General features: G+C 42.9%; 1 protein-coding gene across 5 annotated transcripts; it reads left to right on the forward strand.

Moving 5' to 3' along the window:
• Positions 1 to 30,737: 30,737 nt before the first annotated feature.
• MARK3 (microtubule affinity regulating kinase 3) lies at positions 30,738 to 191,097 on the forward strand. 5 transcript variants are annotated; one of them, XM_029598012.1, is made up of 18 exons: positions 30,739 to 31,421; positions 35,284 to 35,475; positions 37,235 to 37,288; positions 80,222 to 80,270; positions 80,781 to 80,846; positions 90,796 to 90,866; positions 99,704 to 99,760; positions 110,504 to 110,740; positions 110,874 to 110,993; positions 115,973 to 116,072; positions 117,207 to 117,319; positions 118,264 to 118,417; positions 120,148 to 120,365; positions 121,092 to 121,192; positions 131,513 to 131,770; positions 165,819 to 165,845; positions 182,564 to 182,608; positions 188,267 to 191,097. In XM_029598012.1, exons 1-18 carry the CDS (start codon positions 31,371 to 31,373, stop codon positions 188,610 to 188,612), a joined length of 2,259 nt encoding a protein of 752 aa, XP_029453872.1. In that variant the 5' UTR covers positions 30,739 to 31,370; the 3' UTR covers positions 188,613 to 191,097. The 5 variants fall into 5 exon arrangements, with proteins under 5 accessions (XP_029453876.1, XP_029453872.1, XP_029453874.1 ...); XM_029598014.1 differs by lacking the exon at positions 182,564 to 182,608 and having other exon boundaries at positions 30,740 to 31,421; XM_029598013.1 differs by lacking the exon at positions 165,819 to 165,845 and having other exon boundaries at positions 30,740 to 31,421.
• Positions 191,098 to 288,358: the final 97,261 nt, after the last annotated feature.

The following is a 288,358-nucleotide window of genomic DNA, read 5'->3' on the forward strand; positions in this document are numbered from 1 at the left end:
CAGTCCACTCCAATTAAGGAGCGGACTGGGAGGGAACTGCCCTTTACCAGTTCTGACTCTGTCAACTTTTTCCCCTCTCCTCCTCTCCTCCCTGACCCCTAAAACCCCTTTCCCTACCTTTTTTTTTTTTTTCATTTCGGAACTTACTTTATCTTACTTACTTACTGTCCCGGCCAGTCTCCGTCCCACCCTGCCCGCCCCTTTGATTGAGCTCAGTATTTCTGCGTGTATCAGGAGATACGTGCATGGCCGGGCTGTTTTTAAAATGTGCTTGGCGCACGCAAGGCCCAGCCTCGCGCATATCCCCTGATTTTAACATGAGCTGGGCTTTTAAAATTTGGGCACATATGCACAATATATTTTCTAACATCCTTGTAGATTTAAACTTTTTGAGGAGCCGGTTGGCATGATAAAGGAACAGATTGTTGCAGCGGTTAGATAATTTGTTCAGACTTCTGAAGCCGTTTTTGTATCAATATTGACACACCACATTGAGGAGTCAGCGACACGAGTACTAGCAGGAACTCATCAGATTTCTGCCGGTTTTGAGAGATATTAATAGATCTCTTTTTTGTAAAGTTTATGCAGATTTGCACATTAATAATTTTTATTACATCTGTTGTAAAATATTTATTTATTTATTTTTATATACCGGTGTTTGATTTTACATATCACATATAAGATGGAGATAATGTTCAATCATTAAGAAGAGCTTCAAAACATTTGAGGACGTAGATTCCAGTTAGTCTCTTTTTTGGTTCCCTAATTGTATCGGCTCACAGTGATATATAATTATGAACGGGTATTTATGTTGATAGTTATGATGGTTTTTGAGATTACTCATTAGTGGCATACAAATACATAGAAAAAAAAAGGTTCCAGTCCTTTATTTGAATTAACTTTTTTATTATGTTTTTTGTAGCCGTTTGTTAATATGGTCACGAATCTAAAACATCTTAAGAAACTACAGGAATGCAACATAATTTACATTCCAACTTTTCTATATAGCATTTGGAACCCATGATTGTTATATACATCCCCTGAGGAAGTCTATATCAGGTGAAACAGAGGATCCTCCTTTGTTGGGACCACTTTAGAACTTCAGTCAGGACCACATTGGAATTTCAATCAATCTGGGACCACTTTAGAACTTTAACTGATTTTAGAGACATATTTGTCCTGTTCTATAGAAGTTGGGCATTTTTGTTGCAAAATTATAACAGCTTTTCATTCTTTAGATTAGGTTTCTTAAAATATACCAGTCTGCTTACACAATGTCTGTTTTAGTGTTTGGATTCAATGTTACACTGTAATGTTTGTGTGGTATATTTTTCTGTTCACACAGTATGGGTATCATTGTTTAGATGTAATGCTACATTGTAATTCTTGTTTGTATTACATTGCAATCACTAGCTGTATTGAATGAATGAAGAGAGAAAGAATTTAGTGGTGTGAATGAGTGAGTTGCAAGTTTGGTAGATATTTCACCGTATGCCATATGTTACAAAATTGGTATTTATATGTTATGTTTTCTAAAAGGGATATTGTATTCTTGTATGACAATAAGTGTTACTTGTAGTAATCATTTTAAAATTTAAAAATGTAGAATCCATTTATTAAATGTTTTTTTCAAAATTCTTTTTAAAATACATGTGATTCCTTCATGTTATATATGTTTTATTTTTGGAATCTTCTTTGATCTACCTTCATGTAGTCATGTACCTATGTGTTAAGTGTTTACAGTAATACCCTGGTTCTCCAGTCTTTGCAGATCATAGGTTCTACATGGTAATGACATCGGTTACTATGTCTTAATGTTACAATGTTATGTATTGCATCATCATTTTTCAATCTGTGTACATGATACGACCATGTTCTACAAATTTTGTTGTTTTGTTGTTGGTTTTTTTTTAAGCGGGGGAGAATGTGGCACCCCTTGTTCAAACAACAAGAACGGTGTGTCAGCGTATCATTGAGCATAAGAGCTGCCTTCGTACAGTTAAAGAAAATACTCCATTGGTGTCTCATTGGTTGAAGGCTCAGCACACTATAGAAGACATCAAGTTTTTTGTAGTTAAACAATGTTTTTATACATTGGGAGGTGATATTTCATGGTTATTAAGACAGTGGGAGCAGCGATATATTGTTGAGTGGCATACATTAGTTTGCATGGGATTAAATGGGGAAATTGAATGGTCGGCGTTCATGTAATATCTATACATCATTGGTAGGGTTATGTAAGGCAGTTTGTTGATTGCATTTAGAATAATAGGAAGATAAAGTCCATGTTAACATATTGTGGATAATAGTTAGGGTTTATGTAACCCCTATGGATTGTTAGTATGGTTACGTATGGTAGTGATTCTTTAGTACATATGGTAAGATGGAAATGTACTTTTTGCTGAGATGTTGCCTGTAGTGGTTAAATTATACAGTGAAAGATTAGAGCAATGTGGTTTGCTGTTATGTTATGAGGAATAGTGGTAAGTGTAGGATATAAGAACTTTCCTTTTTATTGTTTAGTCCATAACATATTTTGGAGATATGAAGTCTGCATGTTTCCGTTGCAGAGGTGATTGGGAATGAATAATTTATACTTTTATAGTTGCGAGTGTTTCTAGGTTGGTTTGCCTTAGCTATGAAATTAAATTAATTTCGGCACGTACATGCTCGCGTAGTCATGTGGTTGGAGTCATCTGGAGTCACGCCCGCCTCCATGTTTTAAGGAGTGGTAGCATCTGTGTTTTAGATGCTATGGTTTTGAAGACTAAAGTCGTTGTGATAAAAGAGGTTTTTGGAACCATTGTAGCAGCATACGGATGCTGTGCTTAGGCATTCATTGATTGGTGCATGTTTGGCTTGTTGAGACAGTATTTTGTGGGGGTTTGAATAAGTGGTATCGGGTGGAGCTGCATATTGAGAGTGCAGGGTAATGGTTTGTTTTTTATGCTTTTAGGTGTTTTCTACCTGAAGTTATTATTTCCCTACGAGTGTGGAAGCTTGTGGTTGTCAAAAGTAATTGTTTTGGTGGTGTGCCAGGTCATTTTACTATCAGCATATAGCTGGTTTTTGATGTTTTATTTATTTTTGAAATAAAAACATGACTTAGTTAGACGTGATGTGATTGTGTTTCCTTTATAGTGCACGTTTCCCCTGATGAAGCCATAGCAGTGAAACGAGGGTCCCTTGTGGGGCAAGGTCTCCATTCAGTGCATCTATTGGGAAGAATATTGATCTTGCGTGTTTACCATAGGAGGAAAAACAGTCAACTATTTATGGAAGACAATTATTTATGTATGTATTTTTATATACCGCGGCACGTTCGGAACATCACCTCGGTTTACATGTAACAATAATGCAGCAACAGGCTTTACAAGTAACGCATAAGGGGAATAATATAGCAACAGGCTTTGTAAAGTAAGCAAATATGGTAACAGGAAGTGACTAACCGATGGAATTATGTACAGTAATGAAATGGGTGAATGGCAAAAAGACAGAGAGGGATGTTGGCATAGAGGAAGGGATGGATAGGGGGGAGATTAGGGAGAAAAGAGTAGCTGGGGTAATGATTTAAAGCTAATATTAGGGGTGAGACATTGGCGCGGGTTGTATTCGGGTTGATCAGGAATGTTACACAGTACCTTGGATTTTATTCACAGGAACATATGCCATCTTTAGTTTGGTCTAGATAGTAGCATATTTTTAGTCCATTTTCCCTATTTACTATTATAAGAAATATGAAATTAATCTACATATTGGAACAAGAACATATTGACATGTAGATTGTAACACAAGGGTGTAGGAACCTGCTTGGTTGTTATATGTATGGAAAGTCAATGGATTATATTACATGAATAAAACATTAATTGATGTAATCAGTTGTAACATCATGTATAATTTGCGTTGAAAAATGTTTTGTGGTAGCATATGAATTACAGGTTGATGTTCTTTTGTCCATAATCATTGATGGTATATACTTTATATGTACCATTCTGAGGATTTTATGTGATATGGTGAAGTATGTTTTTAAGGTATGGATGTCGTGTGAAAGTGTTGTGTGTGGTATCTTACAATATAATGTATATACAAATATAATGTATATATCTGGGGCTGTCTTTCTTGCCATGACCTCTCCTGCTGCTGGTAGCCAAGGGGTGAGTCCTTTCTGGGGGGGGGGGGGGGGGGGGGGGCAAGCTACTGCTTGTGGCCCAGGCAATGAGTTGTTTCCTTTGCAAGTGTGTATCTGTTTATCTGAAATGGACGATGAAATGTGATGATGCTTCTCTGGGACAAGAGGAACAGGACACAGAGCTGAGTCTTCAAAATCAAATAGTTTACTGATAGTTTAAAAAATGTAATCAATGCCCAATTTGAATAAATAACTGAATGTCAAGGTGTGTGTGTGTGTGTGTACGTCCTCTGACTCAGGTTCCTGGGTGATTCCTAATGCTCTTTCACTGAGTGTGGGAAGGGGCCGGTCTCTGGGGAATCCTGTTCTGGACAGGGTCCCCTTTAGAACTATACAGTCCTACCTGAGTCCACCAGTTGATCCGAAATGGTTTCCAGCCTGCACATGTGTCCCAGGGGGAAGATCCAGTAGGAGGCTCTTCTTTCTCCTTTCTTGCTTTATTGGACCTCTCAGAAGGAAGGTCTTGACTGACAAAGATCAGGCATTCTGCCCAATCTCCAAATGAGAGGGGAGGGGGTGACAAAAACAGACTGATTTTACTAAAATGTTCAAAACCTTCTGGGATGACCAGGGCCTGTGCTAGCTTATTTGCTGCCCTATGCAAACAATTACCCCCCCCCCCAACACACACACACCTTGTTCATTCATTGTCTGTCCCAGGCCTACCCCCCCCCCCCCAAAACAAAAAAAAAAAATCCCAGCTCCCTTCAGTGATACAAACTTTGAAAACTGATACCATCCCCCCCCCCCCTCAGGTATTAGGTACCCTAAGTGAACCTTATAGCCTTGCACAATGCCCCATCCCTGCTCCCAACCTCCCTCCTCGGCTCGCTCCACACACACAGAGTTAAGAGTTATGCATTTATAATAAATTTTACATGAAAAATATCAAAGTACCGCATTCTGAGGTAAAAATATCACTTACATTATATTTACATGCACTGCTGGGATGCCAACCTGAAATCACTGCAAAACCACACTGGGAACCCATATGGTATTAGGCCTATTGTAATGTGTGTTGTGTGTGGACTTGACCCTCCGAAAGCCCTAAAACACTAATACACTTCCTATTAAAAGAATACCTCACCTCACTCACACATGCAGGACATAAACAGACCAGCACCAAATACAGAATAGAGCAACCATAAAGTAGAAATATAAACGTGACAAAACCTGAACTGGAAACCAGAATTAAGGAGCGCACTAGGAGGGAACTTCCCTAACCCCCTGCCTAACCTTTCTTCCCCTTCCCCTCTCCTCCCCACCCCGTAAAGCTAACCTACCTTGGCTCAATTATTTTATTTTATAACTTGCTGCTCCTTGGGAGCAGAAGTAATTTATGTGTGCCGGCTGGCTGCCGGTGCGTGTTTCCCTGGGAGAGCAGCTAATGGCCCCCGTCCCACCCTGCCCCACCCCTCCCCACCCAGAACACGCTCCCCCTGGCCCGCCCCTTTGAAGAGGCCCAGAGCTTGTGTGCGTACCTGAGTTTACATGCGTGGCCGGGCCCCTTTGAAAATTCATGCGGCTAAGGGGGGATATGATAGAGGTCTTTAAGATCATGAGAGGTCTTGAACGAGTAGATGTGACTTGGTTATTTACACTTTAGGATAATAGAAGGACTAGGGGGCATTCCATGAAGTTAGCAAGTAGCACATTTAAAACTAATCGGAGAAAATTATTTTCACTCAATGCACAATTAAGCTCTGGAATTTGTTGCCAGAGGATGTGGTTAGTGCAGTTAGTGTAGCTGGGTTTAAAAAAGATTTGGATAAGTTCTTGGAGGAGAAGTCCATTAATTGCTATTAATCAAGTTGACTTAGGGAATGGCCTCTGCTATTACTGGCATCAGTAGCATGGGATCTTTTTAGTGTTTGGGTACTTGCCAGGTTCTTGTGACCTAGTTTGGCCTCTGTTGGAAACAGGATACTGAGCTTGATGGACCCTTGGTCTAACCCAGTATGACAATTTCTTATATTATGTTCTTAATCCCAGGATTTACGCGTGCAAGCCTTTTAAAATCCGGCCTTAAGTTAACTTGATTAATAGCAGTTAATGGACTTCTCCTTCAAGAACTTATCCAAACCTTTTTTAAACCCATCCTAGGACAAGCTGGACCAGTCACATACAAATTGAAGTTGCCGCCTTCCTTACACATCCATAACTCTTTTCATGTTTCTATTCTTAAGCTCCTAGTCCTCAAATGGAGTTCAAAGCAGCTGCCTAAGCCTACCACTGTGCCCACTGATCCGGACACCTAATATGAAGTAAAGATATTCTGGACACTAAACGCAATTGGGATAAACTCCACTACCTTATCCACTGGAAAGGATATGTTCTTAAAGAGATCCTGGGAGCCAGCCACTAATGTTCATGCCTGTGAACGGAGTCGAAGATTCCACAGCCTTTTCCCCCATAAGCCCAAACCTAGAGGCCTGGGGAGGGGATTTAGGAAGGGGGGGGGGGTTCTGTAATACCCCTCTCCTCTGTCCTGAAGTGGCTCTGACAAATCTCCCAGCAGCATGCTGCATCCTAGACCTTCGCTAGAATTTCCTGTAGCTCTGTACTTCCTTTTATTGGTCTTGCAGCTGGGACTTCCTGTGGCACTGGCTGATGGCATCACATCCTATATAAGTATTTAAGGAAAGTCAGTACTACCAGCCAGCGCCTTTGCAACAGGTCCCCTGCTGTGCTTGCAGTGCATGTTGTTTGTCCTACCTTGATCCTGTTCCTCTTGCCCTGCCTCTGCCTTGTTCCAGCTCATCCTGCCTTTACTTGTTCCAGCCTGCCCTGCTCCATTTCTGTTCATGTCTGCCCTCCAAATTGCTCTCTTATGCCTGACCATTGCCTGTACACCTCTGCCGCCTCCTCTCTGCCTGCCCCAACCACTGCCTGTACCCCTCTGCCGCCTGATCTCTGCCTGCCCCAACCACTGCCTGTACCCCTCTGCCGCCTGATCTCTGCCTGCCCCAACCACTGCCTGTACACCTCTGCCGCCTCTGCTCTGCCTGCCCCAACCATTGCCTGTACCCCTCTGCCGCCTGATCTCTGCCTGCCCCAACCACTGCCTGTACCCCTCTGCCGCCTGATCTCTGCCTGCCCCAACCACTGCCTGTACACCTCTGCCGCCTGATCTCTGCCTGCCCCAACCACTGCCTGTACACCTCTGCCGCCTCTGCTCTGCCTGCCCCAACCACTGCCTGTACACCTCTGCCGCCTGATCTCTGCCTGCCCCAACCACTGCCTGTACCCCTCTGCCGCCTGATCTCTGCCTGCCCCAACCACTGCCTGTACCCCTCTGCCGCCTGATCTCTGCCTGCCCCAACCACTGCCTGTACACCTCTGCCACCTGATCTCTGCCTGCCCCAACCACTGCCTGTACACCTCTGCCACCTGATCTCTGCCTGCCCCAACCACTGCCTGTACACCTCTGCCGCCTGATCTCTGCCTGCCCCAACCACTGCCTGTACCCCTCTGCCACCTGATCTCTGCCTGCCCCAGCCACTGCCTGTACCCCTCTGCCGCCTGATCTCTGCCTGCCCCAACCACTGCCTGTACACCTCTGCCGCCTCTGCTCTGCCTGCCCCAACCACTGCCTGTACCCCTCTGCCGCCTGATCTCTGCCTGCCCCAACCACTGCCTGTACCCCTCTGCCGCCTGATCTCTGCCTGCCCCAACCACTGCCTGTACCCCTCTGCCACCTGATCTCTGCCTGCCCCAACCACTGCCTGTACCCCTCTGCCACCTGATCTCTGCCTGCCCCAACCACTGCCTGTACACTGCCGCCACCTGATCTCTGCCTGCCCCAACCACTGCCTGTACCCCTCTGCCGCCTGATCTCTGCCTGCCCCAACCACTGCCTGTACCCCTCTGCCGCCTGATCTCTGCCTGCCCCAACCACTGCCTGTACACCTCTGCCGCCTGATCTCTGCCTGCCCCAACCACTGCCTGTACCCCTCTGCCGCCTGATCTCTGCCTGCCCCAATCACTGCCTGTACCCCTCTGCCGCCTGATCTCTGCCTGCCCCAACCACTGCCTGTACACCTCTGCCGCCTGATCTCTGCCTGCCCCAACCACTGCCTGTACACTGCCGCCACCTGATCTCTGCCTGACCTGACCATTGCCTTTACACTGATGCTATCTGATCTCTGCCTGGACCATGACCTCATTACCTGCTCTTCTTTGGACTTTTGCCTAAACCTTACTGGCCTCAGAACCCAAGGGCTCAACCTGTGGGAGAAGAGGCAGGTACAGGTGAGCCCTAAGACCGTCTCTTGATCAGAGTGAGTCCACCTGCTGTCGATGTGGGCCTAGTGGGATTGTCTGCTAGGCACTGTCAACGATGCCTTGGTCAAGGGCTCACACTGACACCCTGCCAGCAAGAAGACCTTAGCACCGGAGGCTGGGCCCAGTGATACCAGACGGCATGGCTAATAGGGAACCAAGCTACGCATTTCAACCCAAATAAGTTTTCATTTATTTGTGTGTGAATGAGTTTCAACTTCCCTCTAACTGGATATGCAAAAACATCTGGATAACTAATACTGCTCAGCATCATCCTCATCTGTTAAGGAGTTTGTTCATTTGCTTTCATAAAAATGCTGGTGTGATTTGTACTATACATGCACTTTTAAAACAGGAACCAACGAGAGAGGGAGCAATTTTAGATCTAATTCTCAGTGGAGCACAGGATTTGGTGAGAGAGGTAACTGTGGTGGGGCCACTTGGCAATAGTAATCATAATATGATCAAATTTGAATTAATGACTGGAAGGGGGACTCACGTGCTAAACTTTCCAAAAGGGAAACTTTGATAACATGAGATAAATTGTTGGAAAAAAACTGAAAGGAGCAGCTACAAAAGTAAAAAGTGTGCAAGAGGCGTGGTCATTGTTAAAAAATACCATTCTAGAAGCACAGTCCAGATGTATTCCACACATTAAGAAAGGTGGAAAGAAGGCAAAACGATTACCGGCATGGTTAAAAGGGGAGGTGAAAGAAGCTATCTTAGCCAAAAGATCTTCATTCAAAAATTGGAAGAAGGCTCCAAAAGAAGAAAATAGGATAAAGCATAAACGTTGGCAGGATAAATGTAAGACATTGATAAGACAGGCTAAGAGAGAATTTGAAAAGAAGTTGGCCATAGAGGCAAAACCTCACAGTAAAAACTTTTTAAAATATATCCGAAGCAAGAAACCTGTGAGGGAGTCAGTTGGACCGTTAGATGATCAAGGAGTTAAAGGGGCACTTAGAGAAGATAAGGCCATCGTGGAAAGATTAAATGATTTCTTTGCTTCGGTGTTTACTGAAGAAGATGTTGGAGAGGTACCCGTACTGGAGAAGGTTTTCATGGGTAATGATTCAGATGGACTGAACCAAATCACGGTGAACCTAGAAGATGTGGTAGACCTGATTGACAAACTGAAGAATAGTAAATCACCTGGACTGGATGGGATACACCCCAGAGTTCTGAAAGAACTAAAAAATGAAATTTCAGACCTATTAGTAAATATTAGCCTATCATTAAAATCATCCATTGTACCTGAAGACTGGAGGATAGCCAATGTAACCCCAATATTTAAAAAGGGCTCCAGGGGCAATCCGGGAAACCACAGACCGGTTAGCCTGACTTCAGTGCCAGGAAAAATAGTGAAAAATGTTCTAAACATCAAAATCACAGAACATATAGAAAGACATGGTTTAATGGAACAAAGTCAGCATGGCTTTACCCAAGGCAGGTCTTGCCTCACAAATCTGCTTCACTTTTTTGAAGGAGTTAATAAACATGTGGATAAAGGTGAACCAGTAGATGTAGTGTACTTGGATTTTCAGAAGGCGTTTGACAAAATTCCTCTTGAGAGGCTTCTAGGAAAAGTAAAAAGTCATGGGATAGGTGGTGATGTCCTTTCGTGGATTACAAATTGGCTAAAAGACAGGAAACAGAGAGTAGGATTAAATGGACAATTTTCTCAGTAGAAGGGAATGGGCAGTGGAGTGCCTCAGGGATCTGTATTGGGACCCTTACTTTTTAATATATTTATAAATGATCTGGAAAGAAATACAATGAGTGAGATAATCAAATCTGCAGATGATACAAAATTGTTCAGAGTAGTTAAATCACAAGCAGATTGTGATGAATTGCAGGAAGACCTTGTGAGACTGGAAAATTGGGCATCCAAATGGCAGATGAAATTTAATATGGATAAGTGCAAGGTGATGCATATAAGGAAAAATAACCCATGCTACAGTTACAGAATGTTAGGTTTCATATTAGGTGCTACAACCCAAGAAAGAGATCTAGGTGTCATAGTGAATAACACATTGAAATCGTCGGTTCAGTGTGCTGCGGCAGTCAAAAAAACAAACAGAATGTTGGGAATTATTAGAAAGGGAATGGTGAATAAAATGGAAAATGTCATAATGCCTCTGTATCGCTCTATGGTGAGACTGCACCTTGAATACTGTGTACAATTCTGGTCGCCAAATCTCAAAATAGATATAATTGCGATGGAGAAGGTACAGAGAAGGGCTACCAAAATAAGGGGAATGGAACAGCTCCCCTATGAGGACTTTTTCAGCTTGGAGGACTTTTTCAGCTTGGAGAAGAGACGGCTGAGGGGGGGATATGATAGAGGTGTTTAAAATCATGAGAGGTCTAGAACTGGTAGATGTGAATCGGTTATTTACTCTTTCGGATAATAGAAAGACTAGGGGGCGCTCCATGAAGTTAGCGTGTGGCACATTTAAAACTAATCGGAGAAAGTTCTTTTTTCACTCAACGCACAATTAAACTCTGGAATTTGTTGCCAGAGGATGTGGTTAGTGCAGTTAGCTGTGTTTAAAAAAGGATTGGATAAGTTCATGGAGGAGAAGTCCATTACCTGCTATTAATTAAGTTGATTTAGAAAATAGCCACTGCTATTACTAGCAATGGTAACATGGAATAGACTTAGTTTTTGGGTATTTGCCAGGTTCTTATGGCCTGGATTGGCCACTGTTGGAAACAGGATGCTGGGCTTAATGGACCCTTGGTCTGACCCAGTATGGCATGTTCTTATGTTCTTAGGGGTGGATCAAACTGTTGGCATTTGGGCATCATCCAGTGGACTAGTCAGGCCAATTTGGACCTGCCCCTTTGAAGGGGCAGGAACACACAGGCCACTAGGAGGTGTCATGATAACTTATAAATGGATACTGTGCTATAAAAAAGGGTCAACACTAGGTAGTGCTGTGGGGCATGAACTTAGAAGTAAAGAAAGGGGTTTGCTGGGAGAAGCCAGCAGCGCCAGTCTGTTGTGTGTGCTGGTGCTAACAGTGGGGCCGATGCAATACAGTGCGCTCACACAAGCGCACTGTGTGTTTAACCCGCTGTCAGACGCGGGTTAAATAGGCACTAATCCACCCCCTAATGCAATAGGGGGATTAGTGCCTATTTAATGTGTGTCCGATGCGGAGTGAATGAGTCAGCGCTCATCACATGCAAATGCATGTGAATGAGGCTATTACTCATTCACTCCACATTCAAAAAAATAAATGTGCGTCTCAGACGCACATTTATCGCTCAGATATTAACGCCTGCTTGGAGCAGGCATTAAAAGCTGAGCGCACATAGAAGAAGTACAGAAAAGCAGAAAAAACTGCTTTTTGGTACTTCTTCAATAAAAAAAAAAAACTCCACAGACCGCCGAGTTATGAAGACCGAAGCCAGTAAACTCTGTGTCCATTTTCATTACTGGTAGACGGCCAGTTATGAAAACCGACGCTGAGTTTACCGGTGTCAGTCTTCATAACCGGCAGCCGCCAAGAGGGAGGAGGAGAAAGAGAATGTGTCCCTTTCATCACAGACCCTACATATCCTTAGAGGGGATGGTTCTTCCTTCACGCCTGCATCCGTGCAAGGGCCACGCCTAATTCCCCTGGACCGATAGTTTCTTACAATCCACTCCAGATAGTACCGCTTGTTAATTTATACTGAGAAACAACACATGTGGAATCTAATATAGTCATGCACTCTCAAATTCTTTTCCTTCCTTTTCAGTGGACTCTGATTCATTATAAACCACACAGGAAATATAGTGTAGGAGGGACAGTTACAGTTGACTCAGAAAGATTTGTACTTAAGAAGTATCTCTGTAGGAGATACATGCAGAAATATGAATGGAAGTCTGTTATAAAGCATCTCTGTTGAGTGAAATGTATTGTGACATATGTAAAGTCAGGCAATTTCAATTGACTAAGCACACATTGAAAACATATGTCTATTAGTCCTTTGTTAAATATTAACAAGTGTTCAACTGATAGCAAACAAATATTTAACACTCTTTGGAAAGTGTCCTTCTAGTGACAAAAGTCACAGTGTAAAAATGAGACCCTTGGGTCAGCTATGAATGATCACTCTGTGACAACTCAGTTTATTCATTAAAATTCCTTTTTTTCATATGGTTGGTTTCTGCAAAGGGCAACAGAATATGAAACTCCTGTTGTGTTCTTTCTAGAGCTGATGTCATTACACAATTAGCTGGTATCACCATTAGACCATGAACCAGATGTTGTAAGTGGTATGCATTTTCTCAGAGATACCAAATGGAAGAAACTTCTTAGTACATAACTCTCCTACTATTTAATGACATCATGTCTACAAAGAACTCAAAATCTGTTCTATATTCCATTTTCTTTGTACGATCTGAAAAAAAAAAATAAATTTTAGATATTAAACTGAACAGATATAAGATAGAAGTCACAGAAATGTGAGGACTAGATCTACTCACGGTACACATTTGGATTTCAGGACTCTCCTTTGCCTTGGGTTTCTTTTTAACCTACTGTATCTCTGGCAGTTCTTCCTCCACTATTATTCTACTATTAATCAGTGTGCCTAAAAGCTCTGTCCTGTACTGTCTTCTCTTTTCTCTCTACACTTCTTCACTTGGCACCCTGATCTCTTCCCATGGCTTTCAGTACCATTTTTATGCTGCTGATGACTCCCAGATCTACCTTTACACCAAAAAGTTCACCAATAATTCAGACCTAAATCTCAGCCTGTTCATCTGACATTGCTGCCTGGATATCCCACAGTCACCTTAAACTTAACTGTGGATGGCACTCTCATCCCCCTGGTCACCTTGACCTATAACTTTAGTGTCATCTTTGATACCTCTATCTCCTTCTCTACATACATCCAAAACACTACTAAAGAATATTGTTTCTGTTTCTATAACATGACTAAAATTGGCCCTTCCTGAGCATCCTACCAAAACACTCATCCACTCTGTTATCACTTCCTTCTTATACTACTATAACTTGTTTGAAGGTCCCCACTGAACCATCTTTCTCTACTACATACTATTCAAAATTTGGCTGCATTACTTATCTTGCTTAAGCATCACTATGATCAGGTAAACCCTCTTCTCAAGTCACTACATTGTCTTCCCATCCACTTCTGCATACATTTCAAGTTTCTTTTACTCACCTACAAAATGCATTCACTCTGCAACTCCTCATTAAATATCTTCTCTTCTTTTTCACTACAAGCTTCCTCATGAATTCTGTTCATTGGGCAAGTTACTCCCCTATGAGGAAAGGCTAAAGAGGTTAGGGCTCAAGCTTAGAGAAGAGACAGCTGTGAGGGAGTTATGATGGAGGTCTATAGAATCATGAGTGGAATAGAAAGGGTAAATGTGAATAGGATTTTTACTCATTCAAAAAATACAAGGAGGCAGGGACACTCCATAAAGTTAGTAAGTAGTACATTTAAAACAAATTGGAGAAAACATTTTTCACTCAATGCACAGTTAAGCTCTGGAATTCATTATCAGAGGATGTGGTAAAGGCAGTTACCAATAGCTGGGTTTAAGAAAGGTTTGGACATGTTCTTATTGCTGGGTTTTAGCAGCATGGGATCTATCTACTATTTGGGATCCTGCCAGGTACTGTTGACCTGGATTGACCACTGCTGAAGATAGGATACAGGGCATGATGGATCCTCAGTCTGACCCAGTATGGCAATTCTTATGTTTTTCTCCACCGCCAACTCCCAACTCTGTGCTTTCCACCTTGCTGCATTGTATGCCTGGAATAGACTTCTTGAGTTGGTGCGTCATGCTCTCTCACTGGCTATATTTAAATCTAGTATAAACCTACCTTTTTGAAGCTGCTTTTAAATCTATAATAAATATATTTCCCATAGACTCTTGTTTGTCATGTATGTTTGTCCTGACTAGAATGTAAGCTCCATGAATCAGGGACTGTCTTTTATGTGTAGCTGTACCACATGGCATACATTCTAATACCACTTTAAAGATAATAAGTAGTAGTAGATACATAAAGAGTAATTTTCAAAGGTATTTCTATTTTAAAATTATCAACAGGATAAAGATCCTGCAAGAGATTAAATGCACAGTAGAATCTTTATGGGTATAAAACTCATGTGTGTTGGTGAAAATTTGAGCAATAGGAGTATACTCCTGTCCACCTGGCCAAAATGATAATACGGATGATGAAATACTAAGAGAAATTAGGGAAGCTACCCAATTTGGCAGTGCAATAATAATAGGAGATTTCAATTATTCCAATATTGACTGGATAAATTTAACATCAGGACATGCTAGAAAGATAAAATTCCTGGATGGAATAAATTGCTGCTTAATAAAGCAATTGATTCAGGAACTGACAAGAGAAGGAGCTATTTTAGATCTAATTCTTAGTGGAACACAGGATTTGGTGAAATAGTTAATGGTGGTGGGGCCACTTGACAATAGTGATCATAACATGATCAAATTTGAATTAATGACTGCAAGGGGGACAATAAGTAAATCTACAATTCTATCGTTAGACTTTCAAAAGGGAAATTTTGATAAAATGAGGAAAATAGTTAGAAAAAATCTGAAGGGTGCAGCTACAAAGGTTAAGAATGTACAACAGATGTGATCATTGTTAAAACATACCATCTTAAACGTACAGTCTAGATGTATTCTATGCACTAAGAAAGGTGGAAGGAAGGCCAAACAATTGCTGGCAAGGTTAAAAGGTGAGATGAAAAGGCTATTTTAGCCAAAAGAACTTCCTTCAAAAATAGGAAGAATTATACAGCTGAAGAAAATAGGAAAAAGCATAAGCTTTGTCAAGTTAAAAACATTGATAAGAAATTGGCTGTAGAGGCAAAAACTCATAATAAAAACTTTAAAAAATATATTTGAAGCAGGAAGCCTATGATGGAATCGGTTGGACTGTTAGATGATCGAGAGGTTAAAGGGGTATTTAGGAAAGATAAGGCCACTGTGAAAAGATTAAAAGAATTATCTGCTTCAGTGTTTACTAATGAGTATGTTGGGGAGATACCTGTTCCGGAGATGGTTTTCAAGGGTGATTTGATTCAGATGAACTGAATCAAATCACTCAGAATTTGGAAGATGTAGTAGGCCAGATTGACAAATTGAGGTATAGCAAATCACCTGGACCAGATGGTATACACTTCAGTGTTCTGAAAGAACTAAAAAATGAAATTTCAGACCTATACTAATAATTTGTAGTCTATTATTAAAATCATCCATTGTACCTGAAGACTGGAGGTAACTCTGATATTTAAAAAGGGCTCCAGGGGTAATCTAGGAAACTATAGATCAGTGAACCTGACTTTTAGTGCAGGGAATAATTATTGAAACTATTCTAAAGAATAAAATCACAGAACATATAGATAGACATGGTTTAATGGGACACAGCCAGCTTGGATTTGCTTAAGGGAAGACTTGCCTCACAAATCTGCTACGTTTTTTTGAAAGGCTTAGTAAACATGTGGATAAAAGTGAACCAGTAGATGTGGTGTATTTGGATTTTCAAAAGGTGTTGACAAAGTCCCTCATGAGAGGTTTCTAAGAAAACTAAAAAGTAATGGGATAGGAGGTGATGTACTTTTATGGGTTGCAAACTGGTTAAAAGACAAGAACAGAGTAGGATTAAATGGAGAAATTACTTACCTGATAATTTTGTTTTCCTTAGTGTAGACAGATGGACTCAGGACCAATGGGTTTATTGCTCCCCTGCCACCAGATGGAGACAGAGCAAGCAGACATCACAGTATATATAGCCCTACAGTGACCCCAACCTGCCAGTATTCTCTTCAAAAGCAACTGTGGACAGACTAACAAAAAACTTGATTAAAAACAGATAACCAGAACTGTACTCAACCAACCATAAACATTGAACTCACATAAGATTCTAGGTACCCCAAGCTAGGGACTGGATGAACACTTACCAGTAATCCTTTGGGACCCAGAGCCCCACAGAAGGACTTTTGACACACTAATGCGGCAGTCGAGGGCGGGAAGCTGAGTCCATCTGTCTAGACTAAGAAAAAAAAATTATAAGGTAAGTCATTTCTCCATTTCCTAGCATGTAGACAGATGGACTCAGGACCAGTGGAATGTACCAAAGTTACTCCCCAACAGGATGGGAGCCTGCCCATGGTCCAGTCAACACCGCACATGCAAAGGCTGCATCCGCTCGGTCCTGCACATCCAGACGACAAAACCTGGAAAAAGTGTGTAAGGAGGACTATGTCGCAGCTCAGCAGATATTGACGGGAGACAACAGACTAACCTCCGCCCATGACACTGCCTGAGCCCTAGTGGAATGAGCCCTAACCTGAGTAGGCAACAGCTTTCCAGCATCCACATACCTTAATCCATCCAGCATCCACATCACCTCCTTAATCCAACGAGTTACTGCAGCTCGCGAAACTGGAGCACACTGCTTACTCTTGCCATGGAGCACAAACAGGTGATCCATCTTTTTAAAAGACTCAGAGACCTCCAGATATACCGTATGACAAGGTGCTTAACATCTAAGGAGCACAAAAGGCAAAACTACTCCGCATCCCTGACCTATACAGGGATGTCAAGGAGATAGACTGATTCAAACGAAAGTCCGAGACTACCTAGGGCAAGAAGGATGGAACAGTATGCAGCTGTAATGCCTCTGGAGTCACCTGAAGGAATGTCTCCCAGCAAGACAAGGCCTGCAGCTTAGAAATCCAATACGCAGAACATATAGCCACCAGGAACACAGTCTTCAAAGTCAACAACCGTAAGGAAAGGCTACGCAGTAATCGGAATGTAGGGCCCGCCAAAAAGTCAGGCACCAAATTAAGACTCCAGAATGGAACCAGTAACCTCAAGGGAGGCTTAAGGTGCTTCACTCCCTTCAAAAAATGGGCCACATCAGGATGAGATGACAAGGAAACACCATTCACCAGGGCTCTAAAACAGACAAGAGCCACAACCTGTACCTTCAAGGAATTAAGGGCCAAGCCTTTATTCAATCCATCCTGCAAAAAATCCAGAATGAGAAGGATCTTAACTGAACAAGGAAGAATATCCCACTCCTCACACCAGGCCTCAAAAACTCTCCAAACCCACACAAAAATCAAGGAAGTGGAAAACTTGTGAGCATGGAGTAAAGTGTCAATCACTGCAGAGGAATAACCACGCTTTAACAGGTGAGCCCTCTCAAGGGCCAAGCTGTAAGTCAGAATCAAGTTAGATCCTGTCAAGAACCTAGTCCCTGCTGAAGCAGATACATGTGCAACGGAAGAAGGGGGCCTCCACCAGGAGTCGTCACAAATCCACATACCACAGACGCCTGGGCCAATCCGGTGCCACCAGGAATACTAGCCACCTGTGGCCTTCATTCTTGTGAATTTTCCTGCCAAGCAAGGGCCACTGAGGAAAGGCATAAAGCAATCTGTCTTCTGGACAGACCTATATGAGAGTGTCTATTCCCAGGGACCACGGATCTCTCCTGCGGCTGTAGAAGCAAGGAACCTTTGCATTTCGAGAAGTCGCCATCAGGTCTAGGAATGGAAGGCTCCAGCAATCCACAATCAGCTGAAATGCCTCGGCTGACAACACCCACACTCCTGGGTCCAGACTCTCCCTGCTAAGAAAATCCGCTCTTACGTTGTCTTTTCCTGCAATGTGAGAGGCCGAGATCATCTGCAGATGACCACCTGCCCATCCCATCAGCTGGTCTATTTCCTGTGGCACTTGCTGGATCTTGGTTCCTCCCTGGTGAATGAAATAAGCCACCGTCATTGTGTTGTCTGAAATCACATGAACCGCTTGATTCCACAGCCTGTGAATGAACTGCAAGCATGCCAGCTGTACCGCCTGGGCTTGCAGGCGATTGATGTTCCAGCAGGACTCTTCGGCATTCCAGCACCCCTGGGCCATTAACTCCAGACAGTGAGCTCCCCCCAATCGTGGAGACTCCCATCTGTTGTGAGTACCAACCAGTTTGGAGAGGACAAGGGAACTCCCTTTCTCAGATGATCCTCCTGCAACTACCACTGGAGACGGGAGCAGATTTCCATCGGCAAGTGGAACCAAACTGCATAATCCTGAGACTGCGGGTTCCAACAAGATAGAGAGTGCTGTGGAAGACGCATATGTGCCCTTGCCCAGGGTACCACTTCCAGGGTAGCTGCCATCAAGCCGAGTACCTGTAGGTAAGACCACACCATTGGGTGTATGGTGTTCATCAACTGACACACTTGAGACATCAATCTCTGGATTCAAACTTCCAGTAGGAAAACTCTGTCCTGTCCAATGTTGAACCGGAATCCCAGATACTCCAACTGGGATGTTGAAGATTGCTCTTGGTCAGGTTCACCACCCAACCAAGCTCCTGCAATAAGTAGATCATCTTGTGTGTCACCAGTCTCTTCCTGAGACTTGGCTTGAATCAGCCAGCCATCCAAATACGGGAGCACCAGGATTCCTTCTTTTCACAAGGCCACTGCCTCCACCATCATAATCTTGGAAAATGTTCTTGGAGCGGTGGCTTGACCAAAAGGCAGCACCCAAAACTGATAATGGTGCCCCAATACCGCAAAGCATAGAAATCGTTGGTGTTCCAATCGGATGGGAATATGAAGGTAAGCCTTTGACAGATCCAAGGAGGTCATAAATTGCTCCTGACTGCACCACCATTATTACTGAGCGTAAGGTATCCATTCGAAAATGAGTCACCTTCAAGTGACTGTTGACCCTCTTGAGATCCAAGATGGGCTGAAAGGAGCCCTCCTTCTTGGGCACAATAAAATTAATGGAATATCACCCCATACTTTCTTGAGACGTGGGCACCGGAACCTCAGCACTCAGTCTGAGGAGCCTTTGAAGCGTGAACTCCACTACCTGCTTCTTCTGCGGGGAGTGAAAAGGGGACAATATGAACCCGTCCCAAGGAATACTGCAAAATTCCAGAGCATATCCTTTGCGTATCACCTCCAGGACCCGCTGGTCCGAAGTGATCTCGACCCACCTCCAATAAAAGAGAGAGAGACATCCCTCTATTTCCTATTCCGGAAGGTGGGTCGGCAAACCTTCATTGGGAAATTTGGGAAGGTCCACCACCCGAGCCTGCTCCTCTCTTGGGCTGCCAGGGACAAAAGGATTGAGACCTACCAAAAGGCCAAGTCCACTGAAAGGTTGTCCTGCTGCAGTGACGAAAACACTTGGAACCCTGGAAATAACCCCTCATACCAAAGGGGCGCTGTAACTGTTTCTTATTCTTCGGCAACCAAGGCACCGGAGACTTGACCACTTACTGGCCAGTTTTTCCAACTCGCTCCCAAACAAGAGTGAGCCTTTAAAGGGCATCTTGGTAAGATTGGCTTTGTAAGCTGTGTCAGCTGACCAATTTCACAACCAGAGTTGACTCCTGGCTGCTATCACCGAAGCCACTCCTCTGGCCGAAGTCCTGACCAAATCACAGCCTGCATCTGACAAAAAGGTGGCAGCAAGTTCCATAACCACTCTGGCATTCCCTCCAGACTCATCAACCTCCTGAGAGAGAAGCAGACAAGATCTCGCCATTAGAGCCCAACAGGAGGCAATCTGAAAATTCATCACCACTGCCTCAAAAGCTTGCTTAAGAATAGCCTCAATCCTTCTATCATGACATCCTTCAAGGCCGCTCCTCGCTCTACATGGATAGTCGTCCGCTTAGACATGGCACATACCAGAGCATCCACTTTGGGAAAACGCAAAAGCTCTCTCGCAGCCGGATCCAGGGGGTTCAGGCCTTCCAATGTCCGACCCCTTTAAAATTTGCCTCTGGAGCATCCCATTCCAGATCAATCAATTCCTGGATGGCATCCAACACTGGGAAAAAACAAGAGGTTTTCATAAGGAAACCAAAATGGGATTCTTCCTTGGCTTTGACATAGCATCTGAACCAGGAACACCCAGCTGTTTCAAGGTCTGGGAAATCAGGGCCAGCAGTTCATCTCTATGAAAGAACCGCAGCATGGTTCGAAATGGTTTCAGCCCTGGAGGAATTTCGCCATCTTCCAGGGAATCAGGATCAACCTCATCATCAGTGCCATCCGGATTCCTATCAGGAACACCCGCAGGGAGCTGAGGCGAGCCCCGGCACTGAAGCATAGGACTGGATTACGGAGGGGCCACCAGCTGAGGGTCCATGGGGGAGGTGGAGGACTGCACCTGAAGAAAGGCTTGTAAGCCTTGAAAAAATTCCACCCAAGAAAAAGCAGCTGCGTCTAGACCAAGCCCAGAAGGGACTGGAGCTGGTCCCACAGAACTGCCCTCACCAGTGGAGGAGCCAGTCAAGGGAGAACCAAGATCTGGCGTCCCTCCAGTCAAGGCCGTGACCAACCTATCATCAGAAAGGGAAGAGCCAGGCTTAGCAAAATCCAAGGACGACAATTCTCCCTGAGTATCTGAGCAGCGCTGACACAGGTTAGAAGCCAGGTCAGGCTGAGAAGCCCTAATATGACATTCAACACAAATAGGAAGACCCTTAGGCTTCTTCTTATCGGTGCCATTGCTGCAGTAAATGTACGTCGGAACAGCTCGTGCTCAAAAATGAAATGTGCTCAAAAATAAGTGCCTAGAAGAAAGCGCGGCAAGACACACGCACAACCTGTGCAACAAGTTAAGCATGTAAAAAAGTTTGTGCATGTAAAAATCGTGCCCAAAAACCTGGCGTATATGTGCGCAGAGCCGACATACTGCGCACACCGACAGCCTATAGAGGGCAGAACACTCACAAGAGTGCACGAAAACAACCACCGCAGTGAACAAGAAAAAAGCCTAAGTGTGGGGCCTAGCGCTTCTCAACCTGCCAGGTTGCCCAGTTCCCCAACCCCAAGGGGAGTGGGAACGAACATTAGCATGGCGCACCGAGAACAGAGACCGGAGGAAGTCCTGAAACCTCTCTAACTGTCTCTGATTCAGGTAAAACTTTCTCCATTTTTTTTATTCTTTTTTTTTTTTTTTTTAAATACCTTACTTGAGCTCAGCGCTGACCGGCTGAGTATGAGATGGTCTCCTGCTGCAGGGGGAGAGAGCATCTGCTGTCATTGCCACGCTCGGCTTCCTGCACCCTCTGCCTTTCAGCTGAACTAGAAACTAAGTCCACACCAGGAAACCCAGCTACCAGACCAAGGCACACCTCTGAGGGAACACATAAATCGCCTCAGGAATTCTCAACTGGGGGAGGGACCTTTAGGTGTCACCACAGGAGAGAGGGGCTTTTTTTTTTCCTGAATTTAGAATTTCAAATTTCTCCTTTCAAAAAACTCAAAGCAATCACCATAGGGGATGCACGTCCACAATCTGCTGGAGACAGAGAATACTGGCAGATGGAGTCACTGCAGGGCTCTATATACTATGACGTCAACTTGCTCTGTCTCTATCTGCTGGCAGGGGAGCATAAACCCACTGGTCCTGAGTCCATCTGTCTACATGCTAGGAAATGGTCGGTTTTCTCAGTGGGAAATACGTAAACAGTGCAGTGCCTCAAGGATCTGTACTTGGACCTGTGCTTTTCAAAATATATTTATAAATGATTTAGAAAGGAGACCTTGTGAGTCTGGAAGATTGGGCATCCAAATGGCAGATGACATTTAAAGTGGATAAGTGCAAGGTGTTGCATATAGGGAAAAATAACCCATGCTGTAGTTACATTATGTTAGGTTCCATATTAGGAGTTACCACCCAGGAAAAAGATTTAGGTGTCATAGTGGATAATACTTTAAAATATTTGGCTCAGTGTACCATGGTGGTCAAAAAACAAACAGAATTTTAGTAATTATTAGGAAGAGAATGGTGAATAAAACGGAGAATGTCATAATGCCTCTGTATCGCTCCATGGTGAGCCCACACCTTAAATACTGTGTGTAATTCTGGTCGCTGTATCTCAAAAAAGATATATTTGCCTGGAGAAGGTACAGAGAAAGGTGACCAAAATGATAAAGGGGATGGAACTTCTCTCCTATGAGGAAAGGCTAAAGAAGTTAGGGCCATTCAGTTTGGAGAAGATATGGCTAAGGGGTGATACGATAGAAGTCTATAATATCATGAAAGGACTTGAACAGGTAAATGTGAATTGGTTATTTACTCTTTCAGATAGTACAAGAATTAGGGGGCATGCCATGAAGTTAGCAAGTAGCACATTTAAATCAAATCAGAGAAAATTATTTTACTTAACACACAATTAATCTCTGGAATTCATTGCCAGAGGATATGGTTAATCATCAATCTCTAACAGCCACACTTCAAGGGAACTCCTTGTTTTGTGGTAATGTGCGGTGGCTATATTTACAGGGCAACCTTTGTGTGATTGCCCCTTCTTAATAGCCCCGTATTTTACTCTTTATTAATTTCTCAATATTTTGTATGTCCTTTTATTTATATATATATATATATATATATATATATATATATATATATATATATATATTTTTTTTTTTTTTATATTTTTTGTAATTTAGTTTTTACTCCATGGCAAACTATGCGACCCACCCGGAAATATCCTTGTTTGTACTTATCTAGGCTACCGCCAATTCTGCTCATTGTGGGTTCGGAACTGCCAGCCCACGGGAGGAAATTTCTGCTGTGTCCATCCAGTGGGTCCACTAGTTAAAGAGGCATCTCTTTAAAAATTAAAACTACAATTAAATTCAATTCAACATGACAACGTAATAAAATAATCTACGTACCACTACTCAAGCTTTACTGTACTTACTATTTGCGTGTAACACAAATAGATCAGTGGCACCCTAGGGTGCCAGCAGCCTCGTTGTGAGAAGGACAGGAGTGATTGGACCGCGGTAGGTTTAAATACAGGTAGAATAGAGCAAGGCGCCAAAACAGAAGGTGAAGGCGCCGCTCCCTTTAAGGAAAGGAATACATGCGAATAGTAAGTACAGTAAAGCTTGAGTAGTGGTACATAGATTATTTTATTACATTGTAATGTTGAATTGAATTTAATTGTAGTTTTAATTTTTAAAGAGATGCCTCTTTAACTAGTGGACCCGCTGGACGTCACAGCAGAAATTTCCTCCCGTGGGCTGGCAGTTCCGAACCCACAATGAGCAGAATTGGCGGTAGCCTAGATAAGTACAAACAAGGATATTTCCGGGTGGGTCGGATAGTTTGCCGGGGAGTAAAAAATAAATTACAAAAAATATTAAAAAAAAAATATATATATATATAAAAAAGAACATACAAAATATTGAGAAATTAATAAAGAGTAAAATATGGGGTTATTAAGAAGGGGCAATCACACAAAGGTTGTCCTGTAAATATAGCCACCGCACATTACCTCAAAGCAAGGAGTTCCCTTGAAGTGTGGTTGTTAGAGATTGTTGATTCAAAGGGAACGAGGTTAGTTGGTGTATAGAGGATATGGTTAAGGCAATTAGAGCAGCTGGGTTTAGAAAAGATTTTTATAAGTTCCTGGAGGACAAACCCATGAACTTCTATTAATCATGTTTACTTAAGGCTAGATTTTCAAAGGTGCGCGCGCATCCATGTGCACGCATTTCCCAGCACACACACATGGATGCACTGATTTTATAACATGTGCGTGCTGGCGCGCGCATGTTATAAAATCCAGGTGCTGCGCGCTCATGTGCGCCGGATTTTATAATCTGCACATGCATGTGTGGGCAGCATTCGCAAGGCAGGGAGACTAATGCAATTTCCACGCGGCGACGTATCCCGACCTTCCCCAGTTCCATCCCAGTCCGTTCCAAACAAGGAGCAGACTGGGAGGGAACTTCCCTACCCCCTACGCTAACCTCCCTTCCCTTTCCCTTCTCTTCCCCAACCCCTAAATCCTACCTGTTTGCTTTTTTTGTTTTCCAACTTACTTCAGGGCCCAAGCTGAAGTAAGTTGCACGCGCAGGGTCAGCAATCAATGGTGCTGTCCTGGCCCGCCCCTTCAAAGTAGCCCGGCACTTATGCATGTACCGGGGTTTATACGCGTGGCCAGGCCCCTTTGAAAAGGCGCCCAGCATGCGCAAAGACCGGCCACGCGCATAAACCCCAGGATTTACACGCGCGGCCTTTGAAAATCTACCCCTTAGAGAATCCCACTAGGGATGTGCATTTGTTAATTTTTTAGGCCATTCATTTCATACATTTCAGCCCATACATTTCAGCCCGTATGCACATTTCATACATTTCAGCCCGTATGCACATATCTCGCAATTGGAACATACGCACGCAAAACCATTGGTATGTGCGTATACCCTCAGGTTTGCACATGTACCTTCCGATTGCGAGATACGTGCACACGACCGACATGAGTGAAACAAATGCCCAACGAATGCACATCCCTCATAGCTACTGCTTATTACTGGCTTTAGTAGCATGGGATTTAATAAATGTTTGGGTACTTGCCAGGTACTTTTAACTAGGGTTGACAACTGACTCCAGATTTTCAGGACAGGTTGATCTAATCCTGGTTTTACCCCATTGCATGTTGGGACTTATTCTGATTCCCCTATTGCATTCCCTAAGAAAACAAAGACTATAAGTGCCTGTATGCAGGGGAGTAAAACCAGGACTGGATCAACCTGTCCTAAAAATCTGGAGCCAGTTGGCAACCTATTTGTAACCTGGATTGGCCACTGTTGGAAACAGGATGTTGGCCTTGATGGACCCTTGGTCTGACCCAGTATGGCAATTTCTTATATTCTTATGCCTGTTCCATAGGTGGGTAAACCTATGCGCATAAGTCCTGCATGCATGTATGTTCAGCCAGACTGAAGATAGGTTTCTCAAGAGCAGAGTTTTGAATTTTCAAAACTATGTGGCTAAAATTTCCTGAAAAATTTATGCATAGGTTTCAACAGGTGTAATTGTGTGCAGATAGTTTTGATGAGATCATTTTTGAAGTGTGTAAGCTCACTTTGCAAACTTGTGCATGTTTTTTAACTGACTTTCTTATATGAGTTGTTAGAAAATTAGCACAAGGAGGGGAATTCTCATAGGTATTTCCATGGGTATCCCCTGTTCATGCATGTTTACTTAGACTGCGTGGCACCATTTCCAGGGGAAGAGTTTGCACTTATATGTATACTTTTGGAAAATATGCATGCAAATTTTCGCAGTAAATTTCTGAGGACATTTTAGCAGATGTAATTGTGTGCAGGTAATTTTGGTTGGATAATTTTGCTGCTTCTTTCCCGTCACGGCTGGTGGATTCTCAGTCATTCCTTCTTTTCATTGGAATACTCATCCAGGTTTAATAGAAACAAATTGTGGGCATTCACTTTTGTATATTAGCACTTTCTGAATATTTGGGTCTCTTGATACTGTTAAGCAGGCCTAGAGGCCTATGACAACAGCTTTGTCTGTGTAAACTATTTCAATGAGGGTCATTCCTCTTTCCACTCTTGGAATGTACTGTTTCATCATCATACAATGGTTCTTATACATTACCTTGTCACATGGAGTTTTCTTGTTCTTACATCCAACTTTGACATGTTTAAGGGACCAGTCTATAATTATAAAATTGTATGAGAATGCAGGGATTGCAAGCTGATTGATGGCTTGTATTTTATTTTGTGCAATTAAAGCACTTTTCAATATCAGTTTCAGTCTACTACAGTACTCATTGCTATTATTTTCTCTCAATGATTTGTGCTGGATTTTTTATGTTGTGGCTCCAGTTCAGGTGAAGTTTAGTGAACACCACCTCCAGAATGGTGTAGGATGACAGGACAAGGCTGGAGCATGGCTGGACAGTCTAATAAGGCTGGAGCAAAGCTTGGACAGACTGGTGCAGGTACTACTGGAACCAAAGCTTGGACTGGAACAGTGTGCAGTCAGGACTGGAACAGCATGCACAGCATGCAGGCAAGATAGGGACTCAGGAATAGTATGCATGCAAGACTGGGGCTGGCTGAGTCAGGAGTAGACTAAGATAGGATAGGATAGGACAGGAGAAGACAAGAAAAGGACAACACAGAGCATCATGAAACATAAAAGCCCAAAGGCAGCATTACAGGGAAGAAAGGCCCCAAGGGGCAAGGCAGAGAAAGGCCTAGGTAGGCCACAGAACAAGGCATGCACAGGAAGGTCCTTAGGCCATAAGGCAAGGCAAAGGAGCCAAGAGAAACCTGATACAGAAGCATCGAAGCAAAGGACAGACAGAGTTAAGTAGGGCTGGAGTCTGGGTGTGGTGCAGGCAGGAAGGAGAGGCCTGGCCAGCCTGAAAGGTATGCTTGCTGGGATCCCCTGGTGAAGGGAAGGCTCCACAGCAGCCAGAACTGAAACAGTACCCCCCTCCTCCTGGGTCCCATTTTTCATGAGGGTCATAGCAAGGCTCCACTTGGCTGAAAAGTTGTTTGCCAGTGCAAGCACCACTTGCAAGGTGGACAGATGCCCCTTCCTGGGCGGACTGGCTGTGGACAGGCATCCTCTTCTAGGTGGACAAGGTCGGGCTTTGGATGGACGCCTTCTGCTGGGCTAGCTGTATCGTGATACAGCTAGCCCAGCAGAAGGCGTCCAACCAAAGCTTTGCCTAAGGCAATTAGTAATTTCTGCTTCAGATAGTCTGGTGTCTGCAAACTGAACAGGGAAGATGGAATCACTCAATTAAGGTCTGTGTCAGTCTTCACTGGTAAAGATTTTAAGTTATCTTGGTAAGTAGTTTTTGCTGTTTGTACAAGGAGTAAAAATCAGGGGTTTTAATTTGGGTGCAGGTTTTGCTGTTTTCTGTATATGGTGCTGCAGATTAATCACTAGATGAATTAGGGATCTCGGCGAGCATATGTTACTTGAAACCAATGCTGAGACAGGTTTTCTTTGTAAAGCTTTTGGGAGGGCAGGTATTCTATCAGAAATCGGTTTAGGCACATCATAGTTAAGACCAATCTCTGTAGACATGGGATTTAGAGCTTTGCACCCATTGCACTCCCATATAGCTTGGTTGGGATATCCTGGACTTTCTTTAACAGCTTTGAAATTGGGCTTGGCTATATCTAGAGAGCAGATAAAGTAGAAAAATCTCCATAAGACTCACCAGGCTGGTTAGAGGTCCTGCCCCCCACTCGGGAAGGTGAATATTGGCTTCTGCATCCTATCATGGCTCCAGTTCAGGTGAAATATAGTGAACACCACCTTCAGAGTGGCACAGGATGACAGGGCGAGACTGGAGCATGACTGGACAGTCTGGTAAGGCTAGAGCAAAGCTTGGACAGGCTGGTGCAGGGTGAGGGTAATTTCGGAAACAAGGCTTGGACTGGATCAGCGTGCAGTTAGGACTGGAACTCAGGAACAGTGTGCAGGCGAGACTAGAACTCAGGAACAGTGTGCTGGCAAGACTGGGGCTGGCTAAGACAGGAGCTGACTAGGATAGGACAGGACAAGGACAACACAGAACATTAAACACAGAGGCCCGAAGGCAGCATTACAGGCAAGGCAGAGGAAGGCCTAGATAGGCCACAGAACAAGATAAGCAAAGGAAGGTCCTTAAGCCTCAAGGCAAGACAAGGCTGAGGTCAGAAGGCCCGGAGGCCATGAGGCCATGAGGGAGCCAAGAAAGACTTGATGCAGAAACATTGAAACAAAGGACAGATAGCGTTAAGTAAGGCTGGAGTCTAGGTGTGGTGCAGACAGGAAAGAGGGGCCTGGCCAGCTTGAAGGATATGCTCCTGGTGGAGGGGAGGCTGCACAGCAGATGGAACCATAACATTGTTATTTCATATTTGTTTTTTAATAATTGTTATATGTGATTGCTTTATGATTTGCTTTAAGTTTGTGAGTTCCTTGTATTTTAATTGTTTCCCAACTTGAACTTCAATTAGAAAGATGTGATATAAATACATTTTGATTTGATATTTATTTATTTATATGTTTTTATATACTGACATTCGATCGAAATATCACATCGGTTTACATGTAACTGAACACAAATAAGGCAGAAGCTGCTTATTTTTACATTGTCAAAAAAGCAAACAGAATGTTGGCAATGGTGAATAAAACGGAAAATGTCATAATGCCTCTGTATCGCTCCATGGTGAGACCGCACCTTGAATACTGTGTACAATTCTGGTCGCCGCATCTCAAAAAAAGATATAATTGCGATGGAGAAGGTACAGAGAAGGGCTACCAAAATGATAAAGGGGATGGAACAGCTTCCCTATGAGGAAAGGCTAAAGAGGTTAGGACTTTTCAACTTGGAGAAGAGATGGCTGAGGGGGCTATGATAAGAGGTGTTTAAAATCATGAGAGGTCTAGAATGGGTAGAAATGAATCGGTTATTTACTCTTTTGGATAATAGAAAGACTAGGGGGCACTCCATGAAGTTAGCATGTGGCACATTTAAAACTAATCAGAGAAAGTTTTTTTTTACTCAATGCACAATTAAACTCTGGAATTTGTTGCCAGAGGATGTGGTTAGTGCAGTTAGTATAGCTGTGTTTAAAAAAGGCATTGGATAAGTTCTTGGAGGAGACGTCCATTACCTGCTATTAATTAAATTGACTTAGAAAATAGCCACTGCTATTACCAGCAACGGTAACATGGAATAGACTTAGTTTTTGGGTACTTGCCAGGTTCTTATGGCCTGGATTGGCCACTGTTGGAAACAGGATGCTGGGCTTAATGGACCCTTGGTCTGACCCAGTATGGCATGTTCTTATGTTCTTAAGAAAGATTCACATAGTAACTTAGATTAAAGAATGATTTTATATGCTAGGTGACAATTTTCAAAAGTTAGTGGGACATTTTATTTATTTTGAAATATGAGACGTACAACTGACTGCCACATTCAGCCTGTCTCCTCTGTTGTTTCCTCAGATGCCAAGGAAGGCCCCTGTGCCAGGCCGCCACACTCAGCCTGCTTCCAATGCCGCTGCATCCTTGGGCCCCTCCTAGGGGCGCATGTGCATCCAACGACATCCTCCTTAGAGGGACCATGCAGGAAAACACCAGTGGTGTCTGATGATCAGGGGCCTATAAAAGGCCACATCGGCAGCACTTTTTTGCCTCAGCAATAGGTTGACTACCCTGTGTAGTGCTAGTTGGCACGCCGAGTTTCTGCTCTTCGTGCCTATGTTCCTGGTTTTCGTTCCCACATCCCTGCGCTTGTCTTGGCAGTCTTCTTCTCTGAGTTCCTTGTCCTGTGGTCAGCCTTCAGTCCTTCAATGTCTCCTCTTGCCTGCCTGTGCTGTTTCTTGCCTCCTAGCCTGCCTATCTGCCCCGTCTTCCCTCGGATGGATCTCTGGTTCTGACCTCAACCTGCTTGACCCTTGATTACGACTGAACTCTGCCTGCTACTGACCTACCTGATATCTGATTACGACTGAACTCTGCTTGCCCTAACCACTACCTGCCTCCGACTATGTCTGTCTTGGACCCTGGTCTGTGACTTGTACGTCTCCACAGATCTCCACCTTGTCCACAGAGGCCTGAGCCTAGGTCCTGCTAGCCCTGGTGACTGGCACCCCAGGGTTCAACCTAAGGGGAACGAGGGCTGGTATAGGTGAAGCTTTGGTTGGGCCTCTGACAGTGTGGACGTGTAGGGCTCCTCCCTGCTGGTTGCACCAACTCCACCTCCGTTCAAGGGTCCATGCCTGCAACAAGAAAGTCCCATTGAAAGGCATTTTCTTCAAGAACAGGAAAAAATGTTAATTTTTTTTCAAAGGCAGGCACACCTGGCTGCTGTAGCCCTGCTATGATTGTCTTGTACTCCTCTTGCTAAATATACATGTAGTATAAAAGGTACCCAATACAACGCAAAGAAGTTATAATGAAAAGTATTAAACTATTATTGTTTAAAAAAACAAACATTTTTTTCAACTTGAACATAAGTAATGGCTCATAAAACAGTTAAATGTATGAGTGTTCCTCTTGGTTTAAAAAACCTCTTCTTTAGTCCATAGACTTTGACAGCTATGATTTACGAAGTTTTTAATTACAGAGCAGCAAAAAAAAAAAAAGGCAGAACCAAGAACATCCCCTAAATGCCTCGTCATTCTTTTTCCATTCTTGAGGAAAGCAGTTAGAACTCATAAAGTTCTGTCTGCCTCACTTTTTTTCTCCAGTGAAAAAAAACAAAAGAATGAATTAACCCAACGATCCATTCTAAGCAATTCATTACACTCCTTTGCTCCGTAACCGATGACAAGTTCAGCCGAAGTCGCCCCTAGCAACAACAGATAGTGTTTGTCTTCCCTCACCAGCCAATCGTAGAGGGAGAGAGACCGCGTGCGAGCCCTGGGGGAGTCGTCACTTCCGGCGAATACTGGGCTCGGCTCTTAGGACCCGTCTAAGAGGAAGCGGGTCGGCCATCTTGGATGGTACAGGAGGGAGTAGCAGAGTGTCCGGACTGGCTAGGAGTAAATAGGTTAACACCCATGGTGAACTCCTGTAACCGTCCTGGAGAAGAAGGATTGCAGCAGCGGGAGACCTCGCTGGCTCCTGGGATTTCCGCTGAAGGAAGCTGGGCGCGCGAGACGAGTCCCCGGTGGTACTGCAGCAGACTGAAGTACTTGGAAGTGGAGAGGCCTGGGTGTGATTGAGTGAATTGTTTGTTTCGGATCTGGGAGACCTTCGCTGCAGCACTGCTTTCCCCCCCCCCCCCCCCCCCCCGTTTTCTTGTTGCACTTCATTTCTCTTACATGTTTGCACTTTATTTATATACGATGAAACCCGTTATTTAAGGACCTTGTGCGATTTCTTGAGAGGCATAAGCTATATGTATATAATGAGACCGGAAGATTTCAAACGAAGACTGCATTTGCTAGGTTAAAAGGACTGGAATACTGTGTACTTTTATAAAGTCTGACTTCGTAACCACTAATCACGTCTAAGTTGCATACGATCGTATTTTCTCATATTGCAAACGGTGCTCAAAATACGTGAGTTAAAATGTCTGCTAGAACACCATTGCCCACGGTGATTGAACGAGACACGGAAAATGTAAGTAGTATGGACAAATGTTAGCTAAGTCTTTCTTATTTTAGCAGATATTACAATTAAATCATCCATAGTGCAGCAAAATAGATAAAGCGTGATAGTAGTTCTTGTAGTATGCACCTGTTGTGACACTGAAGATGTGATACCCATGATGTTAGAGGTGAAGTATACAAAACGACAGACTACTCACAAGTTTCGAATTTGAGTAAATTCAGCAGTCTTTGTTCAGGAATATTTTCCGGTAAGCAGAAGAAGAGTGCTGCTTAATTAGTAATTCATAACTATGTCACTAACTTAACGTTGATTCTGTTGCGATCATGACTAGAAACTTTTTTTATTGAATTAATGGAGCAAAATAATGTACTAGCTCTTTTAATAGAGCAACTGATCACTTCCAAAGCAAGTGGTTCTGGAAGTAGTTGGAACATGTAATTACTTTCTTTTTAAGTACTGAGTGTTCAGTAAAAGTTGAAAATAAGACCATATGAACCTCCAGATTTATCCTTTGAAGAATTTCTTTAGTAAGGAGCCTCTATCAGAATTGACTAACTATTGTAAGTTTTCTGGTTTTTCACTTTAGTGTTTCAATTGTGTTGTGACCTTAGGAAAAACACCCGCATAAAATTTAGAAATAATAATTTTGATTGCAGCAAATGCATTACATAAAAATATCTCAATTTTTGGGGAGAAATCTGAGATGGAAGTCATCTGCTATATACAATCTCACAAACACAAGTTTTGGTCAAATAGGGTTTTTTTCCATACTTGTGAATAAAGGTATGTTTTGTTCTGATGCTATATTATGAAGGACTCTAGGATATGTAGATGTTTCTTAATTATTTCAGTTATGGGTGTAGTCTGAAAGATAACTGAAGAATTCTGGGCACAGGGCCTGAAGCAAATTATAAGGTTATGTGTTCACTATCAGCCTCCATAAACTCAGCTAATTCTGATTTTGTTGTCTTGGATTGAAGTGGCAATTGAGAGGAGGAAATATTTGCAGAAAGAGACTATAGGTCTCTTGGTAACTCAGTAGTATAGGGAGAGGTATAATCAGCAGAAAAAAGGAGGGGATGATAATACCTATGTACAGGTTGTTGTGGAGGCCTTACCTGGAACTCTGTATTCAGTTGTGGAGGCCATATGTCAGAAACTACAGAGAGGGTAGAGGTAGCTCAGAGAAAAGCAACCACAATGGTGTGTAGGGACTATATTAAGTCATATGAGATAAGGTTGAAGGACAAAAATTAGTATACCCGGGGGGGGGGGGGGGGTGTATTATGATACTGACATTTAAATATTTTGAAAAATGTTAATGGTGCATAAAGGGCAGACCTTTTTCAGTAAAAAGGAAGTTGTAGATCTAGAGTTCATGATGTGAAGTTCCAAGGCGGAAGATCAGGAACAATGTTAGGAAATATTTTTTTCGTAGAAAGGGTGGTGGATGCCTGGAATGACCTTTTAAAGAAGGTGGTGGAGAGTAAACTGGTAGCTGAATTAACAAATGTATGGGGTAAGCATAGTGGAGCCACAATGGCAAGAGCATGGAAATGAATTACATTGAGAGAACCTGCAGTTACAACCCAAAAGAAATAGTACTTCATCAAAGCTCAAAGAAAACGTGGGGAGGCTAGCAGTGTGACACTGAATTTGGCCATGCTTGGGATAGTTATGACAGGAGGGTTGAGAGAGAGACTAGAAGTGGGCAGTTGGTGTTGGATTATGTTTGGGAATTTTATATGCATATCTATCAAGAGACTGAATGACAACTGGGTGGACTGGATTGGTGATTTTGGTCTTTATCTGCCTTCATTTACTGTGTTATGGTACTGCACACTGCCTTATGGAGGACCTGGGTTTGATTGCAGGGTAGGTCTTCTGTTCTTCAGGCTGGTTGAGAATGCTGTGGAAGCAGCTTTCTCAGCTTAGGGCCTGTTATTGCATGACCCCCAACTGAGGACTGTCACTGCAGTGACTGTGCTTAAATGAGTTGAAAGTGGGATATAAAATAGGGTAAAGCTTGTTGGCCCCCTTCCACTTCCACCCTGGGAGGTGCAAGGGAAGGCACATGGCATCATAACCCAAAGGAGGCTACTTCCAATGGAACTGAAAGCCTAAGGAGCAGGAAGAAACTACTTGGCCAGAAATGGCCCATTGTACTCTTACTGTTAATACCAAATGTTTCTTAGCAACTCTGATTTTAAACTGTTCAAAACCTTGGCACTAAGCATGAAACTAATTGTATGTGTGGACTTCAGACAGCTAATAGGCTGCTTATTTTTTATGCACAAAAAGTTGGGTTTCTGAGGGCAGGAATATTGATGACGTATGTACTTGGGTTACTTATTATGACTAATGGTGGAAATACTCCAAATGGAAAATTGTTGTATCCCACGATTATTCAAGTTTCTTTTATTTTAAGACATCCCCCACTTCCACAAATATTTGTGTACTATGGCAGCAGAAGAAAAGCTATTTCAGGGTTTTATCTAAGAAGAGGCTAAAGCAGAAACTTGGAGGTTGTATTGACGTGAGGATGTTCCCCATGGGATTGAACTGACTGGTTTCCTTCAGTGGCTGCTAGTCTCAAGGTATTGTAGTGAGCGAATGTCTTAGTGTGTGCTGGTTCAGTCATTCTGTAGACTAAAACTGCCACTGTACTAGGTGAAGGTTTTTTAAATGTTATTTTTGGGGGTGTTATTCAGAACCTGCAGTTTCTTAATTTCCTCCTCCAGTCATGATTGGGGCTGCTTACCCACCACAGTTTTATTGGGTCTCCTTATGGTCAATAACGTGCCATTAAGGTTTGCAGTTAATTCACATGAAGTGGGATCTTTTGGTCTATGCCGTGATCTGTGACCACATGGCCAGTATGGATTGGTCAGATCCAATGCAAATGAGGACATTTCTCTCTTGCTAATGTGGCTGTTCCTAGACATTCAGAGAAATTGAAGGAGAGTTTCTGAAAGAATAACAAGTTGGTAACTTTTTTAATTGATGCTGTGTGTAGTAACTATCGTGTACTTTTGAAATACTTTACTATAGACAGAGGGTATTTTTCATCCTTGATCAATCAGTGTGCAAAAACCACCTTTTTAGTTTGTATTTCCAGTTGCTTCCCTGACGTTTTTGGAGCAGTCTATTTATGAAGTGTCTGTAGGTTAAGATATGATTGACAGATTATGCATGTCAGATCCAAACAGAGTGGATACCAACAATACAACTAAGCTGAGATGGGCGAACCTTTTGGCCCAAGAGCTATTTTAAGAGCTGTGTCCGAGTGGGGGAGGGGAGAATGTGTCCACCCAGAGATCTAATGGCCTGAAGATGCCATGTCTGGTTAGAAGTGAAATGCTGTAGCCACAGTGGGCCAGGACCTGACTTACCACTATGGGCTGAATGTCACCCACGGGCTATAGTTTGCCTGTCTCTGCTGCAGAACTAGCTACGGATGTATTTGATAAACATGAGTTTGTCCCTGAAAGGTTCAGTGTTGTAGTTTCTAATATTGTACTACATAATTGTTTCAGTTTTTTAAATACTTTCAGTAGTCTGTTTTATTTGTGTGCACTGTTTTGGATAAAGGCAGATTTTGATTGCTGTGGCCTAGATCTTGAGCACTCTGTGTGGTATGTAATAAACTGAGAATTAGTAAGAGTTGGCTATGAATTCTGTTTAGTTCTTTATGTTGGCCATACATTTCCAGTAGCATTGTGCTTTATAAGAATTTTACTTTTATTAAATTCTTACTGTAAGGTTGTAGGAAATCAATTATTTCTTTGTTTTAAAAAGAGGTTTAAAAGCTTGGGAAAACATCCTATGTACATGTTTAACACAGTTTTTTGCATTCTCTTTTGTGTTGTAGCACACATCCCATGGAGACGGACGGCAAGAAGTTTCTTCTCGGTCTGCACGCTCAGGATCTCGCTGTATAAACTCGGCAGCATCTTGTGCAGATGAGCAACCCCATATTGGAAATTATAGGCTTCTTAAAACAATTGGCAAGGGCAACTTTGCAAAAGTCAAACTGGCCAGACACATCCTTACAGGCAGAGAGGTAAAATATTTAACTCAGACTGGAAACATAAATAATTCTAAAGCTAGTATTCTGCAGTTGATGCAGTTTTTTTGTGGCATCCAGGAACATCACGCTTGAAGTTTATGGTCTCTCAGGTTAAAAAAACCAACAAAAAAACCCAAACTTACTGTAGTGCTCAAAGCTTAGCAGCACATGATTCTTTCAGGAATTGATACTAGTCATTTTTATTGTCTGATACTTTCAAAATGTAATATCATCATAAACCCAATGTATTTTTGGCTGTGCATCTAACTGAGGGGATAAAAATTTTGAACAAGAATATTGAATAAGACCTGATAGAGTAATATCACGCAAGCAGTTCAAAGTCTCATGTTGACCAAGTAACTGTTATCTATAGAAGCCTGCTTTAAAAAGGATATATTGTCTAACTTTTCAGCTAATGCTTTACTTATTTATGTGAACAGGTTAATGCTTAATTTGAGGGAAAACTAAAGGGAATTTGACTTTTTTTCTTAGATTTTTGTGGGTTTTTAAAAAAAATTCTTCAAAGATTCCTGATCTTATTCAAATAAAAGCAGTAGTAGTGAAAATGATTTAATTTGCAAAATAATGTGGAAATTATTTCTGTCTCAGAGATGTTTAACAAAAAAAAAAAAATTATATGCAGAGACAAAAAGTTCAGCAGCAACCCTGAACGTATATAGGAAAGAAATAGCCCTCATTCTTGACACAGTAAATAATTCATGGAACAAATGTTTAAATACTGGGTAAATATCTTGCTTGGGCATTAAAGTCCATTAACCCTATGTGAGATTATCTAACTTATATGCATGCATGAAAATACAACTGTGCCATCAGAGAGAAAAACAAAGAAAGGTGACATGGAGGATACAGGAAGAATGAAGGTTATAAGACTACATTAGGAGATGCAATCTAATACTGTGAATAACTGGGTGGTGGTTTGTTGCAAGTTTTGGCCATATGTGATACTGAACCTTGAGACACAAAGAAGACTGGTGTATACATACATGGATGGCATGCTTGTCTCCTGTATCCTCAGTAGCTGAATATTTGATTGTCTAGCTAGCTGAGATCCCAGTAAGAATATAAGACCTGCTGTAATGGGTCAGACCAAGGGCCTATGAAGCCCAGTATCCTGTTTCCAACAGTGGCCAATCCAGGTCACAAGTACCTGGCAGGATCCCAAACAGTAGATAGAGCTAATGCTGCATGCAGTCGGGGATGGATAAGCAATGGCTTTCCCAAGTCTACCTGGTTAGTGCAGTTAGTGTAGCTGGGTTAAAAAAAGGTTTGGATACGTTCTTGGAGAAGTCCATTAATGGCTATTAATCAATTTTACTTAGGGAATAGCCACTGCTATTAATTGCATCAGTAACATGGGATCTTCTTAGTGTTTGGGTAATTGCCAGGTTCTTGTGGCCTGGTTTGGCCTCTGTTGGAAACAGGATGCTGGGCTTGATGGACCCTTGGTCTGACCCAGCATGGCAATTTCTTATGTTCTTAAGGTATATAAAGTACCAAATGTAAACACAGTAAAAGATTTTGAATTGATAACTTTTTCTGAATATAATACATTAAAACACTTTCTGATATTTGCGAGATGATATCAAATGATGTCATAATTGCCCGATTTTAAAATTTCAGAAAACTTTTTTGCAATGGCATATGTTTGAGATTTACACGATATGTACCTCAACATTATTAAGGATTATATTTTTAGTTTGGTACCATTACATTCAGTATTTTTTTTTTTCAGGTGGCAATAAAAATAATTGATAAAACGCAATTGAATCCAACCAGTCTACAAAAGGTAAGTGGTTTTAAAAATGTTTTCAGTTATAAAGATTTAGGTTTTCATTGATAGTGAAAGTAGATGTTGTTTAACGATGCTCTGGTACAGAAAATGGCCATGAATTATTAATTGTAGCAATAATTGCATTTGGAGTGAATTTTAAACAGTTGTGGATACCTTGAAGTCGGTATGGTTCATCACTTGAGGCTTTAATATCAAGAGAGGTATAGTGTGGTGTTTAAATAATTTACAACAAATGCTGTGAAAACCGTCCAACACAGTGAAAAACTGGTACAGGTGTTCTGTGCTGCTCTGGTGCCTGTGGCAAACTCCTGCTCTATATCTGCAGTATTTCATCACAACATCAAAAACAGAACATTTTAACATTTCATGATTGATCCAAACCTGCATAGGCAGGACGTGGTCCTATAGCTTTCAGCAATGCAGACTGAATTGACCAATTTGGTTTGAATCACGCTGATCAGTTTTATAAGTGGATAACTGTGTGGTCAAATAGTTGCTTGCACTGTGGGTTTTTTTTTTGTTTTTTTTAATTGTTTACACACAAGTGTAATTCCCAGTTTAACATAATACAGATAAGGGCTGTATTCCAGTCTTATCACAAATGTACAGTTGTGTGTGCATAGGTGAATATTGGAGATCACACATCCTGAATCTTAAAGATTTGACTGTTTCAGAACACAGGCCCAAAATGTTCTATCATTTCTGCATATGAGCTGAAATGTTTGAGGAAAAACTTTTATTAAATGTGGTGACTGATTTTATTTACTTTCTTTATAACGGATAATATGATTTACAGAAGACCAAATATTTTGGAACTGTTCTTTTTGCTTTGGATTGTTCTCCCATTTGATGTTTAATTCAGTAAATATACTGGCTTTGGGTTGTTTTTTTTTTTTTTAATTTCTGCTTTAAGGGATCACCCCCAGTTAATAGTTTGCAGTTTGACTAGAATAATATGGAGAACAGGTTAGCTCAGTGAAATTCTTGTAAATGGTTTTTCAGGAGGAATTACATTTTGAAGTACGGCTACTACTATTAAGGATCTATTTAGTGCTACAGGGTGTGTGCAGCACTGTACAGACATGCAGAGAGTCCCTTTTTCATGGAGCTTACGGTCTGATTGACAGACACATTGAGGATGGATGAACATTTGAGGAGCAAATATGACTGTTAATGTGGAGTCAGGATGTTAGGCCAGCATTCTCTCTCTCCCTTCTCTTTATCCATTTTTAACATCAATAGAGCTAAAGTTTCAGTGGTTTGGCGTGGGGAAGGAGGAGGTATAATGGAGTCCTAGGAGTGAGGAGGAAGCTATGGTATTGTAGTAGGTGAAATGCAATGAATTTCTCAGCATTGAGGCTAGATGTCACTTTAAAAGAGCAGAGAACTTCCAAAAGCCACAGACAAAATTCGAAGAAGTTTCAGCAAGTAAATTTACAGAAATTATTGGTAAACTTAACAGTTTTTGCCCAATGCTAAAATGCTCAAATACTGTTTTTAAATGCATTAAGACTTGACTATGCAGCTTTTGTCTCCCAAGTTAGTCAAGGATATGTTCCGGAATTTTTTTAAAAGTTGCAACTATCAGACCAGTTCTAAAAATAAGCTAGTCTGGACTCTTCGGACACGAATAATTATTGGCCTATCTCTAATTTAGCCTTCATTTCAAAAATACTGTAAAAAATAGTGCTTAAACAGTTTCAGTCCTTTCTAGATGATTATGCTATTCTTGGTTTGCATCAATATGGTTTCCATGCTAGACACAGCACAGACGTATTATTACTTTCGATTTTTGACACATTCCGTAGAGGGTTTTATTTGTTTTTTTACTTCATATTTATTGAATTTATAATGATACAAAGGACATTCCTTGCACAGAAACATAGAGAGAGAGAGAAGCAAACAAATTGTATAGCAGTAAAATATAACACAGATCTATTCTCTCCCACTAATAAACACCAATAAGAAGGGGGGAATCAGAAATAGAGGAGAAAAAAGAAAAGAAACTTATTTAAAGGCAATTAGAGCATGAATATAATCACCAACATAAAAAAAAGCCGAAAATACATTTCTCTGTAAAGACTCTGGGTTAATATTGGGGCTACCCCTTCTAGAACACACAAATTCCTTCAACTGGTCAGGTTAAAAAAAAACCCAAAGGTTTGGAACCTAGCTACAACACATTTGGAAGGATATCTTAAAAGAAATGAAGCTCCTAAAGCTAAAACCTCAAGGGCAAATTTTAAAAGCCCTACGCATGCCGAGCCTATTTTGCATAGGTCAGGTGATGGGCGCAAGCCCTGGGACGAGCGTACGACCCCGAGCTGAAAAAGGGGGTGTGGCCAGAGGCCTCCGTAGGGCCTCTAGGCCGGGGGATCGCGCACCCAGAGGCAGGCGCAAATTGAAAAATAAAGGTTGGGGGGGGGGGGAGGGTGTTTAGGTGGAGAGGGGAAGGTGGGGGGGGTGTGGAAGGAAAGCGCTCCAATTTCGGAGCGGCCTCGGAGGGAACAGGGCAAGCTATCGGGGCTCCCCTAGAGCTTGGCGTGCACAAGTGTGCACCCCCCTTGTGTGCGCTGACCCTGGATTTTATATCATGCGCGCGCATGGTATAAAATCAGGCGTAGATTTGTGTGCGCTGGGTTGCGCGCACAAATCTACGCCCGCACATAGGTACTAAAATCTGGCCCTCAGAGTGCAAAGAAAGAAACCCTTTATCTTGCGTTAGCTCAGCTAGGTCAGGATAAATTCTGACCGAGCCTCCTAGAAAAGAAACATTGAAATTCAAAAAAATAGGACTTCATAGCCAAAGAAATAGCTTGCTCATAATAAAAAGATGCTGTATATAAACTACTGAATATGATATAGTAAGATTATAATTCAACAAAATAACATCATATATATGGGAACTTAAATGTGTTAATTTTTTTCAATATATATATATATATTTTATTTTTTATGTAAAATGAGCAGGAATCTCATAAAATGCTGAGTATAGCAATTGTAGCTTATTCAAAGCTTTAAGCAGTCTACCACTTTGAGACTGTAACAGTAAAAATTTTTAATCATTGATTCCCGTTCATTAAATTAGATGTAGGACACATAGGCTTTCTGTTTAGACTTATTTTATGCCTTTATAATACCGAACCAAATGTACCTTGAATTTTTTTAACAGGGATTCTTTCCCCAGAGTAATTTTAAATCAAAGAGCAACCGCTCTTTTGCCCAGAAAACACCGCCGTAGTGACAGACTGGAAATAATCAGAGCTACCGCTCTATTTAGGAGCCGCCGCTCCGCTTTACTTGAGCTGCTGCTTTGCTTAGGAGCCACCGCTTAACTTTGCCCAACACGGCTCGTGTTTCGTAAAAGTACTTCAGGGGCCTGTGATAATTATGATCATGGTCCTTATAATGTAGCGGGGTTCTGCGTCCTCTTTTCCGGTACAGCGTTTCCCGTAAGGATCGTACCGTATATATATGATATTTTGTTGAATTTGAAACATAATAAAAAGATAGCAACTATGTAGACCTTTCAATTCTTCAAATAAGAAGTTTAATTCTTAGAGTCAACATTCAATTGAAGTTGAACTTCTGAACTGGAAGCTTGACTTGGAGGGTAGGAAAACCACTTTATCAACAGAAGGTATCTTCTCTGCAGCAGTCTTTAAAACTTCAGGGAAGTAATGCCTAAATGTCGCTTGAGGCAATTCAGCCATCACTTTGGGAAATTTAGAAACTGAAATTTGAAAAAACATTTTTAGGCATTCTTTACAGTAAGTTCTGGAGAACATGTGGCCACAGATTTCCATCCATTTTCCTTTTTTTTTTCCCCAACTTGTGTGTGTTGCTTTCTTGTCAGTAAGGCTTGTGGCATCAAGAAAATACACACGTGACTATATGAGATGCAGGAAGATGGTGTCTTATCAACATTAAATGTAGGATTCTGTGTGTTGCAGTGGCAGATTTTGGCCATGTGCTCTGTGGAGTACACCTTGTCTAGTCTTGTTAGTGATTGTTTGGTTTGTTTTTTAAAAATGTGCAGCCTTCTAAGAACTTTCAACACATTTCTCTCCATCTTTTTGCATTTGAAGACCATTTACTTTTCCTTCATGTTCAGCGATTGTAGTGGATATAACTGTGAGAGCAGATAAAGACTGAAGGACCCTTCTAGTCAGCCCAGTTTCAATCTTGCTGCATTGCCAGAGGCTCCAATTAATCTCTGGCTTTCATCTCACTTCTTTGCCTGTACTTATCCCATACAGTTTTGAATTCCATTACCTTTTTCTTTTGCATATCTTGTCATAATTTTTCCTCATTTATGTTTTATGTATTCAAAATAAGGACATAATGAGTGACAGTTTAGGGTTTTTTTTTTGGTTTTTTTTGAGGTTGACACTGTTGATCTTTTGCTATTTCCACCTTTTAAACAGAATTTTACATCCAAGGGGGCAATAAACTACCCACATGGATGCTAACTCTGCGGATAGTTTTTACTCATTGGGTTTACGCCTACAATGAAAACTACACTTGTAGTTAGGCTTGAATTATTGCCCAAGGAAAAAGTACACACAAAATTGTAGGTACATTACATAGCCAAACAGTATGTGTAGTTTTGAAACTGCTTGTGTTATTGCCTCCCCAAACCTAACCTTGCCAGCGAGGTCACATCCAGTGTAGGTAAAATTATATGCGGTACTGAGTTACACGCATAATTTTACTAGGCTAGAGAGTGGGCAGTGTTCAAACAGCCCTTTCTATGGGTAAAACTATCTTTTCCCTGCCGAAATGCTTTGAAAATTGCCCTCCAAATGGTCAGGAAAAAGTCTGGAAGTATCCTAAATTTGAAGTTCTTGGTAATCCTGTATCAGCTTTCCTTTCCATCCATCTTTGGTCTATTATAAATTTGACTTGTGGAAAAATCCGTCTTTAAATGAGAGGAAACCTAGATGCTGGGGTACAAGCTTACTTTCTTACTTATTCCCCTCCCCCACTAACAGTTCACAAAAGTCCTCATGAGGCACTCCATGGCACCCCAGCCATTTATATATCCTTATCTGGGGTTTCGTCAGAGGGTGTTGCCCTAGCATGGGGTTGGGGGTACTGATGGACAGTCTGTCCATGTGAGCGGGTAGGTAAGTAGCGGGCATACCAGGGTGGAGGGTATGAGTGACTGCAGGGTATTTGAGTGGGGAGAGCGGGTATATTAAGGGAAGCTAGCTCTATCCCCTTTGCACTCTCCATGCCTGACTGTTCTCTTCTTTCCTACTCCTGATTTCCCCTTCTCTCTCTCATTCTTGTCCTCCCCTTCTGAGGTTGCCCTCCCTCACCACATCCTTTCCCCTACCTTGATGCCAGGACCCATTGAACTTTGGCTGGCAGAGCCCTGGGCTCCTTGTAACTGTGTGGCCAGTATAGTGTATGATAGCAGTCCAGCCCCACTACCTACCTCCCAGCTCTGTCAGATAGTGGACTGCATGTAGTGCCTGCTATGCATGCACTGTTCACCACAGTTACCCCAACAAGCACACAGACAACTTCCTCTTATTGTGTGGTGAATAATGTTTGATGCTTCTTTGACCAAAAATGTAACATTGAAAGAGCAAATAATGGTGACAGGGAGGGCAGCCTTGAGAGTTTCACTGAACCCTAAATTTTCATAGTCCTGGTGGTGGTGATGCCGCATAGCTTTGTAGTACATGAAAGTCAGGCACATTGGTAGTGAGAGTCTGTTCTGCAGTAATTGATATTGGAAAGGCTGAAATTAAGGAAATGGATGACAGGAACTGGCAGCATAGAAAATTAGTCTGCAAAACTAAACCTGCTGTGATGTACAAAATTCTGTCAGTTTTACCAACCAAGTTCCATATAATTGCAGAACATGAGAAGCCGTTGGCAACCTAACAAGCTTTTCAAGTACAGTGATGTTATCAAAGTGAGTCTATTATCGGTAATACCCAGGGGAAGAGCAAAAGCTTTTTCTAAAACGTTTTATGAGCTGAGGAAAGCAGGTAAAAGCAAAATAACAAAATGGGGAGGGGGAGTCCAGTTTAGGTGGAAAGTAGAAGAAAACCTTTTTTTTGTGATGCAGTGCAAATAAATAGAGCTAATTGGGGGCAGTGGTGGATCCCTCCTTAGCCTTGAGTTAAACCATTAAACCATTTTATTTATAACATAGTTCACTAGAATGCTCAAAGTGTAAAACAAATTATAAAAACAGAATAATAAAATAGTTCAAACAAAACTTGTATCATTGGTGTTGATATCACATTTTTCCAGTGAAGTCTTCAAAGAATACTACGGTACATTTTGGCATTTATATTAAACTGGGAGATCCTGGATTCTCTATTCTTAAACTGGTAATGGAATCCACACCGGAGGGGGCGATGCTGCACCTGGTGCTTACCAACAAGGACAGTGTCTCTGATGTAGTGGATGAGAATCTGGGATCTTGTGATCAGCGGATGGTGAGGTTCATTATTAAGGTGCAAGAGATGACCAGCAAATTGGGGAAGTGCCTCAAGGAATTGTTAGCTGAATGAGAGAATCTAGGAAGTAGAAGAGCAGTTGGCAAAACTAAAAGGAGTTATTAGGGCAACTAACCTTTTTGTTAGGAAATTAAATAAAAGGAAGAGGAAAGAGGCAGCTATGGTTTTCTACAGAAGTGGCTGAACAGGTAAGGGAGAAATGGTTAGCATTCATAAAGTACGATAGATTGCAGAAAGAGGTAAATAGGCAGCAGTATCTGGAAATGCTAAGAGAAGCTGGGAAAGTAGTGAGGAATGCAAAAATTCAAATTGAAGGAAAAATAGTAATAGAAGGAAGTGCAAAAGTGGCATTGTGAGGCTGAAGTGAAGGAGAAGAATGTGTAGAAGCTGAGGAAAAATCAAAATTGCTTCAATATTTCTGTTCGGAGTTCACTGTGGAAGGGCCTGAACCCCATAAAACAAACACAAATAAGATTGGCAATGAGGTAAACAGTAATTGATTTTGAGAACAGTCTGTTAATTAAACTTAAAGTAGATAAGGTGATGGGATGCATCTCTATGTCCTGGCAGCCCCATTGTTGGCTCATCTTTTCAATGCTTCTTCGGAGACAGGAGTAGTTCTGGAGAACTGTTCATAAAAGTGGAAGTAAGGAGGAGGCAGGGAACTATAGACTGGTAGTCTATCCTCTGTGGTGAGCAAATTAATGGAATTGCTACTAAAACAGAAGAGTGCAGTTTTTGGAATCCAATGGATTGCAAGATCCAAGGCAGCATGGTTTTACTAGAAGTAAATCTTGTTAGATGAATCTGATCAATTTCTTTGTCTGGGTGACCAGAGAGCTGGAATAAGGGAGCGTGCTAGATGTAGTGTACTTGGATTTTAGTAAGGCCTTTGACAATGTTTCGCATAGGAGACTTATAAATAAATTGAGTACCCTTGGTATGGGTCCTAGAATGACTGACTGGGTTAGAAACCTGCTGAATGGGAGACTACAAAGGGTAGTGGTAAATGGAGTTTACTCTGAGGAGGGGGTGTTACTAGCGGTGTACCTTGGGGATCAGTCTTTGAACCAGTTCTTTTAAACATTTTCGTGAGTAACATAGGATTGTCTGGAAAGCTTTGTCTTTTTACCAGTGATACTAAAATCTGCAATAGCGTGCAAATTTTGGAAGGTGTGGAAAACATGAGGATTCTAGTGAAGCTTGATGGTCTAGAGTCTGACAGCTAAGATTTAATGCTGAAAAATGAAGTGATGCATTTAGGATGCAAAACTCCAAGGGAGATGTACAGTATTGGAGATGAAATTCTTCAAAGCAGAAAAGAAAAGTGGGTTCTGGAGGTGGATTGTAATTAAGGTGGCCAAACAAGTAGATAAAATAATGGCAAAAGCCAGAAAGATGCTTGGTTGCATAGGGAGAGGAATGGTCAGCAGAAAAAGGGAAGTGATATTGCCTCTTTATAGGTCACTGGTGAAACCACATTTGGAACACTGTGTACAGTTCTGGAGTCCGCACCTTCAAAAGGAAATAAACAGGATGGAGTTGGTCCAGAGAGTGGCTACTAAAATGGTCAGTAGATTTTGTTCTAAAGCATATGGGGATAGACTTTAAAGATCTAAACATGTATATCTTGGAGGAAAGACGATAGAGGGGAGATATAATAGAGGTATTTAAATATCTTAATGGTTTCCATGTACTGGAGGTGTGCCTCTTTCAATGGAAAGGATGCTCTTGAACGAGGGGTCATGGGATGAGGGTGAAAGGGGGTTAGACTCAGGAGTAATCTTAGCAAATATTTCTTTAGAGAGGGTAATCCGCTTTGAAGTGTCCGAAAAGCAGAATGCAAATCAGATAGCTATGTAGGGTGGTAGATGCATGGAATGGCCTCCCATTGGAGGTGATGGAGACAACAATATCCAAATTCATAAAAGCATGGGATAAACACATTGTTTCTATGTTTGTGTGCGCATCAGTGAAAGAAATACAGCAAGTATAGAAGTACAGTTTGCAGGTAATAGATGTCCTAGATATGGCTTTATATTATAGGATATACAGATATAACAGCAGAGCATAGACTGTACAAGTGTAGGGTCTGGTGATTGAGCATTATACAATATGTTACATTGTCATGTTGCAACTGAACAAGTGCCAAGAGCATTTGAAGGAATGCTATGACTGGTGGTCTGGAGAGGGTAAGCAATAATGGGAGGGCATTTTAGAGTGGCTCATAGAGGGATCTGGTATTGGAGATTAGTATATTGGGTTCTGGTTGGAAGTTAAAGGAGCTCAGGCTTCAGAGTTCCAGTTATGTGGTGGAGGCTGCTTACAAATTCCAGGTTTTCAGTTTTTACCTAAAGATGAGGAGGTCAGCTGTGAGTCTGACCTCTAGTGGTAGGGAGTTCCAGAGGGCGGGGACCAATCCTGTGAAGATTCATGAGTCACATTTCCTTGGGGGCAGGAACCACTAGGCACGCTTGGTGTAGTGAGTGCAATGGTCAGAAGGGTGTATATAGGGTGAGTTGTTTGAGATAAGATGGTGCCAAGCCCTTGAAAGCCAGGACCAGAATTTTGAAAATAGTATGGTAGTATATTGGCAATTGGTGTAAGGTTTTCAGGAGTGGAGTGATCCAGTCAGTTACTGGTGTTTATCATAGTCCATACTGCTGAATTTTGGGTGGGTTGTAGCTGATGGGTTTGTCTTAAGCCACCCGATTTAGAGGGAGTTGCAATATCTAAGCGGGAGATTATTAGGCCTGGATCTCTGTTGCAAAGGCCAATCCATCAAAGATGGGACGGAGGTGGCATAATTGGTGCAATTGGAAGAAGGCTGGTTTTGTTACAGATTATATTTGGGCTTCTGTGGTGAGTTGGGATTCTAGTTGGACGCCTAGGCTACAGCTTCATGGCTGACAGAGTTGATGCCTCTTCTAAGAGTACTCTAGCATGACGGTGACTGCAGGCCTTTTTATTGATCCATAGTACCTTCGTGGGTTTGGGTTTTGTTTTTTTTTTTAAGCCTTCACCTTTAACGTGTTGTAATAAAGCCTGCTTGAGATCCTTTTGAGGCAGTTGTTTAGATTAATGATTTCTTGTTCAAGATCTGGGCCTAATTGAAATAGGAGCTGGATATCATCTGTATAGGCATGATAGAGCATTTCAGATTCTCTAATTAGTTTTCCAAGTGAGGCAAACATACAGCAGCATTACATTACACCAAATCACTCTTAAGGGGAATCTCACATATTGAGTAGTTTTCTTAACAATGGTGCCTGCCTCACAATTTTCCGGCAGCCTATCTCATCGTGTATACCCTATCCACAGCCTTCCACTTTCCTGAGCCTCATCTTCCCCTAGTAACCACACTGGCATACATCATATAAACATATCAAAGCAATCCATAATACTCAACAGTTCCATAAATATACAATCTTTACAATTTGCCTTGCCCAAAAAATGGAGAAAATTGTGTTCCAGGGGATAATGGCTGCTGTAGGGATTGTGGTATTGGAAGCATTAAGAAACTTGCACCGGTAGCAGGGCACTTTGAAGGTTGAAGGGAAACCTCAAGTGGCTGCTATTCTAAAAATAAAATATAAAGCTTTACAGTTGAAAACATCCTGAAAGTGCCTTGCAAAAAAAACAATTGCTCTGCAGCGCTTCTCCTTCCAAACCTACAGCATTGTTTCACTGAATGATTCTTAAGGAGAATCTCATTTTTACTGAGCATTTTTGTGCACGATTTTGTCAGCAGCTGAACCCATCATGCATGTTTCCTAGCTGTGCTTTCTCTCCCACTCTCCTGCGTGCACCATCTTCCCCTAGTAACCACGTTAACATGGACTTCAAAATTGTGAATTATATGGTATTGGTAATGCTTGGCTGCAGCTTAAACTGAATTCCAAAATTATCACCTATTGATATTCATTTCTAATCCAACATAACTATTAACAGTTATCTCAATATGTGCAGTAACCTTGCAATAGGATCATCTCTCATGAAGTCTTTAAAAGCAGAGGTACATGGCAGCATCATCAGCATGATCAAGATTGCTTTCAGCATCTGCCAGGGAATTTAAATTTCATTTGTCTGCATAGCTTTATAGGCTGTTGAAGCCCATATTCTTCACGTTCATAATTCCTCTTGCTGCAGTGGGAGAAGGCCATCAAAGCCCAACCCCCAATGATGCTCAGGTGTGGAGTAGCTATCGGAAGCTGCTACTCTTGTTTGTATCACATCAGCATCACAATTAACACTGTAACCGGTTGTAGGATCAGTTGATAGAGGGAATGGTCCCACTCTCAAGTGTGTAACCAGATGTATGGACAGACCCCCTCCCACTTGAATGCACAACTACACTGTTGGCAGTGAAGGACTGGAAATAGCCTTCTAAAATTGCTTTGAATCCTAGTCCTCTCGCCACACACCACTGGTTTTCAGCTATGTATTCTGACTGGGTGACCCAAATCATCACAGCTTCTGTTAGTGATTCCTCACTTGCTGGGGACTCCCTGTCTCCTATAACAGCTGTGATCATGCTTTATGCACCAGGTAACTGAATAACTCCTACCTCATACTGTATGTGGTAATGCACGCCTCCTTATATCAGAATAAGCAGGATTGGTGTCTGCTTCGAGAATTGCAAGCCTTGCTCAGAACTAAAATATGCGCTCTCATCTACAGTTTATCCACTTATTTGAATAAAATACTATCATTAGCATATTCTATATGGCCAGAGGTCACGTGTGCCTGGTCAAGATGTTTTGCTTCAAAAAACAGCACTATTAGAGCAGCATACACCTTGGCACTATTAGAGCAGCATACACCTTGGACCTGCAGCAATTCTGAATTCAACTTCCTGGGCCAATGAGATAGAAATGATGAGCATTGCACAGCTCAGACCTGACTGCATTTTTTAAATTCTGCTCTGAGTTAATGGATATAGTATATGATGTCTCAGAAAATGGTGGGAGAACAGCAGAAAATATTTTATAAAATGTAATGCATCCAAATGTGCTTGACTGCCAAAAGAAGACTTCCACAAATGCTCTCAGGGATAAGTATGTGAGAGAGATGCATTGATGTGCAACAAGCTTGACTAACAAACAGTGGTACATAAAAGCTTCCTCTCTTCCAATGCACTCAAGCTCACAACTGCCCACCAGTTGGGACTCTGCTGTGGACTCTTTGCAGACTGTTTTCTCCCCTTCCCTGCTCATTTAAATAGGGTATCTGTTCTTTATTTCTCTGATGTTGTATTGGTTTCATTTTTGTTTCTTGTATTACCTGCTTAGGGCAGACCCTATACTACCTTCCTGTAACATGCTTTGATCTCTCTTGCTGGAAGAGCATGCAGTACATAAACGATTGACTGCATGAAGCAACCAATTCTAGTTATCAAAACAAAGGAATTGAAAACAAGGTTAGTCCTAGGTGTCAAAGAAGTTAGACACCGCATGTTGATACTGCGAGGAGCTCGTGATGTTAAGAAATCACTCCAGTTTGGGTGAGCACCTCAAAGCCTGAAATGCACATTATCTTGGGCAAAGTGGTGAGAGATGCCAACCAAAATGCATAAAGCAGGCAAGCAGCAGGGTGAGAACAAGTGCCTGACAAACTGAAAACTGTAATTACTCAAGCCTCAGCTTCAAGTTTGCAAGTAATTTTGCTAGGAACTATTGCCATTACAGCTCTGCTTTGAGTCTTGACCTCCAGTGATGACTCTGGGAATTTATAAGCTAAAATGAACTACCAGTTATTTTTCAAATTGGAGTTCACCTTGCCTCTGCATGAACTCACAACTGTTTGTAAGGCCTGCTCTTGAATCTTCTAACACATTAAAAAATCACAGGTGAACACAGAGCTACTACCTCTTAGCCAGCACAGATGGGTGGACTTGATGGTTCATTAAGTTTCTCAGTAATATATATGAACTGGAGCAGTGAATTTAACAAAATCAAGCCTCTCCACTGGAACTGTATGAAGGCCTAATTATGAGGGCAAGTCAGTGCTACTAACAAAACAATTTGAGGAAAAGTATCTGAGCTACATAAAATTTAAAATGTATAAGAAATTCAGAAGTGAAACCTACACCCTTGCGACATGTAGGAATAAATACCATAGAACTATCCAATACATTAATTTTAGCCAACTAGCAGAATACCTTGACACGTGGGCATTACCATCCTTAGAAAAAGCGTACATAGCTAAAACAATGTCCTCAGCCTGATTCCCAGCAGGACCTAAAGAAAATGATTGACTTTACAATGTATGAAAAATGATAACATTATCATGGTGATAGAGACAGAGAGTGGATAAGCAGCTTTCTAAACAAAAGGCTACACTTCCACATAGACCTAGGTACTACAAATAAGGCACTGCTCAAAGCACCTGCCAGCTGCCTACTAAGAGTAAATCTTATCAGATTTGGTCAAAGTATTTTGAATTCTGGGTAGATCTGTATCTGTTAATATGAAGCCAGAAGTTATCACACCTACAGGATGCTATAGTTGGCTGATTAATGCCCTTTGAAATTTAAGTTGCCATGAAGGCATATCAACATTGTCAACATGGAGTGCTCATAGGTCTCAAAGGAAACAATTTTCAGGGATCAGTGGTGAAAATATGGAAGAAGTAACAGTATATCATTATAAAATACGCATACAATTATTAGAGGGGGCTAGATAAATGGGGTCCAGGAGTAGCATAGATGGATACCCACTACCTCATAAGAACATAAGAAATTGCCATACTGGGTCAGACAAAGGGTCCATCAAGCCCAGCTTCCTGTTTCCAGCAGTGGCCAATCCAGGCTACAAGTACCTGGCAAGTACCCAAACATTAAGTCTATTCCATGTTACTGATGCTAGTAATAGCAGTGGCTATTCCCTACGTAAACTTGATTAAAAGCTGGTAATGGACTTCTCCTCCAAGAATTTATCCAATCCTTTTTTAAACCCAGCTACACTAACTTTGATGCCCTGATCTTCTCTAAGTGCCCCTTTAACCCCTTGATCATCTAACTGTCCAACTGACTCCCTCGCAGGTAGGGCATTATATCAAATGCCCTCTTAGTCTATACATGTCCAGGAATAACTGATAGGGTTTTAGTTATTTAGCATAAGTAGTAAGTACTTAACAGTGCTATTAAGATTTAATTTGTCATGCGAACTTGAAGACCAAATAGATGAGAGTGGCAAGGAATTGGTTACCCCAACATAATGAATCCTCCATGATGTCACATGTTTGACCTATCATTTTTCCTTAGATACCATATTGCAGTAAGTTGTTAGTAATACTGGACCTGGAACCATCCCACAAAAACATAGACAGACTGTCCAGATAAAGACCCCCTTTCTCTGTCTAATCTGTGAACCATTATTTACCCTTAGGGTGTACTCCATGGAAGTAGCCAGTAGCAGATTTGCAGCATGTGTTTTTTGGGGTGGGTTTTTTTTTTTGTAACATGCCATTAGTTGTGCAATTTCATGTTGCAAGACTAGGTCTAAGCTAGTAGTACAGCTGGAGCATTAAGAGGGTTCTGATAAATTTCTGAAGGGCAGGCCCATTAACAACTATTAGTCAAGGTAGACATGGGCATCACACCTTCCAGATCCTGAAACACCTATCTGCATCCAGACAAGGATACGGACGAAGTCAAAAAGTGTCTAGGAAAATTCATTTGTGAATTTATTTTTTTTTTTAAATCTGTTGTCTGCCAAACCATAAACCTATAAGTCTTAAAAAAAAAAGAAAAAGAAAAGCTGCTTGACAGCTCTAGAATGTCTGTATTGAATATTCCTGTTGATCACAATTGTGCATTCTAGCCTGAGGAAAAAAGTAAAGGGTTGGGGAGAACAGAAATATAGATTGCAGACTTCTTAGCACGGGCAACTGGGTAGCAGCAACAGATTAGGAGGGAAAATACAACTATATTGCTAGTAGAAGTTAGCCAAAATTAAGGTTATCCCTTCTCAATTTGAACAAGCATAATGGATGATGGCAGATAAAGACCAAAATGGCCCATTCAGTCTTCCCAGAAAGCTTTTATTTTATTTTTCTTAGGGTAGTAGCAGCTGCTGCTGCGTGCAGGCTACCCCCAAGCCTTCTGTTAAGGGTGGTAGCAGCTGCTGTATGCAGCCTGTACGCAAGCTATAATGTTAACTTTAGGAAAAAGTTACCCCATTTCTTTATTTCCATGTTGTAATCAGCAGGGATCCTCTGTTTCTCCATGCCCTTTGAAATAATAATACTGTTAGTCTTCACTAACTCTTCCGGGAGGGCATTCCATGCATCCACCACCTTTTCCATGAAGAAATATTTCCTGACATTCTTGAGTCTTCCTCCTTGGAGTTTTGTATCGTGACCCTCCTAGTTTACAACTTCTTTTTCATTAGAAAAAGTTTGATTTTGGTGCATCATTAATTTCTTTCAAGTATTTGAAAGTCTGTCATATCTCCTTTGTCTCTTCTCTCTTTCAAGGATTCAGTTTTGTAAGGAACTGGGGAACCTTTTGAGAAAGAGGTAGTCTTTTTTTTCCGAAGGGATGGGCCCCACCTTAACCATGGTAGAATCAGTCTGCTGGCTCTAACCTTTAAAAAGGAGAGAGAGCAGCTTTTAAACTAGAACAAAGGGGAAAGTCGACGGTCACTCAGCAGCGCATGATTCAGTGGGAGGTATCTTCAAAGGATGCTAATGAAGCAAGAGAGTTAGAGCATTTAGCAGAGAGGTTCCAGTAAAAGCAAAAGTACTCAATGTGCATATAAGTAAAGAGTCACCTGAGCTAAAGAGATTCCAAATTATCCATGTCAACTGAAAAACAGGCTGTTAATACAAACCAAAACACCCTTCAAAATGTCTGTATGACAGTGCCAGAAGTCTAAGAAGTAAGATGGGAGAGTTAGTGAATAGCAGTGAACAATGAGCTAGACTTGGCATCTCAGAGACATGGTGGAAGGAGGATAACCAATGGCATAGTGCCATACCAGGGTACAAATTATATCTCAATGATAGGGAGGAGTCAGTTGGTAGGGGGATGGTGCTTTATGTCAGGGATGGCATAGAGTATAACAGGATAAGGAACCTGTAAGACTAAATGCACAATAGAACCTTTATGGGTAGAAATCCTATGTGTGTTGGGGAAGACTATAGTGATAGACTTATATTACCATCCACTTGGCCAAAATGATGAGATGGGTGATGAAATGCTAAGAGAAATTAGGGAAGCTAACCAAATTGGTGGTAATGGGAAATTTCAATTACCCCACTATTGACTGGGTAAATGTAACATCAGGACATGTTAGAGAGATTACTGGATGAAATAAATGACAGCTTTATGGAGCAATTGCCTCAGGAACCTACAAGAGAAGAAGCTATTTCAGATCTAATTCTTAGTGGAGCGCAGGATTTGGTGAGAGAGGTAATGGTGGTGGGGCCACTTGGCAATAGTGATCCTAAAAGATCACATTTGAATTAATGATTGGAAGGGAGACAGTAAGTAAATCCACAGCTCTAGCACTAAACTTTCAAAAAGGAAACTTTGATAAAATGAGGAACATAGAAAAAAAATTGAAAAGTGCAGCTACAAAGGTTGTGTACAACAGATGTGGATATTTGTTTAAAAAAAAACAAAACAGAAGCACAGTCCAGATGTATTCCATACATTAAGAAAGGTGGAAGGAAGGCCAAAAGATTGATGGTGAGGTAAAAGAGGCTATTTTATCCAAAAGAACTTCCTTCTAAAATTGAAAGAAGGATTCATATGAGGAAAATAGGTAAAAGCATTAGCAAGTTAAATGTAAAACATTGATGAGAGGCTAAAAGAATTAAAAAAAAAAGTTGGCCATAGAGGCAAAAAATAATCATAAAAACTTTAAAAAATGTATTCTAAGCAGGAAGCCTGCGAGAGAGTCGGTTGGATCATTAGATTGAGGAATTAAAGGGGACGGACTAAATGCTTTGGTATTTACTGAGGAGGATGTTGGGAAGATACCTGTTCTGGAGATGGTTTTCATGGATAACGATGCAGTTGAACTGACCCAAATCACGGTGAACCTGGAAGATGTAGTTGGCAAGATTGACAAACCGAAAAGTAGCAAATCACCTGGACCAGATGGTGTACATCCAATGTTCTGAAAACTCAAAAGTGAAATTTCAGACCCATGACAAATAAATAATTTGTAACCTATCATTAAAATCATCCATTGTACCTGAAGACTGGAAGGTGGCCAATGTAATCCCGATATATAAAAAGGGTTCCAGAGGTGATCGGGAAGCTATAGACAGTGAACCTGACTTCAGTGCTGGGAAAAATTGTGGAAACTGTTATCAAAATAAAATCACAGAACATATAGACATGATTTAATGGGCCACAGCCAGCATGGATTTACCAAAGGGAAGTCTTGCCTCACAAATCTGTTACATTTTTTTGAAGGAGAAAATAAGCATGTAGATAAAGGTAAACCGATAGATGTTGTATATTGGGATTTTCAGAAGGTTTGACAAAGTTCCTCATGAGGGGCTTCTAAAAAAACAAAACAAAACCCAAAAAACTAAAAAGTCATGGGATAGGAGGAGATGTCCTTTTGTGCATTGCAAATTGGTTAAAAGACAAGAAACAGAGTTGGATTAAATAGCCAGTTTTCACAGTGGAAAAAGTAAACTGTGGAGTGCATCGCTCCAAGTACAGATAGATGCCTGAGGCACTCCACAGCTTACTATATATATATTTTGAAAGAGGTATGATGGGTGAGGTGATGTAATTTGCAGATGACACAATCATTCAAAGTTGATAAAACAAGTGATTGTGATAAATTGCAGGAGGATCTTACAAGAGGGGAAGATTGGGCTTCCATATGGGTGGTAACTTTCGGAGTTACCACCCAAGAAAAAGATCTGGTCGTGATGGTTGATGTTACATTTAAATTGTCAGCTCAGTGTGCTGTGGCAGTCAAAAAAACAAACAATGTTAGGAATTATTAGGAAGGTGTATGACAAATAAAACAGACAATGTCAATGCCTCTGTGTTGCTCAACGGCTAGACTGCACCTTGAGTACTGTGTGCAATTCCAGTTGCCGTGTCTCCAAAAAGATATAGTTGCACTGGAGAAAATACAGAGAAGGGTGACCAAAATGATAAAGGGCATGGAACGGCTCCCTTGTGAGGAAAGGCTAAAGAGGTTAGGGCTGTTTGGTTTGGAGAAGAGATGGATGAGGTGGGATACGATAGCTCTACAAAATAATGAAATAATTTGAATGAGTAAGTGTAAATTGTTATTGAGATGAATCAAGGACTAGGGAACACTCCTTGAACTTAGCAAGTTAAAACAAATCAGAGAAAATTATTTTTCATTCAGCGCACAATTAAGCTCTGGAATTTGTTGCCAGAAGATTTGGTTAAGGCAGCTACTGTAGCTGGGTTTAAAAATGTTTTGGATAATTCCTAGAGGAGAAGTCTATAAACTGCTATTAATCAATGGGGTATAGCCATTGCTGGTGGCCAGCATTAGTAGCATGGGATCTACTTAGTGTTTGGGTACTTGCCAGGTGCTTGTGACTTGGATTGGCCACTGTTGGAAGCAGAATACTGGGCTTTATGTACTCTTGGTCTGACCCAGTATGGCATATCTTATGTTCTTGTTAAGGTCCTTCAGTCTTATGGCTATCCATACAGACCTCACACAATTTTGGTCCCTTTTCTCTGGACCACTTCCATTCTGTCCTTATCCTTTTTGAGGTCAGATCTCCAGAACTGAATACAATATTCCAGGTGCGGTATCACCAAGGATCTGTATGGTAGCGATATCACCACCTTTTTCCTGCTGCTTTTGCCTCTTTCATTCAGGCTGATACAGTATAGTGCGCTCCGGAGCGCACTGTTAGCTTGCTATTGGACACGCGTTTTCCCTTACCCCTTATTCAGTAAGGGGAGGAAAACATGCGTCCAACCCGCGGCACCTAATAGTGCCCTCAACATGCAAATGCATGTTGATGGCCCTATTAGGTATGCGCGCGGGATACAGAAAGTAAAATGTGCAGCCAAGCCGCACATTTTACTTTCAGAAATTAGTGCCGACCCAAAGGTCGGCGCTAATTTCTTCTGGCACCGGAAACGTGCACAGAAAAGCAGTAAAAACTGCTTTTCTGTGCACCCTCCGACTTACTATCATAGCGATATTAAGTCGGAGGTCTCGAAGAGTAAAAAAAGTAAAAAAAAAAAAAAAAAAATTGAATTCGGCCCGCGGCTGTTGGGCCGAAAAATGGACGCTCAATTTTGCCGGCATCCGGGTTCCGAGCCCGTGGCTGTCAGCGGGCTCGAGAACCGACGCTGGCAAAATTGAGCGTCGGCTATCAAACCCGCTGACAACCGCCGCTCCTGTCAAAAAGGAGGCGCTAGGGACGCGCTAGTGTCCCTAGCGCCTCCTTTTACCCGGATCTATCGCCGGACCAAATTTAAACACTGAATCACGCGCACCGGCGAGTGACTGGTGCACGCACCGGGAGAGCGGGCGGTCGCCTGCTCTCCCACATACTTTTCTGTATCAGCCCGATTGTAACTCAGCATCCCTCTGGCCTTAGCCACCGCCTTGTCACATTGCTTCATCACCTTCAGATCTTCGGACACTATCACCCCATGGTCTCTTTCCCAGTTTTTGCAGCTAAATCTTTCACACGTACAACTCCTTCAGATTGCCATACCCTAAATTTATGACTATGTACTTCTTGGCATTGTATCCCAACTGCCATACCTTTGACTATGTCTCCACTTTTTCTTGGTCACTTCTCATTCTTTCCACTCCTTCAGGTGTGTCCACTCGGTTGCAGATCTTGGTGTCATTTGAAAAGGCACAAATTTTACCTTTTAATCCCTCCGCAGTATTGCTCACAAAGATATTGAGCTGGTGATTAAAAATACACGTGCATATTTTAAAATATGTGCATACGCATATAAATCGATTGACTAGTACAAATGAAATCAGACTTGTCTGTTATCTGCTATTTTTGAGTGGGAGAGGTTAAGGTGAATTACTAGAAGGTTCCAAGTAGACTGCCAGAAGTATCGGCAAACTAGTGATTTGCAAGTACACATGCATATTTTAAAATGTTTATGCATGCATATGTATTATATAATCACACGTCGTTTATTACACGCTCTTCCAGCAGGTGAGATCAAAGTGTTACAGAACCGCAGACAGAATTCTGCTCCCACAGTAACAACATTATAACAACGTAGCACTAGTCAGTGAAGATGTTCATAAATTAGGTAAAGTGCGCATTTTCAGTGTATTGCAATTATTCAGGCATACTTTCAGAGCAGAACTACATGGTAGTTTAGAAAACTGCAGCTCCCACTGCACAGTTTTCTTGGGTAAATCTCCATGTCCACTTATGTGCACAAATCCAATAATGCGAATAGGTTTGAAAGTTATCCTCCAAGAATGTCTGTAAAATGGAGGATGGGACTTCAGTGAGATGTCCGTTCGGTCTTGTTAATAATTATATAATCAAGGGACCTCAGTATTTCCTGCTTTACCTAGTTCATAATGCTTGCAGTTTACTAAATTAGAAGAGCTCCCAAAACTTTTAAAATACTGAACTCCTGAATAAATATATTAGTTACCTTGGTTCTCCCCTGGATGTAGACATGTGCGAGTACTACTTTTGCCTTATTTTTCTTTTTTTTTATTTGCATATGTACTTTTCCTTGTGGCAAGTATATGCTTGTTATATGTATCAAAAGTAATAAAAAAATAAAAGTATATACACACACTATGCCAGCTCTTTATGTTGAGAATATATGTATGTATGTATATATGTATGTGTGTGTGTATATGTATATATATGTATGTATGAATATATGTATGTATATGTATATAATCATTAAAAATCACAACTTTTTATGTATATATTGTGTATTAAAGGTAAATTATATATAAATGTCTCTATCATATCTGCCTTTCCTCAAGGGTATACATGTTTAGATCATAAGAACATAAGAAATTGCCATGCTAGGTCAGACCAAGGGTCCATCAAGCCCAGCATCCTGTTTCCAACAGAGGCCAAACCAGGCCACAAGAACCTGGCAATTACCCAAACACTAAGAAGATCCCATGCTACTGATGCAATTAACAGTGGCTGTTCCCTAAGTAAACTTGATTAATAGCTGTTAATGGACTTCTTCTCCAAGAACTTATCCAAACCTTTTTTGAACCCAGCTACACTAACTGCACTAACCACATTCTCTGGCAACAAATTCCAGAGCTTAATTGTGAGTTGAGTGAGAGAGAATTTTCTCCGATTAGTCTTAAATGTGCTACTTGCTAACTTCATGGAATGCCCCCTAGTCCTTCTATTATCCGAAAGGGTAAATAACCAATTCACATCTACTCGTTCAAGACCTCTCATGATCTTAAAGACCTCTATCATATCCCTTCTCAGCTGTCTCTTCTCCAAGCTGAACAGGCCTAACCTTCTCCATCGCAACTATATCTTTAAGTTAGTCCCTATATGCTTTCGAATAAAGACCACAGACCATTTTAGTAGCCCCCTTTGAACTGACACCATCCTGTTTATAATTTTTTGAAGGTGTGGTCTCCAGAACTGTATAATGTATTCCAAATGACATCTCACCAGGGGCTTATACAGGGGCATTATCAACTCCCATTTTTCTGCTCACCATTCCTCTCCCTATGCAGCCAAGCAATCTTCTTGTTTTTGCCATCAACTTAGCCATCTGTTGGCTCACCTTAAGATCATCCAATATAATTCTCCCCCCCCCCCCCACCCTATTCTTCTTTTATGCTTAGAAAAAATTCACCTCATATATTGTACATCTCCCTTGGGTTTTTGCAGATCAAATGCATAACTATGAATTTTTAGTATTAAATCTTAACTGAGACTCTAGACATTCCTTGAGCTATTTTATACCTAATCGTTAGTGGAGAATTTGACTTATTGAAAGAGGTAATTGTTAGGTTTACTTGGCAATAGTGATCATAACATGATCAAATTTGACTTAATAACTGGAGGGAGGACACTAAGGAAATCTATTGCAATAGCATTTAACTTTCAAAAGGGATATTATGAGAAAATGAGAAAAATAGCTAGGAAAAAACTGAAAGGAGCAGCTGCAAAGGTCAAGAGTTTACATCAGGCATGGTTGTTGATACCATCTTGGAAGCCCAGACCAGATGTTTTCCACATATTAAAAAAAAAAAGGTGAAAGGAAGGCCAAACTACTTCCAGCATGGTTAAAAGGTGAGGTGAGAGAGGCTATTTTCTTTGTAGGCAGCCCTGTGAGTTAACTGACATTACCTTGTTTTCTTAGAATATCAAGTTTATTTCTTTTGTCCTCTTGGATTCCCCGGAAATTGTGGAAAAATGTATTTATTTAAAAAAATTTCTAGACCACTTATCAAAATTTCTAAGTGGACTTGATCTTGAGAGTTTATTAACTATTTCCATATTGTATGATGGTATTAAGTGGGTTTTTTTCTTTTTTGTATCAGCCTGAGATTTTCTCTTTCAAGTTTATCTTGATGAATGTATTTGAAAATTTATATTTATAAAGAATAATAAATAGATGTCCCAGTCCCTCTCTCCAGATTAATCCACAGCGTTGCCTCCTTACCTCAAGCCCTGCAATTCTGTTGCTTTAATGTTTTTTTTTTATATACAGGATGTTTCAAAAAGATGGACCCATCTTGAAATATATTGCTTTGAAACTGGGTCCATCATTTTGAAACTCCCTGTATAATGCCGCTCAACCTCCCTTTCTTCTTACCCTGTCCTTCCTGAATAGATTGTAACCCAGTATAACTATTTATTTATTTATTGAGTTTAATATACCGTCATTCGGTTTCGCCATCATAACGGTTTACAAAAGTACGATGGTTATATATCCCAGTCAAGGGTTTCTGTACTACCACGTCTCTGTGACATCCAAGTCGGCTGCTTCCATGACTGCCTCTAGATCCAGGACTTTGTTTACCATACTATGAGCATGTGTACCTAGCTTTCCAGATAGTGCCCTTTCTTCCCATTTCATTTCAGATACAATACAAACTTGCTGTCACTATCCTTACCCTCATACATAACATTTCTTTGCCTTGGATTGCAGCAACACTTAAAATTAATACTCCGGCCAGATCTTGGCGCTCCTCCAGTTAGTGCCTTTTAGATACTCCCTCACCTCGGATAGTTCATCTTGAAGAAACTAAGGAACGTTCCTTCTCTATTGCCAGCTCCTCTTATGGACCTCCCTCCCAAAAGGGATAAAAACAATAGCTGTAACCAAAGTGTTTCCAAAAGCTCTCAAAACCCCATCTATTTCAAAAAGCACATTCCACCTGAGCGCTATAGAGTCAGCTACATCAATAATGGGTTTATCAGCGCTGTCAGTGCTCGTGTTTTTCTTGTGATTTGTCATCGTTGATTACATAAAAATCAGTTTCATGTACATTTATTATGTTTTCCTGTACCCTGTCCTGAATGTAGGAAGCAAAATGTATCAACACCACCTAAAACAGTGATTTAATAATTAAATATTGATCACCTGAATAGCGACAATAGCTGTTCTGTTCACTGCATATTTTGCTATTTTTTCAAAGTGTTTTTTCGATATTTTTGTCAATTGTGCTGTGAATATTTTCATTATAATCTCACTGCCTACACAATTACTGGAGTTGATTTTTTTCTTTTATTTTAAGATGTTCGTGGTTTTTTTTTTTTTAAACAGAAAAATAACAAAATATAGTACGGAGGCGGTGGGAGGTTAATGATTACTATGCAAGAATGGTGCAGGGACGCCTATACAAGTGTATGAAACCTTCCACTTACTCCCAAATTTAATTGTGTTTTAAAAAAAGAACATCTTAAAATAAAAGAAAAAATCAACTCCAATAATTGTGTAGGCAGTGAGATTATAACGAAAATATTCACAGCACAATTGACAAAAATAAATATCGAAAAAAATACTTTGGAAAAAATAGCAAAATATGCCCTGAATGTAGGAAGGGCAGGAAACAAATTTTAAAATAAAAATAAATGTTTGTTTTACTTTCCTGGAGACTTTTTGTGTACTTTACGGCTGTGTTCACCCATACCCCAATGACCCTAGTTTAAAGTCCCGCTCAGTAGGTTTACCAGGCTGTACTGCGAGATGTTATGCTCCTTCGACAAGTAGACCCCCATGACTTCTCAGCTGACCTTGAAACATTATCCTATGGTCAATGAAGCCAAAACACACTCGTTGCTACCATGTATGCAGCCATTCATTCATCGCCAGCTATCCTGACTGGAGGATTGGTGGAGACTACCACCTGTGCACCTCTGATTTACCTTGTCACCCAAACCCCTGAAGTCACTTTTGATACAATTTGAGTGATACATAGCAATATCATTTGTGTCAAGATGGTTGAGCAGCATCAGATAGAAGTCAATAGAATTATGGATACTGTGGGCTAAAAATAAATACGCTTCAAGATTTTTGGCAACCTCTCTGTAACGTAGTGGATTTTGGCACACTGCACACTTCTGGGACATCATATCTGGTTGGCAAATGGATGCCTCTGTGCCTCTCAGAAGCAAGTCACCAACCACTGCCACCCTGTGTCTCCTAGGTGTGGTGGTTTTTGAGCCCACAGCTTTGGGGTTTATAATTTTCAATTCCTCCTTATCCTAGGATGGCTTCTTTACCTCCGCATCCAAGGCTGCATGGCTCTTCAGCTTGAGAGAAATTCAGTGTGTAGGATCTAGTAGCTGTGGTAATGTGGGTCCAGCTGTCCTCATGTGGTCCAGTTTCACCTTCCCTTCTGAGTTTTCCAACTTTGATGCCTTGATAAGCATTTCATTGATGTAGCCCCTCATTCTCTTGGTTACTTCTCACGCCTAGCCTTCTCCTTTCTGAGTTCCGCCACCTCTTACCTCAGGGAGTTGATACTGAACTGGTTCCTCGCTGTGGATTAGGACTTTGATCTGGACAGCAGTAGAAACAGTGATGATGGCGACAGCTTTGGTGATATGTTTCCCAACCATCCTTCAGCTGTTGGGTGCTTTTGGTACCTGTTGAAAGAAAAGAGACACCCCCTTTTTCCTCAGCTGTCTTGCAAATAAAGTTAGCTAGCCTGTGCAATCCAGCTTCACTTCCACAGCAACTCGAGTATAAAGCTTGAGCAGTCACTAGTAGGCTTTTGGTGAAACTCTTGAGAATTGGTTTAAGCTGCTGGATTTTCTTTGGTAAGCAAAGCTTATTTTGCTGCTTTAATTGGTTGCCTAGAAATATAAGGGCTGTGTTCTGAATTATTTCAAGAGTGATGGGGGGAAAAGGGGGCTGACTGACGCAACAGTGGCCAGCATGTAGCAATATGCAGAACGTGTAGTCTGCACGTGCACTGGCTGCCCGGGTGAAACAAAGCACAAACCTATATAGAAAGTGATGATGGTGCTCTCCCTCATTTTATAATGGTCTTGAATGTGTTCCTGACTCAAGGCATGTAAATTACTATTTGTATTGACTTGCCAGTTGTCAAGGTTATTGTATTGGCCCTTTTTAGAGGGTAATTTTATAGCTGTGTGGGTTGGAGGTAAGGTCTGCGTGTATCTTTTTTACATGCAGATTTTATCCCATATTTTCAAAGCAAGTCTGTGCGAATAAGTTTGCTTTGAAAAAACTCGGGCAGTTGCTCTTCACTGTATACAAAATAACCTGCACAAAGTGATATCCACTCTTCACGGTGTGTAACTCGTATGGGTGAATTTACATGCAAGATTTTAAACTAAAAACAAGTGTGAAAGTCCCAACTCCGCCCCTGCCCCCAGAGAACCTATCCCTTATGTGCACAAAAGTATCCAAGGAATTGGGTCACACGCATCTTTTATAATCACTGAGTCCTGGGCAATTTTATAAAAATCTATTTACACACAAACATGATTTATGTACATAAATGGCTTTGAAAATTCAAGCCTCGGTGCTCAAAATTCATGGAGGCCCGGGGCAACTTTCTTTTACTTTGTTTCGGTATCCGTCTGTGCTGCTTGCCCACGTGGCCAGTGCACGGTTTCAGCCCTGGGTGAACAGTTAGAAGTTTCTCTCTGCTGCTGCAGCTCTGAATCTGAGCTCTCTGATGTACGAGTATGCGCAAGTGAGTGATACCTGTGTTGAGGGAGAAGGAGGCTGTTGCAGAATGAGGTTTTTATTTTTGGTTGAGTTGTCACTTCCTCTTTCCTTTCAAGGCTGTCTTCCTTATCCTTACCCCATAGTAAAGAGGTAGCTGACATGTGACTCCTGAAGACTGGGTCAGCCAGGACTTGTGACTCGCTTCTTTCCATAACCTACTTTAGATTCCATTTTCGGGATTTCATTGCGTAGCCTCACTTTTAAACCTTCAGCTGCTCCCTTTCCTGTACATTAATTTGTCAGAGCAGTTTCTTCTTGCCCAGAGGGATATATTATTTGTTGAATAGTCAAGCTGGACATTGTATAGTTGTTGATCAGTTGAATGCTATAAGTATTCTAAATTTGCTTTTAATTGTATTAGATTTGCTGAAAAATATGGACATAAATTTTATTCTCCTGTCTATAAGTGCAGTAAAACTAAAATACTGATTGATAAACTGTGCTACAGAACTCATCAAATTTATAATTAGTCATCTCAAATACTTGGAATTCTATCACTAAAGTTTTCCACTTTCAGTGTATTCGGCTTGTTCAGCTTGGTTGCTGGTGAGTGTTGTCTTCGGGCACGTGACTGGGGTGAATGCAAGTGTGCAGGAGTTGCAAATGTTTTTGTTCACACAGGTTGAACCTATGCTTTGGGAGGGGTTATTCTGAAAAATGTGGGTCATTGTACTTTGCTTATAATCAATGTTGTGACATTTTCCTTGTGCTCATCTTTTGGTTATTACCAGTTTGCTTGCATGTCTGTTTTGTTCTTTTGACCCAATAAAGATGAATAGAATTCTTTTTTTTTTTATCACTAAAGTGGCAGCATTTTATTACATAATTGTTAGTCTTTCCGTAGCCTACTAATTATTTAGTTGAGAATCACAGGGCAAGTTCCAATTTTCTCATAAATTTGATTATGAAGCATTACAAATAAGACCAGTGTTTCTAACTTGAGTGTTTTTAATGATATATTTAGCAGGTCTTTGCTAGTCTGTTAATAATTTGAAGTGGTAGACTTTTCTGCTTGGTTTAGGAAGAGCACAGTAATTTAATTGGCCAGTATATCCTGAGAAAACCATGGGGGAAATGTCTGCCTAACCTAAGGAAGGGACCTTGGTAGTACTGAAAGCTCGCATTTTGAAACACACATTATCCAAATAAAGTGTCTGCCAAAATACTTTATTGGTTTTTGTAATATTGTAGGCTCAGCATCGCTATTAAGGGTCTACTATACTCCTGCAAATGGTCTGTAAATTGTCTGACTGTGGAAATATTCTAATCATTTCTCTCGAACTATTTTAGATTCTTGTCTATTTGTGGCCATACAGACTGCTTTCATGTGTTGTTCATCTTGTGTTTACAATATAAGTTTTGTTACGTGCCCCGTCCGCGCCGGTCCCGTGCACGGGCCTGCTCACCTTCATGGTTCCTCAGCAGGTCCCGGGTCAGCCTCCCTAGTGGCAGCTGCTAGCACTTCCAGGCCCCGGCGTTCTGCAGCGGTCGCCAGGCCTTCCACTGCACACCAGGCCTCATGCCGGAGCTCGTCGTCTATGGCGCTGTTGGCCACGCTCCTATGCATGCGCGTGGACCGCTTGGCCTCTTGTAGGGCGAAGGGCAGATCTTAGCTCCACGGTGCGCCCTGATTGATTCTCCGTTATAAGGAAGTCCCTGTCTGCACTTCCTTGCCTTGGCAATCAGGTCGGCTTTTGCTAGATTGCTTCCGTGCTTGTACTTGCTCCTGTCTTGTTCCAAGTCTTGTTCCAGGATTCTTCTGTTCCAGTTCTGTTCCTGCTTTGTTCCTGCTTCCTAGTTCCAGCATCCTTTTGTTCCTGTTCGTCTCCCAGGTAGTACCTCCGGACTGACTCTCTGGGACTGACCTCTGCTTGCTACTTACCCATCTGCCTGCCTGCCTGATTCCTACTCCAGTCTGTTCCTCGACCTGCTTGCCTGCCTTCTGACTCCAGTCTGTTCCTTGACTTGCTTGCCTTCTGACGTCCGCCTGCCTCTTGACCTCAGCCTGCCTGCCTCTTGACCTCAGCCTGCCTGCCTCTTGACCTCAGCCTGCCTGTGACTTCGTCTGACCTCCGGTACCTGACCTCTGCTTTGTTGACCATTCTTCAGACTGACTCCTGGACTCTGACCTCTACCTGTTTGACCTCGTCTCTAGATTCTGGCACTGTTCCTAGCCTTTTTATCACCTACGCTATTCTGGTCCTCCTTGTTCCATCTGACCGCCAGTCTCGAACCTGACCGCGCTCCCCTCCTGTCTGTGTGCACACCGGACTTCCACTCTCCCAGGAGACCCCTCGAGGCCCTCCTAAGTACAAGCGGTCCGAGTCCCTACGGGCTCCTCCCAGGGGGGACCTCTGGCTTCCAGTGGTGAAGCTCTTCCTAGCCTCTTTCTCCGTCCGTGCTCCGCCCCCTGGGGGCAGTTGCCTCCTGGTCCCTAACAGGAGGTGGATCTCCACTGCCACAGGACAAGGGTCCACCGCTGAGTGCAAAAAGCTTTTATGGAGAGAAATGGTTTGGTTTGGAATTTGATTTGTGTATTTGGGTCAGGAGGGCATTCTGAATATGTGCAGTTAGTACATTACTAGCAAAATGATTTTTTTTGTTACCTTTCAGCTTCCAGTGTTTACTTACCAGAAAGAAAATCAGTTATTCTGCAGGACTGGAGAAGAGTGAATGCTATTCTCCTTTGTCAAAATGGTAACAGAGAGAAGGCTGGACATTGCTATCTCAGAGACAGGAAAATTAATGGAGACTCTACTAAAGGAAAGGATAGCGAAGTCCAATCCAAGGCAGCATGTTTCTTTGCTTGGGTGACAGATCAAGGAAGGGCATGTGCTGGATGTGGGATACATACTTGGATTTCAGAAAAGCTTTTGATACTGTCCCATATAGGAGGCTTTATTAATAGAGCACCTGGGACCAAGGTGGTGGGCTAAATTAGAAACTGGTTGTGGGGTAGACTCACAGTGGATAATGGTAAAGGAAAGAAGTAATTAGAGTGCCTGAGATTTTGATCCTGGGGCTGTTTCTGTTCAACATTTTTTTTTCCCCAGCGATGTGGAAGGGCTATTTATTTATTGGTTTTTATATACCGCCGCTCATCAGAGATACCGCGTTGGTGTACAGAGAACAAAAACAACACACGCTATAGCGTGATACATAAAACAAGAGAATAATAGGTGAAAACTAGTACATAAAACACCAAAAATAGTAACAAGGTATACCTTAACGGTTAGAAAAAAGATTACCTTTTTGTGGATGAGATTTATCTGCAACAGTCTACCCCCTAAGGGAGGAAACAGAATGAGAAGTGATTTAAAAAAAAATTCAGTGGTCATGTGACTACCAGTTAAAATTAAATAAAAAAATACAAAATTGTGCATTTGTGGTGCAAAAATCCTGAAGGAGAGCAGTACATGGGTAGGGAAAAACTGTGCTCTGGCAAGGAGAGAGAGCTTGGGATGATCATGTGTAATGATCTAAAGGTAGCAAGCCAGTGTGATAAGATGGTGGCCAGCGGGATACTATGGTGCTTTCTTGGAGGAGCTGAAATACAAACAGAGAGCATTATTCAGGCTTGAAATCAACTGCTGAGACATTATTTTGAAGAGGGATTTTCTTTTTCATTGCTTCTATTTTTTTTTTTAATTTAAAAAAAGGGAAATTTTGCATTGCTTTTTTGTATTACGGTTTAGCTTTAGAAAGGAATAGAAGGGAAAAGGGTTCCTTCCTCTTTGCCATCCACCCTATCTCTCATCTACCACTACTTTTTCTGGGTAGTTATGATGTCCCATAAATTCTTGAGTATTTTGAAAATACAACTGTAGAAACATTGTCCAGGTCTTGACTGAAATCAAAAGAAGCAATCAGGGTTACCTCTGTTGGACTCTACATTCTCACAATTCACAAAAAGAGACTTCCATATTTGCCTCGGGCAACGGTTCAGCAACATCCAGATTAGATGAAGATTTCCTATTCATAGGCGAAAAATAAATCTTGTTCAATGGAGGAGTTTTTCAGAAGACATCAGAACATCAGTTAAATATTTAAAAAAAAATCTCCAAGGAAGATAGAACCAACTTTTGAGAAATTAAGAAAATGCAATTTGTCTTTAATCAAACAAGCTTTAAGCATTTTTACATCCTTTAAACCTTTATCAATCTGGTAATATTATCCTTCATCTCAATTAGAGCAGAATCATATTGCCAGGGCTTTGAAATTACTCAGTTTAACGGTCAAATTCTCGGCGTCATCATAAGGCCCAGAGAAAATCAGTGCCAGGATGTCTTCTCGAGATCAGTGGAATGGAGGAGAAAGGGACCTGTCTTCACCAGCCAAGATGCCTCTCCCAAACCAACCTTGACAACGGAGGCATCCTCAATGCATCTCTGCCTGATAAGCTTCCATCTTCTGCTGCACTAAAGGAGTTAAGGTAATCTTGGAAAAACACTGAGTTTACCCTTACATTTAGGAGGCACAATAACAAAAGAACCGTAAACTAAGCAAAAAGAGAGGTAAAAAAATCTAAGAAGTTGTAGCAGCCAAACACAGCACATCAAGAGTCACACTGCCATTTTGACTCCTCATTTGATCTTAAGATGGTTAAGATGGATATAGTGATGGCAAAAGCCAGAGAGATGCTTGGCTGCGTAGGGAGAGAAATGGTCAGCAGAAAAAGGGAGGTGATATTGCCCTGTATGGGAGCCTGGTGAGACCTCATTTTGGAATACTATGTACAATTCTGGAGACCGCACCTTCAAAAGGATACATACTGGTTAGTGTCTGTCCAAAGGGTGTCTACTAAAATGGTCAGTAGTCTTTGTTCTAAAGCAAATGGGGATAGACTTAAAGATCTAATTATGTATACCCTAGAGCAGCGCTTCTCAACCGGTGTGTCGTGACGCACCAGTGTGCCGCATCTCCCGGTGTCCCACTGCCCCGTTGTATTTTCCTTCTCCCATTTTCCAGCCCCCGTGGGCCAATTGGAAGCCTCCTTTCTTCCTACCCCCACTGCCCAATTGGAAGCCTCCTTCATTCTGCCTGCCCCCGCGCAGGCCATTTGGAAGCCTCCTCCCTTCTACCTGCCAGTGGGAGTAGGAAGAAGGGAGGAAGCCTTTGGCCGGTGAGGTAGGCATGGCAGTGTCGAACCTTGACGAAGCAAGGCTGCCACGGGAGCCTATCCCCATGGCGATGAAGAGGAAACCCAACCCCGACCTAGGCCACCATGGGAGCCCATCCCTGTGGCAGCGAAAAAAGAAGGCCTGCTGGAGTTAAGCTGCGGCGGAACTAGAACCCATCCCTGCAGTGAAGGAAGAAGTTGTTTTTTGTGAGAATTTGTGTGGGTGTGAATGAGTGCCTAAGTGAGAGCTTGTGTGTTTGTGGTTGCAAATCTGTGTTTGAGAGCTTGTATATAAGAGAGCATGAGTGTGATTGAGAGAGACTGGTCAGGGAGATGATGTTTCTCTGTGAGGAAGAGAGACTGGTCAGGAAGTTGACTGGTGTGAGAGAGACTGAGACTGGTCGTAGGGTCTAATTGGGGGGGGGGGGGGGTGTGAGTGACTGGTTGTGGGCACTAAGGAAGAGGACTGCGAGGACAGAGCTTCAGCAGCCCTTGCTGCTTCTGGTGAGTGCTATTGGCCTGGAAGGGAAAGGAGTAGGAGAGCTGCTGGAGAGAGTAAGTAAAGGTAGCTTTTTAAATTTATTTTTCTTGATTGAGTGCCATTTTAATTATTGGGTATTATGTGATGTCTGCTCTTTTGAAATATTTTGATTTCTGGACATGTTTTAATAATTGAGTTTTTAATTTAATTTTATTTATTTTTTTTTTTATTTAACTTTTTTATATACCAACATTCAAGACGGTGGTCCCATCATGCTGGTTCACAAGAAACAGGGGTGCAATTATAATAAACTTTACCATTTAAACAATAGTGCAGAAAAGCAGTTACATATAACAATAATATCCAACATATATATTGTTGGATATTATTCTGTTCAGCAGCTGTTTTGTAACATTTTTAGTAATAGCTTTACAATTATTTCTGTGTGAGGCTCTATAGCAGCTTGGCTTATTCTGTTTTCCCAATAAGAAATGTATTAGTGTTTAGGGCCTGGTTTAATAGTTGTATTTCTTAGATAGGGTTGTTACTGTTTGAGTGTGTTCCATAATACGGTGTAACTTTGTGCGGGTTAGTTTGTGTGCATTATTGCAAATCCTGAGAGTCTGTTAGGTGCTATATTTCTCTTTCCATTTCTCCAGGTTCACACTGCATGCAGAGTGGCTTTTTTGGTTTTCCATTCCAGTTTCTGTCTCCATATTTATAATTTGTGGTTTTTCTGTACTTGGTTAAGGTCAGTTCTGGGTGTGTGACCGAGGAAAGGTATTTTACTAGCATGTAGGCATTTGTATCAATCTTATTTGTTGTGTTTTCTCAATAGGATATGCATTAGTGGTAAATTACTGTCTTTTCATAAGGACTGGTAGTAAAAGGAGTTTGTTTTGCTTTTACTGGGATGTCATCAGAACCAGAATATCTTTTTTTTTGTATGGCGAGTTGTACAGAATAATGCCCTAGATCTGCTCTGCACTCATTGCTGGGGTTGAGGGGATTCCTGTGGATGCAGAGTGCATGTTTACATTTAGCCCCGTGATAGTCACATGTTCAGTGTGTCACGCATGTGAGAACCATCTGTCAGGTGTGTCCCAGCCAAAAAAAGGTTGAGAACCACTGTCCTAGAAGAAAGGCGAGATAAGGGAGATATAATAAAGATATTTACCGTATTTTTCGCTCCATAAGACGCACCTAGGATTCAGAGGGGGAAAATTAAAAAAAAAAAAAAAATATGGTGTGCTAAACTAGCTCTGTTCCGGGCAACTGTGCATCTTATGGAGCAAATTGGGAGTGCATAAAATTTTTTTTTTGTCCCCATTTCGTTTTCGGGTCTGGGAAGGGCCATTTCGGTCCACTCCCCAGATCAGAAAACTTATCATTCTCTTTCAGTGGGAAACCCCCCATCCCAACCCTTTAAATGTAATTAACTTCAACCCCCCCCCCTCCTGACCCCCTCCCCAAGACCTACCAAAAGTCCCTGGTGGTCCAGCGGGGGTCCGGGAGCGATCTCCTGCACTTGAGCTGTCGGCTGCCAGTAATCAAAATGGCGCCGACGTGCAACAGGACCATCCGCTATACTAAGTACTCCTCTCACTATCTCTCAACCCGGACAATCGCCAACACGGTGAGCAGCTCAAAGCGCCAGGTCCTCTGTACTGCGTGCCTGTATTACTATTTGTACCCTACTATCATTAACTGTAATTGTAATTTTCTCTCACTCTGATCAGTGAAACGCGCGGACATAGCTTGCTTCGCCGCATTTCCTCCTCACAACCACCATCTGCTAGTCCACTGTGCACCCTACCCAACTACCTGCACCCCCATTTCATACCTGACATAAGGTACCAACATGGCCGCCTACCCAATCCCTCGCATTCATTACCCTCTCTCCAGACTACCACCCCCCCCCTCTCCTCACCACCCCTCTCCCCGCCCCAGATCCCTCATCCCCATCCTTTCCTCACCCCTAACCCAATTCCTCGGTCTCACCACCCTCTCCATTATGCTCATGAATGCGCAATCCATATCTAAAAAGACTCTAATCCTTAATGACCTGCTTACGGACTGCACTCCAGACATTTGTGCAGTCACGGAAACATGGCTCAAAGAATCTGATACCATCCTCATAAATCAACTCCCATCCTCCCTGTATGACATATTCCCCATCCACCGACCTAAAAAAAGAGGAGGAGGACTCCTATTAGCAGCTAAGAAACACCTTAACCTTAAACCCATCAGCATAACCGCTCCACCTAAGCTTGAAATAGGTCTCTTTAAGACAGCTACCCTGCAAATCTGCCTGGTTTATGCCCCCCCTACCATCCTTGAGTCCAACCCCTCCCCCCTTATCGAATTTATTGTGGAATGGATGAAAACTGACACACCTTCCATCATCCTTGGAGATTTTAATCTTCATGTCGATTCACTCCCACCCACGACATCATGCGATACCTTCATTCATTCGCTCCTAGCCATAGGCTTCCGTCAAATTGTTACATCCCCAACCCACAAAGCTGGCCACACACTGGACCTGATGTTCATTAACTCCAGTTTACAAACCACCGACTCACCCACCTGCACCCCAGTGCCCTGGTCCGACCACTATCTCATTGAAAGCCGACTCACCACAAAGATATCCCTCCCAAGTAACCTTCCTACTCACATCACCATCAAATACAGAAAAACCTGCCCCAGTGACGAACTTACCGACGCATTAGCTCTCTCCCTACCTAGGCTCATCTGCCCTGACCCAGACACAGCCTTAGCCTCTTGGCACAGCCTTACTGAAGACATTGCCAACAAGCTTTGCCCACTCTCCAAACGTATTATAAACACCACAGCAAAACCCTCCAAGCCCTGGTATACCCAAGAGCTTAGAACCCTTAAATGTAATCTCAGACAAAAAGAAAGAAAATGGCGCAAGGACCCAACCCCGCAACACTCCTCCATCTACAAAACAGCCTTACACTCATACAGATCGTCCACAATCAAACACAAGCGTGATTTTTATGGCAAAAAAATCCACGAATATACATTCAACCCTAAAGTTCTTTTTTCCTATGTCTCTAGCCTCACCACCCCTATCTCTCCTACCATTCCAGATGCAGAGGCTGCGGCTAAATGTGAAGAACTGGCAAATTATTTTCAAACTAAAATCTCCACCCTGCTTTCCAGATTTCCCCCCACCAATCCTTGCCCCCCCACTAATCTACTCTCGTCTCACCCTCTTTCCCAACCTTCAATGGCCACAATTGACCTTACCTCCTCTAAAGAAATCATAAGCCTCATTCGAAAACTCAAGCCAGCCTCTCACCCCAACGACACCATCCCCACCAAAGCTCTAATAGCCATCCCTGACAGCATAGCCAGCTCCATAGCAGACATTATCAACTGCTCCCTCACCCAGGGGACTGTCCCAGACTCCCTCAAACACGCTGTTGTCAAACCCCTCCTCAAGAAACCTTCCCTAGACCCAAAAGACCCTTCCAACTTCCGCCCCATTTCCAACCTCCCTTTTATCTCCAAACTAATGGAAAAGGTGGTCAATTCCCAGCTTATGGATTACCTGGAAAACCATGATATCCTCCATGTTTCCCAATTTGGATTCAGGAAACACTTTAATACTGAATCCTTACTCCTTTCCCTCACCGACCATCTCCTCAGAGGTCTGGGACAAGGCCACAGCTACCTTCTCGCCCTCCTTGATATTTCAGCGGCCTTCGACACCATCAGCCACCACCACATCCTGACACGGCTAGAAAGCATCGGCATCTCAGGAATTGCCCTCGCCTGGTTCAAATCCTACCTCACTAACAGAAAGTTCTCTGTCAAAATTGGAAACTCCCTATCTGCATCCTACCCTTTACAACAAGGAGTCCCACAAGGCTCATCTCTCTCCTCAACCCTCTTCAATGTCTATCTCACACCACTCTGCCACCTCCTCTCTGACCTTAAACTCAAATTCTACTTATACGCTGATGATGTACAGATCATCATTCCCATTCACAACTCCATATCTGACGCCCTGGAGCACTGGGAAAATTGTCTAGCAGCTATCAACACACTCCTCACAAACCTTCAGCTTGCTCTGAACACAAATAAAACAGAACTCCTCCACATTTCCTCGCATCCCCTTGACCTCCGTGACCTCCCGCCCAACGACCATAAACTGAACCTCCTTACTGCTCAACCCTCTGTCAGGGACCTAGGAGTCCTTCTCGATCCCAATCTCAATATGAAACCCCACATCAATTCCATCCTCAAAACTGGCTTCTTCAAACTCAATGTTCTAAAGAAACTCAGACCCTTGCTCTACACGCATGACCTCCGCACAGTGATTCAAGCCACCCTCACCTCCAAACTTGATTACTGTAACGCCCTCCTCTTAGGACTCCCCCAGTCTTCAATAAAACCCCTCCAACTATTGCAAAACGCCACCGCAAGACTCATCACGAACACACGTAAACACGACCATATTACCCCTATCCTCAAGGACTTACACTGGCTCCCCATCCTGTCCCGTATACACTACAAAACCCTGACTATAATACACAAGTCCATCCACACCCACAATTCAAACTGGCTCGACCTCTCATTCACTGCCTCCTTGTCCACCCGAGCCACCAGATCTACCAACAAAGGCACCCTTCATGTTCCATCCCTGAAAACAGCTCACCTCTCCTCCACCCGCGACCGTGCCATCTCTATAGCCGGTCCGGCCCTCTGGAACTCACTGCCTGTCCACATGCGCCTTGAACCCTGTGCAATCAAATTCAAAAAGAAACTAAAAACATTTCTGTTCAACCATGCCTACACAGAATAACCTCATAGTCAGTAGTCCGTACCCCCCCCCCCCCCCCCCAGAGGTTCGCCCTCCCCTCATTCCTAGGAGATACAAAATGTAAATTGTAAATTGTAAATTTATTTTCCTCTTGTTATGACTTACTTGTTTCTTTTCTTCTTACTGCTTCTTGTTTATCCCTTCGCCCAGTTACTCTCCCTGTTGAAATGTACTTTCCAAGCTTCCAGTTATTATGTGAACCGGTATGATGTCCCCACAATTACCGGTATATAAATGTTTCTAAATAAATAAATAAATAAATACTATGTCACAGGGGCTGACCAATGGCACCGGTAGCCCCTGTGACATAGTAAGGGCAAAGGGCCGTCGGCGCCATTTTGGTTACTGGCAGCCGACAGCTCAAGTGCAGGAGATCGCTGGACCACCAGGAACTTTTGGCAGGTCTTGGGGGAGGGTCAGGAGGGGGGCGGGGTTTGTAGTTGGTGGGGTTTTTTTTTTTTTTTTTAATATTCGCTCCATAAGATGCACAGATATTTCCCCCCCACTTCTGGGGGGAAAAAAGTGCATCTTATGGAGCGAAAAATACAGTAAATATCTCCAAGGTTTCCATGCATAGGAAGTGAGCCTCTTTTGGCGTTTGGAAAAGGAGTTAAGTTATTCGTCTAACTTAGCTGAATTTTAGGTTCTACCATTTAAGCGAAACGGATAACTTTAGACCTGCTTCAGCACAGATCTAAAGTATCTGGTCTTGTGTGGCCAGATAACTTGCTACTTAACCAGATATCTCTTGAAGATATCCGGTTATGTAGCGCTGTCAAAAAAAAAAAACCAAAACAAAAAAAAATGTAAAGGGACCTGTGGCTTGATTCTTTTCCTCCCCCCCCCCCCCCCAAAAAAAAAACACAATTAATTTATGGTTCTATTGGGCTGGGCAACCCCTATTCCCCCCCCCCCCCCCCCCCCAGTAAACAAAAATTCTAGGTCCATAGGTTGGGCCCCTTCCCCGCTTCTGTTAATGTCTCATGCTGCCAGCAGACCCTCCCACTCACTTTTGCAGTACTAATGTCCTATGCCCACCCTCTGCCCCGGACCCCACCATCCACTCTCAAATTGTAAAGAATCATTGCCAGGTGCAGGGTATGAACCTACCCAGTCCTGGCGCTCCAGCCTTGCTTCTGTCACAAGCAGTGCTGGAAGTGGTAACGGTGCAGCTTACGCTTCCAGGACTGCAGCAGTGCCGGGACGTCAGGATCTGCTACATTCCTGCCCCACTTCTTGCAAGGATTTTTATGATATGAAGGAGAATGAGGGGTGAGGGGGTTCTGGAGTGCAAGGCCTGACAGGGTCATGTCTGAAATTTGGGGGGATGGAGGAAGAGAATTGGGCCACAGGTCCCTTTATTTGTTTTTGACAGCACTATTTGAAGATATCTCGTCAAGTAGCAAGTTTTCCAGCCATAGGAATAAAACATTACCAGTTATATTCGGACATAGCCGGTTAGGTTTTTACTAAGTGTTGGGTGAGCATATTTAATGGGATGTTTATCCCACTGAATATCCAGGACATATCTGGCTAACTGTTCGCTCGCTGGCTTAATGAATATGGACTTCAGGAGACGTCTGAGAGCGTGATGGGATATGTAAAGCTAAAGTTGGGTGGATGGGTAGCCTAGCTAGGCCATTTGGTCTTTTTCTGCTGTCATGTTTCTATGTTTCAATAAGAGTAATATGACTAGCAGAAAAAAGGAGTGATAATGCCTCGGGCTTTGAGACCTCTCCCAGAATATTATGGCCTATTCTGGAGGCTATATTTCTAGCGACGGTCCAGATAGAGGTTATCAAAATGGTATACGGTCTACACCAAAAGCTATATGAGATGAGTCTGTGGAGAGGAGAGATGGGCATGTGATAAAGACCTATAAATGTCAAAAGTCTAGGTAATGCATAAGAAGTAAACCATTTTCAGTGGAAAGTATGCTCTAGAACAAGAGGTCATGGTAATGGACTCTAAGAGGATAGACTTAAAGGGAATATTATAAAATATTTATTCACAAAGGATGGTGAATCCATGGCATGGCTTCCCAGGGAAGGTGGTGGAGACAAAACCAGTAACTAAATTCAAGAAAGCCTGGGGATAAGCACGGAAGATCTTTAATTTCTAAGAAATGAGAGGAAACCCTAAGGTCATCTGGGGCCAATGAAATTGGGCAGACTAGAGAAGTCTTACAGTCCTTATCTGCCATCACATTCTATTCAAGTTTGTTTTATTGTTAAAATGTGTTGATGTGTGTTTGTTTTAAAATTCAATAAAGTACATTTTTGCAGAGATCTGAACCCTGCTGAGTTCAACTGGTCACCTGGAAATGATTATATGCTATACTGGCCGCAAAGCAACTAACCCAGCTCAGATTCCTAGCACTGATATGTAGGTTGAGCATCTGTAAACAATTTTGCAACACAATAGTCAGTACTGACAATAGTCAGTACTGCTACTTTTTTTTTAGTACTTGATTTACATTGTGTAATACTATGGGAACAAGTAACTAGTAACAGGAATGCACTGTTTGCATAGTAATATATAAAATACATCTTCTCTTTTGTGTTGCTTAATTCCCTTACAACTTTTGTCATAAATGTAAACCAAGATCATCCGTGGGAAGAGATGCCGGTTTTTCTGCTCAAGTTAAAAAAAAAAAAACAAAACAAACCCCCCCCCCCCCCCCCCAAAAAAAAAAACCTTGGAAGCGCAATCACACATTTAAACATTTGTATTGAGGATAACTCTCTAGAGTACATTCCACTTCATTTTAGTCTAAATTGATGCACAAAGCTACCCAGGATGCTTGAAATAACACAGAGCCAGAGGTGTGCTAAAGTGTTTTCCTATTTTATAGGACATTCCATGTCAAGTGGACCAATTTAGAAAATTAGCTTGACCTCCTTCAAATTGGATACAATTTTGTGTGGATGTTCGTTAAGGCCTCAAACAAAACTATGCAACATTTTTTGGCTGGATCTCTATTGGTTCAAGAGCTAGAGGCAGCTGAATGTAGGTCAGTCTGAGTACTGTGCTCCATGCAACACAAAATGGCCACTTTGTCCGGGCACTGCAGAAAAACAACCCCTGTAATGTTGTGGATTATTACAACCTCTGGTGCTAAGTTCCTGTGCAAAGTTTGGAGCCTGATATGAGCTTGCCACCCTTTTTATGGGCCAGCAAAGTACGTGAACAATGTTACAAAGGAAATTTAAGGACTACTTTGACTTCTCTGTTCCTGATGTATATCTGGATTCAGGTCATAACTGGATCAGTAGTCATGGCCCATGACATACATCTAGAATTTGCACTAGGAGGCTTTGCTGCCAACTGGAAGCAAAGATATAGTTACATAAAGACATGTCACTTTATCATGCAAATTTTTGCCATTATTTTGGGTGCAAATATCTGTGTAGTTTTTACTTTTTTTCTTTTTAAAATCATTTGAAAGAGCACCTTTTTTTGCTAGAAAAGTCACCCTGTTTCATCTTGGACCCAGCTTTGATTTGGTCAGAATTTCCGTCCAAAGACAAGTGTTATTTGCATGCATCAATGCACTGTGTTAAAAAGAGCCATCTTTGGCACCCAACTGTGAAACATGCAAATGAGCTAGAGATGTGAAATTTTTACAGTGCAGCTCAGTTTACTATGCTTACCACACTTCTAGCTTTTGACACACATTTGTTTAGACATATTTTCATAAATTAGTCATCAGTCAGTGCAAAACTTTGTATGCTGATTAGTTACTTTGCATTGGTCAGACTGCCAGTTCAGCAAAATTGACAACCTCATTGCCTAGGGGCCACCCCAGACAGCCAGACAAGGTACCAGCCACAGATTTCCAAGGTTTTTTTAAGCACAAAACAAGGAAAGGCAAGACACATTTGAGAATTGCTTAAACTGCAGAGTTCACAAAAATTCACTTAGTGATTTTTCTTGCCTTGCAAATGTTTTTGAATGTTCCATCAGTGCGAGACAAAGTGGCTTGTGAATAAATGTACTACCTGCCTGATGAAGTTGTTATGGGTGCATCAAGAGTAGCAATGTGCTCTTCTGGAACTCAACAGGTGTCTCTAAGGGGCGACCAGTAAAATGACCTGGCAGGACCTTGGGGATGCAAGAAATTGACCAAGATATATGTTCGTCAGTTGACTTTGCATATATGGCCAATCCACCAGGAATTATAGATGCAAGCTAAATATTGACCAGGTTGGAAGCTGGATACTTGAAGGGCATGAAAATATTCACGCTCGTGTCCTAGAACACTTGCGATGAATGAGGCGATGTCATTCGCAAATTTTAATTGCATCACTGGGCTTGAATTGATGATTTTCCCTTGTGCCAGCAACTGTATGACCTTTGCTAAACCTCTCATCCTGAATAGCTCTGATACAATGTCCTCCTTTGGCACAAAGAAAAATTTGATACCAGTGACACACAGAGCACAATGGTGTCACAGGTCAGGGCAAGTTCCCAAAATCTCTGCCACAACACTCTGCTAACATGACATTAGCATAGCTCCTTGTGAGGGTGATACTTTTGCATGTTCAGGCTTGTATGCAGTAAATAACACAGCAGAATAAAGTGTCCATTTTTTAGGGGTCATTTATAAAAGTATGTCGAAGCAAGGTGTGTCATAAGCTACAAAGCATGGTAAGCACAACAAGCTTCACAGCACTGTAAAGGTTCACATCTCTAGCTCACTTGCGTGTTACGCAGCAGGGTGCCAAATATGCCTCTCTTTAACATAGCGTGCCCATGCATGCAAATGATGCATGTCGTTGGGGTCTTAATTCTGCCCAAAACAAGATCGGGTCCAAAAAGAAACAGGGCGACTTTTGTAGGAAAAAAGATGCTCTTTCAAATGACATAAAGAAAAGGCTTAAAAACTACACAGTAGAGAGATTTGCACCTGAAAATTGGCAAAAATTTGCATTAAAAAGTGACATTGTGTCTTTAAGTAATTATATCATTGCTTCCAGTTGCCTGTAAAGCCTCTTGGTGCAAATCTTATATGTATATGCCATGGGCCATGACTACTGGTCTAGTCAGGGCTTGAATTAAAGTATAGGTCAGGAGCAATGAGGAGTCAAAGTAGGCCTTATATTTCTTTTGTAACATTTTTTCACATATTTTGCTGGACCATAAAAAGGGAGGAAAGCTCACGTTATGTTCCAAACTTTGCCCTGGGACTTACCACCAAGAGTTGTACTAATCCACAAAATTTCAGGCCCCTGAGAGATGGAGTCGGGCTGCAGCACCTGGACAAAATGGCTATTTTAGGTTGTGCGGAGTATGGTGCTCAGAGGAGACCAATATTCAGCTGCCTCTAGCTCTCCAATTAATGGAGATGCAGGTGAAAAATGTAGTACAGTTACATTTGAGACTAGAGAACATCTATGCAAAATTTTGTTCGATTAGGAGGATGTTGAGCGTAGACCCCTGGTCCACTTGTTACGAAATGACGATTATGTTCCTATGGGGAAAAATGCTTAGTATATTAGGCCCATAATGAGATGATGTCTTTGTGAATATTTACAGTGGAAAAATCCTGTTTTGAAAGTTGTGGATATATGATTGCATCCCAGCATACTTGTTCATTCTGCCTCTTGAAGGAAACTGCCAAAGACAACCTACAAGCTAAAAAAAAAAATAAAATATATATATATATATATATTTCTTAAAATCTGATGAGACTTGAAAAGAAAACTGGGTTATGTGTTTCTATGTAAAGCCCTATCTTTTTAGTGTTGACAGATTCTAAGACTCGGGCTTTTCTTAATGCCTATTCAGTGAAAGATCCACTTAACAGTAAAATATGCCTCCTAGACATATCTTTCATATTTTTTATCGCATGTTATAAAGTGAGAAATCTATCATTAAATTGTAACTGAAAGTGATCATCTCCTGGCAAGCTTAGGGATCTTATCCCAATACCTACAGAGTGTCACCAGACAAAAACAGACCAGAAAGTGTGAACCCTTTTATTTTGTGTAATCATGAACACTAAAACCAAAGTAGCTTCCAAAAGGAAAGGTGCATTCTTTTCCCACCATATAGCAACAGAGTCAGCAAGAATGGCCAGTCTGACACTGTTCATCCAGCACTGATGCCCAAATATTGGCAATATTGTCTTTCTCCAGTTTGTGGGGTTTGTTGTTTTTTTTTTTTTTTTTGCTCCTCTCACTTTCTCATCTCAGGAGCTATGTTTTTTGTTCCATTTTGACATCCCATTCACACCGTCCTATGATTGGCTATAATAATTACAGATTACTTCTGTGCCTCCTATTAGTGTATCTGATATCTAAAGTTTACTTGTTATATTTTGTTATAAACGTGTTTGGTAAAGGCTGATACTTTTGGCTTAAGCTAGATACTCTGTAGCTGTGTTTATACTTTAGTATGCGTTTCATTATATCTGACCCATATAGACTAATTCTAAAAGAATATAATACATTAATTAGTTACACCTTTCTGATAAGAGGACCAGATAGAGCCCAACCACCACTAGCCTTTATCCTCACATTTATCTTTGTGTTAAAGGTTACAGGATTTTTCATGTTGTTTCTGAGCCTATGTAGTTCTTGTAGAAACTCGAGGTACTTTTGGCAGAGGATTCTGGGACTGCCTAACTGAAGTGTCTGGGGATTCGGGCATGCTCCAGGCCACAAAACATTTGTGATGGAGTTTGAGTAATGCATGTTCACAATGTAAGGCCATCTTAGTTATTTACTGCTTTTGCTACTGCTCTCCTGTTAATTTTGATCTATGTGCTTTTTTTTTATTTTAAATTTAATTTTTTTTTTTTTTTTTTTTTTTTTGCAGCTTTTCAGGGAAGTAAGAATTATGAAGATTTTAAATCACCCAAATATAGGTAAAGATGCTTTCTTCATATTTTTTCTAAAATATATCCTTGGAAGAACTAGATATTTTTTTAATCAGTCAGTTTTAAAGTGTGTGCTCTGTGAAATTGTGATTAAGGAAAATAAAATATCTTTCTGATCTTGCCAAACCCCTTGAATCTTTTATCTTTCTTTACCTCTCCAAAAAAAATTCTTTTTATATGTGGAACAACTTCAGCTGAGAAATTTTGTTTTCCTAGCAGGTAACTTTTTCTCTCTGTTCACATGTCCAAAATGGATGTGAATGAGTCTTATAAAAATCCTTCCATCATTTTCACACTCTGAGACTATCCAGTGATTTAGTAGGCACTACGGAGTGTATGAAATGCTTAACGATTTTGGTCTTTTACTTCTAAGCACTCTACAACTTTTTAGTATTAGTATTGCAGTATTCCTTTTCAGAAGTTGATTAGTTAAGTATTAGCAGTCTCTGGGAGCAAGACAGCACTGTTACATAAGTACTTTTGTGTTTTTCTTTGTAGTTAAATTATTTGAAGTAATTGAAACTGAAAACACACTCTATTTAGTAATGGAATATGCAAGTGGAGGTAAGTAATATTAACTTTCCTTTTGGACAAAGAAGAATAAATATGGAAATTGCAAACCCCATGACCATTATCTGTTAAGAAAACAGTTTAAATCTGGTCAACCCATACCTGTCAATCAGTATATGTGTAACAGCTAACTAGTAACCATTTTTCTGATATGTATCTAATACTATGAAATGTCTGAAGCATTTTTAGCTGAATAAGCCAAGTGTCTGAGAGAGCAGGACGTGCCCTCCCCCCATGCCCCAAACTCAAGTAATTGTGGGGGAAAAAAATATTTACACATGGAAAATAGCACACTGCACCCATAAGGCAGCATTTCAGTATAGCCAGCTTCTTATTCATTAGGTTAAATTAACCTTTATAATGTAAATTCAATTTATAAATATTTGTAGCTAAACCAGTAGCTTTGTCTTTTTATATAAGAAATCTTCAGGCCTCACTACTGTTTGTCATCCATTTGAAGCTTCCATTCTCCGAGGGCAAGCAGGATGGCAGTCCTCTCACATGGGTGACATCGACCAATGGAACCCGACTCAAAAAAACTTTGAGCCTCACTGGGCATACTAAATTCATGCCAGTGTGCTACATGTCCATGTGGAGTCCCTTCAGTCTCTCTCTTTCTGTGGAGTCCTTTGGTCACAGTTAGGGCCGCTTGACATTTTTCTGAAGTTTTGGTACATCTTCGTGCTTTTTTTTTCCTTTAGCTCAGGATGTTTGGTGCATGATCCCAGGGTTTCATCCCTCACAGTTCCTTAGATAAGGTTTTTCAATATTTTTCTAAGTCTCCGTTTGCTGCTGTTCCCTGTGAGAGTGGGGGCCCTTGGTGCCCACTAGGTCATAGATTTGCCGTCACAATAGAGTTTGATTTTTGCCCCCCTTTGTTTCACTCTATCATATGTAGCGCATTCCAATGGTGCCCTCAATGCAGCAGGACTATATCTATTATAGACCCCCCATGATAAATATGTCCTGTGCTTGAGGGCATCGCATGACATCCATGGGTGCTGCCAATGTGCAGAAATGATCCCTAAAGGATGATGATGACAACTGGATCTCATGGAACATCTGTTCAGGCATGAGAAGACTGATCCACCTGTATCGGAGATAATAACATTGAAGCTGCAAGATGGCGATCCCTGTGGTCGAATCCTTGGCATCATCGCAAAACATTGAGGAAACCACAGTGCCCAGAGGCCTTCTTGAGATCGGTGGAACGGAGCAAGGAGGAGAAAGGGAAACATCTTCTCCAGCTAGGGAAGTCTCTCCCAAGTCACGCTGAATAACGGATGCATCTTTTTGGGACCCTTCACTGCTTCCACGTAAGTTTCCATCCTCTGCTGCAGTAAAGGAGTTAAGGAAATCTTGGGGAAAAACTCAGTTAACCTTATGTTTAGGAGGCACTATAACAAAAGAACCTCAAACCAAGCAAAAAAGACAAGTATAAACTTAAGAAGTTGCAGCAGCCAAACGTAATGCATCCAGAGTCATGCTGCATCTTGACGACTCATTTGATGATCTTAAGGTGGTCAAACAGGTAGATAAATTGATGGCAAAAGCCAAATAGATGCTTAGCTGCATAGAGAGAGGAATGGTCAGCAGAAAAAGGGAGGTGATATTGCCCTGTGTATGACCCTGGTGAGACCTCATTTTGGAATACTATGTACAATTCTGGAGATCATACCTTCAAAAGGATACATACTGGTAGGAGTCTGTCCAGAGGGTGGCTACTAAAATGGTCAGTGGTCTTCATACAGAAGCATTTGGGGACAGACTTAAAGATCTAAACACGTATACCGTAGAAGAAAGGCAACATAGGGGAGATATGATAGAGACATTTAAATACCTCCATGGTTTCCATGTACAGGAAGCAAGCCTCTTTCAGTGGACAGGAGGGAGTCATGGGATGAGGGTAAAAGGGGGTAGATTCAAGAGGATTCTTAGCAAATATTTCTTTACATAGAAGATGGATATGGTAGACACAAAAACATATCTGAATTCAAGAAAGCATGGGATAAACACAGGAAAGTCAGTATTAAAAGCCATTTAGACAGATAACTCACGTTAGCAATCTAAATGGCATGTTTGTGAATACTGAGCCACTTAGGCTAGATTTTAGCCGGATAAGTCATCCGGCTAAAATCTAGCCAGTTTTTTCTTTTTTTTGTTAAGACGTTCTGATGGATTTTGGAGAAGAGAAGTTATCTGGCTAACTTAGCCGAATTTCAGTTCTAGCCAACTAAGTCAATCAGCTGTTTGGGCATAGGAAGACTGATTCATCTGCATCAGAGGCATCAATGTTCAGGGTGCACTGATGGCAGGAGAGCTATTATGTTGGTGACTGGTGAGACAGACCATTGTCTGTCAACTCCTGCTTGAAGAAGACACCTGGATCTGCCTCTTTGAAATCGGCATAGAGGAAATTCCATGCCAAGCATCAAGGGAAGCCAAAGAAGCATTGGTATCTATCTCCATTAATTCCCAGTGCCATGAGTGGGGATGGTCCAGTGCCTGCCGAGAACCCACTCTAAGCAGCCCTATGTCGAGGAGATCACATTCTCTGGAAATGCCAGGGGCACACAAGTCTCCACCAGTTCTCATATATGCCAACAATCCACCTCTTGTTCTGAAGAGAATGTGGTCACCCTTCCTACTTCCAGCCAGTGTTGACATTGGTGATTTTTAAGGAGGAACCGGAAAAGGTGCTGCATGGCTTCCGTGCCTGGGCATCGAGGGCACTGAAGATGGCATTGATACTCAAGTCACTGCTCGATTCCCTTCAGGTGCTCGCCGGTGTTGCATTGGCACAGACAGTGATGCCCGTTCCATCACCAATGACCAGAGGAGTATCGGGGTTGAAGGCTGCCAGCCCACTGCTGATCTTCAGCTCCTCAGGAGCAGAAGCTTCCTTAAGACACGGGAGTTCCTCAGGGTCCAAGCCCAAACAACCAGCTGCACTGGTTTGAGACCTACTAGCTGAGGACAGAGTGCTGAGTGATCCTTCCCATGCTGATCACAGTGACTCAGGCTTTCAGTATTTATGGGGGTACAGCTACGACTCTCTAGATGTCTGAAGTGGCGATGTCTAGGGGTCTTTTGTTAGACTCCTCTCCTCTACCAGCAGAAGGAAGTCTTAGACTAAGGACCTCTTTTACTGGATGTGTGCGGGTAATAGCTAAGATCATTACCTTATGTTGTAGACAGGAAGAGTCTGGGAACAAGATGCTGGATATCTTCCATTTCATGGAGCCTCCTAAGGAGATCGCTGTGGTCCCAGTTGACAAAATCTTTCAGGAAGTGCTAATGAGGATGTGAGAGAACCCCCTGTTGGTGGCTCCTATAAACAGGAAGATGGACGTGGTTTACTTTGTCCAGAAAGCTCCTGGATTCAACAAGTGACAGCTACCAAGCCAATCTGGTCATCAAATATGCTTTCAGAAAGACCAAGAGATCCAATACCCACTCCGTGATGCCCCCATTGAGGGATTCTAGAGCTGTGTATTCTATTGGGGGGGAGGATTTTTAGGGTACTATGCTTATTGTTGCATAGCAGCTTACCAGCTGTTCATGGGCCAGTATATGTGGAACATCCTGAATCAAGTGCAGGGGTTGGCTAAGCAGCAAGATGCCCTCTGTCACTGTGATGGATGTCACTGGTGAACAAAGAGCTGGTGCATGAAAAACACGTGGTCTGTTCGACCTCCATGTTTGAAATGGCAACAAGAGTCTCTGCCGTAGACAGGCAAGTCTGTGTATCCTTATGCCTGTGGGCCACCAATCTCTGACTGGAAGTGCAGGAAAGACCTGCTGATGTGCTGTGTACTGGAGAGAATCTCTTCAGAGAGAGGGTCAAGGATGTGATGGAGTAAATCCATGAGCATTGTGCAGTGCTCCAGCAGCTCTCCACAGCTACTCAGAACTTATCCAAACCTTTTTTAAACCCAGCTATACTAACTGGCCTAACCACATCCTCCGGCAACAAATTCTAGAGCTTAATTGTGTGTTGAGTGAAAAAGAATGTGCTACTTTCTAACTTCATAATGCCCCCTAATCCTTCTGTTATCTGATTCACATTTACATGTTATAGTACTCTCATGGTTTTATAAACGTCTGTCATATCCCCCCCTCAGCTATCTCTTCTCCAAGCTGAACAGAGGTGACCTCTTTAACCTTTCCTCATAGGGGAGCCGTTCAATCTCCTTAATCATTTTGGTCACCCTTCTCTGTACCTTCTCCAGTGCAACTATGTCTTTTTTTGAGATGTGGCGACTAGAATTGCACACAGAATTCAAGGTGTGGTCTCACCATGGAGCAATTATAGAGGCATTATGATATTCTTCATTTTATTCACTATTCCCTTTCTAATAATTCTTAACATTGTTTGCGTTTTTGATCACCGCAGCACACTGAGCAGACTATTTCAGGTATTATCCACTATGATGCTTAGATCTTTTTCCTGTGTAATAATTCCTAATATGGAGTCTAATATATAACTACATCATGGGTTATTTTTCACCTTGCACTTGTCAACATTAAATTTCATCTTCCATTTAGATGCCAAATCTTCTAGTTTTGCAATGTCCTCCTGCAATTTATCACAATCTCCATGTGATTTAACTATTCTGCATAATTTTGTGTCCTCTGCAGATTTGATCACCTCACTCGTTATATCCTTTTCAAAGATCATTTATAAATATATTGAAAAGCACCGGTCCAAGTACAGATCCCTGAAGCACTCCACGGTTTACCTTTTTCCACTGAGAAAATAGAACATTTAATTCTACTTTCTGTTTCTTTTAACCAGTTTGTAGTCCACAAAAGACATCACCATATCCTAAGAAAACTAAAAAGTCATAGGAGTAGGGCAGAGGAGGCACTCTTCTCCGCCCCCTCGGTCCTGTTCGTAGCAGGCTGCTCATGCCTCTCCAAGGCAGCAGAGGGTGCCTAAGCCACAGATGGCACCCAGCAAACTCCTGAGGCAGAGTTTTAACTGGCCTGCAGAGAGCATAGTTAGGATCTCAGTACTCATGCCAGAGGATCTTCTGGTTGGGGTAAGACTGCAGTTTTACGTAAACTGGTAGCAATGTAGAACACTGTGTCCTCAGCATTATCAAAAGAGAGTACAAATTAAATCTATTGGGTCTCCTGCCAGATTGACCCCAAGATGCGTCTGGGTACCAGATACTGCATCAGGAACAGCTTCTAAAGGAGCTCTCCTTCCTCTTGGTGGCCCAAGCAGTCGAGCCAGTTCCAACAAGGCAAAGAGGGTGGGGATTCTACTCCAGCTGTTTTCTGATTCTAAAAAAATAGGGGGGACTTTGTTCCATTCTAGACCTAAGAGCCTTGAACAAGTTCATGCAAAGAGAAAAGTTCAAGATAATTTCCATGGCCACCTTAATTCCCTTTCTTCAAAGGAGGGACTGGCCCAGCTCTTTCGATCTCGGAGATTTTTCCCAGTCTCAGGAAATATCTCCAATTCGCAGTAGGAAATCTTAACCTCCAATATTGCTTTCTGCTGTCTTCACAAAATTCCTTGCCATGGTTGTGATGCACTTATGTAAGTTTGGGGTGCATATGTTTTCTTACTTGGACAATTGGCTGGTTAAAAAATTCTCAGGCAGGAGTCGAGGAGTTGATGCGCATCAGGTGTTGGAGTTACTAGGATTTGTTTATCAATGATCTAAAACATCTCAGTCCATTTCTATTGGAGTTTATCAGAGCTCTGCTAGTCACGACTCAGATAAAAACCTTCCTTTTGCAGCAAAGGGCCACCATACTGAAGGCTACAGCGAAGGAGATATAAATGAGTCAACAGACATCAACTTGGCAAATCTTGAGACTGTTGGGCTTTATGGTTTCAACTGTGCATGTAACTCCCATGGCATATTTCTACATGAGAAGAGCCCAGTGGATCTTAAGGTCTCAGTGGCTGCAGCTCAATCTACAGGACAGCATCCGGATCACCCAACCTCTCAGGGACTCTCTGTTCTGGTGGCAGGACAATTCCAATCTAGTCAGAGCAATTTCTTTCCAAATTGCTCCAGTCCAAATTGTCCTCACAACAGACGTGTCCAAACTGGGATGAAGGCTCAAGTAGATGGACTCTGCACCCAGGGCTCTTGATCCACTCAGGAAAAGTTGCACCAAATCAATTTACTGGAGCCTCAGGCAATTCAGTACACTCTATGGGATTTCAGAGATTGGGTCATCCTTATTCAGACAGTCAAGGGCGATATATTACATCAACAAGCAAGGAGGTATGGACTTGCACCTCCTGTGTCAGGAGGCTCTTCAGTTGTGGGGCTGGGCCATTTCTCAGGGTATGGTTCTCAGTCACTTACTTGGCCGGCATTGAGAATGTGTTGGCAGACAGACTGAGTCAGTCCATGTCACCACATTAGTAGTAGTCCCTGAATCAAGAAGTAGCAAGCCAGATCTGCTGTTGGGGGAATGCCAGTGGTGTATTTATGTGCGTTTTCTTAGAACAGGAAGATCCCTCTCTTCTGTTCAAGACAGAGGCCATGTAGCAAAGCTTTGGGCACTTTACTTTGGGGCAAGGTCTTCTACGTGCATATCTTCCAATTTACATGAATAGTAAAAGGTTTTTTTTTTTTTTGTTTTGTTTTGTTTTTTAAGCTCATAGAAGACAAGGAGACCATGATGGTTGTAGCTCCCTTTTGGCTGAGAGAGGTCTGGTTCACGCTCCTGCGGGAGATGTCCATCAGGAAACTAATCAGGCTGGGATTTTTCCCTGGTTCTAATCAAGACGGCTTGCACCATTCCCACCTCAAATCCCTGTCACTCACTGCTTGGATGCTGAGTGGTTGATTCTGTAACCCTTTGCACTATCTGAGAATGTGGTTCATGTTCTTGTGGCTTCACAGAAGGATGCCACTCGAAAGAGGTACTGAAGTGGAGGACATTTGCCGTATGGTGTGAGCAAAAGGAACTAGATCCTTTCTCCTGCTCCACACACAAACTGCTTGATTACTGTCTTCATTTATCTAAAGCTGATCTCAAAACCACCTTTGTTAGGGTCCACCTCAGTGTGATTGCTGTCCTACCTTTATCATATAGAAGGTAAGCCTATTTCTGTACAGCCTTTAGTTGTAGGTATCATGTGGAGCCTCCTTCATTTGAAGCCTTCCATCAGACTTCCTGTTATGTCTTGAAACCTCAGTATGGTCACTGCACTCTTGTGACATGAAGTACCTGACCTGGAAGGTTGTATTTCTGATGGTGGTCACTTCGGCACACTGAGTCCGTGAGCTTTCAGGCTGTAGTAACTTATCTATCTTTTATCAAGTTTTTCCATAAGGGTGGTCCTGCACCCCCTTCCTAAGTTTTTGCCTAAAGCGGTAACTGAATTCCATCTTAACAAGTCAGTTGTCCTTCCAACATTTTTCCCCAGGCCCCATGTCCACCAAGGTGAAAAAAAGCTACACAGTTTGAACTGCAAGAGAGCCTTGGCTTTCTACCTGGAGTGGACTGAAGCCCATAAAAATTCCATCTAACATTTTGTTTCTTTTGTTGCAAACAAGCTGGGAATTGCCGTTGCCAAATAGACTTTTCTCTAATTGACTAGCAGATTGCATCTCCTTCTGTTATGCCCAGGCAGGGTTGAATCTGGTGGGCCATGTCAAGGCTCATTTGCAATCAGTCTCCATGGAGGAGATCTGCAAGGCTGCAACATGGAGTGCTCGCCACTTATTTATATCGCATTACTATCTGGATAGGTATGGCCGTGAGAGTAGTTTTGGCCAATCTAACCATCAGAATTTGTTTGAGGTATTAGAACCCAACTGTTTTACCTTCTAAAGCCCATTGTTTTTGTTCCAGATTGCCCCCCATAGATGAGGAATAAAATATGAAAAAGGCTAGCTGTCAGCAAAAGCAGTGTTTATTGTGCCTGTTGGCACTAGTTTTGTTGCCCCTTTTTACTTTGGGGGCAAGCTTGTACCTAGGGATTTACCTGTGTGTGAGGACTGTCATCCTGCTTGTCCTTGGAGAAAGCAGAGTTGCTTACCTGTAACAGGTATTCCCTAAGGATAGCAGGATGTTAGTGCTCATGAAACCGACTCTGGATTTGATTTTGCCAACATGTATTTCCATTCTTTGCTATAAAGAGTCTAAAGGGTATGTTGGCATGCCTTGAACATGCTCAGTGGAGTTCTAGAAAAGTTAACATAGTTTTTCCATGTCGGGCTTCATTGGATGATGTCACCCATATGTGAGCCGTGACATCCTGCCGACCTCTGAGAACACCAGTTACAGGTAAGCAGCTCTGCTTTTCTGGAGTTCCTTGGCTTTAGCTATTGAATTTTCCTTGTGCAGAGTTTATTTCTTGGAGTCCTAAGTGTGACAAGGATTCATTTTGTCATGTTTGTTTTCCACCCAGGAATTCGTTTTAATCTTATGATGATTTGTACTTGAAAAATGAACTTGGGAGGTTTGTTTGTGTTTTGGGCCTTGTTAATTCAGACCACCGAAGTCTTTCCTATTGCTCTTATTTTTCTTTGTGGAATGTCAAGGAAGGAAAGGAAACTGCGTCTTGTCCCTCCTTCAGATATGAGGTTTGAATCAGGATTCCCCAAACCAGCTAATGGCGGTTAGCTGCACTGTATCCCTTGTTAGATAAACTACACAAAACCGATACACCTTTTATATCGTACTGAAAAGTGTATTTTTCTTTTAAACCTAATGGCTGTAGACTTTATATTGCCCAAATATTTAGATGGTATTTCTATGAATGCAGAAAAAAATCAGTTTTGCTAGTAATGTTTGGTTAAATGTGTTATTTATAGGGTTCTGACTTCTTTATATAGTTATTAAATTTTATTCAGGAGAACATGTATGGAAATATATAGGCTTTAGCTGTATCCCCTTCATTCTTGTATTTTCATTGATTACATTAATATATAGGTTTGTTTCCTAATCAATGATGATCATGTGTAATCTGTGTATAAAGCTCATTACTGTGTATAATTTTCCTGAGTTATAGTTATATTCTTTTTCAAATATTCTGTTTTGTTTTTTTTTTACTTCATGATCTATCTTGCATGGATACAGCCAAATGTGGAGTTAATTTTCCATTTTGGAGCTCTTCTTGTAAACCGCTCTTTTGCATTGATTGATCAAACTTGATTGTGTCAAATTTTTTAGTGGTTTTTTGTGCTATGGAATTGTCTGTCCTGACCAGTCAACAGAGTTTGGTGGTTACCAACCCCCCAAAAACGGCTGTTAGAATTCCTGAGCTAGGATTTCCTATTGGTGATATACAGAATATTGTTGGGGTGTCTCATCCTGCTTCCATATGAAGGAAGAGATGCTAGATGTTCATTCTCCTATAAAGGTTTCCTGCAAGCTTTGATAAATATTTCTTTATTTAATTCTCTGAAAATAATTTTCATTTGATTTGTATTTCCCTACTTGGCTGTTAGATTAAACGTTGGGTTTCTTAAAGCAGTAATTTCCTCCTCCTCTTTGCAAAAGTTAATTTGGTAGCAGAGGAAGTAGGAGGCATGCAGGAGAATGAGAAATTAAAACTTTTCCCAAGTCTGTTTTTAAAAGCAGATTGATTGGTGTGCTGGTTCAGCACTTTTATTTTTGAGTTCTTTCAGAACGCTGGGATGTATACCGTCTGGTCTGAGCGATTGACAAAGAGTAGCAAATCTGCAATATTATGTCTTCTGTCTTCAAAGTGGTTTGTATCAGTTCTTCTGAATGGTCACCATTGAATACCATTTCTGGCACAGGTATCTCCCCAACATCCTCTTTGTAAACACCTGCTAATTCAGCTTGCTTATCGACAGCTTGCATTACCGACCCATGTATCCCAGAGTCTTTGAGAATAGTAGTGCTTGATTTGGTTATTTTGGGGATTAATCAATATTGTGGTACTGAAATCTTGACAGTTGCTTACTTATCCTTTTCGTGTTCTTAATTGCAGGAGAAGTATTTGACTATTTGGTTGTACGTGGAAGAATGAAGGAAAAAGAAGCAAGAGCTAAATTTAGACAGGTGTGTAGGAAATATATTTTCAAGTTTTATATAAAACTCTTTGTTTGAAAATTGTAATCTTAAAGCCAGGACACTATAGCACTTTTATTTCTGTGAGCTGAACTATTGTTAGGTTAAAAGAACAGCAAAAATGAAATGACATGGTTCATGTTGTAGTGTATTGGACAAGAAAAACGAGTGAACTGAAAGTAGTTTTGGAGTTTTTTACATTCTTGGTACTGGCATTCTTATATCTCCCAGTAGTTGATTACAGGAGGCAAAAGATGTCAAAACACACTTTTACATAAAATGATCTTGGGAGGTTCATTTTATGACTTTAAAAATCACTTGTAATGACTTTAAAAATCAAATCTGATCTACTCCATTATTCTGTTTTTTAAAGGTTAAAGCTAGTTCTTCAATGACAGCCAAAACTTAAAATTAGCATTATATAAGTTAAGTCATGAGATTTGGCAAGTGGTGTTCCTTAGTTTCAGACAAGGAGAAAACCCTTATTTATTGGATCCTAGAAGAACATTTATAATCTGTAGGCTGTCAGGAATTTTGACACAGTGCCTTGTAAAACCCTTGTAAATGTTTCAGATTCTGCTGTCTAAAAAAAATACAAATCAAAACACATTAAAATACGAGTTTGTTTCACTGATCTACACAACATACTCTACACTTTAATAATGAAAGAACACTTGCAGAATTATTCCAAAGTAATTAAGGGGGGGGGGGGGGGAATCTTGATTGCATAAATCTTCACACCCCTTGTTTCAGTACTTGGTGGAAGCCCTTTTTGCAGCAATGATAGCCATGAATCATTTAGGTTAGGTGTTTACCTACTTTGCACAGTGGGATGGTGCAGTTTTTGCCCTTTCTTCTTGTCAGCTAACTCAAGCTCTTTCAAGTTGGCTGGGAATTATCTGTGGACTGCAGTTTCAAGTCTTGCCATAGATTGTTTTGGATTTAGGTCTGAGCTTTGACTGACTGGGCTACTAGGGGCAGATCTGCCTCTACTTTACACCATCTATCTTTCCCTGGATCTTCACAAGCCTCCCTCTCTCTGCTGCTGCAAAACATCCCCCCAACATAATGCCACCACCCTCACACTTTATTGCAGGACTAGCATTAGCAGGGTGATGTGCTGTGTGTTTTACACCAATGTCATTCTTAGCATCGAGTCCAAAAAGTTCTACATCGGTCTCATCACAGCAGAAAACCTTCTCCCATGTGTACAGTATTCTTTAAATAATTATTTGCAAATATGTGTCACATCATATGGCTTTTCTTCAACAATGGCTTTCTTTTTGCCAACTTCTCATACAGGCCATGTTGGAGTAATCTTGAAATTGTTAAATAGTCAGTAGTTTAGTTCTTTTATAGTAACCTTAGGCCTCATAGTAATCTTCTGCAGCAGTTTCCTTAACCTACAGCTATTGACTTTGGAATATCTTAGTGGGGCCATACTGTTTTCATTATACAATAGTGGACCTGACCATGCCTCAAGGAATATTAAAAAAAAAATTGGAATTCATATTGCATTCCCCGGTCTGCACCGTTTTTTGAATACATTATCCCAGAGCTCTTTCAGCAGTAGATTGTTTGGCATGTTTTGACCTTTGCCTAATATTCACTTTATACAACAGAAACTGCTTGATTCTTCATCCAGGGGTATTGAAATCAACTCAACTATTGTGATTGGACAAAGGTGGGCTCTGTTTAACTTACTCTTCAAGGACAAGCAGGATGGCAATCCTCACATATGGGTGACATCATCCGATGGAGCCTGGCAGGAAAACTTATGTCAGAGTTTCTAGAACTTTGACTGAGTCCTTCTGGGCATGCTCACACATGCAATATACCATGTATCCATGTGGGGTCCTCTCAGTCTCTTCTTTCCTGTGGATCCTCATGTGTTGTGGCAAATAGCAGAGCCTTTTTACAAACATTTTCAAACTGAGGTTTTTCTCTCTCGTATTTTTTGGGTTCATGCAGTCAGCATGGGTCCTCCTCTCATTTTTCCATTTATCAATGTTTTTGGGTAAGTTTTCTTTGTCTATCCCTGGGGCAGTGGCATTCTTAGTGCCTGCCAGCCACTGAGTGCTACCGCCATCAATTTCGATATTGCATCCCATTTGTTTCATGACATGACTGCATCCGGTTTCAAGTGATGCCCTCCGGCACAAAGCTTGTGTCTATCACAGGCCCCCATGATAGAAGTGTCCTCTCCCTGGGGGCATCACATGATGTCTGGGGTTGTAACAAGTGTGCCCAGACGACCCTAAAGGATGTAAGATCCGGCTCGACAAGATAAAGCGATTCTTTGGGACAGCTAAGACTGGTCCATTGGCATCGAGGGACCCTGGAGCTGCACTGATGGACACAGTCATCGACGACAGCAGGACCATTGATTCAGTCAATGCCAGCAGTTGCCAGGGATGCTGGAGACAGGCCATCATCTGCCTCCCTCCGATCGAAAACATCAAATTCATAGCCTTTCGCACCGCAGAAGGACCAATCTGAACATCGAAGGAAGCCGAAGAAGCATTAGCATCAGTCCCCGTTGATGCGTGGTGCCGGGATGGGGATGCACCAGCACCTGCTGTAATGCCTCGAAGCGTTCCTATGGTGAGGAGTGCCAGTCCTCCACTACTCGGGGTTTGCACAGTCTCCACTGGTCCTGATGCCCACCAATCCTTTTCTCGGTTCGAAGAGGATCTGATCATACCACCTCTGTCCCAGATGGTCTTGGCATTGGTGCTGTGCAAGGAGGAGTTGGAGAAGCATGTGCTGATGGCCATGGAGAAAGTGGTGTATGACCTCGGCGTCAGAGTACCGAGGCCAGCATCATCCCTCTTTGAGCCACTGTTGGAATTCCCTGCATGCGTTCATCGGTGTGTTACTGACACAGCCTGTGTTAGTACCTGGGGCGGTATCTATGTCTGTCTGGTGGGGCATTGGTGGCACCCTCGGCCTGTCTTGTATCTGTCCACAGTTCCTTGAAGGAGGAAGCTCCCCCAGTGAAAGGGGCGGCACCGGGGCCTGAGCCCCCACACATGTTTCCATACTACTGGCTGGAGGCCGAGTGTCCGGAGCCCTGTCTCCTGCGTACAGTAGTGAAGGTGAAGGCCCCTATGACCCTGGGGTGGGGCGACTCCGATGTTTCCGACAGCACATTGATGATCTCTCCTCAGAATAGTCTCCTCCTGCCAACAGAAGGAAGTCTCCTCCGGAAATCTTCTCCTTTGCAAGGTTTGCCAGAGCGATGGCAGAGGCCATCCCTCTACAGTTGCAGACTGAAATCATGGTAGTCCCAATACACAAAATACTTGTGGAGTTTACTGTTCAAATGTGGGAATATCCTCTCTTGTTCCTCCTGTTAACAGGAAGGCCAGTGCGATTTATCTCGTCCAGTAGGCTCTTGGATTTGATAAGCGCCAGCTTCCCCATCAATCGGAGATTGATTCTGCTTTCAAGAAGGCCAAGTGCACTCTGACCCAATCCTCTGCGCCCCTCGAGAAGGATCAGAGAGCCATGGATGGTCTAGGGAGAAAAATGTTTCAGGGTACTATGCACATTGCCTGCACAGCAGCTTACCAGCTCTGTATAGGCCAGTATATGTGAGACCTCCTGAAGCAGGAGGTGGCCAAGCAATTGCCCCAACAGCAGCAGCAGGACACCCTCCAGTAGCTGGTGATTAATTGCTTGGAGTGCAGAAAACATGGGATCAGTTCGACCTACAGTGTTTTTTTTGAAACTTCATCAAGAATCTAGATTTGCATGGCTGCGGGCCTCTGATCTCTGTCAGGAAGTGCAGATGGGACTTGTTGATGTGCCGTGTACTGGAGAGAATGTCTTTGGAAAGAAAGTAAAAGCTGCGGTGTCTCAAATGAAGGACCACCATGCAACATTCCAGGAGCTCTCCATTGACACCCAGAATCTGTCCTTCTCTGCTAGGAGGTCCTCAAGGTCTGGCTACAGGAATTCTTTCTTCCACTTGAGTAGATACTATCCTTTGCCTCCTCAACTCTTGTCAGCAGCAGAAGGCCTTTCGTAGCCGTCTCAGGTAACAGAGGGCCCCAAAGACCCAGCTAACACCTCAGTCAGCTCCGGGAACAGAGTTTTGACTGGATTGCAGTGAGTATAACCAAGACTGCTGTACCTGGGATAATGGACTCTCCAGAAGGGGGAAGACTGCAGCTCTACGTGAATGGTGGCCCAGTGTAACCTTGGACCTGTGGGTTCTATCCAACATCCATGGAGAGACTATTCTCTCCATGGATGTTAAATCTATTGAGTAACTCGCAAATTACCCCCTTGTGAGCCCCTTTTGGGAACCAATAGCACATCAGGAGGTACTTCTCGCGGAGCTCTCCTCCCTCTTAACGGCCAGGGTGGTCAAGCTTGTTCCACCAGGACGGAGAGGGTGAGGATCTTACTTCGGTACTTTATGACTCCATCCCATCCTAGACCTGAGGGCTTTGAACAAGTTTCTGACAAAAGAAAAGTTCAAGATGGTTTCCCTAAGCACCTTGATTCCCTTCTTGCAAAAAGGGGACTGGCTATGCATATATTCACATCCAGATCTTCCCTGATCACAGGATGTATCTCTGATTTGTGGTAGGAAAACAGCACTTCCAGTACCATCTTCTGACATTTGGGTTAGCATCAGCCCCATGTGTCTTAACGAAATGCTTAGCCGTGGTGGCGGCATACCTTCATAGGCTGGGAGTCCATGTTTTCCTCTATCTGGACATTTGGCTGGTCAAGAGCACCTCTCAGGCAGGAGCCATGGAGTCCATGTACTCGGCCATCTGGGTGCTGGAATCACTAGGGTTCATCATTGCCTAACCCAAATCCCATCTCAGCTCGTCACTGAAGTTGGACTTCATTGGATTCCCTGCTAGACTTGGCTAAGGCCAAGGCTTTCCTGCCCTGCCAATAGGCCATTACTCTGAAGGCCATTTCAGCAGAGATTCAAGCGAGCCACTAGGTTTCAACGTGGCACATGTTAAGGCTGTTGGGCCATATAACTGCATTAGTACATGTAGTTCCCTTGGCACATTTGCAGATGCCAATAACCCAGTGGAACCTAAGGTCCCAATGGCGACAAGCTATGCAGGATCTATGGGACTGCAACCATGTCACCCCGTCCCTCTGAGATTCCTTGTCCTGGTGGCAGGTAAATTCCAATCTGGAACAGGAGGATATCCTTCCAAATTCCATGGGTCCAAATTTCACTCAGGATGGATGCATCCAACCTGGGCTGGGGGCTCATGTCTATGGGCTCTGCACCCAGTCTTCCAGAAACGACTGTGTCAAATCAATTTCCTGGAGCTTCAGGTGATCAGCTATGCTCCATAGGCTTTCAGAAAATGGCTGTCGAACAAAATTGTACTAATACAGACCGAAAACCAAGTTGCAATGTGGTATATCAACAGACAGGTACAGGATTGTACCTCCTGTGTCAGGAAGTGGTCCAGATACGTTTATGGGCCCTTTCTCAGGGGATGGTGCTCGAGGCCAGAATGGAGAGTGCAATTGACTGACTGAATTGCTCCTTCCGACCCCACAAATGGTCTCTGGACCTAAGGCGTGGTGAATCAGATCTTCTGCCTGTGGGGAAGCCCGGAGGTGGATCTCTTTGCTCTGCCTTGGAACTGGAAGGTTCTTTAGTTCTGCTCCCTGTACAGGACACAAGACCAGACCAGCCTCAGATGCCTGCACCCATTATTGGGGAGCTGGTCTTCTGTATGCATATCCTTCAGCTCCACTGGTGGTGAAGACTTTGAAGCTTCGTGAGGACAAAGGGACTATGATTCTCATTGCCCCTCATTGGCAGGGACAGGTCTGGTTTCCACTCTTTCTGGAGATGTCCTTCAGGAAACTGAGCAGACTGGGGTTATTCCCCAGATCTCATCATCCAGGATTGTGGCAAGTTGCAGCATCCCAACCTGCAGGCCCTGTCACTCGCAGCCTGGATGTTGAGAGGCTGATTCTGCAACCACTCGATCTTTCAGAGGATGTGTCTTAGCTACTTGTAGCTTCCAGAAAGCCTTCCACTAGAAAGTCTTGTACACTGAAGTGGAGGAGGTTTTCTGTGTAGTTTGAGCAAAAGGCTTTAGATCCTGTCTCCTGCTCTCCACAGAAACTGCTTAACTATCTTCTGCACTTTTCGGAAGCTGGTCTGAAAACCAACTCAGGGCTCACCTAAGTGTGATTGGCGCATATCATCACAGTGTAGAGGGTAAGCCCATTTCTGTACAGCCTATAGTTGTATAGTTCATGTGAGGTCTGCTTCAGTTGAAGTCTCCCTTAAGGCCTCGTGCGGTGTCTTGGGACCTCAGTGTAGTGTTGGCTCAGCTGATGAATGCTCCCTTTCAGCCATTGTGCTCCTATGACCTGAAGTACCTCACCTAGAAAATCATTTTTTGGTGGCGATCACTTCAGCATGCAAGGTCAATGAGCTCCAGGCCTTAGTGATTTATCCACCTGATAGAGTGGTTTTGCGAACGCACCATACATTCCTGCCTAAGGGTGGTATTGGGCTTCCATTGTCCTGCCTACATTTTTTCCCAGGCCCCATTCGCACCAAGGCAAATGAGCCCTGTACAGTTTGAACTACAGTAGAGCCTTAGCTTTCTATCTGGAGCCAAAAGAAGCCCATAGCTAGTCCACCCAACTTTTTATTTCTTTTGATCAGAACAGGTTGGAGATCGCTGTTGCCAAGCAGACTGCATATACTTCTATTATGCCCAGGAGGATTGTAATTTTGAGGCCATGTTAAGGCTCATTCTATTCAAGTCATGGCAGCTTTGGTGGCCCACTTGCAAGCAGTCCCCATGGAGGAGATTTGCAGAGCTATGACATGGAGTTCTATCTACTCATTCACATCTTATTACCTGGATAGGGATGGTTGCGACAGCAGGTTTGGCCAATCTGTCCTTTGGAACTTGTTTGAGATTTAGAACTCAACTCTGTTCCTAAGTCTTGTTCTTTCTGTTCAGGCTGCCCCCTGCCTGTTATCAACAAAACGTTGTTGTGTCCGTTGGCTCCTGTTTTGTTGGTTCCCTTTTATACTGGGGGGGGGGGGGGGGCAGCCTGTAGCTAGGGATTCACCCATGTGAGAGGGCTGCCATACAGAGAAAGCAGAGTTGCTTTCCTGTAATAGGTGTTCTCTGAGGACAGTAGGTTGTCAGTTCTCATGAAACCTGCCCACCATCCCGTGGGAGTTGGGTTTCACCTCGCGGGTTTTCTTGTTTAATTATTTTATCTAGAATTCTGTTATAAGACTGAGAGGACCCTGCGTGGATGCATGCCCAGAGAGTCTCAGTCAAAGTTCTAGAAACTTTGACATACATTTTCTGTGCCAGGCTCCATTGGATGATGTCACCCTTTTGTGAGGACTGACATCCTGCTGTCTTCTTGGAGAGCACCTGTTACTGATAAGCAACTTGGCTTTACGGGTCTTAAGGCAATTTTTTTGAACTGGAGTTAATTTGGATTTGCTGTGATAAAGGGTGTGAAGACTTCCATAATCAAGGCTCTTTTTTTTTTTTTTTTAATTTAAAGTTTTTAAATTTAATTACTTTTGGAATATTTCTATAATTTTTCTTTCATGGATTTTGATTTTTTAGACAAAATGTGAAAAATGTACAATGTTGTGAAGACTTTTTTGCAAGGCACAGTATGTTAAATGTTTCACATTAAGCAGGAACCTTCCCTTCATACTGCTTTTGACATACCGTGTTTTGAAAACAGAATACCATGGTGGACAAGAACTGTAAGACCTACCTAGTCGTCTTCCCAATTTGCCGCCTCTTACAATTTCTTACTAAGAACTCATGGCATATTTGTAAGAACCAGTTACTAAAGAAATGATGCTTATTTTCATGCTGTAAATGTACCAATCAACAGCATTACCTCTAACTTTTCTTATAGAAGTTCTGGATTTGGGACATTTGTCTCATTTTGTTAGACCTCTCTAAGGAAAATCTTGCTTTGCTTCAAATGATTGGCAAGATAAAAATGGGAAACATACTGAGTTACTAGTTCTGAGTTTCATATGGTAACATAGTAGATGATGGCAGATAAAGACCAAACTGTCCATCCAATCTGTCCAGCAAGTTGCTTTTGGTAGTGACTGCTGCTCTGTGCAGGTTACCCCTATGTAAAAGTGTTGCAAAGTTAACAAGTTACCTCATTCTTTCATTTCCATCCTTTAGCCTGTAGGGGTCTGCAGTGTTTATCCCACGCCCTTTTGAATTCCATCACCGTTCTCGTCTTCACCACCTCTTCTGCTAGGGAAGCCATGCATCCACCACCCTCTCTGTAAATATTTCCTGATGATGGTTCTGAGTCATCCCCCCTGGAGTTTTATAGCAAAACCTCTAGTTCTGCGGTTTCCTTTCCAGTAGAAAAGGTTTGAGGTTTATGCATCATTAATACCTTTCAGGTATTTGAAGATCTGTATCATATCTCCCTGCACCTCCTCTCCTCCAGGGCATACATATTCAGGTCCTTCAGTTCCATTTCATGTGGCTTTTGTTGCAGACCCCACACCATTTGGTCACCTTTCTCTGGACTGCTTCCATTCTGTTCTTATCCATATCTTTTGCACATCACATCATACTATCCAAATCACAGAATGTTATGAACAGCCAGTAACCATGAGTGACTTTGTACTTTTGTTTACACTGTAATCCATCTCAAGCTCACTTCTGGAAATGAATAAACTGCGTGTTTTCTGATTGCATTTTCATTATTTTAAGTTGTATCAATACTGAAATGTCTAATCACAAATCTGCTGCTTTGAAGTAGCACTTAAGTAAGGAGACTTGTTTTTTATCCAGATAGTGTCTGCAGTGCAGTACTGCCATCAAAAGCATATTGTTCATAGAGATCTTAAGGTAAGTGGAAATTCCCTTCTCTATCATACTGAACCCTAGTGAATTTTGAGTGAGAACTGTATTAAATTGCTCAACCTTTGATGTTTTGGCAAGCAGTATTAGTACAGGAGTAATAAAATATAAAATGCATTCTAAAATCTACTATTAAACTAGGAAGTGAAAATAGAATAACTTTTAGGTTTGAAAACTTTTTATTAGCTGTTTGCACATTAGAGAGCTTTCTCAGGAATATTTTGCACATATACTCAAATGTATCTTACGTCAAGTGTACATAATTAAGAGCTGATTATTTTTCCCCTCTAATTCTTTCTTTATTATAGGTCTCCCAATTAGCAGTATTAGTATTAAACTAAAAATTACCAGGGGAGAGCCCAGAAGAAAAATTTTATCAACTAAGCAACTGTATTAGGAAGAAGAAAAAATCTTAAGATTGCTTTTTAAATTATTAGAGATTTATTTAGATTCCACTATCCCCAGAGGGCTAACACTCTAAGTTTGCACCTCAGGAAATGGAGGGTAAAGTGGGACTTGAACCCTGGTCTCCTGGTTCATAGCTCACTGCTCTAACCACTAGGCTACTCTTCCACTCCATTCTTTTAAAGAAACCCTGAAGTTCAGCAGGTTAAAGTTGTCATAATTTATATATTTGAATACAAAGAATGTCACTGTCCTTTATCAGGTAGGCTTCTATATTCATATTTTTCACTTAATACAGTCTAAAATTGTAGTGAACGTAATACTACACAAACCAGAGAAACTGGTGCATAGATTATTGTACAGTAAAATATTGTAACATTTTACGTTTTCCTTAAAGCAACCATGGGTTTCACTACAAAAACTAAATTTTAGATAAAATGGGCATCTGAAAGGAGCATTGGAAGAAAAAGGTTTTCTGTGTTCAATTTAAAACGAACAAACAAAACTACTTAAAAAAAAAACCAAAAAAAAAACCCCTACAAAAATCAATTTATAGGACCTGGGAAACTGCTGGTTGGCAAGCCATGGCATCTCTTGGATCTGGTCAGCATTTCCTTTGAAGTTGTGCTATGGACCAAGCCACCAGTTGGCTCTACAGAAGCCACCTAGTTGGTGGCTTGGCGCATGCCAGTTTAAGAGGACAAATAATGGATTCAGGAAATGCTGTAGTCTGCCACCCAGCATGCCATAGCCTGCCACTTTTTCAGTCTGTTTTTTTAAGGTTGAAGTAGCCCAGATGCTCTTAAATAAAGAGCACGCAGATATGATTGACTCCAGACTGCCTGTACCATCTGCTAATATGCAGTTGTGAATTCTAAAAAGAGAAATACAAATTAAAAAAGCACACTTAAAATGTCTGTATGCAAATACAAGAAGTCTGAAAAATAAGAATGGAGCATTATAATGTGTGGCACTAAATCAAAATAGTCATAATAGATGTCTCAGGAGAGCTAGTGGAAGGGAGGATAACCAAAGGGACACTGATTTCAGGATACAAATTGTATCAACATGTCAGGGAGCATCAATTTGGTAGAGAAGTGGCATTATGTGTTAAGGAAGACATAAAGCCGAGCTGGATAAAAATTTTGAAATTCCAGATGTGACAAGGAAGAGTACAGTAGTTGGGCGGTATGCTTCTACCTGCCTGGCTAGGATGAGGAAACAGACTGTAAAATGCTAACACAATAATAATGGGAGATTTCAGTTACACCAATATTGACTGGGTACATTTCACATCAGAAATGACTTTTCATGCAGCAGCTGATCATGGAACCAGGGAAGAGGGGGGAACTACTTTAGATCTAGTTCAGTGCAACTCGACCTGGTTTTGACTTTAAAAAAGGAGATTATGATAAAATGAGGAAATTATTTAGAAAAAAAATAAAAGGGAAGTTGGCAAGGTTAAAAGTTTGCATAAGACATGGACATTGTTCAAAATACCATCTTGGAAGTCCAGATAATGGGTATTCTATGCATTAAAGAAGTCAAAGGAAAACCAGATGACTGCCACCGTGGTTTAATGGTGAGATGAAAAAGGCAAATGCAGCCAAAACAGTCCTTTGAAAAAATGAAAAGCAGACCTAAATAAGGAAAACTAGGAAGAGCATAAGCACTAGCAAGTTAAATGTAAAACAGTAATAAAGCAGATGAAGCAAGAATTTGAGAGGAAGCTTACCACTGAGGGTAAAAACTAATAAATACTTTCCCAAGTACATTCAAATCAAAAAGCCTGTGAAGGAGTCAGACTGCTAAGGGTAAAAGTGGTGCTCAGGCACAAGGAAATAGAAAAACTAAATGAAATCTTTGCTTCTGGATATACTCACAACTGAAACACTTGATGGTGATGATTTTGAGCAACTAAATCAAAACACTGTGAAACTGGAAGATGTATTAGATCAGAGTAACAAACTCAGGAGTAACCCAGTAATGAGGAGCAGATGGTATTCACCTCAGATTTCTGAAAAAACTCAAACAAATTGCATACCTATTACTAGTAATCTGTAACCTGTCATTTAAAATAACCATGATAAGACTAGAGGGTGGCCTGTGTAATTCAGATTTTTTTTTTTTTTTTAAACAAGGACACCAGGATGATACAGGAAACTATAGACATATAGGCAAAATGGTAGAAACTATTCTTATAAACAAAAGTACTAGATATATAAGTAGACATAGCTTAATGGGGAAAACATGATTTTATTTATTTATTTATAACTTTTATATACCGGCATTCGTAAAAAAAACATCATGTCGGTTTACAGTTAACCGAGAAAGGAAATTACAATGATAGGTGGAGGAAGGATAGAAAGTTAAAAGGTAAGTTAACCTTACTGTAGAGCCAACGTGCGTCACAGTTAAAAAACCGAGATTACATATAATAAACCATATTAGACAAAATTAGACAATATTAGACAAAATTAGACAAAATTAATTATGTACAAGAGGAGACAGTGCGAGGGATAGGGTGGGGGTGGGGGGGTGAAGCGCATAGGGGAGGCGGAGGAGGAGGGGATGAGAGATGCGATAGGCGGCAGGGGAATGCAAGGGGGCAGTAATAGGGAAGGGGGGATACAGGGTAAGGTGGTGTAGGATGGGAGGGGGTGCTGTACACGGTATAAGGCGATCATATGTTGTTGTACAAAAGGCAAGGAGGAGGGGGTATAGTATGAGGGGGAGGGGGAGGGGGTGGAACTGTACAAGGGAGCTGTGGGTAGCGGTGGGAAAGTGAGTTGGTAACTGTAAAAAGGAAGCTGCTTATTGGATGGTGGGGTGGTGAAGGTGGGTAGGGGGGAGGGGAGTTTTGCCTTACAAAACTATTAGAATCTTTTGAAACATGTTAGTAAAAGGTGATCCAGTTGATGTAGTGTATTTGACCAAGTCCCCCCATGAGACTCCTCAGGAAATTAAAATGTCAGTGGATAAAAGGCAGTTTTTCAAATGGAGAAACGTCAATAGTGGAGTGCTTTAAAGATCTGTACTGGGACCTGTGCTGTTAATGTTCTGAAAAGGGGAGCAACAAGTGAGGTGATCAAATTTGCAGATGTCACAATGATTCAAAGTTTGCTAAAATGTATGTGGATTGAGAGGAATTGTAGAAGGACCTTGCAAAACCAGGAGATTGGGCATCTAAATGGCAGATGAAATGTAATGTGCAGTTGCCATCCAGGAAAAGGACCTCAGAGTCCTTGTGGACAATACTTTGAAACCCTCAGCTCAATGAACAGTTGAGGTTAAAAAAAAAAAATAAATAAAAATAATTTTTGGAAAAGAATGGAGAATAAAACTGAGACAATCATAATGCATCTATATCTAACCATGGTGCAACCACACCTTGAGTATTGTGTGCAGTTCTGGGCGCCCATCTGAAGAAAGGCATGGCAGAACTAGAAAATGTGCAGAGAAGGGCAACAAAATTGATAAAGGGGGTGGAAGGGCTCCCTTATGAAGAAAGGCTAAACAGGGTCCTTCAGCTTGGAAAAGAGACAAGACTGGTTATGATAGGTTTGTAAACTCATGAGTGGGATGGAACAATTAAATATAGGGTCTGTTATTTACCCTTTCAAATACTAAAACAAGGAGTCCCGCCATGAAACTAACAATCAGCAGATTAGAAACAAATTGTGTAAAGTAATTTTTTCTTTCATCACACATTCAGAGTGTGGGATCTGTTGCCAGAGGTCATAGTAAAGGCAACTGACGTACAGAATTTGAAAGAGGTTTGAGCAGGTTCCTGGAGGAAAAGTCCTTAATTATTAGGTAGATTTGAGGAAAGCAATCATTTTAACTCTTGGAATAAGCAACAAGAAGTAGATTAACTTTTTTGGGATTTGTCACTGGTCACTATTGGAGGCAGGATGCAGGGCTTTGATGGTCCTTGCTTTGACCCAGCTTGGCATGTCTTATGTTCTTAAGCTGTGCTTGGTCTGTGTGCTAAAATGGATCTGATGTTTTCTTTTCCTCCAGTGCTCTTGCTAGTCTGCTCGATACAGATTTAGTTTCTGCGGCAAAGAGGCATTGCCTCTCTTAAATTAAGACGGAAGGTCATGTCAGAAAATTATTCCCTCCCCCCCCCTTCTGTGCCTGTAGGGGAGAAAAAAACCTTTGAGGTCCATCGCGTGCTTGCATTCACTAACCAAACATGGGGGCCGATATGATAACACCTGCGGCAAAACAGGCGCTCATTACGTGCGCGGGTTTTGGTCACTGCAGGCGGCTGAAGCTGCCGCTTCCGCGGGATGTACAAAAATTAATTATGCAAATGACTTGCGCGCAGAAATCCGCATACCTAAGCATGGTACAGGGCCTGTGTAATAAGTGGCCGCATCCGCAACCCGCGCTGATAATCCACGCATAAAGGCAAGTGAGCGAGCGGGTCTCCCTATTAAGTGAAAGTATGACCCTGGAAAGTATTTTTAATATTTCAAATAACTGTGCTGCAGAAAACATGGCAAATATTCTCATGGATGTTAATTCAAAACAGTCTTGCTGCTCTTCTGGTCGTGTATCTGTCCACCAGAGAAGCGCTTACCTCAGACCCTGTGAAAAGTGCTTTGCTAAGCTGGCCACTCTGAAGCCGAGATAAGCGCCTGGCTGAACGCCTATCAGGCTGCTCTTGCTCTTCTGTTCGTGGCAGAAAAATCTGCATGATCGGGCACCCAGAAAGGCACCTAGCGTACCTTGCCATTTGGGTGCTAAGCTAGGCGCTTAGTTGCTAGGCACCCAGAAAGGCGCCTAGCTACTGTTGCCGTTCAGGTGCTGAGCTAGGTGCTTACATGGTCACGCCCGAGCGGCAGTGGTAGCCAGGTGCCTTTTTGGGTGCCCGATCGTATAGATTTGTGACCAAGTAAGTGCCTAGCTCAGCGCCCGAGCGGCAACAGTAGCTAGGCGCCTTTCTGGGTGCCCGATGGCATACATTCGTGACCAAGTAAAGCGCCTAGCCTTTCTGGGTGCCTAGCTACTGTTGCTGCTCGGGCGCTGAGCTTGGCGCTTACATGATCACAAGTCTATATGATTGGCCGCCCAGAAAAGTGCCTAGGGAAGCACCTTAAGCTGGCCGTTCCGACGCCCAGAAAAGCGCCTAGCTAAGCTGGCCACTTGGATGCCGCGATAGGCGCTCAGCTAGGCGGTTTTCAGGAAGCTTGGACGCTAACTCGTGCCCTGACCATGGCGGTAAAAAACCTGCACTAGCACGGCTCCCTGCATTGCCTATGATTAGCTAATCGCCTCCTTTGCATGCCATTAGCATGCATTTGCATAGGAAAAGCCACGGGTCTGTGAGCGCGTTCGTAATTGCTTTTTTCCCAAGCACAAACCCTTATTACATCCTCATATAGGGCTTTGCGCAGGAAAACTCGTGTACAAACGTGCACAAATCCACAGCAGCTTCAGCGCAACTTATTACATCAGCCTCATGGTGAGTCTTGCTATACAAAAGCTGATGTTTATGCAGGAACCTGGAAAACAATAACAGATGAGGACCATAAGACCCATCTTGTCTGTCTATTCTTGATGCAATATGGGTGAACCTTCCCAATCTTAGGCATTATACTTACATCCTTATAGCTAAAGATCCTCTGTGCTTATCCCATACTTTCTTAAATGCTGTTACTGTTTGGCCACCTCCACCTGCACTGGAAGACTGATCCCATGCATCTTTCACCCTTTCTGTGAAGAAATATTTCCTGGTTAATTTTGAGTCCTACCCACTTTTTCGCTTATCATTATTCTTTGTTCTGAAACTGTTTCCATTGGAAAATGGTTCTTTTTTTTGTTTAACTTTATTTAGAATTTCATATTCATATATGCACTTGAACATAAAAATGGGTTTCTCCAATGAATCAAAAAAAGCAGGCACAACATTTGTCACAAAATAACATGGTTAAAGTCTAAGTTCAAGTCTCCAGTAATATAACAGGGGAACAAAAATTGAAGGCAATTCAGAAGGGAAAAAAAATTAAACTATATAGTGTTAATTAAGCAAACCTCCCTACAATAAAGTCAGGGAAATGGGGTTACAATAGAGAAAGAGGCGCACACACAGACACAAACAATTTGGTCATTTCTAAAATCTGATGTGTACTCGGGTAACTGATTTCACTTAAGGGCCAATATACTGAACTGTAGTAAAATCCGCTGTCAGTGGTGTATCCTGGAAAAACACAGCATCCGTTCTGATTGCCCTTGACAGAAGGCCTGCTGGGCAGACTAGATGGATCATTTTGGTCTTAATCTGCTGTCATTCACTGTTACTATGTTACACTGCATTAAATGCCCAATGTACTAAAGGGCCTGTAAACCTATTTTTTGGACGATGACACTCCCCACACCAGTGCTGAATTCAGACCCATCATTTTGCTTTCCCATGTGAGCTTGGCTGGCGCCATGCAAGATGGCAAAAACTAAATCAGAGGAGGAATGCAGAAAGATGGAGAAGTAATCTCACAACAAATTGCACAGAGAAATCTAAACGTATGCAGTATTACAAGGTGCCAGCAAACCATTTGGTAATGGATATACTGTAACCCGAACCCAGTCTTCTCCATCATCCACCTCTATCAATCCTTTTGGCAGCAGCCAGTCTCATGGGAGGGAACAAAGGACTTCACCAGCTCTGTTTTGCTTGGTGGAGCCAGGAGGCTGATGTGTTCCCTCCTGCCCCCTCCAGCTTTTTGACAGTGCCCAACGGGATTGAGTGGAGCGGTGGCAGCAGGGTGGCCGGATTCAGTATTGGGGAAGGGCTGATGGCCTCTTCTGTCACTGTGATGCGAGTTGGGACCTTCTGCTCATGCAGTTCTTGTTAGTCACCACTAGCTAGCACAAAGATGGTGTAGTTAAATTTTGTGTGTTAACAGACTAATAACTCATTCGAATTTAAATGCACTGCTTTTACATGAATCTGTATGCAGTATAGCTCATTTAATTTTTTAGCGCATTAGACCTCATTAACATTAACACAGACTAATGCACAAGTGCATTAAGGCAGAATACATGTTAAATATGTTGGCTTATGTTAGCATGTGAGTTTAATACATTGGCACCTTAATACAAAATCTTTCATTTAGAGCGTTATTTAAGACTGCAGTGATCTTAAGTTAGACCGAAGAGCAAGAAAATGTCTTCCTTTTCTGTAGAGTTAAATGACATATCAAGAAATTTGCAAAAAACTATCCTATTTCATTAAATGCCAGAGATCCAGGGATCATCCTGGACTGCAAAGTGAATTAAAAAAAAAATGGGTGAACAGTATAATTAAAGACGGATATTTTAAATTGAACATTTTAAAGAGATTAAAACCTCTTTTATATCAGAATGATTTTAGAACTGTTTTACAAGCCCTGGTATTTGCCAAGCTGGATTACTGCAGCTGGGCCTACCTGCCTACATTACCAGACCTCTCCAACTACTGCAAAACTCTGCCGCTAGACTCTTGACGAATACAAAAAAAGCTGACCATATCACCCCGTCCTGAAGGAGCTGCACTGGTTACCCATTGACTATAGAAATCAATACAAGGTTCTCTCATTAATTCATAAATCACTCTACAATGAAAAAAATCGAATGGTTCACAGCATCATTACATTTCCACACCCCTTCTAGAACAACACTATCAACGAATACTGGACTGCTTCCAATTCCGCCAGTAAAAGCCGCACATCGGAATACAGTCCGTGACAGAGCACTTTCAATAGCCGGGCTGTGTTTATGGAACTCCCTACCACAAGACCTTAGGATGGAACCTAACAATCAAAGTTTTCAAGAAAGGAATAAAAACCTGGTTGTTCCATCAAGCATTTCATTAATTTATGCCTATCTCTACTCTTTTAGCCTACTACTTTCATTTTCTGTTTTAATGTTATCTTAATTATTGATGTTAGCTAATTTTATAATTTAGATATTATGTATTTGTTATCTTTTTTCTTTTAAAATTTTTGAATTGCAAATGTTTTTAATTGACATTTGTTTTTATTGTAAACCGATTTGATATGGACACATGAAGGTCAGTATATAAAAAAACCAAATAAAATAAATGTTCACGAGGTTTTTTTTTTAATTGCAAAAAATACCATGCAGAACCCAATCTGCGGTGTTCTAAAACAAGTTTTAATGTAGTTTCTCTAATAAAATGTGCACGGAAAATTCAAGTTTTTGCATTAACGAAAGTGATTTCTGAAGACTGAGTTATTTTTGGAGAAGGGATATGATAAGCTTTGACAATAGGAAGAATCCCTTGCCTGGGGATTAGCATACATTCCTCTAAATAGTTCTTAAATAGTTCAAGCCCTGACAATGACCACACTTATGGATAGTTGATAGCTCATACATTCTTAATTCTAAGAGAATTTTATAAAAGTACCTAAATTATATTTAATATCTGCAACTTGAAATTCCTACATCCCTCCTACTTGTCCAGTATAGGAACTTTTCCAAGCAGCCTCAATGTGCAATTGAGGTATATTTATCTTGGATTCCAGGTTCCACACTTTTTCCTTAAGTATTAAGACATGCAGGGCAAGTTCTTTTTCTTTCCTTTCCTTTTTTTTTTTTAATCCAAACTAACACTCCACATTAGTCTCCAAGATGATCTGTGAGTGGATGAGAACCAGACTTACCCCTTTTAAGTCCCCTGGGCACTGTGCTGAAGCAACAGCTTGTAATCTCTCTTCTGGACGCTGCTTTCCAATTCTAAGCACAGCCTTTCCCCTGATGGATGCAGCTCTCTTGCAGTATATAATATCCTTACAAAAGAGGTAAGATCTTCACACCAATGCTGCACACATAAGAACATAGGAATTGCCATACTGGGGCAGACTGAGGGTCCATCAAGCCCAGTATCATGTTTACAGCAGTAGCCAATCCAGGTGACAAGTACCTGGCAAGATCCTAAACAGTAAATAGATAAGCAGTTGGGTAAGTAGTGGGTTTCCCCAAGTCTACCTGGTTAATAACAGTTTATGGACTTCCAGGAAGTTGTCCAAACCTTTTATAAACTCAGCTACGTTAACTACTTTTACCATATCTACCAGCAATGAATTCCAGAACTTAATTGTTCATTGAGTGAAAAATAATTTTTCTGATTTGTTTTAAATGTGCTACTTACTAACTTCATGGAGTGTCTTCTAATCTTTATCTTTTTTGAAAGACTAAATAACTGCTTCACATTTACTTTTTCCATTTCACTCTTGATTTTATAGACCTCAGCCGTCTCTTCTCCAAGCTGAAGAGCCCTAACCTCCTTAGCCTTTCCTCATTGGGGAGCCATTTCATTCTCTCTATCATTTTGTTCGCCTTTCTCTGTACTTTCTCCAGTTTAGTTATCTTTTTTGAGATGCAGCGAGCAGAATTGCACATAGTACTCTAGGTGCAGTCTTACCATGGAGTGATAAAGGTATTATGTCTCCATTTTTTTTTTCTCCATTCTTGGAGGCCCCAGTGCTAATGTCTCTCTGTATGCTCCACTGTCCATGCATTAGGGCCTTTGCTGGAATGGAAAAAGCAGAGCCAGCTGAGACCAGGATTTCTGCAGCTCCTACAAGGACCCTGCAGCATCAAGGCAGATATTTCTGCTGATTGAGAGTCAGGCAATCTTATCTATAAGACCAAACACAGTAGCCTCTGTAAGGGCAAAACTTGAAGCCTCACCTTACGCTTGTGCAGATTTTTCTGCAAAATTAATACCAGCATAAATAAAGCAAGAAATTGCTGTAGGTTATAAAGTGAACATAGAGGTGGTCTGACCTGCATTTGGCAGTAGCAGCTGTCATGCCCCTGCTCACTTCTTGTGTATTATCAAAATCTTAGCAAAAAAAAATAAAATAAATCTATCATATCCTTCTGACCCCCTTCTTGAGAGAAATTTGGTGCATTTGCAGGTTTTTGTTTTTTTTTTTTTTAGATCTACGAATCTTCTAGTTCTCGGCATGAAAACCACAATCTCAATGTCTCTTTTTAATTAACTTTGCAGTTAGCTCATCATATATTCAAGTAAATAGAGGGAAAATGGTAAGCCAGCCAGTCAAGAAAAGGGCGAGATGACTCCAGTTTAAACTCATCAGTCTTATACTGTACAAAAATGTTTAATTTTTATCAAAAGTTCAATCTGTCACCATCTTTCTTCTCAGCTTATACCTTTGCATGGCTGAAGTCTTGTGTTTATTGTATTTTTACATTTAGGAAATTTCTGACTTTAAGTTTTCGTAAAGGTTTTTTTTTTAAAAATGTCTTTGGGACAAGGTTCAATAAGTAATTCAATGTTCTATTCTGTTACAGGCTGAAAATCTGCTGCTAGACGCAGATCTGAACATTAAAATAGCAGACTTCGGGTTTAGTAATGAGTTTACTGTTGGTAATAAACTGGATACATTTTGTGGGAGTCCCCCATATGCTGCCCCAGAACTCTTCCAAGGCAAGAAATATGATGGACCTGAAGTAGATGTTTGGAGCTTAGGTGTTATTCTTTACACGCTAGTGAGTGGCTCGCTCCCATTTGATGGACAAAATTTAAAGGTATATTGCTGATTAAAGCTTTGTTTCCTATGCAGTGTATGGTTTGCTGCATGAAATACATGCTTTTGTTATTTTAAAGGAGATGCCAAAATACTTGCCTTTAATCTTAATGTGTGTCTTTGCCATCCCAAAGGAACTAAGGGAAAGAGTATTAAGAGGGAAATACAGGATTCCTTTCTACATGTCAACCGACTGTGAAAACCTTTTGAAACGTTTCCTGGTGCTAAACCCAATCAAGAGAGGCACTCTAGAGGTAAAGCTTAAGGAAAGTGTATGTTTTGTTATCTTAATTAGCAGTACTGATGATAAGAACAGCTAAATCAGAGGCCAGTGTACTTATCCATGGAGGGTTTAGTGGGAATGACCCAGTAACACAAGATATTTTTCTTGTAATACCAGGTCTTTTTATGTATTATGGAAATTTCTTTGCATTGAATTTTGAGCAAAATTGCGAACTGCAACGTAAACTTTACACCTCCCCAAGTTGCAATTAAATTTCATGCAAGTTTGCATGCAAAATTTAGCTATGTGACCCTCTGCATAATTATGCAGCTAATTTTCTGTTTTGCATTGGCCACCCAGCTGGATGTGCAATAGTAAATTTTGCATGCTGAAATCACGCATGCGATAATGCGCTACTGGTGGTTATTAGCTCATGAAATCGTATTTGTGAATTCAGCCATGCTTTGGTACATTGGCTGTCTGTTAGCAGCTTCAAAAGCTGCCCCCCTTGGTTGTTTAGCAGTTAGTTTTGTGGTTCATGTCAGGAACTGGATAGCAGATTCCAGATATTGTGACCAAATGATTACTGGATAAGCAGTAACTTCAGTGTTCCACAATGGGGAGAGTTGGTATACTATGATTTTGATATCCAGTAACACTCGCACTAGCAGTGCCTTTTTGAACTTGATGTACAAATATGCAGTTACCTTTTAAATGTTTCCGAACAAAATACTTATGTGCTGTTGTGCTCAACTTTTCCCAATAAAAATTGCAGAAATGCAAAATCATTACAATCTCCTTATTCAAATTTTCATTCACTTGTATATTTTTTTGTGTGTGTGTTTTGGTAACTCCCCTGATTAATCATGGTCGTCATTATGAGGACAATTTTAAAAGCCATTTCTTTGGATAAAGCAGTGCTTTATCCATGGAAATAAATTGCCAGCCTGAAAAGTGAGTAAAGGTTTTATGCGCATACTGCCTGCCTGTCTGTATGTACTTGTATCTGCATACCAGAGAGGTGTTCCCAGGGGCAGGGTTAGGGAGGGATTTCAAGTTCTATGCATTTTATTTATTTATTTATTTATACTTTTAAAAAGTGTGTGAATGAATTTTGCTGGGAAAACTAACTGTGCATGTTATCAGGTATAAATGTAGACTTGATGTTTGTTTTAACAGTAATCCACCTAGAACAACAGAAGTTGCATGAGGCACATGAATTTTAAAATAAATGTTTGGGTAGTTTCCCCTGGGGAACCTTTTGAAAATCAGTGTAATGTCTGCAGGTAAAAAGTGGCCGCAGACTTTGCCCCGCTCTGAGTGTAACTAAGTTGGGGCTGGTGTGTCTCCTATCCCACACATCGGTGTGATGTGTGGGATAGGAGTTAAAATGTTCAGGAGGGTTTGTAAATTCATTTGCCGCTATTTTGAGAATAGTGCACATCTTGCAAATTTTTCATACTAGGCATATAGCCAGACTAAGAGATGCACATCTTTTCAATTCTGAAAGTTTGTAAACATTTGAGATGAACTCTGTTGGGGAAAGAAGGCAGGGAGACCTTCAAACAAAACCAGAACAGTAGAGCAAGAGCTGACAAGTTGGTATTTTGAAGAATCTGGTTTGTATTGTTTCCATAAAAATGATTTTAAAAGATAAGTATGTGCATTTAGTAATTAGAAACATTATAGAGTTTAGTTGGATCTTTTTTTTTTTTGCAAACTCTGCATACCATATTGTGAGGATCCAAAAATGTAATATGAATAGCATTGTGAGTGAATAAAATGCATGCTTAATTCAAATTTCATGAATAAATACAAGGTATTTTAACAAAAAAGTACTGGGGTGGCCAGTCCTGTGGCATAGATTCCAGTTCAAATCTTCTGGGGTGCTGCCGAGGCAAGATGACCACCATTACTGTGGTGACCCCTGCTGGCCGGAGGAGATTTCTGTCCAGATCTGGTAGGGCATACAGCCGGGGCATGGGGGTCAAGCATGGCCGGAGGGGGATAAAATCTTTGTAAGAAAGTAGTGCAGTTCAAGCAATTCATTGTAAATTGTCGCGTTATGCAGAGAGGGGGCGGGGTGTTAATTTTGGGGGATCAGGTACTCTTTGCTTTCTTCCTAGATTGTGTAGGCGAGAGTCCTCACTTTCCTCTTGCTCACACACAATTTGTCTGTCACACTATCATACAAACGTTTGTAGGGATGTGCAGCTGGAAATCTTTCCGTACTCCTCTTTTTGTGCTTGTTTGTTTTTCTTCCATTTGTTTTGTCTCTTCATTTTAGTTACATTTTCCTTTCCATTTAGTAGGCGCTAAAAACTGAAAATGAATCAAAGGTGGGGACGCCCAGCCCTGTACATTTCTCTTGCGGCTGAATCAGTTAATTCTTACAAAGAGGACTTATCCAATAGAAATGTCTTCTGTGGGAAGAAATAAGTTGGGACTTTGGACAGATGCTTTTAATTGAAATGCACTGTGTTTCTCAGCAATAATTGCTGTCTGAATATATATACAGTTTTCTATTTTGATCTCCTCCTCGAAGCCCAGACCATTGCCCTTGTTGTCCATCCTTCCTGGTAACGTCCTTTAAGGACATGGGCGAAGGGGAATAAGGGTTTTCCCTCTACTCCATTCCCCATCCAGTAACTGGTGCCTGATTGCACCTTCTCCGTTTTGAAAGAGCAGTTCCTGAACCCCCTTTAACTTGTCATCGTCACAAAGTTCCTCAGCTTTGTTCCAGGCGGGGCAGACCTGCAGTATTTGCAGCTTTGTTATGCACTCGGGCCTTTCTCAGTTATTTTCCTGGCAGTTGTGGCGTAGCCTGTGATATGAGCTAAGGGTTTCCTCCAGCTGCTTGCTGCACTCCAGTGCTGTCAGAGTGGCACCTCCTGTTAGGATTACTACAGAGCATCTGGAAGGGAATACCTGGCAGTGCACGGCACAGAAAAACCTCCAGGTTTGGAAAGGGACATTTTTATTTGTTTTCATTTGTTTTAGAGTAAACACCACCACCAAAAAAACCAAAAAGAACCTGGGTGAGGATCAGAATGAAAACAGCAGACCCAGGGTAAAATCCCACCTAACTTGAGAGACCAATGATTATATTACAAAAAAAAAGGAGGGGGAATAAAATACTGTTTACAGTAAGCATTCCTATGATTTTACATGGAATAGCAGTTTAGCAAATGTTTATAGTCCCTAATTATGATGGTCTCTCAAGTTAGGTACAGGCTGGATGTGGGATTTTATCCTGGGTCTGCTGTTTTCATCTAGAATAAACAACAATAACTGATACCACATATCAAACAATCCAATATATCCTACCCCTCCCCTCCCAGGCCTTCACTTCTCTAAAAATAAGGAACTCTTTTCCTTGTCCCAGGCTTCTCAGTTGTTTCCATATTATTGCGCCATATCGCCGTCAAATTTTCCATCTGGCAAATGTGTAAGAATCTTTTTTATACAGCGAACTTGCTGGGTGAGTTTTTGTTCTTCCAATGAGCAGCTATTTCACATCTTGCCGCCAGTAATATTTGCTTCACCAGACAATTTTATTCGGCATTCCCTCTGTCGCCGAGAGTAGCAATACCTTTGGATCATTGTCCAGGGTAAACCGTGTAATACCCTTAACCAAGGATCGTATCATGTCCCAATAAGATACGATTCCCGGATAAGACCTATTGATCCTCCATCCCCACTCTCTGCCCAGAAAAGATTATTGGTATCAGGAAACATAGCCTTTAACTTGGAAGCAAATTTTATATGAATTCTTTGCTAAGGTAACAGCACTAGATGTTGTTTTTGAGTTCTCCACCTTCTACTTTCCCAGACGTCGTCTTCAGGTGTACACCCCAAATCTCCCAGACTTTTTCATATTTAAGTAGGCTCTCTGGGAACCTACTCAATACCTTGTGAATATTAGTTATAAACCCCTTTAAAGGTAAACCTTTAATACCATATTTTTCAAAAACAGAATGCGCACTCCCCGCCAAAATTTAACCAAATTCCAGTGTACATAAGTTCTTAACTGTAAATAAGCAACATGGTCCCTTTCTTCCAACTGGTATTTAGTTTTTAAATCAGCAAAATGTATCCAAACCCTGAGGGCTTAATATCCCACATGAACGAGCCCTTTTCTCTCCCAAGCTTGAAACCGTGTTCCCTCCATTCCAACTAAAAATGCCTCATTATATCAGATACATCCTATCTTTAATGGATTCCCATGCTTCTAAAGTCCACCTGGAGAAAGTATTTTTTTAAATTTAGCAAACTTGCAGGGCGCTCTAACAGACTTACATATTGGATATATTGAAGTGCTGTTTCCTTTGTTTCTAAATGCTTCTATGCTTTGAATGTATGGGCCAGGTTTTTCAGCCTGAAGTAATTTAATACCCACTCCCCTTGAAACTTGAGTGTAATGTGACATTTTTGAAGGAAGTCTTTTTTTTTTTTTTTTTTTCCTTTCCCCAGTGCCTTTATATATCTTAGGCAGCAGGTACAGCAAGGCATCCCAGTCCTCTTTAAGTGATCCAGTTGGATTTTTAGGATAGCCACAATGACTATACGTGAGAGAAGTCTGCATACTTTGAAGGCCTGATGTATGCATATCCACAGGCTGTGGCGTCACCAGGACAAGTTTGGAAGCCCTGTTGTACGTGCTGCCCAAGATATCCAAAGCTTGTAAGAAGACTTGCTTCAAACATTTCATATTATGCTCTTTTTCAGATGAGCCTATTAGATTACGTCAGGGTGCAAAAGTTCTGATGCATGTTTGGTTTTGGGTTTTTTTAAGCCAAATCTAGGAAACTTGAACAGATCAAGAGCAATGCTTGATTTTTTTTTTTATTTTTTTTTAATATTTTTACAAATATTAGTGTTCTGTTTATTTGGTTTCATTTTACATTTTATGTACTATATATCTTATGATTTATTTGAAACCTGTTTCACCTTCAGGCTTTGGATCTCAGATCTGATATCTGCAGATACTAACAGACAACTCTTTTGTAGCAAATAATGAAGGATAGATGGATCAATGCAGGGTATGAGGAAGATGAACTTAAACCTTTCGTTGAACCAGAACTGGACATCTCGGACCAGAAAAGAATAGGTAATTTATTGCTTGTATGTTTGAACAAGGGGTCGATTTTAAAAGCAGTGCGCGGTTCCCGGCACCCACACATAGATACGCCGATTTTATAACGTGCATGCGCATGTTATATAATCCGATGGTCGTGCGCACTGGATTTTAAAATCTGCACACATGCGGGCGGCCCGTGACTCATGTGCAGGGTGGAGGGATGATTTTTCCAATTATGTGTGGCGATATAATAGGCCTTTTTCCCAGTTCCCTCCCAGTCTGCTCCAAAGTAGAACTTGTGCGCGAAAGTCTGTGTATTTCTAAATATGCATGTATCAATGAAATTACCAGTTTTACCAATTAGTCCACCAGTTTGCCCAGTCCTTGTCCAGATCGAGACCCTCCCACCCAGTCAGTACGACACAATAAACATGTTTAATATCACTTTCGCCAGATAATTAGCAAGTGTGAAATTGTGACTAGGTTGGAAGATGTCTGTGCGTGACTTTTAAAGTAGCAGCTTAAGAGCATAAGTATTGGCCCTGTCTCTGAATGCTCCTAGTCTGCCCCATTCTTGTGCATGTATATATGTGTGTGCAGAAGTGAAAATACGTGCATCTTTTCGACTTGTATTAAATGTGGAATATGCAAGCAGAGGCAACTTGCGCATGTATGTGCTAATTTTTACGCACATAACGTTTTGAAAATTCACCCCTTAGTGTTCAGAATGCTGAAAGTGGACAGGCCTGTGTTGGATGATCTTTCTGGAAAATGTAGCATTCTGCAAAATGATGCTAGACATTTCAGCCTAAGAAGGTGTTTTTAAAAATATTGTTTTTGAAACGTGATATAAAGGCCTGTAAGTTAAAATCTAAATTTCCTGAAGATTTTTTTTTTTTTAAATTATAACTCATATATCCAAAATATTCCTTGATTTTGTTAAGAGACTTTAGAGAGAGTTGATAGATGACTGAGGTGCAGCATTCTCACGGTTGCTTTTAAAGTACTCCTTTAACATTTAGGGCCTGATTCACTAAGGCTTTACTCCCAGTTTGTGTCTGTGGGAAAAGTTTAGTGATTCTGGCCCCTAATGCCCAGCATACTAAATTAATACAGAACACGGATTTCTCAAACCCAGAAAACCTCTGTTTGCTTTTTTTCTAGATATTATGGTGGGAATGGGATACTCAAGGGAAGAAATCCATGATTCGCTTAGCAAAATGAAGTATGATGAAATCACAGCTACATATTTGCTACTGGGGAGAAAGTCCTCGGAGGTAAGAATAGAATAGGATAAAATCTAGATTTTGTGCATTAGTGAATGCTGCGCTGTTATATTATAGTGCAAGCTTTATAGAATGGAAATAAATTACTCAGTTGGTTTTAATTAGTTCAGTTGTCCCAGATGTAATTCTTGTTCACTTGCTTAGTATTGTCAATTGGAAAATGTACCAGTTCTTCACTTGATGACTTCTCTCGCCTGGGACAGATCAAGATAAATATACTCATTTGTATTTAGTTGTCCTGGTCTTTGCTTTGACCTAAATGAGCTTATTTTTTCCAAATGTGTTCTAGATTTGTCATGCTTAGAGCAAGAGTCAATCATTTGACGTCATAAGAAGAAGCTTAGAGATGGGGTTTATTGGAAACATAGGGTGGGGGTTGAGACTGGGACGAGAGCAGTTAAGGGAATATTATTTCAGTGTGCATTAGTTTTGAATTGCTGTTCTTTAGTGTAGAATTGCACAATACTCTGATTTGTTTCTAAGCTGTATGTTTGTGCACATTTTGTACCCATGTCAAAATGTTAAGCATTTTGCGTGTTTATCAAAAAAACTCTAGCAGTTGTTTACTATATATGTTAACAGAAACATTCTCTTCTTAATATAACACAGAAGTCCATAAATCCAGTCCATGAGGGCCAAAGATGGGTCCTGGTTTTCCACAATAAATATTCATGAGAGAGCATTGCATGCATTGCCTCCATTGTTTGTAAATATATCTCATGCATATTTATTGTGGAAACCTTGAAAACCAGACTGGTTTGCGGCCCTCAAAGACCAAATTTGGGGACACCTTTAAGCACTTGCATAACTTGTGGAAAGATTTTAAAAATTATTTGGTTTGGTCTGTGTCCAGACAGTCTTGAGAAGTTGATCGTGAGGAAGAGTAAAAATGAAACTTACTTCTCAGGATGTAATTTTGTCTGTCTTCTGTTTAGCTGGATGCAAGTGATTCAAGCTCTAGCAGCAATCTTTCACTTGCTAAAGTTAGACCAAGTAGTGATCTCAACAATAGTACTGGACAATCCCCCCATCACAAAGTGCACCGAAACATCTCTTCCAGCCAAAAACAGCGACGGTACAGTGATCATGGTGAGTGAAATGGATTTGGCAGTGACAGTTTGCCAGCTGAAAATGTATTTATTTACAATTTTTTATACCACCTATATGAGCAAGCATTCTAAGCAGTGTACAATAATACTAAAACATTAAGGTTATAAAGATCACTTCAGTTCAGAGCCCTTTGCTGGGGGAGGGGATCCAGCGCTGTCTAACATCGACATGCACAGGTGGAATTCAGCATGCTCTTGTACCTGATTCTTAAGGGATCTAGAATCTGTGGGCCTTCGTTGAGAATTTCCACTGTGATAACTGGGTTATGAGAGGGAGCAGGGTAAGGAAATAAAAGGGAGGGAAACCATGACTAGCTGTGCCTGAAAGTACAAGGAGTCAGTTCATATTGTGCTAGAACAGGGATGGCCAACTCTGCTCCTCAAGAACTACCTATGTCTCTCTCTCATGCACCCCTTCACACAGGCTCTGTCTCACACATACTCAATCCCTTCACACAGGTTAGCACCCTCACATACACACAATCCCTTTTTCATACACGCGAGCTCCCAATCTCTCTCTCTCTCTCTCGCACACTCGCACACTCACATACTCACACACACACTCCTTCACAATCTCCTCATATAGGCTCCCTCTCTCTGAAACCCACACTCAAGCATCCTCCCCCACACCCCCTCCCCTCCCCCACACCCCCTCCCCTCATATAGGCTCCCTCTCTCTGAAACCCACACTCAAGCATCCCTCCCATGCTCTCTCACCCCATCCTGCTCTCTCACCCTCCCCTCTCTCACATACACATTCTCTCTCACACCGGCATGCCGTGAACGGAGTGCCTCCCACGGCAGACACGGTATGCGCTCTGTTCACGGCGAAGATGAAGGCCCCCCCCCCGTGTGCCGTGAACAGCGCGCCCGGGCCTTCATCTTTGCTGCGAATGGAGCGCATCCTGCGGCACACGCAGGACGCGCTCTGTTTGTGGTATGCCGGGGTCTCCTGCTATTTTCTGTGCAGAATTTGTCTGTTCTGCACAGGGGGGAATTCTGCGCTCCGCAGTAGCACAGAATTCCCCTAGGGCTAAGTATTGCCTCCGTTGTATGCAAATCTCTCTCATATATATTCATTATGGATATCCTGAAAAAACCTGGCCTGTTTATGGTTCTCGAGGACTGGAGTTGGCCACCCCTGAGCTAGAAGATCAGAGAGAATTTCATGGTGAGAAGTTTCTCCTATTTCTGTCAAAATATGTATTTATATTGTGTTGTGGTCTGCCAGAGAGCATTCAATGAATGAGACCTCAGTCGTAGATATTCCATATCTGAATTGTAACTTCAAACATTCATTCTGTTATTTTTTATAAATTAACTTTTAAGAAAAACACAGTACGGAGCTATCGAAGAATGTTAACCTATTATGAGCCAGGTGGTTTATGGCTAGCATGGGAAGAGCCCATTTTGTTGTTAATCCATGGAACATAAAGTTTAGTATTGTTGTTTCTATTATCTGTATGCATTATAACAAAGAAACTTCATAAATACGGTCATTAAGATGTGTTTAAAGAATTGGAATCTGTGCAAACGCAAGTAATTTTCAAAAGGATTTACGTGCATAAATGGGCTTTTGAAAATTGCTACTTCGCGAGTAACTCCTTTGAAAATTCTCTTCCTAGTTTGTCTTGTGCTCATCAAATTATATGTGCATAAGTGTTGTATTCTTGCTCTTGATCAAAAGGAATTAACAGAATTTCTCTTTAGCTGGACCAGCAATCCCTCCACTCGTGGCTTACCCCAAAAGAAGCCAGACTAGCACTACAGACAATGACCTCAAAGAAGAAGGCGTTCAATCCAGGAAATCTGGCACCAGTGCTGCTGGAGGGAAAGGAGTAACTCCACCTAGCCCTATGCTAGGAAATGCTAATAACCCAAATAAGGCCGATATTCCTGAGCGCAAGAAGAGTTCGGTTGTCCCCAGCGTAAGTACCGGCGCTGTCATCACTAAAGCTTCATAACTTCCATCATTAAGACACAACTGTGCCTTAACAAGAAATCTCTTCAGCGTTTCATGAGTTCGTTTAAAAACTGCTGGTGGTATTACTCTAATGCTGTAGCTTTCTAGTGGGATATGAGTAGATCTGCCTGTGAAAGTTATCCTAAAGGAGTTTACGTTCGTTGAGGGTGCCCTGGTTTTAAGAAATCACAGTAAGCAAAGGCCATAATTTCTTTTCTGCAAAATGTCTTTTAACGCTTAAACACACACCCTGAAACTGATTTCCAAGTTTACAAGAAAAGAAAGCAAGCCAAATGTGGGACTCTAGCCAGAGTGCTGCTCACTAAAGCGCAGGAGATTGTCCGTCAGGGCTAACCAGCCCTGGATATGGCAGAGGAGGAGTCCGTTACTGCTGCCGTGGTGGCCCCTACTGGCCAGAGAGCCGTGCTGAAGGTGTGCCTGGCACATTCTGGAATCAAACCTGCATCTCCCACATCCTTTTCAGTCTTGGTGTGATAGAACCCCCAGACTTTTCCACTCACAAATGCTGGAAACCTTTCCGCTTACTCATGGGTGAGAAGGGTAACACATTCATGGGCAATCTGTATGTATTCTCTATTTTCTTATCCTCTTCTTAGCAAACAGAGGATGACAGTCATCCATGCTGTGTGAGTATATATGCATTGTAATAACACACTACTCTTTTTCTTAGAATAATTCAACAGGGGGCATGACACGTCGAAATACCTATGTGTGCAGTGAGAGAACCGCCACGGACAGGCATTCAGTCATTCAAAATGGCAAAGAAAACAGGTATAAAAATCTCTTTTTTTTTTCTTTTTTTTTCTAGTGTATAGTTGTACTCATAACAGAAAAGTAAATGAGAAAAACTTGTCACATCTAATTTAATGCAGTTTCAGTATTCAGTTGCAGTATTAGTTCTTTAAAAATATTTGGGTGTTTCTAACTAGGGGAGTCATTTATCAAAATGTGTTAGGACGTTAGGGGCCCAATGCCCGCGATAACGCCGCATTGCGAAATGTGTATGCAAATTAAAAAATGTTATTTGTGGGAGGAGATTGGGTGGAGTAAATGGAAACGAGGGCTGGTTAATGTTGCGTGTGATAACGTAACGCACGCTATCGCAGGATTTAACGCTGGAAATAACTACACCGTTTTCTTGGCGTTATGCCTGCAATAGCTGTGTGTTATGTCCAAAATAGGATTTATCGCAAATCCCGTTTCGAGAGGGGAGGATAGGGGGAGAGAGCCCCTGTGTGGGCCCACTGTTTTTTGAACTTTTTATACCACTATAAGAAGGGGCACTAGTAACTCAGGGTGAGGTTTGTGAGGTGGGTTCTGGGGGTGGGGGGGCAATTTTATATGTGCAGTCATACTTACGAACAGCACAGTTACCATCAGTGAAGATTTAATGTGATTTGGAGGGATGAGAGGTGAAAGAAGAGTAGATTTGTACCGTGTTCTCTCTACCTAGCTTGATTGCAGCGTGGTAGAGTGTGCATCAAGCTAGGTAGAGAGAACACGGTACAAATCTACTTCTTTCACCTCTCATCCCTCCAAATCACATTAAATCTTCACGGATGGTGACTGTGCTGTTCGTACGTATTATTTCTCCCCCCCCCCCCAGAACTCACCCCACCCCGCAAACCTCACCCTGAGTTACTAGTGCCCCCTCTTACAGTGATATAAATAGTTAACTTTTTTGAGAGCCTCTACAGTTTCTCTCGCTTACTTGCTCTCTCTCTCACAGCCCAAAATGCAATAAAAGCCTGTCCGGGGACTTCTGCCCTTGCGATGAGAAATATCGCGGGTGTGATTAAATTTAACGCGCGTTGTGGTAAAATAGCTATGTGACGTGCTACCAGGAAAATTACCCTAACCACGCCCCTCTCTTTATCGTGGGCACTATTTCTATAGCAGTTTGAATCTAGGCCTTGGTTTCTTGCAAGGTGGATGTTTAAATTCTTCACTCCAAAAAAAAAAAAAAAAAGGCCCAAGCAGAGTCAGAATCAGGAACCTCAGGCATGCATGCATAAATAGTCCTTGTAAATGTCTGCACTTCGTTCTTATCATTTCAGTCTGAATTTTTTGATAGCTCTCAATCTATAGTATGGTTCTTCATAATGCTGTTGGGTTTTCAACTCTGTGAAATCCAGGGCTGGGATCTGCCACCACGAGCCTTCGTTTGCAGCTAGCCAGGGATTATCTCCTTCCAACTTAACTAGCCCAGTTATCACATTGACATTCCTCGGCCAGTTCCATGCACCAGGGCTCCTTGCAGGATACTGCAGTCATGGGCCCTAAATCTGAGCACTAGTGTTGCCATTAGGCAATGACTGACTTTCACCCCTATTTATTGTACAAAATGTCCTCCTCATGCCCTCATTTTATTTATTTATTTATTTAGCATTTTTATATACCGACTTTCCAATAACAGAATTACTGATCAACTCGGTTTACATTATAACAGAACAATCACATTTACAAGTAAATGTCTTACAATGAACAGGTAGATATAACTTGGATAGGTATATATGGGGTTAACCAGTAAAAGATACATTGCCTAATGTAGGCGTAAGTAAAGATACAGTGCCTAATGTAGGTCATTTATAAGAAAATAGAGTGTGATAGTGCTACAATAGACTAGAGGTAGGCAAACTATGGGCTGCAGATTAAAACTGGCCCTGGGACATTGTTCTTTCCGCCCATGGAGATCCTATGTTTGTTTGGCCTGCAGCACTGTAGTTTGCCACTGCACCCCAATCGCCTCTCAGCCGCCTCCTGATCCAGCCATAAAGGAAAAGCCTGTCCCTGCACACCTCCTTTCTGCCAACAGCTGAACTTAAATTTTTTTTTTTATCACTGCAAAACCAAGAGTTGGGCCTGCAGTGATTTAGAAAAAAAATTAAGATCAGCTGATCTTAATTTTTGATCATAGTGCGAGCAGGAAGGAAGTGTGTGGGGGGACAGCCTTCTCATTTATGGCTGGATTGGAGCAGCCCAGCAGAAGAGGCGTGTTGCCGCCTGTCGGGCTCACTGATGACTATTTGCCCAGGCCTGGTCCCAGTTCCCAACCCTATAGGCTCCCCAAAGTCTTCCTTTCTGTGAAGATTGGCTGCTGAGATGGAAGCCACAGACTTCGGGTGAATTGTGCATATGCAGCAGGATCCAAGCCAGGGAAGTTTGGATTTTTTTGGGGGGTATGGTCTCCTCTCCCAGCTATTTTGCTTTTAATGTTTTTATTTTGTCTGCTTTTAGTTTGTGTTTTCATTTTGGTTTGTTTTTTTGGTTTAGTATTCATCTTTTTTTTTTTTTTTTTTTTTGCTTTTTTTCCCCCTACTTATTTGCAGACACACATTCTTTGTCTCCGCTCTTCAGTTGGAGCTCTGGGGATGGGAAACCCACCCCCTCCCCCCAATCTGGGAAGAGCCACAAATGTGGCACACTTAAAAAAAAAAAAAAAAAAAAAAAAAAAAAAAAAGTTTGCTCATCCTTAGGATAAACAAAACCGTTTTTAAAAGGTGAGTACCACCATCTTTGGTGGAAAAAACTGACTGGTCCTTTTTAAAGGAGCTTTTAAAAGAGAGGCTTTATCCAGTGTTTAAAAATAGGGGTAGATTGTTATCGATTGTTTGGGGCTATTTTCTTATAAAGTTGGAGGCAAAACTTTGTTACAGCTAGCTTTCCTATTTTCCCCCCCAAGTGTAAAAAGATTAGATGTATCAAAATCATTCCCATAAGAAGTAATGTGAGCTGCACGGCTGTGGCAGTGCTCCACATTGGACTTCAACCAGCCTCAGGTAGGAGTAAATATATTCAGATCGGAGGGCTTTCAGAGGCAAATAAAGTGTGTGTGTATTTGGATGACTAGTTGTTTGTGGAGCATCTATCATGGCTTCTCTTACACGCTCTGAATATCTTTTTTTTTCTTTATATCTTTCTTTGGAGGGGGGGTTGGAAGAGGAATTGGATTCAGGTGACAACCAACATGGGCCCTGATATTTTTTTTTTTGTTTTGTTTTTTTGATCTGGGGTACTGATATGCAGACATAAGTGACAAAGCACAGGACTGCTTCTAAGGCCAACTTCATAAGCAAAACACGTCGGCACTGTCTGAATTTAAGAAGGCTCAGCACCCAGTAAAAATGTTGCTAGCAGTAAATTTTTATGGGTTATCATAAGGCTTGGGAATAACTGTACGGAGCGGCAGTTGCTTTCCCTTAAGAGAAATATGAGGGTAACCTGCATGGTTATTCTTCTATTCTTCTATCAGACCAACTAGAGACATGTACAAAGGCACTCTGAATGTTCCCCCCACTAAAGCCTCACGCCTCGCTATGACCAAAGACAGAGCCTTTTCAATAGCAGGCCCATCGTTCTGGAACAGTATCCCATCAAACCTCAGACTGGAGCCATGCCTTTTAACTTTCAGAAAAGGACTTAAGACCTGGCTCTTTCAACAAGCCTTCCCTGAACCAGACAATCAATAGTTGGCCTTCATTGCCACTCGGTCTGGCACTCCATTTTTCAATGAAGGAATAAATGGACTCTGAGTCATTAAGGTTAAAACACCGTCTAAGTTTTTAATTTGTACTTTCTATGGTAAAATTTCTTTTACCGGCCTATCTTCCTTCCAGCTTGTTGCAAGCTTCCAAGTTCTCTCCCCTTGTTGATTGTAATTTTTGACTTATTCCTACTTATTGTTATCTTTCGTTTACGTGGATTTGTTACTCTTGTTGTTTTTCCCTTTTGTTAATCTGTAAACCGATCCGATATGGTAATTTACTATGAAGGTCGGTATAAAAAACTGTTAAATAAATAAATAAATAAAATGGTGCGGCAGATACTACCATAAGCTTGCCGGGCAGACAGGATGGACTATTTGGTCCTTTTCTGCCATCATTACTATGTCGTGTTAATTCATCCTTGATTGATATTCTTTATCTGTTTACTTACCATGCATTTCCCAAATAAATGATAGTTGGTAGTCAAGTTTCTTTTCTCCCAGTGTTTGCCTTCAGAGCCTAAACCTTTGGATGAATTGTAGCCCAAGTGATCTGGTTTATTTAGTATGATCTGAGTTCTTAATTTGGCAGGTTGTAGCTAGAGGGGGCTCTTGTCTTTGTAACTGGTGCTTTTGTTTCCTATCATCAAAGTCTGCAGTGTAGAAATGAAACCATTTAACTCTGTGCCACAGTCCTCGCTTAAGGATGGTGCTTCCTAAGGCTCACTTCTGTGTGTGTTTTCTTTCAGTGAGCAAGGAAATCAACCCAAAAATTTGTATGCCCAAGACTAAGAGCTTGCAAATTATTTTTAAATCTCTGCCTTTTTCTATTTTAAAAGCACACATGTCAACAGGCAGCCTTTATAATGCTGCTTCGTCTTGTAGCTGTTACAAGCAAACTTCACTTTGAAAATAAGAGGAAAAAAAAGGACTGGCCTGATGGTGCTGTGCACTGCCGTGCAGGAGACCAGGTTTGGTTTCTGGGCCAGTTAGGGCTGGGATTGCCACGGCAGCAACTTTCCCGAGCTTTTGCTTTGAGAGGAGTGGCAGCCATCATACAAGGGTGACACCTCATAGCAGGCTCGCGATGCGCACGTTCTGGTGGAAAATATCGGTCGTGGTACCTGGCTATGGACACTTACTCTGGATGAGCTAGATAAAGGAAATAAGGAGCTAGAGAAGGAAAAGCCCTCAGGGCCATTGTGATTGAAGGCTCATGGTGATGGTGCCGTTTGCCCAGCAGAGGAACCTAAAGCCCAGAGGGAGCAGGAGGAAACTTCCAGGCCCTGTTAATAGAATGCAGATTAACAGGTTGAACAGTAATTTGATTTAATCTACCAAGGAAGCACATTTTTATTGTAAAGTTCCTGACACTGGTTTATTTTTCATTTTGTCATAAAGTAATATAAAAAATGTTGGCAGATAAAGACCAAAATGGCCCATAAAATTCCACCCAGGGTTGTAATTGCTGCTCTGTGCAGGTTATCCTAAGGGAAATGTGACCCCTCCCCCCATCCAAGCTGTAAAAACAGGTAATGACCAGACCTCCCCCTCTCAATTTTATTTATTCTTGTGGTGCACAGAGGGCCAACCCTGGCTGTAAAAGCACAAGAGCAGACTGCCCTTGCCCTACTGCCATCAATAGTACAGTTGATCAAACTTCATTGAAGTAATATAATCAGCCAGATAGTTTAGTCATACATTAAAGGTTAGATATGCCTAGATGGGTCTCTTGAATGCACCACTGACTGGCTGAAACTGCCAGTCCGTGCAGGTTACCCCACCTGAGCTTTAAGATCCCAGTTGATATGTGTGTGCCAATTACCGTATTTCCACGACAATAACCCGCCCACGTATATAACCCGCCCACACACATAACCCGCAGGTTTTCAAGATTTATGAAAAAAAGTTTTAATATACCCCGCCTCCTCATATAACCCGCAATTCAAAAAAAAAATAAATTTTTAAATACCTGTCGGAGGGCCGCGTGGGTCCAGGCGGGCGGCGGGAGCCGGGTGGTCGCGTGTTAAATCTAGGCCGCGGGCGGGTGGGCGCTTGTTCCAGGCGGGGGCGGGTGGACGCGCGTTAGTTCGAGACGGCCGGCGGGTGGTCGCGTGTTAAATCTAGGCCGGGTCGCACAGGCGCGCATTCATTCACTGCCGGTGGGGGCTGCGGCAGCCCCCACCGGCAGTGAATGAATGCGCGCCGAAAGCAGCTTGTTCCAGGCGGCGGTGGCGGGTGGACGCGCGTTAGTTCGAGGCGGGTGGTCGCGTGTTAAATCTAGGCCGGGTCGCTCAAGGCAATCTAGGCCGGGTCGCTCAAGGCAGTCACATGCCGTGACGTCACGGCATGTGACTGCCTTGAGCATCGAATCGCAGGGGTCGCATTCATTCATCCAGGCGGAGGAGCCGGCTGCTTTCGCCGCTACTGCCTTGAGCGCCGAAAGCAGCCGGCTCCTCCGCCTGGATGAATGAATTCATTCACTGCCGGTGGGGGCTGCCCCAGCCCCCACCGGCAGTGAATGAATGCGACCCCTGCGATTCGATGCTCAAGGCAGTCACATGCCGTGACGTCACGGCATGTGACTGCCTTGAGCGACCCGGCCTAGATTGCCTTGAGCGACCCGGCCTAGATTTAACACGCGACCACCCGCCTCGAACTAACGCGCGTCCACCCGCCACCGCCGCCTGGAACAAGCTGCTTTCGGCGCGCATTCATTCACTGCCGGTGGGGGCTGCCCCCACCGGCAGTGAATGAATGCGCGCCTGTGCGACCCGGCCTAGATTTAACACGCGACCACCCGCCGGCCGTCTCGAACTAACGCGCGTCCACCCGCCCCCGCCGCCGCCTGGAACAAGCGCCCACCCGCCTGCGGCCTAGATTTAACACGCGACCAATCAGGAAGCGGCCGGGCGCAGGGATAGGACGGACTCCTCTCAGCTGCAGCCTATTCAGAGTCGGGAAACTTTATTGGTTGTAAAATTTTTTCTGGATAACCCGCCCACGTTTATACCCCGCGGGGGGCATGCGGGGTAGGTAAAAACGCACATTACCCGCGGGTTATATGCGTGGAAATACGGTACTTTACTGCATATGTGCAAGCCCTGAAAGGATGATGCCAGAATCCAGCTACAATACAGAAAGAGGAGCCTAAAAGCTATCTGGCTATCAGCTTGCAAATGTGCAATTGAAAAGATCTGGCAGACATACCAGTTAAACTCTCTGTGCCTGGATATGTATGCTCGGAACAAGGAAAATTCAGACTTCTACTAATCTGATGGCATGTGTAGCGAGGGAGGTTCTGTTCACTTTAGTAATATACATTTTTTTAAATGGCTAAAATCCATTAAATTAAATCCACTTACCCAGCCACAGTATTTGCATAAAAAGATACTCTACGTGCTTAATTTTAAGAAAAACACTAAGACACCTTAGATGTGAAAAAAATGTATGGAAAAGTTTAAAACTTACCAGGAAACCAAAAACCTCAATTGCAGTACTTCTATTAAAAGGCAATTCTATTATTTTATTGTGTGTAATTGGCACAGCTTGTGGTGTTTATCCTGTGTTCTGGTTGACGTAGTTGTATTGCTCTTCATTATAACTTGTATTTTATCATTAGTTCATTCTTGCTGTTCTGTCTGCCTGAGCCCATTCCCCATCGCAGCCTGACAGAAATGTTTGCTTATGCGACTAGTCCTGTCTCCATTTGGAGCATATTCTGCATCTTTACTCAGCCGAGCCATCCAAGGTTGATAGCCATGTCAGCCTCAAGGCATATCGATCGAGTGAAGCAGATAACCTCAGGCTTGTGTAAGAAAAATGAATGCTTGAGTAATCTAATTCATAGCTACTGAAGTTTGTGTGGTTCATTTTTAGTCTTAAATGGCGAAATGTACTGTATATTGAGCTATTGTTCACTTGGTAATATTTGTTTTATAAGTGTTGCATTGTATTTGTTCATATAACAAAAGTGTAACCTAGCATGGTCTGCATCAGATGTATGAGAAGTGACTAAGAAGGATAATAATCCAATCCCAAAATGATGATCAAAGTATACAATCTGTTCCTTCCTCTTCCCTCCAAAATTAATTGCTCTGTATTTGGGATTGAACAGACCACATATAGCTTTATATTAAGTCATTAATGTCTGAACATGATTTACTCCTCGGGGAATTCTGAGCGCACAAACTGAAAATTCTGCAAAATTCTGCAAACTTTATATTGGCCAAAATAAGTTTACATGACAGGTCTTTAAGAAACTACATTTTCAATTATTACAGAAAAGTTATTACTTAAAGTTGCAGAATTTTAAATATTTTGAGCAGAATGTCCCTAGAAATTCACTGTAAGTGTCCCTTCCACATACACACCCTCATACAGGGCCCTCTCTCTTGCATACTCACCCACACAAGCTCCCTTTCTCTCTCTCACATACATCCTCGCATAGGCTACCTATGTCTCTTTCTCACGCAGCCCTTCACACAGGCTCTGTCTCACACATACACAATCCCTTCACACAGGCTAGCACTCTCACATACACACAATCCCTTTTTCATACACACCAGCCCCCAATCTCTCACACACATACACACTCCTTCACAATCTCCTCATATAGGCTCCCTCTCTCTGAAACCCACACTCAAGCATCCCACCCTCTTATCTCCCATGCTCTCTTACACCCTCCTGCTCTCTCACCCTCCCCTCACAGTGTCTCCCGTGAATAAGAAGGCTGATAGGGTTTACCTCGTCCAGAAGATTCCTGGATTCGATAAGAGACAGCTGCCCCACCAGCTGATGGTGGTTGAATAGAGCCAAGCAGTCTTGGACCCATTCCTCAGTGCCCCCAGGGAAGGAACACAGATCAATGGATGCTCTTGGGAGAAAGGTGTTTCAGGGAGACATGCTTATTGCCTGCATTACTTCCTACCCAGCTGTAAATGAGCCAGTACTTGTAGGACAACTGGAAACAGGTGCAGGAGGTGGCTGAGTAGTTGCTCGAGTAGCTGCCTCAGAAGCAGCAGGACACCCTCATGCCACTGATGCATAAGGGCCTAGACTGCAGGAAACAGGAGGTCTGAGCAACATACACTGTTTTTGAGACTGCATCGAGGGTCTCTGCAGTGGGAATCTGTGCCTCACACACACCCAGGTTTCTCACTCCCATGTTCACTTTCTTCACATGCACAGGCTTCTCATTCCCATAATCACTTTCTCTCTCTCTCATTCACACACACCAGTCTCTCTCTCATTTCCATGCTCACTCTCCACATGCACAGGCTTCTCATTCCCTGAATCACATTCTCTCTCTCTCATTCACACACACCAGTCTCTTTCTCTCACACACACCATCACCTTACCAACCAGTCTCTCTCTCTCATGCATGCACACACAGGCTTCCCACTCCCATGCTCTCTCTCACGTAATCAGGCTTCTCACTCCCATGCTCTCTCTTACGTAATCAGGCTTCTCACTCCCATGCTTTCTCACATACCCAGACTTCTCACTTCCATGCGTTTTTTTCTCTCTCTCTCACACACACACACACACACACCCACCAGTCATCTTCCTGAGTAATCACTTTCATTGTCTCTCACATACACACACACACATCAGCTCTCTGACCAGTTTCTCTCAATCACAGGCAGGCTGGCTGCTTCTCTTTCTTTCACTCACTTCCTTCCCCCCCCCCCCCCCCCCCCCCCCCCCCGAGCACAAATGGTAGCTGCAGCAGCCTCCTCCTCCAGCCCCCACAGGCCAAGAAAGAAGAATCCCATCGGCCGCGGGAGGCTCATGCTGCTGTCTCCTTTCCCGATTATCGTCTGCTTTGATTGCTTGGAGGCTGATGCTGCTGCCACCGCTGCTACTTTTCCACACGGCACGCCCTTTCTCCTTCCCGCGCACCGCTCTGTGTATCACTTCCTGTTCCGGATCACAGGGGGGGGGGGGTGGTGACAGGCATGGGAAGGAGAAAAGGCCAGCCGCAGGTGCCACAGCTTCTTCTAGCACCGCTGCCGTTCCCGCTGGGCTTGAACGTGCTGATAGCCCGGCGGCAACGGCAGCATTGAAGGAAGAGCAGCGGGAGAGACCGGGAGCACGCGACACACCAGCCGGTGCTTGACGGCGCAGCGGACCGGCAAAAAAACCCCCAATGGGCCCGGTCCTGGTCCACGGACCGGTGGCTGGGGACCCCTGGTATAGGGCATGCCCAGTGTGGCAAGTCAAAAGTTCTGGATACTTTGACATAAGTTTTCTGTGTCGGGGCTCCATCTGATGATGATGCACGTGTGAGGACTAACAATCCTGCTGTCCTCGAAGAACACCTGTTATAGATAAGCAAATCTGCTTTCTCAATCCTCACTGCTTCTGAGGCTCCTACATTTTGTACTGTTTATATTCTTTAACAGGTCTTTATTTTAGCTGCATCTCTTCTGCCCCTAACTTTTACATTAAAAAATAAAAGCCTCTGCATTGTCTGTATCATTGGTATGATCTTAATAAATTGGAATGCTTGTTTGGTTTGGGTTTTTTTGGTGCTGTTTTCTGCTAAATATAGCAGTCTCTCCATGCAGTTTTGAAGTGGTTTGTATTTTTCTTTCATATCACAGCACTATTCCTGATCAGAGAACTTCAGTTGCTTCAACCCACAGCATTAGCAGCGCCACAACACCGGACCGCATTCGCTTCCCACGAGGAGCTACCAATCGCAACACTTTCCACGGGCAGCTCAGAGAGCGGCGCACTGCTACGTACAATGGACCACCCGCATCCCCCAGCTTATCCCACGAAGCCACCCCACTTTCACATACCCGAAGCAGAGGCTCCACTAATCTTTTTAGTAAATTGACTTCAAAGCTGACAAGAAGGTAAGTTTCATTGTTTCACCCTGCCCAGTGCCCATTGATCTATTCTGTTTCAGGTCATTGATAAATGTGGTGAAGTTTTTATTAGCTTAAAAATTCTCAAATGATTTTTTTTTTTTTTTTTACATTTGAAGGCCAATTAATTACCTTTTGGTTTGAAAAGATTTCATAATGGAATGTTCAGAATATTTGAACTTGTCTTTTTGAAATCTTTTTCCCTTTATGAAGTTGTGTATGATGCAGAATTGCACTCCACTTATGAAACCCTTTTCTTTCCTCCAAAAAATTGAGTGAAGTAAAATTAAAGCTATTCATTAAACTGAATTCACTGTCATTAACCTGCTAAGTTCTAAATACTATGTGTAATACAATTACAGTATACTTTTCATAACTTGGATGCATGCCACATGATTTGGAAGAATTTGTAAAGGTAGCTTTCTTCTAAGCATGATCTCAGCACACTCCAAAGACTGAATATCCAATGTCCTCTGGAGTGGAAATAGCATTTCTATAGACTAGAAAATGGAATAGGCATGGAATGTAAAAGAAAAAAAAGACTAGGCAGCCAAACTGAAGAAGAGCATCACTCTATACGCTAACTCAAGCTATATAAATCGATAGAGTGCCCCCCCTGTGAATATTCAATGAATTTCTCTATATCTAATATTTTTTAACAATCTTTAAAAAGGAGTGTAAAAGGCCCAGTCTTGCCAAAAATTGGTTCAGACTGTAATGGCAGTTATAGTTCATAACACAAAACAGGCCAGAAAAAAGTCTGAATCTAATTTTTAATATTTACCAATACCATGGTGAATATCAATGAAAAAATGTGCAAAATCACACCTTTTTATTCCAAAGATTAAAGGCTTAAAAAAAAACCATTGCTGCTTCTGATATAGTTTGGTTACTGTATAGTGGGGTAGTTAAGCCAAAGAGCAGTTTCTGTACAATGTATCACAAGTAAACTAAGTCGGCACAGAACAAAATGTTTTTGAGCAAAGTATCTCTTAGAAATTAGCAAACAGTGTGATGATATCCCTGATAAATGACCTTGGTTTCTCCACAAATTGACTTTTTCAAGGGATGCAATCAGGCAGGAGACTAAAGGAAAAGAAGCCCTTGTAACCAAAACAATAGATTGTCAAAAGCAAGGACACTGGTGATAGACCCTTATCCCGGAGAGTCTCCATCGAATGGTTGTAAGCTTCATCATGACTGCTAAACATCTCAGGACGCCAGAATGATAATCCAGGCTACGCTGGCATGAATTTTATGCCACACAAACACTCTGGAAAGGCCAACTGATAGTTCTAAACTCCAAAAAAGGCTGTCCTCAATATTGTATCTTGTACAGATCTGAAAAGGAACAACAAGTTATTCCTCAGAAAGAGCATTGCTGTAATACAGTGCCTTCCTAGGTACAAGTTGCAGATTTTTCAAAGGTTTTTTCCTGGATGCAATCAAAGTCTTGGAAACAAGTAAATCATACTTATCTGTTTCGTGCTTCACGCCCCAACTCTAGTACTGGAGTACACCAAAGCTGCCGAAAATGAATATCCAACATGGTCCCATGTTTCAAAGTGGACCTCTGCTTCAGGGTGTATTGTGTTTTGTTTTGTTTTTTTTGCTTAAAATAATATCCCGATGGTCATATGCAGACATGCAGGAATTGGATTCTAGGTACCACCACTCAACTTTGGGGATTTCCTGCTCTTTCACTCACTTTTGAAAGATTAAATATGGCGAATAAGGTTTTCTTCTTGCATGGACCACTTTGTTTTTAAGAGAGTGTGGATATGGCAGGAAAAACGACGAAAAGGAAACTGGGAGACCTCAAAATGACCGATGGCAAGGAGGATGATGGTGCCTTGTGCGCTTTATTAAAATGCAATCATCAACTTGACTGCTGCCAATAAGATCAAAAACTTAGTTGGGCACATTTAAATAAGTTAAAGATACTGTGGCTGAAATTGGAGAGCTAAAAATTGAGAAAGCTGAAACATGCATTTCTCTGTTGGAAGATGAGAACAAGGCCTTAAGAGACAGGGCGAAGACCCTGGGGAAAACTTTACCCTGAGCAGGAAGAAAAATTGTATGACATTGAAAACTATTCAAAATGCAGTAATTTGCATTTCACAGGTCTACTAGAAACTGTGCCGGATAGTAACTTAATCTCAATATTAGAAAACTGGCTTTTGCAGTAATTGAACATTTTGGATCATGTTGGCAAGGCCATGGTAGAGAGAGTGCACCTTGTTTACATTAAAAATATAGCACATGTTAAATGCTCTCACTACAGCCCAGTTTATGAACTATGCTCACAAGTTGCATCTCCTGCAGACCTATTGTAAGAAAAAGGGTTTGCATTGTCAAGAGAATAAAATCTGGATTTTTCAGGACTACTTCAATATTGTGATCAATAAAAGGAAGGAATTTGTGCCTTCGTGTTCTGAGTTATTTCAGAAAATTCATTTCACATTGCACTACCCAGCCAAGCTGAGAGTTTGGCATGATAGCAAAATCAAGCTGTTTGATACGATCACTAAGGCAAAGGTGTTTGTTCGGCTTGCTGCTTCTGAAATGTGAATGCTATTTTATTTATATAGTCTTTTATATTCCGTGGCTTCCAAAATTGTGTCCAGCGGGGATTACAAAATATACATTCATAATTAAACACACAACAAACAATTTTATATATATAAAATAAAAATGACTATTAAAACAGTATAATGCTTAAACAAAATAAAATCTTAAGAACATAATATAAAAACATAAGATGTGCCATATTGGGTTAGACCAAGGGTCCATCAAACCCAGCATCCTGTCTCCAACAGTGGCCAATCTGAGTCACAAGTACCTGACAAGTACCCAAACATTAAATAGATCCCATGCTACTAATGCCTGCAACAATCTGTGGCTATTTCCTATTGATTAATAGCAGTTTATGGACTTTTCCTCCAGGAATTTCTTATTTAAAAGCTTCGTTAAAATATTCACAGTACTTACTGCATAAGTTCTTTTCACAATCTGCTTGGAATCTCTTGAGTGGAATTTCTGTTCATTACAAACACATGCTGTATAATGCAATTTTTTTTATTTGATTGGTCATATGACTGGAATTGAGAGATGGCACCTCTATGCACCTTTGATCCCTGGACTCGATTGTAAGTTCAGTTTTTATTCTTTTTTTGGTTTTGTTATTGGATGGGGGTTGGCAGAGGGGTGGAGAGTTTGCGGGAGTGTAGAGGGAAATGGTTTATGGTCTACATCTTTTAAATATTTTGTTAGCATGACATACATGGTAGGCAAGCTGTTGCTCGGTTTGGGACCCAGCAGACACTCAGATCTAAGCACGGTGGTATTACTTTTTAGTTGCTATCGTGTAATTATAAGAGATGGTGATCCATCTTAAATTTCTCATGGAATGTAGCAAGTCTTGGTATGGTTAAAAGAGAGGAAGTGTTTAAACATCTTTAGAGGCTTGATTGTGATAACTGCTTTTCTGCAAAAAAAAAAAACCAAAAAAACACGCTTATTTGACCAGGAGCACCAGAAGTTGAAAAGAAAAATGGGTGTCGCAGGTTTATTATGCTACTGGAACTTCAAAAAATTGTGGAATAGTTATGCTGATCCACAAAAATGTGGTCTCTTTCCTCCCCACTGTTTTAGGCATATATGATTTAAAGACATAATCAACATACAAACCCAGCAAAGGTACACAGCTTTTCTTACAATATCAAATAACCACAACATAAGATTCAAAGTTCATAAATTAAAGAAAGATAAGGAACTGTCACATAAACATAACATCACATACCCCTTTTAAATAGACTTAGGCATGGAATGACCATAATGTTGATGAAATATAGCCCAAACAGCAGCATATTTTAAAATGTCCCTTTAAACCATATCGAAGCCTCTCGATACAAGCCACGTTTTGCACTTGAGCCCTCCAGTGATCCATATTTGGGCTAAGCTTCCAGAAGGTGGCAATGGTGAACCTTGAAGCCAGCAACATTTGAGCCACTAGTCTTCGATATTTGAGGTATCAGTGAGCCAGTCCATCTTCCCAGAAGACCCAGCAAGGGTTTAATATGCTCAGGAATATCCAGAATATCTATCTCCTGCACAACCTGCAACCAAAACTGACCCTCAACTGGGCAGAACCACCACATATGTGTATATATATAAATTTGTATTTCGGGAAGCAATAATTTGCCTAGTGTCATGCGCCCTTTTTGATTTTTCCAAATTTAGCTATTAGCATATGCAAGTCTACAAACATCTGAGCTGGATACGTTTCAAGGAAGATGATGGAAAAAATACAGCAACATAGGCAGGATGTTCATTTTAAGTAAATTGATCCTTCCAGCCCATGAAACTGTTAGATGCTCCTAGGCAATTAAATTTTCTCAACATAGGGCCATAGTTCTTGGAGTATAGATCCTTAAAATTATTAGTGAGGTGAATACCAAGGTATTGGAAGCCATTTTTCACCTTACGAAATATATACAAACATTCCGGTAATGGCATTTTTCTACCAAAAGAATATAATTTTGATAAGTCAGAATTAGTCTTATATCCTGAGAGATGCCCAAATTTCTGTAAAAATGCCAACAATGCGGTTCCTGACACATGCGGTGCTGTAAGATATACAAACAGGAAGAAATCGGACCACATCACTCCCATCCTTAAGGACCTCGACTGGCTACCCATCTCTTTCCGAATACAACACAGTCCTATCGCTCATCCATAAGTCACTCCACAACACAAATTGAATTGGTTAAGCACGCCCCTACGATACCACACACCTCAACAAAACCTCCGATCCTCTAACACTGGTCTTCTCCACATCCCCACCCCAAAAGAAGCACATCTAACCATAACAAGAGAGCGCGCACTGTCCATAGCCGGACCCTCACTTTGGAACAACCTTCCAGCACAACTAAGACACAGCTCTTCAAAAAACACCTAAAAAAATATGGCTCTTCCGACAAGCCTTCCCCTAAGGATTCTTTCCCCCTCCCCACCTTCCCTTCTTATAGCACCATATCCAGCTCCGACCCTCTGTTACACACATTTTTCTGCTTCCAAGTTACCCAGATCCCATGCTGGTTATGTTTATTGCGATTATTGCGTTTCTCTGTAAGATTTCAAGTTTTCTTTAAGTTGCATTATAGTGCCCCATGACGCATGCTAGTTATGTTTATTGCGTTATGTTTATTACATTTGCATTGTTTACTGCGTTTCTCTGTAAGAAATACGCAAGAAGCTGTTTCATTAGTTGCATCCTAAGAAAGTCATAGAACTTAAATTTCAATAAGTTGTAAAATACGATCCATTGTAAGAAATAAGTAACCCCCCCCCTGCTTATTTCCTTTCCGTTAGCTGTAAACCGATGTGACATCACTGATCTAATGTCAGTATATAAAAATGCATAAATAAATATAAATAAATCAGCGTAGAAAGATATTTTATGCAACTTCCTCCCAAACGAACACCCTGAATATTGGGATTCAACCGGACTGCCTGAGCCAAAGGCTCAATGGCCAGATCAAAAAGTAGTGGGGATAACGGGCATCCCTGTCTAGTCCCCCCGCTCTATATTAAAAAATAAAGAAAAAAAGGGAGGGGGGGAGAGATTCTCATTGATCCACTGTACAAATTTACTCGGGATACCCACCAGAGAATACCTCAAAAAGGAAGGGTCAGGACAGCCTTTTTCTGCATCTAGGGATAATACTAAACCAGACATACCCTTTTGCTTGGCCAGATGCAGAATATTGAATAGCCTCTGCGTATTAGATGTGAATACTTACCCCTTAACGAACCCAGTTTGATCGTTATGTATCAAATTAGGCAATAGCTGTTCAAGCCTCGTCTGCAGGACCTTAGCTAAAATGTTTATGTCCGAATTAAGGAGAGAGATGGCCACAATCTGTGGCGTCCTTTCCAAACTTATGGATAAGAACAATATTAGCTTCTTCCATATCCCTTAACGATCCGTCCGTTCCTGCAGAATTATAAACCAAATACATAAACTGTACTATATCAGGGAGGAACTTTAAAAAAAAAAAAAAAAAAGTCTATAGACTACCCGTCTGGGCCAGGACACTTCCCCTCAGGTAAATCTGCAACAGTCAATTGAATTTCTCTCATAGTAATAGGTGCAGAGAGCCCTTCAGCCTGATCCGTCTGCAATTTAGGCAGATTCAGCTCCTGGAGAAAGCACTGAGTCCCTTCTCTGGAGGCAGAGGTCGCATCAGTATATAATTTCACAAAGAACTGAACAAAGGATTGTTCAGTTTCTTTAGGGTCGGATGTGGGAGAGCTGCCAACTTTCTTAACTTTGGAAATATATGCTTTACCTGACTTCTTTTTCACTGCTTTGGCCAGAAAAAGCCCCCAGCTTATCCCCGTGTTCATAAAGTAAAAATGTGGTCTTTAAGATAGAAAAAGTTATGTGTGATGCAAAGGGCAGATATGTGCTACCCTGAAGATCCTTATATGGTTCCTCTGTTTATATGTCTAACCGGTATAATCAGAGTTGATATTTGGCGGCTGGCTGTTTATTTATTTATTTAAAAATGTTTGTGTCCCACACATCATAAAATTCCTGACTGAATTATAGTGTGGCATTCATAATAATCTAAAGACAATATTCAAGCATAAAACAATAACATAGCTTAAAATATACTGACAGGCATAAGCTGTGCATCTGCTAAAAGGGCCTCTCTACGATGAATCTTTTTTCTTAAGCATTCATATATTTTGAGAATGCTTGATTGAACAACTAGGTTTTAAACTGTTTTTTAAACTGTTTAAGGGACACTGTTAGCCGAATCTGCTCTGGAAGGGAGTTTCGAAAAATGGATCTGGCAATTACCAAGACGTGTCCCATGCATATATACCTCAAGAAGGCCTTTATTTAATACATCCACAAAAGTGTATTTAATTACTGAGAATTCAGGCATGTTCAGTGCCTTATGAATTACTGCGATTTTGAATTTTACCCTAAATTGAATTGGAAGCCACTGAAGCGATCACCTTGATTTTTTTACACATTTGGATGGTAACTTTCAAACCGGTGTGCATGCACATGTCAGCCCTAGCCCAGGGACGCAGCTATTTTATAACGTGCGTGCATATGTGCATACTTGCACCAAATTTTAAGTGGGCGGGTAAATCTCGTTTCTACCACGTAAGTTGGGGGATTTTAAAAGGGGTGCGTGCCGACACCATTACCAGTTTACCAATTTGTCCAGTTAATAGCTACATCCTCCAGAGCCCCCCCCCTGGTTTTGAGAGCCTGTATTTCCAGAGCTACCCCAAATGGCTTCCTCCCCCCCCCCCCCCCCCCCCACGCCATCCGTAGCAGAAGTAAAGAGACGTGGCAGATGACTCGCTCAGACCACACCCATGCCCCATCCTTTTTTGAAAAGTTTTGAGATGTGCGCACCATGGCATTTATGCACATATCTGGGCACTTTTTAAATTAGTGCACTCGAGCCTGAATTATTCGCGATTCCTTAATGCACACGCTAGGCTTTTATGATTCACCTTTTAGTGAGAGCACATGACACCAAAATTTGTATTGATGATTTTCTGATTTCGGAGTCCTCGTTTAATAAGTGTTTTTGTTGCAGAGATTGAGATATTTCTGACCATTGTCTAGTTTCTGGAGTTCTAAAGGTGGGAATAGTTTCACCCTTACTGAAGACTTGGTAAATGCTTATCTAACTTAGTTGAAGGCAAAGAATTTCAGAAATTTCCACTGGAAAATTGGGAGACAAATGCTCAAACCAGTGAGCAGCATAAGGGTAATCTGGTTTTATTTTGGGAGCCTGCCAGGGTTTTGCTTAGGAGGAAATAAATTAAGTAGCTGCCAAGCACAAGAGGTTGAATGCCGAAACAATATTAAATTCGGGTCACCAGCTGAAAAGTCTTGAGACAAATGATTGATAGAGGTCTTGTGGATGTAAAGTGAAAATTCACTCAGACATAGCAAGGCTTGAAAGATTTACTTTGTGAAACTACGGGATAATCTCTGCACTCTTGAAAACATACATTGTATTTATATGGGAGTAAATTAAGTAAGGAGACAAGGCTCTACATGTATTGCCTTTTTGAAAGATGAATAGGGTAAGTAAGATTCAGACTTCACCTTTGTATATATGCTCCGTTTTTCAAAATCTTTATAAGCTTTATACGGCTGGCATGGATGTTCTAGCTAATCGAGAACATTTAATAATGGACTTGAAGTTGCCAGCCCTCTCTCAAGTTGATCTACAGATTCTAAATAAGCTTATTTCACATCTAGAAATTTCAGTGGGATTCTTCATAACTTTAAGGCCCCAGACCCAGATGTGCTAGATGCCTCCTTCCATAAGATTTTAAATAAGATACAGAATGACCTACAGGTGCCTTTTGAGATGAAGGAAACCTTAGAATTCTTACCTAATATTATGAGAAATGCACTTATTACTGGTATACCAAAGCCTAGGAAGAACCTGACAAAATCAACCTCATACAGGCCTGTATCATTGAACCTGGACACTCCCTTTTATGCTAAAATAAAAGCGATCAGATTGAAACGTTACCTGCCTAAACTTATTTCTTCAGGCTAGACTAGCTATGTGTATAGTAGAAAGTCTAGTGTCAATTTATGTAAACTAATCCTGGCACTGGAACTGTGCCGTCAAAGTTTAGTTTCAAAACCCATGTTTGGATTTAATGCTAAAAAGGCATTTGGTAGGGTTTCTTGATCATTTGTGAGATTTGTTTGCATCTGTTTGGGTTTCTTGGATGAATTTTTAATTGTTATTTTAATTTATTCAAGTCCATCTGCTCAAATTATTGCTAATTTTATCAGAATCTTTTGTATTTCAGAGAGGGATGACCTTTGTCGTCCCTTTTGTTTATTTTAACATTAGAACCTCTGGTTTGTAAAGTGAAGATGGCTCAGGGAATTTCAGGTATTTTGAGATGGGTAATTCCTCTAAAATCTTGTTAAATGCAGATATGTTGATGCTATCTTGTGCACACCAGTCATTACCTAGTGTTAGTTATTTTTACTTTGGAAGTTTCTCTAGTTTAAAGCTCAATGTAAATAAATTGGAGGTGTTGGATATTCTAAATACTTTGTTAATTAGCTTGACTTTTAAATATTTGGGCTTAACTTTTCATAGTAAGCCTCAATGGTATGCTGATAATGTTAAGGCCACTGATTGAAGAATTTCAGGGCAGAATCTTAGGTTGGATGCAAGTTCTGTTATCAGTACAGGGCTGGATTGTTTTGCTCAAGATGATATTGGTCCCAAAGTTACTGTATTTGTTTCAGATGCTCCCAATTTTGATTCTAAAAGATTAAGATTTAAGAGATTTGTATTATATGAAGAATTTGACCTTTCTCCAGATTCCAATGCTTTTTACTTGAGGTATGTCATGGGGGGAAAGGTTTGATCTGACTTAAACCACTGTCAGTTAAATGGTTTGGAGGTCTTCATGAGCGACCCAGATGCATATGGTAAAGGTATTGCTCTCATATACTTGGGAATTCTTCTAAGTAAATATAGTAAAGAAACACCACAGTTTATTATTGATGCTTGGAATGATGATTTGGTACCAAGTTGGATTACAGGGCTTGGAAAATTATTTGGAATTCTGCACATCACATCTCTATCTGTGCTGAGAGCAGAACCAGTGGTTAAGCTGTTAAACAGAGCCTATCCCATATTTTATTCAAAATGCTTTCCGGATGCTAGTATTCAGTTTTGGAAAGGCTGTGGTCAGATTGGCACATATATCCATATGTGGCGATTTTGCCTGGAAATTAGTCGTTTTTGGACACAAGTTACCCAAGAAATAGCTGATATCCTTTAATGTCCCAGTTCATGTGTTCCCGTAGATGGAATAAATCCTTAGTCCTGGTTTAGTGTCGAGTTTTGGCTGGGCCGCTTTTTAGCTGCTAGGTTCACCATAGCAACTTATTGGAAAGCTAGTCCTAGTATTGAATACTGGTGTTCACAGATAAGTGATATAGCTGACACTGAAAAGACATGACCTTAAAAATGAAAATACTAAATATTCTGCTATTTGTGATCCATATTTTGTGCATCTGGGGGTCTCCTAGTTGCTTGCTTGACATGCTCATGAATGTATATCCCTTGTTATTTGGTGAGCACTTTGGGGAAGCTCCTGCTGTAATGATTTCATTGTTCTATGATCCATTGTTTTAATTTGTATTTCATTTGTATGAAATAGAGAATAACCATTTGTCATTTCTATATTTGTATGAAACAGAGAAAAACCTTTTGTCATTACTGTTGTATGCCACAAAAGTGTTAGTTTAAAAAAAAAAAAGGTATTTATAGTAATTTTTTAGGGAAAGGTAAGAGGGCTAGAATTCCTATCCAAGTTCAGATCTTCATAGGGATAGCCATGTTAGTCTGGTGTAGCAAAAATGACAAGAATTGGGTGGCACCTTATAGATTAACCAATTTATTGAGGCATGAGAATTCGAGGAAAGAGTCCACTTTGTCAGATGTTCTGGAAGTTGTTTGCCTGGGATTTTCAGATTTTAGGTTTTATAATATGGCTTGTGTCCTGCACCCTCTGGCAGACTGGTTGTTTGAAGAACAAATGGTCTTTCCTATTAATGAGAAATATATTTTGCATGCCTCTAAAGGGGAGTTACCAGATACTTTTGATCATTCACTGCTTATTAGATCACAGAGAAGGGCATGGCAATTTTTGAGTGTTTTTTTCTTTCCAACTTTTTATACTTACCTCTTCAAGGTGACCCTGATTTTCCACCTGGTGATTATTACCCTGTTTGTAGATCACTGGTTTAAAAAAAATAAAAAGTTAATAGATTTTTTTTTTTGGTGAAAAATACAAAACTAATTCATACTTCTGATTTTTACAAATAAAACCCCAAAACCTCATATTCCAAAGTAATGATGTATTCGTTTATTTTCAAATTTGGCATTACATTTATTTTTAATAAGGAAGATCCATACTTAGGATTCACCTTTATTTAGGAACTGATGAAAGCTTTCTGGTGGGAGAACCTTGTCTTGTCACTTTAAATTTCTGCAAAGTGTTAGGCCATATGTACCTTGTTCAGTTTTGATAGATTTATATGAGAAGGATTTGTGTAGGGTTCACTAAGGACACTTTATTTTATTTATTTATTTTTAACTTTTATATACCGACATTCCTGTATAGAATACAAATCACACCGGTTTACAATAAACTTAACATCGCCTGTGAGCGTTACATGGAACAGCGGGGATACAAAATAACTGGGAAACTGGGACTCCAGATTGCCCATTGAGATACAATCTGGGAGTGAACAAAATTCAATAAATACTTAATAAATAACAAATTAACAAATTTCTGAACCAGAGGAAAAATGTCAGTTCAAGTGGAAAAGGGGAGGAGGAGAACTTCAGTTGGCAATGGGTCTTGGGTAGAAGTGTGAATCTGAAAGTGATCTTCAACAGAGGTCTAGATCTGAAGACCAGGGACTGAAGGAGCGTAAAAGTCTCGTGAGAGCTACTCTTGTAATGGAGAGCTTGCTTAAATTCAGATGCTAGGTAGGAACAGTGAGTCCTGAGTAGAAGGAAACATAATAATGGTATGGTACAATGAATAGTTCAGGCAGGCATGATCCTGAGCAGATGACATCAATCTGGAAATGCTAGTCTGAAAAGCCACGTTTTAAGTTTTTTTTTTTAATTACAGGGGACATGGTTCTTGTCGGAGGTCCGGAGGGAGTGCGTTCCGTTGTGGGGGACCAACTGTAGATAAGGCTCGTTTCCTTACGGATGATTTTGCTGGAGGGGTGTACAAGGTGCCTTGAATAGGCATTTCTGATAGGTCTGGTGGAAGTATGAGGACGCAGTTGGATGGTCAGATCAAGAGGGGAAAGATTGTGCAAGGCTTTGTGAATTATGATAAGGACTTTATAGAGGATTCTGAATTTAATAGGAAGCCAGTGGAGGTTATGGAGGATAGGAGTGATGTGATCCCTTTTTTTGTGTTAGAATCCTGGCGGCCGAGTTCTGTAACATCTGAAGGGATTTGATGGTGTTGGCAGGAAGGCCGAGAAGAAGAGAGTTACAGTAGTCTATTTTTGAGAAGATGATGGATTGGAGCACCATTCGGAAGTCATGAAAGTGTAGGAGGGGTTTAAGCTTTTTTAGGACTTGAAGTTTGAAAAAGCATTCCTTGGTGGTGGTGTTTACAAATTTTTTAAGGTTCAGCTGGTTGTCCAAGAGAACACCAAGATCTCTCACATGAGGCGAGTGGTTAAAGTTAGCGAAATGAGAAGAGATTGGAGTGTTGAGGGGAAGGTTGTTGTCATCCTGGGAGGAGATGAGGATCTGTGTCTTATTGGTATTGAGGACAAGATTGAGACTGGAGAGGAGAGAATTGATTGACTGGAGGCAGCTATTCCAGAAGCTTAGGGTTTTCTGTAGAGATTCCGTGATCGGGATGAGAATTTGTACGTCATCTGCATAGAGGTAATGTGTAATCTTTAGCTTAGTGAGAAGGTGGCAGAGAGGGAGCAGGTAAATGTTGAAAAGGGTTGGTGAGAGGGAAGATCCTTGGGGGACTCCCAGGTTGGAGCTGACCGGATGAGATAATTTGTTTATTTTGACCTTGAAAGACCTGTTGCAAAGGAAGGATTTAAACCAACTGAGTGCGGATCCGGTGATGCCTATGCCTGCAAGACAGTCTAGGAGAATTGCATGGTTGACCGTGTCGAAAGCAGCAGATAAATCTAGGAGAGCCAGTAGATAGGGTTGTCTTTTATCCATGTTCAGGATGAGAGTGTCTGTGAGAGAGACTAGTAGGGATTCTGTATTTAGTGCTTTGCGGAATCCAAACTGAGATGGGGCTAGAATCTTGTGTTCCTCCAAGTATTCCGAAAGTTGTTTATTGACTATTTTTTCCATGAGTTTAGCAATGAGTGGAAGGTTGGCTATGGGGCCGAAATTCGCAGGGTCTGCAGTCGACAAGTTAGGTTTTTTTAATAGAGGTTTTAGAATGGCAAGCTTAAGAGTGTCTGGAACTAGTCCTTGTTTTAGCGAACAGTTCATGATTTCCGAGATGGGCTGAGCAATGGTGTTCGGGATGGAGATGTGTAGGTTAGGGGGAATGGTGTCCGAAGGGTGGGAAGAGGGTTTGAGTTTCTTGAGAATGTTTTCTATCTCAAGTGATGATGTGGGCTCGAACGCTTCGAAGGTGGCTTTACCTTGGGAAAGAGATGAGAGGGGTGGGGGGGCGGGGGATTGGATGAGGAGAGGGGGTTAATTAGTTTAATCATTTTATTCTCGAAGTAATTAGTGAGTTCTGTGGCTTTGCTGAGTGCTTAGTCGTCAGGAATAGTCGGTGGGGTAGGTTTGGTAAGCGCCGAGACGTATGAGAACAGAGCTTTGGAGTCAAAGATGAAATGATGGATTTTTTAAGCGAAAAAGTCTTTCTTTGTTCTGAGGATGGTATTCCTATAGGCGTTGAGAGAGGATTTGTACACAGCCAGATTCGTGGAGGAGGGGTTTTTGCGCCATCTATGTTCTTTGCTTCTAAGCTCTTGTTTGAGGGACTTCAGTTCAGGTGTGAACCACGGTTTTCTGTTGTCCGGGGAGGGGTGTATTACCTTCGTGATTAGGGGGCAGGTTTGATCTGCTACCTCGTTGGTGATTTTAAACCAGGAAGTGATGGCAGCGGATGCGTCTGGTAGGTCAAGTTGTGTTAACTCCTTGGAGAGTTGTTTGCAAAGGTGGTCCGAAGAGCAGGGTTTTCTGAAGTGGACTGTGGATTTGGGGAGGGAAAGGGGAGGAAGGTCTGAGGTCTCGAGGAACGTGGTGATGATCCGGTGATCCGACCATGGGACGGGGGAGCAAGTGGGCTTAGAGGAAAGAGAGATGCCTTCGTTAACAAAGATTGTCTAATGTAGATTAGACTTAATCTATTAGACTTAATTAGATTAATTAGATTAAGTCTAATTAGACTTAAATAGACTTAACGAAGATTAATCTAAGTCTAACTTTAAGTATATGTTATATGATGACTTATATTTCAGAATGTGATGGTCAGAGAAATGCAGCTGCATATATTGTACATAGCCACTGCTATTACTAGCAATGGTAACATGGAATAGACTTAGTTTTTGGGTACTTGCCAGGTTCTTATGGCCTGGTTTGGCCTCTGTTGGAAACAGGATGCTGGGCTTGATGGACCCTTGGTCTGACCCAGTATGGCATGTTCTTATGTTCTACATAGAATAGTGTTTTCACCAATAAGAGCTTTTAAAGTCTGTATTGTTGATTCTCGAAAATGTTCAAAATGTGCTGAAATTGGTGCAAAACAGTTGCATTTTTGTTGGATTGTCCCTTTATCCTTAATTTTTGGGGATAAGAAACGAAGGAGACAGCTGCTGTTTCAGGTAAAAGTGTATCTATGACTAAATTCTTGAGCCATGTTCCTGTGGGAACTTTTGTGGAATGTTTTCTGAGGTTGCTTCTATTTAAAGCCTGTTCGATTGCCATAAAGTCTGTTTTGATAAAATGGCCAGATAGTAATCCACCTAATATCCTTATGTGGCAGGCCAAAATGTTGGATATGTTTTTTATGGAGTATTGTATAAATTGAGCTAAATTGAGGATATTTCTGTCCTAAGATAGATTCTAGGAGAGATGAAAGCCATGTGTGCAAACTTTTCCAATGTCTATCCTGAAGAAGATTTGCTTCCAGAAAATGATTTAAAACATTTATTCTATTTCTTGTCATGTGAAGTGTTTTAGGGGATGAACTTGGTCCTGTGCTACCGCTTCCTTTGGATGTTTGGATTGAAAGAGTTAGCTCTTAGGTTTTTCCTCCAAATCCCCCACCTTATGTATGTACTTTTGTTATGATCCTTTGTTTTGTGTGATGGTTGTGTAAAAAAAAAAAAAAAAAAAAAGTTTCCAAAAACAATAATCCTGTGGCGGCTTCACTGGCAAACAGCATACCCAATAGAAAATGTCAAATGCTCAAAGCCAGAAATGATTGTCATTCAGAAATGGATGGTTACACCCATCAATCCATAAATTGACACATCTAGCAGTCCAGGCTTAGCGCATGTTCCCGCTTAGTGTGGTATTCAGATATTTGCTCCAACACAGACCATCTCAGAGAGAGCATGATTTTGGGCCATGCAATGTTGTACAATAGGAGCTTGCCACTTGTGTGTGCGTAAAAACTAATCCAGTAGTTCCCAACCCTGTCCTGGGACCCCCCAGCCAGTTGGGTTTTCGGGATATCCACGATGAATATGCATGAGAGAAAATTTGATTGTTATGGAGGCAGTGCTCCCAAATTTTCTCTCATGCATATTCATCGTGGATAACCTGAAAACCCGACTGGCTGGGGGGACCCTAGGACGGGGTTGGGAGCCACTGCACTAAATTTTCTTTTAGTCCTCCCAGCATAGATATGAGGACGTGTAATGTATCACATTTGACAAATTGCAATCAGTATGGCCCCTAAAGTTATAAACCCTTGCTGTTTTAGGATGGATCCAAGATGGCCTCAATAATATGGACATGCAAAAGGTGCAAGAGCCACATGGTAGATGATCCCCAATTATTGCCTGAGGATCTTGTTCATGTGATATGTCTGTTCTAATCACCCATTCCTGAATATTCCACCCTTGGGTAACAGTGACAGGCCTTACATGAAATACATCATCTGCAGATAAAACATGCCAATGTCTGTGAATAACAGCTGCTGTGGCTCTGGATTTGTTTGAATGATATACAATACATACACTCTGAGATGTTCTTCCTGATCGTTTGCATTATAATAATTCCCTGTTGGCATATAGCGCCCTGTGGTTAGCATTCTTGATGATTGGGTAGCCACAAATTTACAATCTTTGTATTAAATCTTGAGCTTGACTCTCACATAGTGGAAGAACACAAATGTCTTATTCATAATAACTGATTGACAAGAAATGAGCATCTTAAGCTACTAGGATGGAAGTTGTCATAATGTAAAAAATTATTTCTCTCAATCGGCCCCGGTACAATGTGGTATTAATTTGAATACCTGCCAGGTTCTTATGGCCTGGATTGGCCACTGTTGGAAACAGGATGCTGGGCTTGATGGACCCTTGGTCTGACCCAGTATGGCATGTTCTTAAATCTGATATTCTAGAGGATTGTAATCTCTTCTGCAGTCTGTCTTGAGAAATATTTGTATGTAAAGCTTCTATGTCCAGTGTAACAAACATTCCTTCTAAATCTTGTATCTCTCTCAAAATCCTAAGTATGTGGGAAGAGTCTTGAACATGTCTACTTGTCAGCACAAAAGGTTTAAAAAAAAAAACCCCAAAAACAGAAACCAGATTTGGATAATGGCTCTAATACGGAGCCACATAGGGAGGCTACGAGCTGGCCAGGCAAAAAATCTTGAGATTATGTATTTTAGTTACTGTATAACAGCCAGGCCCCCTGACATCTTGAGATGTTGTGAACTTCCATTTTTGTGAAGAAGCCTTGTTGCTCTGCTCCTATAAAATGCAGAATTTCTGTATGAATATCTTCTGTAGAACCACAAGACAATAACTTAGCATGTGCTGAGTTGTTAAGTTGCTTTTGCAGACATTGCTGCCAGTGCAGATTGACCATGGCGCCACCTTTTGTCAGCTGGACGAATTACTACTTTGGGATTAGTACATAGCTCTTGAAGCACATTCCTTTCTGCTCAAAACAGATTAGATAAAGTCTTACTAGGCTTATTTTCCAAAAAGAGATGTCTGTCAAAAACGAATTACTTGTGAACTGCTAATGTGCTTCACAGGGCCATGGAGGAATCTATTTGGAAGTAGATTTGACTACTGAACAATCCACTCAATCGTCACTGTTTTGAAAAAGTAATCTCTACTTCCTAAACCTGAAAAATCTGTAGATGCCTATGTGACATTGAAGAAGATTATATGATTCTGTGGGAACATGGGCAAATCCCTTATTCAGAATGCCCGCCTGTATTTTTGACAGTACCTCACCTGATAAATTAATCACGGCTCTTGATTCTATGCCATTCTTCGCTCAGTTGGAGTATACCTCTTCTGGTGCAGTATGGTCACTGACCTCTTTGAATTAGTTTGAAACTTTTCACTATGGTATTCTGTTCACGAGCAACTAACATACAAGTGGAGCCACAGTGGGGATGATATTTTAAGCAAGAAAATAACCCTGAAGCAGAGGCTTACCTTGAAACATGGGACCATGTTGGATATTCATTTTCGGTAGCTTTGGTGGATTATAGTACCAGAGCTGGGGCATGAAGCACAAAACAGATGTTTCATTTTTTTTGTTTCAAAGACTTTTTGATTGCATATAGGAAAAAAACTTGAAAAAATGTACAATTTGTGCCTATGATTATATTGTGGATTTTTGAAAGAAAAGCTCTCCTTTCTCTAAAGGCACTATATTAGTGATGCTTTTTTGATGAATTATTTGTTGTGCTTTATTAGGTCCGTATATGATACAGTATTGAGGATGGCTTTTGTTTGGGTTTACTTTTATGAATCATATGCCTACCATTCAGTTTGGCCCATTGGAACTGGTCATCATAGCATAAATTCTGAAATTGACTGCATCAAAGCAAAATTGACTGCATCAAAGCAAAATTAAATCCAAAATAAAATTGGTCTCCATATAGCAGTATGGATGCAGTTGTTACCTACTCAGTGGCATGCAAGTTTATTTGAAAATATCAGCACCAAGCCTCATTGTGAACTTAAAGTAATGACTCTAACAACAAACTCCACCTCATGAAAACCTGTCGACCAATCGAATAGCAGAGAAAGATGATTTTAAATCCACTGTAGGCTGATAAACTGAATAACACAAACTTTTAATTCTTCAAGGGTATGATTCACAGCTAACCATTAGTCAACAAGTAGAGCTTCCAGTTTTTTGTTACAAATGCAACTCTTGTGTTTGTTAAAGCATGTTTTAATGTGGCATTTTGGTATGGCCCATGTACAGTTTAATACATAGACACAAGATTGCATAAATATCTTGCATACTATAACAATCGACCTGTGCCGGAAGTCTGTAGTGGAAATGCAACAGTGGATGTAGGAAACAACTTGTATCTGCAATACACAGGAGCAAACAGAGCATGATCCATGCTGGTATTGTCCTGACATCCAAGAATTAGAGAAACAAGCAGTTGGCGAGCACACGGATGAAAAGAATTGTTCCGGTAAATTGATTCCTTTCCTAAAAGCAATGCTGGCAGCTTTTTAAAAATATTACATGCTGCTAATTTAATCCCAGTGTCAAAAAAACAATCTGTTTAATCAACCCTGCTTATGAAGAGAGAGGCAAGACGCAAACACTAGGGGAGCTTTTCCAATGCATTGTCATAAATTAGCTTTGTTGGCAAGAGAGCCTATGTTTACGCTTTTTTGGCATACGTACTAGATTAGCCCCAGTGACATAAACATTGAGCCATATGAACTGCTTGAGATTTATATTCTAGTACTGTGGTACTTAGATGTCGCAATTGTAGAAAATTAACCAGTCAGTATATTATTGCCAGGGATGATGACTAGAATATTGAAGTAAAATATTTTTGTAGGTTTTGTATACATGGTAGTTGAGTGATTTTACACTACTTTGCAGATCAATATATCAAAAAATGGAGTATTGTGAAAATTGCTCTGAATAGTGAATAAAAGTTGCATATCCAAAATATTGATCCTTGTGAAAAGACTAATCGGAATCTTACTTATCAATCCGTATAAAAAACATATATCCCCATAGTAACATAGTAATGACAGCAGAAGTAGACCAATGGTTCATCTAGTCTGTCCAGCAAGCTTCTTATGGTAGTAACTGCAGCTCTGTGCTGGTTATCCTCAAGCCTTATATTAAGAGTAGTAATATTAGAAATCAAAACCAAGCAACTGTCAAATCCACAACAAAATTACTGCTAGCAACATTTTTAGAGTGAGCAGCCTTCCTGATAATTCATACAATGCTGCTGCTTGAACATGCTTTGCTTTTGGCCTTGGCTGTAGAAGCAGTCCTGTACTTTTTTCATAATGTCTGTCTCAGTACCCTAGACCGTAAAAGTCAGGGCCCAGTATTGGTTGTCCGATTGAATCCATTTCCTCTTTTCTCCCCTACCTCCCATCAAAGCGGAGACCAATGCTGCAGTTGTATCAAAATAATGTATGCTAATTGGTTAAGGGTAGTAATCCCCATTCCTTCTGTTAGAGGTAGTAGCTGCCGCTCCTTACTGGTTATCCCCCTATGCACCATTTTCCTAATTTACAACTCTAGCCTTTAGAGATCCCATGCTTTTTTGAATTAGTTTACTGCTTTTGTCTTCACCTCTTCCAAAAGGGCATTCCAGGCATCCACCACTCTTTCCATGAAGAATTATTTCCTGATGGTTCTAAGTAGTCCCCCCCTGAAGTTTCATATCATGACCCCTAGTTTTACTGTCTGCTTTCCTCCGGAAACGATTTGAGGAACATGCATCATTAAAAGTATTCGGGTATCTGAAGGTCTGTATCATACCTCCCCTGCACCTTCTCTCTTCCAGGGTATACATATTCAGATCCTTCAGTTTCTCCTCCTAAATCTTCAGGTACAGACCCCACACCATTTTGGTCACCCTTCTCTAGATCGCCACCATCCTGTCTTTGTCTTTTTTTCAGATATGGTATCCTGAAATGAACACAGTACTCCAGGTGAGGCCTCACTAAGGACATGTACAAGAGCATTATCTCTCTTTTTTTTTTTTCTTACTGGTTATTCCTCTCTCTATGCAGGCCGGCATTCTTCTGGCTTTAGCTATCACTTGTCACATTGCTTTGCTCCCTTCAGATCGTCGAACAGTGTCACCCTAAGGCCCCTTTCCCAGTCTGTGCACATTAGTCTTCACCCCCATCAAATACAGGTCTTTTGGATTACCGCACTTAACACGGTTCTCTCTTCAGAGTAGGTTCCATTTACCATTACACATTGTCTCCTGTCAGTCAACCCGTTTGTAGTTAGTCCACTCCACCACCTTGGCACCGAGTCCCAAGCTTCTCATTTTGTTCATGAGCCTTCGGTGTGGGTCGATATACAAGTAAATCACATCTAGCAGTCTTTCTTGATCCAATTCTCTAATCGCCCAATCAAAAAAAATCAATCAGATTTGTCTGACAGGACCTTCCCCTGGTGAATCCATGCTGCCTTGGGTCCAGCAACTCACCGGATTATAGATGGTTCAGAATCCTTTCCTTCTTCCGGATCAAGGCTTGAAAGAACTTCAGTTCTGAATACTCCATCGTGCTATCTGCGACGATGCTCGCCGCTTCCATATGAAACGCCTGCCCTCCCCGTGCTGCATCAAATGCGGAAGAGAGGACGGCACTTTACTCCATCGTCTGCTGCTCTGTGAAACTCTGGCCAGGTTCTGGTCTACAGCGATGGAGGATAGGGGAAAATGCACCGGGGCTCCTGTAACAAAAGCAGCGGAAGTCCTTCTGCGCGGTTCTCACCCGCAGCGGGCCTCTCTTGACCGATTCGGGTGCTGTGCCGTGTTGTTGGCGTGTTGAACTATCTTGGCCGTCTGGGTGGAACCTACTTCTCAACCTTTTGTCAAAGCCTGGTATCAGCGGATGACGACGACTATGCAACTAGAATGGCTGGATCATACTGTGAGACATCATAAGCTTGATAAAACTTATTGCAACTGCTGGACTGCCTTTTTTGACCTTTTGCCTATGGATATGCAAAGTAATTTATGCTCTACTGGTTAAAAGGCGACATGGTATTAATCTTAACCTCCTGTGTCGGGCCAGGTGTTCGACACTTAATTCCAATAGCCTCAACTCGGTCTCCAGGGAGGGGGGCGAGGGGGGGGGGAGTGATTGTTTGCGGATGATAGAGTGAGTGTGATGAATGGTTTGATGGATGACTGAGTTTATACCTGCACACCAGGTCTTTATCTTACATATGTTATACACTGGTGATTTAACATGTAAATGTTGCTGTATAACATGTATTAGTGTCTTGAGTTGTATTGGTGATGTTGCTGCTGGTTGCGGCTTAATGGAAACTGTTAATAAAAAAACATTTTCCTTCAGCAGAGTCTCCATTAATTTTCTTACCACCAAGGTGATAACCATTTCCAAAATTTAATCTGACTGGTACCAATAGGCTCAAGTTTAAATATGGGTCTCCTTGAAAGCGGTGACATATAGACATACTATAGAGGTTGCCATAGTGGCCCCTATAGCTATCCTTGATTTGCTGATCATAGTTTAAAAAAACAAAAAACAGACTGAATAAATGTTTGTTCAGAGCAGTTGTAGCTAACTTATAAATAAATTGTCTGATCTGGTCATTCATAAGTGATTCTTCACAGTAGCAATTGCTGCTGTTTTGGGGATATTGGTATGTAATATCTGCTGGATTAAACATGCCCTATTGTACAGTAACCATTAACTATAACAGAAGCAGCCATGATTTTTTTAAGCCTTTAATTTTTTGTGGTTTATTTTGCACATTTTGTCATAGGTATTATTCACCATGGTTTTGCTTACTTTATTAAAATGTAAGTTTGGAGTGTATTTCCTGGCTTATGATTATGAACTGTAACTTCCAGTGCAGTTTTAACCAATTTTTGGTATGAACAATTCTTTTTCACAGTTCCTCCTCCCCCCCCCCCCCCCCCAAAAAAAAAGAATTGGACATAGAAAGGTTTATTGAATATTCAGAGAGGGCATGCCCCTATTGATTTGTATATATTAGCCATGAGAACGGAGGTCACACATCCATTCTGATCATATGGCACCATTATCCTCCATATGAGCGTTTCTGCTCTCTGTTCCTTAATATTGGAATATAACGGGAGTGGCCAACTCCGGTCCTCCAGAACCACAAATAGGTCTGGTTTTCAGGATATCCACAATGAATATGCGCAGTATTCGTTGTAGATGCCCTGAAACCCAGGCTTGTTTGTGGCTCTTGAGGACTGGAGTTGGCCACCCCTAGAATATGTCTCTAATGGCTGTTCTCTCCTCACGACCTGTAAACCATTTTGTAGATAAGTTTGTATGGAAGGTGCTATATAAAATCAAATTGCTTTCCTTTGCTTCCTTCTGACCCAGTGGAGAGAGTGCTACCAGCTGAGCCATACTGACACTGTAAAGTATCACTGTAAATCTTTCCTTTCCTTTTTTAGAGTAGTACTTTTAAAGTTTTATTTTAGTGTTGTGAAAGCCTCTTGTTCAATGTGGTCTTAAGAAATATAATATCTTGCTCTTCTGTGTATCGATCGACTTTTCCATCCTGGTCAGGACAGAGGTTTGCTGGTTCAGCGGCCTGTTTATTTGTGGAGCATGCATATTTATTTTTTGTGTTTGATAGATATTGCAAAAAGGAGTAGGGAGTTTGAGGGAGGAGGAGAGACATCCAAAAGACCTTTGCTTTCGATGAAAACTGCTGTCGTTACAATTTATTTTTCATATGGTTGGGACTTAGGTCTTTCTTCTGGCTGCAGCCATAGCAATCCATTGACCTTGAAATAGAAAAGCAACTCGGTTTGTATACAAGATGGGAACAAAATAATTTAGCAAATCTGTATTTGTAAGTGCTTATTGGCATATGGACGTTTTATTTAAAAGCCACAAAAAAAAAACAAACCGTTAGTTGGCGAAAGCATTGCCAGATTTAAACCATTTCAAATGTTCTGCTGAAATGATAGCCATACCTTTCTGCTCTCTCCTCCAAAAATCTGTCCAACTCCCTCTCCGACTCAATTAGATTGGCTTCTGTTGCTGCTCGTGCTGCTATCTGCTAAAAAAATTGCCTCAAGTACTGAGTAATCTTTCTTACTTTCCAGTTCATGACTTGCTTTTTTTTTTAATTGATTAGCTGTACATAGACAAGGAAACTTTGTCATTAATCTGTCCAATTCCATTACTTTCAAGCTCTTAATTCTACATGCTTCTTTTTTTATAGGATTGAGTGGGTTTTTATCCTTAACATTTTTTTTTACCTTTTTCATCTTAGAATTATAACAGGACCCTGGGCATGTTTGAGTTATTAGTGTTTATTAGGGTCTGATTAATTGGGGGTGAGGGATCTTGCAGGTTCCAGAACATTTATTCTCATTTTTAGGTGCTGCAGGAACTGGTTAAGATGGAAAGTGTTTCTGGGCCGGTTTGATTGCTCAGTTGGTAAGTGCTGTGCACTGCCATGCAGAAGCTCCTTGGTTCAATCCCTGTTGAGTTGTCTGCCTCCTGGTCAGCCAGGGCTGGGCATGCCGCAGAAGCAGTGTTCACAGCTCCCTAGGATCATGGTCATTGCCTAAGGGTAACATCTTGTGGCCAGGATCCCAACCCTGGTTCCAGCTGAGGTGTCAATACAAATAAGCAAGAGGAAAACTGAATTAAAAAAAAAAAGATGAAATGATTCAAATGTCTTTAATCATTTTTTTTGAAGACTGAAAGTGGTTGCTTTGTTTGGGGGTGGAGGTTCCCTTTCTTATGTATTGATCTTTATGGATCCTTTAGATCAGGGTTGCTCAAACTGATTCTCGGGGCCCCTTCCCCCAGCCATTCAGATTTTCAGGATATCTGTAATGAATATGCATGAGAAATATGTGCATACATAGGAAGTAGCACATGCAGATCTCATGTACTCTAGAGAGATCCTGAAACCCTAACTGCCTAGGTGTGCTGAAGGACCAGTTTGAGCACACCTACTTTAGATTAAAAAATATAATGGGTGTTTAACTAGTTTTGCTCAATTACTGCAAAAGGAAGCTTAAAGTATTTCATCAGGAATTCAAATAAATTCAGCCAGTTGACCCCAATTATAAAGTGCATTGCTTTTTATGTATTGATAGTGTTCTGGTTTCATAGCATTGTCCAGCATGTAGAATTTCAAAGCTTCCATGCTGATGCTAAGTGTGATTGCAATAATCTAAATCCTAGCACTAAGTAAACACTAACTATTTCAATATTGATTAACTGTAGATGAGTGTTTTGGTTTGTTTTTTTTTAGCATCCATAAAACCTTCAGAAAATATTTTTTCTAACCATACGTTTTCTCTAGAATGCTGGTAATCAACCATAATAATGTTATGTCTGCACATCTAGGACATTCTTTTATAAATCGAACAGTTTAAGTCCTGTGGCATTCCTGATGTCAGCCAGTTTTGTTTTTTTCCACATGTTTAGGATCACCTGATCTCCCTTCCTGTCCTTGTCAAAGTTCAGCACGTGCCCATACAGCCAGAATCTCCCATGTTACAGCAGTGCACAAGAAGCCACTGCACATCAGAAACTCGTGTTAATTCAGCAGTTATTGTAGAACGTACACATTTACCATAAAATTCCTTAGGGGAGGAGGCTAAGTTTTATCATGCAAAGAGAGAGAGAGAGACATGGGTTGGCAGCTATAACCAACTAGATTCTGAGTTGTAGCTTTTTGTTTTGACTTTTTAATACAATTTATCAAGACTTACTGAAGCCAGCAAACTGTAGATTGGTGTTTGCTTCCAACTCCTTCTTTCAGCTGACTTGTGATATGTATTTCTGGAAAGCAGAGTTAGTTACCTGTAACAGATGTTCTCTGAGGGCAGCAGGATGTCAGTCCTTACATATGGATGACTTCATCCGATGGAGCCTGGCATGGTAACCTTATGTCAAAGTTGCTAGAACTTTGAGCTTCTCTGAGCATGCTCTGGCATGCAATATACCAATCATCTACACGTGGTCCCCTCAATCTTAAAACATGGAATTAAAAGAAATAATAAAGAACAAAAGCCACAAAGTAGAGACCCTAGTCCATGGAGAGGCAGGTGGGTCTTGTGAGGACTGACATCCTGCTGCTCCCCTTCTGTTACCAAAAAACAGAGTGATTTGGATGCAGTCCTGTAGATCCTGCCTGGCCTCAAACCACTGGGATCGCAAGGTCCATTGGACACTCTGCATGTGCATGCATGCCAGGGGAATAACATACTGTGGTGACCATGTTCAGGCTGCCCCTCCAGAAACCAACAAAATGTTGTTGTGGGTTCATTGGCACCTATTTTGTTGGTCCCCTTTTTTGTTGGGGGAGCTGCCTGTAGCTAGAGGTTCACCCATGTGAGGACTGCCATCCTGCTGTCCTCGGAGAACACTATTAAATGTAAGCAACTCTGCTTTCTCAGAGGACAAACAGGATGGCAGTCCTCACACATGGGCAAATCCCTAGGTACAGGCGCCCCCCCACCAAACGAACAAAAAAGAGGGCCAGCAAAACAGGTGCCAATGGGCTCAACAATATTTTGTTGGTAACAGGAAGGGAGGCAGCCTGAACAGAAATAACGGGCCCTAGGCAGGAGCAGAGTTGGGTTCTAAACCTCAAACAAGTTCCGAAAGCCAGATTCGCCAAACTTGCTGTTTGCATTATCTTTTGGATAGGGATGGTTGACACAATGTGAATAAGTGGATGGAACTCCACATTGCAGCTCTGCAGATCTTCTCCATGGGAACTGCTCACAAGTGCGCCACAGACACTGCCATGGCTTGAATAGAGTGAGCATTGACATGACACTCGATATAATCCAACCTGGGCATTCTAGCCAATTAGAAAGTGTCAACTTGGCAATGGCGAACCTGTGCCTGTTCTGATCAAAAGAAACCAAAAGCTGGGTGGACTTACTATGATCTTTTGTCCTCTCCAGGTAGAAGGCTAAGGCTCTCTTGCAGTCTAAATTGTGTAGGGCTTGTTTGTCTTAGTGTGAATGGGACCTAGGAAAAAAATGTTGGCAGGACGATGAACTGGTTAAGATGGAAGTCTGACACCACCTTAGGCAGGAATTTAGAGTGCGTGTACAAGACCACCCTATCATGAAAAAACTTAGTGTAAGGTGGATAAGTCACTAATGACTGGAACTCACTGACCCTGCATGCTGAAGTGACCAACACCAAAAACAAAACCTTCCAGGTCAGGTACTTCAGGTCCAGGAGCACAGCAGCTCAAAAGGAACTTTTATGAGCTGAGCCAAAACCATGTTGAGTTCCCAAGACACAGCAGGAGGCCTTAGGGGAGGCTTCTACTGAAGTAACCCCTGCATAAAACATATAACTATTGGCTATACAGAGATGGGCTTACCATCTGCACCTTGGTGATAAGTGCCAGTTGCAATCAAATGAACTTTTATATAGTTGGTCCTGAAACCAGCATCGGAGAGGTGTAGAAGGTAGTCAAGCAGTATTTTTTTTGTAGAGCAGGAGAAAGGATCTAGGGCTCACACCACTTCAAAAACCTCCTCCACTTCAGTCCATAGGACTTTGTTGGAAGGCTTTCTAGAAGACAAGAGGCAATTTGTCTGAGAGATTGAGGGGTTGTAAAATCAACTTCTCCATGTTCAAGCTGTGAGCAACAGGGCCTGAAGGTTGGTATGTTGCAGTCTGCCCCAGTCCTGGGTGATGAGATGTGGGGAAGTCCGTAGTCTGGTTATTGGATGGAAAAAAACTGAAGGTGTGGAAACTAGATCTGCCTCTGTCATTGGGGAGCTATGAGGATCATAGTCCCCTTGTCCTCCCTGAGCTTCAACTAAGTCTTCACCACCAGCGGCACTGGAGGATACATGTACAGAAGACCCTGGCCCCAATGAAGGACAAAAGCGTCTGAAGCTAGCTTATGGTGTCCTGTACATAGAGCAAAACTGAGGAACCTTCCTGTTCCAAACAGACGCAAACAGATCCACCTCCATGCTTCCCCAGAGGCAGAAGATCTGATTTCCTACCCATTGGTCTAAAGACCATTCATGGGGTCTGAAGGAGCAATTCAGTCTGTCTCCTATATCATTCACCATACTGGCCAGATATGTCGCTCTGAGCCCCATCCCGTGGGAAAGAGAACAATATCATATCTCAACCGCCTCTTGGCATAGGAGGTAAGAGTCTGTACCTCCCTGCATGTTGACGTAGTATATCATCACTTGGTTGTCTGGATCAATACCATTTTGTTGGACAGCCGATCTCTGAAAGCCCTCAGTGCATACCTGATCTTCCGGAGCTCCTTGAAGTTGATATGACAGAGACATTCCTGGGCAGACCAGTGTCCCTGGGTGCTGAGCCTAACTACATGGGCTTCCCAGCCCTTAGTGGATGCATCCAAGGAATTTGGAAAGATACCTCCCATTCTAGATTGGAAATTTCCCGTTACCAGGAGGAGGAGTCCCGGATGCAGTCCTGTAGATCCTGAGTGGCCTGAAGCCACTGGGATAGCAAGGTCCATTGGGTGCTTCACATGTGCATGAGTGTCAAGGGAGTAACATGTACTGTGCCCTGCTGATACCTGCTGGTTCTTTTGAATCTCCACCATGATGGACATCAGTGTGATGGCCCATTGGCAAGGCAAGAAGGCCTTGGCCGTGTCCAGCAGGGCTCCTGAGAAGTACAATTGAAGTGATGGGCTGAGATAGGATTTGGGGTAGTTAATGATGAACCCAAGCGACGTCAACACCCTGATGGTCTAGAACATGGACCTTTCGGCCCTTGCCCGAGAGGTGCTCTTGACCAACCAGTCATCCAGATAGGGGGAAAACATGAACTCCTAGCCTGCAAAAGTGTTCCACTGCCATTGACAGGCATTTGGTAAAGACCTGCGGGGCAGACGCTAGCCCAAACGAAATGCAGGACTGGAAGTGCTGTTCTCTCACCATGAATCAGATACCTCCGGTGGCTGGGGAAGATCTTGATGTGGTTATATGCATCTTTTAGATTGAGAGAGCATAGCCAATCCCCATTTTGCAGGAAAGTGATCAGAGTGCTTAGGGAAATCATCTTGAATTGTTCTCTTTTGAGGAATTTGTTAAAGGCCCTTAGGTCTAGGATGGGATGGAGTTCCCCTGTTTTCTTTGGAATCACTGCTCTGGCCATTAAGAAGGAGAGCTCTGATAAAAGCACTTCCTGATGTGCTACTGGACCCCAAAATGGACTTGGAGGGCAATTTGGTGGGTCACTTAATGTTTAATTTGTACCCTCTATGAATGATGGTGAGGGCTCACTGGGTTATACTAGGCCACCAGCTCTCTTAGAACCGCAGCCTGCCCCCGACTGGCTATGAGGGGGCCTGCTTCTCCTGACAGGACCAGTGTGGCGAAGGTAGTATCTCCTTGGGTGGAAGAAAGACTTCTGGAGACAGACCTTGAAAGGCCTCCAGGATCAGGAGGATGGGCCTGAGTATCAGCGGAGAGTTGTTGGAGTGTCACGCTGTGATCACGAACTTGGGCCACTACATCCTTCTCCTGCTCCCCAAAAAATTGTCTCTTGTGCATGGCATGTCAGCAACTCATTCCTGCACCTCCTGATGGAGATCCGAGGCCCTCAGCCAGGCAAGTCTGCAGGTGCCAATCCCTGCCGCCTTGAAAACAACATAGGTCAAGTGGAGCACCAGCAACTGTTGAGGCAGCTGCTCAGCTATATCCTGCACCTGCTTCAGGATGTCCCGCATAAACTAACCCATAAAGAGCTGGTAGGCCGCTGTGTGGGTGATAAGCATAGTCCCCTGAAACACTTCCTCCCAAGAACATCCATGATTCTCTGATTCTTCCTCAGGGGCGCCAAGGGAAAGGGTCTGAGTGTACTTGGCCACCTTGAGAGCTTATTTGACCACGATCGATTAGTGTAGTAGCTGCCACTTGATGAATCCAGGAGCCTTCTGGACTAGATATATTGTCTACCTTCCTATTCATGGGAGCCACCAAGAGGGGGTTTTTAGTACATCTTTATCGGCCACTCCATAAGGATCTCGTGCACTGGGATTGCTACAATCTCATCGTCTCCATAAACTGAAGAATATTCAGCATCTTGTGCCGGTATCCCTCTGTCTGCTAAATTAAATGGCATGGTCTCAGCCATCAACCTGATAAAGCCTGCAAAAGATGTCTTCCAGGAGAGATTTCCTTCTGCTGTCGGAAGGAGACTGGTTAGATGAGAGGCCATTTGATGCGTTGGTGTCTGAAACACCTGAGGATCCTTCCCCTCCAGGGGTCATAGGGGAGCCCTTGTCTCATTGTCATAGGTAGGAGATGGGGTCCTGAGGCACTCGGTTTCCAGCCAGTGGTATGGAAACAAACTTGACTGGCCATATGGGCCTGGACCCCAAAGCCTTCCCTGTCACCAGGGGGAGCTTTCTCCTCAGAGGTACCAGGGACACCTACCGAATCAGTCAGTGGTGGCTTCAATGCCCCAACGAGCTTCGTTGCTGTCCTGGGCACTGACAGTTATGAGAGTGTGCAGCAACGACTCAAGGGACAGTGCTAGGCCCTGTGCCGGTCTGTGCCCCAATTCCGAGGCCTTGCAGCACATTCTCCATGGCCTGCTGCAGGAGCTTCTCCAGTGCCTCCTCGAAGACCATAGATGTCAAAACTGACTGGGAACCAGGAAATGTGGTCAGAGCCGATGGCTCAATGGTCATAAATGCAGCTTCGAGATCTGTCAATGGATTGGTCTTCCCAGACCTGAAAAGAAGGCCCATCTTGTCTAGCCGGCCCAGTGTACTTTTGAATTCATCTGTGTGCACTTGCTGCAATCCCGGACATCATGCAATGCCCCCGTGCAGAGGACACATCTTTCATGGGGATCCATGATAGACGTAGCCTTTTGTACCGAGGGCATCACTTAAACCCAGTCAATGACATGCCATCACAAAAGAAAAGGGGCACGATGTCAAAATTGATGGCAGTAGCCGACGATGGCTGGCGGGCACCAAACACACCATTGTCCCAGGATATCGACTGCAAAAGGAAACTTACCAAAATGTCAGAAAATTTGACTGAGGCGATAGAGGGGAGAACCAGGGGAGGGACCTGCATGAACCGCACAATCCTGACAATGCAAAATTACTGATGACCCTGAGAAGACTGAAACCCCTGCTAACACTAAACAATTTTCGCACAGTTCTAAAGGCAATGATATTCGCAAGCACAGACTATTGTAACTCCCTGCTACTAGGGCTACCGCAATCTATGCTTAGGCCACTACAAATATTGCAGAATTCCGCTGCTAGAATTCTGACAGGCAAAAAAGTGACCACATTACAGGAACACTTGCTGAACTACACTGGCTCCCAATTGAACAAAGAATACAGTATAAGGCACTGTGTATAATTCATAAGCTAATCCACGATGAAAAAGCCAACTGGCTTAACACAGCACTACGCGTACATGTCCCGCACAGAAACCTGAGATCTGCTAATAAGGCACTACTAACTGTCCCTTCTGTTAAATCAGCACGCCTCACTCAAGTAAGGGAAAGAGCACTGTCACTGGCTGGACCTGTGCTATGGAACACCATGCCACTCGAAATAAAGCTGCAGAGAAATTTGAAAATATTCAAATCTAACCTAAAAACCTGGCTCTTCAAACAAGCTTTTTATAAAGACAAAGAGATGGAGAAAAACGGTTGATTAATAAGGATGCACTAAGCTAACAGTTGGTTGTTTTTAACCTACAAATGCATATTAATGTTAGATTTGAACCGCTTAGCAATTTCCTAACAAACAGGCTTAAGTTAAACACAGTTTATTATACTAAAATGTTACCGTACCATGATGGCACATGTTTAACTTGTAATCTATACCATTCATATTTTTCTCTGTCGTGCCTCTCTGTAAACCGTTGTGATGGTTATCTAACTTAACGATGGTATAGAAAAGGTTTTTAAATTAAATTACTGTGAAAGCAGTGATAAATACTTCAGTTAGGAGAAAAGTAGAGAGACTGAACACCGCCACGAGACACTGGGTTCCGTGGAAAAGAAGAGACTGAGGGGGGACCCATTGTGGACACGTGGTGTATTGTATGCCTAGAGCATGCTCAGAGAGGCTCGGTCAAAGTTCTAGAAACTTTGACATAAGTTTTCCGTGCCTGTCTCTATGGGATGTCACCCATGTGTGAGGACTGACATCCTCCTTGTCCTTCAAGAATTTGTAATTGGAACAAATGAACCAATAGCTCGTAATGGTTCTAATTTTGTAAAATGTTTGGTAAGAAAAAAGGTGGGTGGTTTTTTTTTAAATTTATTAGTTTATGGTAAAGTACTTTGGTTGCTATTAGTTTACTTTAATGCACAGAAATAAAAGATTTATTTCTTTATTTAAACAGATGATACCTTTTCATTGGACTAAACGTAATACATTTCTTAATTAGCTTTCCAGAGCTAATGCTCCCTCCTTCAACTCAGAATTCAAATGAAGACCTCACCCTATCATTGGTTTGCCTTTTATGATTCGCTTATGGCAGCCAAACTACTTTATATTTCCAGGTAAAATGTCATCTTTTGCTCCTTTGAATTCTGACCTGAAAAAGAATATTAGCTCTCAAAAACTACTCAAGAAATGCTGGTAGCCAATAAAAAGGTATCCCCTGTGTTTGTATGTTTTGTTTTTATTTGTTAACCTTTATTTTTCTGCTTACCATTTTATAGTCTGTTTTCATTTTACTACTTAGTATAAAATGGTGGCATGGATTCTAAGTGAAACTGAGCACAATTTTTAAAGACAATTTTGGCTGTCAAGAGGCTCTTTTATAGCTGATTAAAATCTTATGTAACAAAAGGATTCAGTCACTAAAACTCACACTGCATACATAGCCTTGCAAAAGTCGTCAGAAGCTTGAACATTTTTACGTTCTGCCTTAACAAAATGCATGAATGTAGGAGTTTTTCACTTATCTGCTATTGTGAAAGAACAATTATAGAAATATTCCAAAAGTAATTGAGAATTAAATAAGCAAAACAAAATGTTTTGATTGCATAAGGCTTCACTTCCTTGGTCACAGCAAATCCAAATTTGCTATGTTTCAAAATATTGCCTTAAGGTCCATAATAAGTTAAATTGAGCCCATCTGTCTCCAGTCACAGTAGGTGAGCTGATTCCAATATTCCTGGATGAAGAATCAAACTGTTTCCCTTGTATGAAGTGAATTTGAGGCAAAGGTCAAAATATGCCTGACATGGAGCTGCCTAGGATAGCATTATTCAAGGTGAACAAGTTGGGGGAAATGAGAACAGTTTGGCGCCACCAAAACGCTTTCACAATCAGGCCATCCCCCCCCCCCCCCCCCCCCCCCCAAAGTCGGTAACCGTGAGTTAAGCAAACAAGTCCCCGTGAGGCCAAAGATTAAAAGAATTATAGGGGTCTCTGGCTGAGACTGGGGAAAATGTTGACTGCTCAACAGTTTCAAGATTACTCCTCAAACATGACCTGTATGGAATTAGCAAAGAAGTGATCCATTTCTGAAGAAGACCATATGATGTGCCACATAGCGTTTGCAAAATAAAAACACTTAGAGGACACTGTATGTACATGGGAGAAGTTTGTGTGGTCTGAGATCACAGTGAAACCTTTTGGTCTCGGCGCTAAATGATGGGCGTTTAAAATACAGCACATCACTCTGCTAATGCCATCCCTACAATACAATACAAGTATAGCGAGGGCAGCATGACGTTATGGGGATGTTTTGCAACAGCAGGGACAGAGAGGCTTGTAAAGATCGAGGGAAATACAGAGGGTGCAAAGTGTACAGGCAGATCCTAGAGGGCAACCTACCATAGACCTGTGGCTGAGAGAAGATTCACCTTTCAGCAGGACAATAATACAAAGAAAAGCAACAATAGAATGGCTCAGCAAGAAAAGTGAATGTCCTCGAGGTCAGACCTGAATCCAATAGAAAATCTGTGGCAAGACTTCGAAGACTACAGTCCACAGATCCCCAGCCAACTTGAAAGAGCTTGAGCTCTTCTGCCAAGAAGAATGTGTAAAACCTTGCACCATACCACTGAACAAAGTTGGTAGACATTTATCCTAAACGACTCATTGTAGTTGTTCATTACACCAAGCATTGAGTAAAGGGTTGTGAAGACTTTGCATTCAAGATGTCTTTGTTTTTTATTCTTAATTATGTTTGAAATATGTCTATAATTGTTTTTTTCCAAATGAAAGTGTAAAATATGTTGTACAGATCAGTGAAGCAAGCTCCTCCTTTAATGCATTTTGATTTGTATTTTTAGATAGAATGTGAAAAATTGTGCAAGGGTGTGAAGACTTTTGTAAGGCACTGCATGTTGCTTTCTTAAAAGCTGATTGCAAACCCATTTTTGGTAAGCAAATTATAATTTAACTTACGGAGGGCTGTATTCAGCCCCTACTCCAGGGGGCTTGCAAACAGTTTTGCAGGGAAACACCCATAGAGGTTCTCTTTAAAAATCCTGCTGGCAGCCTGTACCGTAGGCATTTCGTACCCTGCAGGGGTACGAAACGGGCACCTTGCCCCTAGCATCGCCCCTTTTCCCTGTGGGCTAAAATAAGCGTGCAGAGAGCAGCACATATATTCCCCGCCCCACCAGAGGGGGTGGGCGTTCCCATGGATTATCACCCATTTACCTGTGGAAATCCCTTTGAAAATTGCCTTCATGACAAGACTGTGCCTTAGAAGAAACCAGAGTGAATGTGTAAAATGAAGACAAATATGTTGCTGTAGTTTTGCATTGAAATTAATAAAAGGTAAAATGAGGGACTAAGCTTATCAACGAGGAATATGTTTTGTGCCATGTTGGGATTTTACTTTGTAAAAGTTTTTCCGCTTACAATTGACAGAAATCCTTACGGACAGATTCAAGTAGCAATCTTCACATGCACAGAAACTCTCTCCTTGTAACAATTGCTTTGCCAGTGTGTTGCTTCCAAGGAGTTGATTCGTGCTGCATGGTCAGATGCCTGCTTGGATCAGGTTCTTAATGGGGGAAGACCCCTCCTTTGCTACCATCCGTACCCTCTTATGCTCATTCTGTGGGGGACAGTAGCTCTTCAGAATGAAAGAAGAGAAATCGCTCCCAGGTTGCGCTCTCTCTGAATCCAGATAGAATGGGCGTGGTGTTTCATTTGTCATTGATAGCTGTTTTCATTTCATTATAGTGTTGATGAGACATTAACTTGTAATTGCTTCTTTTTTTTTTTTTTTTTTTTTGCTTAATTTCTTTTAGAAACATGTCATTCAGATTTATCAAAAGGTAGGATTGAATTGGCTCATACCATTAACTCTAAACTTGGCTTTCTGGCCCTGGTTTTCTGGAAACTAAACTTCTCGCTAAAAGCTAAACCCGTGTATTTTGAAGCAGGCAATAGCTGGAATTAAAACAGCTATTTAAAGGACCAAGGCACATGCATAACAAGCTGCTTGGCATGCCCTATGCACTTTGCTTTCTGTGATAGTCATTGATACAAAAGCGTTTTGTTCTTTCTTTATACTAATACACTTGGCATGCTTTTATGTGAAGAATGAGGTGTTTGGTTAATATTAATGGATAATTAAATGTCATTTGAGCAAAAGGTAAGTGATGCATTATCTACTCTGTTAATTGACTCTTAGGCAAATTTTTAAAACAGTAGTTACTAGTAGTTGTGAGCATTTCTACTTGCCTATGCCTGTAATGTTGGTAATTGTGTCAGCAAACATTACTATCAAACTTGACAGGTTTTCTGATAAACCTAGCAGAGTGAAACATATCAGAATGCGCAAAAGTAAAATTTATTATCCACCCTTGGCAACTCCACTACCATTGTGCTAAACTATACTATAAGATGTGTGCAAAGCGAAGGGGAGAGATTGCTGAGAGAAGGAATTGGGGGCTGAGATAAGGGAATGAGCTGTCGGAGGTAAGGGGTGCAAAATTGAGGCTTGGGGAAAGATTGTATTGGGGGGGGGAGCGGAGAAAGGTCTGGTGCTCTAAAATTACCTTCCAAGCACTTTTCCAACTTGAAATGGCATTGAAAGGTTGCTGAGTTAGATGATATGATTTGAAAGACCTTGCTAATTGACTAACACATGGAAGAAAGTTGCACAGCATTTCATGCATCTTTTGTTAGAAAGGAAATCATGATTTGGGGCATAGGAGTAGGGTGCAGAAATATTTCTTCAGATTGCTAGTTGCATGGCAAAGCCTTTCAGAAGTCATAGTGGGCATTAAAACTGTATACAGTTGGCCAAATGCATGGGATAGCTTAGAGTAGGTTTAGCAGTAGGAAAGCTAAGCTAAAGTACAAATAGAAAAACCTGACTATCTACCAGGAAAGGGCGGATTGTTCAGTCTGAGTCTTGATTTCTGAGCTGTATTGTGGCCCGTATAGTGCGCTGAAGCACGGCCGTCTCAGGCAGTGGATAGACACAATGTTAGTGGAGATAAGCTGAGGTACTTACATTCTCCAGTGCACTCAGCTAAGTGATGAATCTTTGGCTAAAAGCTTTTTGAAAGAATTGATGGATGTGGTTCACAGAATGGTTTGAAGACTACAGTGTGTTTTGAAGATGGACACGCCTGTAACATAGTAAATGACGGCAGATAAAGACCAAAATGGTCCATCCATTCTGCCCTGTAAGGTTTTTTTTTTTGTTTGTTTGTTTTTAAGGGTAATAACTGCTGCTCTGTGCAGGCTACCCCCCCCCCCCCCCCCAGCCTTACACGTTTATGCACAGCGTGTGGACTGTGATTATATTTAGTGAACAGTCACAATAAGGGATCAATATAGTGCTTGGCATTATTACCTTGGTGTACACTGTTTCAGTAGGTAGGGAAAATGGGCAGGTTCAATGTCCCTTTATCTGCTGTCTATCCCTATAGTTATATTAGAAATAAGGATCAACACAAACATGCTGGATGATCCCTTATAGGTCTAACTCGGTAGATCTGTGGCTAGCTCTCCTCCTATGAGATAACGTTCCCCTCATTATGCTCTCATTGGTGGAAATCCCTTCTCTCCCCTTCCCAGATATGAGGCATGACACAGAGGTAGTTTTCTTTAGTTCCACTCAAGTCTGTATTTACAGGTCACAACTCCGTTTAGTAGCTGGTCGCCAAGGCAATCCAGGCAGGTATTTGAAGGCTTAAATACAAGCTGGCATATCTCCATGCAGCGAGAAAATGCTCTCTTCTCCTATAGACTGGCAAGTTCCTGAACTCAAATACTCTGCACCAGCATGTTGGCTCTTGAGCTGGCCAGAACCTGGATTCTGTTTCATACAAGGTCCCAGCCCTTGTTTCATTTGCTGACTTGTTTCTCTTCCAGCTGTCTGCTTTTCTCCATTTCTCTAATTCCCGTACTTCCACCTGGCTTCCCAGATCAGATTCCTTTAAAACTATACCTCCCAGCAAGTTTTGCCAAAGCATTGACAACTCCTCCTTTCTGGTTTCCAATAACTTTCGAGACTAGAGTTCCCTCTGGGTGGCAGCTGCTCAAAATTCAGGGCATAAATATTCACACACACACTCTTACTCTCATCAGGTCAGTGAAGAATTTGTTAGGACATTTGTAAATAGAAATACTCCAGTAAAATATTAAAATCTGTGAACCTGATAGTTTTTGCTTTGGCAATGAATGAGCATTTTCTTTTGATTCAGTAGAAATGCAATAATCCAGCATAGCTGACCAAAAAGGGGTGTGTGTAGACTGTAGAGACTTTGAGATTTGTTTCTTTAATATTTGCAGAAGCTTTGGAAATCTTTTCTGGTCAATAGAATTTTTTTACACATTTTTTTACATTATAATACTTAGAATGGCTTGAAAAATACAAGGAATGCAGTTTCATGACAGGCAAAGCAATTAAACCACACTGCCAGCTGATTGTGAAATTTAACAGTTCAAAATACTTTACATGAAGCAATAGCTGATTTCTTTTCAAACTGTTTTCATTTGAATGTTTGAGCTATTATTTTCCATCAATTTTATCCTGAGTAGCCAAGAAAGCAATACTCACCTTACATTATAGCGCTACATTTTCTTTAGACTTCATTATAAACCTGTGATTATTTTGCACTTCAGTGCTACAATAAGAAAAAAATATTTGAGACATGAGCTTCATGGATTTCTGTTGTCATTATTATACCAGGTAAGAAATCCATTGAAGTATCTGCAATTGTTATTTAGCTATTAAGTCTTCAAAACAAGACTCTCTACTTTTCCACATACCATGACTGGATGCTTGAGGACTAGGGTGGGGGAAACCTGGCCTTCCAGTCATTTGCATAAATTTGCCACCACTCCCCCTGAACCTACCTCCTCCTCTCATTTATTTATTTATTTGTTTTTGTATACCGACATTCGGTCGAGATATCACATCGGTTCACATGTAACTGGACAGTAAATAAGGCATGGGCTGCTTATTTTCACAGTGTAACTTACAGAGTAACTTAGGTTAACATTTTAAAATGCTTTTTGGAACATTCAACGATTTGCAGAGACAGTTGGGACATCTAGAACAGTTGACGGGGAACTGAATATTACAGGTGTGCCAAGGAAAATGTATGACTTAGGGCAGGTAGCGTTTTACAATATGATATGGGCAATTTAGCTATTTACAGGGTAATTTGGTGCATATGGAGAGGTTAATAAGGAACTGACGGATACACTTGTGCCAAAGGAGAATGGGTGGCTTGCGTGTCGTAAACAAGGATTAGGTGGGGGGTACAATCATGGAGGAATAAGGATTTACTTACATGCAGTGGGTGGGGCCTGGGCTTGCCTCTGTTCCTTCTATTCTAGCATCCCCAAGGCAGTGGCAATGAACAATACTGCTGGATCAATAGGGCCATCAATAAAGAGTGATGTACTCATGAATCAACTTGAAACATCCTAAGAATGACGAAGCATAATCTCCATAGATGTATACATTCAACTGTGTGCTTACATGTGTATTATGGGTACATTGCTCATTTTTCCAAAGTTATGGAAATCCTATAATGGTATCAATCATTTACACCCTTCACTGATCTCTTCTTAAGGTGCTGTGTTAACTGGCAGAGGGACCTAAGTGCAGCGCACAGCCACTTACAAACAGCCTTTTGGTTACAGTATTTAAGACATTTAAAAATTGTGCTGTCATTAATTTGATGCAGAAAACAAATTGACAATCCTTTGGAAAAAGTGAATTACAATTAGAATATATTTCATCTTCCATACCAAAACATACTAACTGCCAACACTCGAACAGAAAAAGCTCTACCTAGGAAAAGGTAACACTGCAAATATTGCAGCAGGCCATAAAACACCAATACACCTCCTATTAGGAAAATAGGACAAGCCAAGCTGCTATAGATCCCTACATAGAAACTACAAGCTGTTAGAATACCTGACCTCCATCACACTTGCAGAGCACAGACCAAACCCTCATCAAACACGGACTAGAGAGACAAAGTATAAATAGAAACATGCAGATAAAAACTGAACTGGAAACCAGACTGTGCAGTGCAACAGTGGAAAAACAAACCACAATTCCATATAAAAAATAACAAGAAATATAAATCATAATAATAAAACCAGACTCATAAAAAGAATAAATATTTCAAAACTGGTAAAAGCAATATCCAATAATTAAAAACCTGTTTTTCAGTTAGTAAAGTTCAGTTTGGGGGCTTTTTGATTATCTATAAAAGTGGGTTGGAATTGTCTGTAATAGAAACCAATATTTTCCCTCTTTTTGAAGTAGTACTCTTGACTTCTGTGTCATTGAGAATTTGTCTTGTCTGTGCTTCACCAGGTCTGATGCTAGATAATTTTTTCCCATTTATTGAATGTCTGGTTATTAGTATAGGTTTAAATTAATTAATTATCCTTGGTGATTTTAATCTGCATATTGATATAGTTCTGCCGTTAGTAACATGTGACCAATTTGATATGTCAGCGTTGGACTGTAGTCAGATAATTCATGGTCCAGCTCACAAAGTGGGCCATTCTGTTAAATCTTTTTAAATTTTAAAACTTTTTTATTAAGTAATTTTGGGGAAAAAAGGTCAAAATTTTGATGTCTCAAAAGGCCTTGGTCAGATTATTATTTTATAATCCTGACTTGACTGTAAAAACTGAAAATTCTCAATTTATTAAAAAAAAAATCCCATTTAGATATGAAACATAGAAACCAAGGCTGGCGCAACCCGCTGTGCACTTGCATAGGGCTGCGAACAAGATGGCGGCTGGCGCCACTGCCCCACAAAGAAAAGGAGTCGCAGGCTGCAACGGCAAAGATGAGGAATTGGCAGGACCCCGTAGCAGTTCCCAACCCGCCATGCAGCGAAGATGAGGTGGTGGCGGAGGACCATGTGGCACTACGACGACTCCTCTTCTTTGCCGCAAGGTGAAGAAGAACCCTAGGACCGTGCGGCAAAGATGAGATTTGCAGGACTGTGCAAAGGAGGAGCTATAGTGCCATGTGATGAGCAAGAGGAGCTCTAGGACTGAACAGTGGTTCCCAACCTACCGCGTGGCGAAGAAGAGCAGGAGCCTTAGGGCTGCGCGGCAAAAAGTTGCAGGGTCAGGATGAGCTGCAGGACCATGTGCTAGGTGGCCAGAAGGAAAAAACAGCTACCAGGCAACTCCCAACCTGCCCCGCCGAAGAAGTGGAGGGCAGGGCTGCTGGAAACGGCCTTGGATCTACTGTGTATGTATGAACAGGAGGAAACCTGTGCGTCTGGGCAGAAGTGGAGTGGGTGGGGTTCTGAGCATGTGTGAAAGAGGCAGTGTGTATGTGTGAGAGAGGGCACGGAGACAGATGCAATCTCTAGGGATGATGGAATAAGAGGTCTAAATAGTGGTAAGCTCTTTTTGAGCAGTAAGTTCTTCAGTTTATATCCGGAAAGGTTGAGGTATTGAAGCATAAGGTGCTCTCTGTGTGTGTCTGAGCATGTATATGTGAAAAAGAAAGGGATCTTGTGTGTGTGAACATGTATATGAGGAGGGAGCATCTGAGCTTGTGTATGAGAGGAAGCATGTGAGCATGAGAGAACATATGTATGTATGTGCATGTATAGATATCTATGAGAGAGAGGAGAAAATTTATGCCAGGTTCTTATGGCCTGGATTGGCCTCTGTTGGAAACAGGATGCTGGGCTTGATGGACCCTTGGTCTGACCCAGTATGGCATGTTCTTATGTAATCCACGACAATGACTAGAAATCAAGCTTCCACGTATGGAGAGTGTGAATTATTTTATCCTTATTAATATGACAGCAAACAAATGTGTCAATGAAATAGTCATATAGGAAAGAAATACAAAAAAAACAAAAAGAGAAGTGAGTCCTCTTATAAAGAAATAACCATAACCCCTAAGACTCAAGTATGAGGAAAATGGGAGAACCAAGGATCATTACGCTCAAAAATAGCAGTAAAGATAAAAAGCAATAATTGAGACAGAGTATAAATTTCTGCCGTAACCAAGTTAGCAAGTGATATCAGATGGCAAATGCGAATCAAGGAAAAACCTGAGTTGGGGAGGCTCAAAAAACACATATCTATCATTGTTAAACTTAAGTACACATTTACAGGGCTAACGGATTATAATCTGAGCACCCGTCTGACGAATTTCTTGACACATTGCTAAAAATCTCTCTCAACGCTATTGGGTAGCCCTGGTGATGTCAGGATACAACCATAGCTTCTAGCCAAAATATAACTTATCCCTGTTAGGAAGAAAAAGCTTTAAAACTAAATCGCGGTCAGATGGAACAACAAAGGCAACGATATTCCACATGATCATCTCCATAGGATTACAAAAAGGCAGAGAGATCAACAATGGCAGTTATTTCCTTTCTAAGTCTTAATAGATCTGGAAATGATCCTTTATGGTCTGGATTTTTGCATTCATTTTTGATCATTTCCAAAACTGCAGGATGAATAGGGAGAAGTCTTTCTGCTTTTTGCTGTGCCCAGTAAGAGATCTGTAATCGAGGCACATTTTAACTTCAGAATTAGAGGTATATTTTTGAGAAGGAAACTTTGTATTGGTATATTTTTTTCAGACCAGTCAGAATTTTCTAGGGGAAAACCATGCAGAATTTCTCTAAAGAGAAAATGTCATATATCTCTCCTTTGTGATTTGTTTGTGTAGCAGTCAGTAAACATTTTATTTAGCCATGCAGCAACTTGAAGGTCTAGCCCTACTTGGAGTTGAATAGGCTGTGTGTGAGTGAATGGTCCCCAGCTCCTAGCAGACCAGCAGCAGCATCTGCTCTAATAGAGGCCCCCTCTTGAAGATTTTGTTCCTCGTGCAAAATAAACCCCAGCTCCAGTTTTGCCTGGCACTCATTTTCTTCCTCAGGAGGCAGTTTTGTGTTTCTCAAACTAGTTGAATTATGCCTAGGCAGTAAGGAAGTGTTTAAATGAGCGCTCTGGATTCCTGCTCTTTGAATAAGCACCTACAGCCTCAGGAAGTGCTTAGGAGATACTTATAACCTTTGTGGCTGTAAAGTTTACTGTTTAAATTCTGTGAGAAAAGTGCGGTAGGCACAAGACCTACTCTGCAAACCAATGGGGAAAAAAAGGCAGGAGCAGCTGAAATGGTATTATTAGGAGGCTCCGATTTCAGCACCAGACTGCAGCAGGAAGGAGCTGTTGGTCGGATACTTCTGCAGTTATGCACATCATCTGGGTTATACCGGAGAAGATGAAGTCAGATACCAACTGTATTCTCATTACAAACAATGATAACAGCACATTATTAATTTGTTCTATAAACCACTTTGTGTGATGGGGGTTCCCTATGTTCATTCAAAATTCTATAAAATAATTTTTTACAATCATTTTCTACTATAGTTTATAGAATTAACTGAGCTCATGATACAATTTTTTTTGAGTAACAAAAAGGATAAATGTATTTACATTTCTAAAATTGTTTGAAAGTAATATTGACTAGCAGACACCTGTAAAACATATGCTGGGCGATGAGAACCTCCCCACCCCGCCTACTCTCCCTGCTCAACGCCCCCCTAGCACTCTCTCATCCCTCCTCACAGTCTGATCAAACACTTGCTCCCTTTTGCTACTCCTACCTGTTCATGTCTGGGAACAACGTTGGCTCTCTCAGGTCTCCAGGAATTACCCTTCCTCCCTCAGCAGGAGGAACTGCATGCACATAAGTTTTGATGTCTGCGTATACCTGCATGGAAAACCTGGGGTATGCGCATACCTCAGACTTGATGCCTACGCTGCTCGGTGGATGGTGGGATATGCATAGGTACACTACATATTGCCAGACAGCATCCAGAGGACCAAGTATATTATATATAAAAACATGGGATTTACTTTATGGGTTTCTATGATATTGGGATTCTTTTTATATCTAAGAATGCATTTAGTTCATTTGATTATTTTAAAAAATGTAGTAATTTTGAGTGTCAATTTTAACACGCAATAGTACACCCATGTTTGTCACAGAAGGTAGTGTAAAGAATTTTGAACAAAAAGCAAATGCCTTATGAAGGGCGTGGTCAAAGTCAATAATATTCAACCTCCATGCCTAACGTGCCGCTCCCATGACAGAGGATGAATAGGATTGGGTCAAGGTGAATACAAAAACATTAAAAGGTAGGGATGGAAAGTAGAGATAAGGGCTGGTCAAATAAAAATCAGATTACACTTGATAGGTGAGAACATTCTAATGATTATTTTATATTAGATATATGCATAAGCGTGTATATTTCTTCAAACACTGTCACATCTATTTCAGAATATATTTTGTAATGTAAAATTAAAACCTGAACACATTCTAGCCAGGTAATAGCAATGGCTAAACTGCATGGGTTCCAGGTATTGTAAAAACAAGAAAATGAGTGATAGAATTTTTCAAAATCTCACACTATTTTTTTTTTCCATTTCAAATTTCCAACAGACAGCACTAAAGCTTTAGCAATGTTAGAATCCGTGCAACTCCTTTTGCAAGTCCACGCATTATGAAATTTCCTCTTCAAAAAAATACCACAAAATTTAAAATCTGATATTAAAAATGTGCCTCTGTTGCAGATCCCTTACTGAGTACAGCAAAAAGCAGACAAACGTCTCACTGTTCATCCCACAGGTTTGGAATTGATCAGTCTTCTAAGAGGAAATGTTCCTAGGGACGGACATACTCACTTTTTCTTTGTCCCAAAGCAATTAGGAGGTTTCGATCCAGTTCTCAATCTGACTAAACACATTTTTCATCAAGAAACATTTTCACATGGAATGTTTGAGATCCACAATCAAACCAAGTCCCTTCCTTTGTGCAGTAAATATATCTTCACATTTCCACAGTCTATTCTCAGTGGTATTTATTACACTGATTCTCTAACTAAGAGCAAAATGGTGGTTTTTCCATACCTAGATGACATTCTTCTCAGAGCAGATCATTTTCTTCAAGCCACAGTTCACAGGGACAAAGCCTTTGATCTCTCACAAGCACATGAGTGGTCAATAAATTGGGCCAAAGCTAAACTGACGAGAGCCGAAGACTTAATTCATCCAGGAGCAAGGTTTAACATGAAGGAAGATCTAGTTACAGTGCTGCAGCAAAAAAAAAAATTTTCAAATTCTTCAAACTTGGAGCCCTTTGTGTATTTTTCCCCTCCCCATAAAATAAGAAAAAAAAACCATTTAGGCCCCTTTAGTGTCATACAGTCAAAACATATTTCAACAAGGCAAGGTCTGTAGACCCTAGATTTCATGGTATCAGTATCAGATAAGGTCATGGGGCAAAATTTCATTTTCAAATTCTTCACAACTGGGTAATCTGGGGAAGGTGCGAGATGGCAATAACTTTCTAGTTGCTATCAAACTCCTCAGCTTTTTTCTTTCAGAGCAGTTTACTTAAACAAAAGTAAGAGTGAGGTCATCTTATCCGGACCATTGAACAGTTTTATGCGGTAGATGCAAGCAGCACTGATATTTTGGTGCCCTGCATGAGTAGGGATATTACTTCCTCAATGCCGGGAAATGTGGAGGCTGAGAGGGGCTACCAAAAGCAGGAAGTGTCATACTCTTCCCTCTTGGAACTACCTGCTTACTTCAGCCTAAGGTGTGGTTCTCTGTTTAAGGAAGGATGCCCAAAGTGTTCATCAAGAGGAACTTGAGCTTTTGATGGATTTCTCAAGACTTTGGAGTCTTCAGGTGTTTGGTGAAGCTCCCTCTGGCGATTTTGGAAATGCTTTACTGTGCAGTTAAGGACCTGAAGCAAGCTTTTCTTCCTGGATTTAACTTTTTATTGATTAAAGAGCTGGAGCCAGAAGGTCTATTCTCAGAAAGTGAAAATATTGGCAGCAACCCAGGAAGTAGATAATTTGAAACGTCAAGTGAATGGGTTGAAAACTTGTAAAAAAAAAAAAAAATTACTGCAATTAAGGACCGTTCAAATTTAATGACAAGGTTGGAAGTGATGAATAATTTTAAGCATTAAGAAACTTGCAGGCAGTCTTCCAAAGTACAAAGCAACCTCGATGATCTCTTTGGTATTAGATAAAGTGTGTCTTGTCATGTTAGTCCACATTGGTACTGGAGATAGATAAGGTATAGTAATGGCTTTTCTTTCGGAACCTACAAACAAAACAAATGTTTGAGCTTCAAGGTAAGGTTGTATCCTGATGTTACATGTGCAGCCCTGCTGAAGAGGAAAACATTCTTAAATCTGTACCAGGAAGAAATGAGTGGAGATGCAGAAGTGTAAGGTTAAATACGGAAACCAGAAATATATTTTTTGTGACCCTGAGCAGATTTCCAAAGTAATCTTGGGATCTCTGCCCCAGAGCTCGACTCAACCCCCCTCTAAGTGATAGTTCAGTTAGCAATTGGAGAGGGTTTTGAGACTGCAAAGTGTTAGCTTGGCATCGTATGAGCAGATTAAGTGGTTACAGAAATGTTTTGTTTGTTTATTTTTCTCTGCTTCTCTCCCATTTTGTAGACTTGCACTCGTGTTGCGATTTGGTGCTGCAGCTATTATATTCTTAATTGTGTAGTTTCATTCTGTTTTCTGTCATTATTATGTATGTTCCCTTATGTTCATCGCCTAGGCCTTTTCTGTGTTTGGCGATTCACAAATGTTAATAAATTTAGAACCATGCCACTCTACATTTAAAGGGAAACTTAAGACTTGGCTTTTCAAACAAGCTTTCCCCTAGAGCCAAGAACACGAAGAAAAGTCTTTTCAAGCCCACAACGAGTTATTCAGATCTATTTTTTTCTTCCTTTGTTAATCAGAAATTTACACATGCTGACTTCAATGTAAAACTTATTACTTTGTTTTTGTTCAATGTAAAACTTCTTTTATTCTGTTCTATGTAAACCGCTATTTGTAGCGATAGTTACTGTTCTTTGTGAACCGGGGTGATATGTATATTATACAGGAACCTCCGGTATATAAATTAATTTAAATAAATAAATAAATGTAAAATGATTGCATTAGACACCACAGCAGAGACTTATCCAGCTACTTCTGCCTTCTACCACAAATCCCACGAGTTTCACACACTTCTGGGCCATTTTCTACTCAATTAGTTCTTAATACCTCTCGCACCTCCAGTGCTTTTCTCGTTTCTGAATTATATATGTATTTTCTATACCCAGTTAACCCACATCTTTGCTACCCAATGTATCCTACTCGCACCTATTTCTATGCGTCTCTTCTACCAAAGGTACCTTATTTGCAGTCTCCCCCATATATGTATGTAATACTTGTATATGCCCAATGTTTTTCTTAAACTTTATGTAATCCACCTTGTGCCTATCCTTTAGGAGAAGGTAGAATATCAAATATTTATAAATAGATTATCCTACCACTTCACTTATTGAAGGAATCATTTTTGTAATGAAAATTTTGAAAACAAAAGCACAAAACTGGCTGAGAGTGCTCCAGTCTGAGAACAGATTTAAACCGTATTCATTCAAATTTCACCTCTGATAACTTGATCATTACTCTGGTGGATCAGCAAAGCAAACTTTGAAAATGGAATGAATATTTAATACCTCTGATGTATAGTGAGCTGTTTGCAAAAACATCACTTTGAGGTTCTGTGGTCTCATTAGGAAAACTATCTCCATATGAATGTTAGACATGAAAGCAGTTTTCATGCCTTACAAGAGTTCAAAGCTTTTTTTGACAGTCATGTTGAAGATAAAATCCAGCATCAATAGTCAGAGTAGCACCAGAAGTACCTCCATGGTGTTTGAGACATCCAAGATCCAGTCATCTATCACTTTCAACAATTCTAAATAGGCAAGCAGAGCATTCAGTCAAACTGATCAAATCATTTCCATATACAGCTGGGAAAATGGGAATTCAAATCAGAAGTTATTCAAATGATCACCTAAAAATGTGGAGTGAGAGTTCAGATATCATAGTTACCTTACAGAACAAACAGCAGGCACAATGAGCAGCATGCCCAGCATGGGAAACAATTCTGTTATACACTTCTCCCCGCCAGCCACCCAGGTGGTCAGTCATCTCAAGTAATCCAAAAGATGAAGCTCCCTTCTTCAAAGGTAATTATCATTGCTGTATATTGGCCCAGGAGACCATGATTTCCAGATCTACTATATATGGCATTTTGTCTACTATTGCCAAATCTGCTATCACAAGGGCCAGTCTGTGATTCCAGCCTTGCACGTCTGAATCCAATAACATGGACGTTGAGGAGAAAAGATTGCTGCAAAGAGGTTAGTTGCAAGGGATCATTGTGAAGAAAATTATTTACTAAGGCACATTATATTTGTAATATGAATAATAATCATTTCAAAGTCTCTCTCAAATGTGTGTTAGAATTTTTGTTCAAAGCCTCAATCTAGTCAAATTAAATTGTATTTGTATCATGCTTTACAAAAACTTATACAAGATTCAAAATACTGGCAATTATAAAAATGACAAAAAGACCCTGTAGATTATATTTATCAATGCTGTGCCACCTATACAATACCCTCTGTTGAAGAAAGCCGCATCAGCAAGCCAGACGACGGCAGTCTTGTAACTTGCTGTCCGGATTACTCGTCACTTGCGGCGTATTTTTTTGAAACAGTGTTTTTAAAGTCCCAACTTGTGAGAAAGTGTATAACTAGTATTTTCACAAAGTCCCAAATTTTTTTCAAAAAACAAACTACATCCGTGTCCTGAAACATCAATATAAATCCCAACAACGGCCGGTGTTTCGCGATGGTAATATCGCTTCTTCAGGAGTGATTTCAAAATTAAACACAGGACTGATGCTGTAAATTTGCAAAAAATTAAATCAGTATTGCAAAAAATTAAATAGATACTTAACTCAAGATGTCGCAGCACAAACCTTCTTCACGGACGCGAACGTCTCCAAGGAAATGTTTCAATGTGTGGGACAGAGTGGAGCCCGAACTACTTTCTCTTTAAAAAGCCCGCGCTTTTCAGGTGTGATGACGTCATGACGTGCTCGCGCACTAAACCATCGTTGTCAAGGTGATCTGTAAACAATTAAGAGAGCTCAAGCCGATCATTTGAAACAGAATTGCTAGCATGATTCTCGGTGTCTAAATAATAAAAGGATGTTGTCATAAAAAAAACACAAATTCAGCACTTGAACTTCAAGATTTTTATGGCAACCATGCAGTATTCAAAATGAAATCTACAGTACAATACATAAAATCGAAATGATAGTAAATCCTCCATTCTGGTATTTCAAGAGAACAAGTAGCAGCAGTCTCTGCACTTAAACTGATTTACCCTTGGAATCACCTCTATCACCCCACTGTTTTTAAGGGTCTGGAAGTGGCTAAGCTCATATTTGAAATCTATAGAACAAATCAGTGTTTGGTCTTTTGGAAATCTTTTGATCTAGGCAGACAGACTTTTGGGGCTCTTGTGATGTCTAAAAGCATAAAGTTCTCCTTTTTTTTTGTTTTGAGGGTTCAAACAAAAGGCTGGCAATACAACTTCTTGATCAATATCCAAATAGGAGCTGACATAAAGTCTAAAATCACTTTCTTGATAGAATCAATGAAAAGGAGAAATAGCAATCTCACTTGCTCTTCTGGCTGCACAAACTGCCACCAAAAGCATAACCAAGAATTAAACAATATAAACTGTTGAACTTTAAGGTATTCAAATCCAAAAAAAGGACTGGAAAAGAAAATGTGGGCTTTCCCTGCAACCAATTCTTCCATTTCTAGATGGATCAGACCCCAGTATAATGGAAGCATACAAAAGATATCACAAGCCACCTGCCATAAGAACATAAGAAAATGCCATACTGGGTCAGACCAAGGGTCCATCAAGCCCAGCATCCTGTTTCCAACAGTGGCCAATCCAGGCCATAAGAACCTGGCAAGTACCCAAAAACTAAGTCTATTCTATGTAACCATTGCTAATGGCAGTGGCTATTCTCTAAGTGAACTTAATAGCAGGTAATGGACTTCTCCTCCAAGAACTTATCCAATCCTTTTTTAAACACAGCTATATTAACTGCACTAACCACATCCTCCGGCAACAAATTCCAGAGTCTAATTGTACGTTGAGTAAAAAAGAACTTTCTTTGATTAGTTTTAAATGTGCCCCATGCTAACTTCATGGAGTGCCCCCTAGTCTTTCTACTATCCGAAAGAGTAAATAACCGATTCACATCTACCCGTTCTAGACCTCTCATGATTTTAAACACCTCTATCATATCCCCCCTTAGTCGTCTCTTCTCCAAGCTGTAGCTACTTCATATGCTGGAAAAGATCAAGCTTCAGTTTGAAGGAATGTATAAAGCAGGAACATGTTCCATACACACATTCAAGAAGCATTGTGGTCTTCTGCAGCAGCAGCAGCTAGCCACCCTCTTAAAGCACCAATTTGTGGGAGTATATAACAGAATCAGAATATTCTCTTACCATCGCTCTCATCCTTATAAATTGGTTTCTTTTCTCGCCAGCATCAGTATTGCTGCAAAGTATTTTGGGTGGGAAATAAATCTCCTCACTTGAGGTTTTACAGTCAGATGTTGTAACTGGAGAAGATGCCAGAAACTGCAGAGGTGGTGATGTGATCGGAAGGCTCCGTTTTCAGCATGAATCTACAGCAGGGAGGAGCCATTGGTTAGACGTTAAGAGTGCTACACAACATACAGAGGAGACTGATAGAGAGAGAACCCAACAAAAATTCCAATTGTCATACACCGTTAACCAGCAAATGTACCCATAAATAACTGGGGAAAAGCAGGGGAAAACATTTTGGTTTGGATGACCAATTCATTAGTACTGTATGTTTGCTTCAAATATACATTTTGGAAATTGATTTTTCTTAAAATTGTTTTCAAAACAAGAATTCTGTTCACAAGCTTCAGTCAGACTATTTCATTTCAAACACAATTTTTCCTAGTGCTTTCCTATAATGTCTTTAAGTTTCGGGGTCCATAAAACCAGGTAAGATAGCTAACATTCCAAACGTTTGGGGGTTGTTTTTTTTTGCACTGATGGACATGGAGGTGGAGGAAGAGCAATTTAATTCCATTGGCATAGATCTTAAAATAAAATCAGCAAACAGACCTGTATCATAGAAAAATGTATAAAGGTATCTTTTTGCTTCACACCTGCACATACAACAGAGGGAAAACTAAATGAGCACATTAGAAGATAGGTAAATATTTGAACTTTTTATTCCGTGAATGACGTCATTGGAGCAGCCTAAAACAGTAAGATGACCATTATTATCCGTTTCTGTCCTTGTCACCGTTGGCTTAGTTCTTTTTGTTTTAAACAAGCGAAAGGAGCACATGTAGGTATTTGTATTTATTAAAAATGTATTGATCGCTTAACACAAAGTAGGCCTAAGCGATTCACAATAAAACAAGCATAAAATTATTAACAAAACATAAACTAGAAAAAACATAAAATAAAAGGTCCAACCACCATCAGCACAAATTAACCATAGGCCTGCTGGAGCAAGAAGTTCTTCAATTGGAGTCTGAATTTTTTAAAACTGTCCTGAAGACGAAGATCAAGTGGCAGTGACTTCCAAAGATTAGGGGCTGCTACCGAGAATGAGGTTTCTCTGTAGTATGGCGAACAGATGGAATATCCAAAAGGAGGTACTCCAACTGCATCTTTTATCTTGATAGATAAATATATTTGGTTCTAGAATATTTCAGACTTGCCTAACACTAAACCTAGTCTTTAATGTGCAATATTCTAAAGTGTTTTAAAATGGTAGTGAAGTTTAGAGGAGAGAAGTAATTCAGTTGAAATAATAAAGTACCTTTGTAGTTTTCTAGCTGTTAACCAGCTTTAAACACGTTCACAAATGTTTGTTCACTATCCAAGATGCATTTTGTGTGTGCTTTTGAGATACTCTAGTTTGAAATCTCATGCTGGCATGGAGTTTTGTATGGTGAATTACTACAAACTAACACATTCCAACACTTGCCACTTTGTTTGTACTGATATATTGCATTTCAATGCAAATCTTATTTCTAATGTTTACTGTATTCCTTCTATGACAAGCAAGCAGTACTGAAATCAAGCACTTCCGGATACTTGATTGGCTTATTTGGGCAAGAGAGCATGCAGTTTGTAGTTACAGCATCATTTTATTCACATTTTAATATGTATTGCTAAATATCAGAGTTCCAATCAAACTTGAGGCTCGCTGCTGTCTGTTCTGGACTTTAAAGGTGCATTAAAGTAAGATGAAGTCATTGTTTAGATGAAAGGGACTTCTGGAGCCTTTTAGACATTAGCAGTACTAAAGGACTGTTTTCTATGTAGAATCATGCTTACAGCAGCATTTAAAGCTTTCATTCTCTTACTTATGTAATCCCAGTGCAGCAAACTGAAAAGTAGATGGCATTATTTAGAACATTTTAGGAAGAAATTGTCTAACTTGTGTGTTTGATGGTTCTTCAACTTACCAAATTGTAGAAAGTTTTGGGCAGTGGTGCACTAGTGTAAGATTTCTCTTCTCTTTCCCGCTTGCTTTTGCTTCCGCCGCCTTTTCAATGAGGCTCCCATCTGAATCTGAGAGAAACGGGAGATATGAGGGCTCAAGGTGAGGGTAATCCTTTTTGTTTAAAAATGATTGTTGGCATCTATATTTTTGTACTTGCATATATTGTATCGAATAGATTAAAACAATAAAATGTATGCAGCAGTCTGCTTAAGAAGGGGGTCAGTTTTACTCATGTTATGAATTGACTACAAGAAGTTGCTGTAGAATTGGGTATTCATTTAGGGGGTCGATTCACACCCAGAGGTTTTGGCCAAATAGCAGGTTTCCCTGAATATTTACTGTCATAAAAGGGGATATTCGACTGCTTTATTTTCAGACTCTTAAAAAGTTATTTGGAGAGGCCCAAAAAATGATTCAGAGTGTGCAAGGAGTGGAGCCTGCTTAGGGTTTTCCCATTATCATTCTCCCTTTTTTCCTACTCTCAACCACTCTCCTAAGTGTGTGGCTTTTATTTGCTTCCCCAGGCCCTGTACCCTGAATAGGTAGAGTAAGTCTACCCATTATCCCTTTTGTCTGCTAAGCTCTCATTTTCTCCAGGGGGGAAAAATGTACTTTTTCTTCCCATGGAAAATCGTGGGAGTCAGCCTGTGTCGTACCATTTCCTTTTAGTCCATTCTGTTCCATTAGAATGAAATTGGGGAAAAGAGTATTAGAAAAACGTCGTCCGTCCGTCCCCCCCCCCCCCCCCCCCCCCAAAAACAAAATCCCATTTTGGAGCAGTTTCTGGCTGCTTTTCTAGAGAGAGTACCCCAGTCACTGCAGCACTCACCATCACACCTCCTGCACAGGCATCTCAAGGCACAGTCCACATTCACCTCCAGGACCTCCCTCTCCTCCACCAGTATCCAGATCTTTCTCATAACACTCCCACAAATATTCACTATCGGACGATCCTTGTACACATGCTTCCACAGTCCTGCCTACGCACCACTATACCGAAAATACAAAGGACACCAACTGCTAAAAAAGAGAGAAATTTAATACAAAAAAAGTTACAATTTTCTCCCCTTTCCTGGAGGGGTGAGTAGAAATGAGTGTGCCAGACTTTGAGTCTCTGGGTGAGGGGGTGAAGGTTTTCCCTCTGCCTCTAGGGCAGCTCCTGGCAGAGGCAGAACATGAGCATCCCCAGCTGAGGGCTGAAAAAAAGCAAAGAATGGCCATTCCAGAAGCTTTACGGACAAATCTGAAAGTGGCAGATGTAGGAAAGAATGGAGCACATACAGCACCTCTGGGGGGGGGGGGCAAACCCTAGCGAATCCATCCATACAGCCGCTGGTATTATGCCGGTCTGTTGGACTCTGACACTTTGGGGAGGCAGCTGCCTGATCTAGATAGTCGGCAGGGGAAAAAGAAGAGGCAGGAAGAAACTTGGACACAGAGGAGTAACTTATACTAAGATGAATGAAGAAAGAGGGCGAATGCAGGATGCACAGAAGAAAACACACACAGTGTAACCAAGAAGAGCAATGACAGACACCGACAACTCGAGGAAACAAAGAAAAAGCCTATACCTTTCCTTTGCACATAACAGAGCACTACACCCAAAACACAGAAAGGAAACCGTGCCATGGGGAACAGAGAGAGCAGGCACCATAGAAAAGTTGAACCAAATTACATAAACAAAGCAAAAGAGCACAGCAGTTGCTATGCAAGCGTGCCAGACAAAGACAGCACATGAGAAGACACTTGTAGGCACATGCCTGATGCAATCATTGACCATGACGAATGCCTACAGGGAAATACTATCGAGGTGGATTACCTTCATCGACCACACTTAAGCTCTTGTATCCATTAATAATAAAGGTGCCTTTGCCCCTTTAGTTTTTGCTTTTTGGTAGCTAGAAGACAGTGTGCTCCTGCTTCAATCCCTGAACCAGAAGCAGGTGCCTTGGGGAATCCAGAGTGGTCTCCAGAAAATCCATTAAAATAAGGCAAATTGTGGTCACTCAAGCTCTAGCAGCACATGAACTCATCAGTGGGTGTGAACCCTATCCTACTCACATAGAAATACAGGTTACAAGACCTGGATTGTGAGGCGTATTTGTCATATAGAAACATAGAAACATAGAAATGACGGCAGAAGAAGACCAAACGGCCCATCCAGTCTGCCCAGCAAGCTTCACATTTTTTTCTCATACTTATCTGTTTCTCTTAGCTCTTTGGTTCTATTTCTCTTCCACCCCCACCATGAATGTAGAGAGCAGTGATGGAGCTGCAACCAAGTGAAATATCAAGCTTGATTAGTTAGGGGTAGTAGGGGTAGTAACCGCCGCAATAAGCAAGCTACACCCATGTTTATTTGTTTTACCCAGACTGTGTTATTCAGCCCTTATTGGTTGTTTTTCTTCTCCCCTGCCGTTGAAGCAGGGAGCTATGCTGGATATGCGTGTAGTATCAGTTTTTCTTCTCCCCTGCCGTTGAAGCAGAGAGCTATGCTGGATATGCGTGAAGTATCAGTTTTTCTTCTCCCCTGCGGTTGAAGCAGGATATGCATTGAAAGTGAAGTATCAGGCTTATTTGGTTTGGGGTAGTAACCGCCGTAACAAGCCAGCTACTCCCCGCTTTGTGAGTGCGAATCCTTTTTTCTTCTCCCCTGCCGTTGAAGCAGAGAGCTATGCTGGATATGCGTGAAGTATCAGTTTTTCTTCTCCCCTGCCGTTGAAGCAGAGAGCTATGCGTGAAGTATCAGTTTTTCTTCTCCCCTACCGTTGAAGCAGAGAGCTATGCTGGATATGCATTGAAAGTGAAGTATCAGGCTTATTTGGTTTGGGGTAGTAACCGCCGTAACAAGCCAGCTACTCCCCACTTTGTGAGTGCGAATCCTTTTTTCCACATTTCCTCTTGCTGTTGTAGCTTAGAGTGATGTTGGAGTCACAGTAACCATGTGTATGTTTATTGAATAAGGGTATTATCTCCAGGCAGTAGCCGTCATTCTGGCGAGCCACCCACTCTTTATTGACGGCCTCTTGATTTTATGGATCCACAGTGTTTATCCCACGCCCCTTTGAAGTCCTTCACAGTTCTGGTCTTCACCACTTCCTTCGGAAGGGCATTCCAGGCATCCACCACCCTCTCCGTGAAGAAATACTTCCTGACATTGGTTCTGAATCTTCCTCCCTGGAGCTTCAAATCGTGACCCCTGGTTCTGCTGATTTTTTTCCTATGGAAAAGGTTTGTCGTTGTCATTGGATCATTAAAACCTTTCAAGTATCTGAAAGTCTGTATCATATCACCTCTGCTCCTCCTTTCCTCCAGGGTGTACATATTTAGATTCTTCAATCTCTCCTCATAAGTCATTTGATGAAGACCTTCCACCTTTTTGGTCACCCTTCTCTGGACCGCCTCCATCTTGTCTCTGTCTCTTCGGAGATACGGTCTCCAGAACTGAACACAATACTCCAGGTGAGGTCTCACCAAGGACCTGTACAAGGGGATAATCACTTCCCTTTACTTACTCGATATTCCTCTCTCTATGCAGCCCAGCATTCTTCTGGCTTTAGCTATCGCCTTGTCACATTGTTTTGCCGACTTCAGATCATTAGACACCATCACCCCAAGGTCTCTCTCCTGCTCCGTGCACATCAGCCTTTCTCCCCCCATCGAATACAGTTCATTCGGATTTCCACTCCCCATATGCATGACTTTGCACTTCTTGGCATTGAATGTCAGCTGCCATGTCTTCGACCACTCTTCCATCTTCCTTAAATCCCGTCTCATTCTCTCCACTCCTTCCGGCGTGTCCACTCTGTTGCAGATCTTAGTGTCATCCGCAAAAAGACATACCTTACCTTCTATCCCTTCCGCAATGTCGCTCACAAAGATATTGAAAAGGACCGGTCCCAACACCGATCCCTGCGGTACACCGCTTAAAACTGCTCTCTCTTCAGAGATTTTTTAGTGATTGTCCTGGCAAAGCAACTTCAGCAGTGCATGCAGCAGTCAAGGGTCACAGGGTAAGTGCGGGGCCTGGCTCCTATACTGTGTCTAAGTTGGGCAAGGAGAATGAGCACATGATGCTTGCATTTTACTACTGTGCCTGTCAGTAAGGAATGCACTACCAGATCGGTTTGCACTGCCTGGGCACAGTTGACATCCTGTACTTTTTAGTGATTCTAAAAAAGTAAGCTTTAGAGAGAGGACAGGAAGGTTCTTATGGCCTGGTTTGGCTACTGTTGGAAACAGGATGCTGGGCTTGATGGACCCTTGGTCTGACCCAGCATGGCAATTTCTTATGTACTCGTTGGCCTTCAGATATGTCCATTTGTGTGTATTAGTCATGGTTACCTCCGTGAGTATCAGCATGCATCCCTATTCAGAGCAGTGACAGCAGGAGGTGTGCATGGCTTCTTAACCTAGGGCACTTTGCCAGACTATGTTTGATTTTTTTTGTAGGAGGCAATGTGATGTATGGAGGCAGAAGCCCTTTGTCATAGCATAATTGCTGGAGATGCAAAGTGGATGGTTCAGTGGTGGAGCCTTGTGTGTGGCAGATGAAGCTCCAGTGACCAATGCTTCTAGTCTTCGTGGCCTCTGTGGAAGAGGATTACAAGACTGAGGCCGTGGAGGAGTTGAAAATTGCATATTGTGTGTAAGGGAAAGGTCTGAGGCTAGTGTCCTGTTGAATGCAGTCCTTGTGAGTGGCAGATGCAGAATAAAGATTTTATAGATAGGAATTCTTTTTTAATTTGGACTCAGGCTGGACTTGCATGCCAGTGGCTCCTGATGGCCAGCAGCTTGCTAAGGCATTGTTGTTACCTGCCTGTAACAAATGTTTTTTTAATCCATGTTTTAGTTCTGGGTTTTACATAAGGATTCCTGTAGAACTGGGATGAATACATGTTTCAATTGAAACAGTATGGCAATCAGTCTGGGCAGGTGGTTTTGGCTTCTTGTACTTACATTGCACTGATATTACTGCTCTATCATGCTCAGTGTAGTTTTCCTGTCTTTCTCTATGGGATTGTTGTAACCCAAGTGACTTTCCATGTCTGAAAAGGGATAATAAGTCTCATGCATTGAGAAATGAAGCAGCTTAATGCATTCTTCAGCTCAGATCACAGTGTGCCCAGAATCCCTAGCTATACATCCATTTCTGCTAGATTCTCCCTTATTCACTTCCCTGTGCCATCTCTGTTGTAGCTTTGCGTAGCAAATAGTTTCATTCCTCAGCCTGCCTGAATAGTTACCTCAGCCTCCTTTCTGATCTCAAAGTGCGTGAATCGACCCCTTAGAATTTTATTTAACATGGTAACTGATTTGTCAGACAGTAAACCACGGGAGGCAACATAATTCTAGTAATTCATTCTCTGTACCTTATTTATCAATTGATTTTTGTTAATATTCCTGTTTTCATTTTTTTTTTTTTTACATTTTCAACAAACAAGCCATAATATTTCACTAGTCGTTTACAGTGGCAGTATTAGTTGCATATGTAATTGGACATACGTATATGTTTGGTGCAGCCTGGCCTCTTTTATGCCAAAAACCCTACAAATTACTGCTGCAGGTTATCTGAGCATGAAACTTTGTAGGAAAATATGAAAATGTTAATTGCATGTTTCGTATTTTATAAATATTAGCAGTTGCAAGGTAGACAGATTTTATGTTACTGGGATAAGTGCATCACTGACAGAGTGCATTTAAGGGAACCACACATAGTAATACGTGTTTTGGGTTTGTTTTTTTTTCTTCTTTCAGTCGTAATGTCTCTGGGGATCAGAAAGATGAAAACAAGGAAGCGAAGCCCCGCTCACTGCGGTTCACCTGGAGCATGAAAACCACCAGTTCCATGGATCCGAATGACATGATGAGAGAGATTCGCAAGGTCCTGGATGCCAATAATTGTGACTATGAGCAAAGGGAACGTTTCTTGCTTTTCTGTGTCCATGGAGACGGACATGCAGAAAACCTTGTACAGTGGGAGATGGAAGTGTGCAAGCTGCCAAGACTGTCTCTTAACGGCGTTCGCTTTAAGCGAATATCAGGAACATCCATAGCTTTTAAAAACATTGCTTCAAAAATTGCCAATGAATTAAAGCTGTAATCTTAAAAAAAAAAAAAATTGAAATTATGTTGTAAAGTAAGTAGCCATTACAAGTGTTTTCCCAGCAGCACTGGCTGAAATGTATGACACATTTAGGCAATAATCTCTCCATCTTCAGAATCATGCTATTAAAACAGTGGAAATGGAAACGCGCTGCTGGGCTTGGAAGGAGAGTTGGACTTCTTTTTATAAGTGCACTACAGCATTAAAGTTGCCTCCTCTGGAAATGATTTATTTCCCCCTTCTGCTTTATTTGCATTGATCTGTCTGACACTGGGATGAAGCCCACATAAAGTCTATCCACTTGTGAATATGCATCCAGTGTGCGTGGTGGGTGGATGGGTGCGTGCACTTTATACAGCGTAAAAGGATAGTTATGATAAGTGAATTCTGATGCCAAATATAGAAGGAACCAAGGATGACGCACTGAAGTTACATTTCCAAATGTTTAACATTGAGAAACCAGTAAATACAGATTTGCAGTTTTACCATTTGAGAAAGGAAGAGCTTTCTATATATGATTGTTGATACAGTTACTTTGTTGTGTAGTGTGAGAACTGCAAAGGCTGTTTCATATTTTGGGTTATTTCTCTCCTAAGATCCTTCACTCTTCCTTTCTCCCTCTCCCCAACCCCTGGTATTGTAGGTACAAGACCACATCTCCCCCCCCCCCCAATGAGAGCAAACATAACTTTAAAACAGTTTCTCCATAGTTTTGCTTTCTTCTGGCTGCCCTCTGATCTTTGCTGATCCTATCAGAGGGCTGCAGTGGAAGCAGGAGGCTCACTGCTCTTTTTAAGAGGTGTTAATGGGCCACCAGGGAGAGAGCGAGAGTTCTCGTGGTATTTGCAATGTCTGAAACAAGTTGAGAAAATTAAAAAAAAGGTTTTTCTCCTTTTGAGCATCTGAGGCTTGTACTGTCTGTAGCACTATACACCCCGAGGGCAGTAAACAGTTTTATGAGGGTGAATGTGTGCTTCCCTGCATAAAACAGGGCGTGAACATTTTTCCACATTGAAAGTGGGTGGCATGGAGCAGGCCCAGGAAAGGACGTCGCATGCCTACTTTTGGACTTGGGGTGTGAACACTGGCCCAGACTTTCAAAAGGAAACTTTTGCAGGGAGTTTTCCTTTTGAAAATCAGCCTTTGTACCCATAACTTGCAAGCTCCCTGAAGAGTTCATTTATGGCCTTCCCTAAGAGCATTTCAGCATAGCTGTGGCTTCTAAGTTGGCACAGTTCAGCTGCCTGTTTACGAAGTTCTTGACTAAATTCCTAACTTGTCTGTAGGATATCGGTTTAGCATTTTTGCGTACTCTCCTTCTGGGACCTGGATTGGAATATGGTAGAGAGTTTTTCATCTCCTTTGGTAATGAAATGAATGAAGTAAGCTTGTTAGCTTTCCCCCCAGTTACTGGTAGACACACGCACAGAGGTCACATTTTATGCCCTTGTTAGAAATTTGACAGGCTGGAATAAGGAAGCTGAATCATTGTCCTGAATAGGCTTTAGTGAGGATGCTTGCTTTTGCTATTAATCATGCTCTCCATTTCCTTTGTGGAAAAATGAGGATTTAAATTTCCAGGGCTTAAGTCATGCACTATTTTTTTTTTTAAACATTATAACAAAAATTTTCTCTTACCTGTTTTTACCATTTTGAAATATAGATCAGGGATGGCTCAGTTTTCAGCTTTGTTCCAAAAATATGAATAATGGAACTTGTTATTAACCAGTAATACCTTTTGCTTACATTGATATCTTTATTAGCTGGATATTAACTTGGTACCATTGGACTATTGCTTCTCACTCTTCAGTCACAATTTTTTATATTTATACAAGATGGAATCAATTGCTACATATTCAGAGGAGCACATGATTAATAGAAGAACTGACATTTTGACACCTGCAGCTGTGACGTGAGCAGTGTTTTTGCTGGAACAAACCCATCTGCTCGATCCTTTGCACTCTATTGTTTTGATTTTGCATTTCAACTGCTTTTTAACTTGGCAGAGTAAAGCCCCATTGCCTTAGGGAGCCCTGTTTCCCCCCCCAGGAAAGGAACGGGAGAGGTCAAGGCCATCTTACTGGACTTTTTTTAAAAAGTCCTTTTTTCCTCCTCCAAGTCTTCATGACTGACTTCTAGTCCCCAGAGAAGGGGAAATTCAAGGCAGGCTGGTCCTGCAGCCTTACAGGGGAAGATGGTTGAGTATATCCAGAAAATGGTTCTCTGTGCAACTGTCAAAATGAAAATGGAGCTGCTGGAAGAAGGCGGCCACAGTGTGAGGACTGTGAAAAGTTACATGGCCTTGAGTTTCCCCCCCTCTGTTTAAGAGAGAACCTGTTCTGGGCACCCATCATGTCTGTCTCCATTCAGTTCAGTGGATGCTCCTGTAAAGTGTGCACTGATTGTGGTGTTTAAAGGGATACTTTCAGGATTGTGTAATGGGAAAAAAGTTTTGACAATAAAGAGTTTGTATAAATAATGAGAATATTTTTGTAACACTGAAGGATTTTATTTTAGATTTGTATTTGTTTCATTGGTTTTGAGATGCATGTGAAAACACTAGAGATTTGGAGTGCTACGCTGCACTACAATAGTTGATGTTTTGCTTACAATTTGAGTGTTGGCAGGGTCTGGTTTACCTTCATCACCCCTAGGAGTGATGGGGGAGGGGGTGTCCCCTTCTAAGGATGTTGGAACTGGGAAGGGAAGAGAGGTGCCGAGATGCTGCACGTGTTGGTCCCTCTCTCAGGAAGCGTCACAACAAAAGGGTGCCCACATCCCATCACACTTTACTAAGTGGCCACATCCCATCACACTCCCCCTTTAAAGATGCTGGGGCCAGCTGGCACCGTATTTTACAAATCTTAATGCCGCAGGAAGGGGGCAGGCGACAATCCTACAGCATGCTGCTTCTCAGTAAAGTGTCAATGGGACAAAAAGGCACGCCCTTCAGCCTGGTGCACCAAGGACCGTGTCTAGCGAGAAATCGGAGTCTTGACTGTTGGAGCTCATAAAGACTGGCTCATCCTGTTACTTCAATCCTCATGTCTTTGCTGCTCTATCACAGAGGAAATTGAAAGTAAAAACTTGCAAGAGAGACCCAGTCACACTGCAAGATGCTTGATCTTCAAGTTACTTTTCTGTGGTAATTAAATTTTGATGTAAACTCCCAGAAAACAGGATCCTTCTTTTGTGTTTCTGCACAAGTTTTTCTTGTGCATCATGAAAACTAGATGGTCTGAAATAGGCCTGACCCGTCCTGCTGAGGCAGTGCCTGATGTTCTGCAGCCTAGTGCTCCAGTAGACATCTTGATTGCTTGTCCATGACAGCTAATCCCTTTTTACCAATCTTGACAGTCTCCCTTTAAACTAAAAAAGTAGGTGAAAGGCAATAAGAGGAGGAAAAAAGTGCACTGAAATGAAAAACATGTTCAGCTTAATCAAATCTTTGTGGGTCGGGGTAAGCCATTTTGGTTGAACACAGAGCTGTGATCAGGATAAGTAGCATATGTTCAAATAAACTACCATCTTTATTTAGAAAAGATCTAATATAGGCAGACTTATTGCATGTATATCTTTTTTGGATACTAAATAAATCTGACCAATGTAGCATTCAAGGACCATAATTATCTACCTTTAGTGTTAAGTACTTAGGGTGTCATTTTTCAAATCGCGTTAGGGCCCTATCATGGGCGTTAGGGCCCTAAAGCCGCGATAACACATGCTATAACTCATCGTGAGATGCATATGCAAATTTAAAAAATGTAGTCAAGTGGGAGGAGTTTGGGCAGAGTATGAAAATGAGGGGCACTTAAGGTTGCATGTGATAGTGTGCGTTATGCTATCGCGGGGTTTAGCATTGGAAATAACTACACAATTTTTCCTGGCGTTATGCCCGAAACGGGATTTGCAATAAATATGGCAAATCCCATTTCGGGCAGGGGGAGAGAGAGAGCTTCTGTGGAGGCGAACATATTAGGCAACTTTTTATACCACTAAGAGGGGCCATTCTGAACTCAGGGTGAAGTTTTGGTGGCCTAGGTTTTGGGGGGCAGTTTTACAGGCACTGTCAGATACGAACAGCACTGTAGACAATGAAGATTGTGTGTGATTTGGAGTGATGAAAGGTACAGAAAAGATGATCGATCAGGTGAAGAGTATGCTGTATAAATCTCATCTTTACTGTACCTTTCATCACTCCAAATCACACACAATCTTCACTGATGTCTACTGTGCTCTGACAGTGCCTGTAAAACTGCCCCCCAAAACCTAGGCCACCACCAAAACCTCACCCCGAGTTACTAGTTGCCCCTCCTACAGTGGTATAAATAGTTTATTTATATGAGAGCCGTATCAAGAGGTGCTCTCTTTTTTTTTTTTTTTTTTTTTTTTTTTATTTATCGTGGATGCAATTTTATAGCAAAATGATAAATCTAGGGGTTAGATTTTTTTTTATCCACGCAAATAGTTCATTCTAAAGCCTTACGTTTATAGGTGGTAACTCTTAACAACTGTTATTGGGTGGGAGGAGGTAGTTTCTAGCATAACCTAACATTAATAAAAGTTGCTGCCCCTGCATGGCATTATGGTCTAATAAACAGCATTTTAATCTTTGTTCTAAAAGCAGTGTTAATGAGCAGAATTTCATCTATTTATTTCTTCATATATACCTAGAGCAGCTTACGAAGAATGTGTCCAACTTCTATAGTTCACCATTTTCAAAGAAAGTTTAGGTATGCACTCGGGCTTCAGTCTTGTTTAATGCTTGCCTATGTGTCTAATATGCTAGCTGGAGAATCGTAAAGGTATCTTAGCTATCCCTAAATGCCGATTCAAAATCATTTTTTAAACTTGTATGTATATTCTTAATTCTGCCAGTTTTCTGGTTCATCAAAGATTCTTCATGATGCAAGTCTGAGGGCTAAAACACTTATGTAATTAGGGATAAAATCCCAAAAATTATTCACAATGAATATCTGAGATACTTTATTTTGAATTTTGAATTAAGATCCTCTCAGCTTTATTAGTATTAAAAAAAAAAAAAAAAAAGCACATTCATATTACTGTAAATAAGTTTAAGAAACTATATATTTTTGTTCTATATATAGAGTTAAAAAAGTATCGCATTGAATATATTCTTCAAAAGCCTACTGTACAGAAGTTTGTGGCTTTGTCACAACAATACAGAAGTATCCATAACTGGGAACGGCAGATTTAGGACAGCTGCCGTCCAAAGTAGCAAAGGTGAATAGCCAGTTGCAAGCAGAATCTTCCTTCCAGAAAATCTTAGCTTGCCCTGGGCTTCAAGCAGTGCTTCTGTTTCTCATGTGTTGTGCCTCAGCACGTGCTATTAAGGAAACCAGTCGTAGACTGCGCTGCATAGGATATGCTACTTTTGAAGGTGTATTTATTTTCTGTATCTAATGTATGTACAGTGTAATGAAATTTATTATACCGGCATAGCTATTCTCTGCACAATTTGTACAGTATTTAAGTAGTTTGGATAATTCTGTATTAACTGCAGTGTCATGCAGATGATGATATGTAAATTATGTAAATACACACCCAGAAATATCTACTTCTGTTCTTTTGTTCTCTTATCAAGTATAATGCCATGATACGAACCTTAAAAAGAAAAATCCCTTTGGTTTAAGTAGCCCCTACTGCAAAAGAAAATTCCAGTGCAGCATTATTACCTCCGTTGTATTCAAATGCTTTAAGCCTTTTATTTTCCATTATACTGTTCACTATATGGTTGTGGAATTCAGTAGTAAATTTATATGCTTATCAGAGAGTTCAAAGGAACAACTTCAGCTATGTATGAAGTTTTATGAATATGGTTGCAACAGAGCTAAAACATTTCTGGAGCTGTAGACATCAAGAGCAAAATCCCCAGAGCCCAGTCCTCAAATAATCCAAAAATGGATAATATATCAGGGGTATTCAGCAGAATAAACATCCCACCGCATAACCTCCAGAAAAGTTTTTCGGATGGCTGTAGCTGGATAACTTTTCAATCTAACCGGCTATGTTTCAACATCATTGGTTAGATTGCAGAGTTATTCCTGTACCGGCTCTATTCAAAGAATAAAGCTGATTAAGTGGTGAGCCAAAGCTCAAAACAAAACCAAAACCTTGTGGGTTTACTGGTCCAGTTCCCCAGCCCAGAAACACTACTGTGAGGTCTGCCAGAGCAATTCTCCCCCCCCCCCCCCCCCCCAATAAGCCTCTCCCCTCACCCAGCACTTTCTAAAATCCTGCAGTGCCGGAATCGCAGTATCCGCTCATAGGGCTTCCAGCAGCATGACGTTTTTGGATGTTGGGGGATGAGGAGGGGGCTAGCGGAAGGTTTTTCTTTGACAATCTTTGTGGTGGCAGTAATTTGCCATGTTTATTACCCTCATATTAAATTACTTTATTGCTTTTCTTTTACCTAATTGTCTTTATGGTAGGCTAGGGTTCCCTTTTAACTGTTTGGAGCATGATGACATAATGTTGGATTTTCGCAGTCATTTAATGGATATATATGTGCACACACACACCCAACCAGATATACGTATACCATTATCATGCACTTTATAATTTTGTAGAGATGTGCATGTACAAATTTGATTCGTTTTTTTTATTCAAATGAAAATTTCCCATATTTGTTCCACAATATCCATTCATTCCATTTGATATGAAATTTTAGGTGTGTAAAATTGAATTTTATTTGCATAAATTGCACTTGTGCACATAAAAATCAATTTTGCTTAATTTATGTGATGTGTTGATTGCAAGGCCAGTAGGAGAAAGTAGCTGTTCTGGTCCAGAGCATTTACTCCTATTTGTAATTACATCACCAGCCCAAGAGTACATTCAGGAGGTAGTTTTTCAAAGGCGTTACTCTTTTAAATGTAACTTACTCTCGTAGCAATTTTCAAAAGCCCATTTACGTGCACTCATATAAAACCTATTGACAATTCACTGGGGTACACTAGCAATCTTCAAAAGCTCACTACATCTGTAAAGTCCATTTACATGCATAGAACCTAGTTTTAATCATGCACATCCTTTTGAAAATTACTCCCAATATGTGTAAAGAATTATCGCAAAAGTCATTGTCTTCAATATGAGTTAATCAGACAGCAAAAGTGTAAAGAGCTGAGTGAACAACTACAGAAAAGGCAAGCCCCAAGCCGGAGAGAAAAAGAGGAGGAATAGTTTGACCTCCATCTACCCCACTGGACACAACACAGAATTTGCAAAAAATGTTAGCCTCTTTTGACAAGCTCACTGCCAGTATTAACAGCAAGCTAGAAATGGTGACATAAAGTGGCAAAAAAAATCATACATATAACAGCTTTAATTGAGTTAGAGCTAACTGGGACTATCAAAAAATGTTGGGGGGTTTTTGAGTAGAGATTCATAGAGGCCACAGTGAAACTAGATGATATGGGAAATCATGGTCCGAGGAAGAACGTAAGAATAGCTGGGTTTCTGGAGGGCGAGAGAGGAAAGATTGGAGCCTATAGCCTTTTTCTCAAGATGGCTGCCGGAGGTATTGGGCCTAGGATGCAAAAGGGGGCAGATTAAAATTGAGCAGGCTCACAGGGACTTGGGAAGGCCCCACACGATAATTACGTTTCAGAATTATACTGACAAGGTTCAGGTGATGGACAAAGCAAGGGTGGTAAACAAGACACAGGAAGCCCTTGAAGGTGTTTTTGAGCTGCAATGTTTTTAAATTACTTAGTTGGTTTTTTTTGTAAATATCTTTATTGGAACAGTCAGTATCTCAGCAAACAAGAACAAATAACAGTAAGAACACAGGTAGATAACAATGGAGATGAATCACCGTCGTATATATCCAACAAATAGATCAACCATAGTCTCCATGCTGACAAAACATCAGAAGATATGGCGTTCGGAACATCTGACTGTTTCCTTTTTTAATTGTGTGTATCTCCCCCTACACAGAGAGACAGCAACCCTTTATAGGCAGGAGCCTATTCCCCCCCCCCCCCCCCCCCACCCACACTAACTCCCCTGGTATCTGCAAATGAAAGAAAAATCATATGCACAAACGTTGTGATAATAAGATAAGACACCCATATCGTGAAAGTATAGGGACAAGTAGACAAAGCTCTGGCGGGAAGAAAGCATAGAGGTACACAACCTTAACATGGTAATACTCCAGAGTCCTCAGGTGGCAGAAGAGCAATATAGTTGTGCCACAAAAGGCGCACCTTCGTGTATTTAACTTGAGAAACAGATTTCGCCATCAACAGTTCCATATGCATGAGTTTATGAAATTTGGCTTTCCACACCTGGTGGTACGCCGGAGGTTGCTGTATCCACTGTGACAAAATCGCATCCCGTGCAATGAGAATGATCTTCCGGAAAAGCCAGATTTGATGACCGGTAAGTAGTGAGTCCAGCGTTCTAGGTAACCCAAACAACCAAAGAAGGGGATCCATAGGAAGAGAACTTCCCCACATAGAATGAGCCAGCTGCTGCAAAGTAGACCAAAAGACCTGTACAGTAGAACAAGATCAAAAGCAGTGGTAGAAATCTGGGAACCCAGAAATACATGTCGCACAATGCTTATCTTTGGTAAGTCCCATGTAATAAGCTTGACACGGGGAATAAAAGGCTTGGTGTAAGAACTTATAAGCCTGATCACGTAGGATGACATTTGCCACTAGTCGGGGTATGGAGAGAAAACATTCCTGCAAATCCGTAGGAGATATACCTTGGGGTAAGTTCTTATTCCAGTGTGTGACAACCTTGTCCAGATTCAGTTGTTGGGGCAACTTTGTAAGAGCCAGATAATATTGCGACGCTGACTGGCGTTTCCCATCTTCCCCCACCAGAAACTCCTGAATTTTATAGCCTTGGAAGAAATCCGGGTTCACCTGCTGCTCTTCTAACATAAAATGTCTGAGCTGTAAATAGCCGTAAAAGTCAGTTTTTGGAATATCAAATTGAACCATTAAGTCCTGGAAACTGCAGATCTGATATTGACCATTTTGTAGAGTAAGTAATTGGAGCATACTGTTCAGGCCTTTGGACGACCACTGCCGAAATAACAATTGCGTCATGCCCGGGGGAAATAATTTATATCCCCGGATAGGCAAACAAGAGGACGATCCCCACGGCACCTGAAGTTTCTTACAAAGGGAAATCCAAAATTGACGTATAGGTCGTACCACCACACTGCCACTTATTAATTTAGAAAGGAAGGAGTCTGATAGATGTAAAGTGGCACCAGGAGTATGCGGCAACAACCATGCTGTATAATGTTCTAATGGAGTATAGAAGGACGTATGACAAATCCAGTCGCGGAGATGGCGTGCCAAACAAGCATGATTATAGCGTTCAATGTCAGGGCAGTTGAGGCCCCCCTGACCTTTGGGTAACATTAACATTTTGAGAGGTATGCGGGCTTTCTTGCCAGACCAAATATACTTTTGTAATCCCCGGTTGATATCTTTAATGTCCTGTTTCCGAAGCCAAACCGGTAACATATGAAATAAATACAGCCATTTTGATATCTCCATCATTTTTACCAATAATAGTTTCCCTGAGAGGGATAGGGGTAAATCCCGCCAGGCCATAAGGTTTTTAAGCATTTTCTGCTTCATAGGAATAACATTTAACCCGTACAACTGGCTAGGAGATGCAGAGATGTTTATTCCTAAATACTTTAAAGAAGTTGTGACCCACTTTAAGGGAAAAACCCCATTCCAGGTTGAACGTAAGGTCCCCGAAATATCCAACGCCTCAGATTTCTCCACATTAATTTTTAACCCAGCAAATTCCCCAAACAAGGCTTGGAGGTGTAAAACGTGGGGGAGGGAGACAGCCGGGTTGCACAGGAAGACCAACATGTCATCAGCAAAGGCTGCTACTTTAAACAACCCTTGCTTGAAATGAAGACCCTGAATAAGTGGAGATTCTGCCAATTTCAGTAATAGGGGATCCAAGGACAGTATGTATAAGATAGGGGACAATGGGCACCCTTGTCGCACCCCGCGAGCTATACTAAACGCTTCAGAGACAGTATCATTGGCCACAATATGAGACAGCGGCTGCTTATATAAAACAAGCCGTTAAGCCCGTTAAAACGGGCTACATCCCTCTGTCTCTCACCTCCCCCTCATTCTCTCTCCCCTCACTCTTCACCACCCCCTACCTCCCTCCCTCCCTCCCTCCCTCACCCACTCCTCCCCACCCTCCCTCTCCTCTCCACCCTCCCTCTCCTCTCACTCAGTCTCACTCCCTCCCCCCTCTCTCCCTCCCTCTCACTCAACTCAGTCCCACTCACTCTCACTCAGTCCCCACTCCCTCCGTCCTCTCCCTCAGTCCCACTCCCTCCCTCCCTCCCTCTCTCTCCCTCAGTCCCACTCACCTCCCTCTCACTCAGTCCCCCCCTCCCTCTCACTCAGTCCCTCCCCCCAGTCCCTCCCCCTCACTCAGTCCCTCCCTCCCACTCAGTCTCACTCACTCCCTCCCCCTTCTCTCCCTCCCTCTCACTCACTCAGTCCCACTCACTCTCACTCAGTCCCCACTCCCTCCGTCCTCTCCCTCAGTCCCACTCCCTCCCTCCCTCTCTCTCCCTCAGTCCCTCTCTCTCCCTCAGTCCCACTCCCTCCCTCAGTCCCACTCACTCCCTCTCACTCAGTCCCCCCTCCCTCTCACTCAGTCCCTCCCCCTCACTCAATCCCTCCCTCCCCCCTCTCTCACTCACTCAGTCCCACTCACTCTCCCTCAGTCCCACTGCCTCCCTCTCTCTCCCAGTCCCACTCCCTCCCTCAGTCCCACTCCCTCTCACTCAGTCCCACTCACTCCCTCTCACTCAGTCCCACTCCCTCACTCAATCCCTCCCTCCCACTCTCTCTCTCCGTCCCTCCCTCCCACTCAGTCCGTCCCTCCCTCTCTCTCTCTTCTCCCTCCCTCGCTACTGGCCGCTACCGCCGCCCGCTACCGCCGTCGCCCGCTACCGCCGTCGCCGCCGCTCGCTACCGCCGCCGCCGCCCGCTGCCGGTACCGCCGCCGCCCGCTACCGCCGTCGCCGCCCGCTGCTGCCACTGGGCGCCGCCATTTTTTTTCTGACGCTGGCTCAGATCGACGTGCTCGCCCGCACATGCGCGGTAGAGCTGGTCTCTACTGCGCATTTGCGGGCCGTCGGTCAGAGCCCATTTATAAGGTAGATTGAAATCACTTGAATAAGCTGAGTGGGAAACCCAAAGCGCTGGAGAACGGAAAACATATAATCCCAGGAGACCCTGTCAAAGGCCTTTTCGGAGTCGAACCCCACGGCCAAGGATTCCATGGGACGTTCCGTGGGACGTTTCAATGGCGGAGAGCAATCTGATGACATGGCCCCCGGCATTTCTGCCCCCTACAAAGCCCGCCTGGTAAGGGGAGATTATAGAGGGCAAAACAGAGTTTATTCGTATTGCCAGAATCCTAGCGTACAGTTTCAAATCGCAATTTAAAAGCGATATGGGGCGGTATGAGGACGCTAAAGTGGCGTCTTTCCCTGGTTTGGGTAAGACAGTAATGTACGCCATGTTGAATTGTGGAGGGAAACTGTTCATTTCACATGCCTGATTATAAAAAGCCGCTAAGGAATCTACCAGGGAAGAACTGAGAATTTTATAGTATTCTAAGGTAAACCCATCGGGCCCCGGAGATTTATGAATCTTTCCTGTTTGAATAACCCCACGGACCTCGCCAGCAGTGATGGGCCTACTTAGCAAATCCCATTTGTCCTTCGGTACCTGAGGCAGCAGGAGGCCCTGGAAAAACGCCTCTTCCTCAGCCCTGCCCCCTGGCCTGTCTTCCGTATACAATGTTTCATAGAACTTACACAAAACAGTACAGATATCTTTACAGGAAGTGACAGAATGGCCCAAATGGTTCTTAAGACCCCCTATAAACGTCCTCCGTTTTATAGCCACCATACGGGCCAGTAGTTTACTAGATTTATTCCCATAGTGAAAAAAGAATTGATCCGAGGCCTTTAATGATTTCTGCGCCCTGAGATGGAGATGTGAATTTAGGGCAATAAGACACGCCCTATAGGCTTCTTTATGATTCTGAGAGGGGGAATGTGCTAATAGACGTTGTGCAGCTTGTAGTTGTGAATCTAATTGTAAAATACGAGCATTTAACTTTTTCCGCTGCGCAACAGAGTAGGCTATCACTTCCCCTCGGAGAACTGCCTTACTCGTTTCCCAAAACAAAGCGGGATTGCTTCTATGCTGTTCATTATCCTGTGCATAACACTCCCACTTCTGTTGCAAATAGGTGTGGAAGTCCTTATCTGTATACAAAGACCCAGGGAAGCGCCACGTCTTTTGTCCCCCCGTAATGGTAGAGAGCCAAAGATCCACCCACACCGGGGCATGATCTGCAATCACAATAGATTCAATATGCGCATTATCCACCCTATCAAACACAGATCGGGGAATTAGGATGTAATCTATTCTGGATAAGGTAGCGTGTGCCCTAGAGACGTGTGTGTATTCTCTATCTGTAGGGTGGAGCAGCCGCCAAACATCCAATAGGCCGAGGCGTGATGCAAACTGACAGACCCCAGAATCTGCATTTAGTTTAAAACTTTTAGGGATGTTAGATTTGTCTAATTCAGCTTGAAATACACTGTTAAAATCACCAGAGAGAAGAATGTCACCCTGGGCATTAGTTAATAACAAGTTAACCACTTATGTGACAAAGAGAGGATCTGGCACATTCGGGGCATACAAAGTACCAATAGTTACCATCTTACCCGCTAAGGTACCTACCACAATTAGGAACCGACCATCCGGGTCTTTCACTTCCTTAACAAGGGTAAAGGGCACATTTCTATTAACTAATAATGCCACACCACCTTTCTTTCCTTTGGCTTCTGAAAAATAGCAAGCAGTGGCCCATTCCCTGCATAGTTTCTTACTTTCTTATTGGACCTTCGGGCCCTATTTTCTAGATCATCCGTCTTTGCAATCTGTTCTTGAAGCTGCTGATCAAGTGTACTCACTTTCCCCTGTAAAGCGGTAAGATCATCCTCCATCGCGGATGTCCTGTCCTCCACGTGGCTGAGCCGCGGAGCTAAGTCTGTCAAAACTTCACGGAGAGCCCCGATTTGGTCCGAGATTCCAGTTAATTTACAGTCCAACGCCGCTAAGACCGCATCCTTTATGTCCGTGACGGTCAGGGATGGTGTTGTGGTAATCGGCGAGTTTCCGTCCATCTGTTTTTCCGCCGCCGCGATCGCCATCTTGGGGTCCAGCCCTTTACTTTTATCCTTCTCGCGTTTCGCCAGTTTAGGAGGCATTGGTGATGGTGTTTTGGACATGAAAGAAGTAATCGACATGTGCTACATATGGCAGGTCGTAGAGGTGGCGTGTTAGCGAGGTTGACCGGCTGGTGGAGGAGGAGAAGAGCCTGGTCGACCGGAGCGGGGTCAGAGACGTCCGATCCCGTTCACCACATCACGTGACCCCTTAAATTACTTAGTTTATTCAACTTACAACACTGTTGTGACTGTAAAAGACCTGAGCATCTCTCATCAAGTGCACATTGGTGTGCTGTTGACCATGAGGTGCCATCAGTAGGAAAAGCACAAGGGACCCTCTCCTCAAAACAATGCCAGAGCAATGCATGCTTTGGCATTTTCCTCTTCAGACACAAATAAGCAATGCTTTAAAATCTGATTTTTATTGTACTATATATTAGTAAATTCCAGATATTTTGGTGAAAATAGGGAATTAGACCTTCATTTATAACAGGGTGGCCACCTCTGGTCCTCAAGGGCCACAAACAGGCCTGGTTTTCAGGATATCCACAATGAATAAGCATAAGATACATTTGCATTCACTTCCTCCATTGATTACAGATATCTCATGCTTATGCATACATGTGTTTATTGTGTAGCACTGCCTGGGTGGGAGGGCAGGGGTTCAGGCTGAAGAACCAGGAAGGTTTCTGACCTGGAGAAAAATTACTGCTGGACTAATTGGTAAACTGGTTAATTTCGTTTACATGTACATGTTTTACATTTGGCTGACGTGCACATAAGTCCTTTACTTTCACATGTAAAATAGATGCATGTATATCTTTAAAGTGGGAAAAGTATGTGTGTTCAATGCAATGATATAAGGGGTTTCAATGCAGTTCATGTCTTTGTGGGTAAGCCTACACGTATGTTATGAGTTATAAAATGTGTGTTTCCCTGTGCAGCCGGGCACAGTTCTTTGAAAGTTATCTTCTAAGTCTAGTTCTTCCTGGATATTAGCTCCTAAGAGTGTGAGAACCTTAAGGCTGATTGTGTACAAATGGGATGTTTATTAAAATATTGTTTCTCACCAATGCTTTAACTGAACCAGGGAAAGGTAGGGCTAGGGGTTCAGGTTGCAACTCAGTTTTGCTGATGGGATAAATATGAATAAGTGGAGGAGGGATATAACTGGGAGGAGGTTAAAAAGTAGGGGATTTAGATTAGTGTATGGGTTGGAGAAGGGATTTAGATTTAAAAATTTCAAAAACTGAGCATACGAATTTACAGCTGAATGTAATATTACAGCAGAACAGCAGGGAAGCTGGGCAGGAGCTTTTCCAGCCTATGGATATTCCCTTCTATATGTTTAAAGGGCTAAGTGACGACAGAGGTGAATCTAGTCTAATGCTGCAGTATCTGCACAGCCAGAAAGTTAATACTGCTTTCCTACAGGAAACATGTTTACCTGCTAATGAGTATGCAAAACTAAACGGGATGGATTGGACAGAGCATTCTGCGTTCTGTGTTCTTATTCACAAAGATTTTCCATTTACGGTAACATAAATCTTTCTGTGACCCAGAGCGGTGGTTTGTTATAGTAGAAACTTTGACACTGGTTAATATCTGTGACCCAAATAACACACATTCAGGACATTTTAAATAGAATCTATCCACTTTTGACACATTTGCTTTATGGATAGGAGGAGATTGGAATCTGTGCATTGATCCTAAAGTGGATGGCTTTTGTGCTAGTCTGCATGGAGTAGAGCAAGGGTGCTCAAAACAGTCCTACAGGCCCCCACCCCCAGCCAATCAGGTTTTCAGAATAACCCTAATAAATATGCATGAAGTTTATTTGCATGCACTACCTCCTGTGCATCCCTAGAGTAGAAGCTGCAGGAAGCTTTAAGGTAATGCTTCTCAACCCAATCCGTGGGGAACACCTACTCAGTCAAGTTTTTAGGATATCCACAATGAATATGCATGAGATCTATCAGCATACAATTGAAGCAATGCATGCAAATCTATCTCTTGCATATTCAATATGGATATCCTGAAAGCCTGGGTGGTTAGGTGTGCCCCGAAGACTGGGTTGCGAATCACGGCTTTAGGGTACTGATGAATATATTTTGGCTCAAAGATATGGGGAGAGAAAGGTACCCTACTAGCAGAGGCTACACTTTCTACTCTGCTAAGCCCAAGTCATATAGTGGGATTTATTTTTTCATAAAAGGTAAACTTAATATGGTGGAAATTACATGTGACTCTCAAACGCAACATCGATCACAAATAGAATGAATGAGAGTCCGTATTCATTTACCAAAACAATCCAATCCAATCCAAATACAACAATAATACACAAAACTTTGATACAAAAGCACTGTGTGCAAAACACATCACATTCACACCTTAAAAATATCCATCACCACAACAAAGATAAACAATTCTCTTGTACATCATACCATCAATAATTGGAACAGTTGGAACATAAGACATGTAAATGTAATAATACCACAACCAATTGTGACATTAAAATGATTAATTTTACAATGTTGCAGCTTTTATATCAATGATAGAAGATGAAGACATTCTATCATAGCTATTATAATGTGGACCAGAGAATAGCACATGCAGGATATATCGATGAAAAAACATATATAAAGCATATAGATGAATATGCCACTTTTTTCTTGTCAGAACTATAACATAGTTACCCAACTTTTCATGTAGTCCCAGTCTTCAAATATAAACTATGGATTGATCCCATGTAACCTTATGTATAATGCTGAAGATGCCCAATGAGCCATCAGTTTCTCGAATGGTGTGTGTGTGTATATTTTATTTTACTTTAACTTTATTAGATTGCAGCAACAGAGGACCAGACTTAAGTGTTAATTTATCTTATAGCTGATATACTTAAAGTAGACATGACTTATCACAACCACTGAATAATATTTAATATGAAACTGTTACAGTATTTGATGGCAACTGTTTAATATAACTCAACACATTTAAGTTTGAAATTATGTGCCTTATTGTGAACCGTTGTGACGGCAACTAGCTTAATGACAGTATAGAAAAGATTTTAAATAAATAAATAAATGATGAAATTCACAACCCACAATTTCACCACGTCATAGTCTCCTACCAGAAAAAAACTGCATATCCACACTTACTGGTGCTCCTAGTCCATCATGTTTCACTCACAATACCCACAGATGATTAGATTCCTTCCTCATGTAATGGATACTAGACAGCTGGAATTGGAAAAAAAATATTTAAAAATTGGAAATTAAACAAAAGTCCGAGCTCTTTGATCACACTTGAAAGGCTAATTTCAGCCAGGAATGAATTAAAGAAGCTTCAGAGCTCTAGCATTGAGAAATCTATTCAGTATGCAAGCAAAACCTCAATGATCATGGAGGTAAAGCAGACCTTATAAGCAAAGGTGCTCAAGGAGTGTTGTAATTTATGGGGTAAGAGATTCCAGGGGTGACATTAAACATCTGCCTTCTGAAATGCATTTGTTTGCTAATCACTTTTCTAATCTGTATAATGTATCTCGGGCCGCCAGTGATAAAGAGACTGTCACTGAGTCTTTTCTCAAACCACTAGAGCTCCTGGTTATGATCCTGCAGAAAGTGGCAGATTTAGACTCCCCATTACAATAGGGGAATTGATTAGAGCTATAAAATCACAGTCACTGGGGAAGAGTCCTGGACCGGATGAATTCCAGCTTGATCGCTCTAAATCCTTCAGTGACAGCTCCTATTCTTTCTGAACTGTGTAATTATGTCAGGAACCATTAGTCTGGGAATATCACTTATTAATGCTGGTATGAAGATATTTGCAAAAATATTGCAGATCAGCATGGATGACTTAGTACCTAACATGGTGAATTCTGATCAGATCAGGTTTCTAAAAGATAGAATCTTCCTCTAATAAAACAAGATTATTTGATATAATTCACTTAGCAAATAAAATTCCTAGGGATATAGTTTCAATAGATGTGGACAAGGCATTTAACTATATCTTGGGTTTTTTTCTTTCTAAAATATAAAGAAAATAGGGTCTCCCTGAAAGCTTCATATCTTGGACATGAATTATATCTAATGAAATGGTCTCAGATTCATTACATATTTCTAGAGGTACCAGTACCAGACATTAAAAGGTCTTCACAGATTAGTAGTTGTTTGTCTCAGGAATCCAGGGCCAGTGCTTCCATTAAACAAACTAGGCATCGCCTAGAGTGCCAATGTTTTGGATGGCTAAATCCTGCCAGTGCCAGGCCCAGACAGGTGCTGTGTCAGAATCAGTGCTGCCAAAAGAGGGAATGTTAGATTAGATCCACTGTCACTGGTATGAGGAAGTGCTATTCTGGAGCTGCTGCCACTAGGTTGATTGGGGAAGGGAGCCACATAACCAAAGGTTTATCTAGGGTGACAAATATTCTTGCACTGACCCTACAAGAATCATATCAGAAAATTTCATTATATGCAAATGATGCTTTACTGTTACTCACCAACCTTAGAAAATTAATTCCAGCTCTGTTCAAACTTCTGAGTTCATATAGCAGTTCATCTGTGTATTTAGTCAATTATTCTTTTTTTTAATCAAAATCATTTTTATTGGTAAAAAAAACAAGCAGTTCAACAGCAGCAACCACACAGAGGAGGTCTAAACAGTTTACCTTAATAGCAATAGAATAGACACCAAGGGTCATGCTCTACTGTGAACCCCAACCAACTATGGATGTCGTCCTGCGTGTTTCCTTTTAGAACTCCATTGAACTCTAACAGCCAAGCAGAATACACAGCAGACACTCTCACACGTCACTCACACAGTACAACATGCATAACCACAATCATCCTATCCCCCCCTCTCCCCACCCCTAGGAGTTAGTGCACCACAAATACCAGCTGTTCAAACCCCTAATGAATACCAAATATCAGCAAGCCACAGTGCAGTTCAATACCCCTGCCATCCCGTCCTTCACTGTTCTCACTGGGCTAGGTGGCTCTATTTTCTGCAGCAGGGCAGGAAATGTTCACTGCCAAGAGGGATGATACCTGGCAGCTAGTAGAGTGGATTGGATGTCTGGGGGCAATAACGTAAAACAAATAGTCCAGCAATTTCCTTACACCTTGTCCGGTGTTCGCATACTACCCAGGGAGGCCAAGCGCTCCATTTGCATTGAGGAAGCAAGGCCTGCAGCGAGGGTGATGTGTCTGGTGTTATCCAGTCAGCTAAAATCGTGCGACATGCCAGTAACTCGGCGGATGGCCAAACTTGTTGAGCGAAAGTTGTTGGGTGGAAAGAGCTCCCCACAGTCCGGACACCCTGTTCCAGAACACCGTTAGACTGGTACAGGTAAACAGCTCATGAGCCAGAGTACCTCTCTCCGGTTTACATTTTATACAGAGGGGTGACAGTAACCACCCCATATGGTAATGGCAGACATCGTCACAAATAATGTGGTGTAGAATCTTAAATTGGAGTTCTTGGAGAGAGAGATCCGGTAGACTTTTGAACATGGACTTAAAACAGGAGAGCATGTAGGCACTGGATATGTCTGTCATCCATGCCTCCGCCCAGTACTGTGCTATTGAGATGATGTGTGGAGAAGAGCGATATGCCTTGCCCAGCGCACATCATCCCTTGATCGAGTTTTGTTTTAGAGCAACATCAAAAAGTTGCTGGGCAAAGATTGATTCAGGCGATAGGTCTCCGCAGTCCATTGAAATGTTTGGAGATAATGGTGCGCTTGTAGGTATGCAAAGAAATGTTTGGAAGGTAATCCGTAATCCCTTGCCAATGACAAAAAGTCCCTCACCATCAGAGATTCCCTCAAGTATAGGTGAAAGATAAATGGCAATCCTTTTTGAAGCCAATCATCGAAGATGGCATAACTCTCACGTCCTGGTAAAAAGCTCTAGTTACCTAATAATGGCATTAGTAAGGAGAGAGACTGCACCTGCCAAGCCTCCCTTTGCCCTAATCCAACGCCAGGCCTGACGGCACGGTTGAAACAGGCTACGAGGGATATCCAGGTTGCGGAAGGTATCATTTCTGCCCTGTAATAGGAACAGTGGGGTCCATGGAGAAACCATACTTAATACTAAGCCATCTTCACAATAGGAGTACTGATCTAGAAGCCATTCCCGAACAAATCTAAGTTGGCAAGTGGTATTATAGAGCCGGATGTCTGGCAGGCCCAGCCCTCCACCCTCTGGAGAATGTGTAAAAATATTATATCCCAACCAAGCTTTCTTCCCTGCCCAGATACATTTTTGGAACGAGGACGGCAGCCATCATGTCTTTGCTAGTCAGCCAGCAGGGTAGCATGTGCAACTTGTACAGCAACTTGGGCATAATCACCATTTTAAGTAGAGCACATCTGCCAAATAGAGAAAGTGGTGGGGCTGCCACACTTTAAGTTGGGCATCTAAATCCGCCAATGTGCTCTTTATATTGAGGTCATAGAAGTCCGCCAGGTCCCTCGGAATCCACTCCCCCAAGTATTTGAGCTTATCCGGAGCCCACATGAAAGGGAACCCTCCTGGGGGACCAAGATGGCTGAACTGTAAGACGCTGCGGAAGAGCTCTCTTGTTTGCGTAGTACCTCTCGAAGATTTCCTGCTGTGTTTTTTCAGCGTTTGTATGCTTGGAGGGATGCCGCACACCAAGCGTAAAGCAAAGCTTAAAAATATTCCTTTAGAAAAAGATGATGACTCCCAACAAGCGAGAATTGAGAGTTTTTTCGCTTCAACACCCAAATTACCGGAAGTGAGGGCCGCTGAGGGTGAGACCTTGGAGCTTGGGTCCAACCCGTTGGCCGAGACGATCTCACTGAGCCCGGGGGCCCCGATGACTCCATCCCCACCCCGGGGACGAAGAGGGACTGAAGGAGAAAATCTGCCGAGCCATGTAAGGGAAGAAAGGAGGCGGCTCGAACCCATAGACCCTGGTGTCGAAAGCGGAGGAAGGCAGTCTGATTTGGGTGAGAGTACTCCTATTGGAGAAATGATCCTCCCCCCCTGTACCCCCGTTAAGGCTCCACCGGAATCAACCATCAAAGACACACAAGAAGCAGAGGTAAAAATTATTCCTGGAACTGTTTTTGCACTAAGAAAGCCTCAAGTTGTCATTCTAGAATCTGTATGGAGTGCTTTAACATCTATTGAAACTGCTATAACATCTTTAACTAAGGCTTTTCTAGAACTTAGCAAGAAAGAAATGAATATTGAGAAGATTACAAAACTACAGCAGGGAAGGATAGAGAAAATTGAAACTAAAGTAATATCTATGGAGAAAGTCCAAACCAATTTAATCAAATCTGAAAATTTGATGGAAAAGAAGTTTGAGTTTGTTGAAAATTCCTTAAGGTTTATGAATCTAAGAGTGGTGAATTTTCCGGTGCTGGAAAAAATTTCGCCTGTTGAATCATTTAAGGATTATTTGCTGGAGGTTCTTAAACTTCCTAAGGAATTAATGCCTGTAATTACTAAAGCATTTATCATCTCACGAAAGCCATTAAGTGCTGAAGATATGGATGGACAGGAACAACAGTCTATGAATTTAACTGAAATTATTGAACTTTCATCTCAGACAGAGATTAAAGTAAGAGGAACTTTATTGGTTTCCTTTGCCTTTGAGCATGACAGGAATATGGTCCTGAAGTTTTTCTTTAGAAATAGATCAATCAAGTATTATGGACAGAACATTTGGATCTATCCTGACATTGTAAAATCCACTCAGGAGCGCAGGAAGGTCTTCTTACGTATGAGAACAGAAGTGATAAATCGTGGGGCAACTATGATTTTGAAATATCCCTGCAGATGTGTTCTGAAGTATCAGAAGGAGACATACATTCTAGAACCAGGACAATTAAGGGGCTTCTTGGATGGGAAATCTGGAAGTGTGTAAAACTTGGGAAGTTTTGTTCTTACAGGGAAGCTGTTATATTAGTTGATTGAAATACTTAGTTTAGCTCCAATTTCCTTATATCTTGGTCCCCAAATGTTTCCTTAACATGAGAGATGTAAGCTATCTTATTTCAAATATTATGTTTACCTTTAAATATAAGTTGTTATAATCTCTTTAATTCTTAATCAATGGATATTGTATTATATTCTGAAAATGCAAAATTAAAAATTAAAAAAAAAAAAGAAAGGGAACCCTCCTGGCCAATTGTGTATTTGAGGGTCTAGCGCTAGTGCCTCTGACTTAGAAAAGTGTTTGGCCAACCCAGCTATAGTCTTAAAATGGGTAAAACTGCGAATAATTACAGGTATACTATCCCTGGGTTTCCCCACAAATAGCAGGATGTCATCAGCGAACATCGCTATTTTCATCTCGTGTCACCCAATGCGGAGACCCCGGAACTTGCCATCTAATCGCAGTTTTATAGCCAAAGGTTCCAGCACTAGAACAAACAGGAGAGGGGACAGGGGGCATCCCTGGCGCACTCCACATTGAATGGGGAAAGGCTCTGATAATGTACCGTTAATAAGCAGCCGGGCACTGAGGTTGTCGTGGATCGCCCGCAGCCAAGATAGAAAACTGCCTGTAATACCATAAGTTTGCAGATTCCAAAACAAATAATCCCACGAGAGAGAATCGAAGGCCTTTTCTGCATCCAGGCTCAGCACCAGGGCTTCGGCTTTCAGATGGAAACTTAAGAGGCCAATTAATCGTCTCACATTTTTTACGCCTTGCCTCCCTTTAATAAAGCCTGTTTGGTCCGTGTGAATTAGGGAGGGCAATATGGAATTTAGTCTGGCTGCTAGGACAGCTGCCAAAATCTTTAGATCTCCGTTAATGAGCGAGATGGATCGGTAGGATCCCACCTCTTGGAGGTCCTTTCCCGGCTTTGGGAGTAAAACTATCGTGGATTGGTTTTCAGTGGGATTAATTGAATGGCCTTGAACTAAGTTATTGTAATACTGCTGCAACACAGGTAGTACAGGGAACTTCAAGATCTTATAGAATTCAGGTCCCAGCCCATCAGGTCCGGCTGCCTTCCCCGTTTTCAGGCCATGAATAACAGCGTGGATTTCTGGGTCTACTATAGGGTTGTTTAACAGTTGTTCCATGGTTAACTTAGGCCATGGAAGATTGTGGAAGAACTCCTCTGCCGCCGACAAGCTACTGGGCTTGGCCCCATAAAGTCCACTGTAATGTTCTGAAATCAAGTCGCAATGTCATTAGTGGTTGTTTTATATACCCCTGCCCTGTCTTTTATGCTAGTAATTAATGATTTGGGCCCACGAGTTCTAACCAAATTTGCTAATAACTTACTGGGCCAATTTCCATATCTGTACAGCTGATACTTATAGTATCACAAGGATTTGGATGCTCGCTGGTGAAGGAGTGCATGTAGGGCTTCTCGAATACCTTCCACCTCCTGTTTACTAGACTCCGACATCATCTGTATATGTCGAAGTTGGGCATTTTTTAATTCCATCGTTAGATGGAGGATCTCACTTTTACGTTTCTTATTTTGGGTAGCTACGTACGCGATGATATGACCTCTCATTACCGCTTTCCCCGCTTCCCATAGAACCCCAGGTGCGACCTCTGGGCTAGAATTTAAGAGTATATACTCCTCCCAGTGCTCCCGAAGAAAGTGAGAAAACGCTCTATCCAGTAGTAATCCTAGGGGCATGCGCCACGAGAAGGGAGGTTTAGGGGTCTGCCCGAGAGTGACACTAACCAACACCGGGGCATGGTCCGACAAAACAATCGTACCTATTGTGGCTACAGTTGTCCCGGAAAACAGGGACTCAGAAATCAGGAAGTGGTCTAAGTGGGAGTATGACCCGTGAGGGTGGGAGAAGAAAGTGTAGTCCTGCTCCCCCGGGTGTAGGGCCCTCCATATATCCAACAAGAGCAATTCTTGCCACAAAAAGTTAACTCCCATGCGGAGGTCGTTGGGCTCTATGGGCTTAGGAGGTTTGCAGTCTTCCTGCTTATTCGCTACGATGTTAAAGTCTCCCCCCAGCAACAGTGCACAGTCTGAAAGCTCGGTCATAAGCCCCAGTAAATGCGTGAAAAACTCATGTGTGTATACATTGGGGGTGTATACATTGCAAAGCGCCACTTTTTGCTGGTTACACACTCCCTGGACAGTGATGTAACGGCCCTCTGTGTCATGCCACACTCGTTCGGATTGAAAGGGCAATTGTTTGTGGATTAGTATCGCCACCCCTTGCTTCTGAGAGGAATAGGAGGAGAAGAAGCACTGCCCCACCCATTCTCTCTGCAATTTCGCATGCTCGCCCGCTGTTAGGTGGGTCTCTTGGAGAAACACCACCTGGGAGCCCATACGCTTGAAGGCCATCAGTCATTTTTTTCTTTTAATAGGGGAGTGGATTCCGTCAACATTAAGAGATGTAAACTTTACCGTAGCCTTGGTACTTAGGCTGCTAGGGGTCAGCCTCTAGGAGGCGCTTCGCATGAGGTGTCATTCTCAGAGATCCCTCGGCTCCCCAGCCTGAGCCTCCAGGATCATGTGGCATTAGCAACAGTATGGACCATTCATTATCCAGCTGTGACAATTTCCAATCTGATACTATTTGTGCCTCTCCTATTGCTCCCTCCCCTCCCCATCCCCAACATCCACACCCACACACACCCTGCACCCATCCAGTCAGTCTTATGTGGCTCACCACCTAGCCCTAGGAGGCCCGAGATACCAGCGCCCCCCCCCCCCCCCCCACCAGAACCAGGGTGCGCCGTCATCCCCCTCCCCCACCCTCCTCTCCAATGATAACTTTAACTGTTTCCAACATAACAGCAATAATAATATCGCAAGAAGTAAAACCATGAATATACAAAAATGATTGAAGTGGAGTCTAAGCCTCCATCACCTAGAGCCCTTATGCCGTCCTTGGAGCGTAGCCTGTTTGGCCAGCGAACTATGACCTCAGGAGCTGTGAAGCGGCCTGTCTGCTGGCCTGGAGAGAAACAACTGCGGGTTCAGCGTCGCTCTGTAACCTGGCAGACTGGAAAAGCAGAAAACAACAGCCCAGGCTCAGCCTCCACGAGACTATAGGGGATCCACTGGCCGCTTTTTACCAATAGTCCTTTTTGTAGCAATTCGCTGGCTCAACCTGATCCAAGTCTCTGCAGCCGTGAATCTGTACCACTCCAGGAGTTTGCCCCCTGAGCGAGGGTCGCCAGGAAGCTGGTGGCATCCTCTTGCTTAGAGAAAAAAAGAGTCTTATTGTCATGCTGAATGCGTAATTTGGCCGGGTATAGCAACGCAAACGGGATACCCTTTTTATGCAATTCAGTGCACGTGGGGGCCATCGCCCGTCGCTGTGAGGCCACCGCTGCAGAGAAATTGTTAAAGAGTAGAATTCGACTTCCCTGATATTCAAGTGTTGAATGTTTCCTGTACTCGCGCATTAAGTGGACCTTGTGCAGCCAATTCATGATACGCGCTATGATGGGTCGCGGTCTATTGCCCCCTTCCCGGGCTGGGCCCAACCGGTGAGCACGCTCACAGCGCAGCTGCCCCACTAATGAAGCCAGGCCCAAGTTGTAGGGAACCATTCTTCTATGAACTTGTACAGGTCACTCTCTGTTACTGTTTCTGACAGCCCCATAATTTTTAAATTATTGCGGTTATTTCTATTCTCTTGGTCTTCAATCTGCTCCACTAGCACTGCCTGCTGCTCCGTTAGGAGCTGTACTGGTCTTTCTGCAGTCACTAGCCGGTCATCCTGCTCACCCACGCGCTGCTCAATGCCATCTAATCTTTTGGCCTGTCCTTCCATTGCGCTTTTAATGACGTCCATTGCAGTCTGTAACTTAATGAGCCGCTCATCCAGGGCGCCGGAGACCCGCAAGAATATTTGCAGGAGAACGTCTTCCGACACAGAGGTAATTTGTTTCGCGCTCTCAGTGCCAGACGCCATTTTGGCAGCAGGGGTCCTTCGCTCCGTGCTGACTCGGGAGCTGTGATGGTGCATCCCGCGCTTCTTGGCCTTCAATCAGCTCGGGAGGACAGCGATTCGGCTGCACAGAGTTTCCCCTTCACACCCGCAGCAATCTGGTGCTCAGTGGACCGGTTCCCTGGCAGATGGTGAGAGATGTAAGGAGAGGGGATCACGGAGCTCTTGGATCAAGCTTCCGCGTGGGGTGACATCATCCCCGGAAGTCCAGCTTAGTCAATTATTCTAAATTGGAGATAATAAGCATTGCGTTGGCTGTTCCAATACCTAGGCAGCTGAGCAGATTTAGAATGGCATCAAATGGAACTGCATTTGGATTACATCTGATATGTCTAGACTTTATACAATGAACTATATCCCTATCTTTGATGCGATTGAGGCTGACCTAACGAAATGTGCATTTCTTCCCATATTGTGTATCGGAAGAGTCAATCTCATAAAAATAATTCTACCTCATCTCATCTACCCAGTCCTTCGTTTACCATGTGATATTCCAATCAATGATCTTTCCATTCTGAGAAGTTGTATTTTAATTTTTTTTTTTAGCAACATAAACCTCCCAGAATCTGATACATCAAACTGTTAAAACCAAAAGAATTAAAAGGAATGGATCTTCTAGATTTTCGGTTCTATTGCTGGGCAACTAAATTGGGTTTGGTTGGGTACAGATGCATCATAATGGCTTCTGTTGGAGGAGACTGGGACATAGGGCTTAGTTTGGCAATAATTCTGCAAATTCCATTACATTCTAGAATGATCAGAAAAGTCTGTAGGGGGCACAAGCTTGTGATGTATGCACTGAGGGTTTGAAATGCAGTTTTAAAGAGGCTTGGTAGGTAGTCAAATAGGACATGCATCATTTCAATTGCTAAAAATCCTGAATTATTGCCTGCCACCCAGACCAGATGTATTCCAAGTATTAGAAAAGATAGAAGGAAAGCTAAATGACTACTGGCATGGTTAAAAGTTGAGGTGAAATAGACTATAATAGCTAAAAGGACATCTTTCAAGAAGTGGAAAAAGGATTTGAAAAGAAGCTTGCTATGGAAGCAAAAACTCACAAAGAGTTTTACAGGTACATTTGAAGTAAAAAGCCTGTGAGGGAGTCGGTTGGATCATTAGATCAGTAGTTCTCAACCTTTTTCCCATCGTGACACACCTGACAGGCCACGCTCACATGTGTGACACACTGCTCATTACAATTCACAGCGGAAATAAAAAATAAAGGCCCAGTATTATTTGTATTAAGAATGACACAAGGGAAAGATGCATATACTGTCTGAACAGAAACTACATAAATAGTAAACTTCCCACACCAAAACAGCACCAATTTCTATCACTTAACAGTAACCACCTTACCTAAGAAAAGGCAACACTGAAAATATTACACCAGGCCTTAAGACACCAATACATCTCCTATTAGGAAAACAGAATAAACCAGGCTGCTATAGAGCCCTACACAGAAACTACACCCCAGCAGAGAACCTCACCTGAATCACATGTGCTGACCCTCACCTAACAAAGAATAAAGAAACCAAAATGCATAACTAGAAGCATGCAGACAAAAACTGAATTGGAAACTGCAACAAGCCAGAGTCTCTGAATGCAGTGTAATAAAGGAAAAAAGAAACATCACCCATCCTTATAAAACAAATCAAGAAATATAAAATCAGTAGCAGTAAAACCATACTAACAAAAAAAAGATTATTTCGAAACACTGAAGAGTGGAATATCCAATAATTAAAAACTCATAAAAAATTTCTAGATACTAATAAAATATTTCAAAATAGCAGACACAAAGACCCAGTAATGAAAAATAAGGATACAAAAATGTTTTTGCTCTGTATACCTGGGAACGTTTGATATCCAGGTGTCCTGAGATTGTTTTGAATTAGCAGGAGGAGGGGTGGTTTGCTTGGAACTTTCTCCTCTCTCTCAGTCACATACGAGCGCTCTCTCTCACACTGGCTCTCAATTACACACCTATACACACATGCTCTCAGTCACTCACATATACACATGTTTTTTCTCTCACTTATATAGGCTTTTAATTACACATTTACACACATGCTGTCTATCTTTTCAGGCTTACACACACAGGCTTTCAATCACACACATACATGCTGTCTTTTTCTCTCACACACAGACTCTCATTCACATGCTTACAAACATGCTCTCTCTCTCTCTCTCATTTACACACAGGCTCTCAATCACATACTCAGATGATCCCTCACCTAAACCAGCTCTCAATCACACACAGACACACATGGTCTCTCTTTCTCTCACTTTCACACAGGCTCTTAATCACATACTGACATGCTCTCTCACCTAAACCAGCTCTCAATCAGACACAGACACACATGCTCTCTCTCTTACTTATACACACAGGTTCTTAATCATACATACACATGATCTCTCTCACACATAAAGGATCTCAATCACACACATATACTCTTTCACACAAACAGGTTTTCAATCACAAACTTACACATACAGGTTCCCAATCGTAAACTTACATTCATGCTCTCTCTCTCACAGGTAGGTTCTTAATCACAATCTTTCACATATACAGGCTCTCAATCCTTCACATACATGCTATCTCACTCACACACATACACACACAGGATCTCAAACACACATGCTTGCTTTCTCATTCACTCTCTCTCCTTCCCTCCCTCCCCGGAACTAGCGGCAGCAGCAGCCTCCTCCCAACCCTAACCTCCTTCATTTTCAGCCCTCGCGCGGAGAAAGGAGCCCCATGGGCCGCGGGGCTTAATTTTTTTCTCTGAGCCGCGCTGCTCATTCCTCCAGCCGCGTCTCTCTTCTGTTCTTCGGGCAGAGGCTGACCAAACTCGCATGGTCTCTTCTTCCTGCGCACGCACCCGATGCTCACCACTTCCACTTCCGGGCCACGGGGGGGGTGGGGGGGGTGGGAAGAAGAGACCATGCCAATGCTGCTGACGCCACCTGATCTGCCGTGTTCCGCCTGGACTGACAGCATTTTAAGCCTGGGCGGAGGGGGAGCGGGGAGCAGCTCCCCCTCCGCCGGGAAGGGACCGGGACGTGTGGCGACCCACCTGCATGTTCTTGGCGACACACTGGTGTGTCGCAACACACCGGTTGAGAACCACTGCATTAGATGATCAAGGGATAAAAAGGTCATTTAGGGATTTCAAAGCCATAGCAGAGAGACTAAATTAATTCTTTGCTTCTGTCTTCACTAAGGAAGACGTAAGAGAGATGCCCATGACAGAAATGATATTCAAAGGAGATGATTTTGCACAACTGAAACAAATCTCAGTGAAATTGGAAGATGTACTAGGGCAAATTGACAAAAAAAAAAGAACAGCAAATCACCTGGACCAGATGATATACATCCTGGAGTGCTGAAAGATCTGAAAAATACAATTGTAGACCTACTCTGAACAATTGTAAACTTTCATTAAATTCATCTTTGGTACCTGAAAGCTGGAAGGTTGCCAATGTAACACCAAGTTTTAAAAAGGGATCAAGGAGTGATCCAGGAAACCACAGACCACTGAGTCTGATGTCTGTGACAGGCAAAATGGTAGAAACTATCATAAAGAGCAAAATTGCTGAATATATAGTAAGGCATAGTTTAATGGGACAAAGCCAACATGGATTTAGCCAAGGGAAGTCTTGCCTCACCAACCTGCTAAATATTTTTGAGGGCATAAATAAGCATGGATAAAGGTGAGTCAGTTTATATAGTGTCTGGATTTCCAGAAAGCATTTGACAAAGTCCCTCATGAGAGACGTCTTAGGAATTAAAAAAGTTATGGGATAGGGGAGAGTGTCCTGTTGTAGATTGTGAACTAGGTAAAAGATAGAAAACAGAGAGCAGGGCTAAATGGTAAATTTTCCCAGTGGAGAAAGGTGAATAGTGGCGTGCCCCAGGGATCGGTTCTGGGACCACTGCTTTTTAATATATTTATAAACAACCTGGAAATGGGAACAAGTGAGGTGATCAAATTTGCTGATGACATAAAATTATTCAAAGTTGTTAAGTTACAAGAGAATTCTGAGAAATTGTAAGTGGACCTTGCAAAACTAGGAGACTGGCAAGCAAATGAAATTTAATGTGGACAAGTGCAAAGTGAGTACTTAGGGAAGAGTAACCCAAATTATGGCTACACAGTGCAAGGTTCCACGTTAGGAGTCACTATTCAGGAAAAGGATCTAGGTGTCATCGTTGATAACATGTTGAAATCTTCTGTTCAGTGCATAGCAGCAGCCAAGAAAGCTAGGGATTATTAGGAATGGAATGGAGAATAAAACAGAGAATATCAAAATGCCTCTGTATTGCTCCATGGTTCGATCTCATCTTGAGTATTGTGTGCAGGTCTGGCCACCACAACTCAAAAAAGATGTAGCAGAATTAGAAAAGGTACAGAGAAGGGTGACCAAGATGATAAAAGAGATGGAAAAATTCCTCTATGAAGAAAGGTTAAAGAGGTTAGGACTCTTTAGCCTGGAGAAGAGCTGGCTGAGGGGGAAATATGATAGAGGTTTATAAAATAATGAGTGGAATGGAACAAGTAAACGTTAATTGGCTGTTTAGTCTTCCAAAAAGTACAAAGTCTAGGGGGACACAAAATGAAGTTACTAGGTGATACATTTAAAACTAATAAGAAAAAGTATTTTTTTTACTCAACACATAATTAAGCTCTGGAATTCATTGCCAGAGGATGTGGTCAAAGCTGTTAGTATAGTTGTATTTAAAAAAAGGTTGGACAAGTTGCTGGAAGGAAAGCCCACAAACCATTATTAAGGTGCAGTTGCAGAAATCCACTGCTTATCCCTGGGATAAGCAGCATGGAATCCATCTTCTACTACTACTACTACACATTGCTGTAGTGATACATGACACGCAACACTGTACAAACATACAAAAAAGACAGTCTTTGCTCAATAGAGCTTACAATTTAATAAAACAAACATATAGGACAAGAGACTTGGGTATTTCATAAAGTAAGACAATGGTTAAAAAGAAAAGAAAGCTGGTTAACAAGACTAAAAGCAGACAATCTATCTACCCCTTGTGACCTGGATTGGCCATTGTTGGAAACAGATACTGGGCTCGTTGGACCTTTGGTCTGACCCAGCCTGAAGTTCCTAGGTCAATGTTTAATTTTTTTCCAGATTTATTGGTTTATCATGCAATGCAAAACATTGTTGACATCAGTCCTGGGATGCCTGTGAGGATTTATGGATGTTTTATTTAGAATTCCTGACAATTTTTTGGGTTTGTGAGGATCACCTTCATATAAATCAGCTAAATAGCTCTTTTTAAGACTGACTAATAGTTTATGGAATGCTGAAGATTTTTTATCTCATCTGAAATCACTTTAAAAAGATTTGGGTGATACGGCAAATGATGAGCAGCAAGGCATTAAGCTAGGCTCTAAAATGTATCCTAGTTGCCTGTTGGATGCCGTTTTTCTCTTCAAAACATTTTACATGTGTTGTGAATGCTGAAATATTACCTTAGTAATAGTCTTAAAGGTTCCACTCTTTATATATTGTGATCAATTTTCCTTTCTGATTAGAAACTCCTTGTTTGGTGCATTATTTTGCTTCATTAAAATAAACCTCCCTCTTCTTGGCTTCTCTGAATTTCCGTACGAGCAGCAAGAGGGCTGTGCAGTTACGGAGAGCCAACACCCACAGTTTTTACCCTCCGTGACTTGTTGTGTTGTTGCCTGTTGCTACTGTTTCCGCTGTTGCCTGGCCCGCTCCTCATCCCCTGCCTCTCTCTTCATTCATACCACTGTTCCTGCTGCTTTGCTCCTTCTGTCAGTGCTGTTGTGGATGCCCTTTGCCCCTCTGTTCATGGCACTGTTGCTGGTGCTCTTTGCTGCTGGTTTGATGCCTCTGGGCTGCATTGGCTTATCATGGTGCCTTGGGCTATTCATGCCACTTTTGGTACCTTGGCATGCTCTTCCCTCTGCTGCTGATGTTTGCCTGCATGTTCTACTAAATTTAGATAGAAAAGCCCCATTTTGGAGGCTGAGGGACGCGTGAGTTCTTTTTCCTTGACTCATTACCTGGATTCGGGGTAAGGTGGAGCCCTGCCTGCCCCGGTGGATTTTGCTGAGCGCTTCCTGATTCGCGCACGTCATCAGGGAGGGACCCGCTGGAGTTACAAAAGCCAGCCCCCCCTGCGGCGCGCAGCTGACGCTGGTGCGCGGCTTTGTTGGAGGATTATCATTCCTGGACTTTGGCTGATAAGTGAGTAATTTCTAGTTTATTTCCATTTAAGTCTCTCAGCCTTCAATCAGAAGGATAAAAGAATTAACATTAAAGAGTGAGGAGTGGGAATTTTACTATCAATGCCTCATACAAAACGTAAGGCAAAAATAAGGGAGATAGCCACATCTTCTCCCTTGTTAGAGCCTGTTCAAATGCGTATACCAACTTTCTTCACTCCTACATCTGGAAAATCACCAGAGGAGATGGCCGCTGGAGGTCCAGATATGGAGCAGATATCGTACCCTTTGGCCGAAATATCTTTGAGCCCTGGGGCACCAAGTATCCCTCACCCTCCTCAATTGCTACCAGCAGATCTCCTTAAAGTAGGAACACAATCTGGAGGTGTAGTAGAGGAAACTACCACTGCGTTGGGGAAATTGGATACAGGACTAGTTCAAGGTCTTACGCTGCCTTTGGATAAACCTGCTGAAATAACGATGGACATACTGTAGACAGCCATAAAATCATTAGAAGGAGCCATAATGAATTTAACTAAAATAACTGTCGATTCAAATCAACGTTTTAAAAATATTGAAGTAACCCTTGGTAAAAATGAGGATAAGATTAATTTGATTGAGAATAGAGTGGATAAATTAGAAACTTTGCACCAGAAATTTACTAAAGCTGAGATAATATATGACAAGAAATTTGAGGGAATTGAGAATGTATTAAAATATTTAAATTTAAGAGTTCTTAATTTTCCCAGGCATGATATGATCTCTGCTTATGATTTGCTTAAAGAATATCTTGTACAAATATTGAAAATGCCAGAGCAATCAATGCCTGTGTTATCAAAAATCTGTTATGTATTACCAAAAGTTAGGAATGTTGATAAGGGTAAACCAACTGAAGGACAGTTAAATTTATCAGAGATATTAGAGTCCTCTGTTGAGACACCTATAACAAATAGATCTGTTTTACATATAACATTTACTTTTGCCTCTGACAGAGAGACAGTATTAAGGCTCTATATGAGAAATCGTTTAGCTATGTTCCATGGTGATAAAATACGAATTTATCCAGATTTTAGTAGAATGACACAAGATAGAAGAAGAAAATTCTTAAATATGAGAGCAGAAGTGGAATCCATAAGTGGAAAAATGCTGCTTAAATTTCCATGCAGGTGTGAAGTAACCTATAATAATCAGAAGTATGTATTTTTTGAAACATCACAACTTAGAGCTTTTCTTGATTCACATCCCCTAGAAATAGCAGTAGTAGGGCTTGATGCAAGTAGAGAAATCTAGATGACACTCTTTTTTCAATTGTAAAAGGAGGAGTTGTATTCCTCCCTGTTTTCCTTACTCCGCTCTTATTTTCAGTATAATTTATCCTTCTGTTATTTCCTCAAAGATCAGATGTATTTCTTTTTTCTTCCTTCTTGTTAATTGGTATTTATTTAGTGATTGTCAATTTGTACATCTGTATAACATAAACAAATGGTTGTGTATGTTTGAAAATGCATAAATAAAAAAAAGAAAAGCCCCATTTTTTAGTCCAAAATAGGGTGCATTGCTTCCCATATTAAGTTTAATAGAAAACAAATGATGGAACGGCATTTATAAACAAATTATTTTATGGGGCCCAAAAAGAACAAAATGAATCATTGACTTAAACAAACTAAAAATATTCTCCATGCACAACCCTAGTTTGTATGCAAATCTTGCATATATGTGCCAATACCTCATTTTACTTTAAATGTAAACCAATGAGTTTTCCAATAACATAGCTTTAATAGATAATACAAAGATGAAAATGGTGTACATGAAGTAATGGAGATCATCTATGGAGTTTATTTTTACGTTATAGGGGGTGTGAGAACATGTGCTCAGTCCACAGCTGGGTCTGCAGCAGGAGCCCCTTCCTCCACAACAGTCTCTCTCCGTGCATCGCTGGTGTATGCACAGCAAACAAGTCGAGCGGCCCGACTGCAGGGTAAGACCCCCAGCTTCCTCTTCCTTTTCCTCACCGTAGTTCCAGCTAAAATAACTTGAGGAAATATAAGCAGCAAATCAGTGCTGCCGCTTTCATAATTGCCATCTTGAAAATCCCCCAGAAGAAGATTTAAAATTAGGCTAATAAGGAGACCCCCCAAGTATAATATTAGTGCAAGAAATAGATCTTGCATGAGGAATCTAAGATGGTAACTTTCAAAGCCGCACACGTGCGCTCTTTGGCACGCGCCCAGATATGCGGCCATTTTATAACTTGCACATGTATATGCAAGCATGTTATAAAATAGCCTGACTGTGCACATATATGCGCCCAGTTTTAAGTGAGTGCACACCTAGGCGCATAAATCCCGCTTCTACCACGTTAGTTGGGAATTTTAAGAGGGGCACACGTTCACGCTGTTGCCAGTTTCACCAGTTCGCCTAGTTAACAGCTAGATCCTCCAAACCCCCCTGTATTCATAGTCTGCACATCCCCCAGTTATCCCAGACCCTTTAAACCTCAGAGAAATAGCTCTTCCTTTTTATTTTTTAACTCACACCTCAACCCTAGCAGAAGTCAACTTGCGCGGCAGGGGATCTGGGTGCGCGCCCAGGTTCCTGAGTATTTATGTGCACATCTCTTGATCCATGAAACACCCATTCCCACTCAGATCTCACCATGCCCTGCCACTTTTTGAAAACTTTCGAGATGTGCGTGCTGCAGGAGATATGCACGCACCTGGGCAGCTTTTAATGTTCAGGGGGTGCATGCAAGCCCACCTTCTGCGCATAGCTCCCGATTTTGGCACATGCCATGCTTTAAATCTTTACCTCTCTATTTGAAAGAGGGTGGGTCAAGAATGCATCTTTTCACTATTTTTTAAAAATGTATATTCCACCTTTCTGCACATTACATTGATGTACTGTAAGTAGTTCCCTACTCCTAGCAGGTTTACAATTACTAAGCATTTTTCCCTTTAGACACAGAATGGGAGAATACCTTTAGTAAATACATCCCTAAGTTTGTACCTGAGGCAATGGAGAGTAGAGTGACTTACTCAAGGTCACAAGGAGCAAGAGTAGGATTTGAACTGTGACTGCCCTGGTTCACAGATAACTGTTCTAACCACTAAGCCAGTGATTCTCGACTGATGTGTTGCAACACACTATTGTATCACCAAGCACCGGCAGGTGTGTCACATGCTACTTGTAGCTGGTGGGCTGAAGACCAGAGCTGCTGGCCGCTGCTGGAGATGAGGCCGAAGACTGGAGCTGTTCAGCTGGATACCAGTGTGTGTGTGCATTTGAGATTGGGAGGGTGCTTCTGTGTCTGTGTGTGTATGTATGTGAGAGAAGGAGGGTGCTTCTGTTTTATGTATGGTGTGTATGTGAGATGGGGAGGGTGCTTGTGCATGTGTGTGGTGTGTATGTGAGATGGGGAGGGTGCTTGTGTATGTGTGTGGTTTATATGTGAGAGGGGAATGGTGCTTTATATGTGGTGTGTATGTGAGATGGGGAGGGTGCTTGTGTATGTGTGTGGTATATATGTGAGAGGGGAATGGTGCTTTATATGTGGTGTGTATGTGAGATGGGGAGGGTGCTTGTGTATGTGTGTGGTGTGTATGTGAGATGGGGAGGGTGCTTGTGCATGTGTGTGGTGTGTATGTGAGATGGGGAGGGTGCTTGTGCATGTGTGTGGTGTGCATGTGAGATGGGGAGGGTGCTTGTGGGTGTGGGTGTGTGTGTGTGTGTGATATGTATGTGAGAGGTAGAGGGTGCTTGTGTGTGTGGTGTGTATGTGAGAGAGGGAGGATGCTTCTGTCAGTGTGTGTGAGAGACAGAGCATGTTTCTGGCTAGCTGAGGCTATGAGAGAGAGAGGGGGCATGCGTGTGATTGAGAGCCTGTGTGTAAGTGAGATAGAGAGAAAATGTGTGATTGAGAGCCTGTGTGTAAGTGAGAGAAAGCATGTGTGTGATTGAGAGTTTATGTGTAAGTAAAATAGAGAGTAAGTGTTTGATTGACAGCCTGTGTGTAAGTGAAATAGAATATGTGTGTGACTGAAAGCCTGTTTGTAAGTAAGAGAGAGAGAGCATTGTGTGATTGAGAGAGACTGGTCAGAGAGATGACTTGTGTATATGTGAGAGAGACTGATCAGAGAGTGACGTGTGTGTGTGTGTGTGTGGGGGGGGGGGGGGGGGGGGGGGGGGGGGGTAAGAGACTTGGGAAGATGACTGGTGTGTGAGAGAAAAAATGGTCCAGAGGGTGTGACTGGTGTGTGTATGTGTGTGAGAGAGAGACAGAGACTGGTTTTGTCCCTGAGGAAGAGGACCATGAGGACAGCTTAAGCAGCTACTGCTGCTTCTGGTGTGGCCTGCAAGGGAAAGGAGTAGGAGAACTGCTGGAGAGGGTAAGTAAAAGTGGCTTTTTAAGTTTATTTTTCTTGATTGACTGCCATTTTAATTATTGGGGATTATGTATTGTGTCTGTTGATTTGAAATATTTTATTGGTGTTTGGAGAATTTTTAATAATTTTTAAGATTTTTTAATTGTTAGATGTTATTCTGTTCATCAGCTGTATTGAAACATTTATTCATATTGTTTTACAGTTATTTCTGTGTGGGAATCTATGGCAGCTTGGCTTTTTCTGTTTTCCTAATTGAAGGAGTATTGGTGTTTAGGGCCGAGTTTAATATTTATAGTGTTGCCTTTTTATAGATAGGGTTGTTCCATGTGAGTGAATGTCGTAATGCAGGTATAACTTTGTGCGGATTAGCTTGTGTGCATTACTACAGATCCTGGTACAATCAGGCCAATATAGTATGGTGCGCTGGCCGCAGCACACAGCTCAACGCACGTTTTGGATACGCAACCATAACCCCCGAAGCAAAACGGGGGTTTATCGCATCCAAAATGCACACCCAACCACCCGCGTAGATATCTGAAATAGCACTCATCACATGATGATGCAGAACAAAATTGTGCGCCTAATCCGCACAATTGTACGCTCAGAAATTAACGCCAGCAGTGAAAGGACCAATCCTTCTGTACTTTTGCACTGCATGCAGAGTGACTTTTTTGGGTTTCCATTCCAGTTTCTGTCTCCTTATTTGTAATTTGTGGTCTTTCTGTACTTGGTGAAGGTCAGTCTTATCCTTCACTGACATGTGAAAGTGAAGGGAACAATCGGCAATAAGTGAAAGAGTGAATAAATTAATATTCAGTGTCCAATCCTTTAATATTGATTTATTCGCTCCTTCACTTATTGCCGATTGGTCCCTTTACCATTACATGTCAGTGAAAAGGACCAATCAAAGGCCAGACCTTGGGGGAAGGGAGCTTAGGGCAGGTCAGACATGGCCTCCCAGCCATGTCTCCTAGTCGCCTGAGGTGCCAGGGACGCACATTTTTCTCTAGTGCGTCTTATTTAGCAAGGCAAGTCATTTGAATATAACATCAGGTCCTCCCCCTCCACATCTCTTCCTGACTGTAAACGATGTGTTTCTGTGAAAATGTAATAAAAAGTTTGAAACATAACATCAGGTCCCCAGGAGAGGTGGTTGGGCGTGCGTTAAGAAAGTGGGCATTCAGCGTTGAGCACCTGCTTTCTGCACGCCAATACTGCATTGACCTGAATGTTTCCATTTCTCCAATTTTGTACTGCATGCAGAGTGACTTTTTGGGTTTCCATTCCAGTTTCTGTCTCCTTATTTGTAATTTGTGGTCTTTCTGTACTTGGTGAAGGTCAGTCTTGTATGTATGACCAAGGTGAGATGTTTAACTAGCATGTAGGCTAGTAAAATACCTCACCTTATTTGTTGAGCTTTCTCAATTGGATATACATTGGTGGTGAACTGCAGTCTTTTTATAAGTAGGACTTTTGCGCCTGGTAGTAAAGGGAGTTTGTGTTGCTGTTATTGAGATAACACCAGAATATCTTTTTTGTATGGTGATTTGTACAGGGAATGTTCTAGTTCTGCTTTATATCCATTGCTGAGGGTCGGGGGCAGGGGGGTCCTGTGGGTGCAAAGTGTACATTTACATTTAGCCTTCTGACTGTTATGTGTTCAGTGTGTCACGCATGTGAGAACTATCTATCAGGTGCATTATGGCATGCACTCAAATGGAACAACCCTACCGATAAGAAGGCAACACTAAAAATATTAAACCCTCTCCAGCAGTTCTCCTACTCCTTTCCCTTGGAGACCACAGCAGAAGCTGCTGAAGCTGTCCTCATGGTCCTCTTCCTTAGGGACAACAACCAGTCTCTGACCCTCTCTCTCTTACACACACACACACACACACACATCAGTCACACCCTCAGGACCAGTTTCTGTCTCTCACACACCAATCATCTCCCTGACCAGTCTCTCTGTCAGGGAGAGACTGTCACACACCAGTCACCTCCCTAATCAATCTTTCTCACACATACACGTCACCTCTCTGACCAGTCTCTCTCAATCACACAATGCTCTCTCTCTCTCACACACACACACACAGGCTCTCAAACACACACACATGCCCCCTCTCTCTCACAGCCACAGCCAGCCAGAAGCATGCTTCATCTCTCTCTCACACATACACACACACACAAGCACCCTCCCTTGCTCACATACACACACAGAAGTACCCTCCCCTCTCACATGCACACCACACACACAAGCACCCTCCCCCTCCCACATACACCACACCACAAAAAACACACACAAGCACCCTCCCCATCTCACAATCACACCACACAAACAAGCACCCTCTCTGTATCAAATACATACGCGCGCATGCACACACACACACACACACACACACACACCGGCCCCCAGCTGAACAGCTCCACTCTTCAGCCCTGCTGGCCTGGTATCCAACAGTGGTCAGTGGCTCTGATCTCTGGCCCCACCAGCCTGGTCTCTGGCAGCGGCCAGCAGCTTCGGTCTTCAGCCCATCGGCTGCGGGTAGCATGTGATGCACCTGCCGGTGCTTGGTTGCACACTGGTGTCTTGCAACACACCGGTTGAGAATCGCTGGCATAGAATATTTTTAGAAGCATTCAGTTTTCAAATCCTATTTCTCTTAGGAGATATACCTGTTACTATAGGAAGGGACTGCAATCAGCTACTAATTTTTTTGTGTTAATTAAACAGTCTGAATGTAAAAGTAAACATACTGAATCTCTAAAGGTGATGAAAATCACTGATGAGGGGGGAAAAGAAACACTTGTGTTTACCGGATGCCAAAGATCCATTTTGATGTTTAAAAGATATGTCTTCTTTTCAAATTTTTGTAGTACTACATGAAGGTGAGGCAGAATGTGAGCTAGGGATGTGCATTCATCTGAAACAAATGCAAAGAATGCAATCAAGGAGGCTATTTTCATTTCTTTCTGAATGATACGAATCAAAAATGACCTTCTATGAAAATACCTGAACTTTTTGGGTATTTTCATATTCATGGCATTTACAAAACAAACAAAAAAACCCAAAATGAGTCTCCTGCAGCCCTGGAAACCCCCTCCTGCCCAGCTACCTTGGATAAAATCAGAAGTGTATCATTTCAATCTTTGCTGGTAGTTTCCCCATCTTGTTGCTTGGATTTAATCATAAGTTATGATTGGTCCATTTCGGACAGATGCTGTTGTCGTATAAAGCATAGAAAGTTATTTACTTACTTTGATGACATCATTCTACCCACTATCAGGCCGATACAGTAAAGTGCGGCCGCGGTTACCCTGCTTCTAACCCGCTTTCTACTCACAATTTGGCCGCGTTAGTCCTACCTGCGATTCACTTTCCCTTTCAACCCATCCTTACCGCCTCTTTAAATCTACGGGTAACCCCTTCCGCCCACGGCATGTATATGAGATGTAAACGATCGGATTAGCTATTCCCTCCCATACAGTAACGCGCGCCCCGATTATCACTTTTTAAATCTGCAGTTTTGCCGCGCATTTAACCTGCTAATTTACCACCTACCCCTACCCCTGCATTAGTGTGGAGCGTCAGGCAAGCCGAGACGAAATTTCACGGGTCACGGACATCCAGCCGTGCGACGTCTGAGGTCACGGAGTGCACTCATTACGTTTTAGAGAACAGGGAACCATGGGGAGCGCCCGATCCGCCCCGGGCTGCTGAAGCCGCTCTCGCCGCCGGCTGTCCCCGGGAGGAGGGGAGAGAGGACTGGGGCTGCTCCGGAGCTGTCAGCACGGGAGATGGACTCGGCCAGGGCAGGTGAGCGGGGGCTGGCGGAAAGTTTGCACGATTCACTTCGGTCTTGTCCCGGGGAGTTAGGGGGTCAGTCAGTGAAGCGGGGCTGGCTGGGGCTGCTCCGGAGCTGTCAGCGCGGGAGATGGACGCGGCCAGGGCTGGTGAGCGGGGGCTGGCGGAAAGTTTGGGGGGAGTTAGGGGGTCAGTCAGCCCTTCTCCTGTATCCACTTCCTGGTACCTGTCATTTCAAATGTCATTTGAAATGACAGGTACCAGCGCACCCAGGATACTGTATAGGCGCTGTATAGCGCCTATACAGTAAAATGGATTGCGCTTCCTGGACGCGCGTTGGATGCGGCTTGCAGTTGCATGCCATTTAAATACAGTATCGAGCGGTATGGTTTCAAACTGTGCATGCGGCAAACGTGGGTGCGCCCGGCACTAACACACCCCTTTCTACCGCACCTTACTGTATCGGCCCGTATGTTTGTATTTTTCTTTAGGCCGCCTTAAAGCATTTGAGCGGCTCAAGGGATCTTAGTCTCTGTCCCCTAGAGATTTGTTCCTGTGCTTAATTTATTTGGCTGACTAGTTCAACCCCTTTTTGTGTCTTTTGCTGATTGTTGCAGAAGAGAGGACTAATTTGCCATAATTGGTCTGTAAATATTGTCCACGTCGCAGATGATATTCCAAATACACTTTATAAACATGTTTGGAAGGTATAACATCCACGAATAGGAATGCAAACACATTGGGGCGGATTTTAAAAGGAGCGCGAATAGCCTACTTTTGTTTGCGCTCCAGGCGCAAACAAAAGTACGCTGGATTTTAGTAGATACGCGCGGAGCCGCGCGTATCTACTAAAAACCTGGATCGGCGCGCGCAAGGCTATGGATTTTGTATAGCCGGCGTGCGCCAAGCCGCGCAGCCTACCCCCGTTCCCTCCAAGGCCGCTCCGAAATCGGAGCGGCCTTGGAGGGAATCCTCTAACGCCCTCCCCTCACCTTCCCCTCCCTTCCTCTACCTAACCCACCCGCCCGGCCCTGTCTACACCTCCCCCTTACCTTTCTCCGGGGATTTACGCCTCCCGGAGGGAGGAGTAAATCCCCGCGCGCGAGCGGGCCTCCTGTGCGCCGGGCAGCAACCTGGGGGCGGGTACGGAGGGCACGGCCACGCCCCCGGACCGCCCTGGGCCGTAGCCATGCCCCCCGTACCCGCCCCCAAAACGCTGCCGACACGCCCCCTAAACGCCGCGACGACCGGGCCCGCCCCCCCCGACACGCCCCCCTCGGAGAACCCCGGGACTTACGCGAGTCCCGGGGCTCTGCGCGCGCCGGTAGGCCTATGTAAAATAGGCTTCCCAGCGCGCAGGGCCCTGCTCACCTAAATCCGCCCGGTTTTGGGCGGATTTAGGCGAGCAGGGCTCTTAAAATCCGCCCCATTAGTAAAAGAATCATAGCAAATACACCAACAGAATGTAAGATATAAACATTTGCTCTTGTTAACTGCGTTTTTATTTCCATTTGAGTGTTTACATTGTGAGTAGAATTGTACAGAAGAAGTTCCCATCTCCAGGACCATCTGTCTCTGCAAGCACCTTGTGAATGATAAACTTTGTGCTGGATTTATTTTCCATTAATAAACATGGTTGATCACCTCAATATTTGAGTTAACAGATGCTTAGATAGGAGTTAGTGAATATAAACTGCAATGTCATTCAGCATTTTTCTGCACCTTATTAGTTTATCTGGCTAGTAGCTTTTATACTGTAGAAATGCTGGTTCCAGTATAAAAGTTATACGACATGCTTCATGGGTACTGTAATTCAACAAAAAGTTATTGAAGTAAATCTGAGTTTAATGTAAGTATGGCTAGATAGGCAGCTATGAGAATGGAGGAGTAGCCTAGTGGTTAGAGCAATGGGCTATGCCCCATGGAGATCAGAGTTCAAGTCCCACTGTTGCTCCTTGTGACCTTGGTCAAATCACTTTAACTTCTATTGCCTCAGGTACAAAATTAGATTATAAGCCCTCTAGGGAAGTACCTGAAGTGGAATATAAAATCTTAATAGATAACAAGGAAGCAATTGAGAATCATGCCAATGCCTGGATTTTTCTAGCATTTTTTCAAAGTTACCCTGTTGAAAGTAACCTGCACCTCATCTGTACTGTTTCCAATAGCATCATTTGTAGGATCAGGGTTGAACCTATCTCCCCCTGGTCTGTGCAGTTTGGTGGAAGTTATCTGTGTGTCTGGACAGCCTAAAGCATTCCCTAAGAATTCTTGACACATCTTAAAAAGTGCTTAAAAAATTAAATTACTTTAATACTGGAACACTGTTTTTACTGAAAAATGTACACTTTTGTTTTGTTTTGGTGGTACTTAACATAGTAACTTAGTAAATGACAACAAAAAAACCCTTGGGGCCTTGTGGTGTTGGGATTTTGCCGCCCCTAACATTTTGGCACTCTAGGCACCCGCCTAATTTGCCAACTGGAAGCCTCGCCCCTGCCCTCTCTATCTTTTGAGATGTGATCTCCATTATTCCTGGTGAGGCCTCATCCATAAAGGCATTTTCACCCCACCCCCTTTTTTTTCTGCTGGGTTTGCGCCTCTCTCTGCATCTCAGCATTGTTCTGGATCTGGCCGCTGCTTTGTCTCACTGTTTTACTTTTAATTGATACAGCTATAGGGGTCCTGATGGTACAGGCTATTGGCCCTTGAGGAAAGTCATGCTTGGATGTTTAGACTCTGCCCTGGCTAACTGAAAGTCAGAGATGTAGCCAGGCAATTTAGTGCCTATGGCCAAGTGAAAATTTGCACCCTCCCCCGTTACACAAGACACGACACCACGAGGTGGGAGATTCTGTTAAATGTTTGTAGAGCAGCAATGCCCATGGCCAGTGCAAGGATATTAGAGGCCCTCGGAAAACTTTACAGCCTTGCACCCCCCCCCCCCCATCCACCCCATCACACCCTCCTCACACGCAATTAAAAATTATGCATATATAATACAGATTTTACATGAAAAAGGACATTCAAAGCACAGTCTTCTGAGGTATAAATATCACTTACAATATGCATATTATATTTACATGCACTGCTGAGGTGCCAACCAGAAAACCCTGCAAAAAGCAAGAGACACTTGGAATCCATATGGTATTAGGCCTACTGTAATGCGTCTTGGGCATGGGCATGACCTTCAGAGAGCCATGAGAAAAAATAATTTCTATATCAAAACAGCACTAACTGCTAGCACTTAAACAGCCACAACCCTGCCTATGAAAATTAATACCACAAATATTACACCAGTCCTAAAATAGTAATAAACCCCCTATTAGGAAAACAGAACAATCCAAGCTGCTGTAGATCCCTACATATAAACTGCACACTAAGGGGTAGATTTTAAAAAAGTGCGCCTTCGCGTACTTTTGTTGGCACATCAGGCGCAAACAAAAGTACGCTGGATTTTAGAAGATACGCGCGTAGCTGCGCGTATCTGCTAAAATCCTGGATCGGCGCTCGCAAGGCTGCCGATTTCGTGTAGCCGGCGCGCGCCAAGCCGCGCAGCCTGCCACCGTTCCCTCCAAGGCCGCTCCGAAATCGGAGCGGCCTCGGAGGGAACTCGCTTTCGCCCTCCCCTCACCTTCCCCTCCCTTCCTCTATCTAACCCACCCCCCTGGACCTATCTAAACCCCCCCCTACCTTTGTCGGAGGATTTACGCCTCCCGGAGGGAGAAGTAAATCCCCGCGCGCCAGCGGGCCGCTAGCGCGCCGAGACGCGACCTGGGGGCGGTTCCGGAGGGTGCGGCCACGCCCCCGGGCCGCCCCGGGCCGAAACCACGCCCCCGGGCCCGCCCCCGAAACGCCACGTCCCGCCCCCAAAACGCCGCGCCGATCGGCCCCACCCCCCCAACACGCCCCCGACATGCCCCCCTCGAAAAACCCCGGGACTTACGCGAGTCCCGGGGCTCTGCGCACGCCGGTAGGCCTATGGAACATAGGCGCACTGGCGCGCAAGGCCCTGCTCGCGTAAATCCGGGCGGATTTACGCGAGCAGGGCTCTTAAAATCCGCCCCGAATAGTAAACACAGATAGATTCTCAAATTCAGAATAAAGAGTTCATACAGTATAAATAGAAATGTACAGACAAAAACCGAACTGGAACCTGCAACAAGCCAAATTCTGTATGCACTACAACAATGTAAGGAACAGAAACTACCATTCTTCATAAAACAAAATTAGTAAAACCATAACAATAAAAAGAATAATTAAAAACAATTAATGAATAGAATAACATTCATTAATTAAAAATACATATAAAAATCTTCCAAAAATCAATAAAATATTTCAAAATAGACACATCAAATAACACCCAACAATTAAAAGAAGGATTTTAAAAAAATTCCCCATTATCCATACCTTGGAATTTTTGATTTCCAGATACACTAAAGTTGTCATGGATTAGCAGGCAAACAGTAATTGGGGTAGTTGTGCACACACACACTCTCTCTCCCTACACCACATACATACACACATGCACTCTCCACACACACATACACACATGCTCTCTCTCACTTTCCCATGCACATGCTATCTCTCTCTCACTCTCCCATATATATATTCTCTCTCCCACACATATGCTCTCTCTCTCCCACACATGCACACATGCTCCCTCTCTCTCCCACACACATGCATACATGCTTTTCTCTCACTCTCACTCTCCCACACACATGCTCTCTCACTCTCTCACACAAGCACATATGCTCACTCTCCTACACACATGCTCTCTCACTCTTCCACATAAGCACACATGCTCACTCTCACTCTCCCACACACATGCTCTCACACACAAGCACACATGCTCACTCGCACTCTCCCACACACATGCTCTCTCACTTTCCCCACACACAAGCACACATGCTCACTCTCACTCTCCCACACACATGCTCTCTCACTCACTTCCTCCTTGATGTAGCAGGCAGCAATCTCCTTCTTCAGTCCCCATGGCCAAGGGAACGACTTCTGGCCACAGGGCATTGGACTACTTCCGACAGGGTGCGGGCCTCCTCCTCAGCAGTGTGGCCCCACTGAAATTGTCAGTGTGGTAAGCGCTGCCTTAGTAAGTGGAAAAGCAGCACAGCCTTGCCAGAATCAGCAGCATTGCCAGCGGGGCTGCGCTGCTTTTCCACTTACTGAGGCCGAGCCGACCATGCCGTCAATTTTGACGGGGCAGCACTGCTTTTCTTTTGCTGAGGACCGACCGGTGGCCGGCTGCACTGCTCTTGTTGGCACCGTTTGGTAGCGGCACCTATGGCCGTGGCCATATTGTCCATAGGCACGCCAAGGCTCTGCTGAGAGTAGTCATGATATTCTACTCCAAGGAAAATTTTACACTGACGATATTGGGATCTGTTCGTGCTGTATCATAGATAAAAATGTAATCTTAAGCATTACAAAGCAGTGGTCCTGCTGTTCTAAAAATAAAAGAAACCAGCTGTTGGTGCTGATACATCTATGCACCGTTACTGCCCAGTATGATTAATTTGCAAACAGCCATCCAGTCACAACCTTATAAGCAAGTGAAAGCGTGGGGAAGTTTTCCCCAGTGCTGATAGCTTCCAGTCTTGTTACACTGTGCCTCCTCCCTCACCTCTTTAGTCAATAAAATGCTGAATAGTGACGAACATGCTTTTGTCATTGCCAGTTAAAAGCTATCAGACATACACATTGGCACATCAGTAAGCTTCAGACACCGAGAGCACTGGAGAGGTGAATTGTGGTAACTCTACTGCAGCAGTCTCCACATAAAATAGATTATTTTCTATCATTATTTTATTTCATGGAGTAAGTTCTCAATGTCAAATTTTATTTGAAATTGTGTGTTGCATGGATCACTATTTTGGTCATTTATATCGGTTTGTAGCCTGTTCTGGGCTTGAAAGGTTGAGCATGTGAATAAATAAATAAATTGAAAAAATGCTTGTAAAGGATTTTGCTAAGCGCCTTTGTGTCCCAAACTGCTACTATCCTGATTTTAGTGCCGCTCACTTCATTTAAAGAGGTTCATCAGCAGTACGAAAAAAAACCCCATGAATTTAAATGAACTACTGCTACAGCTCTCACTGACATATCCTGTGCTTGTTTCTTGTCAATCTCTGCCGCACAGGCCACCTGTTGACGCAGAGCCCGTGGAAACGTTAAACTGCAGGCTCTTTGGCTTTAACTCACTGCAGCTTCCCTTGCTGTAGGCCCTGTGGCTCGAGCTCCTGGTAGGGCCGGGCCCTGTGGCTCCAGCTTCCCTTACTGCCAGCAAAATCCCCCATCCAGGTTGACTCCATTGCTGAGAAGCTTCTAGCACATACTGGATACATCCTTTCCGAGGCCAATGTAGACAACTAAAGCCATCCATTTTTAGCTTGGACGATGTGGCTGCCTGTTTATAATACAGAAGCGATTTGATTTGTGTAAATAAGTCGGTTGATTGAGAGCAGAGCACAGTGTTTTAAATAGATTATATACTTACAGCAAACACAAACCACCAGCATTCCCTCTTATTTACTGGGGGTTTTTTTTCTTTTTTTCAAAGCTTTGGATTTTGTTGTGTCATTCATAGCCATAAAGTCAAAAACCATTAGTAATCAGGCGTGCCTCAACAGAGCCGATTATGCCGCACCCTGCTAGTTTAGATGCAAAGCAGAGGATCTTCTTTAGGATGTGAAGTCTCTGAGAGATTAGGAAAAGAGAGGTTATACCTTTTACAGAAGGCCCTTCCGAGTGAAAAAGAGAGGTTTCAAATTATTCTTTCAGGAGCCGGCGTGGCTAGCAAGAGGAAGGCCTCTGCTAAGATTCTGCATAAAAAGTGATTTTTGGCCAGTAAACCAAGCAGCTGTGATTTACAGCTTCCTTGACGGCATGTGGAGGATTTTATTTTTACAAAGGGGTACATTTTCACAGAGCTACTAAGGACAGCCAGCAAGGTTAGTCCAAAATGACCTCGGGCGGCTGGTTGCTGAGCGGCCTACTTCTAATTTTATCCCAGGCCAGGAACTACCTGCCCTACCCCGTTAGCAAATGAAAAAGTCCCCTCAACTGCCCTCCTCCCATCTCCCCCTACCTCAAGAGCCCCTCAGACCCACCCATCACCTCTGCTGCATCTACACTTATGGTTGTGAAGGATCCCCATCTTCCGAGCCCTCCTGCCAGCATGGCAAAGCAGCAGCGATTCATGGGACTGGCAGGGGAGTTCTTGCACCCCTTCTGCTGCTGGAAGAGACTGTCTGGCATCACAAGTACAGGTTTTGGAGGGGTGGAGAGTTGGAGAGAGGAGCTGCTAGGGAAAAAAGGGAAATTTTATTTGCTGATCAAGGGCTGGGAGGAAGCCTTTTTTTTTTTGTTATTTTTGTTTTTTTACTAATAAGGCATGCAGGATGGAGTCTAAGGAGGGGTTTTTGTTTTTCCAAATGTTTTTATTAAAGTGAGTAATCATTCACATACAACAAATCTTATTGTAACAACAAGATAATCAACTATAATATAACTCACTGTAATATAGTTTTGCCAGAACACAATATTTCATATCACATATTTATCCCACTCATAACCCAAACACCCATCCATGCCACTCAAGGGAATATTATACTTTAGAATAACCATAGACTAATTTATAATAAACTGTTCATTCCTCAGCATTCGGGCAAGTCAGTCCCAACAAATGGGTTATGCACTTCTGCCAGCAGATGGAGATGGAGATAAAGCTGATGCCATGGCTATATAGTTCTGCCCACAACATCAACCCACCAGTATTCTCCGTCTCCAGCAGATGGTGGACCTGCATTTTCCTTCAGGGAATTACCTATGAGTTAAAAAAAAAAAAAGAAAAGAAGAGAAGTTGGAAAGAAGATATCAGAAAGACGAGATGTCTGTGTAGCACTGCTTGCCTCCTGAGGTGATACAATGTGGCCTTTCTCTCAGTATGGGATGATATCGCAAATAGGATGCAAAGAAGTCACACAAAGACCCAGGTTTTGAATTTCAAAAATATGACTTTTTCAAAATGGGGACGTACCTGGATATGGAATTAGAAGATTGGGAGAAAATGGGTGAGGTGGAACAACAGTGGGCCAAACTAAAAGGAGCAATTACAAAGCCAACAAATCTATATGTTAGAAAAGTAAACAAAAGTAAGAGAAACAAGAAACCAATCTGGTTCTCAAAGAGCAGCATTCAATAAATATAAAGGATCCCAAAATGAGGAACACAGGGAAGACTATCGCTTGAAACTGAGGGAGACGAAGAAGGACATCAAGAAAGCTAAAAGTCAGGCAGAAGAAAGGATTGACAAAGAGGTAAAGAGAGGAGACAAAATATTTTTCAGATATATCAGAGAAAAGAGTGGTATAGTGAAATTAAAGAGTGGTATAGTGAAATTGAAAGGTGACAATGATCAAGGTGTAGAGAGAGATGAAGAAAAGGCAGAAATACTAAACAAATACTTCAGTTCAGTGTTCACTAAAGAAGACCCTGGAGAAGGGCATTTGCTGGTTAATAAAACTATTGGTGGAGATGGGATGGATGAAAAACTGTTTACAGAAGAGACTATATGGGAAGAGCTAGGAAAACTGAAAGTGGACAAGGCCATGTAGCCAGATGAGGTACATCCCAGAATACTGAGGGAGCTCAGAGCTGGCGGGTCTGCTGCGTGACCTGTTCAATAGATCCCTGGAAATGGGAGTGGTGACGAGTGATTGGAGAAGAGCGGTGGTGGTCCTGCTCCACAAGAGTGGGAGCAGAGAGGAGGCTGGAAACTACAGGCTGGTTAGCCTCACCTCGGTGGTGGGCAAATTAATGGAGACTCTGCTGAAGGAAAGGATAGTGAACAATCTACAGTTAGGAGGATTACCGGACCTCAGACAGCATGGATTCATTAGTGGAAGGTCCTGTCAGATTGGTTTTTTTTGATTGGGTGACTAAAGAACTGGATCAAGGAAGAGCGCTTGATGTGATCTACTTGGATTTCAGCAAATCTTTTGATACTGTCCCACACAGGAGGCTTGTGAATAAAATGAGAAGCTTGGGAATGAGCGCCAAGGTGGTGGCCTGGATTACAAACTGGTTATCGGACAGAAGACAGTGTGTGATGGTGAATGGAACCTACTCTGAGGAGAGACCGATGTTAAGTAGAGTGCTACAAGGATCGGAGTTGGGACTAGTTCTATTCAATATCTTTGTGAGCAACAATGCACAAGGGATAGAAGGTAAAGTTTGTCTATTTGCAGATGATTCTAAGATCTGCAACAGAGTGGACATGCCTGAAGGAGTAGAGAGAATGAGATGTGATTTAAGGAAGCTTGAAGAGTGGTCGAAGTTATGGAAACTGGAATTCAATGCTAAGAAGTACAGAGTCCTGCATCTGGGGTGCAGTAATCCAAAAGAACTGTATGTGATGGGGTGAAGGGCTGATGTGCACAGAGCACGAGAGTGACCTTGGGGTGATAGTATCTAGCAATCTGAATACAGCGAAACAATGTGACAAGGCGATAGCTAAAGCCAGAAGAATGTTGGGCTGCAAAGAGAGAGGAATAACTAGTAAAAAAAAAAAAAAAAGGGAGGTGATAATGCCCTTGTACAGATCCTTGGTGAGGCCTCACCTGGAGTACTGTGTTCAGTTCTGGAGCCCATAATCTAAAAAAGGATAGAGACAGGATGGAGGCGGTTCAGAGAAGGGCAACCAAAATGGTGGGGGGTCTCCATGAAATGACTTATGAGGACAGGTTAAAGGACCTAAATATGAATGCCCTGGAGAAGAGGAGGTGCAGGGGAGATATGATACAGACCTTCAAATACCTGAAAGGTTTTAATGATGCACAATCAACAACAGATTTTTTTCTGTAGGAAAGAAATTAGTAGAACCAGAGGTCATGAAATGAAACTCCAAGGAGGAAGCCTCAGAACCAATGTCAGGAAATATTTCTTCATGGAGAGAATGGTGGATGCCTGGAATGTCCTTCCAGAGGAGGTGGTGAAAACCAAAACAGTGAAAGAATTCAAAAGGGCATGGGATAAACACTGTGGATCCATAAAGCCTAAAGGATGGAAATGAGGAAAAGAGTACATGGGGGGAACTTGCTGGTGAGGCGGTTATTACCCTTAACAAATAAGCCTTAATACTGTTGATGCAACTCCATCATTGCTCTCTGCTTCAATGGCAGAGGAAAAAAGGAATTGGATTCATTCAGCAACTGAGGGCCCCCGACTTTTATGGTCTGGGGAAACAAGTATGGAGTTAACTTGCTGATGCAGCAGTTACTACCCTTAACCAATAAGACTGATACTTTGATGCAACTCAAACATTGTTCTCTGCCTCAACAGCAAGGCATAACAGGGATTTGGATTCAACGGAGCCTAGTGTGGGAAACTGATAAGCACAGGGGTAACAGGGAATTAGATTCGAATAGCAATCAATGAGGGCCCAGACTTTTATGGTCTGAGAAACAGATAAGCATGGGGGTAACCTATACGGCACAGCAGATACTACCATAAGCTTACTGAGCAGACTGGATGGACCATTTAGCCCTTTTCTGCCATCATTTCTATGTTTCTGTGTTTCTGGTACTCCAAATTATTACATCTATTTCTTTTCTCAAGATCATCACCTTTTTCTTCCATGCTCATATTTTTGGCCTTCAATTCTGTGAACGTGACATGCATGCTTTCAAAATGCACAAAGTTCAGTGATCGCCGCATTGTAACTTTCAAAGTTTTCTTGTAGCCCATCTCCGAGGATTGTAATTCCTGGAGTTGATCTGTAACTGCTGCTGTCACAGCCTTGGTGAGTTCTTTTATCATTGTTCAGATAATCGCTCCAGGCTTGGGCCTAACTCTGATGCCATTTTCTCTTCTGCCACAGCCACACTTTTATCCATTCCGATTCTTTTTGATGGGTTTGCCATGTCACTCGATTCCTTGATGACAGAATTGTCCATGAACTCGGCTTTTTAATTCAGTGAGTATTTATTTCCCGACTTAAAATTATAGCATTTATTTTTATCTTTTCTGCTGGCCCCTAGGAAGTAAGTGCAAAATGCTTTCTACCGCTGTGATGTCATCACCAGAAGTCCGATTTTTTTTTTAATTTGTTGATAAGGTGGCTATGAGGGAAATCAATGAGGCTATTGGGAAAATGTCTTCATTTGCTGAGTGGGAGGGAAGCAGGGATCACCGTCTTTCAGTTTTGGAATAGCTGGCCAGGTTTAAGGTAGCAAGCTCTACACCTAGACTTGGGCATCTAGTGCTGAAAAAAAATCAGCATTAGGCTTCTAAAGTCCCTCTCTCTACCACACCCCATCCCCTGTGGCTGCCCAGCCCCAGATAACTTTACCAATCTTTGATCTAGGCTCCTACCTGTCAATAGATGGCTAAATGGGTTTCAAAATGTATCCCAAAGTGACTTCTAGACCAGGACGTCACATTAAGAAGATTTGCACCCCGTCTCTATGATTAGTGTGCTGTTGTATTTATGGGTTCAGGTGATCAGAGAGCCAAGAAAAACTCCCAACAGGGGGAGAAATGGAGAGCCAAGAAACAAATTAAAACTCTATGAAGTATTTCTAATTCAGTATATGTATGGTAAGGATTAAAGGGAACTCAAGTTCACCTCTGTGTTTCTGTAATTTTTTTTTTTTTTTGGATTTGCCATCCTTAAAACACCACTCTTAGCAATTTTGTCATTAAATAGTTCAGATGGTGGTTAAAGCACAGTCATTAAGATCGCCTTTTGTATTAAATTGCTGTTCTGTATACACAGAACATTTGTCTGTATTTTACTGCCCCACAGTGCTTGTGAAGAAAAACTGCTTTAGAATTTGTTGTGCATTTGTCTAAACACAAAAATGTGTAAACTTTGCTCTGATTGGGTAAGTTTAAGGGCAGAAGCAGTGTGTTCTGGGAGATTCACGTCACTGTATGAGGATCTTCCATTTTCAGCAGCCCTCGTCTAAGCCTACCATTCTTGTTACATTTGTCTCTCAAGAGTCAACAGAAAGTATTTTGTTTCATACCAGTTCAGCCAAATATTCAAAGAAGGCTTCAATCCAGTTGTGACACAGTTCAGAGACCGTTCCAGTTAATCTTATTTCCATTTCATCCACTAGTATGTTTTCTGTTTTCCAGGTTGTTTTTCAATAAATGTTTTGGATTTCAGAATCAAGCCTGTCTTCATGTAGGAAACTGAATGAGAGTTTACCTGTGTGTATAATTATACAGAGATACTGGTAACAAGGAAACAAACACCTGATTTATTTCATTCCTTAGAGATGATAGTTAACATTTTTTTTTAAAGCTCTTCCTTCTGAGTCAGTCTCACTGCCATCTTGCTGATCCTTATTTGCACTCCCTGTAAGAATCAGTACAGATTCAGACAGAACAATTAACAACCTCAACAACTGCTTAGAAAGAATTGCTGCCTGGCCACATCTAAACAAACTGAAACTCAACCCACAAAAGACCAAAGAACTGGGTATTGGGAAGGAAGATCCCAGCTACCTGTAGTCAAAAGCAACTCTAGGAGACATAGCCCTCCCCTACAGCGACCATCTCCCGAGCCTAGGATTCCTACTAGACTTTAAAATCACTGCTGAAGCTCAAGTCCTTACAGTGACTAAAACAGCTCTCTTCCAACTACAACTTCTACAGCTCTGGCATCTTCTTGAAGACTTTGCCTTTGAAGCAGCCATCGATGCCTGTGTGATCCCCGCCAGATTTACTGCAACATTGGAACTCCCTCTAAACCAAATAAAGGGTTGCAACTCATACAAACACTGCAGTTGGGAGGATGATGAATGTAAGCAAATATGACAAGATCACCCCAGCCCTCTGCTGGCTCCCAATGCTCTACTATGCCAAATTTAAAAGCCTACAAGGTCTTTTCGAGCTTTCCTTCTCAGTTGCCACCTCAACCAATATACACCTTCCTGCCCTCTGCACTGAATATCACAATCCCAACTGGTTGACCCAGCTCCCAAGGAATTATGCCTTCTGAGCAGCAGGAAGAGGAATCCTATGGAACTTCCTTCTACCCAGCTATCAGATAAACCCAAACCTAGTAGCTTTGAGAAAGTTTTACTAAAAACAAGACTCTTCCATTCAGACCACAGCCAACACCCTAACCTGAAATCTAAACTCCCTGCAAATGAACAATGCACTTTACTAGGTACCCATCTGAATCATCTGGCCCTATCTACTAGCACTGATCCTACTTTAACCATACTATTATCCTAGGAATTATAGATCCTCTCCTAAACAAACTATAAATTCTACTTCCACTACCTGTTAACCAGCTACTCTATTTACAATGCATAGCACAGATATTGGAACAGGGCTTGCCACCCAGACCCTGGACCATCCAACTTTTTCCAGAGGCCATCCCGGAAGTGCTCACTGCTTGTCTTGTTCTGCAGGCTTGTGCTGGTCTCATGAGACATGCATATAAGAGTGAGATCTCTTGTACTGATCTGTATATCTTGTAAGACCAGTGCAAGCATACAAAGAACCAAGCAATGTCAGACAGCAGTCAGTACCTTGGGAGGAGGAGAAACTGCACCATGGTAAGCTGCTGAAGATAGGGGGTTCCAAGGCTGGAAACGGGCTGGCATTGATTGGAGAGACATGTGGCAGGAGACTGGCTGGGGAGGGGAGGCCAGGTCTGAGTCTGGAGACTGGCTTAGGGGGAGATAGTGACTGGGGGGAGGGTCTGTGGCTAGAACGTGGTTGGGGAGGGGGGGGTCTGAGGCTGAAGACTGGCTGGGGAGGGAGTTATCTGAGGCTGGGAGTGGCTAGGATGGTCAAGGCTTGAGAATGACTGGGGGAGAGGAGTCGAGGTTGTCTAGGGGTGATATTCGCTGTGGGAGGGGTTCAGAGTTTGTTGATTAGCTAGCTGGGGAGTGCTGGCAAGCCATTTATTTGCTGTTACTTCCAGGGATAGCAATAGCTGTCTTTAATAGACAAAGTCCATAACACATTGGGCACGCATGGTGCCCGCAAGGGGGGTGCCATGCAATATGTAAATTAGGGGGTCATGCTAGGAAGGAGGCGCTAGGGTCGCTTGCTCGACCTTAGCGCCTCCTTACTAACGCGATCCGCCGTGGCTGCCGGTTATGAAGGCCAACGTCGGTAAACTCGGCCTCGGTTTTCATAACCGGCCTGTCTGCCAGTAATGAAAACAGCCGCCGAGTTATTATTGTACTTCTTTTCAATGCGCTCCAGGCAGGCGTTAATATCTGAGCAATAAATGTGCGTCTGAGACACACATTTATCTTTTTGGATTTGGAGTGAATGAGTAATAGCCTCATTCACATGAACTTGCATGTGATGAGCGCTAACTCATTCACGCCGTGTCGGGCATGCGTTAAATAGGCGCTAATCCCCCTACTGCATTAGGGGGTGGATTAGTGCCTATTTAACCCGCGTCCGATAGCGGGCTGAGCGCACTGTATTGCATCGGCCCCATTATTAGCCAGGTAGTCTAAGGAAAGCTATTGCTATTTCTGGGAGTAAGGGAAATTAGATCTGCTTTATAAGATCTACTAGGAACTTTTGACCTGGATTGGCTACTGTCAGAGTCAGGATGCTCGGCTCAATGGACCTTGGTCTGTCCCAGCATGGCATTCCTTATGTTCTTATGGGATGGGTGAAGAGGAAGAAAGAGCTGTCCCAATCCTTACTCTAGTCCTGCTCTCTTTCACATCCTTACCCCATCTCTAGCTTCTCTCTCTCTCACCCTCAGTCCTGAATGCTCTCTCTTATACCCAGAAATCCCTCCCCAGATTCTTCCATTTGCTCTCCCCACTCCCAGACCTCTCCTCCCTGGTTCTCTCCCCATTGCTGATCCTCTGGTGGGGGCAGTGGGGGGAAAAGATAGAGACTGGGTGGGAGGGGGGTTCTGGGCATTGAAGGAAGGAAGCTGCTGTGCACTGGGAAAAGAGAGGAAATAAGCTTTTCAGTTTTATACTGCATAAAGAGTCTGGCTTCTTGGGGGTTTTCCTTTCAGTTTTTGTCTAGATATTTGTAATTTGTGGTCAACTGTTCTGTCTATGCTCTGCAAGTGTCACCGAACTAAGGGTATTCTGCTGTTTCAACATTGCAGGCTGCGTGCAGGTATTCACACCATAGCAAAAAACACTGTGCATGCACACAAAAATCAGTCTCTTTTAAACCGCCTGGCACACAAGAGATTGGATCAACTAGCGACATAACAGAATAGACGCAATTAAGTATCCAAGAGTTAATTGTTTCCTAAAACAACTTCACGCACTAAATGGACACATAGACAAAAACAAACTAGAAATAATGACAGCACAATTAAGAAATCTATAAATCAAATCACCATCAGAAGGAGTAAACCCTTTAAAATACAAGTGTATATAAACATCTATCAATCGCAAAATATGTTGCACTAAAAATGTTGTGCAACTAGTTTGCAAAAATTAATAAAAGCAAATTTGTAAAAAAATTAATACTATGTACCATATACAATAATGGACATATACAAAACATTATAGAGTTTATTGAATATGGAAAAAAAAAAAGCCGCCCACTCCACCCCTAGATTCAAACCATCGGGTTCTAAGGTACCCCAGTTAAAAATAAAGCACAATTCCATCTTTACAACGGACGTGAAATGTCACCCCCTCTTCTTGATTCTAACATCAGCAATGGTATGCTGTTTGGTTGCCCAATGTTCCCCTAATGATGCTTGCATCTTATTAGGAGTGCATAGCTAGTCTATGGCCATAGGCGCCAGATCTAAAGGGCGCCGCTGCGTCGGCACCACCACCACTAGGGACTTAGTTCCGCGCCACGGTTGCTGTCTGCCACAACTTCATTTCCTGCTTCCTCCCAATACTAACAGTGCTTCCTGTGCCAGCGTGCTTCGACACTTGCAGCTGCGCAGGCACAGTGTTAAGCACAAGACATACGGAACATAAGAATATAAGAAATGCCATGCTGGGTCATACCAAGAGTCCATCAAGCCCAGCATCCTGTTTCCAACAGAGGCCAAACCAGGCCACAAGAACCTGGCAATTACCCAAACACCAAGAAGATCTCATGCTACTGATGCAATTAATAGCAGTGGCTATTCCCTAAGAAAACTTGATTAATAGCCATTAATGGACTTCTCCAAGAACTTATCCAAACCTTTTTTGAACCCAGCTACACTAACTGCACTAACCACATCTTCTGGCAACAAATTCCAGAGCTTAATTGTGCGTTGAGTGAAAAAGAATTTTCTCCGATTAATCTTAAATGTGCTACTTGCTAACTTCATGGGATGCCCCCTAGTCCTTCTATTATCCGAAAGTGTAAATAACCGATTCACATCTACTCGTTCAAGACCCCTCATGATCTTAAAGACCTCTATCATATCGCCCCTCAGCCATCTCTTCTCCAAGCTGAACAACCCTAACCTCTTCAGCCTTTCCTCATAGGGGAGCTGTTCCATCCCCTTACCATTTTGGTTGCCCTTCTCTGTACATTCTCCATTGCAACTATATATTTTTTTGAGATGCGGCGACCAGAACTGTACACAGTATTCCAGGTGCGGTCTCACCATGGAGCGATATAGAGGCATTATGACATTTTCCATTTTATTCACCATTCCCTTTCTAATAATTCCCAACATTCTGTTTGCTTTTTTGACTGCCACAGCATACTGAACCGACGATTTCAACGTGTTATCCACTATGACGCCTAGATCTCTTTCTTGGGTTGTAGCACCTAATATGGAACCTAACATCGTGTAACTACAGCATGGGTTATTTTTCCCTATATGCATCACCTTGCACTTGTCCACATTAAATTTCATCTGCCATTTGGATGCCCAATTTTCCAGTCTCACAAGGTCTTCCTGCAATTTATCACAATCTGCTTGTGATTTAACTACTCTGAACAATTTTGTGTCATCTGCAAATTTGATTATCTCACTTGTCGTATTTCTTTCCAGATCATTTATCAATATATTGAAAAGTAAGGGTCCCAATACAGATCCCTGAGGCACTCCACTGTCCACTCCCTTCCACTGAGAAAATTGTTCATTTAATCCTACTCTCTGTTTCCTGTCTTTTAGCCAGTTTGCAATCCACGAAAGGACATCGCCACCTATCCCATGACTTTTTACTTTTCATAGAAGCCTCTCAGGAGGAACTTCGTCAAACGCCTTCTGAAAATCCAAGTATACTACATCTACCGGTTCACCTTTATCCACGTGTTTATTAACTCCTTCAAAAAAGTGAAGCAGATTTGTGAGGTAAGACTTGCCCTGGGTAAAGCCATGTTGACTTTGTTCCATTAAACCATGTCTTTCTATATGTTCTGTGATTTTGATGTTTAGAATACTTTCCACTATTTTTCCTGGCACTGAAGTCAGGCTAACCGGTCTGTAGATTCCCGGATCGCCCCTGGAGCCCTTTTTAAATATTGGGGTTACATCTGCTATCCTCCAGTCTTCAGGTACAATGGATGATTTTAATGATAGGTTACAAATTTTTACTAATAGGTCTGAAATTTCATTTTTCAGTTCCTTCAGAACTCTGGGGTGTATACCATCCGGTCCAGGTGATTTACTACTCTTCGGTTTGTCAATCAGGCCTACCACATCTTCTAGGTTCACCGTGATTTGATTCAGTCCATCTGAATCATTACCCATGAAAACCTTCTCCATTACGGGTACCTCCCCAACATCCTCTTCAGTAAACACTGAAGCAAAGAAATCATTTAATCTTTCCGCGATGGTCTTATCTTCTCTTAGTGCCCCTTTAACCCCGCGATCATCTAACGGTCCAACTGACTCCCTCACAGGGTCTGCTTACCCACAGGATTTCCCAATTTGATGGTATCAAAAGAAACAAACAATTGAGTGGATTTTCTGTGGGTGGACGTGCGGTCCAGATAGAAAGCTAGAGCACGTTTGCAGTCCAGGGAATGCAGAGCCTATTCTCCTGAATTGGAATGGGGCCTAGGAAAAAAGGTAGGTAGGATAATAGATTGGCTAATATGAAATTCCGACATTACCTTCGGCAAAAATTTAGGGTGAGTGCGGAGCACTACCCTGTCATGCAGAATCATAGTGTAAGGCGGATAGGTAACTAATGCCTGTAATTCACTAACTCCGTGAGCAGACGTGATTGCAAGAAGAAAAACTACCTTCCAGGTGAGATAGCGGAGATCGCAGGAGTGGAGAGGCTCAAACGGAGGTTTAATGAGCCGTCCCAAAACCACATTAAGGTCCCAAGCAGCGGCAGGAGTGTGCAGTGGAGGTTTTAAATGGAGAAAGCCTCTCATGAAACGTGATACCAGGGGTTGCGTGGAAATGGAAACATTACCTATACCCTTATGTTACACAGACACTGCACTAACATGCACCCTGATAGAGGAAGTTTTTGGGTCTAAATCTGACAGGTGCCAGAGATAGTCCAGGAACCTCGCAGTGGAACAAGTGAAGGGGTCTATGGACATGGAAGAGCACCAGACCATAAACCTCTTCCATTTAGAGCGATAAGACCTTCTCATTGAAGGCTTTCGTGAAGCTACCAGGACTCGGGATACTGACTCTGAAAGGTTAAAAGGTTGGAGTATTAACCTTTCAACATCCAGGCCATCAGAGACAGAGCTTGGAGGTTGGGGTGTCGCAGATGCCCTTCGTTCTGAGTGATTAGAAGGGGATCCTTCCCCAGAGGAATGTGTCGGCGTACTGATAGGTCCTGGAGGATTGGAAACCACACCTGGCGTGGCCAGTGGGGAGCCAACAGAATCATTAATCCCTTGTCCTGCTGGAGCTTCACGAGAGTCTTTGAAATGAGAGGAAGTGGAGGGTACGCATAAAGGAGACCACTGGTCCAGGAGAGGGCAAAGGCATCTCTTGGTTGCGAGTGGTGGCTGCGAATGAGAGAGCAGAAGTTGTCTACTTTGTGGTTGTGGACCGACACAAAGAGGTCTATGCGAGGGTAACCCCAATGTTGGAATATCATGTCCACTACCGCGGGGTTGAGAGACCATTCATGCGGATGGAAATTGCGTCTCAGCTTGTCTGCCAACACATTGTCCACTCCCGGCAAGTAGGGTGCTTTGAGGGACATCGAGCGGGAAAGGGCCCATGCCCATATCTGTGCAGCTTCCTGACACAGGAGGTAGGAGCCCGTTCCCCTTGTTTGTTGATGTACCACATCACAACCTGATTGTCGGTTTGAATCAGGATGGCTTTGTTTGATAGGCAGTCCTGAAAGGCCTTGAGGGCATATCTGATCGCCCGAAGCTTCAGGAAATGTATTTGGTGTTTGGCTTCCTCTGGGGACCAGGTTCTCCGAGTCTGCAGGTTGCCTCATGTGCACCCCACCCGAGGTTGGATGTGTCTGTTAAGGTAAAGGCCTGAAATGGAAGGCCTTGAATGAGATTGGAGTGGTGCATCCACCAGGCTAGTGACAGATGGAGCTGTTTGGTAACCTGGACAATGCTGGACATTGACTGACAAGCCTGGGGAAGGAAGGCTTTCGCCTGTACAGTGTTTAGTTCGGCCCCTATAAAGGATAGGGTTTGGGATGGAACTATCTTGGATTTGGGATAGTTGATTAGAAAATGAGACGCAGGGAGGTTAGTACACCCTGCTGAGTCGGAGCCCTTATCAACCAATCGTCGAGATAAGGGTAGACATGGACACCCTGATTTCTGAGGAAGGCTGCGACCACCACCAGGCACTTGGTGAATACTCGTGAAGCGGCGCCAGGCCTGTTAATTTTCTTTCCATGAATCCTGCTACATCAGTCCAGCTGAGTGGGATTATGTCCCCCCTACCAGTAGATGGAGGCAGAGCACACAGCTTTCTTTATGACAACGCCATTACTTAGGTTTGGTGTAGCACAGAGAAAACTAATATTCCTATGACAAAGTACTGAACAGATCATAACCAATTTGGAAAGAAGATCCTCTTATAGCACACTACCTGTCCACACCTTGTGGGGGGAAAAATGGGAACACGGCAGAAGGGAGAATAGGAGAAAATACTGAGAAAGCAGAGTTGCTTACCTGTAACAGGTGTTTTCCCAGGACAGCAGGATGTAGCCCTCACATATGGGTGATATCACTGGACGGAGCCCTATCACGGAAAACTTTCTCTCAAAGTTTCTAGAAAGCTTTGACTGGCACACTGAGTGCACTGAGCATGCCCAGCATGCCATTATCCCTGTGTCCACAGGGGTCTCCCTTCAGTCTTGTTTGTAGCAAAAAGTGCGAGCGAAAAATAAAATAAACGTTAGCAGACCCAACTCCACAGGGTGGCGGGTGGGTTCCATGAGGACTATATCCTGCTGTCCTGGGAGAACACCTGTTACAGGTAAGCAACTCAGCTTTCTCCCAGGACAAGCAGGATGGTAGTCCTCACATATGGGTGATTAGCAACCTACAGGCTGACTCGTATTACCCTGTTTCCCTGAAAATAAGACATCCCCTGAAAATAAGACCTAGTAGAGGTTTTGCTGAATTGCTAAATATAAGACCTCCCCCGAAAGTAAGACCTAGCAAAGTTTTTATTTGGGAGCATGTCCGTCGCACAGAACACCAGAGCATGCAGCTGTGATTTTTTTACCCTGCAGGATTCACAGTTAGTTGTCATCACAAACCAGCATAACCATAATTCAGAATATAATAAATGTTCATTTTTTTTCAACAATATATGTGAATTCTTCTTCATGGAAAAATAAGACATCACCTGAAAATAAGGCCTAGTGCAGTGGAGCACAGGACTTGGTGAGAGAGGTAACGGTGGTGGGGCCGCTTGGCAATAGTGATCATAATATGATCAAATTTGATTTAATGACTGGAAAAGGAACAGTGTGCAAATCCAAGGCTCTCGTGCTAAACTTTCAAAAGGGAAACTTTGATAAAATGAGAAAAATTGTTAGAAAAAAACTGAAAGGAGCAGCTACAAAAGTAAAAAATGTCCAAGAGGCGTGGTCATTGTTAAAAAATACCATTCTAGAAGCACAGTCCAGATGGATTCCACACATTAAGAAAGGTGGAAAGAAGGCAAAACGATTACCGGCATGGTTAAAAGGGGAGGTGAAAGAAGCTATTTTAGCCAAAAGATCTTCATTCAAAAATTGGAAGAAGGATCCAACAGAAGAAAATAGGACAAAGCATAAACGTTGGCAAGTTAAATGTAAAACATTGATAAGACAGGCTAAGAGAGAATTTGAAAAGAAGTTGGCTGTAGAGGCAAAAACTCACAGTAAAAACTTTAAAAAATATATCCGAAGCAGAAAGCCTGTGAGGGAGTCAGTTGGACCGTTAGATGATCAAGGGGTTAAAGGGGCACTTAGAGAAGATAAGGCCATCGCAGAAAGATTAAATGATTTCTTTGCTTCGGTGTTTACTGAAGAGGATGTTGGGGAGGTACCCGTAATGGAGAAGGTTTTCATGGGTAATGATTCAGATGGACTGAATCAAATCACGGTGAACCTAGAAGATGTGGTAGGCCTGATTGACAAACTGAAGAGTAGTACATCACCTGGACCAGATGGTATACACCCCAGAGTTCTGAAGGAACTAAAAAATGAAATTTCAGACCTATTAGTAAAAATTTGTAACTTATCATTAAAATCATCCATTGTACCTGAAGACTGGAGGATAGCAAATGTAACCCCAATATTTAAAAAGGGCTCCAGGGGCGATCCGGGAAACTACAGACCAGTTAGCCTGACTTCAGTGCCAGGAAAAATAGTGGAAAGTGTTCTCAACATCAAAATCACAGAACATATAGAAAGACATGTTTTAATGGAACAAAGTCAGCATGGCTTTACCCAGGGCAAGTCTTGCCTCACAAATCTGCTTCACTTTTTTGAAGGAGTTAATAAACATGTGGATAAAGGTGAACTGGTAGATATAGTATACTTGGATTTTCAGAAGGCGTTTGACAAAGTTCCTCATGAGAGGCTTCTAAGAAAAGTAAAAAGTCATGGGATAGGTGGCGATGTCCTTTCGTGGATTGCAAACTGGCTAAAAGACAGGAAACAGAGAGTAGGATTAAATGGGCAATTTTCTCAGTGGAAGGGAGTGGACAGTGGAGTGCCTCAGGGATCTGTATTGGGACCCTTATTTTTCAATATATTTATAAATGATCTGGAAAGAAATATGACGAGTGAGATAATCTAATTTGCAGATGACACAAAATTGTTCAGAGTAGTTAAATCACAAGCAGATTGTAATAAATTGCAGGAAGACCTTGTGAGACTGGAAAATTGGGCATCCAAATAGCAGATGAAATTTAATGTGGATAAGTGCAAGGTGATGCATATAGGGAAAAATAACCCATGCTATAATTACACAATGTTGGGTTCCATATTAGGTGCTACAAACCAAGAAAGAGATCTAGGTGTCATAGTGGATAACACATTGAAATCGTCGGTACAGTGTACTGCGGCAGTCAAAAAAGCAAACAGAATGTTGGGAATTATTAGAAAGGGAATGGTGAATAAAACGGAAAATGTCATAATGCCTCTGTATCGCTCCATGGTGAGACCGCACCTTGAATACTGTGTACAATTCTGGTCGCCGCATCTCAAAAAAGATATAAATTCGATGGAGAAGGTACAGAGAAGGGCTACCAAAATGATAAGGGGAATGGAACAACTCCCCTATGAGGAAAGACTAAAGAGGTTAGGACTTTTCAGCTTGGAGAAGAGACGACTGAGGGGGGATATGATAGAGGTGTTTAAAATCATGAGAGGTCTAGAACGGGTAGATGTGAATCGGTTATTTACTCTTTCGGATAGTAGAAAGACTAGGGGGCACTCCATGAAGTTAGCATGGGGCACATTTAATTGGAGAAAGTTCTTTTTTACTCAACGCACAATTAAACTCTGGAATTTGTTGCCAGAGGATGTGGTTAGTGCAGTTAGTATAGCTGTGTTTAAAAAAGGATTGGATAAGTTCTTGGAGGAGAAGTCCATTACCTGCTATTAAGTTCACTTAGAGAATAGCCACTGCCATTAGCAATGGTTACATGGAATAGACTTAGTTTTTGGGTACTTGCCAGGTTCTTATGGCCTGGATTGGCCACTGTTGGAAACAGGATGCTGGGCTTGATGGACCCTTGGTCTGACCCAGTATGGCATTTTCTTAAGTTCTTATGTTCTTAGTAAGGCACCGAGCAACACGTCCAGCCTTTCCAGCAGAGGAGCCAACATGGAGGATGCTGGTTCCGGTGCTTGTATGGGGGCTGGCGTCAATGGCTGCTGGAAACCCTGGAGGCACTGCCTGTTGAACCTTATGGTCCAACTCCTCTCTAAATGCGGGTGCAGTGAACACTGATCCGGGAGGAGGAGGCAGGCTGGGTGTCACTGGGGGTCCGCGGGGGCTCAGTGCCTCCTCCCCTCAGGGCCTCTTCGGAGGGGGTTTGGCCGAGACCCCAAAGTGAAGACTGTCAGTGCCGGTGTCGATGCTTCCCATGGTGCTTGGCCCGGTCCTTCTCCAACACCAAGGAAGATGATCCAGAAGCCTTTGAATGTCCCGATGCTGGTAAGGGGCGAACTCCTGCCCCTTGATTATCGAGGCAGGGCGCCGAAGATCCCGAGTCAGATCGATCTCTGCAACTCTACGTACCTGGTACTGGAATCGATGGAGCCGATTGCTTGGAACCAAACAAGGACTCCATCTTGACCAGGCAGGTGCACCGGCCTTTGGGGTTCATGTAAGCACAGCTGGGACACCGAAGGACATTGTGGGAAGGCCCCAGGCACAGGACACAAACGTCGTGTGGGTCCATGATGGACATAGTCCGTGGACACTCTTGGCACTTCCTAAAACCGGTCACCCTTGAAAAAAGGCGGCGCAAGTCAGTGGCCAGCAGCCACCGGGAGGTAGATGCTCAGGAACCGACTGCAACAATGCAAAAAAGTACCTACCAAACGCCAAAGGAATCAATTCGCAATGGGGGACCCCGAGACGGGAAAAAAAACGAAGAAAAAAACAGTGAAACTCTTCCGTGAGGGAATAATAATGAGAGCTCCACAAACTGCGAGGCAACAGCACTGCAGAAAAAGGAGACTGAAGGGGGACCCCATGTGGCTGCAGGGTTAGTGGCATGCTGGGCATGCTCAGTGTATTCCATGCCGGGCTCCATCTGATGATGTCACCCATTTGTGAGGACTATCATCCTGCTTGTCCTGGGAGAAAGAAAGCTGTGTGCTCTGCTTCCATCTGCTAGTAGGGGGGACATAATCCCACTTGACTGGACTGGTGTAGCACATCATTTTGGATAAAACAAAGTCACATCACTAATGTTTTGTTACTGCTTATAGGACTTTATAGATAGGGTGAGGTGATTTACATATTTAATTTTGCAGTATGGTTTTTACTGTATACTTTAATGATTTGTCCTTTAAATTCTCTGTAAATAGAGTGGAAAAGAAGTATGTTAATACAAATCTGCTTCTTCCCCTGTCTTTTTTGCTGTATTCGGCTGCTTGGGATTTTACTAAAGAATCAAAACTACCACATAGTTTTATAAAAATGGAAAATGAGGTGATTTCAGGAGGTGATTTCCAAACCACTACCACGTGCCTTATAAATGAACATTTACAACAGAACTAAAAGGGTTCACAATGGCTGAGAGTTATGATATTAAGTGGGATGCTTCATTCAATGGGGCATTCAACTGGAGATAGCTGCAGAATATCTCAAAACTTTAGCTGCCTTTTTTCTGTATGCTAACATTTGAGCCTGAGGGGAAATTCTGCTTCAAGAGCAATAAACCAAGTACGTATTTGCATAGACTGAGGCTAACAGGTGTTTGTTAATAGCTATAGTAAGATATTTAGAAGCAAATCTATAATCTCCAAAATGCACATGGCTAACAAAGATAAAAATAGTGTTACTAGAAAATCTGGGTATTCATTTGAAGTGGGTCAAAGTGGACCCAACTTAGTATTATATGCTTATACTACAACCCTTGGGTTTAAACTATTCTTTGCTCTTGCTTTCATGGCAAGCTCCCACAGAAATTGGGGAAAAGGTTTCAATAGTTTAGGCCACACTGAAAAAGATTTTTGGAAAAAAGCAAGCCTTTGCTTGCAAGTTGATAGTTTACAATAAAGCAGTTCAGCTTAAACTATGGCACTGTATTTTGCATTAATTTTTCATACAGCATTCGTAAACAAGTACATTCAATAGGTAAGGTTATAAGTTGGGTTTCTACTAGGACAAGCAGGATGGTAGTCCTCACATGTGGGTGACATTTGATGGAGCCCGGCCTGGAAAACTTTTGTCAAAGTTTGTAGAAACTTTGACCAGCACACTGAGCATGCCCAGCATGCCACTATCCACACATCCAGTCGATGTCCCCCTTCAGTCACTTCTTTTTTGTGGTGCAGTTGCCTCATAGTTCGTGGAGTTCCACTTTTTTCTTGTTTTTTGCTAAAGTACAGTGTTCCTTCATGATTCCAAAGTCTGATCAAACTTCACTGTCAGTGCCTCCTTGGCGTGGTAGGTCAAAGTCGCTGTTTTTTTGCTTCTTTGCGGTTGATTCCTGGCACTTCGCCTCTCAGTGACCGCCGGTCATCGACCGCAAGTCGGGTAGCTTTTATGGTGTACTCCGGCTTTTGATGATGCCCCCAGTGCCCGTGGACCATGTCTATCACAGATCCGCATGAGCTTTGTATCTTCTGCCTAGGAGCCTCGCACGATGTCTGTGGGGGTCAGCTGCCTGCCCAGATGACCCCCTGTGTTTTGATAAGATGGCCCTGCCAAGTCTGCTCCATCCACACCTGCGTTGGGAGTCATCGATGCCGAGGGGAGCCCCTTGATACGCTCCCTCTAGCTACTCCCCTCTCTACCTTTTCGAAGGATCGCGGGACCAGTGACCGATCCTCCATGATCTCACCGGTGTCCTGGACATCGGGATCCTCCGCCTCCTCGGTGCCAGGGAAAGACCAGGCCAAGCACTATGGGAGATCCTGCAAGCACCACCATTGGTTGCAGTTGGCGTGCGGCTCTGGTTCTGGCATGGTGCCGGTGGCAGCTGCACTGCCACCAAAGCGACCCCGGCCATTGGAAGCCCCACCCTTAGACATCCCTGGGAGTCCTAGGAATTCCCCACCGATATCAGTGCCGAGCACCATGCCACCTTGGAGGACCGAGGAAGAGCCGGTGACACCTCATCCCCTTCCCTGAGTCCTGGCCTCCCCAGATTTTCAGGAGTTGGACCACAGAGTGCAGACAGCAGTGCTCAGAGCATCGAACCGCCCATGCCACCAGTCCCGGAACCCCTCTGTCCTAGCACCTCTACGTGAGCATTTGGACATCCTCTTAGGCACCCTAGCAATGCAGCTGGTGCCCGAGAGATCTTTGGTTCCCCAGCAGCCACTTATGCCCCCCTCCAGAATGATCCTTATCATCGGGTCCTCTGAGGAGGAAGGTGCAGTCTGTGCCACATTCCTGAAATATCGATTCCTCAAGACTTTACTGAGACCCTCTGGCCTCCTGTGGGCCCCAATGCCAGGGGAACCGTTGATTCCTGCGGTGCCCTCAAGGCCTCCAAAGCTGTTGGAGCCCAGGGCTGATATCCTGCTTCGTGCTGGCCCTAGTGAGGAGGAAGGGCCTTATGACCCCTGGGAGGAAGATTCCACGGAGTCTTCATTCGAATATTCAGACAACCCCCTATCTGTGCCTCCCCACCTGAGGAACAGCATCAGTCCCCTCCGGAGGATGTCCTTTGAGGGTTTTGTCAGGGCCATGGCCGAGGCTATTCCCTTTCGACTGCTTACAGAGAAGGATGTGCGGCATAAAATGTTGGAGGTACTCCAATTTGTCAACGTTCCTAAGGAGATTGTGGGGGTTCCCATCAACGATATCTTCAAGGACCTCCTCCTTCAGATGTGGGAGCACCTGATCTCTATCTCCCCCATCAATAGGAAGGCGGATGCCACCTATTTGGTGCAGCAAGCCGTGGGCTTCGAGAAATGGCGTCTCCCCCATCTGTCTGTGGTTGTGGAGTCCTCCCTTAAAAGAGTCAGGCACTCCCGTATCCATGCCTCGGCCCTGCCGGGGCACGAGCATAGAGAGCTCGATGCCTTGGACCGCAAAGTCTTTCAGGGTGCTATGCTCATAGCCCGTATTGCTACCTACCATTTGTACATGACTCAGTACAACCATAACCTATGGAAGTGGGTCCAGAATCTCATGGAGACCCTGCCGCAGCAGCAGCAGGATGCGCTTTTGGCTGTTGTCCTACAAGGTTTGAAGGCTGGCAAACACGAGGTGCAGTCCACCTATGATGCTTTTGAAACTGCAGCTCGTGTGGCTGCTGTGGGCATTGGCGCCCATAGGATAGTTTGGCTCTGGGCCTCTGACCTCCATCCAGAGGTACAAGAAAAGCTAGCTGACCTCCCCTGCACAGGTGACAACCTTTTTGGGGATAAGTTCCAGAATGTGGTGGCCCAGTTGAAGGACCATCATGACACCCTTCAGCAGCTCTCCGCCAGTGCCTTAGAAGCCCCTTCTTCTGCTAGGAAATCTTCCAGGTCCAGTTCTAGGAAGTCCTTTTACAGACATAGGAAATATTATCCTCCGGCCTTCAGAGCTCACATGCCACGCATTAACTCTAGAGGCCACCCTCGTCAGCAATGAGCACCCAGGTCTCAGCCAGCGCCCACGCAAACCCTAGCTATGGGGTTTTGACTGGCGGCAAAGGAGCACGAGTCACCCGGATATACCCGACGCCAGATCCCCCGGTAGGGGGCAGGCCTCTCAGATTCGCCCATCGCTGGGAGGAAATCACCTCGGACCGATGGGTCCTTGCCATAGTCCATCAGGGGTACCAATTCAACTTTAGACGGCTCCCAGAGACCTCTCCCCCATGTCCATCATGGGGTTCAACTGCCCAGCATGCTATACTTCAGACAGAACGCTCCTCCCTTCTCGCAGCGGGGACGGTAGAGCCCATCCCCCACCCTCAGCAGGGCCGAAGGTTCTATTCGAGGTATAGCAAATGTTGCTTACCTGATGTAACAGGTGTTCTCACAGGACAGCAGGATGTTAGTCCTCACAAATGGGTGACATCGAGGATGGAGCCCACCACGGAAAACTTCTGTCAAAGTTTAAACAGAACTTTGACTGGCCCCTACTGGGCATGCCCAGCAAGGCACTGACCCTGCAGCCAGCAGGGGTCTCCCTTCAGTCTGATTTTCAAAGCTACAGGCAGTGCCTAGAAAGTAAAAATAAAACGAACCCAACACCGCGGGGAGGCGGGCGGGTTTCGTGAGGACTAACATCCTGCTGTCCTGTGAGAACACCTGTTACATCAGGTAAGCAACATTTGCTTTCTCACAGGACAAGCAGGATGGTTGTCCTCACAAATGGGTGAGTACCGAGCTGAGGATGTCCCGAACTGCACCAAATGTACCCAACGGTGTGCAGCAGGCACAACAACTGAGGAGAAATTTGGGAAAGGGCATCCGCACCCTACCGGGTAGGTGGAAGGGTGTTGGTACATCAGGTTGGAAAAAGGTTACGCAAGACAGACTGGCCGAAGATGGAGTCCTGTCTTCCAGCCTTGTCCAAACAATAATGGGCTGCAAAAGTATGGAGAGAACTCCAGGTTGCAGCTTTGCAGATGTCAGGAAGCGGCACCGATCGAAGGTGTGCCACTGACGTCGCCATGGCCCTCACAGAGTGTGCTTTAACATGGTCTTGAAAAGGAATGCCAGCTTGCTGATAGCAAAAAGAAATGCAGTCCGCCAACCAGGAGGAAAGAGCCTGCTTACCCACAGGTTGTCCTAACTTGTTAGGATGGAAGGAGACAAACAGTTGAGTGCTCTTCCTGTGAGCAACTGTACGGTCTAGATAAAAAGCTAGAGCCCGTTTACAGTCTAGGGTATGCAGAGTCTGTTCCCCAGAGTTGGAATGGGGCCTGGGAAAAAAGATAGGTAGTATGATGGATTGATTGATATGAAATTCAGAAACTACCTTAGGTAAAAATTTAGGGTGAGTGCGGAGTACCGCCCTGTCTTGCAGGAGTTTAGTGTAAGGCGGATAGGTGACTAAGGCCTGTAACTCACTAACCCTGCGAGCTGAAGTAATGGCCAACAGGAATAATACTTTCCATGTGAGATACTTCAATTCACAGGAGTGCAGAGGTTCGAAAGGTGGTTTCATTAGACGACCAAGAACCAGATTAAGGTCCCAAGATGGGGCCGGAGGACGTAAGGGTGGTTTCAGATGGAGCAAGCCTTTAAGAAAGCGTGTCACCAGGGGTTGTACTGAAATAGGGACACCCTCTATACCTTTATGGAAGGCGGCTACCACACTGACATGCATCCTAATGGAAGAGGTCTTTAGACCGGATTCTGATAGGTGCCATAAATAGTCCAAGAACTTAGAGATTGGACAGGAAAGGGGATCAAGGGACTGAGAAGTGCACCATGATGTGTACCTTTTCCATTTGTATGAATAGGATCTTCTGGTGGAGGGCTTTCGTGAAGCTATCAGGACACGAGAAACCGAATCCGAAAGGTTAAAAGGCTGAAGGACTAACCTTTCAACATCCATGCCGTCAGGGACAAGGCTTGGAGGTTGGGATGGAGGAGGCATCCGTCGTTTTGAGTGAGCAGATGCTGATCCGTTCCCAGAGGGATGTGCCTGCGGATGGAGAGATCCTGGAGTATGGGAAACCACACTTGGCGTGGCCAGTGGGGTGCTATCAGGATCATGGTTCCTCCGTCCTGGCGAAGCTTCACGAGAGTCCTTGACAGAAGAGGAAGTGGAGGGAATGCATAAAGCAGACCTGTCGTCCACTTGAGGGAGAAGGCATCCCTGGGCTGAGAGTGCTGGCTCCGACTGAGAGAGCAGTAATCGTCCACTTTGTGGTTCTGAGGGGACGCAAAGAGGTCTATGCGGGGAAAACCCCACTTGTGGAACAGAGAGGTCACTACCAGAGGATCGAGTGACCACTCGTGTGGTTTGAAGACACGGCTCAGCCGGTCTGCCAATACATTGTCTACTCCCGGCAAGTAAGTGGCCTTGAGGTACATGGAATGGGAGAGGGCTTCTGCCCAAATCTGCGCAGCTTCCTGACACAGAAGGAAGGAGCCTGTGCCTCCCTGCTTGTTCATGTACCACATGGCCACTTGGTTGTCTGTCTGGATTAAGATTATCTGATTCGATAGATGATCTTTGAAAGTTCTGAGCGCGTAGCGGATTGCTCGAAGTTCCAAGAAATTTATCTGGTGTTCGGCTTCCTCTGGTGACCATAACCCTTGGGTTTGCAATTCGTCCACATGGGCCCCCCAACCGATGTGGGAAGCATCGGTGGTTAGGATTACCTGTGGATCTGGTAGGAGAAAGGGTAAGCCTTGAAGGAGGTTGACTTGAGTTGTCCACCAGGTTAAAGACAGGCGTAGCGCTTGTGTAACTGTGACAATGGAGGACAGAGGCTGAAAAGCCTGAATCCATTGGTGTCGTAGAGTCCATTGTGTTACTCTCATGGCTAGTCGGGTCAAGGGAGTGACTTGAACCGAAGATGCCATGTGTCCTAGGAGGATGAGGAATTGGCGAGCTGTGGCAGTGTGTTGAGACTGGAGCTGGCGAGCTAGGGACATGAGCGTTTGAACTCGTTGAAGTGGAAGGTAGGCTTTTGCCTGTAAGGTGTCCAAGTCTGCTCCAATGAAGGATAAGGTTTGAGATGGGACTAAGCAAGATTTCTCGTAATTGACAAGAAACCCCAAGGAAAGGAGTGTGTGAATTGTCAACTTCAGGGAGGATTGAGCAAGTTGAGGGGTGGAGGCCCTGATTAGCCAATCGTCCAGATAGGGGTAGACGTGGACACCTTCCTTCCTGAGGAATGCTGCTACCACTACGAGACATTTGGTAAAGACCCGTGGAGCAGATGCCAGCCCGAAAGGTAGTACCCGGTATTGATAATGGTCGTGGCCTATCAGAAAACGCAGATACTTGCGATGAGATTGTGTTATCGCAATGTGGGTATAAGCGTCCTTGAGGTCGAGAGAGCACAGCCAATCCCCTTTTCGTAAGAGAGGGAGCAAGGCGCCCAGGGTTACCATCTTGAACTTTTCTTTTTGCAGATACTTGTTGAGGGCTCGAAGGTCCAGAATTGGACGTAGTCCCCCTGATTTCTTTGGTATGAGGAAGTATCTGGAATAGAATCCTTTCCCTTGTTGACAAGGAGGGACGGGTTCTATAGCATTTGATTGTAGAAGAAGGGATACTTCTTGTTGTAATTGAGTCAAATGGCTGGTTAGACTCCATGCCTGAAGGGGCGGGGAGTCTGGCGGAAGAGTTATGAAGTTGAGGTGGTAACCCTGTGCGATAATTGCTAGCACCCACTGATCTGAGGTGATCTGTTTCCAACGGTGTAAAAAGTGGTACAGACGACCTCCCACAGGGATGTGTGGAAGAGGGATTTGGCATGTGCTCAGTACAGGGAAGTCAAAGGCCCGCCGTAGGCCCAGGAGGTGGGGCTACAGTAGGTCTTTGCTTTCTCGGCTGACGAGGCTGAGGTCTGCTGGAGGACCGTGCAGGACGAGCCCTAGCCGATGGAGGAAAGTAGCGACGTGGTCGAAAGAACGACTTCTTAGAGTCCTTCTTTGGTGGTTGCTTGGAGGACACCTCAGGCGGGACAGATGAGAGTTGTTTCAACGTCTCATGGTGGTATTTTAACTCCGCCACAATCTGTTGAATTTGCTCTCCAAACAAATTGTCACCTAAGCAGGGTAAATCAGCAAGACGATCTTGGACCTCTGGACGAAGGTTGGAGGATTTTAACCAAGCCCAATGTCTGGCTGAGATGGCTGTGGCTGAAACCTTCGTGGAAGCATCGAATATGTCATAGGCAGTTCTGATGTCGTGCTTCCCTGCCTCAAATCCTTTGTGAAGAAGGGCTTGAAGCTGCGGTTGGTATTGGTCTGGTAATGTGTCAGCATAGTCTTGCATCTGCTTAAGGATGGCTCTGTTGTACTGCGTAATGTAAAGTTGATATGAAGCTATGCGTGAAATCAACATAGCTCCATGATATACCTTTCGTCCCACACTATCCAGGAATTTATTGTCCTTGGTAGGTGGAGTAGAAGAATGTGGTTTCAGACGCTTGGCCTTCTTTTGTGCGGACTCAACCACAACAGAGCGATGATCCAGTTGAGGCTTTTGAAAACCTGGTGCTGACTGGACAAGGTATGTGGAGTCAGCCTTCTTGTTGACTGGGGAAACAGAGGAAGGAGATTCCCAGTTTTTCTTGAGCAGATCCAAAAACACCTGGTGAATAGGAATAGAAGCGATGATTTTTGGAGCATCCAGAAATTGAAGCAGTTCCATCATCTGGTGTCTGTCATCAGCTTCAGATTGTAGTTGAAAAGGTACAACTTCTGACATCTCTTTCACAAAATTAATGAAAGATAGATCCTCAGGAGGAGATCTTTTTCTACTCTCTGTAGGAGAAGGTGGCGAAGGCAAATCTGTGTCAGAAGAAGTATCATCATCATCACCCCAGGTATCGTAGGGATCATGTGGGGCTTGTAGCCCTGATGGACCTGGCTGAGGCTCTGAAGGCATCGATGGAAACCGAGGTGGAATCGGTGCGGTAGGTGGAACCAGAAATGGCATCGATGGCTTCGGTGCTGCCGATGGAATCGGTGCCTGGCGCGGAATCGATGGAGCCGAAGGATAAATCGGTGGAGAAATACCAGAAGGTACCGATGGAACTACCCCGGAAGGGGGAAGTCGAAACGGTGTTTCTCCTGCCGATGAGAAACCAGTCGGAGACGGTGGTGTTGTCGATGGCACTGGAATCACCGATGGAAGGGCCGTCATGAGTGCCTCCATGCGGCTCAGTAGCGGTGCTAGCGCTTGCACCAACGGCTCGGTGGACGGTTCCCTCCTCGGTGGTGAAGCCGGTGCCGGCATCGGTGCCGGGATCGGCACTGGAACCGGTGCCGGAGACGGTGCCGATGGAGGTTGTAATTTCTTCATCGCTTTCTCGATGGCCTCCTGGACCAGCCGGTCCAGTTCTGCCCGGAGACCAGGGGTAACCATACCCGGCTCGACGGGAGAGGGAGGCTGAGGCAGGGCCGGAGGGACCACCGTAACCGGTGGGATCATGGCCCCCACACCCCGAGAGGGTGAGGGTTTCCTCGTTGCCGGCGAACGAGACGTGGAGGGTGTCCGGTCTGTTCGCGGCTTCTTTGTCGGTGGCTCGGCTTGAGCGGAGGTCGATGGCTGTGGATCCTCGACAGGCCGAGACTTGTGCCGTCGATGGCGATGCTTTTCTTTCCGATCCCCTCGCCCATCCGGGGAAGGGACAGGAGTCGACGGCCGAGAAGCGATCGATGGCGGTCACCGGAGGGTTGACGATGGTGGTACAACTTCGACGGTGCCGGTTCCGAGGACGTCGATGCTATCGATGGCGTTGGGGTGGGTGCATGGAAGAGGAGCCCCATCTTCTCCATCCTGGCTTTGCGACCTTTGGGTGTCATTAAGGCACATTTGGTGCAAGTCAGGACATCATGCTCACTACCCAAACACATTACACAAACCCTGTGGGGGTCTGTGATGGACATAGTCCGGGTACAATCCGGACAATGACGGAACCCCGTTGCCATGGCTGGAAGCCAAAATTTAGGCTGGGGATCGGTAAGTGCCAACAGGCCTCGAGGGCCAAAATCGACGGTAGTCGATGGAAAAGGCAAAAAAACTTACCGGGTTCCGTAAGATGACTAAAAATTTGTCGAAGGGAGACCCCTGAGGGGCAAATTTTCTTAGGAAATTAATTTCCAAATTCCTGTCAGGAACGTGGTTAGAGAGCTCCTTTCACCGCGTGGCAACTGCTGCGCGGAAAAAAGAAGACTGAAGGGAGACCCCTGCTGGCTGCAGGGTCAGTGCCTTGCTGGGCATGCCCAGTAGGGGCCAGTCAAAGTTCTGTTTAAACTTTGACAGAAGTTTTCCGTGGTGGGCTCCATCCTCGATGTCACCCATTTGTGAGGACTAACATCCTGCTTGTCCTGTGAGAATTCCTTATACCAAGAGAAGCGGGTGCTTGTGACCTACCCTGGACCTCAAGGCATTGAACAGGTTTCTCTTAAAAGAAAAATTCAAGATGGTCTCTCTGGTCTCATGCTGATTCCAAGATGGTCTCTCTGGTCTCATGCTGATTCCTCTCCTCAGAAGAGGAGACTGGCTCTGCTCCCTCCATCTCAAGGAGGCTTACCTCACATAGCGATCTTCCCAGGCCTCAGGAAAAATCTCCGTTTCGTGGCGGGGAAGGCTCACTATCAGTACAAGGTGTTGCTTTTCGGGCTGGCTTCAGCCCCTAGTGTCTCCACCAAATGTCTAGTGGTTGTGATGGTGTATCTCTGACATCATGCAGTACACATATTCCTGTACCTAGGTGGCTGATTGATCAAGACTCCCACCCAAGGGCCCTGAGTGCTCTGTCTCTAACAGTGCAGATGCTGCAATCCTTGGGGTTTGTGACCAACTACCCGAAGTCTCAACTCTGCCTGTCTCTTCAGCTGGACTTTATAGGGGCCAGGTTGGATACGGTGCAGACCAAAGCATTTTTTTTTAAATTAAATTTTTTACATATCTTAAGATACAATACACAAATGTTATACAGAATTTTCAATCAGAAATGATAACATTTGCAATTTGTATTAACATTCAATGTATTTAATCTAGAAATTACAATCATAAGATAATTGGGATATTGGAGAAAGAAAACAAAAAGCAGTTTAAATACTTTGCAATATAATATTTGTACCATTTGTGTCATTCCCCGACTAACTAGTTTCTACCAGCTAATAAATCAAAATGGAGAATCTAAGAATGGGAATTCAAATAAGAACGCAGTTGTTCCGGTTGATTGAATATGTATTTTGTATCCTGAAAAAGAAAATTACTTCTTACCTGCTAATTTTTGTTCCTGTAGTACCAAGGATCAGTCCAGACACCCGCCTCACATCTTGCTGGGTCTCTAGTTCTTTTCTTTTTCTCTGCTCGATCTATTCTGATGCTTTGACTGTTTGTCGTGTTCCTGTTTTCATGAGACTGGTTTACAGTTCTTCTGAGAGTTGCAGCTTTTTGGCACTTGGTGCTTCAGTTTTGAATTGTCTTTTCGTTTTCTGGTTGCACAACTTGATCCATCCTAATTGGTGTTTATTCTGGCTTTGATATTCTCTATACTGAGTTATAACAGAGGGTGCACTGGCTAATATGGCAGCACCTTCCGACCTGCTGGACGGGGGACATAACCCCACCGTCTGGACTGATCCTGATACGTACAGGGAATATAACAATACATTGACAGGGAAACCTTAAAAGAAATTTAGCCCCTCTTTGTAATACCTCTGTTCTCATTTGTAAAAACTCCTTTCTTCTAATTTGTGTGTCTCGGGCGATGTCTGGAAATATCCTGACATTCTGGCTGTGGAAATTGGTATTTTGATACCTAAAATATGATCTAAGGACTAGATCTCTCTCTGATGCAAATGAAAACTGTACTATAAGAGTAGCATGTGTACTAATATTCACTTCATAAGATTTTTCTATTAATTTTGAAAGATTCAAATTACTATCCAATTGATTTACCTGTCTTTGATCTTGAGGATTCTCTTCTTTCTGAAATTGAGAGATGTAATATATTCTAGAGATTGCAGGTATTGCAGACTCTGTATACCTCAATATATTTATCAAATAACTTTTAAATAAATCCCTAGGGGAAATCAGATGTGTCCTAGGAAAATTCAATATCCTAAGATTAGGTTTCCTGATTTGATTTTCTAGCAATTCAATCATCTAAATGAAGCTTTTCTGATCTAATTAAATTGCCCTGGATTTTTTATATTTCAACAATTTTAACCTCTAAAGTATTTACTGAACTATCTAGCTTTTCAATCCTGGTCTGCAAAACCTTATTGTTATTCAAAGCCTCTTGCACAAAAGTTGTTATTTATAGACTTTTGCATAGATATTATCATAACTCCAATTTCTTCCATAGTAAACTTCTTAGGTGTAATAAATGGTAAATCAATCATAGTTCTTACTTGATTTCCTTCACTTCTTTTCTCCATTGGAGCTTTTCCGGATTCATCATATTGCTGTAAAGACTCACCACTTTGTTCTCTGGAACCCAGCCCTTCAGGGTTCTCTGAGGAGCAAGATAACCTTTCTGCTCCCCTCTGGTCACAAAGTGATGTGAAATACATACTTAGTTTGGGGTCCTCAAACAAAAGTTCTCCCCCTCTTTTTCCAGTTGGAGGCTCTGGTGTTGCTGGTGCACCAGGGCTTAGAGATGTTTCATATGTTTGGAGGTTTATCCCCTGCTCCTGGTTTAAACCTCCTGCGACCTCACTTCCTGGTGTCATCGAGGGGGCCTTTGCAAAGCAGTCCTGAATACTTGGCTGATTCAAGTTTACTTTAGGAGTAGAGGAAATTTCTCTCAGTTTTGCCTTCCTCTTGGTGTGTGGCATTATCAAGAGGAAGAAAAGGTCACTTCTAAATGGTAAAATTAAGGTAGTTCACCTAAACTTGACTACTTGAAGCTCCGACACAAATCTGTTCTTATTGCCTCCAATTACCCTTGGCTGCCGAGTTTCAAATAAAAAAGTCAATAATCTCCTCACGAATCCTCGCTAATCCGGACAAAGGCGCGCGCAGCTTTGGCGGCGCGCTGTACAGACGCTGGTCTTATAGGCGTCTTTCTCAGGCGCTCCCTCAGACGTCATACTAGCGGCAGGCAAAGAGGAGAAATTAAAGAGCTCGCATCAGCTGGGCTCTCACCGAATGCAGGAAATGTCGGCAGCAGTGGTAAGCCGTCCAGACACCGGTCTTGTAGGCGTCTCTCTCAGGCGCTCCCTCCGACGTCACACTAGTGGCAGGTACAGAGGAGAAATTAAAGAGCTCGCATCAGCTGGGCTCTCACCAAATGCAGGAAATGTCGGCAGCAGTGGTACGCCGTCCAGACACCGGTCTTGTAGGCGTCTCTCTCAGGCGCTCCCTCCGACGTCACACTAGTGGCAGGTACAGAGGAGAAATTAAAGAGTTCGCATCAGCTGGGCTCTCACCAAATGCAGGAAATGTCAGCAGCAACCAAGCCCTTGCCCTCATCTCGCTGGCTAACTTTGTGCACAGCAGCCGGCAGGTGACTGCCAATTTCTGCGCCGCTTGTTAGGTCACATGGCGTCCTTGGTCCATGTTACCCCTCTCACCCACTAGTACATGCGCGGGGCGCAGTGGACCCTGTGGGCGCAATGGCAAAAGGCCTCCCAGGACCTTGAGACTTCTCTCTCTGTTACAGAGCTTTTGAGGACATCCCTTTCCTGGTGGGGAAAGCATCTCCAGCCTGCAACAGGGAGTTCCCTTCCAGGCGGCATCACCTCAAGTACTACTCACAACTGATGCGTCCCCTCAAGGCTGGGGAGCCCATGTGGATGGCCTCCACACACAGGATCTCTGGACTGCCTGTGAAGCCACTGCCAAATACATTTCCTGGAGCTTCGAACAATTTGCGATGCTCTGTGGGCGCTCAGGGACCGGTTGTCCCACAAGGAAGTCCACTGTTGCGAGGCGTTGCAGGTGTGGTCCTGGCCTTTGTCGCAGGGGATGTCCTTCTGGGCACACACCTGTCTGGGATGCTCAATGTACTAGCAGACCGGCTGAACCGCTTTCAGCCACACGAGTAGTCCCTCAATCCAGGGGTGGCGGCCAGAATATTTCATTGGTGGGGTACCCTAGATGTGGATCTCTTTGCCTCCCTGTACAACCACAAGGTGAGCAGCTTCTGCTCCCTGTTTCCAGTGGGCAGACATCTGGCCTGCGATGCCTTCTCCCTTCACTGGGGGAAGAGTCTGCTGTGTGCATACCCTCCTCTCCTGCTCCTCTTCAAGACCCTGCTGAAGCTTCAACAGGACAGGGGGACCATGATCCACATGGCACCTTATTGGCCCCCAACAGGTGTGGTTCCCTCTCCTTATGGATCTATCGATCAGGGACCCCATTTGGCTGGGGACTGTACCCGATCTGATAATTCAGAACCAGGGCACCCTGCGCCACCCAAACCTCCAGGCGCTGGCCCGCACAGCATGGATGTTGAGAGCATAATTCTCCAGTCCCTGAACCTTTCTGCCAGTAGCTCCCAGGTCCTCGTGGCCTCTAGGAAGCCACCAGGAAGACCTACAGTTCAAAATGGAGACTATTCTCCATCTGGTGTGCGGGGCATGCACTGGATCCATTCACGCACCCCCTTCCCAAACTGTTGGACTACTTGTGGCACCTTTCAATCTGGACTTCAAACCAGCTCAGTCAGGGTCCATCTCAGCGCAGTTGGTGCATACCATTGAGGCCACGCTGGTGCACTAATATCAAACGCAGCCCTTGGTGGGTCATTTTATAAGCGGCTTACTTCAGTTGAAGCCCCCTCTTTGGCTCCCTACTGCGTCCTGTGATCTTAACATTGTACTCAATACAGGATGTATTGGCGGACAGTTTCTATGAAGGCTGTTTATGTGAGGTACATGTGCTCTTCTGTAGGATAATCCATCCTGATAGTGCAACATCCACAACTTGCTTATCTAAGCAGTAATGGGATGTGAAAGTATGTAAAGATGATGACATCACTTCTTTACAGATGTTTATGACAGGTGTTTCAGGAAAGTGGGCAAGTGAGGTTGCCACGGCTGTTACTTGATGCGCTTTGGAATTGCCGATAACGACTGCGATCATTTATGGTAACAAATTTGTATACCATTGGACATCCAGGTGGAAAACTTTCTTTTTGTCACTGGCGACCATTGGCGTTAGGAATGAACGAAAGAAACAGTTGCGAAGGACTGTGTGGTGAATGGGTGCGCTGTATACAATATGGAAGCGCACACTTACCGTCCAATGTAAGTAAGGTCTACTCATTGTCATTTTCATGAGGTGTTGGAGGAAAAACGGGTAAGATGATAGTCTGGTTGAGATGGAAACTAGATATTACCTTTGGTAGAAAACTTGGGGTGAGTTCGTAAGGTTACCTTGTGATGATGGAATTGCGGATAAGGAGAGTAGTGAACTAAGGCTTGAAAGTCACTAACTCGTCCCGCTGATGTGAAGGCTGCCAGAAAAAGTACTTAGCATGAGAGGTATCGAAGGTTACAAGTTTCTAATGGTTCAAAGGGTGGATGCACCTGTTGTTTCAGGATTATGTAAATATTCCATGTCACTGGCGGTTACTTTATTGGTGGACACAGGTGTAGTTCACCTTCCATGAACTTGGAAACAAGCGAATGATATGAAATAGATTCTCTGTTTAGAGAAAGCAAATGTTGCTTACCTGGTGTAACAGGTGTTCTCACAGGACAGCAGGATGTTAGTCCTCACAAATGGGTGACATCATCAGGATGGAGCCCTGTACGGAAAACTTTTCTGTCAAAGTTTCAACAAGCTTTGACTGACACTGGCACACTGGGTGCACTGAGCATGCCCAGCCTGCAATTATCCCTGTGAGCCACAGGTGTCTCCCTCAGTCTCGTCTTATAGCTAAAAAGCGCAAGCGAAACTAAAATAAAAGTATACAGACCCAACTCCGCGGGGTGGCGGGCGGGTTTCGTGAGGACTAACATCCTGCTGTCCTGTGAGAACACCTGTTACACCAGGTAAGCAACATTTGCTTTCTCACAGGACAAGCAGGATGGTAGTCCTCACAAATGGGTGAGTACCGAGCTGAGGATGCCCGAGAATGCACCAGATACACCGCAGACACGCGAAAGCGTAATGACGGAGGTGGAAATGGGAACGGAGGGCATCCGCAACACCAGAAAGGGTTCGTGGAAGGATGTTGGGTAGTGAATTGAAAAAGGTAAGAGTAGTCGGACTGGCCAAACATGGAGCATGCCGGCTAGTCAATGTAAGCAATAATAGGCTGCAAAGGTATGGAGAGGACTCCAGGCTGCAGCCTGATAAAAAAGTACAAGCAGCAGTAACCAAAGGGAAGCTGTTAAGGCTAGGACGGAAACAACAGTATGTGGATACCCACAGTGTTGTAGTGAAGTGTCTGCTTGTTGGTAGCAAAGGAAATACAGACCACATAGTCAGAAGGATTAGATCTGTGTGGCCACTGGAAGTCGCAGCTTGACTCTTGCATGGAGGAAAGAGTCAAGTGGAATTCACATGGAATGCAGTGCAATGTAGATAGAATGTAAGCGCAGCATTACTGTCCAGGAATGTGGAAAACCCACTCTCTCCCTAGGGCGAGAGAGAGAGGCTAGGAAAAATTGGCAGAGTATTTCCTGAGTAAAGAGAGATGCAACATCTACCTGAAAAGGATAGAAAGATGAATGCATAGAACCACTCAGTGACGGAGGAACGAGTCAGGTGAGTATGGAAAGAGTGCATAACTCACGGACCCTGCTGGCAGGAATGACATTAAGAGGGAAAGAAGTTCCCTTGCCAAACTGTGGAAGAGAGGAATGGAAAGGCTCAAACGTAGAATGTATGAGACTTATAAGGAAAATATATATGTTCATTCCGTGATTAGAGAAATAGAGGCGGCTTGATCAGTGGATAATCCATGGTAAGCCGACTCAGAGAGGTTTACCGTAAACGGGAACCCAACTCCCAAAACGATACACCTACTGAGAGAAAGGTGTAACTATGTGGAGGATGTCTGGAGAACAGAATCCGAGGGAGTAAGAAAAAATGGTGGAAAAGTAAAAAGAGTAATACCTCTCTTTTTTTTTTTTTTTTTTTTTAGCGTCAGGAGGTAAAGCCTGCCATATTAAACGGCAAGATTTATGTTTAGAAGGTTTTGTGACGCTACCAGAACCTAAGAACATCAGTAAGTCTATGATTTGGGACTGACTGGTGAGAGAAGAAAAGGTTACTGATATGATGGATTGAGAAGTATGGGAAGCATACTGATCTCAGTCAGGGAGTGGGGAAAAGAATACTGAACCCCATCCCAGTTCAACATTAGAAAAAATGCTGGCTACGAGAGGCAGCAGAAGAGATATATTGAAGAGGCCTTTGATGGAAGAAAAGGCATCTAAGGGAACGCATAGGAAACATGTGTAGGGAGCAGAACCTGTGCATCGTATGGAATGATGCAGACGCAGAGGAAAGTTTAATTAACTCAGCGTGAAAAGATTTTCCCTGTACACATGTAATTGAGACCATTCGAGAGGATAGAACCTACGTGGAGAAGGTCTGATAGAGCGTTCATTAAATCTCTTAGATATGTGGCCCAAGGAGGCATGAAGTGAACAAGGGCCAAGGTAGAGCTGCGCAGCTGTCTAGCAGAGCAGCTAAGAGGTAATGCGTGCTTATGAGTTGGAAAGCACATTGTCCCTATGCTGTCTGTCTGTATGCACAAAGAATTGTTGCAAAAGCAGTATTGGAAGGCATAAGGGCAAAACTCATGGGTGCAACATCCAGGACGTTTATGAGAAACTATGCTGGAGTGCAATAGACGCATAATGGGTTGAAAGCTTTCAGGAGAAACTTTATAACCCTAAGGAATTGCGAGCATGAGTCGAAGGAGACTAGGTCCTAGTTCGAACTGGGATAAGAATCAGGGACGAAAGCAATGAAACCACTTAGGTCCATTGAGTATAGAATGTCACTGAATATAACCCATAGCAGTTTTGAATTATGAGAAAAATGCATAGTGGGAAGAAACCCCATAGCCCAACCATGAAAAGTTGAAGGGCTGAGGTTATGGAAAATATGCACAGGGACATATACGAATGTATCATAATGTCTGTGCGCATGCTGGACAAGAGGGTCTTAAGACTGTGGTGTCCAGAAGTGTTACAGAAGGGATTTATGGCAGTGACAGTAATCCCAGTTAGTAAATGTATAGTGAGTCATGAAAAAAGTGAGAGCTCATTGCATGTACTGAAAGTGGTTAGCAGTAGTCTATGCAAGGAAAGTGAATGATGTTACACTCCGCAGAGAAAACAGCATTCACCATGATGCAAGAGACAGTTCACTTACCGAAGCTGGTGCCAACGGCAGAGCTTGGGGTTGTAATGTTGACTCATCATAAAGCACATAGAAACATTAAAATAATGTACTTACTGCAATATGGAGTGATGGTAACCAAAGATACCATTGTACCTGTGACTTCTAAAGAAAGTTGGAGTTTCTTAGGTCCAGGATGTGCGGAGAGTAACTATTTTCTGTTAAAAGAAAAAATAGTGCAATTAAAACTCCCCAACCCCCCTCCCTTCTCCCCTCTGCACTTCGTAGCGCCTGGGGGAGTGTACCGGGACTTTGGTACAAGGTGGGGTGGCCGCTCTGATATCTGACCAGATGGGAGACCAGGAGGTGTCCCAATGGAGGATATCATGTAGGCTCCCGCAGGAGTGTGAGCGGTAAGTGGCCCGCATTTCTGTATGCTGTACAAGGAGACACTGAGACCTGTGGCCAGGCTTCAAGGTGGACTTGTACATGGGGCAATGGTTGCTGAATCTCATGTTTAGCAGATCAGCCAATGCAGCTGGAACTTTGGTTGGGAGGGAACCAAGAGTCAGAGCATTGGTCGGCACAGGGACTTGTTACTGACAAGAGAAGAAGCCCTGCTGCAATCCCAAGAAGATAGAGGGGTTCTCCTGGTATTGTGGCTAACATAGCTAACATAGCGATATGTGACACTAATACAGCTCCTAAGGCACATGACCCAGAACTTTTCGAACCACGGTCCGAATGGGAGAACACAACTCTATGGGAATGCCGCCGAAGCGGGTACTTACCATCCGACGTGGATCGCCGCAAGACGAGCCGGTGAAGACTGTTGACGCCGTCGGTCTCTGGAGTCCTCGAGGGGAAGGCCGGGGACGTAAACGTCCATCTCACACTGAAACCCGGTATGGTGGCACAGGTACAGAGGAGACAGGCCAGGCGTGATTGGCGCTTAGACTGCTAAGTGTAACAGATGGCCACAGTCCCACACCACTTGACGGTGGGGCACGCCAGGAACAGGGGAGCCCTAACGGAACTCATGTTCCCTTCCCTCGTCGCAGCGGCTCGATGTGTTGTGACGCCAATGCAGAAGCCGTCGGACCTGGATCCGGAAGTTCTGGATCACCAAGGACTGCCAAAACTGTAGGAACAGTGCTGATGGCAGTGGTGATGTTGCTCTGCCCGAGCGTTGTCCAGCCTGGAGAAGGATGGCACCGACGTGCTGGATGGCGTCAGCGGCGGACGATCACGATGTCGGCGATGATGGGTGCCACGGTGCTCGGCCCGGTCTTTCCCCAGCGCCGAGATGGAAGCCCTCGTCGTCCTGGAAGGCGATCGATGACGAACTGTCAGCACGCCTGCTCTGCTCCTGACACAATGGAGTGTCTTAAGCTAATACGGGGCTTAAAAAAGAACCCAAAGCGTGGAGCAATGTGAGGAGGCGAGGGTATTATGTGGCGGTGCTATGTCGGTATTGACGATATTGAAGGCAACCTAAGGGGCTTCGAGGATATCATCAAAATGGGTATGAAAAATCGTCGATGACTGGCCAGGAGAATGATGACAGTGACGGGCACTGACAGCACTGGCATAGGTATCTTTGAAACGATGTGGAATCGAATAATCGAAAAACATTGCCGTTATTGAAAAAGATACCGGCATCGACTGAGTCGAAGTCGAATCGATAGGGCGTCAAGGACACCGAAGGAAAACGTAGGTGTCGAGGGCATCGATGCATGGAGGCGGGCATTTATGCCTTTTGTGGCATGGCCACGGGCATCAACTATAGGGCCACAGACGTTGACGGTATCGATTTGGACAGACTCAGATTTCCAAGTGTACATGGTATCGGTGCCCCAGACATGTGTGTCGGTGGCATCGATATGGGCACGTATGGAATCGATGGTATGGATCTCCCAGTCGATGAATTCCATCCCGGCATCAACGCCAGTCCTGGAATCGGCATGGGCATCGATGCCAGCCATAAGGCTGGCATTGGCATCGACGCCCATCCACGGAATCGAGCCGGCATGGATACCCACCGATGGGACCCACCTGGGCATCGAATTTCACCGATGGGAGCAGCCTGGCATCGACTGCCCTCGATGGATGCATTCTAACATAGATGCCCATGGATGAAACACCTGGGCATCGGTGCCCATCGATGCAAAAGGACCTGGCACCGATGCCATCGACGGACAAGCCATCCGGCACCGATGTCCATCGATGGACAAGCCATCCGGCACCGATGTCCATCGATGGGGACCATCCGGCACCGATGTCCACCGATGGGGACCATCCGGCATCGATGCCCACCGACGAAATCGATGTGGCACCGACGCCTGCCGATGGAAAAGGGCTGGACATCGGTGGGGAGGATGGGGCATCGATGGCATCCCCAAAAAGGGGGGTGGCATCGATGAAGTGACCCTGGGATCGTTAAAAAGTGTCTCGGGCAACGGTGGCGGTGACGCGAGTATGCATGGCAGTGACCAACAGCGTGTGCGTCAATGGCATGCATCCGGGTAGGGACGGCACCGAGGAAGCCCAAGGAAAAAAACAGTGCGTAGGAGGAAAAAAGCCTGGTAGCACTGAAAAGCAAAAAACATGGATAAAGGCATCAGGGCACCGTGGGGGGAGGGGCGCTGATGACATATAAAAGCCCAGGGCGGTTTAGGAGGGTACCGGTGTAGCGATAGGGTATCGACTGCGTGAGGGTACCAGGGAACGAAGGACTTGAAGCTACAGAGGTCCTAAAGTTAAGGAAAAAATCCCTACCCCACTAGCATAAGCAAGCAGAGTGTCACAGAGATACTCGCAAGCTGTTTAAAGCTAACTGAAAAATGGGGGAAGGGAAGGCTTCAGTCAGTTAACAGCCTTAAGTTAGTGACAGGAACCGACCGAAAAAATAAGAATTAGTACTCACCGAGCGTCGTAAAAACGTACGCGGAGGGAGACCTGTGCAGGGAAAAATGTTTTTTGAAGTGAAAAGTTAAGTGTTTCCATGAGGTAATTAGTTAAAAAAATCCTCACAGAGCTCCAACCGCTATGCTGACTGCAGAGCGGAAAAAAGAAGACTGAGGGAGACACCTGTGGCTCACAGGGATAATTGCAGGCTGGGCATGCTCAGTGCACCCAGTGTGCCAGTGTCAGTCAAAGCTTGTTGAAACTTTGACAGAAAAGTTTTCCGTACAGGGCTCCATCCTGATGATGTCACCCATTTGTGAGGACTACCATTCCTGCTTGTCCTGTGAGAAGTATGGTAAGCTGTTATAGTGCTTAAGTGAACTCGCAGTGAAGATGTGGCGAGACTTTCACTGTATAGGAGTTAAAGGTAAGAAAGAAGGTACTTTGGACAAGGCAGAGGGTCCATGTCCGTTGTGGAGCAGCAGGGAGTGTAGCATAGAAACATAGAAATGATGGCAGAAGAAAACCAAACAGCCCATCCAGTCTGCCCAGCAAGCTTTCGCACTTTTTTTTTTCTCTCATACTTCTGTTACTCTTGGCCTTTTATAACCTTTTGGTTCTATTTCCCTTCCACCCCCGCCATTAATCTAGAGAGCAGTGTTGGAACTGCATCTAAGTGAAATATCTAGCTTCCTATTAGCAAGCTACACCCATGCTTATTTGTTTATCCAGACTATGTAATTGGGACCTTGTTGGTTATTGTCTGTATATGGATCCTCTTTACTTCATTCCCCTCTGCCATTGCAGCAGAGAGCTATGCTGGATATGCGTGAAGTATCACTCTTTCTCCCCTGCCGTTGAAGCAGAGAGCTATGCTGGATATGCATTGAAAGTGAAGTATCAGGTTTATTTGGTTTGGGGTAGTAACCGCCGTAACAAGTAAGCTACTCTCCACTTATTTTATGAATACAAATCCTTTTTTCCACATTTCCTCTTGCCGTTGTAGCTTAGAGCAATGTTGGAGTCGCATTAACTATGTGTATGTTTATTGAATAAGGGTATTGTCTCCAGGTAGTAGCCGTCATTCCCGCGAGCCACCCTCTCTTCCTTCGCATCCTCTAGATTTTATGGATCCACAGTGTTTATCCCCACGCCCCCTTGAAGTCCTTCACAGTTCTGGTCTTCACCACTTCCTCCGGTAGTTGAGTCTGGTCGAAGGCTATCCTTGAAGATAGTAATATGTCCTGGAGGGAAGGATGTAAGGTAAAATTGCAGTAGATGTTCCGTTCAACCTGCACATCGTGAGGTGGAGGGAGGAGTGAAGAAGATAGTGTAGGGATCCGTTGTCCTGGGTCAGAAGATTAGGATTGCTGCTCAGGGGGATTGGGTCTGTGATGGACAGATGTAGTCGATAACTGTACTATGATTGTCCTTACTGTGGTAAGGTGCTTTCGAAGGGTAGAAGGGCATTTCTGTCCACTGTGAGTTCCAGGAGGTTTATGGGTCACGCACGTTCCTATGTGTCTGTAAGTGGGCTAGGTTAGCCCCCCATCCTCTGGGGAATGCGTCACTAGTAAGTGTTACCTGATGCCCAAGGGGTCGTAGAGGTGAACCTGTGAGTAGTGTTAATGGGAGAAGCCACCACTGTAGGGCTTTTTGCATGTTGTTGTTATGGTTATAGGGTTGGACCATGGATGGAAGATCTGATCCTATTGGCTCTATAGACCTCATTGGAGAGGATGCATATGTAGACGTGTATGAGGAGCTACGCAAATGGCCGCTGCCCTGTGGCCTAATTTAATTAGGATTTGGCACGCCGGAACTGTTGCACTGTGAAGTAGAAGTGGCACCAGCGTGGAGAGAGAACATAAGAACATAAGAAAATGCCATACTGGGTCAGACCAAGGTCCATCAAGCCCAGCATCCTGTTTCCAACAGTGGCCAATCCAGGCCATAAGAACCTGGCAAGTACCCAAAAACCAAATCTATTCCATGTTACCATTGCTAATGGCAGTGGCTATTCTCTAAGTGAACTTAATAGCAGGTAATGGACTTCTCCTCCAAGAACTTATCCAATCCTTTTTTAAACACAGCTATACTAACTGCACTAACCACATCCTCTGGCAACAAATTCCAGAGTTTAATTGTGCGTTGAGTAAAAAAGAACTTTCTCCGATTAGTTTTAAATGTGCCCCATCCTACCGCATCCGAGAGCTAATGCTCTTGGATGCGGTAGGAAAGCCTTGTTCTGAATGGTGTTGATATTTGCTCCCATGAATTGTAGAATTTATATTGGTTCTAAATGTGATGTTTCATAAATTATCGGGAGACCTAGATTGTCTAGGCAGGGAAATAGTTCGTAGTAGATTGTCCCGTATGAGAGTCTGATTTGGTGCTATGAAGAGCACATCGTCCAGATAGGGAAATTTTGCAGCCCGTGACGACGAAGGTGCACCAGTGCTACTGCCAGACATTTTGTGAAGATCGTGGGGCAGATGAAAGGCCTAAAGGAAGGACCTTATATTGGTAATACCTGGTTGTCCATCTTGAAAAATAGGTAGGACCAGGAATCCGGATGCATTGGTATGTGCATCTTTCAAATTCAGGGAATGCATTCCCTCCTTGGGTCGTAGAATTGGAAGAACGGACTTGCGGGAAAGTCCTTGCACTTCTCTTTGTAGAGATGTTTGTTGAGTGAACGGAGGTTTAGGATGAGACGTAGGCCTCCTGACCTCTTAAGCATTAGGAAATATTGAGAATAGAATCTCTGACAGATTTCTTGGTAGAGTACTCTCTGAATGCAGTGATTCTGGAGAAGAGCACTGATTACCCTCACTATGGAAATTGGTGTTCTGTAATGGAGAAGACCCAAGGATCCAAAGTGATAAGCTTCCAGGTTGGAAGGAAGTTGGGTTCCCTGCATTACTCATCAGAAGTATATGCGCAGGTGGCGGTATGATTCTGAAAAACCCAACTAGGTTTTGCGGTTTAGGGCTAGTCAAAGTGGCCGACGAGGTTGTATTCCTCCTCTTTTCCACTTTTTTCTTTTTGGAAGTCATCTGGTGACTTATCGTATGGTGGCAGTGAAAAGAGGAAGCCTGAACTTAGAAGGCACCTGTATCATCCTGTCCACTAGCAGGGAGTGAAGGGGAAGGTGTACCGTAATATGGAAGGAGAACGTGCACGGCCCCTAACTATGAGATCCCACTCTTAATGCTGTGGTAGGGCCATTGGGTGTATAGGCCACGTCAAAATTTTTTTTTTTTTTTTACCCAGCACTTTCTGTCGTGAACCCACGAGGAAGTCATAGGCTTCAGCATAGCAGGCATCATTCGTGTCCTTGGTGGGTGGGGGCGGGATTGGGTATACCGGTTCATGAATTTTTTTTTTTTTGGTTTTGTTTTACCGTTATTAGGCTTTAGTGGTGATGAAATACGCATTTTATTGTGGGTTTTGCGGTGACCCCTTCCCTTTGCGTGGACTTCTAGGCGCGCACATGGGAGCCTTTGCATTATTGCTGCCTTTTTTTTTTTTCTCTAGGCGGCAGACGCTGTGATAGTGTCAGGTGGATGGTGTGCATAAGTTACCATGCACCCGGCGCCTATGCCCATGTCCTGGCACGGCCGGCATCTCTGCCGGTGTTCAATGCATCCCCCCATTTGGCGGATCCCGTGCCTGCGCCGGTATCCTGCGTGTTCACCCACGTGACTATGTCCTTGCCTGTTTGGATGATGTGCTGGATGGTCTGGGGCATCCGAAGCCCACATCAAGACCAGAGCGAGCCAGTGCGTACCGATGGCTCTGCCTGGGCTAGCAGTTGGATGCATCGGCACCCGGCCAGTGTAACAATGGCTAGGGTATGTGTTGATGCGCCGGGTCCACGGCGCAGTCGCCGATGTGCCCGTTCCGCGGTGCACTGTCTACAGCGCCGGCTCCAAGGCGCACTCGCCGATGCGCCGGCTGCTCGGTGCATGCACCCGATGTGCTGTCTCCACGGCGATGCGCCAGCTCTCTCGGCGCACGCTTCAATGCGCCCGCTGTCACTGCGTAGGCACCAATGCACCGGTTCCTCGAAGCAGGCGCTTATGTTCCCTGTCCTCAGCGCAGACAGCCTTGCGCCGAGTTTGCGGTGCCGATGTGCCGGCTCCTCGGCGCGGTTCATTGATGCGCCAGCTCCTCAGCACACTTGCTTGAAATGCCGGCTCCTCGGCGGTTGATTGATGCGCCGGCCTTTCGGCGCCCGAGCCGATGGGCCCTCGGATCTGTGATGTGCCGGTTCTCTGGCTCACACATTGACGTGCCGGTCCTTCGGCGCCACCACAACTAGTTTTGGCCTCTGAGATCAAGAGGCAGTCAGCGTCGCAGCAGGGCAGGTCATCCCAGAGCCGATTTGAAACTTGGCACTCTGTCTTTCAGCAGCCAGTGAGAAACAAAGGCTGGAAAGCGCCCCTCCCCCAGTCTCTACTCAGTGCCAGCCTGGGTAGACCCGGGGGGGGGGGGGGGGGGGGGGGGGTAACCGAGGAGACAAAGTAAGCATCGAGTAGGTTTGGAGGTGTGGGGGGGGGGGTACCCTGAGATGCTGAACAATCTCATGAGGGCAGCTTGAGGAAGTTTTGTTTGTTTTTTTAAAATTTGATAGATGTCTTCATCTTCATTTTTCCTTTTTGTTAAGAGGATTTTAGATAGAAATATAACTGTTTTGTTAAGTATAGTGAAGATAATTAAAGAGCCATGCGCACTGTGTTGCGTGGAAAATTTTAGACTGAGGTACCTCAAGCAGAGCGAGCGATATAGAGGATGGAGAGCCTAGCTGAAAGACTTACCCATACTTGGAGAGCTCTGCCACCTAGTGGCACGGAGGATGTACCCAGACAGCATGACTAATTCAACTGCTTATCTACGTGAAAATGTGCGTGAGCTTGTGAGCCAGAAAGCATGCGTGAGAGAACATTTATAGTAAAGAATAATTTATAGTAAAGCTAAATAATGTTTATCTATGCTTATCTATTCTAAATTATTGTAAAGCCTGTTGCTACGTTACGTTACATTGTGAACTAGGGATGTGAATCGTTTTAGGACGATTAAAATTATCGTCCGATAATTTTAATATCGTCTTAAACCGTTATGGAACACAATACAATAGAGATTCTAACGATTTATCGTTATAAATCGTTAGAATCGTGAGCCGGCACACTAAAACCCCCTAAAACCCACCCCCGACCCTTTAAATTAAATCCCCCACCCTCCCGAACCCCCCCCAAATGACTTAAATAACCTGCGGGTCCAGCGGCGGTCCGGAACGGCAGCGGTCCGGAACGGGCTCCTGCTCCTGAATCTTGTTGTCTTCAGCCGGCGCCATTTTCCAAAATGGCGCCGAAAAATGGCGGCGGCCATAGACGAACACGATTGGACGGCAGGAGGTCCTTCCGGACCCCCGCTGGACTTTTGGCAAGTCTCGTGGGGGTCAGGAGGCCCCCCACAAGCTGGCCAAAAGTTCCTGGAGGTCCAGCGGGGGTCAGGGAGCGATTTCCCGCCGCGAATCGTTTTCGTACGGAAAATGGCGCCAGCAGGAGATCGACTGCAGGAGGTTGTTCAGCAAGGCGCCGGAACCCTCGCTGAACCCGCCGCTGGACCCGCAGGTTATTTAAGTCATTTGGGGGGGTTCGGGAGGGTGGGGGATTTAATTTAAAGGGTCGGGGGTGGGTTTTAGGGGGTTTTAATGTGCCGGTTTTGCAATTTTTCGATTTTTCACGATATTTTACCCCCCCAAACGGCAACAATACGATTCCCTCCCCCTCCCAGCCGAAATCGATCGTTAAGACGATCGAGGACACGATTCACATCCCTATTGTGAACCGGGGTGATGTTTTTAACGTGCCCCGGTATATAAAAAATTCTTAAATAAATAAATATGGGAGTTTGTGCAAGAATGAACATAAGCTTGGGTCAGAACCAGAGGTTTTGCACCACCTTCATCTGCTGGAGACAGAGAAATACCGAGAAGCAGTAGGTGGCACACCAGGTTAAGAGAGGACGCTCAAAGTTTTTCTCTTTATACATCTGCTGAAAGGGAGGCAAAACTCAGCTGTCTGGACTGATCCTGGTACAGACAGGGAAGTATAATTGAAAGAAGAAAGTTTATGCACATCTGCCATCCCTGCCTAATCCATTTCAATCTCAGGGTAACTAGAATCTAACGTTCCCAGGTACATAGAGCAGGGGATTTTTGTTAATACCCAATGCCTTAAAAGTAAGGTTATTTGGTTTGGTTGCTGTTTTGAAATATTTTAGATTTTTTTTATTTCCTAACCATGTTATATATATTTTTAAGTATTGATGTTCTATAGTATCTATAGATCAGCTAAATGAAGTAATTTTTACAAGTATGTTTTACTATTATGATTTGTTTCTTGAGTTTGACATTTAATAAGGAATGGTGATGTTTGTTTTCTCTTGCTGCACTGCAGATGGAGTCTGGCTTGGTAGGTTTTTGTCTGCATGCTTCTATTTATACTTTCTATTTTGTATTTGGTGAGGGTCTGATGGTTTTACATATGACTAAGGCAACGTATTCTGCTAGCATGTAGTTTCAGTAGGGATCTTTAACAGCTTGGCTTGTTCTGTTTTCCCAGTAGCAGATGTATTGTGGTTTAGGTGCTGGTGTAATACTTGCAGTGTTTCCTTTTCAAAAGATAGGGTTGTTACTGTTTTGAGTGCTAGCAGTTAGTAAATCTTCCATGTGAAAACAGCACTATGTGGGAATGACCCATTAACCTTGGCCGCCAAGTTGGTATTAGCCAAGAACTGCAGGACAGTGGTCTGCACAATCATTCGTAAGTGAGCAGTGTGCATTAGTCATGTCATGAGGAAGGGCAAAAAGAGAGGTAGGGGGGAATGGGTTTAAAAGTGGTGGGTTGTATCTGCCCTTGATCTGGACAGGATGTGGGCCTAGGTCTCCTTCCAGTAATGATAGATGTGCCCATCTCATTTTCCCTGGAAAAGGAATAGCGTTGCAATATGTAGCTTTGCTGTCCCAAGAAGAGATGTAAGGGTCATTGGTAAGTAATGGCACAGAGGGTAGGTCTTCTGTTTAATATTACCAAACAGGTAAAGGTTAGCATTGTGAGTGGATCCTACCTATTCACAGTAGGGCCAACAAGAAACATCTTGCTGGAACACAAGCTTTCATATGTTGCCTCAAGTACAACATGGGTGAGCTGGTTATATAGTGTGATGTTGTCCAATGTCATACTGTATGTGAAAGCAATTTTATTCTGCAGCCATTTAATGTGTGACCAACATTCCTTACCTAGTCCATTTTCTACAGCAGGCCATTTTGGAGGAAACTCCACTGCAGTTGACAAACCTATGTTGGGGTGTTTTTTTGTTTTTTTTTAAACTATACCAGTTCATCAAAAACAGAGACAGATAACTGTCAGTGGACTTCCCTACAGAATGGACAATTTCCAAAATGTCCTGAGCTTTGGGTACTGGCTACCACATAAAATGTGTACTGAATATTTGTCTTTCTACAGAATGTCTGACTTTGGACTACATCACGGTATAAGAACATAAGAAAATGCCATACTGGGTCAGACCAAGGGTCCATCAAGCCCAGCATCCCGTTTCCAACAGTGGCCAATCCAGCCCACAAGAACCTGGCAAGTACCCAAAAAGCAAGTCTATTCCATGTTATCATTGCTAATGGCAGTGGCTATTCTTTAAGTGAACTTAATAGCAGGTAATGGACTTCTCCTCCAAGAACTTATCCAATCCTTTTTTAAACACAGCTATACTAACTGCACTAACCACATCCTCTGGCAACAAATTCCAGAGTTTAATTGTGCGTTGAGTAAAAAAGAACTTTCTCCAATTAGTTTTAAATGTGCCCCATCCTACCGCATCCGAGAGCTAATGCTCTCGGATGCGGTAGGAAAGCCTTGTTCTGAATGGTGTTGATATTTGCTCCCATGAATTGTAGAATTTATATTGGTTCTAAATGTGATGTTTCATAAATGTGATGTTTCATAAATTACCGGGAGACCTAGATTGTCTAGATGGTTTAATTGTGCACTGAGTAAAAAAGAACTTTCTCCGATTAGTTTTAAATGTGGCCCATGCTAACTTCATGGAGTGCCCCCTAGTCTTTCTACTATCCGAAAGAATAAATAACCGATTCACATCTACCCATTCTAGACCTCTCATGATTTTAAACACCTCTATCATATCCCCCCTCAGTTGTCTCTTCTCCAAGCTGAAAAGTCCTAACCTCTTTAGTCTTTCCTCATAGGGGAGTTGTTCCATTCCCCTTATCATTTTGGTAGCCCTTCTCTGTACTTTCTCCATCGCAATTATATCTTTTTTGAGATGCAGCGACCAGAATTGTACACAGTATTCAAGGTGCGGTCTCACCATGGAGCGATACAGAGGCATTATGACAGTTTCCGTTTTATTCACCATTCCCTTTCTAATAATTCCCAACATTCTGTTTGCTTTTTTGACTGCCGCAGCACACTGTACCGACGATTTCAATGTGTTATCCACTATGACACCTAGATCTCTTTCTTGGGTTGTAGCACCTAATATGGAACCCAACATTGTGTAATTATAGCATGGGTTATTTTTCCCTATATGCATCACCTTGCACTTATCCATATTAAATTTCATCTGCCATTTGGATGCCCAATTTTCCAGTCTCATAAGGTCTTCCTGCAATTTATCACAATCTACTTGTGATTTAACTACTCTGAACAATTTTGTGTCCTCTGCAAATTTGATTATCTCACTCGTCGTATTTCTTTCCAGATCATTTATAAATATATTGAAAAGTAAGGGTCCCAATACAGATCCCTGAGGCACTCCACTGTCCACTCCCTTCCATTGAGAAAATTGCCCATTTAATCCTACTCTCTGTTTCCTGTCTTTTAGCCAGTTTGCAATCCACGAAAGGACATTGCCACCTATCCCATAACTTTTTACTTTTCCTAGAAGCCTCTCATGAGGAACTTTATCAAACGCCTTCTGAAAATCCAAGTATACTATATCTACCGGTTCACCTTTATCCACATGTTTATTAACTCCTTCAAAAAAGTGAAGCAGATTTGTAAGGCAAGACTTGCCCTGGGTAAAGCCATGCTGACTTTGTTCCATTAAACCATGTCTTTCTATATGTTCTGTGATTTTAATGTTTAGAACACTTTCCACTATTTTTCCTGGCACTGAAGTCAGGCTAACCGGTCTGTAGTTTCCCGGATCGCCCCTGGAGCCCTTTTTAAATATTGGGGTTACATTTGCTATCCTCCAGTCTTCAGGTACAATGGATGATTTTAATGATAAGTTACAAAATTTTACTAATAGGTCTGAAATGTCATTTTTTAGTTCCTTCAGAACGCTGGGGTGTATACCATCCGGTCCAGGTAATTTACTACTCTTCAGTTTGTCAATCAGGCCTACCACATCATCTAGGTTCACCGTGATTTGATTCAGTCCATCTGAATCATTACCCGTGAAAACCTTCTCCATTACAGGTACCTTCCCAACATCCTCTTCAGTAAACACTGAAGCAAAGAAATCATTTAATCTTTCCACGATGGCCTTATCTTCTCTAAGTGCCCCTTTAACCCCTCGATCATCTAACGGTCCAACTGACTCCCTCACAGGCTTTCTGCTTCAGGTATATTTAAAAATGTTTTTACTGTGAGTTTTTGCCTCTACAGCCAACTTCTTTTCAAATTCTCTCTTAGCCTGTCTTATCAATGTTTTACATTTAACTTGCCAACGTTTATGCTTTGTCCTATTTTCTTCTGTTGGATCCTTCTTCCAATTTTTGAATGAAGATCTTTTGGCTAAAATAGCTTCTTTCACCTCCCCTTTTAACCATGCCGGTAATCGTTTTGCCTTCTTTCCATCTTTCTTAATGTGTAGAATACATCTGGACTGTGCTTCTAGAATGGTATTTTTTAACAATGACCACGCCTCTTGGACATTTTTTACTTTTGTAGCTGCTCCTTTCAGTTTTTTTTCTAACAATTTTTCTCATTTTATCAAAGTTTCCCTTTTGAAAGTTTAGCACGAGAGCCTTGGATTTGCACACTGTTCCTTTTCCAGTCATTAAATCAAATTTGATCATATTATGATCACTATTGCCAAGCGGCCCCACCACCGTTACCTCTCTCACCAAGTCCTGTGCTCCACTGAGAATTAGATCTAAAATTGCTCCCTCTCTCGTCGGTTCCTGAACCAATTGCTCCATAAAGCTATCATTTATTCCATCCAGGAACATTATCTTTCTAGCATGACCCGATGATACATTTACCCAGTCTATATTGGGGTAATTGAAGTCTCCCATTATTACTGCACTACCAATTTGGTTAGCTTCCCTAATTTCTCTTAGCATTTCACTGTCCGTCTCACCATCTTGACCAGGTGGACGGTAGTATACCCCTATCACTATAGTCTTCCCCGACACACAAGGGACTTCTACCCATAAAGATTCAATTTTGTATTTAGTCTCATGCATGATGTTTATCCTGTTGGACTCTATGCCATCCCGGACATAAAGCGCCACACCTCCTCCCGAGTGCTCCTCTCTGTGATTGCAATATAATTTGTACCCCGGTATAGCACTGTCCCATTGGTTATCCTCTTTCCACCATGTCTCTGAGATGCCAATTAAGTCTATGTCATCATTCACTGCTATACATTCTAATTCTCACCATCTCACCTTGTGACCTTGGGCAAATCACTTTACCCTACATTGCCTCAGGTACAAAAACTTAGATTGTAAGTCCTCTGGGGATAGAGAAATACCTACAGTTCCTGAATGTAAACCGGTGTGATATCTCAATTGAGATGAATGTCGGTATATAAAAATAATAAATAAATAATAAATAATTCTCCCATCTTACTTCTTAGACTTCTGGCATTAGCATACAAACATTTCAAAGTTTGTTTTTTGTTTGTATTTTTATTCTGCTTTTTAATTGATAGGGATAAGTTAGACTTTTTTTTAGCTCAAGTGAGTTTTTAGTTACAGGCACTTGGACTACTTTTTTAATTATTGGACTCTCACTGTCGGGATGCCCTAATTCTAATGCATCATTAGTATCTTTTAAAGATACCTCTCTCCGAACGATGCACTGCTGAGCGACTGTCAGCTTTCCCCTTTGTTCTAGTTTAAAAGCTGCTCTCTCTCCTTTTTAAAGGTTAGCACTAGCAGTCTGGTTCCATCCTGGTTAAGGTGAAGCCCATCCCTTCGGAAGAGACTCCCCCTTCTCCAAAAGGTTCCCCAGTTCCTAACAAAACTGAACACCTCTTCCTTGCACCATCGTCTCATCCACGCATTGAGACTTCGGAGCTCTGCCTGCCTCTGGTGACCTGCGCGTGGAATAGGGAGCATGTCAGAGAAAGCTACCCTGGAGGTTCTGGATTTAAAGCTTTCTACCTAAGAGCCTAAATTTGGCTTCCAGAACCTCCCTCCCACACTTTCCTATGTCGTTGGTGCCCACATGTACCACGACAGCCGGCTCCTCCCCAGCACTGTCTAAAATCCTATCTAGGTGACGCGTGAGGTCCACCACCTTCGCACCAGGTAGGCATGTTCCCAGGTGATCCTCACACCCACCAGCCACCCAGCTATCTACATTCCTAATAATCGAATAACCAACTATGACGGCCGACGTAACCCTTCCCTCCTGGGCAGTAGGCCCTGGGGAGATATCCTCAGTGCGAAAGGACAATGCATCACCTGGAGAGCAGGTTCTTGCTACAGGATCCTTTCCTGCTGCACCCGGTTGGTGTTCTCCCATCATGAGACCTTCTTCCTCCAAGGTAGCATCAGGGCTGCCAGTCTGAAGTTGGGACTTGACTACTATGTCCCTGAAGGTCTCATCTATATACCTCTCTGTCTGCCTCAGCTCCTCCAGGTCTGCCACTCTAGCCTCCAGAGATTGGACTCGTTCTCTAAGAGCCAGGAGCTCTTTGCATCGCATGCAACTTCTCACCAGTGGGTAAAAAATCATACATGTGACACTCGATACAAAAGACTGGGAAGCCCCCCTCTTGCTGCTGGACTGCTGCCTTCATCTCAATTTTGATCAGTTCCTAGTTAAATTTTAGGTTGCTATGGGAGTAGGAATGTGTCTAACTTCCTTTAAATGTATTAGTGAATTCACTATGTCTGGTAGTGGCCTACCGGGGTCTGATCGAATTCTCAATAACGATTTTGTTGATTTCTTTTTTTTTGTGAAAGTGGCAACCGCCTATACATTAAGGGATGGGCTAGGGGTGGGAGGGATGGGAAATACAAACAGGCTAACTTCAGTTAGTCAGCCTGAGTGACTCACTGCTCCCTTGGATTAACAAATGTTGGTCCCTATTCAAACCCAATCACACTACCTCAACCCCTTTCCAAGGTGACTAGGACCACCATGTTCCTCTTCAGATTTTGTCTTTCTGTTGTGAGAGGCCTACCATATAAAGGGGGCATGCACACACCACAGCTGGTAGCCGACACCGGAGGGTTGGTGGCCACAAGGGATGGGGACTATATGTTGGACATTTCTGGGGAAATCCCTGTCAAACAGTAAACATTACACCCAGAGTGCACACTAGTGGACATAGCTATCAAAATGCCACTCTTATGCCCTGTTCAACATACCTTACACAGTTGCTACAGCATTCCTGAAGCACTGTAGCCCCATAACCTAAATGATTATGGCCCTCTCCTTACAACTGGCAACAGCCTGGTTACTTGTCAGATGACAGTCTGTGCACTTGTGTTTAGATACTGTGCAAATTGCTAAAGAACCAGTATCATGCTGCAGCTTGAAGTAGCCCCTAACCATTAGTCTAACACTGTTCCTATAAGAACCTGTCCCTGCCATACCAGGTGTACATGTACAAGTAGGCATGTGTTCTATGGCCTGTCCTATGTCGCTAGCTAGAGGGTATGTTTACTCAAAGTTCACTGAAGGTCAAGTCTGTATTCAACATGCTTTACAATAGGCCTAATACCATATGGCTGCAGCTGTCTTTTTGCAGTTTTCTGGTTGGTACTACACTGTATATGTAAATGTATTTTTACCTTATAAGACTATACCTTGAATGTATTCCTATAAAACCTGTTAAATTAAAAATGATGCATTTTTGTAGTAAGGGAGGATGGGGCCTGGCCTGTGCAAGGCTGTAAGGTTTGTCTTTCGTACTTACCCTTGAACCAGCTGACTCTACAAGAAAAAGCAAATGTTGCTTACCTGTAACAGGTGTTCTCACAGGACAGCAGGATGTTAGTCCTCACATATGGGTGACATCATCAGGATGGAGCCCAATCACGGAAAACTTCTGTCAAAGTTTCCAGAACTTTGACTGGCCCCTACTGGGCATGCCCAGCATGGCACTAACCCTGCAGCCAGCAGGGGTCCCCCTTCAGTCTTATTTGATAGCTACAGGCAGTGCCGAAAAAATAACACAAGAAAACATTACGAACCCAACACCGCGGGGCGGCGGGCGGGTTTCGTGAGGACCAACATCCTGCTGTCCTGTGAGAACACCTGTTACAGGTAAGCAACATTTGCTTTCTCACAGGACAAGCAGGATGGTAGTCCTCACATATGGGTGAGTACCGAGCTGAGGATGTCCAAACATGCACCAAATGTACCCAATGGCGTGCAACAGGCACACCAACTGGGGTGGAATTTGGTAGAGGGCATCCTGAACCCCACCGGGCAGGCGGAAGGGTGTGGGTACGTCTCGTTGGAAATAGGTTACGCAGGACAGATTGGCTGAAGATGGAATCTTGTCTTCCAGGTTTGTCTAGGCAATAGTGGGCTGCAAAAGTGTGGAGAGAACTCCAGGTGGCAGCCCTACAAATGTCAGGAAGCGGCACCGATCGTAGGTGTGCTACTGAAGTCGCCATGGCCCTCACAGAGTGTGCTTTAACACGGTCTTGGAAAGGAATGCCTGCTTGCTGATAGCAAAAAGATATGCAGTCCGCCAACCAAGAGGAGAGAGTCTGCTTACCTACAGGTTGCCCTAGTTTGCTGGGATGGAAAGAGACAAATAACTGAGTACTCTTCCTGCTGGCAACTGTACGGTCTAGGTAGAACGCTAGAGCCCATTTACAGTCAAGGGTATGCAGAGCCTGTTCCCCTGCGTTGGAGTGGGGCCTGGGAAAGAAGATAGGTAGTATGATGGATTGATTAATGTGAAACTCCGAAACTACCTTAGGCAAAAATTTAGGGTGAGTGCGGTGTACCGCCCGGTCCTGCAGGAGTTTAGTGTAAGGCGGATAGGTAACTAGGGCCTGTAACTCACTAACCCTGTGGGCTGAAGTGATAGCTAAAAGGAAAATCACTTTCCATGTGAAAAATTTTAGGTCACAGGAGTGAAGAGGTTCGCAGGGTGGTTTCATGAGCCGCCTGAGAACCAGATTAAGGTCCCAAGAAGGGGCCGGAGGATGAAAAGGTGGCTTGATATGGAGCAAGCCTTTAAGAAAACGTGTTACGAGGGGTTGTACTGATATAGGGACATCCCCGACACCTTTATGGAAGGCAGCTACCGCACTGACATGCATTCTGATGGAAGAGGTCTTTAGACCTGATTCCGATAAATGCCAGAGATAGTCCAAAAACCTTGGGATTGGACAGGAAAAAGGATCAAGGGATTGCAAAGATCACCATGATGTATACCTTTTCCATCTATAGGAATAAGACTTTCCTGTGGAAGGCTTCCGTGAAGCAATCAGGACACGAGAAACCGAATCTGAAAGGTTAAGTGGTTGAAGGATTAACCTTTCAACATCCATGCTGTCAGGGACAAGGCCTGAAGATTGGGATGGCGTAGACATCCATCATTCTGAGTGATCAGAAGCGGGTACGTTCCCAAGGGAATGTGCCTGCGGATGGAGAGATCCTGGAATATGGGAAACCACACTTGGCGTGGCCAGCGAGGTGCCATCAGGATCATGGTTCCCTTGTCCTGATGGAGCTTCACGAGAGTCTTCGAGAGAAGAGGAAGTGGAGGGAATGCATAGAGCAGACTGTTTGCCCACGAGAGGGAGAATGCATCTCTGGGCTGAGAGCACTCGCTCCAAATGAGGGAGGAGTAATTGCCCACTTTGTGGTTCTGAGGGGACGCAAAGAGGTCTATATGGGGATAACCCCATTGTTGGAAAAGAGAGGTCGCTACCGAGAGGTTGAGCGACCATTCGTGTGGTTGGAAGAC

Source organism: Rhinatrema bivittatum, chromosome 4 (assembly GCF_901001135.1).
Source record: "Rhinatrema bivittatum chromosome 4, aRhiBiv1.1, whole genome shotgun sequence".
NCBI classification, from domain to species: domain Eukaryota; kingdom Metazoa; phylum Chordata; class Amphibia; order Gymnophiona; family Rhinatrematidae; genus Rhinatrema; species Rhinatrema bivittatum.

What these genes read in the sequence shown, in the direction of transcription:
- MARK3 (XM_029598012.1), top strand. Translation starts at nt 31,371, where the DNA reads ATGTCTGCTAGAACACCATTGCCCACGGTGATTGAACGAGACACGGAA. An exon ending in TTTAAATCACCCAAATATAG is followed by an intron (nt 80,271 to 80,780) that starts GTAAAGATGCTT and finishes TTTTCTTTGTAG; the next exon opens with TTAAATTATTTGAAGTAATT. An exon ending in AGAGTTCGGTTGTCCCCAGC is followed by an intron (nt 120,366 to 121,091) that starts GTAAGTACCGGC and finishes TCTTTTTCTTAG; the next exon opens with AATAATTCAACAGGGGGCAT.